At 44.0% G+C, this 288,358-nt stretch overlaps 3 protein-coding genes across 10 annotated transcripts in view; 2 read left to right on the forward strand and 1 right to left on the reverse strand.

The window, feature by feature from the left end:
- Positions 1-15,562: 15,562 nt before the first annotated feature.
- Positions 15,563-126,270, forward strand: LOC140739874 (unconventional myosin-IXb-like). Of its 6 annotated transcripts, none has more exons than XM_073068485.1 (41): positions 15,563-15,691; positions 40,791-41,695; positions 58,918-59,012; positions 59,877-59,939; positions 61,455-61,554; positions 61,821-61,924; positions 62,497-62,626; positions 63,974-64,063; positions 64,980-65,096; positions 66,321-66,455; positions 68,758-68,879; positions 69,732-69,873; positions 70,582-70,780; positions 71,056-71,131; positions 75,740-75,853; positions 77,025-77,064; positions 78,167-78,289; positions 78,377-78,457; positions 79,521-79,631; positions 84,775-84,897; positions 90,979-91,128; positions 91,908-92,074; positions 97,468-98,346; positions 99,289-99,364; positions 101,532-101,635; positions 102,061-102,197; positions 105,255-105,469; positions 105,888-105,995; positions 107,076-107,252; positions 108,562-108,603; positions 109,416-109,527; positions 113,841-113,911; positions 114,376-114,568; positions 116,561-116,689; positions 117,869-117,974; positions 118,708-118,839; positions 121,039-121,153; positions 121,592-121,639; positions 122,407-122,546; positions 125,093-125,220; positions 125,380-126,270. In XM_073068485.1, the coding sequence occupies exons 2-41, from the start codon at positions 40,859-40,861 to the stop codon at positions 125,826-125,828; spliced, it is 6,480 nt and encodes a 2,159-aa protein (XP_072924586.1). In that variant the 5' UTR covers positions 15,563-15,691; positions 40,791-40,858; the 3' UTR covers positions 125,829-126,270. The 6 variants fall into 6 exon arrangements, with proteins under 6 accessions (XP_072924586.1, XP_072924590.1, XP_072924585.1 ...); XM_073068489.1 differs by having other exon boundaries at positions 15,597-15,920; positions 125,093-125,231; positions 125,380-125,518; XM_073068484.1 differs by having other exon boundaries at positions 15,599-15,920.
- A 1,408-nt stretch (positions 126,271-127,678) lies between these two features.
- Positions 127,679-147,489, reverse strand: fkbp8 (FKBP prolyl isomerase 8). Of its 3 annotated transcripts, none has more exons than XM_073068493.1 (9): positions 147,359-147,489; positions 143,257-143,597; positions 140,929-141,098; positions 140,747-140,835; positions 138,683-138,903; positions 137,870-138,042; positions 129,683-129,760; positions 128,374-128,505; positions 127,679-128,255 (listed from the first exon to the last, which is right to left on the reverse strand). In XM_073068493.1, the coding sequence occupies exons 2-9, from the start codon at positions 143,582-143,584 to the stop codon at positions 128,178-128,180; spliced, it is 1,269 nt and encodes a 422-aa protein (XP_072924594.1). In that variant the 5' UTR covers positions 143,585-143,597; positions 147,359-147,489; the 3' UTR covers positions 127,679-128,177. The 3 variants fall into 3 exon arrangements, with proteins under 3 accessions (XP_072924594.1, XP_072924592.1, XP_072924593.1); XM_073068491.1 differs by having other exon boundaries at positions 127,679-128,113; positions 147,359-147,486; XM_073068492.1 differs by lacking the exon at positions 147,359-147,489 and adding an exon at positions 143,726-143,819 and having other exon boundaries at positions 127,679-128,113.
- A 13,521-nt stretch (positions 147,490-161,010) lies between these two features.
- The window catches only part of ell (elongation factor RNA polymerase II), a 140,763-nt gene continuing 13,415 nt past the window's right edge, over positions 161,011-288,358 (forward strand). Inside the window, exons 1-8 of the mRNA XM_073068494.1 lie at positions 161,011-161,159; positions 214,007-214,054; positions 252,228-252,349; positions 254,946-255,109; positions 266,696-266,946; positions 269,421-269,545; positions 281,575-281,668; positions 284,918-285,422. Coding sequence (XP_072924595.1) covers positions 161,025-161,159; positions 214,007-214,054; positions 252,228-252,349; positions 254,946-255,109; positions 266,696-266,946; positions 269,421-269,545; positions 281,575-281,668; positions 284,918-285,422 — 1,444 coding nt within the window. The 5' untranslated portion in view covers positions 161,011-161,024. The remainder of the gene's footprint in view (positions 161,160-214,006; positions 214,055-252,227; positions 252,350-254,945; positions 255,110-266,695; positions 266,947-269,420; positions 269,546-281,574; positions 281,669-284,917; positions 285,423-288,358) is intronic.

Genomic DNA, 288,358 nt, shown 5'->3' on the forward strand with positions numbered 1-288,358 from the left:
GAAAGTGGATTGGGAAAACCAGGCCAGTACTGGACCTCGAGAGAGAACTTGTAGAACGTCTAAGGGATAGCTTTTTAGAACAGCTTGTTGTTGAGCCCACTAGGGGATTGGCTGTGCTGGATTGAGTGTTCTGCAATGATCCAGAAGGGATAAGAGAGCTTAAGGTTAAGGAACAGTGATCACAATATGATCGAATTCACTTTGAAATTTGAGAAGGAGAAACTAAATTCCAATGTGTCGGTATTTCAGTGGAATAAAAGAAATTACAATGGCATGAGAGGGGAACTGGCCAAGGTTGACTGGAAATGGACACAAGCAGGAAGGACAGCAAAGCAGCAATGTTTGGAGTTTCTGCAAAAAATGAGGGAAGTGCAAGACAGATATATTCCAAATAAGAAATTTTCCAATGGAAGAAGAATACTACCGTGGCTGACAAGTGAAGTCAGAGCCAAAGTAAAAGCAAAAGAGAGGGCATACAAGGAAACCAGAGCTAGTGGGAAGATAGAGGATTGGGAAGCTTTTAAAAACTTGCATAAGGAAACTAAGAAGGTCATTAGAAAGGAAAAGATGAATTATGAAAGGAAGCTGGTGACTAATATCAAAGAAGATACTAAAAGCTTTTTTAAATATATAAAGGGTAAAAGAGAGTTGAGGGTAGATATAGGACCAATAGAAAATGACACTGGAAATATTGTAATGAGAGATGCAGAGGAACTGAATGTGTATTTTGCATCAGTCTTCACAGTGGAAGACATCTGCAGTATACCAGACATTCAAGAGTGTCAGGGAAGTGAAGTTTGTGCAGTGAAAATTATGACTGAGAAGGTGCTCAGGAAGCTTAATGGTCTGAGGGTGGATAAATCTCCTGGACCTGATGGAATGCACCCTCAGGTTCTGAAGGAAGTAGCTGGAGAGATTGCGGAGGCATTAATGATGATCTTTCAGGAATTGATAGATTTTGGCATGACTGGAAAATTGCAAATGTTACTCTGCTATTTAAGAAGGGTGGGAGGCAGCAGAAAGGAAACTATAGACCTGTTAGCCTGACATCAGTGGTTGGGAAGTTGTTGGAATCAATTGTTAGAGATGAGATTACGGAGTACCTGGAGGCACATGACAAGATAGGCCAAAGCCAGCATGGTTTCCTGAAAGGAAAATCCCGCCTGACTAACCTACTGTAATTTTTTGAGGAAATTACAAGCAGGGTAGGCAAAGGAGATGCAGTAGACATGGTGTACTTGGATTTCCAGAAGGCTTTTGACAAGGTGCCGCTTATGAGGCTGCTTAGCAAGATAAGAGCTCATGGAATTACAGGGAAGTTACTAGCATGGGTGGAGCATTGGCTGGTCGGCAGAAAACAGAGAGTGGGAATAAAGGGATCCTATTCTGACTGGCTGCCGGTTACTAGTGGAGTTCCACAGCGGTCAGTTTTGGGACCGCTGCTTTTTACGATGAATGTCAATGATTTGGACTGTAGGATTCATGGATTTGTGGCTAAATTTGCCGATGATACAAAGATAGGAGTGTAGTGGGTAGTGTTGAGGAAACAGAGAGCCTGCCAAGAGACTTGGATAGTTTAGGGGAATGGGCAAAGATGTGGCAAATGAAATACAATGTTAGCAAGAGTGTGATCATGCACTTTGGTGGAAGAAATAAACAAGCAGACTATTATTTAGATGGGGAGAGAAGGTTGAGTCGGTGGTGCAGAAGGTAAAAGCAATGTTGGCATTCATTTCTAGAGGTATAGAATACAAGAGCAGGAATGTGATGTTGAGGCTCTATAAGGCACTCATGAGACCACACTTGGAGTACTGTGTGCAGTTTTGGGCTCCTTATTTTAGAAAGGATATACTGACATTGGAGGGGGTTCAGAGAAGATTCACAAGAATGATTCCAGGAATGAAAGGGTTACTGTATGAGGAACATCTGGCAGCTCTTGGGCTGTATTCCCTGGAGTTCAGGAGAATGAGGGGGGATCTCATAGAAGCATTCTGAATGTTAAAAGGCCTGAACAGATTAGATATGGCAAAGTTATTTCCCTTGGTAGGGAAGTCTAGGACAGGAGGGCACGGTTTCAGGATTGAAGGATGTCCATTTAGAACAGGGATATGGAGAAATTACTTTAGTCAAAAGGTGGTAAATCTCTGGAATTTGTTGCCACGAGTGGCTGTGGAGGCCGAGTCATTAGGTGATAGATAGGGTCTTGATTAGCCAGAGCACCAAAGGGTATGGGGCGAAGGCAGGGGAGTGCGGATGACTGGAAGAATTGGATCAGCCCATGATTTAATGGGGAGCAGACTCGATGGGCCAAATGGTCTACTTCTGCTCCTATGTCTTATGGTCAAGAAACTGAGTAGGGGTGACCCTGGAAATGATAGACCAGTGGGTCTTATTTCCCTGGTGAGCAAATTATTGGAGAAGATTTTTATAGACAGGGTCCACAAGCATTTAGAGAAGCATAGTCTGATTAGGGATAGTCAACATGGCTTTGTGAGAGGTAGATCAGGCCTCACGAGCCTGAGGATGTGACAAGGCACATGGATGAAGGTAGAGCACTGGATGTGGTGTATGTGGATTTTAATAAGGTGTTTGATGAGATTCCCCATGGTAAGCTCATTGAGAAAGTCTGGAGGCATGGGATCCAGGGAAACTTGGCTGATAGATTCAGAAATGGCTTGCCCACAATTTGCTGTAGATGGAGCGGATTCTGCCTGGAGTTAGGTGACCAGTGGTGTTTCGAAGGGATCTGTTCTAGGACCCCTGTTCTTTGTGGATTTTATAAATAATTTGGATAAGGAAGTGGAAGGGGTGGGTTAAGTTTTCAGATGACACAAAGGTTGGTAGAGTTGTGGATAGTGTAGAAGGTTGTAGGTTTAAATCAGACTTTGACAAGATGCAGAGCTGGCCTGAGAAGTGGCAGATGGAGTTCAATCCAGAAAAGTGTGAAGTTTAAAGTTAAATTTGGAGACAATACAGAGTTAATGGCAGGATATTTAGCAATGTGGATGAACAGAGGGATCTTTGGGTCCATGTTCATAGATTCCTCTAAGTTGCTGTGCAAGTTTATAGGGTTGTTAAGCAGGTGTATGGTCTTTTTGGCCTTTGTTAATCAAGGAATTGAGTTCAACAGCTGCGAGGTAATGTTGCAACTCTATAAGACCCTGCTTAGACACACTTGCAATATTGTGTTCATTTCTGGTCACCTTATTATAGGAAGGATGTGGAAGCTTTAGAGACGGTGCAGAGGAGATATACAAAGGTGCTGTCTGGATTTTAGAGAGGTTGCCTTATAGGGATATGCTGAGTGAGGTAGGATTTTCCTCATTGGGGCGAAGGAGGAGAGATGACATGAAAGAGATGCATAGGATGATAAGAGGCGTAGATCAAGTGGATATCCAGAGACTTTTTCCCAGGATGGAAATGACAAAGGGGGCATAACTTTAAGGTGACTGGAGGAAAGTGTAGGGTGGGGGAAATCAGAGGTAGGTGTTTCACACAGAGAGTGGTGGATGTGTGGAACACCCTGCTAAGGGTGGTGATGGAGACAGATGTATTAGGGGTGGTTAAGAAACTCTTAGATAAGCACATGGATGATAGAAAAATGGAGGACCATGTAGGAGGGAAGGATTTGATTTATCTTGGAGTAGTTTAAAAGATTGTCACAACTTTGTGGATGAAGGTGCTGTACTATTCCTTATCTTTTCTGCCCCATGGAGAACAACCACAGATTCTCCAGTCTTTCTACAGAACTGATACCCCTTATCCCTGTAACCATTAAATTAACTCTTCTCTCACTGCATCCCACCTCCCCTGACCTTGAGAACCTCCTAAAGTGCAGGGTCCAGAAAGCGTCACCATACTCCAGCTAGTGCCTCGCCAGTGATTTACTAATGTTCTGCATAATTTCCTTCTCGTTCCTAATCCCGCTATTAATAAAAGACAGGTTCCCATTACTTAGATTTAAGTGGAGCAAAAGGATATTGAACTAGAAACAAAACTAGGAAAGCCATTTAAGCAAACCAGAATTCTCTTATTTATAAAGGATGAAAATGAATAGTACAGAAATTACAGTAACTGTGGCTTGATTACAGCTGGATCACTAAAAACAGCTTGTTCACTATTTATGGGGAAAATTGAGAGAATATAAAACAGTTTACAAACCTGAGAAAGACAGAGTTGCAACTATCAGGAAAGATAGAGGGGTGAAAGTTACCCAGGCAGAGATCAGTTGTTAAGATGGGGGAGGTGATGTTTCCATTCGTGAGCAAGAGCAAAACTTGGAAATCATTGGAATTGATATGTCGTTGATAAATCTCATTGGGAATTCAGGACACTTCATGTCCCGGAGACGAGAAGAACGTGGACCTCACTCTGAACATCACAGATAGACGAAGGGAAATGGGATAAAAATCCAGAGAGCGAGGAATGGAAGAGTATGCTGGAAGGATAGAATGCTAAAGTGAAATGAAGAGAGAGGGAACCCATGTGGCATATAAACACTAGAATAGACCAGATGGCCTGAATGGCCTCCTGTGCCATACATTCAATGTAACAAGGGCAACACTTATTGTCCATCCCCAAATGCCCTTTAGAAGTTGAGTCACAGCAGTGAAGGTATATCTAACAGTACCAAGCTGTTTGATGGTGCCACTTCAGAGGGTCATTGAGAGTTTGCTGTGGGTGGAGTCACATAGAGGGCAGATCAGATAGGGATGGCCAGTTTCCCTCCCCGAGAGACCACAGTAGTTTATACAACACTTAATAAATCTGTACCAAATTTTGATTTTTAAAAAATTCTTAATTAATGAACTGAATTTAAATTTCCCAGCTACTGTGGTAGGATCTGAACCTGTGTCTATGCGTAATTACAATTCCATTCCACCACCTGTTCTTTTCCCCAAAAACAGAATATTAATTTGAATTGTGTAACGGAAATATATTGTGTAGGTGTGGCTGATCTAACAATACGAGAGCTACAAGTGACCCACAGGACCACTGTGAAAAATCAAAACTTCAGCGACCTCAGGCTTCTGGTCGAGGTGCCACTGTGCTGCGGTCTCTGTTCAGGTTGTGGCTCAGACTTAGCTGTATGGTTTTGAGGACAAAGGGGAGTCAGGGGTCAGATTGGGGTTAAGGATAGGGATGTGGAGAGTTGAAGGTCAGGCTGGAGTCTCGGCCTCCACTCTGTGTTGTGCATTCAATGTCCAGTGAGGTGCATGGGTGATGAAGGACATCCCTGAATGTCGAGTGGGCCCAGGGTTCAGAGGTACACGCCTGGCATGACCCAGCATTCAGGGTACCAACATCGATACGTCCAGGAGTTGATACCCAAAGGCTGAAGTATGGAGGCATTTCCTTGCATGTGGGTGGATAGGAGGGAGGAAAGGGGTTTGCTCAGTTGCTTGTTCTGTGTTTTACTGAGCATCGCGCGCATGCTATATTGGCACCAGAATGTGTCCCCAGCACATCCTCGGGTGAGTTGGCTATTAGCGCAAATAACAAATTTCACTGTTTTGATGTACATGTGATAAATAATCTAAATCTGAATCTAATTTTGTTTTGCTGTATATATAACCCTCACCAGCTCTGTCTCCGATCCAATGGTCCCCTCAGGAGTGCCTCAATTAGTCTCGCATTCTGCCCACCAAAATGAATTACGGTACTTCATTTTTCTGTGCATTGAATTTTATCCACCAAGTGTTTTCCCATTCCACTGTCCTGTTCTCCTGAACCCTATTTGCATACTTCTAGATGTTTACAACATTTCAAACTTTTGCATCACTTGCAAACTTTGACATCTGTTTCCCACATCCTGGTTATCATGGGCACCAAAGGGACCAGTGATCCCTGTACCAACTGCTGTAGAACGATGATATATAACTTCACAGCATCCTCACGCAGCTCATCTCCCTCTTAACTAACTCTCCAAGCACATATTCCACTGCCCTTAAAGAATATGGCACATCATTTCAATTGCAGACAGAGTTTATGTTTTGGCAGCGCAACATCAGTTATTCTTTTCACATCCCAGAGCCCTGTGTATATGGGATGAACCCAGGAATGTTTCTGTCCCTGGCATGATTGAATCCTTGTGGGAAAATCTAGACTGGGCTGATGTACTCACCTCCTAACCTACTACTAGAGTAACAGGGATACTCTCTCCGTCGGCTGATTAGTCAAACGGTATCTTGCCAGCACAAGGGACAAAAGCTGACAGTCACCAAACTGCTGGCATGAGGGAATAGACGCACTAACAGGCATCTCAGAAAAGCTGTCCAAGAGGACAATGATTTGCGGTGGCCCGTTAGTTTGCACAATCACAGAATCAGCTCCGCCTTGAATAGACATGATCCCAGGATTCCCATCCACTTCCCATGATGCGGGCATTCTCTGAGGTACAAGTTCCTTCATCTCCCCCAGGATGCTGACCTGGGCTCCTGAATTAAAGAGCCTGAGGTATTGGAGGAAGTGTGTTGACACAGACTGAAAACTAGCTGTCATATAGAAAACAGTTGGAATAAATGGATCTTTTTCATGCTGATGGGTATAATTACTAGAGTGCCCAGGGATCTGCTCTTGGTCCTCAGCTATTTATGACCTGCAGGGGAGAATGAAATGTAAGGTTTCCTGATGATATGAAAATCAGTGGAAGGGCCTGTTGTGGGGAGGATATTGTCGTTCTGCAACAGGATACGGGTAGACTGAGTGACTGACCACAACGGCAATGGAGTTTTATGTGGGGACGTGTGAGGTTGGGCACTCGCAGAGGATTCACAAGGTGTACAAGAGACTGAAGTACAGAGGGATCTCGGTGTCCCCAACCACCGGGCCGCGGATGTATCACAAGTAGGTCCAACAGTTGAGAAGGCAAATAATACATTTGCCTTTGTTGTGAAGGGTTGGGGTTTAAGAATAGAGAGGTTTTGTTACAGTTGGTATTCACCTGGAATAACGTACACAAGTTTTGCTCCCCTCTCATAAGAAAGGGATATAGTAAAGTTGGAATCAATGCAAAGAAGTATAGCATGGTAGTGTAGTGGTTAGCGTAACATTATTACATCACCAGCTACAAGACTGAGTTTACTTGCTGCCGCTGTCTGTAAGGAGTTTGTACGTTCTCTTTAACTGCATGGGTTTCCACACTGTTAGGGTTGGTGAGTTGTGGGCATGCTGTACTGATGACACCTGTGGGCTTTTTCCTCTGTTTTGAATTGAGATGCAAACTCTGCACTTTGATGTATATGTGAAAAAGTGAAACTTCTTCAAAGGAAATTCAGCAGTTTAATTCCTGGGATGAGAGAGTTGTCCTACCAACAGAGGCCAAACAGTTAGGCTCTGTGTTTTGTGTTCTCATTTGAGGGATGACCTTAACCAAAAATATAAAGTCCTAAGGGAGTCTGATAAGGTAGATGATGTTTTTAGTCATGAGAATCTCAATCAGAATCAGGTTTATTATCACCGGCATATGACATGAAATTTGTTAACTTAGCAGCAGCAGTTCAATGCAATACATAATATAGAAGAAAAAGTTAATTACAGTATACATATATTGAATAGATTAAAAATTTTGCAAAAAACAGAAATAATATATATTTTTTAAAATGAGGTGGTGTCCAAAGCTTCAATGTCCAATTAGGAATGGGCAGAGGGGAAGAAGCTGTTCCTGAATCGCTGAGTGTGTGCCTACCTCCTACCTGATGGTAACAGTGAGAAAAGGGCATGCCCTGGGTGCTGGAGGTCCTTAATAATGGACGCTACCTTTCTGAGACACCGCTCTCTGAAGACGTCCTGGGTACTTTGTAGGCTAGTACCCAAGACAAAGCCGACTAAATTTACAACCCTCTGAAGCTTCTTTCAGTCCTGTACAGTAACACCACCCCCACCCCTCCACCAGACAGTGATGCAGCCTGTCAGAATGCTCTCCACGGTACATCCATAGAAGTTTCAAATAAGTAATAATATAAAATAGAGTTCTTTAAGGATATAACAACACAGTTGTTAGAGGGGAACAGATGGATGTTATTTACTTGGATTTCTAGAAGGCGTTCAATAAGGTGCCACAGAAAATACATCCATAAGGATGCCAAGAGTTGGAGGTGATGTATTAGCGTGGATAGAGGATTGATTAGAGGGTAAAATGAATGCAGCAAAATACAGGGAAATCCTGGAGGGAAACCTGATGCAGTCTGCAACAGAATTGTGACTTGGGAGAAGAATTGTTTTCCAGCAAGACAATAACACCAAGCATGAAGCCAAAGCTGACACTGGAATGGCTTGAAAACAACCAAATTAATGTCCTGGAGTGGCTGTCAGAGTCCAGACCTCAATCCAATTTAAAATGTGTGGCTGGACTTGGAAATGACCTCTGGTTCACTTATGATCCCCGTGCAATCTGACAGAGCTTGAGCAGTTTTGTAAAGGAGAATGGGGGATAGTTGTATGTCCAGATGTGCAAATCTGATAGAGACCTATCCACACAGGCTCGTCTGTAATTGTTGCTAAAGGTGCATCTATTAAATACTGACGTGAAGGTGAATACTTATACAATCAATTATTTTGTGTTTTATATTTGTAATTAATTTAGATCACTTTGTAGAGATTTGTTTTCACTTTGACACAAAGGAGTCTTTTTCTATTGATCAGTATCTAAAAAGTCAAATTAAATCCACTGTGATTCAATGTTGTAAAACAATAAAATATGAAAACTTCCAAGGTGGTGAATATTTTTATAGGCACTGTACATTAAAGGAGGAGGTAAATAAAGATTAAGGAATTGAGGACTATGGACTGCTGGAACAGGAGTTGAGACCGGCATAGATCAGCCATAATCATATTGAAAGACGGAACAGGTTTAAAAGAGTTGGTGGCGAACTCATGCTCCTTTTTCCCTGTGTCCTTGTGCTTTGGGTGGCGCCAAGTTCCCTCGTCTCCCTCAGATTCTGATCTCACTGGGAGGCTGTTCCTCATTACCTGTCCAGCTGTTGACACTCACTGAGAGAGTTCAGTGACCTGAATTGCTGATGTTGCCCCTGTACACACTGTCTGATGGGTTTTGGGAAAGATTCTGTTGCAGTTCCAACACAGATCGGATTGTCAGGGAAAAAGTGGCAGATCCATGTCTGAACACCAAAGTCCTAGATGGGTGAGAGTTGGGAAAGTGGAATGAGAGGTGGGTAAGGAGGTGGCTGAGGCCTGTCTTCAATTGTCTCTGGATAGTGATGTATGGAAACATAGCTACAATGGAGGAGGTGCTAGAAGACTTGAGGCATATTCAGGAGGATAAATCCCTTGGGTCAGATCAAGCATATCCTAGAACATTGTAGGTAAGCTCGGTAAGAAGTTGCAAGGGGCCCATTGGAGATATTTGTATCATTTGCTGTGTTGGCACGTGGCCAAGTGGTTAAGGCGTTCGTCTCGTTATCTGAAGGTTGCTAATTTGAGCTTTGGCTGAGGCTTGCGTGTGTGTCCTTGAGCAAGGCACTTAACCACACATTGATCTGTGACGACACCGGTGCCAAGCTGTATGGGTCCTAATGCCCTTCCCTTGGACAACATTGGTGGCGTGGAGAGGGGAGACTTGCAGCTTGGGCGACTGCCGGTCTTCCATAAAAAAAAACCTTGCCCAGGCTTGCGCCCTGGAAACTTTCCAAAGTGCAAATCCATGGTCTATCGAGACTAACGGAGGCCTACTACTACATCATTTGCCATGGGTAAGATACTGGAAGTCTGGAGGATGGACGACGTCATGCCTTCATGTCAGAAGGGCTGCAAGGAACCAGAGGCCAATGAGCCCACCAGTGGTGGTGGGGAAGTTACTGGAGGACAGGATCTAACTGCACTTGGAAAGTTTTAGGTAAATTTATTATCAAAGCACATACACTCAGTGGCCACTGTAATAGTGGGACCCGGTGTGGTCTTCTGTTGCTGTGGCCCATCCATTTCATGGCTCAAAGTGCTGTGCATTCATAGAAGCTCTTCTGCACACCGCTGTTATAATGCTTGGTTATTTGTGTTGCTATTGCCTTCCCGACAACCTGAACCAATCTGATCACTCTCCTCTGACCTCTCTCATTACCCCACAGAACTGCTGGTCACTGGATGATTTTTGTTTTTTTGCATGATTCTCTTAAAAACTCTAGAGATCGCTGTGTGTGAAAACCCCGGGAGATATGTAGTTTTGAGACACTCGAACCACCCCATCTGGAACCATTCTGGAATCATTCCATGGTCAAAGTTAGTTAGATGACAGTTGTTCCCCATTCCGATGTTTGATCTGTTGACCATATCTGCGTGCTTTTATGCATTGTGTTTCTTTCGCATGATTAGCTGATTAGATATCTGCATTAATGAGCAGGTGTACTGGTGGGACGAAGAAAGTGGCCATCAAGTGTCAGCATATACTACCTGAGATTCATTTTCTTGCAAGCATTTCACGATAAAGAACTACAATAAAATCAATGAAAAGCTACACATAAAGACTAACAAACAACCAATGTGAAAAAGACAAACTGTGAGAATATGAATAATAACAACAATAAGCAGAAATCTTTCATGTGGTTATATCGACTATGTGGTCTGTAAATACCGGCTATGTAGCGAAAAATGCACAACAGCGCCTCTCTCACCTCAGACAGTTGAAGAAGTTTGTTATGGGCCCCCCCCCCCCCAAATTCTAAGAAATTTCTACAGGGGCACAATTGAGAGCATCCTGACTGGCTGGTATGGGAACTGTACTTCCCTCAATTGCAGGACTCTGTAGAGAGAGCATCTGTAGATGTGAACTTCCCACTATTCAGGACATTTACAAAGACAGGTGTGTAAAAAGGGCCCGAAGGATCATTGGGGACCTGAGTCACCCCAACCACAAACTGTTCCAGCTGCTACCATCTGGGAAACGGTACCACAGCATAAAAGCCAGGACCAACAGGCTCCAGGACAACTCCTTCCACCAGGCCATCAGACTGATTAATTCATGCTGATAGAACTGTATTTCTATGTTACATTGACTATTCTGTTATAAATTACTATAATTGCACATTTGAACGGAAATATAAGATAAAGATTTTTACTCATGTACATTAAGAATGTAAGTAATAAAGTCAATTAAATTAAAAAAAACATTTGATTCTGTTAATAGAAATTTATATATATATATATATATATATATATATACACACACACACACACACACTATACCCAATACTTGTTAAATTCCTACAATCTCTGATGAAGCATTGGAGTACTATAATCACCCATTCTATTAACAGCCAAAAAATGAATAACCACCATTTCAAAATAAACTTTCCAGGGAGACTCTCTAAGCTCACTATGGTTTTGTCCAGCTTTAAACCCACTCTCTGATTTACTAAATCAGATGAAAATAGGGTATTAAATCAGAGACAACCAAATGAATTATATCTTGACACACCTTCTAGACACGGACTCCTTCATCAGTAAAGCTAAAGCAATTAATTCAAATAGCAGAACTATTTTCTAAAGATAGGATAGGTGCAGAATATTAAACATATAGAAAAGTGCAATAGAGCTAAAAGAACATAAAACAGTGCAGCAGGATACATTACAACCAATGGACGAATATGAAACATTTATGTATCTGGAATATCAACAGGCAAAGAAATAGATCAGAGTGTGAAAGAGTGAAAACTTGCAACAGAATTTACTTCAAGACTTAAGAAAATCTGCCAATCAGAGCTCAAATGCTCAAAGACATTTTTTCTATATCCATATTAATGCATTCTTTTGGCATAATATATCAGTCTGAAACCAACCTGGAAAATTTACAAAGAAAATGAAGAACTGAAATGACAAATTTTGGAAAACTCTTAAATGCACTTCGATTAACTCCACCTGGAACAGAAGGAGGAAGAGGAATAGGAGACATGAAAAAAATGACACAATAGTCAGATAAAATGTCTAGGGATATATTTTCATCAACGAAAACAGGATGCGGCAGTCCAGATGAGCATATGTAACTCTGATAAGAAGTACACACCACTAAACCACTAAATGAAAGCACAACGCAGAAAAATGAAGACATAATCACCATAGGAGAAAAAAATTAACCAATGAAAGAGCATGATCCTCCACGGAAGACATCCCAGGGTCTGAGCAGACTAGATGTCCACAAGGAAGCATCGAACGCCTGGCTCAGAGATGGAGACCTCTTCCCAGAAACAGAAGGGTTCCTTTGGCAATATAGGACCAGGTGGTCAACACACCAAAAAAATCAAAAATGCATAATAGAAGATCAATAAATTCAAGATGATAAATGCAGAAAATGCCAAGAGAAACCGAAAAGGATCCAACACATTCCAGGATCCTGCAGCAGTTTAACTCAATCTGATCACTTACACAGGCACTATCAAGTGGCAGACATCATTCACCAAAACCTTGCATTAAAATACAAACTCATAAACAACACCATACGTTTCTATAATTACAAGTTTGATCCAGTTTAGAGTCAGAGTCCTACAAATTATATTCCAACCAATCCATTTCTACTGGTAGAACAATCCATAATAACTATCTGGATATTATATTACAGGATAAACAAGCAAGACCAGTTTACTTAATAGATATAACTATTCCAGACACACATTGCATAAAGAAATCAATGTGAAAACAACAGAAATATGCTGAATTAGAAGAGGAAATTGAAAGACTATGGAACATGAACATTCTCCCAATAGTAACGTCTACAACTGGTATCATCTCAAAGTCACTACACAATAGCATTAAACAATTAGGCCTACACAGAAATATGTACAAACGTTTGTATATAAATCTTCAGAAAGCCACAATACTAAACACCACTAGAGTAGTCCAAAGCAATTGAGAAATGAGTGTGCTTGGCTATGCCCGTAACTCAGCTGGAGCGGAGAAAAAAATTAAAATAACAATAATAAATAAATAAGAGAAACAAATGATATTGAGAAGATGAGTTGTAGAGTGCCTGCAGGTGAGTCCACTGAGCAAAAGAAGACAAATGTTACAAATGGTAACAAATAAGAAACAAACAAACAAATAATATTGTGAACATGAGTTCTAGAGTCTTTGGAAGTGAGTTCATAGGTTGTGAAATTATTTCAGTGTTGAAGTGAGTGTAACTAATATCTCGTTCAGGAGCCGGTGTGGGTCAGGATGGTCGAAGGCTAATAGCTATTCCTGAACCTGGTGCTGTAGTACCTAAGGTTCCTGTACCTCCTAGGACTGTGAAGAGAGCATGGTCCGGATTAGCTGGCGCCCATGATGATGGCTGTTGCTTTCTTGTGGCAGTGTATCTTGTAAATGTGCTTCATGGCGTGGAGGGTTTTTCCTGTGGTGGACTGGGTTTTTGTAGGCATTTTCTGTTCCTGGGCATTGGTGTTTTCATGCCAGGCCAAAAATAAACCAGAGGTTTAAATCTCTCCACTGTGCATCAGTATAAGTTTGTCAAAGTTTTATGCAAATTCAAAGTACACTTATTATCAAAGAATGTATAAATTATACAACCCTGAGATTTGTTTGCTTACAGGCAGCCACAAAGCAAGGAACCTGAAAGAACCCAATTAAAAGTAAAGACCAACCCCCCAAGGCACACAGAGAAAGATAGAGAAAAGAAACAAATCAGAATCAGAATCAGGTTTATTATCACCGGCACGTGACGTAAAATTTATTAACTTAGCAGCAGCAGTTCAATGCAATACGTAATCTAACAGAGAGAGAACAAAATAAAACATAATAATAAATAAACAAGTAAATCAATTACATATATTGAATAGATTTTTTTTAAATGTGCAAAAACAGAAATACTGTATATTAAAATAAGTGAGGTAGTGTCCAAAGCTTCAAAGTCCATTTAGGAATCGGATGGCAGAGGGGAAGAAGCTGTTCCTGAATCACTGAGTGTGTGCCTTCAGGCTTCTGTACCTCCTACCCGATGGTAACAGTGAGAAAAGGGCATGCCCTGGGTGCTGGACGTCCTTAATAATGGATGCTGCCTTTCTGAGACACCGCTCGCTGAAGATGTCCTGGGTACTTTGTAGACTAGTGACAAGATGGAGCTGACTAGATTTACAACCTTCTGCAGCTTCTTTCGGTCCTGTGCAGTAGCCCCTCCACACCAGACAGTGATGCAGCCTGTCAGAATGCTCTCCACTGTACAACTACAGAAGTTTTTGAGTGTATTTGTTGACATGCCCAATCTCTTCAAACTCCTAATGAAGTTTAGTTGCTGTCTTGCCTTCTTTATAACTACATCAATATGTTGGGACCAGGTTAGATCCTCAGAGATCTTGACGCCCAGGAACCTGAAACTGCTCACTCTCTCCACTTCTGATCCCTCTGAGGATTGGAATGCGTTCCTTCCTCTCACCCTTCTTGAAGTCAAAACACAGAAGCGATCAACAACAGCATTCCCAACCAAACTGAGTCCTTACATCCAAATCCCCGGAGCAGCCTGCTGTAGGCCTAAAACCCGGGGATGCAGTTCATCACACTAGTGGGGGCAAGTTGCAGACATGATACACAGCAGCGGGGCGGGGGGGGGGGGGCATTCTCACAGGCTTGGCACCGCAGAGAGAGAGGAGCCCCCAGAATCTGTGCAGACTTCTAACAATGTAGAGGCTCTGCCGTGCCTTCTTTGTGATGGCACTTCATGTGCTGGTCCCAGAACAGATCGTCTGATATGATAACACCAAGGAATTTAAAGCTGAGCCCAAGGGCCTGTTTCCCAACTGTATGAGTCTATTTAACAAATACTTACTACTGGCTCAGCTGCATCACTTTGGACTGAAATCCACCCCCCCCCCACCCCAAAATGACACCAATGATCACGCTGCATGACTTGTGGGCAGTGAGGAGGGGGAGTACCTGCTGTCAGGGGAATAGTACTGATAAAGGAGGACCGCAGGTCTCTTGGAGGGAGCGCCGCACTGTCGTCGCTACAGCGCTGGGCAGCCGGAAACGATTTGCCGAGGGAGCGCCGCACTGTCCCCGGGGTCGGGGTTGCTGTGTGAGGGGGCGAGTTACAATATTCCAGGTACCGTGTTCCAACGGATCCGTTGAAAGTAATAACGTACCCGCTCCTCACAGACATTTGCAAAATATCCCACAACATTCATTTTGGGGGGTTGTTCCGGGCCCCCTGCAACTCCTTGTACTAGCTACTGTCAGTGGGAATCAAGATATACAGGGACCGATGGGCATTCGGACCAGGCCCAAGGGGCAGATACATCTCCTCCTCGTGTCTTTATGCTGTGAGTATTATTCCCCAATTTGCAGACTTCCCTTTCTACACTTCAGACTAAAAATCCCGTGGCAGCAAAATAAATCAATTCTTTCTCTATAAAACTTGGAGCACTGTCATCTCGCGTAACTAAAGTCTAAAGCGTTCCCCAGATGCAAAGTGCCTCCTCACGAGGTCGAGTGACTCGTCCCACCGCAGACTCGGTTGCTTGTTTGAGGAAGAGGGAAAAGGTCCCGTTATCGCAGCGAGATCGGCGATGCCTCTGAACTTCGGGGAGACAGGATGAAGATTCAGCCTGCGCCCATCAGAAGGCGCCACTTGTTCGAGTCTGGAGCTGGCTGGCCATCGGAAACCGGCAGCGAGAGAGAGAAAGAAAGAAACCGAGCCAAGACAGGAAAACGGGTCAGCCTTTAGTAGTTGAGTTGCTGCAGCCGGAAGCTGCGGGTGAGTGAGGCTGAGCGGTGCTTGAACTGGACGGGGAGGTGCCGGGAGGGTTCGGGCTGATTGTCTTCACACGGTAGCAGCGATCTGGGGTGGAACTGGCGCCCGGGCCGCGGGATGTCTGAAATTCAAACGGGCTGAGACGGGCCGAGTGGCTTTCGCAAGGCGGGCTGGAGAGGAGCGCCTGGACCCGGAGTCTAGCGCCGGGCTGAAGGAACCATCAGTGGGGCCGGTGAGGAATTCCGCTTTGGCTACAATGTTGCACTTTTGTTGCGAGTTTTTAGCCGGTTTCCGGCAACAGTCACAATGTATCCGTGTTCGAGTTCCAGCTTTTTGAACGCCCGGGGACTCCGCGGGGTCTTAGAGCCTGTCGGTGACTGACGCTCAACGACTCCTAAGGAGCCATTTATCAGCTCCCTGCATTAATCAAGAGTCCGGGCCGCTTCCGACCACATAGGGCGTTGCAGATGTGAAAATGATTTCAAGTGTGTCTTTTTTCAGTAGGGAGCTCGGCTACAGGGCTACCAACAAATGAGCGGTGCCTAGCGATTCTCAAAACCGAATAAGTTCTTACTTTTCACCCCGTGTGGGGAAAATTTATGTCTGTAGTGAGGAAGCGGTATGTTCATTTTTATGCCCATCTTTTAGAGCATTACACTCCCTGTGAAAGGGATGAAACCGATTAACAATCCAACCTAAATTTAAAACTATGTTTTTGATGACATTTGGAAGTTTCCTGTTTCTTTGAACGAAAACGTCTAATGATGGCCCACCCTGCCCCCTCCTTTGGCCTCCTGTCCCCTGCCTTTCCCCTTTCACACTTGACTCCTTCCCCCTCCGCAATTCTTCCTTATCCTTTTCTCACCACCCTCCACTCCCCCCTCATTTGTGTCCCTTCCTTTCCCTTTGCCCACTCCTCCTTCCTTCCCTCCCGCTGGGCACCCCAATCCACTCCCTCTATGTTCCTATTAACCCCCCATCCACCACTCTCTCACCCACCACCCCCTTGCTCCCCTCGCCCCCTCACCCTCCCTTCTCCCCCTCCCTTCTCCCCCTCCCCTACAAATTACCCACATTTTTCCATTGCTCTATCCATAATGTAACCAATTTCCAAATCCTATTAGTGTTTCTTCCCTCAATAGTTCAGCCCCAGGGGTGCCCGAGTGGGGTTAAAAACATAGCATAGGAAAAGGCTCTTTGGCCCCATGACATGTATGTGAACACGATGCCAGTACATGATCCATATCCCTTTATGCCCTGCATATTCATATATCTAACAAACTCCTAAATTACTACTCTTGTATCTGTTTCTGCCACAACCGCTTCAGTCCATTCTGGGCACCTACCATTCTCTGTGTTTAAAAAAAACTTTATCTGGTACATCCCCTTTAAACTTTCCACTTCTCAGCATAAATGCATGTTCCCTGGTGTATGACATCTCTACCCTGACTGTCTATCCTAATTATACTGCTCATAATTTTACAAACTCTCAGCCTCTGATACTCCCAAGTTTGTCTTTATAGCTCATACCCTCCAATCGAGGCAGGACCCCTGCCGTATTCTTGTTGTAATGGGGTGATCAGAACTGACTAAGTGTGGCTGGATCAAAGTTTCATATAACTGTAACATGACTTTCTCATCCTTGTATTCAGTCCCCTGATCAATGAAGGCCTGGACATCATATGCCTTCTTAACCACTCTAATTATTTGCCTGGACACCTTCAATGAGCTCTGGGCTTGGACCCTGCTGTATATATTTACTTAGAGATATTGCGTGCGACAGGCCTTTCCGGCTCAGTAGAGTGAGTCTACAACCACAAGTTAGCTCTAGTCTAATCACTGAGCAATTTCCAGTCACCGATTCACCTACTGACAGCTACGTCTTTGGACTGTGGGAGGAAACCAGAGCCCATGGGGAGAGCGTGCAGACTCCTTATTGATGGTGCTGGAAATGAACTCTGAACTCTGACACCCTGAGATGTAATAGCATTGCTCTCCCTGCTGTGCTGCTGTGTCACCCCACTACGTCAATTCTGCTAAGACTCCTGCTGTTAACTGCATCCTTTCTATCCCCCCTCCCAAAGTACAGCACATCACTTACTTTTGCCGTTTCTCCACCCGTATCAGTAATTGATTCGTATTCTGACCTATCCTTTGACAGCCCTCTACACAACTCCGCCAATCTTCATGTCGTCTGCAAACTTAGTAACCCCAGCCCGACTCCACTGACATTTTGGTACATCACAAAACAACAAAGACTACTGCACTGATCCCTGTGGAACACCTCCAGCCAAAATAACTTCTTGCCACTACAGCCCATTGTCTTCTCTGAGGGAACCAAGCTACCACACAACCTTGGATCCGATGCATTTAATCTTCTGGATCGGCCTACCATGAGGAACCTTGTCAAATGCCTTCCCAAACATCCACAGCCCCCACCTCATCATTCACCCTTGATGCCTCCTGAAGAAAACTCAGTGGGCCATTAGTAATGTGTTTCTTGTAGAGCACTGGAGCTGGATTTGCATAACGTCTCTCATCTTGTCGTTTGGTTCTCCAGGGCAGGCCTGAGACAAGGTTTCCTTATCTCTCAGTTAGCATTCAGGTAAAATCATAAAGATAAAATGGCCAATTCAAGAAGTGAGTGGTAGGTGTGTTTTTGTGGTATGTTGACCCAGAGCCTGGGAGAACTCCCCACTCTTCACAAGGCTTGGGTTATTGTGAAATGTATGCATAACCTTGATCTAACATCTCGGCAGAATAGAATCTCAAGCTGTACACCACTCCCTAGTTTCTGCCTTTGCTAAATGGACGTTGAATCTGTTACAATAGCAAGGTAAGGAACGTGCTGAAGTCTGCCGTATCACTTTCTTTAAGCAAGACACACAAAATGCTGGAGGAGCTCAGCAGGTCGGGCATCATTTATGGAGGGAATGAACAGTTGACATTTCAGACCTAAACTCTTCATAAGGACTGCAAAGGGAGGGGACAAAAACATTTTTTTTTTAGCTTGGCTTAGCTGTTTTCTGTTGTCTCTTTGTTCTTCAGCAAAGCTGGATTGATGTGTTTAACAGTTACTGAAATTCATGACTAATTGCTTTCTAGTTTCATGTTGTGTGGGAAGAACAAAACTGAAAATGTTACTTCACCTGAAACATTACCTCTGTTGTTCTCTCTGCAGACACTGACTGGCCAGCTGAGTATTTCTGGCACTTGCTGGTTTTATTTCAGTATTTATCTAACCATTATTTTAATATGTTGTTTTCTTTGCCCTGAGAAGACATTTGATAAAGTGCCTCACATGAGGCTGCTTAACAAGATAAAATCTTATGGTGTTATACAGAAAATATACTGGCATGGGCTGACAGGCAGGAGGCAGTAAGTGGGAATAAAGGGAGCCTTTTCTGGTTGGCTGCCCGTGACTAGTAGTGTTCCTCAGCGGGTCAGTATTGGGACCGCTGCTGTTCACATTGTTTGTCAATTTGTGGAATTGATGGCTTTGTGGCAAAGTTTGCAGACGATATGAAGATAGGTGGAGGGGTAGGTAGTGCTGAGGAAGCAATGCGATTGCAGCACGATTTAGACCAGTTGGAAGAATGGGCAAAGAAGTGGCAGATGGAATACAGTGTTGGGAAATGTATGATAATGCATTTTGGTGAAAGGAACAATAGTGCAGACTGTTATCTAGACAGGGAGAAAATTCAAACATCAGAGGTGCAGAGGGACTTGGGAATCCTCGTGCAAGACTCCCAGAAGGTTAATTTACAAGTCGAGTCTATGTAAAGAAGACAAATGCAATGTTGGCATTAATTTCAAGGGGGTTAGAATATAAAAACAAGGAGATAATGCTGAGGCTTTTTAAGACACTGGTCAGGCCGCACTTGGAGTATTGTCAACAGTTTTGGGCCTCTTGTCTCAGAAAGGATGTGTTGTCATTGGAGAGGGGCCAGAAGAGGTTCACCATTCCAGGAATGAAGGGGTTAACATGTGAGGAGCGTTTGGCAGCTTTGGGCCCGTACTCACTGGAATTTAGAAGAATACGGGTGGGGGGGGGGGTAATCTCATTGAAATCTACCAAATATTAAAAGGACTAGATAAGACGGATATGGAGGAGATGTTTCCTCTGGTGGAGGTATCTAGAACTAGAGGGCACAGCCTCAAAACCTCTTAGGCAGAAGGAAGGAGGACATTTTTTTTTAGCCAAGGAGTGCTGAATCTGTAGAATGCTTGCCACAGACGGCAGTGGAGGCCAAGTCTGTGGGTGCATTTAAAGTGGAAGTTGATAGATTCCTGATTGGCCGGGGCATCAAGGGGTGTGGTGAGAGGGAAAGTGAATGGGATCCGGGATCAGCCATGATGAAATGGTGGAGCGGATGAATGCTCCTATGTTTGATGGTCTTACGGTATATGTAAACTGTGTGTTGACATATTACTGTAATAGCTCAACAAATTAATGCTTAGATGTATTTCAGTCCTTTAATCATTTTGTCCTTCTCTACCTTGGTGACTTTCTGCAGATTTGGAGTGTTCTGTCTCTCTGCCCCTCGAGCAAGTGGTCAGCATGAACACTGTGACCGAGGGCCTGTTCTCTGTTCTCTGTAGCTCTATAGTTCCATGTCCTCATGAAGTATCATGTGGAAAAATGTGAAGTTATTCACTTTGGTAGGAAGAATAGAAACAGAAGCTTTTGGTAAATGCTGAAAACTAGTAAGTGATGTTGAGAAGAAGACTCGTGCAGCTTCACTGAATTAGCACAGAGCAAGCAACTGAGGAGACCAGTGGTCATTTTATTTTGAGTAAGTTGGGTATATTGAAGATTTAGATTTATAGACACAACATGGTAACCAGGTCCTCTTGCCCAATGAGTCCACACTGCTCAAATGTACCCATGTGACCAGTTAACCTACTAAACCGTACATCTTTGGACGGTGGGAGGAAACTGGAGCACCAGGTGGAAACCCAGGCGATCATAGGGAGAACGTACAAACTCCTTGCAGATAGCAGTGGAATTGAACTTGGGTCACTAGTGTTGTAATAATGTTATGTTAACTGCTAAGCTTTTGTGTCGCCCCTGTTATATATTCGGATTGGGAGATAATTGGTGCAAAAAAGAATCTCAGGATTATAGCAGATGTATTTCAGGTGGAGGATGAAATGAGGTTCTGTTAAATGGTGGAGAAGGCTCATTGAGTCTTTTCCTATTCTAGTATTTTTGTATGGAGCTGGGATTCCAAGGAAGTGAAGAGAATGCCTTGGACACATAGTGGGAATTCGGAGGGAGAAATGAGAGAAGCGTTCTAATATCAAAGGATAGGATATCATGTAATTGGATGCTGTTGATGAGGAGACATTGCTTATCAGATTTTGTGCTTTTGAAGAACTTGTGTGTTTGCCTTGAGTATGCAGGACATTGAGAGTTGGGGGCAGAGGGTCAAACAGAGATGGACAAACGATGGAGCTGGTGGCCCCTTGCAGATGAGACATTCGCTTCTCTGTTTGAGTGATCTTGTCATTATTGAGAGTTAGAATTTGCAGAACTGTGACCGTTAAAGTGCACGTAGTTCCTTGGAGGATTCAACTGTTCAGCCGTTCACCAGCCGTTGGAAAACAAAGTGCCAAGGCTGAAATCAGAATCTTTTGGCCGATTTGGGTTAAAGTAGCCAAAATAGGCCAATCATCCGCGCAGCCTATTTTGCCTGTGGATTTTTGCAGAAATAATCTCAATCTTTCCCCAAAACCATTTATTTGTCTCCACTCTGCTTGCCAGTAGCACATTACTGATTACAATTCACTATCTCCTCTTTGGTTTGTTTAGCATCTCTGCCCACTGGTTAACGATCCTCCTGCCACAGCAAACCATCTCTCCTTACTTATTTTACCAAATTCTATTTCAACCCTTTATTCTCCTTGTAATGTTCTTCAAGGAGGTCACTCCACCTTCTCCGAGTGTTTGACATTCCTTTTCTATAATGGAAAAGGATTCTGGCCAGGGGCCTTGTAGAGTATGTGCAAGTTCCAATTTCATTGCTGGTTGACTGAATGCAGTAATTTGAAGAGTACCACATTGAACTGTGCTTTAGTGACTAGATTAGAAGGCTGTAAGTTAAACTCTCACTCCAGTGAATTGAACTTAACTAGATTGGTATTAAACAATGGAGTTCTCTAATATTGAGGGGGCACTGCATTGTTGAAGGTGCTGTCTTTCTGATAAGAGGTTAAACTAAGGCACCATCTGTCCTCACAGGTGGAAGTAACAGGATCAATTGAAGAGAAGTAGAGATGTTCCATCCTAGGTCAACGTTCAACCAGTACCATCAGGTCACTCTGCAGTCTTACAGGGTGTGGATTAGATGCTGAAAATACTCCGTGTGCTGTAAAGTGTCCTGGGGTTGGGAAAGTCACTATAGGCTCTTTTTAAACCATGCATAGAAGGAGGCCATTTACCCATCAAGACTAAGCTCGCTCCCAGAAAAGCTATGCCATCTGTCCTATTACCCTGTGAAGTATCCCTCCTTGGTGCTTGACCGTCCCTTGATGAAACGCTTCACAAATTCTTCTTCCACTTCATCTTCAGCCAGAGTTCCAAATTGTAGCTGCCTTTATATTTTCTCAAAATATTTGTTTTTCCTTGTTCAGCCCTTTTATGTTTCCTTTGGTAGATTTTAAATTGTCCTCTGATTCTTGAACCAGTCCTGAATGAGACACCTATCTAAACCAGGCCTTGCTTTGTTCCATTGAGAACAACCCACGAGAGGCTTCTCGTAGCTGAAACCTCTCACGGTAACATTTCTATCACTCAGTCTGAACCTTTAGGTTGAATAACTAGGATCATGCACTGTGCTCCGTATGAGACTAAGCACCATCTTATTAAAAGATTTCTTACTGGATTGAATGAGGATTCTTATACGAAAGTCTTTTGGAAAACTTTGGTGGATGTGGACTCCTCCGTAAACCCGTTTCCTCAGCTCCCTGTTTTCCAATGCTGCCCTTCAGCAACAGTTACGGTATGACTTGTTAACACTAGGTGTGATCCCGTTCCTCTGAGCTGTTAAGGCGACGCCAAACTGTGCCGGGTGCCGGCAGTAAAACTTCTGGAGGTGTTTTCTTGTGGGAGGGAGCAACAGGATGAGGAAAGGCTATTTTCTGGGCAGGAGTGATGCGAAGGGGGAGGGGAGCGATGTTTCATTCCAGCAGCTGAATCTGGCGCTGGAAGGAGAGGGGAACATGTACGATTGTACTTCAGACTGACTATCTGAAAAATCAGCAGATTCTTAACGTGACACAGGATGAAAGAAAAAATAGAACTGAAGGAGAACATTGTGATATTCTAGGTAAAGGGCTGAGTTAGACATTAAATGCTCTGACCAGAACCTCTTGCTCTGACCCTCTAACTTGATGGGGTGAACAATGATTTCTTCAGGTAATTTATTTTTCTTTCCCTCTTCTATTCCCCACTCTGACCTCTTACCTCTTTGCCTCACCTGCCCCTGGTGTCGCTCCTTCCTCCCTTTCTCCCATGGTCCACTCTCCTCTCCTTTTAGCTTCCTTCTTCTCCAGCTCTTTACCTTTCTCACCTATCACTCTCTAGCTAGTCCCCCTTCCCCTCCCCCCACCATTTTAGAAACATAGAAAACCCTCAGCACAATACAGGCCCTTCGGCCCACAAAGCTGTGCTGAAGGTGTCCCTACCTTAGAAATTACTTGGCTTACCCGTAGCCCTCTATTTTTCTAAGCTCCATGTACCCATCCAAGGGTCTCTTAAAAGACCCTATCGTATTCGCCTCCACCACTGTCGCCAGCAGCCCATTCCACACACTCACCACTCTCTGCGTATAAAACTTACCCCGACATCTCCCCTGTACCTACTCCCAAGCACCTTAAAACTGTGCTCTCTCGTGTTAGCCATTTCAGCCCTGGGGAAAAGCCTCTGACTATCCACACAATCAATGCCTCTCAGCATCTTGTACACCTCTGTCAAGTCACCTCTCATCTGGATGCTGGATGAACTTATATTCCGGCATTTTACCCCTTCCTTTCCAGTCCTGAAGAAGGGTCTCAGTTTATTCTTTTCCACAGATGCTGCCTGACCTGCCGAGTTCCTGCAGCATTTTGTGTACGTTGCTCTTATTTTCTCTAGTTCGGTTAATTAAACTTTGCACACTTTGCTTTTTTTTTAGCCGCTGCATTGACCTGTCCTCTACTTTTAAATATCTCAAGTAACGCTTTGAGGTCCTCGCCTTCCTCCAGAACACCCAATCCTCCCATTTATGAACAATTCCCTTGCCTTGTTACATCCACCCAAATTCATTTCTTTGCGCACCTGTTGCTACTTGTCAGCCTAAGTGACCGGACTCTCCGTATCAGCCTCCCTCGTTGTTGTTGACCCTCAGCTCATTTTTGCACCATTTGCAATCACACTTTAGCCTTAATCGTTATCATACATTACAGAAGCCGATTGATTCAGCCCTGCAGTAGCTGATAAAATCACTCGCCGTTCTTATCCTTTACCTTGCAGCCACTCAGCTAAAGTTGGACCCAATTTTGTCAGGGGACCTCGTCTCTCTGCTTGACAAGTCCCGGAACAGAACCCAGTTTGTCAAACCGAGAAACTTCTTATCCCCAGGTGGATACAGATGTCAACTGCACCCTCAGTCTCTCATGCCTTCCAACCCCACAGCCCTCTGAGATTTTGGAACATCTACTCCATCTCGTTGCAAATCGGGTTCAAGTTCATTGTCATTCAACTGTTCACATGAATACTGCTAAACAAAAAGGTTCCTTGGGCACCAAGGTGCAAAAAGACAGTATGTATATCACATCCACCTCATAAAATAACATGAGCAGATTTTAAAAGTTATTCTATAGATGAACAAGTTGACATAAAGTGCAGATAGGGCATTTAGTTAAATATGCCACTGTACTGGCACTACCATGTGTGCCCCGGGTGGTTGTAAGGTGTTGAGAAGTCTAACAGTCTGTGAGCAGAAAATGGTTTACCCAGCTGAGCAACCCTTGACACTGTGGTGCCTTCTACTTGATGAGGTTGTGGGACGGATGGGAGGGGCCCTTGACAAACCTGTGAGCTCTGCGGAGACAGGGTTCCCAGTGTAATCTGTAGATGTAGATCTCTGAATTTAAGTGCTCCACCGTTGATGGTCCAGTCTTCATCTACTGAGGCCCCATAGCTCAGCAGTTCCCTCTACCGAAGATGTCTGCAGTGCCTTCATCTTCTTGGAAGCTGCCTCTTTGGCCAAGCTTTGGGCGTCCGAAGGTTTCCACTTCATCTGAGACACAAGCAGAACTGCTCACGCCTGGGTGCTGGGCTTCAGCCGCCCGTCTGCTTTCTCCTCCTTGTTCGTAGGCTCCATCCCCTGGCATTCTGATCACCTCCGGGAAATCTAACAATAAGCCTGAAAGAGCACAGAGAAAATTGGCAGCGATATTTGCCAGGACCTGGGGGCCTGAGTAATAGGGAAAGGTTGAGTAAGAGAGGACTTCACTCCCTGAGTGCAGGAGAACGAGGGGGGGGGGGGGGTCGTACAGAGCAGAATAGATTGGGTGAATGCAGAATAGATTGGGTGAATGCCCGCAGGCTTTCTCCCCTCAGATTGTGCGAGACCAGAACTGGAAGTTATAGATATTCTGAAATATTCCAGAGGTATCTGTAGGGAAACTTTTTCACTCAGAGAGTGTGTGTGTGAAGAATGAATGTGGTAGATGGGGGTTCAGTTGGACAGTTTTGGATATCTATATGGATGAGAGCAATTTGGTTGGATTTGATCCAGGGACAGGTAGGTGGAACTAAGCAGAAGTTTGAGTCGGCTTAACTGGTTGTGTAAATGTTCCTGTTACTGTAGTGTTATGTGACTCTTTTTGACCATTCTGATGGTCTCCTGGCTGTACTTGGAGCAAGTTCCATTAACTTGAACTGCCGCAGTATCCAAACTAAAGAGCCTTGTTCACCCAACAACACACACAAAATGCTGGTGGAACACAGCAGGCCAGGCAGCATCTATAGGGAGAAGCACTTGTCGACGTTTCGGGCCGAGACCCTTCATCTAGTCCTGACGAAGGGTCTCGGCCCGAAACATCGACAGTGCTTCTCCCTATGGATGCTGCCTGGCCTGCTGCGTTCCACCAGCATTTTGTGTGTGTTGTTTGAATTTCCAGCATCTGCAGATTTCCTCGTGTTTGAGCCTTGTTCACCCATTGGCCTGGACTGGATCTCAGTTCTGCAACACCTTGCTGTTAAAATTCCCATTCTTATCTTCAGTCCTCTCCATGATCTCATCCCTTTCCTTGCAATCTCCTGATCTCTGCTATCCTCTACTCCTAGGTTTGATTCTGCCCTTTTTTTAATTATAATTAAATTTAATATTTTTTATTATTATTATTATTATTATTATTACTTGACTCTGGCAGCTTTGCATTCCACTGGCTGGGCATCGGCACACCCCCAGTCTGCCAGATCCTTCACTCTGCAGAGTCTGCTTTGCGGAGTTGGGTTCCCCTTCTAATCTCTATCTCTGTCTCTCTCCCTCCCTCTGTTTCTGCTGTTGTTTTGCTCTTTGCCACCTATTCCCCACCAGCCCCTGCCTCACCCCTCTCTTTCACTTTTTCTTTACTGCTATCTCCCCTCTACACTTGTAATCCTGATGCGCACATTCAGTCAAAACATTGACTATCCCGTTGTCTCCACAGACGCTGCTTGACCTCTAACAGTTGAGTTTTCTCCTGTAGTTCCACCATCTGCAGTCTCTTGCGTCACCACATTACATAATATTTATTAAATTTCTTGGAAATGTTTGATGATGGCAAAGATGTTATAGAAGGATACACTACAAGTATCTACATGTCAGAGAGGCAATGCTTATTAACTGGTTCTTACATGCAGGAATGAAGCATTGTTGGAATATGCTTAACTTGGTTCTCCCATGTGGACTTTCTGACGAAGACTAATTCTATTGCAGTTTTCCCATGGGGGGGGGGGGGGTGGTCATTCTCTCGAGGAGGGAAGGTGATGCTTGAGGGTGGGTGTGTTGGCAGTGGTTAGAGAGAAGCACGCTGCTTGGATCTGAGCCATGAGATTCAGCTACTCGTGCATTTTAGTTGTTGGCCTGGTTCTGAAGCTCCCGTCAGCCTGCTGCGACTTGAACGTGTTTGGGAACATTCCCCAAGGGAACTGGGCGCCATTTGTCTGGGGTGGGAGAAAAGTTTGAGTGATGTTTACCGGGAGAATTTACTTCCTTGGAGAATAATGGGTGTGCTCTCCAAAGGAATGGTTGGATTTGTGTTGGAACTAGCTTCCAAAGCCTGCCGAAAGAAGGGTGCCTGGCTTTGTAGCGTGTCCTCAGCATGCAAGGCCACACTTCCATTTCTCATCCATAGGTTGACCCCTTTTATCCGCTAACAGGCGGTACCAGGACTGCAGCTTGGCCAATGCTGGCTGCAACTCGTAGAATTGATCAGCTAGAGAGACTGATGAGAACCCACCAATAATGTCTCCCAGACTGACTTGCATCCCCAATACTGTACACCATTGTTATGCAGAGTAGGACCTATACCCCATTGTTATTCAATGACAGACATACACCACAGTGACAAGAGTCACACACTCCTATACCATCAGTAAACGGCGATCAGAAACAGAATCAGGTTTATTATCACCGGCATGCCACGTGAAATTTGTTAACTTAGCAGCAGATCAATGCAATACACAATCTAGCAGAGAGAAAAATAATAATAAAAATAAAATTTAAAAAATAATAAGTAAATCAGTTACTGTGTGTGTGTGTGTGTGTGTGTGTGTGTGTATAGAATAGATTTTATAAAGTGCAAAAACAGAAATACTGTACATGTTTTTTAAAAAAGTGAGGTAGTGTCCAAAGCTTCGAAGTCCATTTAGGAATCGGATGGCAGAGGGGAAGAAGCTGTTCCTGAATTGCTGAGTGTGTGCCTTCAGGTTCCTGTACAGTGAGAAAAGGGCATGCCCTGGGGGCTTGAGGTCCTTAATAATGGACGCTGCCTTTCTGAGACACCGCTCCCTAAAGATGACCTGGGTACTTTGTAGGCTAGTACCCAAGATGGAGCTGACTAGATTTACAATCTTCTGCAGCTTCTTTCAGTCCTGTGCAGTAGCACCCCCATACCAGACAGTGGTGCAGCCTGTCCGAATCTCTTCAAACTCCTAATAAAGTATAGTCGTTGTCTTGCCTTCTTTATAACTACATCGATATGTTGGGACCAGGTTAGGTCCTCAGAGATCTTGACGCCCAGGAACTTGAAGCTGCTCACTCTCTCCGCTTCTGATCCCCCTATGAGGACTGGTTTGTGTTCCTTTGTCTACCAGCCTTTAGCATTGTTCTGAATGTTATAATGTGACAGACAAGTACTTGCCAAGCAGTACCCCAGCGTTATACAGTGACAAGCCTGTCCCATCAGCAGAGTACTCCAGCATTGTATGACTGACCTGAACCCACCAGTACTGGACTGACAGAGCCGTAGCCAGTAGTATTCACTCCATGTTTTACGTTGAACCAAGCCTAGAGGCCCTATTTTTATAGTGGTGTCATATTCCAGTGTGAAAAATAGTGTACACTCAAGATCAGTCTCTGAACCAGCAGGAGGAGATTTCAAGTGTGGGTGTGTCCTGAATCTGGTTTGCTGTAAAACCCCTTTCAATGACTCTGCAGGGAGTTTTGGAGAATGAGGAAATGCTTAGATCATAAAAAAATCTTCTCACACGTTTTCTTAGATTCTCACTGACGACAATTCCCTATGCGGTGTTGAAGTTTTCTTTTGGTGAAGTGATCAGATCCATTGCCCAAGCTTCACACAGTTAAAATGTGTTCAACAGACATTGTTGGGGAAAAAACTGATTGCCCCTTGTCTCTTCCACTGGGGTCACTTGCTGCAGTGTCTGAATACTTCTGGGTTAGTCGGGGGGGGGGGGTCTTGTTGGTAATGCAGCTGCAGATAGAGTATGTGGCGTTCTGCAGGCTGGGGAGTCAGATGTCTAGATTAGTGTTGACTGCATTGTTCTGAAGTAACCTGGTGTTACTTAAAACTCCAGAGGTTGTGCTAGGTTCCTCCAATTACCCCTGCTTCTTTGTCTCTGTTGAGGTCCAGGGTTGTATGACAATCGAGCTCTTTCATTTCAGTTGGTTGGTGTCAAGTGACCCTTCCATGGTTATGAATGGAGCAGAGGCGGGTGAATGGGCTACCCTGGCAGGAATTGCGTTGTCCTGCGACTCTCAACAGAGAGCTACACATGCCCGGCTACCAAACACTATTTAAAGAATTTATTCTGGTCTATTTATAAATGGGAGCTCAGTGCAAATGTGAAAAGAAGGCAGCATCTTCTCTACTAGGTCAGTGGGCAGTGTCCGCGTAGTCCAGCCGATGGCATTCTTCTCTCCGGGTCGGAATGCCGTGGGCTTTGATCTCCTTCCAAGCACTCCTCAGAACCGAAGGAGCGGATGGAGGGGCAGTAAGATGAGGGAGCATCGTGAGCAAGACTGGTGACATGAAGATCCCAGGGAATTATTTGTGATAAAAGCAGGAACCTCTTGCATTATCCTGCCCAACATATTGTTACAGCTAATGAGATAGGCCTCGTGCATTTCTTCCCAAGAGGAAGGAACCCAGCTGGAACAAACTTTCCCAAGAGATGCAACCTCTTAGTTCATGTATCACCCAGTGTAAGTGTTCTGTCACCTTCTCCAGTGCCTCTGTGTGCTGTTGTATAACTAGAGATGACCTCAGAACAGAGGAATGCCCCTTTGGAACAGAGATGAGGAGGAATTTCCTTAGCTAGAGGGTGGTGAGTGTGGAATTCATTACCTCAGACGGCTATGGAGACAAGTCATTGGGACAATTTAAAGCAGAGGCTGATAGATTCTTGAACAGCAAGTCTGTCTAAGGTTATGGGGAGGAGGCAGGAGAATGGAGCTGAGAGGGATAATAAATCAGCCGTGATGGAATGGCAGAGTAGACTCGATGACCATACAGCCTAATTCTATGCCTATGTCTAATGGCCTGGTGTCTTACGAATTTTCTGCTGAAATTTCTGGAGTGGAGCTCGAACCCACATCCTGCTGACTTTGAGGCATGACATTACCCATTGTGTCATGGTTGACAGTAGAGGCAGGTTCTAGCACCTCCCATTGCTGTCTACGTGAGCAAGCTTGGCTGAATGGAGTCGAGATGTCTTTCACTGATATATTAGGCAGTCTGATGATCCAGCGGGGTAAAAGCAGGTCAGATGGTGTCATGTGACAGGAAGCGTGGCTGATGCAGGACCTTGCTTAGATGGTTTTTTAATTTAAAAAGAACCCTGCAGTGAATGTCTGTTGAAGCACGTCCTTTGTGGCTGAGAATCTGTGTTAATTTGTGTTCTTCTGCTGAATGAAGCAGTATCTGAGTGTGAAGCAGGGTTAGTCAACTTGTTGGCATGGATTAAAGCACCAAGGGAAATCAGCTTGGTGAGCACAGCCTCCAGAGTTGTGTTCTGAAAATGGGAATAAATAGTCAACCTTCATGCACGCTGTCACAGGGACATCAGAACGAAATATCACCTTGATGTGAAGGGCAGTAAACCTGGGAATAATTAGACCAGAGTGCTTGCATTGGTCTAGCTTCCATTTTTAAAATTGTGCATCCTGCCATTTATAGATTAAGATTAATTTCACTTGCATACAATTATTTTGGGAGCACATTGCATTAATTTATCCCACTATAATTATACTCTCCATTCGGTGGAGACTATAATGGGCTGAGTCCATAATAAGTGTGGATGTGGTGAAGAGAGGGTGGCAGGAGCATTGGTTGGAGCTGAGAATGGTGCGGGGTTTAAATGCCCTTCCACTGGCAATGATTGGAGGTTGGTCACACTGAAGGGAGGATGGAATGGCTGACTAGTTGGGGATGGGATGAAGGGGAGAGGGACTCTTCAGTTTAGTGTTTTCCTGTGGTCGGGTAGCATGACTGAGAGTTATACAGCATGGATACAGGCCCTTGGCCCAACTCGCCCACACCAACCAAGCTGTCTATCTGATAGAGTCCCATCTGTCTGTATTTGGCCCGTATCCCTCTAAACCTTCTCTATTCAGCATGGTATCCTAAATTTAAAGATGAGCTTTATCTGTCACATGCAGTGAAATGCGTTGTTTTGCATTAAATCAGCGAGGATGGCGCTAGGAAGCCGTAAGTGCTCCATGCGTCCGGCGCCAGCGTAGCATGGACAGAAATCACTAACCCTAACCGTACATCTTTGGAGTGTGGGAGGAGACTGAGTTTGGTCTGATTGTGGTAGTAGAGGGGGCCACGGACAAACCTGTCAGGATGGGAATGTGAAGACAAATTGAGATGGGTGGCCACCAGGAGATCCTGCCTTTTGCAGCAGATGGAGCGAAGCTGCTCGACAAAACGGCTGCCCAGTCTGTGTCGCGCCTCACCGATGTAGAGGAGGCCACCCCTGGAGAACCAGACCTCCTCTACATTGACAGTCGCTAAAGGCAGAGATGAGGCTAGGCTGTTTCTCTCGGACAACAATGAGACTTTGGAGTGTTGCTCCTCAAAGACGATTGGAAGCAAGTCTTTGATTTCTTTCACAGCAGAGTTAGATATATTCTTGATAAGTAAGAGGGAGAAGTTTGCCAGAGGCCAAGTGGGGTTGTGGAATTAGTGACAGAGCAGGCTCCAGGGGTGAAGCAGCCTACTCTCTCTAATTCACATGTCCGTGCTTATGTGTGACAAGTGAGTTACTCTGTTGGGCTCCCATTTGTCAGTCGTGTAGAGACAAAGATTGCAATGGTAGGAAGCCATTCAGACTGATTTGTACCATAACTCCGTTTACTCCTGAGCGTCAAATTCCTAGGTACTTTTGGTTACCAAAGATCTATTAATTTTCGATTTAAAATTAGCAAAAAAGACTCAGAATCAATTTCTGCTCATGAAAGAGAGTTGAAAGTTCTGACACTCTCCCGAGTGCAGCTACGTCTCTGAACTATTCTTCTGAAGGTCCTGGGGTTACTTTCAGGCCATTCCTTTTCTCTTGTAGAGTAGGACTGTGTGGACTGTCTGCATCGGGGAGTGGGTTGGTATGTGGTTTTTGGCAGGAGTGTTCTGGTATCTGAAAGAACTTCTGCAAAACTTGATTGTGATGTTTTGTAACCATTTCTTTACACTCCTTTGTTCTACCATCACCACCATCCTCCCCCCCCCCCCCCCAGCCTTAGATTAGATTAGTTTTACTTATCACACGTACTGCGAAACCTACAGTAAAATGTGTCATTTGTATCCAGTCAAATTGTGTTGAGTAGGCTTCTGACACCAACACAACATGCCCACAACTCACTAACCCTTACCATACGCCTTTGGGATGTGGGAGGGAATCGGAGCACCCTTGGAAATCCACGCAGTCATGGGGAGAACGGGCAGAATCATTACAGACGGTGGCCCTGATCTTACAGCTGCACTGTAAAGCATTCAGCTCATTGCTGCACTATTGGTCCTTCTCAAAGCATAAAACAAACACCAGCAAAATTAAAACTTTCAAAATCCAAACTCGTTTTAATTTGTGGGAAGCCAGGAAGTTTGCAAAAAGCCAAAGAAATGTATAATTTGGCGAACGATGCCAATTCTTAAATTGAGCACGCACGCATACTCTGGTCTGCAAGTCCTGGTTCCAGGCAGATGTATGCTGGTCGGATCCCAGATTAGCATGAATGACAATATTAGGAGACCAGTAAATCAAGTTCAGTGCGTTATTTTAATTGTCCTGTTAAGTCTTACACAATCTGTTGCACGTGCACTCAGTGGCCACTTTATTAGGTACAGGAGTGGAGCCTGGTGTGTTCTCCCCGTCGGTTCAAGGTTTGACGTGTTGGGTTCAGAGATGCTCTTCTGCACACCGTTGTCACAATGCATGTTTATCTGAGTTACTGTCACCTTCCTGTCGGCTTGAACCAATCTGGCCATTCTCCTCTCACCTCTCTCATTAACAAGGCATTTTCACCCACAGAACTGCCCCTCACTGGATGCTTTTTGATTTTTGCACCAATCTCTATAAACTCTAGAGACCCTTTTGTACACAAAACCCCAACAGATTAGTTTCTGATATACTCAAACCATCTGTCTGTCACGAACAATTACTTCACGGCCAAAGTCACTCAGATCACATTTCTTCCCCCATTCTGATGTTTGGTCTGAACAACAACTGAACCTCGTGACAATGTCTGCATGCTTTTATGCATTGAGTTGCTGCCACATGATTGGCTGATTAGGTATTTGCATTATCGAGCAGGTGTACCTCACTAAAGCAGCCATTGAGTGTGTATTTTGGGACAATAGATATTTCATGTACATTGAAAATAAGTGGAACGTGGTAAGAATTTCAGGAAGCATAGCCATGTGTGGGGGAACTGGTGGACACTGTATGAAGTGATCTTACTCAGACAGAATCCATGTGGGCAGTGTAAAGCAGGAAAGAGCAGACAAGAAAATCTACAAATAATGAAAGTAAACAGTGGCCAGTTGTTAATACCAAACGAGTGCACAATAGCAAGCTTTTTCATAAGCAGGGAGTGCCCAGGTTGCAACAGGGTTCTGTTAGTGAAAAGTGTTCATATCCTGAACTATTATGAACACAAACAATGTATGGGACAGATTCGCTGAAGGACGGGAGAGTGAGCAGGCACAGGAAGAGTGGTCTCATGGAGCGGGCAGATCTGCTCAGCACACCTCGCTTCCACTTGTCGCGGCTTGCGGGGGACACGGAGACAAGGCGCGCGAAAATGCCCCAGCAGAAGGCGCCCACAGTTCCGCGGCAGCTGGCAAATCCGTCCACGTCCAGCCTGCTGGCCTCCCAGACTCTCGTTCGGACGCCCAAGGTGTCCGTGGGTCAGGGGTTTGTATCCTGGGACGGGCCGTTTCCTATTGAGCTGGGGCTTGTCCTGGAAGCTTGCCTCCTCCTGACGTTTGGAGTCTGTGTAAGCTTTGCAGCTATTGCCCGATATTTACCAGCAGATCTACTGGAGTTTGATCCCACTGCTGTAAAAGTGAGCAGGCTGTGGGGGGAGGGAGGGAGGGAGGGAGAAGCACATATGAGCTTATTCCTGTCTCTTCCTCGTGCCCACTGATTGTAGACTTGTGGACGACAGTAGAGGTGGGAACTCTGTCTCTGTGAGCTCCATCTGCGGACAGAGGGCAATGATGACGAAAGAGCAAAATAAAGCAGTCGATTCATTGAAGTTTCACTGTCCCATGATCTGGGAGGGAAAGCTGAGGTCCCACAGTGCTGTGTGTGGTGGGAGGGTGACACTGCAGCAAAGTGTATTAATTATCTGATGGGAGAGGACAGGCAGGAGGTGGGGTTGGTTGCATGTTTAAGTAAATGGGACTGATCCCTTATCTCCATGTTCAGATACCAATTAGTGGAATGTCGATGTTAAACAAGTTGGGGAGGAAGGGTGTGAGTCCATGTGTTGACACGCTGGTGGGAAGAATGGGCAGCAAGAGACAGATTCAGATCTGAGCCCAATGAAGCAGGGAAGGCTGGAGGGGCGGTGGCGGTTAATGGATGCTGTGCTGACGTGGAAAATCAGAGTTTCCGCACTTGGGAGGATTTGAAGGAACAGGTTAATGAGAGTTTATCTTTCTGTCCAATCATTTCTTCCCTTTGTTCCTTGGCCCCATTTATTTAAGTCCATAAGATACAGGAGCAGAATTGGGCCGTCGAGTCTGCTCCATCATTTCATCATGGCTGATCCATTTCCCTCTCAGCCCCAATCTCCTGTCTTCTCTCCATATCCCTTCATGCTCTGACTAATCAAGAACCTGTCAACCTCTACCTTAAATATACCCAGTGACTTCTGGCAACGAATTCCACAAATTCACCACTCTCTGGCCAAAGAAATTCTTCCTCATCTCCATTCTAAATGGACGTCCCACTATTCTGAGGCAGTGTCCTCTGGTCTTTGACTCCCCCACTATAGGAAGCATCCTCTCCACATCTGCATTGAACATCAACGGCTCCTCGGTTGAGGTAATTAAGAGCACTAAATTTCTTGGTGTTCACCTGGTCCCTCAACACCAGCTCCATAGCAAAGAAAGTCCAGCAGCGTCTCTCTGCAAAGGCTGAGAAAAGTCCATCTCCCACCCCCCCCCCCCCCGCCATCCTCATCACATTCTACAGAGGTTGTATTGAGAGCATCCTGAACAGCTGCATCACTGCCTGGTACGGACATTGCATCATCTCTGATTGCAAGATCCTGCAGTGGATAGTGAGGTCGGCTGAGAAGATCATTGGGGTCTCTCTTCCCGCCATTACAGACATATACACTACACGCTGCATCCGCAAAGCAAACAGCATTTTGAAGGACCCCATGCACCCCTCATACAAACTCTTCTCCCTCCTACCGTCTGGAAAAAGGCACCGGAGCATTCAGCTCTCACGACCAGACTATGTAACAGTTTCTTCCCCCAAGCCATCAGACTCCTCGACACCCAGAGCCTGAACTGACACCAACTTACTGCCCTCTACTGTGCCTATTGTCCTGTTTATTATTGATTGTAATGCCTGCACTGTTTTGTGCTCTTTATGCAGTCCTGGGTAGGTCTGTAGTCTAGCGTAGTTTTTTTCTGTATTGTTTTTACGTAGTTCTGTGTAGTTTTTGTACTGTTTCATGTAACACCATGGTCCTGAAAAACGTTGTCTCGTTTTTACTGTGTACTGTACCAGCAGTTATGGTCGAAATGACAATAAAAAGTGACGACTTGAGTTGATCTCCCCCCCCATTCTTCTGAATTCCAACGAGTGAAGACCCAGACCCAGAGCCATCAATCACTCTTCGTATGACAGTCCTTACAATCCCAGAATCATTTAATGTTTTCCTTTAGTTTTTGTTCTAAAAGAATTTTATTAAGAGAAACAAAAATTAAATTTAGACCATACGACAAAGGAGCAGAAGTCAGTCATTCGGCCCATCGAGTCTACACCGCCATTTCATCATGAGCTGATCCAGTCTCCCCTTTAGTCCCACTCCCCCACTTTCTCACCATAACCTTTGATGCCCTGACTACTCAGATACCTATCAATCTCTGCCTTAAGTACACCTGATGACTTGGCCTCCACTACCGCCCGTGGCAACAAGTTCCATAGATTCACCACCCTCTGGCTAAAAAATTTTTTTCGCATCTCTGTTCTGAATGGGCGCCCTTCAATCCTCAAGTCATGTCCTCTCGTACTAGACTCTCCCACCATGGGAAACAACTTTGCCACATCCACTCTGTCCATGCCTTTCAACATTCGAAATGTTTCTACGAGGTCCCCCCTCATTCTTCTAAATTCCAAGGAGTACAGTCCAAGAGCGGTCAAACGTTCCTCATATGTTAACCCTCTCATTCTCGGAATCATTCTAGTGAATCTTCTCTGAACCCTCTCCAATGTCAGCACATCATTTCTTAAATAAGGAGCCCAAAACTGCACACAGTATTCTGAGTGAGGTCTTACCAGTGCCTTATAGAGCCTCAACATCACATCCCTGCTCCTATACTCTATTCCTCTAGAAATTTAAATGTTGCCCTTTGCATATGAGATGAGACATATCATCTCATGTTTCCAGTGAGGAGACATCACCTTAAGTATTCACAGAGCTGGTGCAACTTCTCACATTCTTTATATATTTGAAATACAGAACTGTCTATGCTGCAGAAATCACTGATGACCTGGTAGTCCATGCACTTGTTTAATAGAACATGTCTGTGCAATACAGGCAGGTCCCCAAACAAAAAAGGGCTCTATATATATAAGAGTGAGAGAGTGAGAGAGAGAGAGAGTGAGAGAGTGAGAGAGTGAGAGAGGAGAGTGAGTGAGAGTGTGAGAACTCTCTCTGCTGGGTGGGGGGGGGGTGTCCTTCTTCACTAGAAAGCAGAACAGAGAACAAGGAAGAACAGAACAGCAGACAAGGGTGTGGGGTGTGGAATTGGAGAGCGTGTAAGCACAGCCTGTACTGGAAAGTGTCTTGTGCAATGATGGGAGAGCTTGGAAGGAACTTCCAAGAGGTGCCTTCAGTTGTGTGTGACTGGCTCCTGTCGAGTGTTTCTGAGCATGGGTCTGACATCAGATCGAGCATCAAATCCTCACGTGACACTCAGAGTGATGAGGTCTTGAGGGTCTTCAGATACAAGGCTACTCCATCAACGAATCTACCTGCAAATCATAGGAACAGAATTAGGCCATTAAACCCATCAACTTCGCTCCACCATTCAATCATGGCTGATTCCTTTTCCCTCTCAACCCCATTCTGCCTTTTCCCCATAGTAATCAAGAAAATATCAACCTTTGCTTTAAATATACCCAGTAACTTGACCTCCGTAAACGTCTGGGCAATGAATTCCACAGATTCACCACCCTCTGCCTAAAGAAGTTCCTCCTCGCCTCTGTTCTAAAGGGATGCTGTCCGGGAAAGTACCTAGTACCTACGACTCTCCATTCCAGTCCTCTCGATCCAGTATCCTTTCCACTGCCAGCTCTGGTGCAAACTGACTGAAGATGGACATGTCTCAAGTTCAAAAAAAGGCCCAGTTTAAAAAAAAAAGTCAGCTTTTCTTCCTGAGGGGTGGAGTGAGTGCTTTTTCACTGGGGGCTGTATGTCATCTGGACATCCATCACCAGCACACACCATCTGGCAGGAAGCTGTAGGTGCAGGGACCTACCTTCGAACAAAAGGAGGTCTGTTGCAACTTGAGTATTGAAGTATTCTGGCTATGGATGGTCCCATTGTTCAGAGCAATGGCAGAGACGCAGAGTTTAGTCTTGGCCCAAAGTAAGTCCACAAGCATCTTCTGGATCAAAACGAAGATGATTAGTTACTGTTTATATCACCACCTGGTTTTAAGACCAGTGCTTTGCCCTTGTGGGAAAGTACTTGGAATATCCTGCTCAGTGCCCTGGCAGATGGCTGACTTTTGGCACCAACTCCTGTGAGTTTGCTGGCTGTGTCCGGGTAAACCCCCAGATTGAGGAAGTCTGTGGTCTCCTGCCAAAGTTCTCACCCCCTCTGACTCATGTCACTGAGCAGTGTCAGGACAATCGGGCTGCCCTTTTGATCCTTGCCGCAGACAAGCCGAGAGGGGCAGATCCCCTTGAGTTCTGTAGGCAAAGAGCCAAAGCTGTCAATCCCCTCCAAAGATGACCGATGGACTGTGAGAGGACCATGATGTATGCTCCCTCGGAGCGAAAGGATGCTTCGAGGGTACGGTAACTTTAACAAATATTCTGCAGCAATGTATAGAAATTGGACCCAAGCCACATGATGTGACTCAAGTCCAAGTGTGTGCAGTGTCCCAGAGAGGGACTTACAATTCACCCTATTGAACAGCTTCTCCTGGCCAAGGGAGTGAAAGATGACCAACAAACCAGCCCTCCAGGACTAGCAGATCAAACCCAGGACAAGATAGGTGTTTAAAAGTATCGTATAGGCCTGTGTACTGTACAGGGCTGGTCAGAGTGGACCAGCACAGTTCCCGGGCAAGTGAATATGGACTTGAGCAGAGTTTTTGTAATTGGTGCTGAGGGAGATGGTGCCACTTCTTATGAAAGGGAGCGACCTTCCCCATTTTGGCAGCAGGATAATGGCTGCTCTGTGCAACAAGAAGGTCACTGGTCACCCTGGGGAATGAAAACAGATCGATTTTCCCTGGGGAATAAAAACAGAATGTGCTCAGAACATCCCATCTGGTCGTATGGTCATCGGTGGAGAGAAAAACAGTGGATGTTTTGGTTCATTGACCACCAGAACGTGAAACGCGAAAACTCAAGCGTGTTTTAAATTGGCGAGAGACCGAGGGGGTGGAGAGAATAAAGGCAATTAATAGGATGGTCTAAAATCTGAGGGCACAGCCTCAATAAACAGGCATCCCTCTAAAACTGGAATGAGTCGAGTTTCTTCAGCCAGAGAGCAGTGAATCTGAGGAATTTGTTCCTATAGAGAGCTGTGGGGGCCAAGTGATGGGGTGTATTTTAGACAGAGGTTAATACGTTCTTGATTGGTAAAGGCGTTAAAGGTTACAGGGAGAAGGCAGGGGAATGAGGTTGGAAAAAATGCAGCCATGATTGAAGGGCAGGTTAGATCTGACAAACCAAATGGCACCTTTTGCTCCTAGCCTTAAGGAATATTGGTGATGGGGTGAAGAACGAGGTTATCCGAGGGAACGATTGCTTTGGATGTCAATCAGGTGCACTGCTCTGTCTTCAGTGGTGTTGAGCGTCTGAAGGGTTGTTGGTGTTGGTCTCTCTAGACGTGTGTTGGTCCAAGCCTACACTGGTGGCCGTCCCCCACTTTTCCTACGCTGAATCGGCGACTGCATCAGTCCTGTTTCCTGCACCCATGCGGAACTCGTCAACTTCATCTACTTTGCCTCCAACTTCCACCCTGCCCTCAAATTTACCTGGTCCATTTCCGACACCCCCTTCTCCTTTCTCGATCTCTCTGTCTCTATCCTGGAGACCGCTTATCTACTGATGTTTGTTATAAGCTCACGGACTCTCACAGCTACCTGGACTCTTTCCACCCTGTTACTTGTAAAAACGCCATCCCCTTCTCTCAATCCCTCCATCTCCACCGCATCTGCTCTCAGGAAGAGGCTTTTCATTCTAGAACAAAGAAAGGGGCTTCCTTCACTATCAATGATACCCAAAACCACACATCTCCCACTTCACGCAATTCTGCTCACATCCCATCCTCCCGCCACCCTACCAGGGATAGGGTTCCTCTTGTCCTCACCTACCAGCTCACCAGTCTCCTTGTCCAGCACATAATTCTCCGAAACTTCTGCCATCTCCAACGGGAGCCCACGACCAAGCACATCTTCACCTCTCCTCCACTTTCCGCTTTCTGCAGAGATCACTCCCTAAACACCACCCTTGTCCATTTGTCCCTCCCCACTGCTCTCCCTCCTGGCATTTATCCTTGCAGGTGGAACAAGTGCTCCACCCGTTCCTACGCTTCGGGGCCCTAAACAGTCCTTCCAGGTGAGGTGACACTTCACCTGAGACTCTTGGGGTTGTATACTGTGTCCGATGTTCCTGTATATCAGTGAGACCGGACGTAGATTGGGAGGCTGCTTCGCTGAGCACCTACGCTGTGTCTATCCATGGCTTCCTCCACTGTCGTGATGAGGCCACACTGAGGTTGAAGGAACAACACCTTATATCCTGAGTAGGTAGCCGCCAACCTGACAGCATGAATATCAGTTTCTGGTAATGCCCTCTCATCTCTCCTTCCCCATTCCCCATCCCCATTCCCCCTCTCACCCTTTCTCTCTTCCATGACCTTCTGTCCTCTCCTATCAGATTCCCCCTTCTCCAGCCCTTCACCTCTTTCACCAATCAACCTCCCAGCTCCTTACTTCACCCTCCCGGCCTGTGACTGCCCAGCTTCCTCCAGCTGCTTCGGTTTCTACCCACAATCCAAAGACCTACGGATGAGTAGGTTAATTGGACACGTGAGTGCAACCTCGTGTGGAACCTCGTTTCACAACTGAAGGAATCAAACCAGGGCCAGACCTCAAGGTCGAGAGAGCAGGATCTCCTCTTCCCTACTGACTACTCACAGGACAACATGGTGGAGGTCTATTTTTGCAATGTTATTGACAGTATTTCCCTCTGTGGCAGCTTACGAACTTGAGTGCTGAATAGTGAATTCACATCTTTGCTCAGCAAAACCGATGTTTTTTTTTTGGCGGTGCCCAAAACATGCACGTTCTTTTACTCACAAACACAAGATGGGTTAGCTGACTGGTGGTCGAGCGGTATCGGCACCGGACTCCGAGGCCAGTGGCCCCGGGTTCGAATCCGCCCGCTGCTCGCACGCTTTCCACCCGCGCTGGGTTGAGCGTCGAGCTAGCAACTCGGCCTCGTAAAAAAACAAACCAGACCATAATGCTAAAGAAACGGCAAGGTTGCTGCCCGATGCACCACGGGGCGCAGAGAGGGTTAACAACAGGATGGGTTGAAAAATGTTTATTAACCCCTTCTTTCTCTTCTCCCCCCCCAACCAAACATTCCCTCTCCCCTCTTCCTCACCCCCGTTGTCCCCAGGTTGATGGAGTTGTGCCCTGAGCAGTGTGTGGAATGGTGAGGGACGACGCTGTCGCCGTTGTGGAACCATGAGTACTAAAGCTACACATGGATCAGACAACCGAGAGGGCAAGATCTACACCCTCCAGATCTGCCCAAGCCTCTACAGCAAGGACTCGGTGTGCTACTGCCTGCCGGCCACCAAGGATGTGACGGCGGCCGAGGTTATCCGCGAACTCACGGGCAAGCTGAACCTGGACGCCTCCAAGTGCTACGTGCTGGCCGAGGTGAAGGAGTCCGGGGGCGAGGAGTGGATTCTTGACGCCAATGACCTGCCTGTCCAGCGGGTGCTGCTGTGGCCCCGGCGGGCGCAGGAGAAGCACTCGCAGAGCGAAGGCTACTACTTCCTCCTCCAGGAGAGGAACAACGACGGCACTATCCGCTACATCAACCTGCAGGTCGTGGCCAAGGAGCGGGAGAAGCACAGCCTGGTGGAACGTGGCTTCCTGCCGCCCGAGTCCCACCTGTATAATGACCTGTGCAAGCTGCCGACCCTGACCGAGGAAACCATCCTCCAGACCTTCAAGACCCGCTTCCTGAAACACAAGATCTACACGTACGCCGGCAGCATCCTCATCGCCATCAACCCCTTCAAGTTCCTGCCCATTTATAACCCCAAGTACGTGAAGATGTACGAGAACCACCAGTTGGGCAAGTTGGAGCCTCATATCTTCGCCGTGGCTGACGTTGCCTACCACACCATGCTGAAGAAGCAGGTGAACCAGTGCATCGTGATCTCGGGGGAGAGCGGCTCCGGTAAGACCCAAAGCACCAACTTCCTCATCCACTGCCTGACCGCTCTCAGTCAGAAGGGGTACGCCAGCGGTGTTGAGAGAACCATCCTGGGCGCTGGACCAGTATTAGAGGTAAGACCGTCACACCCCTTTGACCCGGTTAGAAATCAGCATCTCCCAGCGTTCAAAACCCTTCTAAGTAATCACTAATTAATCTGTCACTTCTAAAAGCTCAGCAGAAACCAGGTTGCCAATCATAAACACAAGAGATTCTACCGTACCAGGGCGGCGCGTTACTGCAGCCGTTCGTGCAACCACTTTACAGTAACAACTGTAAGATCACAGTTCAATTCCCACCACTGTCTGTAAGGAGTTTGTATGTCTCCCCGTGACACACGGGTTTCCTCCGGGTGCTCTGGTTTCCTCCCGTGTTCCAAAGACATACAGTTAGGGCAAGTGAATTGACTCCAGACACTTGCGGGCTGCCCAACACAATCCTCGCTGATTTGATTTGACGCAAATTGGCGCACTTTATGTTTCGACATACATGTGACAAATTAAAACTAATGCTAATCCTAGATTCTGCAGACGCTGGAAGTCTTGAGCAACAGACGCAAACTGCGGGAGGAACTCAGCAAGCCGGGCAGGATCTGTGGAAGGGAGCAACATTTCAGGCTGACATCCATCATGGTGAAGGATCTGGGCTCAAAATGTCAACCGTGCGCTCCTCCCCAAAGATGCTGCCTGGCTTGCTGAGTTCCTCCAGCTTTCTGTGTGCGCTGCTTACAAACCGGGCTGATTACTCTGGATGTGACCCAGCCCAGGAAGAGGCCATTCGCCCACAGCAGATCACACCTGTTCTGCTTCTGTCAATCCTCTCTGATCTCCGCACCCTAGTCCCTCATGCTTTTGCCATAGGGAATGTTTTTTTAAAAATTTAACTCAGTGGAAGTTTTTCACTGCATTTGGTGGGGTGGTGCTGACTGTTGATACTGAATTTCTGAGATAAAATGTTAGAACTGCACTAGGTTTGTAGTTTTTAACGTTGGAATCCAGTAAATCATTGGAGGAACAGGCTCTTCTGGTTTGAATGCTTGCTATCATTATCCGGGGATATTTGATGGGAGAGAATTAAAGGAGAATAACACAGTATCTCACCCAGCACTGTACGGACGACCTCCATTTTGAATGCTTTTGTTTCACAATAAGTTTATTCAAACATCAACAAAAGAGGCAAAAATTAATATATTGTTCTCAGTATCCACCGTTGCTCCCACCAGTCACACAAGTGGGCAGTATGGTTAGCACAACGGTGTACGGTACAGGCGACCCGGGTTCAATTCCTGCTGCTGCCTGTAAAGGAGTTTGTGCGTTCTTCCCGTGACCGCGTGGGTTACCTCTGGGTGCTCTGGTTTCCTCCCATTGTCCAAAGACGTACTGTTTAGTAGGTTAATTGGTCATTGTAAATTGTCCTATGATTAGGCCGAGTTTAATTTGGGGGATTTGGGTGGTGTGACTCGAAGGCCCGGAAGGGGCCTATTGCACAAATAAATAAATGTCCTTCAGAAACCTGCAGAAGCTATGTGCTCCCTCTCCAGGGATATCTAGGTATAAAAATAATCTCAGGAGAGGGACAAGCAAGAGCACTGCATGGATCTGTGAATGCCCGCTTTGGCCAGGCTTGGAAGCAGGGGTGAGGGGGGAGTCCCTGATCAATTCATGGCCAAAGAGCAGTAATGTGGGGCTGAGGTGGACGTCAGCCGGGATTTTGGAAGCAGCCCCTTAAAGCACTCAAAGACGCCTCGCAGCCTCAAACATTTCTCTTGCATGTATGGAGCAAAGGGAAAAAAGACAGTCTAGAAGTCTGTGAACGAACTTAGAAACCTGTTGCACAGGATTCCACTGGGGACCCACCTCCCTACTGGATAAGGGAACAGGCCATTATAGTGTGCGCTGAAGGCAAGAAAGTGGAAAGGCGGCAGATCGAACAGGAAATCCCACTGTGTAGAGCAGTCCCTGAGTAATGACATCTTCCGGATGCCCGGTTGTTGGCCAGACGTCTCCTCAATGGTGCTTAGGTAGCCCCGGAGAGAGGAAGCGTTTTGTGCCAGTTGTCCCATTTCCACTGGAAGGGAGCCTATCCACCACTGACCTACTGAGAGACCAGGACACTTCTCCCAATTGATTCAGGCAGAAAAGGCAGCACCAAAGGCCTGTTCATCCCCTGTAGGTTGATGGAATCTGTGAATGTGAGGAGTGAATTGTCAGCAGAAGCTGAGAGAACAACCCCTGGGTCCAGCCCAGAAGGGCCAAACTATATCAACCTCTTCTGAAGACTACAGCAGATGAGTTTCTAGAATGCATTCGGCTGGTCATGGGGCAGTCCAGGCACACTGCCCTCTCAACATGAAGGGGCATCGTCAGGGACCTGGACATCCTCAGATCTCCCTTCCTGAAGATTGATAAATGTTTGGAAAGATTTCTTACTGATGCTGAGAATGGTTCTAGTTTCCCTAGTGTTAGGAATTCTTTACCCTATCACATCCACCTTGCTTCGGGAGGGAGTAGAGCCACTTGCTGTCCTCCTGTTCCTTCAGCCAGTGAAGAACACCATGAACTGATGGTTCTCAAGTGGGGTTATGTCCCTTCTCCATCTTTTTGAAGCTGGCACAGATGTTGGGAATAGCACCAATTTCAACTACCGGTCAACGGCCAGTCAGACGGCAACTCACGGCCTTTTTCAGGAATTCCCTGTGGGGATGAGGGGAAATTTGGTTGGGGGCATCATGGACCTTGACGGACACTAAATCCTTCTGAATGCCCCACATTGAATACCATTACCCCACAGGCAGTTGCCAAGAGCATTGAACCCACCCAAAAGGTTTATGCTAAGCATTTCAGATGCTTCAGGATTGATGATGGAATAGCCTTCTTTGGGCTTTGCCAAGAAATGTAGATCCCCAGGCAGTAGCCAAGATCCGTCTCCACCCAGGGCATCAGGCCAAAGAGTGGTCAGAATCCCAGAAATCCAGCTGGATCCAGGTCCTGGGAGAGAGAGAATGCCTCTCCCTTCCTCCACCCCACAGCCCTCCTACCAAAGGTGACCCACCTTGTACGCATAACTCTGCGGCCTGTACAAATCCAGAAGATGCTCTAGGCAGACCCCCAGAGACAAGACACTGAAAGTTCCATCAAAGTCCTCCTTCACCAGTGTTGTGAAAAAATGGTGGGAAGAGGAGGAGACACAGTGGGATGCTGTTTTTTTTAAAAGATAGAGTCATCTCCCTTCTTGATGCCTTGTTATCACAGAAGATGGAATGCCCTTCCGAGCCCAAGGGCCTGCCCACTCTTGGTTGAAAGGATAATACCAAAATATGAGGTTAGGGACAGTTGAATGGAAATGAGAAAGTGAGGGGAAGGCTATAGACCATGGCTTTACGTTTTGTGTTTCTGTGTGCAGAAGCCATCATCTGTCTGAAAATTGCCAAGATCATTCAAGTTTCAGGAATAAACTTGCCTCACTCAGGCAGCTTCTGCCTGAAGGGGAGGTTTACCTTTGCTAAAATCCCTGTAGAAGTCCAACACCCCACTCCACGATGTGAAGTATTTTTCTTTCCCACCACACCCCTCCCACTCAAACAATTTTCCTGTGCACGCCAACGAAGCCTAGAAGTTGGTCGGTCTCTTCCCTTCTTTTGGCCAGTAAATATAGACGGGAAACTCCTTCCGCTGTTTACATTCTTCAGTTTTACACTGACTGCATTCAGTAAACTAGCCTGAGCTGTCCTCACCCAAGACTATTCTATGAGACTGTGCAGAAGCTTTACTCTCTGCCTAATCCAAGGTATCCTTGTCCTGAGAACGATGTTTATGGATAATATTTTCCGTGTTTATGGATAATAATGTTATTAGATGAGGAAATCCTTTGCAAAATCATTTCCTTCTACATTTAATTGCGGCAACAAAGCTAGCACTGGAAATGATGGTGGCCTCTGAGGGCAGGAGATAAACCTTTGGGAGTTAGGAAGCAGTGAGGAGTGTTCATTTACTAGTGTCAGTGAAAGTATGTCACTAAGAGGAAGATTTCTGAGAGCTTTTTTCTTTTGTGTCGGAAGGGGATGTTGTTTATGTGAGACTGATCTTAGTCTTGGATTCCACTTCCTGATTTGTGGCATCACATAAACTGAGCAAGAACAAGCTTGAGATTGAGTTCAGCAGGCAGCCCTGAGCAGGGGAAGGCAGTGTTTGTGGTCTGTCAGACACGAGCATACATCTTCAAGGGCTTATCAGGAAGGAAAAAGTTATAGAAATCTCTATCAGCAGAAAATAAAGGTCCAAGGGGCAAATGCCTGACAAGTCCCGCACCTGATGGCCTGCATCCTTGGGTCTTAAATGACTGGGCTGCAGAAGTAATAGATTCATTAGATAGATAGATACTTTATAGATCCCCAAGGAAATTAGTGTCACAGTAGCATTATAAGTGCACAGATATACAAATATTAGAAGTGAGGAAGAATATAAAATAAGTTACCTCAAACAGTCTAACATTACTTCCCCGGCTATAGGTTGACTCATTATTGAACTTAATGGCTGAGGGTAAGAATGACCTCATTTATCGCTCTTTGGAGCAGTGCAGTTGTCTCAGTCTATTACTAAAAGTGCTCCTCTCTTCAGCCAAGGTGGAATGCAGAGGGTGAGAAACATTGTCCGGAATTGCCAGGATTCTTCGTAGGGTCCTTTGTTCCACCACAGCCTCCAGTGTGTCCAGTTTGCCTCCTATATCAGAGCCAGGCTTTCTAGTCAGTTTATTGAGCCTGTTGGCTTTGCCCCAGCACACCACCGCATAGAAGATTGTCCTGGTGACAACAGATTGGTAGGACATGTGAAGGAGAGGCCTGCATACTCCAAAGGACCTCAGTATCCTCAGGAAGTAGAGGCGACTCTGGCCCTTCTTGTACACAGCTTCACACAAGTCTGTCATCCAGATACACCCCCAGGTACTTGTGGGTCCTCAGCACATCCACGTCCTCACCATCAATATTAACAGGGAGCAATGCAGGCTTGGTCTTCCTATAGTCCATCACCATCTCCTTTGTGTTACTGATGTTGAGCTGCAGATGATTCAGCTTGCACCATTCGACAAACTCCTCCACCAGGGCCCTGTATTCATCCTCCCATCCTCCCTTTATACACCCAACTATTGCTGAGTCGTCAGAGAATTTCTGCAGATGACATGACTCAGTGTTATCTAAATCTGAGGTATAGGGGATAAACAGGAAGGGAGCCAATACAGTCCCCTGTGGGGCCCCAGTGCTGATTATTACCATGTCTGACACACAGCGTGTGGTCTGCCAGTTGGGTGGTCTATTATCCCGGACACAATGGAAGTGCCAACCTGCACTGAACGGAGCTTTCCCCCAGCAATGAGGGCTCTATGGTATTGAAGGCAGTTGAGAAATCAATAAACATGATTGTCGCAGGGCTGCCCAGCTTACCCAAATGGGAGTCGGCTCTGTGCAGCAGGTAGATGACGGCATCATCGACTCTAACGTTCTCCTGGTAGGCAAACTGCAAGGGGATCAAGGGCTGATCTGACCAGGGGTTGGGGTGAGCCAGGGCCAGTTTCTGTAGGGTCTTCATGGGTCACTGGATGGTAGTCATTCAGGACTTTCGGTTAAAGCTACCAGCTATAATTTGCCAGGATTCCCTGGATTCAGGAGAAGTCTGAGACAGTTGGAAAGCAGTGGAAGCATTACCACTATTCAAGAAAGGAGGGAAAGAGAAATCCATAATCCATGGGCAAAGACCTGCCACTGGAGAATCCATTGTTGAAGAAGTAATAACAGGCAACATAAGAAATATTGTGTTCATCAACTGGAGTCTGCATGATTTTATTCAGGGGTAATTGTTCTAGAACGCACCTGAGGATGGAACAAACCAGGTGGATAAAGGATAGCCAGAAGGTGTAGAGTATTTAAATTTCCTGGTGGTATTCAATGAGCTGCCGTGTGTAAAGGTACAAGGCAGGAGTGCAGAGGGTTGGCAATATATTGGCATAGACAAGAGAACTTCTGACATGCAGGAAACAGAGTCAGGATGTGGATCACTTTCAGTTTAGCAAGTGGGAACTGAACTCTCCCTGATCCTCAACCCTCCTCCAGTGCTCTCTCTTCTCTTGTCCACCCCTCTGCTCCATTCTCTTGCTTTGCTTGGATCTTTCCCAGCCCCCTCTCTCTTCCTGCCTCACTCTTGGTTTCCATATATCTCTCCCCCAGCTCCCTCTGCCCCACTAATCCAATAACCTTTTACCCACCCATCTCCGTCACCTTTTTCCACTGGAGTGTCCGATTCCAGCTCAGCCCTTCCCTTTCCCTTGCCCCAAAAAGGGTTGCTATGGAGTTTCAAGGAACCCAACGAACTTGTGATGAAGTTTTCCCTGCTTGACCGCCTACTTTCATTGGTCCTGCCCCCACAGCTCTGCCATTGGCTATCCAAGCTGCCTATTCATGTCACAGTTGGCCTTCCCACAGCCAGCTGGATAGCTAACAGATTCTGCATTACCACATGGAATGGTTTCTGTTTGTTAGGAGTCATCGATCTGAGCCCGATTCTTACATCTGGTTCACAGAAGAACTAGAAGGAAAGAACTTTTTATGAAGCCCACACATTACTAGACTATTTCCTGCCCTGCTTTCTCCATTGGTAACTTGGGGATAAGTAATGATCTTTTTGGACAGTGTAGAGGTTTTGCTCCTCCCCGTCGCTGGACCACAAGCTGTTGCTGCAACTTTGCTCTCTCTGAACCTCCTTTACAAAGAGAGAATAGAGAAGATGTGGTTGGTGGTTTGCTGTTGTGAGGGACTGCGTTGATCGACCACACACCATTCCCTGTTGGCTCAGAGGAAGAAAGAAAAGTTCCTTCCTGTTTTGCTTTTGCCAGAGGCCTAATGATGGGCTGGCCGACTGCGATCCTGCAGTGAGGTGCGCGAGGGCCTTCATCCTTCTCCTTTCAATCTGATAATGCGCTGCAAACCGACAGCAAAAATGAGTAGACAGCAGGGGAGCAGCAGTAATAACTGGGCGCCTTTGCTTCTCATTATTAGGTTATGCAACAGCCCACAGTCTGTGTGATTTTGAAATGCGGATGGAAACTGGAGTGCTAAAGGCAACACTGGCCCCTAATCTCCCCCTCCTTCTCTCCCAAACCCCCCCCCCCCCAGTTCGGGTTCCTTCCCCCTTCCCCTCTATGGCCTCTTGGCCCTCTGGCCCCTTTGCCCCCCCCCTTGCCCCCCAGCTTCCCCGGCCCCTTTGCACCCCCCCCTCCAACTTTGCTGGCCCCTTGCCCCCTCCCCTGGTCCCCTTGGCCCCATAACTAGGCTCTCAGGCCTTGTCCTCCTGTTCTCCTTGCCAATCCCTCTCTGGCCTTATGGCTCCCCTGGTCCCCTTCCCCCCCCCCCCCCACCCCTGGCCACCCAACTTCCCCGGTCCCCTTGACCCCATCCTTGGGCCTTAGGCCCCTTGTCCCTCCCTCATCAGGTCTCCCAGCCTCACAGCCCCCTTGGCCCCATACTTGGGTTTCTCAGCACCCGGTCCCCTTCACATCCTCCCCAGACCCTTCTTCCCTACGGGACCTTTTACACCCCCCCCCCAATCCCCATCACCGTCCCTTGCCCTCTTACCCCCTCCCCATCCGAACACCACCACCCCCTGACCAGTGTAGACTGAGTAGTTAGCAACCGAGTGTTGGGGCTTGAACCCTCGGTGCATATCCTATTGTGCTGCCGGAGTAGACAGAAGTCAGGACTATGAGGCATCAGCTTGAATCATGCCGCACTCTTCGTGTGTCTCTCTGACTTGGTTATTCCCCTGGGCAATGCTGAGCAGGAAGTTGCTGTAGCACATTCCCGGAGCTGTGCATTCCCAAGCACTGATGTCGATTCTGGCACATTTTTGACTCTTTTTAAAAAGAAATTATTGTTAATTCCAATTATGAATCCATAAGATTCAAAGTGAGTGAGGAAATATTACCTTTCGCCTTGCATGCCCCTTCCCCCTGACCCTCAAGTTGCTGAGGGGTGGGGGTGCCTGTGCTGTGATTGCTCTTGTCGTCGGTGCTCCCCAGGGCTCGTCTCCCTCCAGCTTTGTCAGCAAAGGGACTCCACTGCACCTGGGAAATTGTTTTCCTGTCTGCGATTACCGCTTGTGGTCTAAAGATAGAATGTGACCTTCTATAGTGAAAAGAAGGAAGCACTTGCAATAACTTGTGTTTTCAAAGATCATTCGGCGTGTTGCAACCAGTATACACAGAGCAAGATCCCACAGAGGCAGCGATGATGACAAAATTTGTTCATAATCAGATCAACCAGCAACAGTGAGATAGATTATCTGGTCATTTTTCTGTTGCTCTCAAATACAAAAGGGAAGTTTGCTGCAATTCTACAGTGCTCTGGTGAGAGCTCGTCAGAACAGCAAGAACAGTTTTGGTTCCACTACTTAAGGACAGGAATTGTTTCGTCAGAAATGTTTCAAGGAAGTTTCACGAGGATGGTCACGGGGTGAAAGAATTGTCCTCAGAGAATAGATTAAGGGAAAGGAAAAGTAAATTTTATTATCAAAGTAAATATACGTCACCATATACAACCTTAAGATTCATTTCCTTACAGGCATGATCAGCAAATCAATAGAATAGTAACTATAACAGAATTAATGAAACATCGACTAGAGTGCAGAAGAAAAAAAAAGTGCAAATATAAATATAAATAAATAGCAATAAATAATGAGAACATGAGATAAAGAGTTGGTTGTAGGAACATTTCAATGGTGGGCAAGTGAGTGTGGTTATCCCCTTTAATTCAAGAGCCTGATGGTTGAGGGGTAGTAACTGTTCTTGAACCTGGGGGTACAAGCCCTGAGGCTCTTGTACCTTCTAGCTGATGGCAGCAGTGAGAAAAGAGCTTGGCCTGGGTGGTGAGGATCTCTGATGATGGATGCTACATTCTTATGCCAGCAAGCATTTCATGTAGATGTGCTCAAAGTTTGGGAGGGCTTTACCCGTGATGTACTGGGCCAAATCCAATACTTTTAATAGGATTTTCCATTCAAAGGCATTGGTGTATCCATACCAGGCTGCGACATAGCCAGTCAATATACTATCCTCTACACATCTATAGAAGCATGTCAAAGTTTTAGATATCATGCCAAATCTCCTCAAACTCCTGAGGAAGTAGAGATGCTAGGTTGTGATGCCACTAAATCTTCTACTGGACCCATTACCATTTGCCTATCACCACAATAGGTCAATGACAGACACAATCTCAATGGCTCTCCACATGGCTTTAGACCACCTGGACAACACAAACACCTCTGTCAGGATGCTGTTCATCAACTATAGCTTGGCATTTAATACCATCATTCCCACAGTTCTGATTGAGAAGTTGCAGAACCTGGGCCTCTGTACCTCCCTCTGAAAATGGATCCTCGACTTCCTAACCGGAAGACCACAATCTGTGCAGACTGGTGATAATATCTCCTCCTCGCTGACGATCAACACTGGTGCACCTCAGGGGTGATTGCTTAGTCCACTGCTCTACTCTCTCTATACCCATGACTGTGTGGCTAGGCATAACTCAAATACCATCTATAAATTTGCTGATGATACAATGATTGTTGGTAGAATCTCAGGGGGTGACGAGAGGGCGTACAGGAGCGAGATATGCCAACTAGTGGAGTGGTGTCGCAGCAGCAACCTGGCACTCAACGTCAGTAAGATGAAAGAGCTGATTGTGGACTTCAGGAAGGGTAAGACAAAGGAACACATACCAATCTCCAAAGAGGGATCAGAAGTGGAGAGAGTGAGCAGCTTCAAGTTCCTGGGCGTCAAGATCTCTGAGGACCTAACCTGGTCCCAACATATCGATGTAGTTATAAAGAAGGCAAGACAGCGGCTATACTTTATTAAGAGTTTGGAGCGATTTGGTATGTCAACAAGTACACTCAAAAACTTCTATAGTTGTACCGTGGAGAGCATTCTGACAGGCTGCATCACTGTCTGGTGTGGAGGGGCTACTGCACAGGACTGAAAGAAGCTGCAGAAGGTTTTAAATCTAGTCAGCTCCATCTTGGGCACTAGCCCACAAAGTACCCAGGACTCCTTTAGGGAGCAGTGTCTCAGAAAGGCAGTGTCCATTATTAAGGACTTCCGGCACCCAGGGCATGCCCTTTTCTCACTGTTACCATCGGGTAGGAGGTACAGAAGCCTGAAGGCACACACTCAGCGATTCAGGAACAGCTTCTTCCCCTCTGCCATCCGATTCTTAAACGGACATTGAACCCATGAACACTACCTCACTTTTAAAATATTTTTTTTGCATGGTTTTAATCTATTCAATATACGCATACTGTAATTTATTTACTTATTGTTTTGTTTTTTCTTCTGTATTACATATTGCATTGAACTGCTGCGGCTAAATTAACAAATTTTACAACACATGCTGGTGAGAATAAACCTGATTCTGATTCTGATTCTTAGGAAGCTAGGTAGGGGTAAATTCTGGGTGGATGTTTTGTCGAATGGGAGAGTTCAGAACCAAAGGGCATGGACTTATTGTGGGGAGAGAGATGCCCTTTTGTGATGGAGATGAGGAAGGCTTTTCTGCCTTGAATTTCTCACAATGTCGCTTGTGTTTTGCGCACAAATTGCTGGAGGGATTCAGGAGGTCAGGCAGCATTTATGGAAAGGAATAAAGAGTCAATACTTCGCACTGAGACCCTTCTTTGGGACATATTCTTTGTGTATGTTTCTGAGGCCCCCATTGGCCCGAGCTGACCCTGGAGATTGCATCCCAGCTGTCTAGATAGGCAGGCCAGGGCAGTGCAACATGGAGAGCAAGCTGTTGCCCATGAAGCAAGCTCCCCCTCTCCATGCATCTGATGAACCCAAAGGAACGGCAGAGACCGACCGACTCAGTTTGGTTCCAACAGTATCCCAGGAGTTGCCAGTCAGCATTGAACTCGATGTAGAACTGCCTTAGGGGACTCCAGCTCCGGATTTCGCCCTCGCAGTTTAATCCCAAAGCCTTCCCCATGAGTGCAAGGCGGCGGAGGTTTGAGATCAGAGTTTTCCTTCTACACAAGCTGCCAGCCACCGGAGGTTTGAGATCAGAGTTTTCCTTCTACACAAGCTGCAAGCCACCGGAGGTTTGAGATCAGAGTTTTCCTTCTACACAAGCTGTCAGCCACCGATGATGAGCCCCATCTGCCTGAAGCAACTGCTTTTAAGGCGCCAGTAACCCACTTTTCTCCCCCTTCTCCTGTCAGTAGAAACGGTTTCCGCCAGGTTTAGGAGCTAAGCCACACGCTGGGCTTGCTTGTCAGAGGCTATTTGAGGTGTGTGTCAATGGGAGCATTTAATAGACATTTAATTAATGCCTACTAATAGGCATTTAATAGGAGCTTGTCCCCATTACCACCCCAAGCTATAACAACTTTAAGACTAAGATAAACTCCCAATCTGTAAAAGTTACAGGGAAATCGAATTTGAGAAAAACCAGATTAGCCATGAGCTTGTGGTTGAATGGGCTCGAGGGGAGGATTGGCCCTGTTCCTTTCCAGCTTTGTCCCCTATTCCTACGTCTTTGTGGGATCTAGCTTTGTTCAGATTAGTACCACATTACCAGCTACAGTGACTAATTTCACATTGGCTGTCACAGTTCTTACATTACAACAGTACGGAAACTTCAAAGCGTTTGTTGGCTGTTAGACGCATGAAAGGACTTGTAGGGATTCAAGTCCTTTCTTTTCCTGTTTGTCTATGCATCAGCCTGTCTCTCCTGATCTGTACATCTGCCTTGCTCTGTCTGTCTCGCTCTTTCCTCCAATTTGGAAGTCGGGAAAGATTGCCTCCTGATATACTGCACCCCCACCCAGTTACTGAAATGTATTTTTAATCTGTGTAGTTGAGTCTGAGGTCTTGCTCGCTGAGAAACGTGGCTGCTGTCAGTGTTAAATGAGTATTCGGAGTTCAGACTTTCAGTGCTTCCTCGAGTTAGTGGGTGACCTTTTATAGAATCTGCTGGGGAGGAAGCTTTGGAAACTGGTCAGAAATAACTCCAAATATGTCATTTTTGCAGAAATTGGAAAGCAAGCAGTTCTGGGCTGGCTGATGCAGCTAAGAATCTCTGAGTGAGAGTCTTGGGTGGACAGACCTGACCCTCTGCCATGACACACGGCTGAGTCAGATAATACGTGCTATCTTCAGCCCTACCCCTCAGACAGGAGATCTGAAGCACGTCTATTTGGTGTCATAAGCACTTTGCTTTCCTCGTGAGCAAACCCACAAGCTGCTTACCCTGTCAGCCACAGTATCCCTCCACAGAGCTAGCCCGGCACTGAGTGCCACCCATGAACTTCACCTCGAAAAGGCATCCCAATTTTTGTTGCCCCCCCTCGCTTAGAGTGAGTCCTGACACACGTAATCACACCCGCGTGCACGCTCAAACCTCCACGTGTGTGCGCACAGGCCTGTCTTTTCAGGAGAGGACGGAGGGGGGGGGCTGAAATGAAGAAGGCAATGGATTTCTTTTCCAGATTGCGAACCAGGTTGATGTGAGCTGATCGCTCCTGCCGTAGCTATCTGGTCCAAGGATCAGACGGGGCTCTGTGGCAATCACTAGTACATAGCCTGGACCAACCAAGCCACCAGCCAGCTTCCTGTCTGTGTTTCCTTTGGCAGGGATCCTCGCTGAGGCTCAAAGGATTAACGGACATTAACTCTATTGGTTCAGTGTGGACATCTCCAGGGACGGGGATTAAATCTGGAGTCGATCTTGATGGCAGGATTAATTAGAGACAGGGTGGCTATGGGAACGCGTAACCGGGGGGGGGAGGAGGAAGCAGAAGGCTTAAACCCTTCTAGCTTGCTGCTCAGCTCTTAGTGTCTCAATTTCCTGTGCTGACTAATAGGGCGACCTGCGTGGCTGGGGGAGGTGTGCAGCCTGCACGCTGCCTCCCCACTCTCCTGGGATCTTCCCCTCCTTCCGAGGCCTCTGCTGGAGCAGGAGTTTAAGTGAGGACACCGACAGGCCTCTTGTGGATTGGGCTCGGTGTGCAGCCTATAATTTAATCCATCCAGAGTACTCATTTTACTTAGTCTTTATTTGTGCTGGGCTGTTATTACAGAGGCTGCATGGTGATTTAAAAAGCGTCTAAATTTAAAAGTGGCTGACAGAGTAGGAACGAGTTGGGGGGGGGCCCATTAGCTGCCTTCGCTTGGAGGGAAAGTGCAATTTATTCGAACTGGGAACTGCAGCAAACTTAGCAGGAAGTCATACTGAAGCATCACGCAGAAAATGCTGGAGGAACTCAGCAAGTCAGGCAGCATCCATGGAAGGGAATGAACAGTCGACGTTTCAGGCCGAGACCCTTCATCCCTCCCTTGTTGCTGCCTGTCTTGCTGGAGCTCCCCCAGAATTTGGTTTGTGTTGTCCAGGGTTTCCATCATCTGCAGAATCTCTTGCGTGTTGGGTTCAAGCATTCCCGGGCGTTTGGCCATGGAGTGTTTAGATTTGTGCAATGCTTGTTTACGTGACGACTCTCTGTGTTGCTGACTCCAGTGAATGAACTCAGTTCCCTGTGTGGAGAGTTTCTGAACCTGGTTACGTGATGTGCGAGTGTTTCTGAGCATTTGCTGGACCGGGCTTGGGGTATTAGAGTGGTGGTGGGGAATGGTGCAGGGTAGGGTAGAGGGAGAATGCCACATTTTAGATGGGGAGGGGACTGGGTAGAGGGTGGAGAGCGGGAGACAAAGGGGGAATGGTCTCAGGGTGAGGTCATTTGGAAGGATCAGGTAGTGGGTGTGGGGTGTAGAGGAGGGTGTGGGTTCTAGGATGGGATGGTGAAGAGGGAGTTTGGTCCAGAACATGCCAGAAACAATTGAAGGGTAGCATCCAGGGCTGAGTGTAGGGTTAGGAGGAATTGAGGACGTGTCTAGAACATGGTGCAAACAATTTTTGGTGATTGGGCAGCATCCAGGGCTGAGTGGAAGGGTGAGGGAAGAGGTCCAGGATGGGTGGAAAGAATTGTTGGAGATGGATAGAGGGTGTAGTGCAGGAATGGGATGGAAGAGTCTGGGCTGGTGTGGACAGGATGGTAGATGCTTTGCTAATGAGAGTGGGGATATTTTTCTGATGACCTGGTCAGCACTCCTTCACCAAGCACCAAAAATAAACTAAACTGACCCATCGACTCGGTGTTATGAGTGAGATATTGCTCATTTTTCCTACATTTCTTCAGTGATCATTCTTTAAAAGTGATTCATTCACTGTGTGACTTTGAGTCAGGCTGAGGACTGAAAATGTCTCAGTTCCTTCAGCCAGTTTTTGCTGTGTGGTTTCTCTATACTTGTAGCAAGTTACTTTTTATAGACAGTTGTAATGTGGAACACACAGGCAGATAGGGTGAATAGGAGAGAATGTTTTGCAGGGGAACAGGACTAATTAGAGAACTCTCTGACTGAGCAGCCACAGAATCACTGAGCTCATCAAAACCATTCTATTCCCTCTCTTGATCCTTTGCTCCCCCACTCCCCTACCCAGAACCCCCACTCCCCCCCCAATTCCCCCATTCTTCACATTCTCCTCATTTACCCTAGCTCCACCCTCTCCCCACTACTCCTTCCACATCCCTGACCCCACTCTCCCCCCCTCTCTGGCCCTCCCCCTCCCCCCCTCCGCCATCCCCTCTCCCTCCGCCATCCCCCTCCCTCCATCATCCCCCTCCCTCTTCCCACCTTTCCCTCCTCTCAACTCCTCATCCCCATCCTCAACCCTCTCTCTTCCTTACCTCCATTCCTCAGCCCCCCCTTCCTTCTCCTCACCCACTCCTCTCCTCCTCCATCCCTCTTTGCACATCTGAACACGGCACCTGCTGGTAGCTTCCCCTCCGCAGGGTTTGCCTCTGAACCTTGTCTGAAAGGAGGAGGGAGTCGGGGAGAAGTGAATGAACTCAAATATGGAAATGAGATCATTGTTTAGATCTTTTCGAGTTAATTATAAATCCTCCTGATTCCCTCTTCATCTGAGGTCACTTCCACGTGTTGGTTTTGCTCAGCGTCCTGTGCGCGTCATTGCCGTGGCCCACACAGTCTGTGATCCAGAGACCCTTGCGTGGGCTGTGTACAGTTTCCGGCTGCAGCAACGTGGCATCGCTTACTGGTCATCAAATCCAGAAATCATGTCTTCAAATTCTGCTCCAGTTTAGGTAGAGGAATCCATTAAATACAAAGTGACCATGAAGCTTGGGACTGCTGGAAAAATCTAATGTTTTCATGGGGAAGTCATCCTGTTGCCTTTACCCTGGGGCAATTTACCAATTGCCTCTTCATCCTCTAATTACCTCATTCTCAGGTTGTGCCCACCATACCCAACTGCCCTTGCTGGTTGTGTTCTGCTCTTTTGTCATGTCGAGGCTGGACTGGGTAAAGAAGGCCGATTCCCTTCCCTGAAAGACATGGGCAAACCAGACGTGTTTTAATGACAATCACGTCCATTCCTGGTTATCTTAATGGAGATTTATTTAATGATGAAATGTTGAGACTTTATAAAGAGCTGGTGAGGCCTCACTTGGAGTATTGTGAGCAGTTTTGCGCCCCCTATCTTAGAAAGGATGTGCTGAAACTGGAGAGGGTTCAAAGGAGGTTCACAAAAATGATTCCATGTCTTGTCATATAAGAATGTTTGATGGTTCTGGGCTGCTCTTCACTTTAATTCAGAAGAATGAAGGGTGACCTAACTGAATCCTATCAAATGCTGGAAGGACTCGATAGAGTGGATGTGGAGAGGATGTTTCCTATAGTGGGAGCGTCTAAAACCAGAGGACACAGATAGAGTGGATGTGGAGAGGATGTTTCCTATAGTGGGAGCGTCTAAAACCAGAGGACACAGATAGAGTGGATGTGGAGAGGATGTTTCCTATAGTGGGAGCGTCTAAAACCAGAGGACACAGATAGAGTGGATGTGGAGAGGATGTTTCCTATAGTGGGAGCGTCTAAAACCAGAGGACACAGATAGAGTGGATGTGGAGAGGATGTTTCCTATAGTGGGAGCGTCTAAAACCAGAGGACACAGATAGAGTGGATGTGGAGAGGATGTTTCCTATAGTGGGAGCGTCTAAAACCAGAGGACACAGATAGAGTGGATGTGGAGAGGATGTTTCCTATAGTGGGGGAGTCTAAAACCAGAGGACACAGATAGAGTGGATGTGGAGAGGATGTTTCCTATAGTGGGGGAGTCTAAAACCAGAGGACACAGATAGAGTGGATGTGGAGAGGATGTTTCCTATAGTGGGGGAGTCTAGGACCAGAGGGCACAGATAGAGTGGATGTGGAGAGGATGTTTCCTATAGTGGGGGAGTCTAAAACCAGAGGACACAGATAGAGTGGATGTGGAGAGGATGTTTCCTATAGTGGGGGAGTCTAGGACCAGAGGGCACAGATAGAGTGGATGTGGAGAGGATGTTTCCTATAGTGGGGGAGTCTAGGACCAGAGGACACAGATAGAGTGGATGTGGAGAGGATGTTTCCTATAGTGGGAGCGTCTAAAACCAGAGGACACAGATAGAGTGGATGTGGAGAGGATGTTTCCTATAGTGGGAGCGTCTAAAACCAGAGGACACAGATAGAGTGGATGTGGAGAGGATGTTTCCTATAGTGGGAGCGTCTAAAACCAGAGGACATGGCCTCAGAATAGAAGGGCCTACTTTTAGAACGGAATGAGGAGGAATTTCTTTAGCCAGAGAGTGGCAAATCTGTGGAATTCTTTGCCACGGGCAGTTGTAGAGGCCAAGTCTTTATTAATGTTGATTCGTCAGGGCATGAATGGATACAGGAAGAAGGCAGGAGATTGGGGCAGAGGGGAAAATCGGATCAGCCGTGGCGAAATGGCGGAGCAGACTCGATGGACGAAATGGCCTAATTCTGCTCCAGTATCTTATAGTCTTATTATCTGAATTAAATAAATTTCCATCATAATTTTTACTTCAGTTATAATTTATTTGTGCTATAATCTATTTAATTGTATAAAGTGGGAGCCTTAATCTGGGCAAAAACCTCACGGCACCCCAGATGAACATTAAACCAAACCGAACAGTTGCCCTCTGGAGCGGAACAGAGTGCCTGTCCACAGAGTGCTTCTCCTTTGAAACTCCCAGCTGAGTGTCTCTGGCCTCCTGGAGAACTGGGAGCCTTGTTAAGGATCCTAGTACGGGGGGGGGGGGGGGGGGGGGGCGGTGAAGGAGGAAGTGGGAGTCATGCTGATGGGATCTGCTCTCTTCTGGAGTAACTCCTTGCTCTGTTTCGGCAGGCCTTTGGAAATGCAAAAACTGCTCACAACAACAACTCGAGCAGGTTCGGCAAATTCATCCAAGTCAATTACCTGGAGAACGGGCTAGTCCGAGGGTGAGTGTGGCCTTCAGTGGAGCTGTTGAGAGATGGTTGTAGTGACAGTGTGCCAACGTACGTTGGCCCTACCTGTGGAAGGATTCACTTCCCAGGAAAGGTGCCCTGTTTGTCCCCCCACCCACTTGCACGGCAAATGTTCCCTCGTTCACCTACCCTTGTTCTGCCTGCCACTTGCCCTTCCTTTATTGTTGCCTGCTTTTCTCCTCAGCTTTCCTTTCTCCATCAACCCCCCAGTCCTCCACCGCACGCCTCCCCTCTTGCTGCCGGCCACCAAGGTCCCCCCACTTCCCTCCTCCACAAGTCCCCTTCCTGTCCCCAACTTCTGCATCACCAGCACATTTTGATTGAGTTCACTGTCCCCTCACACCTTCTCTCCCTACCTGCCCATCACCTCCCTCTGGTGCTCCTCTCCTTCCCTTTCCTCCATGTTCTTCTACCCTCTCCTGTCAGATTCCCCCTCCTCCAGCCCTTTATCTCTTCCAGCAATCAACCTCCCAGCTCTTTCCTTCATCCCCTCCCCTTCTTCCTCTTTCACTTATCACCTGCCACCTCGTACTTCTTCCTCCCCTCCTTCCACCTTCTTATTCACCCCTCCTGTCCTGTCCTGCTGAAGGGACTCGACCCAAAACATTGACTACTTATTCCTATCCATAGATGCTGCCTGGCCTGCTGAGCTCCTCCGGCATCTTGTGTGTGTTGCTCGGTGTCCTTGTGTTTCTCTGATGTCAGGTTGATTTTTGATTTCCCCACTGTCATTTTTACCCTTCTTGTGTTTTTGCAAACGTTGCATTTGCCCTTCCAATGACGTTCATTCAGATCTCTCTGTTCCATGCTTGAGATGAACCTTTTCTCCTTTTCCAGTGCTGTAGTGGAAAAATACCTCCTGGAGAAATCCCGTCTGGTGTCGCAAGAGGCTGACGAGAGGTAAGGGGCATTGAGGTGGCTGTTGACCCCCATGACCTGCGCAGGGTAACCTGAGATGACCTCCTGTCAGGAGGCAGTTTGATCGGTGGGCAGGGCAGGCTCTCTCCAGAGCAGAAGCCGGAGATCAAAGTGCAGAGCCAGTGTCGGTTTACGAGCTGCCAAAAGGTTGACAGAGAGAGGGCCAGGACTGGGATCTTGGCGGGGGCTGGGCCTCTTTGTTTCTCGGTGTGTCTCAGCAGGTCACAGCTTGGCTGCCTTCTGGTGTGACAGCTGTGTGACCCTGAGTGGGACAGATTCCTGAAACGTTGTCTATCCCTGCCTTTTGGCCCAGCCAACCACGGGGGGGGGGGGGGGGGGGGGGTGTTGTTCGGGGTGGGAGGGGGGCCGGCTCTTTCCCCACCTTCCCCCTCTTCGTGGCCCATGGAGCAATTTGGCCAAAGGGCCTGTTTCAATGTTGTATGATTGCTCGCCACGGTTCAGCCTTTTTCCTGCACCGACCTTTCTAGAGTGGGCCTGCACCCACAGACAGGACTGACAGGCCACTCCACAGCGAGGAGCATCACATCTCGGCCTAGTCCTGTGGACAAAGCCTGAGAGATCTGGACAGCCACGTGGAGGAACAGCGGGATCTTGGGGTCCCCATTCAAAGACCCCTCGAAGTTGCCACACCAGTTGATAGGGTGGTTAAGAAGTCATTGTGGTGTTGTGGCTCTTCAACTCAGTGGCCGTGGTGATGTTGCAGATCTATAAAACTCTAGTTGCACCGTACTTGGAGCTAATTCAGTGCTGGTCACCTCACTATCGGAAGGATGTGGAAGTGCTGAGGAGATTTACCAGGGTGCTGCCTGGAGTAGAGAGTGTGTCTTGTGAGGAAAACTTGAGTGAGCTTCCTTGGAGTGGAAGAGGACGAGAAGGTGACTTGTTTGAGGTGTGTAAGGTGATGAAAGATGTAGATAGAGGGGACAACCAGGGCCTTTTTCCCAGGGTGGCAATGGCTAATACAAAAAAGCATAGTTTTTTAGTAATTGGAGGAAAGAACGTTGGGCTGGTGGAGTCAGAAAATACCTTTCTCCACACGGAAAATAAAAAACGGAATGAGCCGCCATGGGTGGAGGTAGAGGCAGATTACCTGGGGATGTTTTTAAAAACTCTTAGATAGGTGCATGAGTGAAAAATGAAGGACTGTGTGTGTGGGGGGGGGGATGGTTGGAGTGACCTTGGAGAAAGTTAAAAGTTCAGCATAACATTGTGATCTTGGAGTAGGTTAAAAGGTCAGCACATCGTTGTGGGCCAAAAGGCCTGTACTGTGCTGAACTGTTCTATGTGAGCACTATCCATCGTCCCATGTGTACCCCGACTCTCTCGTCTCCAGCACCTGGAGCCCTCACCAGGAGCTGAGGTTTGTTGCCGTAACCCATCGTTGCCATGACGTGATTAACGGCTTTGTCAAGGGAGTTAGTTATTTGCCTTTTTGCTTTCCCCTTCCTGATTTCTGCCGTCCCTCTCTCTGTGCAGGAACTACCACGTCTTCTACTACCTGTTGCTGGGGGCCAGTGAGGTGGAGCGCAGGGACTTCCAGCTGCAGCCGCCACAGCATTATCACTACCTCAACCAGGTGGGGTCACGACGCCAGAGAGGCAGCCCAGTGACGGACCATCGGGATAGTCGTCTCTCTGCTGGTCCCTTTCTCCTCTGCTCTCATCCCATTCTCCCTGCCTCTGCCACCCCGCAGGCTCTCTCCCGTTGCTTGCCCATGGGCTCCCTGCACCCCGCACTCCCACCGGAATCCGTGGTCCCCCCCCCCCCCCACACTCTGCCTGAGCCCTACTCCCTCTCTCCCCACCCTCCTGTAATATTGTCTGTCTGTTCCCGCTCTTCCAGAAGGAAAACTTTTGTATCGACGATGGCGAGGACCTCAAGCATGACTTTGAGCGTTTGAAGCAGGCCATGGAGATGGTGGGCTTCCTCCACGTCACCAAGAATCAGTGAGATGCTCATCTTTTCATTTCTTTCTCTTTGTTCTGTTGCTTAGAGCTTCCAAAGGCAATTTTTACCCGGTCGCTCTACAGTACAACTCCAATCATCTGGAAAATCTGTTAGTCCAGCAAGGCACTGGGTTCCACTGTGACTCTTCAACCACTGATCGTTGCTTTCTATTGCAGTGTTTATCAGCTGCCTATGTACTGCCTCCTCCTGGTGATGTCTAGGTGTGAGCTGGACCCTCCCGGCAGAGGAATTGGTGCCTCTGCTGGACATACGTTGTGGGTGGAAAGGGTTCTATAGGTTTTGGAGGAAATGGGGGGACTGTCCCAGCAGCGCGTTGTGTGAGCTTGTCCTGTGGGCGGTCAGTCCCAGCGGATGTTTGGTGCAAATCCCAGTCTCTGCCTTTCCTTTGCTCAGTATTGAGCCCCGTGGAGAAGCAGCACTGTCAGTGGATGGGCTGTGAGGGAGCAGACGACCCTTTTAACTACTGACCGGTCTGTGAAGTTTTTGGAATGGGCAGGATCTCAGACACAGTCCTTGCCCGAGCTTCTGACGGCTCTGTTTGCTTCTGCAGGATATTTTTTGTGCTCTCTGCAATCCTCTATCTGGGGAACGTTGTCTACACAAAGAAAGCAACGGGAAGAGAGGAGGGATTGGAGGTGGGACCTCCCGAGGTGCTGGACACCCTGTCGGAGCTGTTGAAGGCAAGTCACTGCCAAGGGCATTCTCCCCGCCTCTCCCCCTCCCTCACCAGTCCTCTCCATCACAGGACAAAGATGATCCTTACATTGAGCTTGGGAGGGAAAAAGGGGCTCAGCATCTTTATAGGGAAGTGTTCATCTCCATTCCACAGGGAAAGCAGAACACGTCTAATTTGTCAGAGATTTCATGTCAGGTCTTTTCATCCTCTTTCTCCCTGAACGTCGATTTAGATGTCACATCGAGTGTATGGTTCATCTGGTGCACTCTGCTGTTTCTCCCCCCCACATGAGTCCTTGCTGGGTTTAACAGGAGATACCTTGAGATCTAGTTTGCTTTATAAGTGAAAACCTACAATCGCCAACTTCTCTAGCAAGCCCTGAATCTCTCTTATCACCATCGCAGATTTTTTCCCTTCCTGTGCTTCAACAGGTCCCTTGGATCTATCTCCACCCTTCTCACCTCATTCATTCCTTGTGGGAGTGAGTTCCATGTTTTCACTGATCTCTGGAGCAAGAAATCCCTCCTGTATTCGCAACTGAATTAATACATTTTTCTACTTCTGGAAAAGACAACAACTCTCGCAAAGGAGACCAGAACTTGGTTATCAGTGCAAACTAATCCCTTACTAATTCAGTTGGGAATTCAGGAGGCATTTCTTTCTAGAGAGATAGAGCGATAGCATTTTCAACCACCTCCTGAATCTATTTCCAAGGCAAAAGAACACCCCAGTTTGAACGATCTTTCCTGAAAGCTGCAAACCCTCAGTTTGTGTATCACCCACTGGTCCATTGTCATCTTCTGCAATGCCTTTGTGAGTTGTGTAATCAGAGGTGGCCTCAGAATAGAGGGATGTCTCTTTAGGACAGAGATGAGGAGGGATTTCTTTAACTATAGTGAATCTGGAAGGCCAAGTGATGCACCATCAATAACTCTCGGAGACGGGAGGCAAACGATAGGCTTTTATTAGCTGCAAGAGACCATGATTAGCAGCAAGAGACCACCACACAACATCCTGGAGACTGAGGGAGGAGCAGTGCCTCCAATCGCCTTTATACCGGGGTCTGTGGGAGGAGCCACAGGAGCAGTCAGCAAAGGGGCGTGTCCAGACAGGTATATGTAGTTCACCACACCACAGTCATTGGGTATATTTAAAACAGAGTGATTAATAAGGGCATCAAAGATGAAGGAGAAGGCAGGATTAAGGGGTTGAGAGGGATAATAAATCGGGCTTGACTGAATGGGAGGGCAGGTTCCTTGGGCCAAGTGGCCTAATTTTGCTCCCTCTGCCATACAGTCATATGAGAACTGTACCCTAGGTGAGCTAATTGTACTCTCTGTGTGTTTCTCAGGTGAAACGAGACATGTTGGTCGAGGCATTAACAAAGAGGAAGACGGTGACAGTTGGCGAGAAGTTGATTTTGCCATATAGCCTCAATGAGGTTGGTTATTCCGCAGTGCGTCTTCTCTCCGGCCCACAGTGAAGCAGTCTGGCTCAATTTGATAATTTGTTTTTTCCGGGATGTGGAGATCGCCAGCAAGGCCAGTATTATCGTCATGGGCAGGTGGCGGTGAGCCACTGCCTCGGACAGCTCCTGTTGCTCCCTCAGGGGAGTGGGTTCCAATTCCGCGGCAATGTCCAAGTCAAACCTGTGCAACTTGAAGGGGTATTGGGGTCATGGTGTTCCCACAGGTCCGCTGCCTTTGTCCTCACTGGCGGTGGAGCTTGTTCATCTGAGCGTGCTGTCCGTGAGTAACGGCAGTGCATTTTGTAGATGTGTTAGAGGCAGTGAGGGTTCGGGCTGGTGGGTGGGTTACTGGTCTGGCGTGGGTGAACTGCTGTACTGATCCAGTGCATACATACCAGTCCAGAGAGAGTACTTGCTCCCCTTCACCCAAACAAAATGATGGCCATTCTTGCCTCTCCAAATTAGGAAATGTCAACTTGGCCACCAGGGCCATAGTAACTGGTGGTGGAGAGACTCTAGAAGGTTCTGAAGCAGCATCAATAGCTTGAGTTGCCACACCAGTCTCGCTCTTCATTGGGGGGGGGGGCGGGGGGGGGAAGCTGTGGGTTCCTAAGGTAGCCTTGCACTTGGGGGTGAAAGTCATTCTCCTGACGCTGATTGGATCAGGAATGTTTGGCTGTCGATGCGGGTGTGTCATGGTGATGGATGTGATCTTGGATTTGCAATGGATGCTTGCTCAGAGGTCAGTACAGTCCCGTTCTGGTAGCTGGGCACTAGTCCGGATTAGCTAGGTCAAAGAACCAACTATAGTCCCCGGCAACTGGGCTGGCCCAGCTGGGAACTTGGGTCCTTCTGCACTCTGAACTACTGTTGATTGTCCTTTTCACAGGCTGTGACCACACGAGACTCCATGGCCAAATCTCTCTACGCTGCACTTTTTGATTGGATTGTCCTTCGGATTAATCACGCTCTCCTCAATAAAAAGGACATGGAGGAGTCTGTCATGGTAAGACCACACCCATCAGTGTCTCCGCGCTTTGGCCGGGTTACGATGTGGAGGGAGGTCGAGAGTTGCATTCAGCTGTGCGGAGCCTTGGGCAGTGTACCAGGCAGGAGAAAGGGTCTAAGCTGCAAATCTGCAATGGGATTGGGGCTGAAAGAGTTAAATTGTTACTTGAGTTCAGAAAATGGAGTGCCTTTCTAAAAGAAGCGATGGCGATGCGTTAGATGGAGAGATAGCTGATGGGAGGGTAAGTGTGGAATCCAGTGAGTGCTCGGGAGGGGGGGCTGAAGGCCATTCAAGGCAGATATGCATAAGCCGCTGTTCACAGAGGGGGCAGTAGGCAGCTGCAGCTCTCTCTTCCGGAGAGCTGCGGAGGACGGGCATTGGCTGGGTATTTATCTGCACTGCTCGATCGCTTCTGGATGGACTAATGCATATAATGAAGCCCAGGCAGCTAAAGGGAGTTCAGATACTGATCAGCCTTGAGGTAATTACATGACGATGCAGGTTTACTGCACTGCGTGGCTTCCTCTCTTCTGTAACCAGACTCCGGCTTCTAATGGATGAATACATTCAGGTGCATAAAGTTCTGAAAGGGTTCAACAGAATGCAGGGGCCCCTTGCACGGGGGCAAAGAGGGGTAACTAGAACTGAGGCTCTTGGTCTCAGAATACTTGAGACCAGGCTGCTGAATATATCTAAAGAGGAGCTGGCTAAATTTCTGAACAAATTGGGAATTTCTATGGCGTGTGTTTCAATGTGCAAATCTTCCCTGCATCATATTCAGGCACCCTGCTGCAAGCACAGAGCAGTGGAGTGGAGATCTGGTTACCCTGGGGTACACTGATGGCCTCCTTTGACTTTCAGTGTGGCTGAGCACGTGGGGAGATGACGATGACAGACAGGGCGAGGAGGGTGGGGGGAGGAGGTTTACAGGAAAGATATTTCGCAATATGATGTTGCTTATCATCTGAAGTGTTTCTTCTTCCCTACCTCCCTTCACCTGATCCATCATTCTCTCACTCTCTCCTCACCCCTCCTCTCCCACTCCTCCCCTCCCCCTCCCTGTACTCCCCCTCCCCCTTTTCCCCTCCCTACCCCTCTCCCAATCCTTCCCTTCCCCCATCCCCCTCCCCATCCTCCCCCTCCTCCACCCTCTTTGCACCCTCCCTCCCTTCACCCCACCCTTCCTGTCGTTTTGTACCCCCTCCCCACCTGTGCCCACAGTGCTTGTCGATCGGAGTCCTGGATATTTTCGGTTTTGAGGATTTTGCAAATAACAGTTTTGAGCAGTTTTGCATAAATTATGCAAACGAGCAGCTTCAGTATTACTTCAACCAACACATCTTCAAACTGGAGCAGGTGAGGAGTGAACTTTTCACCCCACTCGACCTGGGGTTTTACTGAAAAAAAGGAATTAAACTGTTGTAAGGAAATAACACAGAGTCTCCTAACCAAGGTCCACTGCTTGTGGTCAGTCCACAACACAGGGCAGGCTGTCCCAGCACAGCAAGGCCCAACAATCATCACCATGGCAATGAACAAGTCACCTGTTGTTGGTCATGCTGAAGGAAGGGGAAGACTGTACTCTGCTTCCTTTTGCCACAGAGGGTTATGGAGGTCAAGTCATTGGGTGTGTTTAAGGCAGAAATTAATAGGTTCTTGATTTGTAAGGGTAATAGGGAAAGGGGTTTAACAATATTCAGACATGATTGACTGGTGGAGCAGACTAGATGAGCCAGATGTCCAAATTCTGCTTCTATACATTTTGGTTGGATGGTCTCATCACATGTGCCCACTCTGACATCACAGCACTCCCTCCGTACAACCCCTCTGACGTCACAGCACTCCCTCAGTACAACCCCTGATGTCACAGCACTCCCTCAGTACAACCCCTCTGACGTCACAGCACTCCCTCAGTACAACCCCTCTGACGTCACATCACTCCCTCAGTACAACCCCTCTGACATCACAGCACTCCCTCAGTACAACCCCTCAGACATCCTCGTCTGGTACTGAGGGAGCACTTTTCCCATTTCAGGGGCAATATTGAAGGAACACTAATCCCATTTGGGGGGCATAGTGAGGGAGCACTACCCCTGTCAGAAGGCAAGTACTGAGGCAGTGCTACCCCCATTTGGGCAATAGTGAGGGAGAACTATCCCCATTTCAGAGTCAATACTGAGGGAGCATTGCCCTCATTTGGGGGGCATAGTGAGGGAGCACTACCTTCATTTGGGGGGCATAGTGAGAGAGCACTACCCCTCCATTTGGGGGGTATTACTGAGGAAGCACTACCCCCAACTGGGGTCAAAATTGAGCGAGCACTCTCTAATCTTTAGATTCTCTCTAAAACCCTTTAATCCTTATTCTAATCCTCTACCCTCTCGTTTTAGCTACAGGCAAAAATTACCTTATTTAGGCCCCTCATCTTTTTGTAGACCACAGTCGGGTCCCCCTTCAGTCTCCTCTGCTCCATCCAACTCAGTTTCTTCTCATTGCCCCACCCCTGGTGAATCTCCTCCTCACCCTGTCCTGCGCAATCACACCCTCCCTATAGTGCGGCGACCAGACCCCCAGTAGTGACCTCAGCCTTGGTAAATGTGGCAATTATAAACCTTGTTGCTTGGGTTAATTACTGTCACGTGTATGAAGATACAGTGAGAAGCTTGTCTTTCATACTGTTCATACAGATCAGATCATTACACACTGCACTGAGGTAGAATAAAGTATAACAATACCAATGCATCACTTCCCTGCTCTTATATCCTATGTCCTGGCCAATGAAGGCAAATATGCCATATGACATCTCCACTGCTTTGCTTGTGAGACCAATTCTGGGGATCCTTGCATATAAACACTGAGGTCCTTCTATTGCTCAACATTCCCCTGCGACCATTCACTGTGTACGTTCTACCCTTATTAGTCTCAGAGTACACCATGTTACACACACACCAGGATTAAATTCCCCTGCCATAGCTCTCCCCATCTTGCTAACTGAGCAATGTCATCCAGTTAGGCTGGCCGGTGATGGTCCCGGTTTTGAATCCGGCTGGCCCCTCGCACGCCTCCCATCCGTGCTGGGTTGACTTGGCCTCGTAAAGAAAAACAGACAAATGCTAAGGAAACGGCATTTTGTGCCGCAAGGTGCGAAAAGGGACAACAATGTCATCCTGTAACCTATCGGTATCAACAATATCCCAAATCTTCATATCAGCTGCAGATTTACCAATCATATCTCCTGTAATTCATAACCAGATCAATAACGTATATGACTAACAGTACGAGCCCCAGCACCAAACCCTGTGACACCCCACTGGTTGCAGTCTTCCAATCACGAAGACAACCTTTCACTAACTCACCATCTCCCTCCTACTGCCAAGTTGATTTTGGACTGGTTCACCACTTGACGCGGAGCCCACGGGCTCGATCTTTTGGACCAGTCTCCTATGTGGGATCTTGTAATGAATACAGGGGTCACGGTGTGAGACGTGGAGCCAGTCAGCATTGTGATCTCTTGGGTCGCAGGCAATGTAGCAACGGAGGTTAGATGAATTTTGGGGAGGAACTTCCGTGCACTGGGGCAGGTATATCCAGGAATCCCGGGGTTTGTTCGAAGCTTGGTTGCGAGCGTGTCTGACAGTGTGACCTTGCCTCGCTGCAGGAGGAGTATCAGAGCGAGGGCATCACCTGGCACAACATCGATTACACCGACAACGTGGGCTGCATCCACCTCATCAGCAAGAAGCCAACAGGACTCTTCCACCTCCTGGACGAGGAAAGCAAGTACGTCAGAGCAGTACAGGGGCAAGGGTGGTGGGTGTAAGGTGCATCTCAGTGTATCTGTGTGGGGGCGTATTTCTGCCTCTGTGTTTCAGTGTCTGTGTGTACGTGAGTGTGTGTTTGTCTCTGTATCTGTGTGTGTTTGTGTCCATCCATGCACTCGTCTGCTTCTCTCTGTGCATGTGAGTGCACGCTTGTCTGTGTGTGTGTGTGTGTGTGTACTTGTTTGTTTTTGTAACTGTATGTCCGTAAATGCTTGTCTTTGTGTGGGTGGGTGTACTTGTCTCTATATTTCTGTGTCTGTTTGTCTGTGTGCACGAGTCTCTGCTTCTATCTGTGTGTCTCTTTGTGTATGTCCGTGTGTCCTTGTCCCTGTTTCTTGGTGTGTGTGAGCACACATGCTTGTCTCCGTGTGTATGTCCATGCACTCTTGTCTGTTTCTGTGTGTATGTGAGTGCACGCTTGTCTGTGTGTGTACTTGTGTCTGTTTGTATGTCCATGCAGTCTTGTGTATGTGAGTGCGGATTTGTCTCTGTATCTGTGTGTGTGTGTGACCATGCACTCTTGTCTGTTTCTCTCTGTGTATGTGAATGCACGTTTGTCTCTATGTCTCTGTTTCTGTGTGTGTGTGTGTGTGTGTACTTGTCTGTGTTGGTAACTGTATGTTCGTGCATACTTGTCTTTATATGTGTGTGTGTGGGTGGGTGTACTTGTCTCTATTTCTGTGTCTGTGTGCACAAGTCTCTGTTTCTATCTGTGTGCATGTCTCTGTGTGTGTCCGTGTCTCTGTGTGTTTTGGGGGTGTGCTTGTTGCCCGTGTGCCACACTGACTGGCTTCTCCTCTCCCGGCTGCAGTTTCCCGCATGCCACCAATCAGACCCTGCTGGCCAAGCTGAAGCAGCAGCACGAGGACAATCGGTACTTTGTGGGGACGCCAGTGATGGAGCCAGCCTTCATCATCCAGCACTTTGCTGGCAGAGTCAAGTACCAGATCAAGGTGTGCACTGGTCCCTTTATTCCTCAGCTTCTCTCTCTCCCTCTGGGCAAGTTCTTTGGCAGAACACTGAGTCATAGAGTTGAATAGAATCAGGTCCTTTGTCCCATCACATCATAGCTGTCTTTACTAAACTCCTCAACCTATATTGACTCCATTTCCTTTGTGTACCCACATTTGGCCTGAAATGTTGAACACATGATTCAGCTTGGAAGCTCTCATCTTTTAGCCCTTTTCCTGCTCTGTTTTTATTTTGTTAAAGTTGAAGTTAAAGTCTGTCCCGAGCCTTATAGGCTCATCAGACCGGTGCTTATGCTGGTTTCCGTGGCGTGAAGCAACTGAGAGTGTGAGACTAGGACGCCAGTCTATCGCGAAGTTAACCCCCAGCATTTTGCTGGTACCCATTTTCAGCTGGGTGGACTGGAGCAATGTGTGGTTAAGTGCCTTGCTCAAGGACACAACGTGCCGCCTCGGCTGGGGCTTGAACTCACGACCTTCAGATCACTAGTCCAACGCCTTAACCACTTGGCCACGCGCCACTCTTTTATTTTGTCTTTCATTCTAAGTCTCGCTCCTTACTCCCAACCACTCCCCTCCCGCACTACTTCCCCCAATTGCAACCCTCCCACCCCCAGCCCCCAAAAGCCCCTCTGGTTGGTATTTGTCACTCTTAAACTCCTTGCGAACTAAACTGGGTTTCCTCCACCACAGGACTTTCGGGAGAAGAACACGGATTACATGCGGCCGGATATCGTGGCACTCCTGAGGGGCAGTGACAGTGCGTTCATCCGTGAGCTAATCGGGATGGATCCCGTGTCTGTGTTCCGCTGGGCCACCCTCCGGGCTGCAATCCGAGCGGTGGCCGCCTTCAACGAGGCTGCGCGACTGCGGGCAAAGAAAAACAAAATGGGTACGCACCGGGCGACCGGGAGGAGGAGAGGGGTTTGGGAAATGGGTTGGTACGTGGGTGAGTAACAGCACGAGGGGTATTATGGGGTGCTAGCTTTGGGTAACGGGCTGGTATACAGGTGGATAATGGCACCATGAGAGGTATTATTACGCGCGGTGTTTATGGATGGAGGCTGGGTGGAGGCGCAATGGTACGGAATCAGAGGCAGCTCTGGAAGACAGAGGTCGGGATTGGATGTGTGTTGGCTATTCTGACCTTGCCTCCTTCCCTCACAGGGATAATACGCCCCACGCCCCGCGTTCCACTCAGCGAGATGCAGTGGTCAAACACTCCAATAGAAAAGGTCTACCGGTAAGGATGCTGGGTGGACTATGTGAGGGTGGAAACCGGTTAATCGTTAAAGTGCTGGCCATGTGATAGTGCAACCACCACCAGTGGTAACGTTTTAATGTAGCAAGACTGTTTGGCATGGCGCAAAGGTTCCTCTGACAAATGGGGCCACAATCTTGGGATTTTTTTTTGGATCCCTGAGAAGGGATCTCTTGTTATACACTCAGAGAACACTTTATTAGGTACCTCCTGTACCTAATAAAGTTGGCCACTGTGTGTATGTTTGCAGGCGCCTGTTGCATCCACTTCAGCGTTCGACATGTTATGCATTCAGACATGCTGATTTGCACTGATAAATAACCACTGTAGTTATTTGAGTTACTGTCGCCTTTCCTGTCAGCTTGAACCAGTCTGGCCGTTCTCCTCTGACCCCTCTCATCGGCAAGGCACTTTCGCCCACAGAACTGCCGCTCACTGGATGTTTTTAATCCCCCTTTTCTGTAAACTCTAGAGCATATATGTCAAACTCAAGGCCCGCGGGCCAAATCCGGCCCATGGTGGAATTATCTTTGGCCCGCGAGATAATATCTAATTACTATTAAAGCTGGCCCCAGTAATCGAAGCGCCTATGGCATATGATATGGCTAATGCTGAGTTTATTCAGGTACCAGGTTTTCAGGGTTTTTAGTGTTTATTCGGCAGTCTTCTTCATAAGAAACGGAATTTGTAAAGTGAAACACTTTGTAGTTATAGCAGAGACTGAGACACATGAGAGCAGGCTGAAAAAATGGAGGCAACGAAAGCTGCGTTCGCACGCATCCGACTGATCCGGCCCGCATGAAGCTGCATTTTGCTCAATCCGGCCCGTGACCTAAAATGAGTTTGATACCCCTGCTCTAGAGGCTTTTGTGTCTGAAAATCCCAGGAGATCAGCAGTTTCTGAGATACTCAAACCACCCCATCTGGCACCAACAATCAAAGTCACTTAGATCACATTTCTTCCCCATTCTATTTGGTCTGAATAACAACTGAACCTCTTGACCATGCATGTCTGCATGATTTTATGTGTTGAGTTGCTGCCACATGACTAGCTGACTAGATATTTGTATTAACAAGCTGGTGTACCTAATAACATGGCTGCTATTCATTTGAAGGACATGGATGCCACTGGCAATACTGGCATTTATTGTCCATCTGAACAGCAACTGAACCTCTTGACCATGTCTGGCTGTCACTGACTACGCTGATATTTATTGCCCCAAAAGTGAGGAGGTAGTGAAGGGGCAATTGCATTGGTGAGTCTGGATAGGCAAGTAGATCAGATAAGGATGGCAGATATTCATCCCAAAAGAGTGAGTGAATTTAAGAATTTTTTTGCACGAATGTGCTGGTTTCACAGTTACTGTTCATGAAACTTGTCTGTATCTAATTCCAAGACGTATTTTCCCCCGAAGTGGGTTGGGCTGGGTTAGAAGTTATGTTTGTGGTTACGAATCCTTGAGGTGCTCTACCCCCAAAACTTGATGTGCAGCTGATTAGGGCAGCCTCTGAGGGTTTTTTCCTGCACTGAGGGAATGGACACACAATGGTTCTGAGGGTCAGCCTTGAGAGTTATTGATTGGTGGGTGCATTTGGAGGAGCCATATGCTTTTCTTGTGCGTTTCTGTATTCCAGTATTTTAAGTACACAGTCTGGAAAGACAAGCTCATGATTCGGGTGTGTACGCTTTGCTTGGTTTAGAATGCCTGGTTTTTACTGGTGTGGAGCCAATTTTCTGGCACCCCCTCTAGTGGCAGACCACAGTTTGCCAGCAGTGCTATTTATTTACCACAGTCAATGACTGAAACCCAGGAAGGTATCCACTGCTGGTCTTGTCCCACCACTTCGAAGGGCACTGTCCATCACATTGACCTGGAACTAGAATAGCACATACCTTTAATCCAGGAAAGCCCACTAAACCATGTTCTGGGAATGTAATGGAAGAAGTTTAGCATAGAGCCATTTAAGGGGCTGTTAAGAAAAGTGAAGCTTGATCAGAACGATAGGTTTCTAGGGCCTTAAGAGCAGAAAGAGGTTTAGGAAAGGCCTGGTAAATACACAAAGTTTCCACCTCTGAAGGACATGAGTGAACATGTTGGGTTTTTCCAGCAGCCTGGTTGGAAAATTATCGTTTTTACTGTACCTCCGTACTTTTAAATTTTGATTTAGCTCTTTAAACTGAGCTGATGGGATTGAACTTGCAACCTTTAGATTACTATTTCAGGATCATACTCTTGGTTCCACAAGTCTTGAGGTGACCTCAGGCAAATTATTCATCTGTAAATCTGTGCTTGTTGGGGGAAATTATTCATCTGTAAATCTGTGCTTGTTGGGGGAATGCAGGTTATTTCAGATTTGGAACAGTAATGCTACCATTGCATTTATGTTTTATTCTGTCAAAAACCAGTGGTGAAATACACTCTGTGGCCACTTTATTTGAGACAGGGGTGTATCTAATAAAGTGGCCACTGAGTGTATGCTCAGGGTCTTCTGCTGCTGTGGCCCTTCCACTTCAAGGTTCAAATGTCATGCATCCAGAGATGCTCTTCTGCTCACCACTGTTGTAATGCATGGTTATATGAGTTATTGTCACCTTCCTGTCATCTTGAACTAGTCTGGCCATTCTCCTCTGAATTCTCATGAAAAGGCATTTTCATCTAGAGAATACCCCTCACTGGATGTTGTTGTTTGTTTATCGCACCATTCTCTGTAAACTCTAGAGACTGTTGTGCATGAAGATCAGCAGTTTCTGAGATCCTCAAACCACCCCATCTAGCACCAACAATCATTCCACTGTCAAAGTCACTTAGATCACATTTCTTCCCCATTCTGTTTGGTCTGAACAACTGAACCTCTTGACCATGTCTGCATGCTTTTACACATTGAGTTGCTGCCACATGATTGGCCGATTAGATATTTGCATTAATGAGCCAGTGTACAGGTGTACCTAATAAAGTGGCCACTGAGTGTACCTTGCCGCTCTTGGGCCTGTGGCCTTTACCAAGTGTTTTTGCATGCGATAGGCAAAAGGGGAATCGCTAGGATCTTTAGTGCTCCGTCCGGCCTTGTGTCCCAGTGTGTTTTCAGTGCTCGGTTATTCATTTGAAAGTACTCGTGAAGATTTCAATGTTGAGCCCTCTGAGGACGTCAGCAAGAAGTAAGTAAGGGGTAATTCCTCTTCAGTGGAGGCATGAGCCCAGGCAAACATCCTCCACACTCTGCGTGACCTCAGCATCGACTACCTCGTGATCATTCAGTCAACCAGAGCTGAACCATGTTGAGATCCAAGCCAAAAATTTCATTGGTCCGGAGCTGTTCCTGTTTATTTTTGTTGACCAGGGTTAAATATTCACCAAGCCCCATCCACTTACTCTCTTTGTGTAGAGTTTCTTTCAGTCCTCCCCACGGTCCTTTCCTTTTTGCCCTATTAAATCCTTTTAACTTTTGAAAGATTGACGGCAATATTTAAAGCGCAAGAGAACTGGAACTTGGCCTACACACCCTACCCTCCCAATTTAGCCTGTTAAAGTTTAATATGTTTGTGATGTTTTTCAAGGATAGTGTTGAGTACTGTCATCCCCAGAAGCTCCTTCCAGCCATACAGCCACGTTATGTCCTGGTATTCCAGGCCCCTTGATCTGAGGATTACACCTGAGCCAACACCTGTGTCTGGACTGTGGGAGGTCAGAACGCTCCACACTGACACAGGTGAAACTGGTGGACGCTGATCAGATGTGAGTTGTAATTGGCTCTGTTGGCCAATGCTTGGTAGCCCTCCCAATCTTCTTGACCCTACCTGGAGATGCGGGTCCATATGCTCGCCGGAGACTTTGGTTCAAGTTCGAGGTGATTGCTGACCCCCTGAGGGGGGTGGTGATAAGTGGGTGGTGGTGAGGGGGGGGGGGTATTGGTGTTTTTATTCCCTCTTGGGTAAGGAGATGGAATTTCACACCTTTGGATTTTCTCTTTGCCTGATGCCTCCGCGGAAACAAGGGCTGAGGTGAGTGATGCTAGCATGGGCTGGGCTTACTTTGCCTTGGTCTGGGGGTACCATGCCTCGGGCTAGAGCTGCCACAGACGAGTTCCAGTCTGCAAATTGTCTTAGAGCCAAGGGTTTCCATTTCAATGTTTAATCCTCTTGCAGAATAATGTTGAATGAATTAATCCTCTCCATTAATAGATTAACTGAGAAATGTGGTGTTTGTTAATGATTTTATGGGATGTGCCGGTCTCTTTGTGACTGAAGGAATGGATTGGAATGCCGATCCAAAGGGGATCCGTGACTCACTTTGGATCGGACTGCATTCTGACAGTTTGCAACGGGACCTTTAGGGAAAATTCATTGACTTAACTCCCTCCACAAGCTGTGCCAGGAGTTGAACTTGTGACTTGTGTTGGGCTGGTGGCCCAGCATTTGGGTCGGTCCCGTTTGGTGTTAGCTGCTGGAGGAATTCCGTTTAACTGCATGGTGTGGGATCGCAAGGCAATAATCGGGCCTCTTGCTGCGGTGGTTGGGTGCACTCTTTGGTGATTGGTCCTCTCTCAACCTTTCCTTTGCTCTCTCCCTCTTTCCCTGGAATGATTTGCTAGTGACTTGCATGCCCAGCTGATGAACAGTATCCGGGGATGGGCTCAGTCCCTTGACAATCCTCACAGCCTCCTCAAACCACTGAGACGCTTTGAGAGACCTCACAGCTACTTTTTGTGAGTTTCCTTTCAGATGTGCTGCCTCCTTGCCTCTTAGGTCAATTTCCTGCCTCTCTGCCCCCTAGGTCAGTTTCCTCGGGTCTTTTGTCTGGGTATAATGGGAACGGCAAGAGGTGTCAGGGTGCTGGAAGTGTCCTGGATGCTCTGTCCTACCTGCTTGAAGCTCTGCTCTGCCTTGTTCGATCGGCCAAAAGAAACCGAAACTCCCCTTTGCCACAATGGTAGGCAGATTGGGCAGAGAGAATGAGGGAGGGGAAGGAGGGTGGGATGGGGTGAATTGGAGACGGTTGATTTGAGAGGGAGACAGTTGAGCAGCAGGAGAAGGAGAGGGGGGCTGCGAGGAGAAGGGGAATAAGGGGAGAGAACAGGACAGGGAAGTAGAATGATAGCGGGGGATGAGGCAGGACGAGGTGCAGGGGTGTGATGAATCAGAGAGGGAGGCTGGTGGGAGTGGGGAAGGAAGAACAAAGAGTATGAAGAGAGGGAGAGGATGTGTGGCTTCGGGAAGGGGTGGGACAGGCCCATCTGGCTCACTGCCTGGCAACCCCATCTATCTCACCCCATCCCATCACAGGACGATTGACCTACTAGCCCGTATGCCTGTGGACCGTGGGAAGAAACTGGAGTACTCGGAGGAAGCCCACGTGCTCACGGGAAGGACGCGCAAACGTACGTCCGACCGCATTGGAGACGATCTCTGAAGCTCAGAGCTGTCATAGAGTCGCGCTAACCGCTAGGCCTCCGTGGTGTGGTTGAGGGGAAGGAAAGAGACCAGTTAGATGCAGGTACTCCCAGGGAAACGAGACGAGTGAAAGCTGACCAAATAATAGGAGGAATGCTGGTGGCTGACCAAGAGTGCAGAGATTTCTGAAGAAGTAGCCCCAAGACAGAGCCACATGAGATATACTTCTCACAGCAGACAACCTCAGCCTTGCAGACCCTCACCCACTGAGTTACCTCTTTGGGCCTTCAGCTGATCTTTAAAACCAGACTCCACTCTTTGACCTTATTATTTAATTCAACTAATCTCTGCACTCTCGGAATTGCCACTTTCCGCCACTTGCTGCCCCTTTCTGCCTGCCTTCTGCTGCTTGTTGATTGGACTAACCTTTACCACTGTCACTTGTAAAAAGATCTTAAAAAAGGAAACATTTTGGTATCTCAACAGGAAAAATAAAGGTTTGAAACAAAAGCTGGTAATTCCTAAGGTAAGTGGTTCCTTTGAATAGCTCATTCATGTGTTTTTTCCCTGTTTGACATTTTGGTCAGAACGCAAGTGGTAAAATTCACAAGACATTGCCCAATGGGACCCCTTCAGCATCAGCTCTTCTAATTGGATAAGCAGATTAGAGGCCTGTCATTGGTTGTGCTGACAAGCCAGTAACAAAGCTGAGAAAGAAATACCCCTTGCATTAACTCTAAATATTTGGGTGCAATGTGAGTAGATATTTAATGTTGCTGCTAGCTTTTGCTGAAGAGGTTGAAGATGTAAATTATGCTCATAATTAATACATTTAAGATGGCAGAAGGCATTAGAGAAGGTTCATTAGATTGATTCCTGGGTGAATAGTTGTTTCACAAGGAAAGGTTCAGTAATTTAGGCCTCTACTCAATGGACTTGAGAAGAATGGGAGGTGACCTCACTAAAACTTCCAGAATTATGTGGATGACTGGGGCAAAGTTTCTCCTTGTGGAGAAATCTAGAACAAGGGAGACCTTTTCAGTCTCCAACTGGGTTTAGACATTGAATCCCAGACTCCCAACCCCTCAAAGAGTGGAATCCCCTGATGTTTACTCAGCTCCCAAATAGAAGTGGCCCATTTAAGGTGAATGAGGATGAGTTACTTCTCTAAGCTTGTGAATACTTAGACCTCTCTGCCCGAAAGAACTGGAAGAGGCCAAGTCATAGAAACTGTCCAAGGCCAAGATGGGTAAACTGGCAGCGTGACGGTTCTGGGTAGGAAAATCCTCCTTCTCCAGAGGCCAGTGAGCTCACTCCATGCCAGCCTTGTTACCCGTGCTGATGGTTAAGCAGGCAAGCTTTCAGCAGGTAGATTGAGAACCCTGCAGGATTTGACAACCTTGCAGTCAGGTTTTTAATGTTGAAATAGCAAATTTAATCATTCTGGAATAATGGGACAATTTCCCATCGTTCCCTGGTGGTAGCCGATGATGTGAATTACTGATTGGGAGTGGTCTAGGCCAATCACTATGCAAACAGACTCTACCCCATCAACTACTGCTGTCTATGTAATCGTCGGTTGTGTTGTGAACCATACATGTGACAAATTGTTTCTCTCCTCCCTCCAGAACCTCATTGACTCGAGTTCCTTAAAGCACATTATGGGCATGACTCTCCACGATCGCACCACCAAATCCTTGCTCCACTTGCACAAGAAGAAGAAGCCGCCCAGCATCAGTGCACAGTTCCAGGTGGGTATGGCGGGCGCTCTCTCTGACCCGACCGGTGGTTCAGCGTGTTTCTTAGATTCTTTACAGTGACTGGGTTTGATTTTTCAGGCCTCCCTGAATAAACTGATGGAAGCCCTGGGCAAAGCTGAGCCTTTCTTCATTCGATGTATTCGCTCAAACGCCAAAAAGGTGAGGCGAGTTGTTGGGAAGAGTGTGACAGACTGGGCTTGGTAAGACCTTACTGCTTTTACTGTGATTATCCGGTGTCTGTGCACCAGAAGGAAGTTGCTGAAGGATTGGGGGTTCCTCAGCCTGAGCCTTCTAATTGAGATCTTCCTCGGAGAACTCGGAACGTGGGCTTCCAGAGATCACAAAATGCTTCAGAGCAAACCATGACTTCCTAGAAAACATTTCCCAATTCCAAAGGTCCTCACATTCAATTAAATTGTAATGGGGTTTACTTGCAGCTGATCAAAAATGTTGGTGGCCTGTTCTCAAAAAGGTGTAATGGCTAGGTGGTCTGCGTTACCAGAAACACATGCAACACGAACCTCAAAGTCCACCAGAACGAGTTCACAGCCATGAGCCTCGCTAATCAGTCTTTACAATCTGGATCCCAAGACTCCTGCACTTTCCTCCGATAGGAGCTAGGGAGAGGGAGAGGAGCCCTGGTCAAATACAGGCAGATGGCACCAAACCACCCGCCTATGCCCCGCTCTCGTCCTCGTTGACTTCAACCTTGCTTGATGCCTCAAATGGAGAGAAGCAATGGATCCAATCCTGGGCTTGCGCTTGTCTCCAGGCTTCCAGGCCTCTAGGCCGCGCACTCCACTGCAAACCTCACCGAGGGTTGGCACAACATTGTGGGCTGAAGGGCCTGTACTGTGTTGTAGATTTCTACGTTTCTATATCCCAATGGAGCTGTACCCACAGGTGTCACTGACAGATCTCTCTGGTTTTGTACAGTGACAATCCTTTCCCTACCAGTTCTATACCCCAGTCTTATCCTGTGATATGGTGACAGTCCCTGTGCAGCAAGGAACCTGGGGTACCCACATTGTACCCCACTTTTATGCTGTAAGCTGGGGTCTGTGATGGCCTGATGCTGAAATCTATACTGTTGTGAGTCAGAAACTTTTTCTACTGGGGAATTAATGGCCTCTGTTGGCTCTGAACTGTATATAGATGCCGCTCCCACAGACTCAGGCCTGGCGTCTGTGCGCTGATGATCTTCCTGCCTGTCTCTCTGCAGATGGAACTCTGTTTCGACGATGACCTCGTACTGCAGCAGCTGAAGTACACCGGGATGCTGGAGACCGTCCGAATCCGGCGCTCCGGATACAGTGCCAAATACACCCTGCAGGTACGGAGTCGGGGAAGGGGCGTGAAACAGGATACAGGTCTCCCCCGCTATCCGAAGGTAGAGCGTTCCTATGAAACCGTTTGAAAGCCGAAATGTTGTAAAGTGAAGAAGCAATTTCCATTAATTTAAATGGGAAAAATTTATTCCCAGACCCAAAAAATAACCTACCAAATCATACCAAATAACACATAAAACCTAAAATAACATGGACATATAGTGAAAGCACGAATGATATGATAAATATACAGCCTATATAAAGTAGAAATATTGTATGTATGGTGTAGTTTCACTTATCAAAATCGGGAAGACAGCAACCCAAAATCGATTTGGAGAAAAAAAAAATCGGCACGTACACGCCTATGCACGCACACGCCTACGCACGCACACACATGAGCACACAACTGCCCGCACAAGGCGTCACGGTCATGGTCATCTTTCTCGGGGTAAACACACAAATAAAGTGGGCGTCTTTTTTTTTGTGAAAGCGAAAATCCCCTTTGGTTAGCGAAAACAGGTACCAATGTAGGTCTTTCGTAACAGCGAGCTGTCGTAAAGCGAACGTTCGAAAATCCCGTGCCACCTGTATCTGATTTGTTCATCCAGTTTCTGCCTGTCGCATGATTTTTTTTCCTAACTTCTCATCCCTAGGATCCGTGCCCCGGCGAGGACCGGTGTGCACGGGATCCGTATCCAATGATATTTATTACAAGGAAGAAGGCCACTTGGTATATCATGTCTGCTTTGATTATGAGCAAGAGGACTTAGTCCCTCCTTCTAGCAGCTCTAGATGTGCACACTCGCATTAGAGTTCCAGAGTCACTCCCTCCCTCTGGGTTTCTTTTTAATCTGACAGCAGCTACGTTGAACCTTCTGGTCCATGACTTTCACCTCCTCTACTGTGGGGAATAGGCCATTCAGCCCCTTGAACGCGCTCTGCCCTTCAGTACGATGGTGGCTTTTTCTACTTCATCCCATAATCACTCAAATCATCAAATATCAAGAACATCTGTCAGTCTTGGTGTCAAATGGAGTCATTGACTGAGCCTCCACGGTTCCAGTGGAAGAGAACTTTTGGAAGGTTTGCAACTCTCTGAGTGGAGCAACTGCAGTTAGGCTGCCAACCTCTACTCTGAGACCAGGATCCGCTGTTCTAACTCCTCAGCCGGAAGCACCTTGCTGACTCCTCAAAGGATTTTGTACACTTCAATGGGGAAACTCTTAAGCAGGATAGTCATCTCTTTAGTCTCACCTCATGACAGATCTATCCTCAGAACCAGAATTAGATTATTATCACGACAATGACATAGATGTGTTCGTGTTGCTTTGTGGCTGCTAATCTGATAAAGCTTTGCTGCAGTTCTTTAACAGCAAGACTTCTAAAGTCGTGCAGACATCTTTATTTTTGTACTCACATCCTCTTGTAAGGAAGGTCCAAAATACTTTCCAATCTACTTACTATAACTGCATATTGGCTTACAGTGTACAAGGACATTCGCTTTTTGAATATGAACATTTCCAATCTATCACCATTTTGAATGGTTATTTGGCATTTCTGGGATTTTTGTACGTAAGTGGGTATTGTCACATTGTACCTCTCATGTGGTTACTCTCTCACTGAACTTCTCTCCATCATTTTGAAGCCCCCTTTTACCACACGTGTTCCCATTTAGTTTCTCATTATCACCAGACCTGGAGATGTTAGATTTGATTCTGTCAGCAAATTCTTTGAGGTGGATTGTGAATAGCTGGGGCTTGAGAACAAGAGCTCTGTTGTGCACTATTAATTACAACCTGACTACCCAAGGAGGGCACGATTGTTCCTCCTGCTTGTTGACCAACACTCAATCTCTTCTCATTTTCCCTTTTCCCGCACATCTGCCCTCACCCCATCCACCCGCCACCCCACTCGGGATAGAGTTCCCTTTGTCCTCACCTACCACCCCACCAGCCTCCAAGTCCAATGTATAATTCTCCGTAAATTCTGCCACCTCCAACGGGATCCCACTACCAAGCACATCTTTCCCTCCCCCCACCTTTCTGCTTTCCACAGGGATCGCTCCCTACGCGACTCCCTTGTCCACTCGTCCCCCCATCCCTTCCCACCAATCTCCCTCCTGGCAATTATCCTTGTAAGTGGAACAAGTGCTACACCTGCCCTTACACTTCCTCCCTCACCACCATTCAGGGCCCCAGACTGTCCTTCCAGGTGAGGCGACACTTCACCTGTGAGTCGGCTGGTGTGGTATACTGCGTCCGGTGCTCCCGGTGTGGCCTTTTATATATTGGTGAGACCTGACGCAGACTGGGAGACCGTTTCGCTGAACACCTACGCTTGGTCCGCCAGAGAAAGCAGGATCTCCCAGTGGCCATGTAGCGATGTACTACATACAGAGTTAGAGACGACACGCAGTCGGTAAGTCGTTTCGAGACTAGTTTATTCAAACTTCGCGGCGCTGGCATTTAAACCTTAGCGCCCGCCCTCTCCGGGCGGAAATGACATCAGAGGTGCATTACCAAAGTCTCCCCCCGCGCGCTGGCTATTTGTGAGCCGGTTCGCCAGCGCAGAAAGTGGGTTGCCACATAACCCCCCCACCCCCACCAGAACCGGCGATACACCCCCCAATGTCCACAGTCTGGATCAGCCTCTGCGCCGCGGTGCCTGAACCTCGACCGGCTGCGCCAAGTCCACATGGGCTGGTTTGAGTCGGTCCACTGTGAAAACCTCCTCTTTCCCCCCAATGTCCAGAACGTATGTGGACCCGTTGTTGTTGATCACCTTGAACTGCCCCTCGTACGGCCGCTGTAGCGGTGCCCGGTGTCCGCCCCTTCGTACAAACACAAACTTACAGTCCTGCAGGTCTTTGGGTACATGGGTCAGGGTCCGTCCGTGCTGTGAAGTTGGTACAGGGGGCCAGGTTGCCGAGCCTTTCGCGTAGTCTGTCCAGGACTGCTGCGGGTTCTTCCTCTTGCCCCCTTGGGGCTGGTATGAACTGTCCCAGGACGGCCAGGGGTGCGCCATACACCAACTTGGCCAACGAGGCGTGCAGATCCTCTTTGGGCGCTGTATGAATTCCAAGCAGGACTCAAGGAAGCTCGTCCACCCAGTTAGGTCCTCTCAGGCGGGCCATGAGAGCCGACTTCAAGTGACGATGGAAGCGTTCCACCAGTCCGTTCGACTGTGGGTGGTAGGCAGTAGTGTGGTGCAGCTGCATTCCCAACAGGCTGGTCACAGCCGACCACAGGCTGGAGGTGAACTGGGTGCCTCTGTCGGAGGTAATGTGGGCCGGTACCCCGAAACGTGCTACCCAGGTTGCAATCAGTGCTCGGGCGCAGGAATCGGCAGATGTGTCGGTGAGCAGGACCGCCTCTGGCCACCTCGTGAACCAGTATACCATAGTTAGGAGGTGCCGCGCTCCTCGGGACACTGGTCGGGGGCCCATGATATCCACATGAATGTGGTCGAACCTCCGGTGGGTGGGTTTGAACTGCTGCGGCGGGGCTTTAGTGTGCCACTGCACCTTGGCTGTTTGGCACTGCATGCACGCTCTGGCCCATTCACTGACCTGCTTGCGAAGTCCGTGCCACGTGAACTTGCTGGAGACCAGCTGGATGGTTGTCCTGATAGATGGGTGCCCCTGCTGGGCCTGGTCTGGTCCGCTGTTGGGCGCGTGGCCTGGTAATCTGACCGATGGACGCCACGCTCTTCCTCTTGGCTTTCCACAGCACGTCTGCCTGGGCCGCCACCTTCCGGAGGCCGCTGAAATCTGTGTCAGCCAGCAGCAGATGTACGTCCTTGGGCAGCTGCTGTAGGAACGCTTGCTCGAACATGAGGCAGGGCTTGTGTCCGTCAGCCAGGGCCAGCATCTCGTTCATCAATGCTGACGGCAGCCTGTCTCCCAAACCATCCAGGTGAAGCAGGCGGGCACCCCGCTCACGCCGTGAGAGGCCAAAGGTCCCAATGAGCAGCGCTTTGAATGCTTCATATTTGCGTTCTTCCGGGGGCGACTGTATGAAATCCGCAACCTGGGCAGCTGTCTGCTGGTCAAGGGCGCTCACCATGTGGTAGTAACACGTGGAATCAGAGGATATCTGCCAAATCTGGAACTGGGCTTCTGCTTGGCTAAACCACACGCGTGGTCGCAGTGTCCAGAAAGTCGGCAGTTTTAGCGAAACTGCGTGAACAGATGAAGAGTCGGTCATCTTTGGTCCAAATCCCGTTTGGACCGTCGGGGTCACCAATGTAGCGATGTGCACACAGCGCTGAAATAACGACACGCAGTCGGTGAGTCGTTTCGAGACTAGTTTATTCAAACTTCGCAGTGCTGGCATTTAATCCCTAGTGCCTGCCCTCTCCGGGCGGAAATGACGTCAGAGGTGCATTACCAAAGTCTCCCCCCACGCGCTGGCTATTTCTGAGCCGGTTCCCCTGCGCAGAAAGTGGGTCAACACAGCCACACATTTTAATTCCACATCCCATTGCCATTCTGATATGTCTATCCATGGCCTCCTCTACTGTCAAGATGAATCCACACTCAGGTTGGAGGAGCAACATCTTATATACCGGCTGGGTAGCCTCCAACCTGATGGCATGAACATTGACTTCTCTAACTTCTGTTAATGCCCCTCCTCCCCTTCTTATTACCCCATCCCTGACATATTTAGTTGTTTGTTTTTCTCTCTCTGCCCATCACCCTGCCTGTTCTCCATCTCCCTCTGGTGCTCCCCCCCCCCCCTTTCTTTCTCCCTAGGCCTCCCATCCCATGATCCTTTCCCTTCTCCAGCTCTGTATCACTTTCGCCAATCACCTTTCCAGCTCTTAGCTTCATCCCACCCCCTCCGGTCTTCTCCTATCATTTCGCATTTCCCCCTCCCCCACTACTTTCAAATCTCTTAATATCTCTCCTTTCAGTTAGTCCTGACGAAGGGTCTCGGCCCGAAACGTTGACAGTGCTTCTCCCTACAGATGCTGCCTGGCCTGCTGTGTTCCACCAGCATTTTGTGTGTGTTGTTTCAGTCTCTTCTCCTGTACTCATCCGTGCTGAGACCTTTCTCCCAATTTCACGAGCTTTGTGGGGCTCATTCCCCAGAGTTGCCCTCTGTGAGGTCAACCTTAGCCTCACCTCTTGGATGTTTGTTGTTCCAGGAATTCAGGAACCAGTTCCAGGTGCTGCTCCCCAGGAACGCCGAGCCACTACAGGAAGCTATTGCTGCCTTGTTCAACAGGCTGGAGTTGGACAGGAATAACTGTCAGATTGGAAAAACTAAGGTAAGACCAGCTAAGACTTGCCAGCGTTTTGGCAAAATGTCCAGGAACAGCCGAGAATCATGATGTGCCAAAGCCGGGCCCGACCTGCCTAGATCCTTGTGTTGGATGGATGTGCACTGGCAGCTTGGACCACTAGGGGGCCTAGCTCTGCAATGTGCTCCATCTAGTGGTGGAACAGAGAAGTGAAGCATTTCCTATTTCAAAGTTCAAAGTCAATTTATTAAGTTAACTGATGTTTATTGTCACTTAGCTACATATATGTATCTAACCATACAATGTATATAGAAAGGAGATTCTGTTTCTTCAAACTGGGGTGTAAAGCATATAACACGTTATAATTATTGAAGGTAAGAATGAAATCTACAGATGAATCGCACATAAATAATAAATTAAAATGCATTAATATTAAATATTGTAAGGTATGGAACAGATTAACCAGTGGAGGTATACGTGTGCTGCCCTGAGATCCATCTCTTGCAGGCATTCACAGTAGAATAAAGAATCAGAATCAGGTTTATTATCACCAGCATGTGATGTGAAATTTGTTAACTTAGCAGCAGCAGTTCAATGCAATACATAATCTAGCAGAGAGGAAAAAAAGTAAATAAAATAAAAAATAATTAAGTAAATCAATTACAGTATATGTATATTGAATAGATTTTTTTTTAAACTATGTGTTAAAAAAAAGTGAGGTAGTGTCCAAAGATTCAATGTCCATTTAGGAATCGGATGGCAGAGGGGAAGAAACTGTTCCTGAATCGCTGAGTGTGTGAAATATAATAGAATCAACAAAAAACTACACACAAAGTCTGACGAACATCCACTATGTAGAAGTAGACAAATACAAAAAAAATGTTAATAATAAATAACACTGAGAATGTGAATTGCAGAGTCGTTGAAGGTGAGTCCATGGGTTGTGGAATTGGTTCAGTGTTGTGGTGTGTGAAGCTAACCACATTGGTTCAGAATCCTGAAGGTTGAAGGGTAATTCCTCAGCACCCCACTCACTATCTGAGGGTACAGTCTGCGCTTGCTTTTAGATGGATTATAGACAATAGACAGTAGGTGCAGGAGTAGGCCATTTGGCCCTTCTAGCCAGCACCGCCATTCACTGTGATCATGGCTGATCATACACAATCAGTACCCCGTTCCTGCCCTCTCCCTATATCCCTTGACCCCGCTATCTATAAGAGCTCTATCTAACTCTCTCTTGAATGCATCCAGAGACTTGGCCTCCACTGCCTTCTAGGGCAGAGCATTCCACATATCCACCACTCTCTGGGTGAAAAAGTTTTTCCGCATCTCAGTTCTAAATGGCCTACCCCTTATTCTTAAACTGTGGCCTCTAGTTCTGGACTCACCCATCAGCGGGAACATGCTTCCTGCCTCCAGCGTGTCCAATCCCTTAATAATCTTATATGTTTTAATCAGATCCCCTCTCATCCTTCTAAATTCCAGTGTATACAAGCCCAGTTGCTCCAATCTTTCAACATATGACAGTCCCGCCATTCCAGGAATTAACCTTGTGAACCTACGCTGCACTCCCTCAATAGCAAGAATGTCCTTCCTCAAATTTGGAGACCAAAACTGCACACAATACTCCAGGTGGGGTCTCACCAGGGCCCTGTACAGCTGCAGAAGGACCTCTTTACTCCTATACTCAATTCCTCTTGTTATAAAGGCCAGCATGCCATTAGCTTTCTTCACTGCCTGCTGTACCTGCATGCTTGCTTTCATTGACATCATTGAATGATGGGTTCCATTCAGAACAGGATTACAGCAGCCCCATGGGGATTCAGGCCAAGTAATGTCATGCTGAAGCAAACACAAGAGGGTGACCCCTGATCCTACTCTGGAAGAAAAATGGGAAAATACAAGGGGCACAAATTAGTTGATTAGGCAGTGGAGGAGTGCACGGTAAGGGAGAATATGAAGGAGTTTCTGGGAAGAAACTCCCCAAGGGAAAGAGAGTCTGGCAAAGAAGAAAGATGAAATTAAATTGTAAAGGAATATAAAACAATAAAATATTTTACAAACACATAACAAACACATTGAGGTGGGGATATGGCCATTAAGGGATAAACAGGTCAAAGTCAACCATAAGGTGGTGGAGCTATTAAATCATATTTTGTTTCAGTATTTGCCAGGAAGATAGAATGTTGAGTGAGTGATGACATGATTAATGAAATTAATATGTTTATTTTTTAATAAATAAAATATTATTTACATACTGTATATGAACGTAGAGGATAAAATCCTGGTCCAGAGAGATTGCAACAACACATTATAAAACTATCCTGGAAGAGAGAGCGGAGACATTACTATGCATGTTTAATATTATTTTAGGAATAAGATAATTAATAAGCCAATGTTTTAAAATGGGGGAGGGGTTGAATATGGCTTGGGCATTATATACCAATCAACTTAATATTAGTTCTAGGAAATATGACATCTTTACAGAATAGTCAGCATGGATTGCAAAAGGGAATATCTTGCATCACCTACTTTACAAAGCTTTTAAGAAGATGCCACAGAAAATTAACAAAGGTGGTAGAGTAGGTATAAATTATCTAGACGTTCAAAAAGACTTTAATAAGGTGGTACGTGATAGACTGATGAAATAAGGTCAGAGAAAGCAGTATCAGGAGACATGTAGTGGAATGGGTTGCAGCAGACTTGAGGACAGCAAGCAAATGTGTCTGCTGTTGAGTAAGCTGTGTAATGGTGTCCCACAAGGATCCGTGCTAGAACTACTGCTGTTCACAACTTACATTTGCACTTCGGACACCGGAGTCGAAAAAAAATGATTTTGGAATTTGTGGATGATATAAATATAGGGGGGGGGGGGTTAAGGGTAGTTTAAAAGGTTGGCACAACATCATGGGCCAAAGGGCCTGAATGTTTGATTTATCATCAATATCTATAGAAGACAGCAACAAGTGACAGACATTAATAAACCAAGAATGTATCTCTCAAAGTGCACACTGATACCATGTTTTAGTAGGATTGGAGAGCATGAATCAAGGTGGGGAAGTGGAATGAAGTATAAATACACCAGTCTCTAAAAGTTGAACCAATAGTTTGACCACAAGACAAACACTTCAATTTCAAGTTTGATTATCATTAAACCATAGATGAATCTAGCCAAATGAAACAAATGTCCTCAACAGTACACAAAAGAAGATGCAAAACACATTACCAACAGCAAACTGCACACAGCTCAAATAGCACATACGGTTAAGATTTCAGAAAAAAACATGCCCACAAAATAGCCCAAGTGCCTGAGTGTCCGGAGAATTGATGGCAAGTTGTCCTGGTCCAGCTTGTTCTTCCACCTACTGAATACCAGAGGACAGCACAGATGGGAGGGGCCAGCCCCCACCCACGCTGCCTTGGCGTCTCCTCTCCTGGGCGGCTGCAGCAGATGACTCCGTGGCCTCGGACTAATCCTTGCCGTAACTGAGGCGACGCAGCTCCCCCTCCACCGATTAAACCTATGAACTGGACTTGCAGTATTCTAAGTTACCAATGTCCAAAAGAGTCTTGCAACCACAATAAAAATGGAAAGGCAATCACTCGCACTGCAAACTGTCTAACGATACACAAAAAGTCTAGGCGACAGCACAGCGACCGTGTGAAATATCTAACTCCATCGATACCGACCAACTCGCTGATGGGATAGTCCTGCGGTACTTGGATGTTCTCAGTATCCAGCAATGACTTGTGATCATTAAAAAAAAAGCTTACAAGACTTACTCAAAAAAAAACGTAGGCTTATTTCTGAAAAAATATAATTTAAAAAGTAGGGACATTATGCTGATATTGTATTGAACCTTATTGAGAATACTGTTAGTATAGATAAAAGGTAATGAACAGATGGGGAGGATATTAGTAATGTAGGCCTCCATTGGCCTCGATAGACCATAGATTTGTACCTTGGAAAGTTTCCAGGGCGCAAGCCTGGGCAAGGTTTTTTTTATGGAAGACCGGAAGTTGCCCAAGCTGCAAGTCTCCCCTCTCCACACCACCGATGTTGTCCAAGGGAAGGGCACTAGATATTACTAATACAAAGATGTAGATATTAGGAAGGGAAAAACAGACAATCTCTTGGGTAAAGAAGACACCAGTGGCCTACACAAAAGCTTTAAAATTATGATGGTTGTACAAGAGGGGATGCAGATGAAATGTTTCCATTTTGGAGAAGAGCATAGCTACAAGAAATCCAGCAGGGAATTTGGAAAAAACAGATTCATCACCCAGAGAACGTTGAGAATGCCAACCACTCCCTGGGCCCCATAGGGAGCCGTTAAGCCCGCAGCTCAGAAGCACTTGAGGGGAGGTCCAGGCAAAGGCAGAATTGGATGAGAATCCTCACTGTTGAAGCCAAGTTTGTAAAAGTTTTTAATGCTAGGGGCATACATTGTAAAACTAGTGTTGACTTGCTCTTGATCGTCCTCTCTCTCTCTCACACATACGTGGCCTCAGGAGAAAGTGCCTTGATTTCTACCGTGCTCCGCACCTCCTTCCCCCCCCTTCACCTTATTGATCGCTACACCCTTCCTGTATCTGAACCCATTGTCCGTGTTTCCTCCACCATCACACCAGTGAGAGCGAGGGATCTGTGTGAGCCATCTCTGCCTCGCAGCCTTTGTGTTGAGTAACACTGTCATGATCCTCGGCTTAGTAACCAGTGTTCATTGTCCGCTAAGGAAAGGTGCAGACAGCAAGTGTGGGCTGCGTGGTAGTGTAGCGCTTACAGTGCCAGATCGGGGTTAAATTCCCGCTGCTGCCCTGTAAAGGGTTTGCAACACACACAGAACTCTGGAGGAACTCAGCAGATCAGGCAGCATCTATAGAAGGGAATAAAGAGTCGATGTTTTGTGCTGAGGCTCGTCCTGAAGGAATTTGCATGTCCTCGTGACCGCGTGTCTATTCTTCAGATGTTCCAGTTTCCTCCCACAGATGTATGCTCCGGGTTAGTGAGTTGTGGACATGCGATGCTGGTGCTGGAAGCTTGGTGGTATTTGCTTCCTGATCCTCCCGGATTTGATTTTGTGCAAATGACATATTTCACTTTATATTTCATTCTGCTTGGGACAAGGTAGCATAGTGGTTAGCACGTCAGTTTACGGTACAGGTGATCTGGGTTCAATTCCTGCCACTGCCTGTAAGGAGTTTGTACGCTCTCCCCATGACCATGCGGGTCTCCTCTGGGTGCTCAGTTTTCTCCCACGGTCCAAAGACCTGCTGGGCGACAGGTTAGTCGGTCATCATAATTAGTCCCGTGATTAGGCTAGGATTATATCGGGGGGGGGGAGGGGGGGTTGCTGGGCAGTGTGGTTTGAAGGGCCAGAAAGGCCTACTCTACTCTGTGCTGTATCTCAGGCCTACTCTACTCTGTGCTTTATCTCAGGCCTACTCTACTCTGCGTTGTATCTCAGGCCTACTCTACTCTGTGCTGTATCTCAGGCCTACTCTACTCTGTGCTTTATCTCAGGCCTACTCTACTCTGCGTTGTATCTCAGGCCTACTCTACTCGGTGCTGTATCTCAGGCCTACTCTACTCTGTGCTGTATCTCAGGCCTACTCTACTCTGTACTTTATCTCAGGCCTACTCTGTAGTTTATCTCAGGCCTTCTCTACTCTGCGTTGTATCTCAGGCCTACTCTACTCTGCGTTGTATCTCAGGCCTACTCTACTCTGTGCTTTATCTCAGGCCTACTCTACTCTGTGCTGTATCTCAGGCCTACTCTACTCTGTACTTTATCTCAGGCCTACTCTACTCCGCGTTGTATCTCAGGCCTACTCTACTCTGTGCTTTATCTCAGGCCTACTCTACTCTGCGTTGTATCTCAACAAATAAATAAATAAAGCCAATCTTTAACTTTTTCCTTTAACACTGGAAGGAATTGTATTCCAGCTAAGGTCAGACTGTTTTTGGAGCAAATACTGGTTTCAGCTGTGGAAATCTTGGGGTTCAGCCTGGCCTTGCACCTCGACACTAGTGTTGGGTTGATGGTCTGTGCGTTTCATGCTTCTGGAGGCTCATCATCCCCTCCTTTCTCTCCCTATCCTTGCCAGGTTTTTATGAAGGAGTCGGAACGTCAGAAGCTCCAGGATGTCTTGCACCGGGAAGTGATGCGGAAGATCCTGCTCCTGCAGAACTGGTTCAGGACCATCCTGGAAAGGAAGCGGTTTTTGAGGATGAGGAGGGCAGCGATCACCATACAGGTGGGTGGAGGTGGCCGGCTCAACGAAAGCTCACAGTCCACGCCATGAGGCGGTGCCTGCATGCTAGGTTTTACTTCCTCCCCCACCCCCCCCCCCAAAAAAACCCAACTTTGCTCATAAAATATTTAATTGTTCAATGCAGAAATTACATTGTCCTCCTTCACAGTATCAAATGCATTGTTATATTTGGTCAAAATATGTCAACAATTCAGCTTTTTTTAGTTCTGAACATTCCGTTAGCAGTAGGTTATTACACAGGGTCCAGCTGCTCGGTGTCCACAGACAGCACTGAGCTCAGTCTGTGCTTTATCGTGTACTCCTACACCCCAGCAGCAGTGGGTCACAGTCCTGTCCTCGCACTGGATGTCTGAAGAGCTTTCGGTAGCCCACAGAGTACCTTTCACTGAGTTGACAGTCTTCCAGTAGCAGCTGATGTTTGCATGATAACCGTCACCACATCTAAAATTAAATCGGCATGTGAAACTGCAAACATTACAGGGTCACTCACTGTGCAACTGCACAGAGCCACTGATCATTCAGGGTGGGCGTCACTTGCTGTTTGTTTCGAACAGAAATCACTAATCCCGCTTTTTATCCTGCATGACGGTTGCTGTTTAATCACAGAGGCATTGGGGTCGATATCTTGTTTAGTCAAAGTAAGCATCACTTGCTGTTTGTTCAGGGTGGGAGCTGTTCAGGATGGTTTGAGGTGGGGGGGGGGGGTGCGGTGTCACAGGCTGGTAATCAGTGTGGAGTCGCTCTCCCCTCTCTCTCTCCAGGCCCATTTTCGATCTGTACTGGTTCGCTTGGCTCTGCAGAGGCTGAATGCAGCGAACCTGATCCAGATGGTGTGGCGAGGCTACGTGCAGAGATGTGCATATCTGAAGCAAGTCCGTGCAATCAAGTTCTGCCAGGCTGTGTGCCGCGGCTACCTGGCACGCAAAAGGTAAAGGAGACCCACGCGTAAAGTTGTTCCAAGTTCTACAAGAGCAGCCCATACATTCACCCAAGGCCTTTAATCCAGATGTTCTGTGGCTCACAAAAGGAACAGAAGTGTAAATTGATACCGAGTCTTTGTGGAACATGATGAGGCTCAGCTTCTCTGTATCCGAGGATTTACAATGTAATTGGAGACTGTGCAATAATCAGCAAATTTCTCCAGTTCTGACTAAGATAGAAAGAATATATTGCTGAACTACACAATGAAACTCTTTGTTCCTCGATCAGCAGGACTGGAACAGTAGGTTGATAATTGGGAAACAGCATTCGCATTACAACAGTGCCAGGCAATGCCCACCTCCAACAAGAAAGATTAACACTTCGCCCTAACATTTAAAAGCAACAGCCACTTTCAAAATTCTGGCTGTTGCCCTTGACCTGAAATTTAACTGGACCAGCCGTGTAGTTTCGAGAGCAAATAAAAGGCTGAGTGTTAGCTGGCAAGCGATTCTCCTCCAGCAGTCCAAAGCCTCTCCCCACACTCAAGTTCCAAATCCAGGATGTGATGTGGCATTTTAAGCTGATGCTCTGGTTTAGTACCTTTGACATTGCACTGTCAAAGGTAGCATGTTCCAGGTGGGGTCTCATCCCACCATTGTATAGAAACACAGGGAGCTTACCCGTGTTCCCAATGTTATATTTAATTCCTCTGTCAACAGCACAAGTCATTACCTGGCCATTGTCACTTAGTTGTTTGTGGGGCCTGCCTATTTGTGAATTGGCCACTGTGTTTCCTACATTATAGCAGCAATTGTGTTTAGTCGGTAGAGGCTGTTCTGAACGGATGTTTGGTTACTGAACCAACTTAAAATTTTGCAGGAAAATTCCAATTCAGGTACAGTGCCTATAAAAAGTATTCACCCCGCCCCCAACCTGGAAGTTTACATATTGTTTTAAAATGGCTTTTAGACACTGATCAACAGAAAAAAGACTCTTCAGTGTCGAAGTGAAAACAGATCTCTACAAAGTGATCTAACTTAATTACAATATAAAATACAATAATTGATTGCATAAGTATTCACCCCCTTCAAGTCAGCATTTAGTAGATACACCTTTAGCAACAATTACAGACTTTCGGTGTGCACATCTGGACACTGCAATTTTCCCCATTCTTCTTTACAAAACTACTCGGGTTCTGTCAGATTGCATGGGGATCGTGAGTGAACGGCCCTTTTCAAGTCCAGCCACAAATTCTCAATTGGATTGAGGTCTGGACTCTGACTTGGCCCCTCCAGGACATTAATTTAGTTTTTAAGCAATTCCTGTGTAGCTTTGGCTTTATGCCAAGATTATTGCTTTGTTGGAAAACCAATCTTTTCCCAAGTTGCAGTTCTCTTGCAGACTGCATCAGGTTTTCTTCCAGGATTTTGCTGCATTCATTTTACCCTCTACCTTTGAGCCTTCCAGGGCCTGCTGCAGTGAAGCATCCCCACAGCATGATGCAGCCACTACCATGCTTCACAGTAGTGATGGTCTGTTTTTGATGTGTGGTGATTGGCTTACGCCAAACATTGTGGTTAGTCTGATAGCCAAAAAACTCAATTTTGGCTTCATCAGACCATAGAACCTTCTTCCAGCTGACATCACAGTTTCTCACATGCCTTCTGGCAAACTCTAGCCAAGGTTTCACGTGAGTTTTGTTTCAAGCAGTGGCTTTCTCTTTGCCACTCTCCCATGAAGCTGCGATTGCAGTTGTTTTATTCCAGTCTCTCCCATCTCAGCCACTGAAGCTCGTAACTTCGCCAGAATTATCCTAGGTCTCTTGGTGGCCTCCCTCACTGGTCCCCTCCCTCACTGGTCCCCTCCCTCACTGGTCCCCTTCTTGCACGGTCACTCAGTTTTTCAGGATAGCCTGCTCTAGGCAGATTTACAGTTGTGCCATATTATTTCCATTTCTTGATGATTGGTTTAACTGTACACAAAGGGATATTCAGTGACTTAGAAATTTTCTTGTATCCATCTCCTGCCTTGAGCTTTTCAATAACCTTTTCACGGAGCTGCTTGGAGTGTCCTTTTGTCTTCATGGTGTAGTTTTTGCCAGGGTACTGACTCACCAGCAGTCGGACTTTCCAGATACAGGTGTACTTTTACTACAATCAGTTGAAACACCTTGACTGCACACAGGTCCCCAAAAACAGATCTCCATTTAACTAATTGTGTGACTTCTAAGAGCAATTGGCTGCACCAGTGATCACTTGGTGTGTCATATTAAAGAGGGTGAGCACTTATGCAATCAATTATTTTATGTTTTACATTTGTAATTAAAATTTAGATCGCTTTGTAGAGATATGTTTTCACTTTGACTTGAAAGAGTCTTTTTCTGTTGATCACTGTCAAAAAGCCAAATTATATCCACTGTGATTTAATGTTTTTAAAAAGTAAAACATGAAAAATTTCCAAGCGGGTGGGTGAGGTGGGGGGGTGAATGCTTTTTATAGGCACTGTAATTAAATAAATCTGCAGTTTAAAAAGTAATTTATTGTATTTCCTTATTGCTGTTTAGCCCATCAAGTCCTGCAGAGCATCGACTGTATTTTCCTTTAACCTATTCCCACCCATCCGCACATGCCGGTCAACTTCACCCTGATTCTCCCACCAGCTACCTACCCCAGGAGTAATTTACAGTAGTCAATAAAGCTACCAGCCAGCGAGCCTGTGCGATGTCGGAGGAACCCGGAGCACCTGGAGGAAATCCACAGGATCGCAAGGAGAATGTGCAGATTCTGCACCATCAACAGCAGAGGTGTAAGTCGAGCCCAGGCTGGATCTGTGAGGCAGCGTTCCCTCTTGCAGTGTTCGGCTCTTCTGTCTCTGATTAATGGTGATCGTGGAGCCACCAGATGAATGCAAGACCACACCTGCTCAGCCGAGGTACCTGAATGAAGAAAAGCTGCCATTCCTACCTGGTCCCCGGATTTACCATTGTGGTTGGCTTCAAGCTGCCTCCACAGGAATGGGCAGTGATGTCCTTAAGTTGAAGTTTAATTGTCATTCAACCATACACAGGAATGCAGCCAAATAAAACGGCGTTCCTCTGGGGCCACGGTGTAAAACACAGTACTAACACACACACAACACTTATAATTATGATAGCGAAATAAAGTTACAAGAAATAATGTATAAAAAATAGTATAGCCCAAGTCCTCGAGTATCACAGCCTGTAGATTGATGGTGCATAGATGTTACCCAGGAGCCACGTTTCTGCAAGAACAAGTCGCAGCAGTTCCTCATTTCTTGCAAATGCAATCCAGCTTGTCTACTTGGGAGCAAACACTGGAGAGCAGCAATGATGGAAGAGGATAGGAGGTTCACCTTTTATGAAGGAATTAAAACACATACAGTGCCTATAAAAAGGATTCAGCCTTCTTGTAAGTTTTCATGTTTTTTTGCTTGAATCACAGTGGATTTAATTTGCTTTTTTTAACATGATCAAAAGAAAAAGACTCTTTCATGTCTGAAACCAAATTTCCACAATTGGTCTAAATGTATTATAATTATTAAACAAAATAATGGATTATATAATTACCTCCTTCAAGTATTTAGTAGATGCACCTTTGGCAGCAATTACAGCCTTGAGTCTATGGGTAGGTATCTATCAGCTTTGCACATCTGGACACTGCAATTTTTCCCCATTCTTCTTTACAAAACTGTTCATACTCTGACACATTGCATAGAGATTGTGAGTTAACAGCCCTTTTCAAGTCTAGCCACAAATTCTCAATTGGATTGAGGTCTGGACTCAGACTTGGCCACTCCAGGACATTAACTTTGTTGTTTTTAAGCCATTCCCATTCCTGTGTAGCTTTGGTTTTCTGCCTGGGGTCATTGTCTCAGTGGAAAACAAATCTTCTCCCAAGTCACAGTTCTCTTGCAGACTGCATCAGGTTTTCCTCCAGGATTTCCCTGTATTTTGCTGCATTCATTTTACCCTCTACCTTCACAAGCCTTCCAGGGTCTGCTGCAGTGAAGCATCCCCACTGCATGATGCAGCCACCACCATGCTTCACGGTAGGGATGGTGTGTTTTTGACGATGTGTGGTGTTTGACTTACGCCAAACATAGTGTTTAGTCTGATAGCCAAAAAGCTCAATTTTGCTTTCATCAGACCACAGAACCTTCTTCCAGCTGACTTCAGAGTCTCCCACATGCCTTCTGGCAAACTCTAGCTGAGATTTCATGTGAGTTATTTTCAATAGTGGCTTTCTCTTTGCCGCTTCCAATAAAGTTGCGACTGGTGAAACACCCAGGCAACAGTTGTTGTATGCACAGTCTCTCCCATCTCAGCCACTGAATCTTTCAACTCCTTCAGAGCTGTCATGGGTTTCTTGCTGACTTCCTTCACTTGTCCCCTTCTTGCACGGTCACTCAGTTTTTGAGGACGGCCTGCTCTAGGCAGATTTACAGCTGTGCCATATTCTTTCTATTTCTTGATGACTGACTTAACTGTACTCCAGGGGATACTCAGTGACTTGGAAATGTTCTTGTATCCATCTCCTGACCTTTTTAATAACCTTTCTGCAGAGTTGCTTGGAGTGTTCTTTTGTCTTCATGGTGTAATTTTTTCCAGGATACCGACTCACCAGCAGTTGGACCTTCCTGATACAGATACAGGTTTACTACATTCAGTTGAAACACCTTGACTGCACACAGATGATCCATTTAACTAATTACGTGACTTCTAAAACCAACTCTGTACACCAGTGATGATTTGGGGGTGTCATATTAAAAGGGGTGAATTATGTTTTATGTTTATTTTATGTTTTATATTTGTAATTAATTTAGATCACTTTGTAGAGATCTGTTTTCACGCTGACACAAAAGAGTCTTTTTCTGTTGATCAGCGTCAAAAGAAGCCAAATTAAATCCACTGTAATTCAATGCTGTAAAACAATATGAAAACTTCCAAGGGTGGTTGGGATGAATACTTTTTCTGGGCACCGCATAAAATGAAATTAAATAAATTAAAGAATTGAATAAAATACATAAAAATGAAAATACTTCTCTCACCCCAGCTCTGAACTGATTCCCCATCTTATGGACTCATTTTCAGGAACTCTACAACTCATGTTCTCGGTATTATCTGTCTGTCTTTTCACAAGGTGTCTTCTTTTGCACATTCATTATTTGTCAGTCTTTATTTATGTATAGTTTTTGGCTAATTCTATTGCATTTCTTTATTTTCCTATAAATGCCTGCAAGAAAATGACATAGACGTACGTACTTGAATAGTAAATTTATTTTGAACTCTGACAAATTGTTTGCTCCTGTTATCAAGTTGTAAATCATTTTAACTCGCTCCTGTTTCTGAATGCTCAGTTAAAGTGTTTTGCTCCCTTACAGGGTCCGTTTACTGCGGCAGGTACAAGAGAGTGTGCAGGACACAGGGGAGAGTGCAATGCAGGCTGAAGAGCGGAAGCAAGTTTCCAAACGATCGCAGCCCACAATCGCAGACCAAGACACTAAGGTTCCATCGGAGGCTGAGATCTGTCCAGAAAAGCGGACATCCACGGATACTGTTAGCCCAGAAGAGTCACCAAAACCTCAGGAGAACATTACGGTCCCGTACCGGAAAACACAGCCAGAGGGCGGAGAGAAGTCAAACGCCCGCGAGAAACGAGAGACTCGGCGGATGCGTGGCTTGGAACACGACAAGCTCCAGCGACAGTTGGTGTCGCCCACCCCTCAGGACAATCCCACCGCCCCTCCGACATTTGAGACCCGGGAGAGTATCGAAAGGGTGGTGCAGAGTGCGGGGCAGCAGGACGATCTCCAGCCTCTGGCGGAGGAGCAGCCGGTACCCGCGGTGCCAGGCGACTCTCGGTTCGAGTGGCCAGACGGTGGAGACCGTGACAAGCAGCTGGACGTGGGATTGGCCCGTAACAGTGAAGTAGGGAAAGGTGCAAGGGCTGAGGTAGAAAGCCAGCAGCCACCAGCAGCACTGCAGCGACCGACATCTCTGCAACTTCACACTGGTGACTCTCTACCGGCCGGCGATGCTTCAGAAGAGGACGCCTGCGCCAATGGGAATGAGACACAGAGCGGGCAAGCAGCTAAGAAAGTTCCGCAGAGTCCTGGATCCTCATCGGGGGCCATTCACCGTTACCATGACTACAAGAAGCTGAGGGATAAGGCGGAGAAGTGGAAGGACAAGCATAACTATGAGCAGTCCAGTCCACCAGGAGAGAAGAAGGAAAACCAGTCTCAGTCAAAAAGCACAAAGTATGAATTGGGTTGTACTTCCTGGGGTCAGGGATGTAGTTCCTGTTATGTATGTATGGAGCAAGAACAACAACAGAATAAGAGGATTAAATGTTTTTACAGTTTGGTCACGGTAATTGCTGGGCACCTTACAATGCGGGACAGATGAACCGGGCCTGCTGAGACAGAAAAACCTGCCCATTTGAAAGCCCGTGCCTCTTGCTGGTTCATCCCTCCACCCCCCTCTCCTATAAAGGAGTATTGCTGGAGCACAGAATCAAAGCCTTAAAAGAAGCCCCACGAGGTCTGGTTACACTGATTCCCCAGACTAGTCACCCATTACAATCAGTTCCTGGTCAATTGGCTGCACGTACACATGCCGCATTCTCTCAATTGGTCCGAAGCGGTCCAGCCCCAGGATTGAGTTGGGTCAGAGATTGTGAATACTACATTGGCCGCTTTTAATGGCAGTCGGGTGACCGATATCCTGGTGTGGCCCTCCTGAACTGGGGCTGTGGTGTCCCAGACAGGAGAACATCTGTAGATCCGGAAATCGTTTTGGGCCGAGACAGTCCTGATGAAGGGCATCGGCCCAAAATGTCAACTGTTTACTCTTTTCTATAGATGCTGCCTGGCCTTCTGAGTTCCTCCAGTGTCTTGTGAGTCTTGCTTTGGAGCTATGGTGTCCTTTGGTGAAGCAGTGAACAGGAGGTCTCTGACTGCTTTACAACCTCATGACGGTCCGGTGTTGTGAACTGAGGTGGGGAAGGGTGAGGTTTGGAGGCTGCTGTCAAAAGTATCTGATCAGTTTTCTCTTTTCTTTTCCCCTGTCCCTTCACCTTGCCCATCCCACTTCTCTTTCCCACCCCCCCCCCCATACTTCCTTTCACTCATGCCTCCTCATTTCTCTGGTGAACCACTCACCCGTCCCCGTCCCTCCCTGCCCACCCCATTTCCAAACAGGAACAAAGAGATGTTGCTTCCTCAGGATGAGGGCTTGCTGCCAACTTTGCCCTCTCCCACGGGATATGTGTCTGAGGTAGGTATGATCCTGGTAACTGTCGAGTTTGGGGAGCCGAGGTTCAGAGTGGAGGGAGGGTGTGGGTATGTGGATTCCCACTCCTCTTCTGCCTTCCCACATGGTACGGGTGTTGTCTGTTCCACTGTGCTCAGTAACACCCGCCAAGTATTTTACCCACTTAGGCAGGGAGTCTACTCTTGGTTTCTCACCTGATCAGTTGGAAAGCACAGGAGGTGTTCACAGGGAGAGAGACGAAGGATAATGCATGAAAACTGAGTGGCAGAGTGGGGAGTTGGCTTCAGCGCCCTGGTGGAGAACCGAGACCAACCTGTCCCACTGCGTTTCAGATACCCTGGGATTAGTAGGTGAGATCCCAATTAGGTTCTTGCTCCCATGGTCTTCTTCAGTGCTTCCCTCCTCAACTTAGCCGTGGGAGGAGAGGCCCAATGCTGGAACATCTTTCTGCCTAAATCACTGAGTGGCTTCCCAGTTCCTGTCAGGATGTGAGTCAGGCTCCAACCCTATTCCCTGTCGGAGTAATGTAGGATTTGTCAAGTCAAGTCAAGTCAACTTTTATTGTCATTTCGACCATAACTGCTGGTACAGTACATAGTAAAAATAAGACAACGTTTTTCAGGACCATGGTGTTACATGACACAGTACAAAAGCTAGACTGAACTACGTAAAAAAACAACACAGAGAAATCTACACTAGACTACAGACCTACAATGGACTGCATAAAGTGCACAAAAACAGTGCAGGCATTACAATAAATAATAAACAGGACAATAGGGCAAGGTGTCAGTCCAGGCTTCGGGTATTGAGGAGTCTGATAGCTTGGGGGAAGAAACTGTTATATAGTCTAGTCATGAGAGACCGAATGCTTCGGAGCCTTTTCCCAGATGGCAGGAGGGAGAAGAGATTGTATGAGGGGTGCATGGGGTCCTTCATAATGCTGTTTCCTTTGCGGATGCAGCGTGAAGTGTAAATGTCCGTGATGGCAGGAAGAGAGACCCCGATGATCTTCTCAGCTGACCTCACTATCTGCTGCAGGGTCTTGCGATCCGAGATGGTGCAATTTCCGAACCAGGCAGTGATGCAGCTGCTCAGGATGCTCTCAATACAACCCCTGTAGAATGTGATTGGGGGGGGGGGGGTGGGAGATGGACTTTTCTCAGCCTTTGCAAAAAGTAGAAACGCTGCTGGGCTTTCTTTGCTATGGAGCTGGTGTTGAGAGATCAGGTGAGATTCTCCACCAGGTGAACACCAAGAAATTTGGTGCTCTTTACGATCTCTACCGAGGAGCCGTCAATATTCAGCGGGGAGTGGTCGCTCCGTGCCCTCCTGAAGTCAACAACCATCTCTTTTGTTTTGTTCACATTAAGAGACAGGTTGTTGGCTCTGCACCAGTCCATTAGCCATTGCACCTCCTCTCTATAAGCTGACTCGTCGTTCTTGCTGATGAGACCCACCATGGTTGTGTCATCGGTGAACTTGATGATATGGTTCAAGCTGTGTGTTGCAGCACAGTCGTGGGTCAGCACACAGAGTGAACAGCAGTGGACTGAGCACACAGCCCTGGGGAGCCCCCATGCTCAGTGTGATGGTGTTGGAGATGCTGCTCCCAATCCGGACTGACTGAGGTCTCCCAGTCAGGAAGTCTAGGATCCAGTTGCAGAGGGAGGTGTTCAGGCCCAGTAGGCTCAGCTTTCCAATCAGTTTCTGAGGGATGATTGTGTTGAATGCTGAACCGAAGTCTATGAACAGCATCCGAACGTACGTGTCTTTTTTGTCCAGGTGGGTTAGGGCCAGGTGTGCCTGAGAATAAAGTAATTATCAACCTCACAGCACATTTGGTTTAAAAGCTTTGGAAGGTTGTGTTTGTAGAGAGCAGGAAGGAAGCATTGGGAAGAGCCTGGGGGTAAAGTCGTGGAAGGTCACTTACTGTTAACACCCCCACTCCCAACGAGGGTGAGATGCTGAAGCAAGCAGTCTGTTGGATCCTGTTACCATATTGGATGCTGAGGTTCATCCCTTCCACCCTCACCCAACCAGGTTACAAAGTATCCTTATTAAATTTTGATTGAAATAAAATACTGTTTTTACGAATCAATAATTTTATTTCCTCTCTCCTGTTGCTCCTGTCCCCTTTTCCCGCTCCTCCTCTCTTGACCCATCCATTTAGACTCTGAATGAATCACAGGACGGTGACAGAACGCCAACAAAACTAGCAGTACAGAAGAAGACTTCCCAAGAGCTGGATCTTAACCAACACCTTGAATCTCCCAAGTAAGTTCAAAACATACAAGGGCTGCCCTAGGTGCTAGCCCTAGCGGTCTTGGGAAATTATAACTTTCCCAAGCTACAACTTTACTTCAAGCATAATTCTTCCCTGGATTGCTTGCCAGTGCCTCCTTTGGGGTGGCACTCGGCTCCTGCAAGGCTGAAGATCTTCGGGAAGGGGAGATGAATTTGAGGGCCACTACAAGTAGGAGGAGTGGAAGTGGGAAAACGGGATCAGCACTAGACTGTTCCCACTGGATGGTTTTGGGTGGGGCCACGGGATGGTTATCCTGGCAGAGATGAAGGGGAGTGGTTTATGCAGGGAATTGGAGGCAGATCTAATTGGGTGGTCCCTGTGACGTGCTGGTTCCAGGCAGTGTTGCTGCTTTTGTTCTTGTGCCTGCTGAGTTTCGTTATCTGTCCCCGCCCAGGTCCCAGTTCCGCATTCCATTGCGGAGGCTCCTGGGGAAGCGGCAAGCCGATAAAAAGTTCTCCAAGGAGGGGACGCCCACTCTGGAGGACATTGCTCTCACCTTGACCCATGAAGCAATGAAGAACTTCGGTGACAGTGAGTATCTTCACCTGTGTGGTCAGGAGCATCCCTGGAGAATGTAGCAAGCAAAGTCCATTCAGCCCATCAATCCCATTCTATCAACTATTCCAGACCTTATCATGTGACTATGGTAAAACGAATCATCAATACCTCTCCATGTTTCCTCACTAATTCCAGCAACTTTTAAAATTTCTGACCAGTGATCTACTTGCCTATTATTCCCAACTAGTTTTGCCAGTACCACTGCTGTCCTGAACAAACACCTGCATTTATCATCCTGATAAATCTCTTCTCCACATTCTTCAAGGCCTTGACGCCTTGACAACATTTGTGCTCAGAACTGTGCACAAAACCTCAGCTGGGACTAGCAGTGGTTTTGTGTAGCATCCTTGCTTTAGTCACTACCTCAATTTGAAAGGAGTCATCTTTATTTGCATCACCTTTCCAACCAGTACCCCTGCACCCAGACTCCACTAGGAGATGCACAAGGAGACTGCAGGATGCTGGATCCTAGAGCAAAACACAAACTGTTGGGGGAACTCAATGAGATGAAGGTTCTTGATTTGAGATAGAAAGATAGATACTTTATTCATCCCCATGGGGAAATTCAACTTTTTTCCAATGTCCCATACACTTGTTGTAGCAAAACTAATTACATACAATACTTAACTCAGTAAAAAAAATATGATATGCATCTAAATCACTATCTCAAAAAGCATTAACAATAGCTTTTAAAAAGTTCTTAAGTCCTGGCAGTTGAATTGTAAAGCCTAATGGCATTGGGGAGTATTGACCTCTTCATCCTGTCTGAGGAGCATTGCATCGATGGTAACCTGTCGCTGAAACTGCTTCTCTGTCTCTGGATGGTGCTATGTAGAGGATGTTCAGAGTTTTCCATAATTGACCGTAGCCTACTCAGCGCCCTTCGCTCAGCTACCGATGTTAAACTCTCTAGTACTTTGCCCACGACAGAGCCCGCCTTCCTTACCAGCTTATTAAGACGTGAGGCGTCCCTCTTCTTAATGCTTCCTCCCCAACACGCCACCACAAAGAAGAGGGCACTCTCCACAACTGACCTATAGAACATCTTCAGCATCTCACTACAGACATTGAATGACGCCAACCTTCTAAGGAAGTACAGTCGACTCTGTGCCTTTCTGCACAAGGCATCTGTGTTGGCAGTCCAGTCTAGCTTCTCGTCTAACTGTACTCCCAGATACTTGTAGGTCTTAACCTGCTCCACACATTCTCCATTAATGATCACTGGCTCCATATGAGGCCTAGATCTCCTAAAGTCCACCACCATCTCCTTGGTCTTGGTGATATTGAGACGCAGGTAGTTTGAGTTGCACCATATCACAAAGTCCTGTATCAGTTTCCTATACTCCTCCTCCTGTCCATTCCTGACACACCCCACTATGGCCGTGTCATCAGCGAACTTCTGCACATGGCAGGACTCCGAGTTATATTGGAAGTCTGATGTGTACAGGGTGAACAGGACCGGAGCGATATCGACTGTCCTTTTCCCTTTTACCCATTGAGTTCCTCCGGCATTTTGCTTTCTGTTCTAAATCTAACTATTCTGATGTTAGACCACTCTGCTTCCATTTCTCCCTCTCCCTCTCTCATTAGAATCTCCCTCCTCTTCAGCAGATTTGCTTCTACTGCCTTCTGAATCTGCTATTATTTCCTAAGGAAATGCTCCAGCCAGGGGCATAAAATGCACAAAGGTAATGAAACTCCCAAACCTTCACAAGAACACGGAAACATTTACAACCACTTCCTCGACACCACTGACCCCACCCACCTTGCCACGGGTAACACACACAAAATGCTGGTGGAACACAGCAGGCCAGGCAGCATCTATAGGAAGAAGCACTGTCGACGTTTCGGGCCGAGACCCTTCGTCGGGACTAACTAAAAGGAGAGATACTAAGAGATTTGGAAGTAGTGGGGGGGAGGGGGAAATGCGAAATGATAGGAGAAGACCGGAGGGGGTGGGATGAAGCTAAGAGCTGGAAGGATGATTGGCGAAAGTGATACAGAGCTGGTGATACAACCTGATGGCATGAACATTGACTTCTCTAACTTCTGTTAATACCCCCCTCCTCTTCTTACCCCATCCCTGACATATTTAGTTGTTTGTTTTTTTTCTCTCTCTCTGCCCATCACCGTGCCTGTTCTCCATCTCCCTCTGGTGTTCCCCCCCGCCCCATTTCTTTCTCCTGAGGCCTCCCGTCCCATGATCCTTTCCTTTCTCCAGCTCCGTATCACTTTCGCCAATCACCTTTCTAGCTCTTAGCTTCATCCCACCCCCTCCGGTCTTCTCCTATCATTTCGCATTTCCCCCTCCCCCCACTACTTTCAAATCTCTTAGTAGCTCTCCTTTCAGTTAGTCCTGACGAAGGGTCTCGGCCCGAAACGTCGACAGTGCTTCTCCCTATAGATGCTGCCTGGCCTGCTGTGTTCCACCAGCATTTTGTGTGTGTTGCTTGAATTTCCAGCAACTGCAGATTTCCTTGTGTTTGCCACTGGTAACTCTGATAAGTGTGGGGGTGTGGGGTACAAGACTTAGCACTAGTAGACTGGTCAGAGAGTGGGGAATTAGCAAGAGGGCAGGCACCCACTCTCATTGCCTCCTGCCCTCGGGACAGCTCTGGGCTCTTTTGACTGCACCATGCAACAGCAAGGTCGCCCTTTGGAACAAGTTGCAAATTCAACCCTGGAGATTGTGACGTTGATGAAACCTTCCTGGTGATTCTAGTGTAGTAGCCGGCACGGTGCTTTATAGCAGCAGTGAACAAGATTTAACTCCTGCCGCTGTCTGTAAGGAGTTTGTACGTTCTCCCCATAACCGCATGAGTTTCCTCCAGACACTCTGGTTTCCTCCTGCATTCCAAAGACGTATGGTTCAGTAGGTTGTGAGCATGCTATATTGGTGCCAGAAACACGGCTACACTTGGGGGCTGCCCCCAGCACATATTCAGATTGCATTGGTCTTTGGCACGAACGATGCATGTCTCGCTGCTTCAGTGTATGTGTGAGGAATAAAGCTGATCTTTATCTTTGCAGAACCAGAGGCGAGGAAATCTGCTACCTTGCCGATGGCGCACTCCACGCAACACCCGTATGTAGACGCAGCCAAAGACCAGGCCGGTAAAGTCAAGCGGAGCCGCAGCATCAAAATCAGCAATGCCACCACTGTGTCCGAGCAGTGGGGCGCGCACGCAGGCCGTATCACCAACGCCAATGAGCTGAAACATCTGGACGAGTTCCTGCTGAACAAGGTGAGCTGGCAGCTTTTAATGGCTGGTCTACCACAGGTGCTTTGCTCTCGTGTTCCATCGTCAGCCTCTCCACCTGGGGCTTTCTAACCCACACTCTCCTTGTATCTCTGATAGCCCGTCATGCCGCCCACCCCCCCAATCTCCCCCTCCACGCCAACTTCTCCGTCTCTCTCTCTCACCGTCTTGCTCTGCGTGCTTTTGCCCACTTCCCGTCTCTCCCCCTCGCACCCGCTCTCTGTTCCCAAACGTCCTATTGATCGCTACGATTTCTGTCTCTGTCTTCTTTTCCTCTCCAGTCTTCCTCCTGGTCTCCATTTTGCCTCCTCTCAGTTTGTCTCCCTTTCTCTCTGCCCTCTTCTTCTCAGTCACGATGCAAAATGCCTCGAACTCCGTGATGACTAAAATACTCTGTTGCCAGGTAAATGACCTCAGTTCCCGAGTTTCCCAGGAGTCAAACATCGAGGCTTTATTCATCAGGGTGACTGAGAAATTCCGACGCACACTCAAAAGCATGTATCCTGTCCACGTGAGTATTGTCAGGAACCTTCTGTCATTGAACCGCAGTCTCATTCACCAGGGTGAAGCTACCATTCAGATGGAGGGCAAACATCCCCAGAGAACTTAACCACAAAGGTTTATGGTGTGCAGATAACCCTTATCTTGCTGGGATACAGATTAGTAATTCTCAAACTGAACCGATTTGGGCCAACAAACACTGACTCAATGGTGTTTGGGTGGTGATCCGTGCACATCATAATAATACACCAAAAGTAGCCCCAGTCAGCAACAGCCATTTACACTAATCTACACAACTCCTATTTTATTTCCCCCCATGTTTCCATCAACTCCTATCAGATTCTAGAAGTTCCTTGTATGCAGTATGCAAGTTACGGCTGTCAATTTCACTGGCCAGCCCTGTTACAGGGGCTCAGCATCTCAATCAGGTTTATTATCACTGACATACATCATGGAATTTGTTCTGTGGGAGCAGTAGAGAGGAAGACATAAAAAAATGACTACAACATACAATAAACTAGTACAAAAGAGGAGTAGCAGGGTAGTATTCAAGGTTCAAGGTACATTTATTATCAAAGTAAGCACGTAGTATTCAACTCTGAGATCTGTCTTCTCCAGACAGCCGTGAAACAAAGAAAACTGTGGAAGCAGTTCAAAGAAAAACCTCAACTCTATGACCTTGTAGTCCTAGTGACCTAGTATTCATGGTCCATTTAGAAATCTGATGTCAGAGGGGAAGAAGCCATTCCTAAACATTGAGTGTGTGTCTTCAGGCTCCTGTACCACCTTCCAGATGATATTAATGAGAAGAGGGCTTGTCCCAGGTGATCAGGGTCCTTAATGATGCTGAGATACAGGTTTACCACCACCGATGAATTGCTGGAGAGTGAATGTTACTGGTCATCTCAATCCATTCTGTGCTGTTCTTCCTGTACTCTCCAGCCTGGTAGTCAATGTGGGATCAGCGCAGATAGGTACAGCGGACATTTGTTTCCCAGCAGGTAGTCCGTGAACCCAGTTTAAAGCAATAGATTAGTTTTGCTGGTTTTTTTCCTCTCACTATCCATCATGCCTTGCTGCTTGTCTCCAGAATGGACAAACCCACGTAGGCTACAGGGACCTGATACAGAATTACCAGATGCTACTGGCCAAGCTGGTGGGCGAGAGGCAGAAGACGGAGGTTCAGTTTGTGCTGAATCTCTTCCAGTCACTCCTGGATGAGTTTGCCCGTGGCTATTCCAGGAAAGAGGAGACAGAGACACTGAAGGTAAATATGGGCATCATATCTGGTTGAAGGGGGGAGGAAGGGGGTAGAACAGTTCCCTGGGGCAAAGAAATTTTAAAAGATGCAGCTATTCTAGGTGAAAGGTTTAGAGATAATTCTGCTGAGATGTTTAAAATTAGGAAAATGTGTTCAAGCAAGATGACAAAAGTTTACCTCACAGGCATTGCACACAGAAGGTAAAATTGATTCTAGTGACACAGAAGCAACGGTAACCAGGTAATATCAATTGTAGATAACACTATATTGTTGCGATTTGGAATTTGACAGTGAGATGGAAAAAGTTTCATTTGGTGACATCTTCAGTAGTTCTAAGCGAATACTAGCCCAGCTTCCAAGAGGTTGATGGGAGGGGACTTAGTGATGAAATTCTGTTGAAAACCAAGGCAAAGTTTCTAGATGCTTGTTTGGGATTGTCATTGTCTGGTATTTCTGAGGCGCAGTTCTCACTGACTACTTGCTATATCCATCCCAACAAGTGGCAATCAATAACCATCTCCAGCCAGAAACTTTTCGTCTCTACCATATACAAGGCACATCCAAGAGTATGATGAAATATTCTTGATCTGCAAGGCTGAGTGTAATTCTAACAGTACTCAGAAACGTCCAGGACAATACTGTCCTCTTAACTGACCCCCAACATAAATGTTACACATATCATTTTAAAATACATGTAGTTACTCACTGTGATTACTCTGTTCTTCCCAAGTGTACAATATGTTTCACAAAGACAAGGAGAGTACATTCCATCTGCAGCCTCCAGGTTGCCTTCCAATTTGTCCACCACACTGACTTGGTGGTGTTCATTGTCATTAGATCCAAATCTTGAAAAACAGCAGAACAGCAGCACTTCAAAGAGGCAGATCAACACCGCTTCCAGCTGGAAGTAAACAAAACTGAACAAGGAAATGAAAACTCTTCTAGTTGTTCACCTTAGTTAGACTGAGGAGTGGTCTGTATATAATTGAAAACAAAATTGGTCAGAGTGGGCAGAAACTGTTTCCTTTCAAGATTCTAAAATAAGAAGGGAGAATCTTGAAATGAGTGCTCGGGCTGGAAAGATCCTCTGCACACAGAGCTAACTCTGAACTTCAAACTCTTTCCCTGGATGTTTGAGATCAGTGGGAGCTTAAAGGATTGGACACAGGTGGATATTTTGTTGGAGTTGGGGGGGGGGGGGGAATGGAGAGAAGGAGTGAAGGTGCTGTGCCACTCATTGGGTTGAGCTGGGCACAAAGAGTGGGAGGTGATAAGCTATTTTACATCATTGGCCTGTTTCTTTCCTTTCTCTCAGCCTACAAAATCCCAGAAGAAGAGGCGGAAACGCAATCAAATTGTAAGTTTAGGGTCAACTTTCCCTTTTTTTCTCATCTGCTTTGAGACTGTTGACCTGCATCAACCAAGAGCTCTAGTCCAGTACTTGGTTCTCAATGATGTGTTAGCCTGGGACCTCAGAGAATGGTTAGCCTCTGTTCTGGAGTGTTCAGTGTAACAGTGACGTCAGTACTTAGTTTTCACAGAACAAACGCCCACAGTAGCAGAAAGATCTTAATCTAATGGTTTTGAAGTGTTTGTGCAGTCATTCTAGACATCCTGCATTTGGTCATTGAGAAGGGATGGGGGAGGGGATGGGGGGGAGGCAATGGCCATAGTCACTTGGAACCTCTTGTCATAGTGGAGGGGCACACAAATGGATGGCATGGTAGCATAATGGCTAGCATAACGCAGTTGCCACACAGCAATGTGGGTTCAATTCTGGCACTGTCTGTAAGGAGCTTTAACGTTTTCTCTGTGACCTTGTGGGTTTCCTCTCACGTTCCAAATCATACAGGTTAGTAGGTAATTGGTCACCTGGGTATAATTGGGTGGCGCAGACTTGGTGGGCTGGTGGGGCCTGTTACCATGCAGTATCTCTGCATTATAGCTCTGTGGGGGAATGTGGCCCACACTCCCGCATGTGCAGGGTAGTTGCGTGGGGGGGGGGGGTGGTTGGGAGACGCCAACGTGGCTGCTGCTTTGGTGGGTGGAAGGAGTGGGTTCCTGTTGGCACTGTGGTGGGGGGGGGGGTGCCCTGGCGGGTTTTTATAGGGGATACCATTTGGAAGTGTGCCATCAGGGGATCGTGACTTGCTGAATTTAATCTTTCAGAAAGAGGAGGTTTGTGGGCACATGTTCCGCAGTTACCAAGTGAACATTGGGCAGTCGTGTGAACAGTGCTCATCCTACATCTGGCCCATGGAGAAGGCTCTTTTATGCTGCTGTAAGTTCCCAAAGGATCAAGGTTGGCTTTGGGCCCAGAATCAGAATCAGATTTGATCTGGCACACAGCACTGTGCAAAATTCTTAGAGATATATATATCTAGGGTGCCTAAATCTTTTGCACGGGACTGTAATAATTTTACATATTGCACTGTACTGTTGCCACACAAAAAATTCATGCCATATGTGAGTGATGATAAACCTGATTCTGATATGGGTCTCTACTGTGGACTGAGAGTGGGAAGGGGACAGGGAGAGAGTATGCACCAGAGAGACATTCTGTAATGATCAGTAAACCAATTGTTTGGAATCAAATGACCTTGCCTGGAGTCTCAGGATTGGGTGTGCCACCCCCCACCCCTGTCACTCCTTCTCTGCCACCTGTCCCACACCCCTCATGTAGTGTACCACCCTCGCCATTCCTAACATCCATTACTCCCACCAGATTTACAAACTCGCTCTCAGCTCCACATTGACGAATGCAGTACTGTGCAAACGTCTTAGGTACCCCAGCTATATACACCTAATATTTTTGTACTGTTCTGTATGTCATGAAATTTGTTGTTTTGAGGCAACAGTACATTGCAATACATAAAAATAAAAGCTATAAATTACAATAAGTACTGTATATTTAAAAAAAAAATAAAGTTAAGTAAGTAGTGCAAAAAGAGAGGGGAAAATACTGATGGGTTAATTGTCCATTCAGAAATCCAGTGGCGGAAAGGAAGAAGGTGTTTCTGAAACTTTGTGTGCCTTCAGGATCCTGTACTATTTTTTTGATGGTGGTAATGAGGAGAGGGCATGGCTTGTTGATGGGAGTCCTTAATGATGGATGCTTCCTTTTTGAGGCATCGCCTTTTGAAGGTGTCCTAGATGGTGGAGTGGCTACAGCCCATGAGGAAGCTGGCTGAAGCTGAAATATTCTGCTTTTTTTTTCTGATCTTGAATCGTGCCTCTTCCATTCCAGACCGTGATGCAGCCAGTTAGAATGGTCTTCACGGTATATTTGTAGAAATTTGCGAATGTCTTTGTGACATACAATAGGCCTCAAACTCCTAATGAATATCCACCGTCATGCCTTCTTAATAATTGCAACAAGTTGGCCCAGGATAGATCTCAGAGGTGGTGACACCCAGGAACATGAAACTGCTCACCCTTTCCACTTCCGATTCCTCGACTCCTTTCTGAAGTCTACGATCAATTCCTTAGTCTTACTGATGTTGAGTTGTTGCTGTGACACCAATCATCCAGCTGATCTATCTCACCCCTGTTCACTTCCACATCACCATCTGAAGTTCTGATGACAATAGTTGTGTTGTCAGAGAATTTTTAGATGGTGTTTGAGCTGTGTCTAGCCACACATTCATGGATGTAGAAAGACTAGAGCAGTGGGTGTAAGGCACGTCCTTGAGGTGCCCCAGTGTTGATTGTCAGCGAGGAGGAGATGTTATTTCCAATCCACATAGACTGTGGTTGGTCTCCTAGTGAGGAAGTCAAGGACCCAGCTGCAGAGGCCCAGGTTTTAGAGCTTATTGATTAGACCTGAGGATCTTGAATGCTGAATTGCAATCAATAAACAGCAGCCTAACATAGGTTTTACTATTGCCCACGTGATCCAAGGCCAAGCGGACAGCCAGTGAGATTGCCTCTACTGTAGACCTATTGTGGCCACAGCCAAATTGCAGCGGGTCCAGGTCCTTGCTTAGGCAGGAGTTGATTCTAGCCATGACCAACCTCCCAAAGCACTTCACCACTGTAGATGTGAGTGCCACTGGATGATAGTTGTTAAGGAAGCTCACCCTGCTCTTCTTGGGCACTGGTACGATCGTCGTCCTTTTGAAGCAGATGGGAACTTCTAACTGCAGCACTGAGAAACTGAAGGTGTCCTTGAACACTCCTGCCAGTTGGTTGGCACAGGTTTTCAGAGCCTCACCAGGTACATCATCAGGGCCTGATGCCTTGTGAGGGTTCACCTTCTTGGAATGTGTTCTGACATTGACCTCCAAGCCAGAGATCACAGGGTCACCAGTTGCTCCAGGGATCCACAGAGGTGTGGTTTTATTCTCCCTTTCAAAGTGAGCATAAAAGGCATTGAGCTCACCTGGGAGTGGAACATCACAGCAATTCATGATGTTAGGTTTTGCTTTATAGGAAGTAGTGGCCTGCAATCCCTGCCAGAGCTGGTGTGCATCCGATTCTGCTTCTAACCTCAATCGGAATTGTTTTCATACTCTTTAGAATAGACTTCTATAGGTCATACCTGGACTCCTTGTATAGTTCTGGATCATTAGTCTTGAATGCCACAGATCAAGCACTCGCTGACAACGAATTTCCTGGTTCATCCATGGCTTTTGGTTTGGGTATGTGTGGTATGTTCTCGAAGGCACACACTCATCCACACAGGCCTTGACGAAGTCAGTGACAACTATTCACTCAGACTTGAAGATAAATCCTTGAATATTATCCATTCCACTGACTCAAAACAGTCCTGTAAGTGCTCCTCTACCTCCCTTAACCATACCTTTTTGGTCCTCATCACTGGTACTACAGTCATTAGTCTTTGCCTATACTCTGGGAGTAGAAGTACAGCCAGATGATTGGACTTTTCAAAGAGTGGGCTTGGGATGGCACGGGACATTCTTGATGGTGGTATAACAGTGGCCAAGTGCGTCGGTTCCTCTGGCTCAACAGGTGGTGTACTAGTGGTAGTTGTTCAAGCTGGTGTGTTGGAGATCTATTGCAACGATAGGGAAGGCATAAGGGTACACAGTTTTGTGCTTGCTGATTATATTGCTCAGCTTCTCCAGTGTCTGTCTGACGCTGGTCTGAGGTGGAATGTACACCACTACCAGGATAATGGTGGAAAGCTCCCTCAGGAGATAAAATGGATGACATTTAACCACTAGGTGTTCCAAGACAGGTGAGCAGGAATGAGACAGAATCTGTGCACCCTGATGCATACTCCAATTCCTCTGCCTTTGAGAGACTGAGCTGTCCTGCCTTTGCGGAGGATAGTGAAGCCATCGAGCTACAGCCTGGCATCTGAAATGGTGGGGAAGCACTGTACACAGCAGTCCCTGATGTCCCTCTGGTGTAGCAATCTTGCTCTCAGGTCTTCAATTTTATTTTCCAGAGACTGTACATTTCCCAGCCGGATAGTCAGGAATGGTGGGGGAGGGTCCAAATCCTCTCCACTTCAATCGTATCTTTAAATCAGTCACTGCTGCGCTTTCTTAAAGGGAAGCTGCACTCGCGAGCCGAGTCTGCTGTCCGAGGTTCGTCGATTTTGAGTATCAATAGATCTTTTAAACATCTTAAGACAATGGTGCTTTACTAAAGTACCCATGGCTGTGACTGTGGATTTCAGCTGTCATAGTCCTAAATAGGAATAATGTATGATTCCCATTGGAACTGCATGCAGAGAGCCATCTAATGGCATCATCTTTCTAAATATATGAAGGATTCCAGCTACAGGGGAGATGGGTAGTTCTGCCGTTCACTACTCTACTGAGCAGGATGCGGGGGAATGGCACATCTTTAACTTGAAGATGAGAAAATCTGCAGATGCTGGAAATCCAAGCAACACACACAAAATGTTGGAGGAACTCAGCAGGCCAGGCAGTATCAATGGAAAAGAGTAAAGGGTCAACATTTCGGGCCGAGACTCTTCATCAGAACTGAGAAAAAAAGATGAGAAGCTAGAGCAAAAAGGTTGGGTGGGGGGAGAAGTACAAGGTGGTAGTAGGTGATGGGTGAAATTGGGAGTGGGGGGGGAGTGAAGTAAAGAGCTGGGAAGTTGATTGGTTGGGTCAACATTGGGTGTCAACCTAGACTGAATGAAACGGAGCTGATTAATTTCCTTGCTCAGTCATTGGTTTGAGTAAACTGGAGATAATTTTCCGCATGTTGTTAGTCTTTTGTATCTCTTGGAATTCTCCTGTAAAAGTTATGACAGAATCTCCCACTAACAATTGAACAAAAAACCACAGATGCTGAGAATCTGAAACCAAGCAGGAAGTGCTGGAAAAACTCAACAAGTTAGGCAGCAGCGGTGGAAAGAAAACAATAAAAGTTTTGGGTGTCAACCTGTTTCACAATTCTACATACTCATCAACTGCCTGTGGTGTCACTGTCCATTAGTATTGCATCTTCGTTAGATAGAAGATTTAATCAAGGTGATTGACAAAGATCTCTTCTCTCTTAAGCCGTGCACGTTTTCTGGTTAAATTTTGATTTGGAGGAACCAGATGGAATTTATTTGATCGGTAACAGGGCCAGAAGATGCTAAACTACCTGTTTCCTTTCTGTTCACAGCCTGCAGGATGACTTGTCACAAGAGATGCCTGACAAAGATTCAACATCCCTGTCAATCTGGCTGTAACAAGGTGAGCAGTTCCAGCATGAATTTGTTAGGCCAATGGAGATTGCAGGATCCCCTGCTGCTGTGCATTCAGATAGCATGCAAATACTGCACTGTTACGTGCAGAACTACACATCCTTTTCTGGTCACCACCCACCCCTGCAGTGCTCTGCATGCCCCCACTGGGAATACAGACCCCTCCTGCACATACCATAAGGCCTCGTGTCAATAGAGCAGAATTAGGCTCTTTGACCCCAAGTCTGCTCTGCACATGGTACTTCACACTCCATTAACACACATCAACCCTTGCATGTCTCTCTGGTTCCCAGCTGTTTCCCCGCCGTCCCACTTGTTCAAGATGCTGTCCCTTGCCAGGTTCTCCAACCCTGAAAGGGCTCTGTCGGTGTTCAGACGCCATTTTACTGCGCAGCGATCCACGGCGCGCTCTGGTTGCACCCATCTCACCCATGGTTTTCTCCCCGTGGACAGAACGATGCAGACGTGGTGTCGCGACACTTTGGGGTGCAGGTTATTGCTCTGACGGATGAGAACCAGACGCTGCCCATGGTGATGGAGAAGCTGCTGGAGTACGTGGAAATGCATGGACTGTACACTGAAGGAATTTACCGCAAGTCGGGAGCAGCCAACAAGATGAAGGATTTGCGGCAGCAGCTGGAAGAGGGTGGGTCCAGGTCCTCAGATTGTTGCCTCTGTCCACATAGCTATGTGAGAATAGAGTGTGACAGCCGTCCCTGTGAGGCACCGACACCGTGGGTCCGGGCGTGAACCTGAGGTGTAGTGTAGAAGGAAACTACTCCACTGCAACACACACCAAATGCTGGAGGACCCCCCGTGACCAAATATTTTAATTCCGATTTCCATTCCCATTCTGACATGTCGGTCCACGGCTTCCTTTTGTGCCTCAGGGTGGAGGAGCAACACCTCATATTCCTTCTTGGTAGCCTCCTGATAGCATATCGACTTCTTCCGTAAAATAAGTCCCCACCCCCACTTCCTCTGCTTCTCACTTTACCTCTCCTCACTTGACTATTGCTTTCACCTGGGTCCCCTCCTCATAGAACCATAGAACACTACAGCACAGTACAGGCCCTTCAGCCCTCCATGTTGTGCTGACCCATATAATCCTTTAAAAAAGTACTAAGCCCACACTACCCCATAACCCTCTATTTTTCTTTCATCTATGTGCCTGACCAAGAGGCTCTTAAATACCCCTAATGTTTTAGCCTCCACCACCATCCCTGGCAAGTCATTCACAACCCTCTGTGTAAAAAAAACTTACCCCTGATGTCTCCCCTAAACTTCCCTCCCTTAATTTTGTACATATGCCCTCTGGTGTTTGCTATTGGTGTCCTGGGAAACAGGTACTGACTATCCACCCTATCTATGCCTCTCATAATCTTGTAGGCCTCTATCAAGTCCCCTCTCATTCTTCTATGCTCCAAAGAGAAAAGCCCCAGCTCTGCTAACCTAGCTTCATTTGACTTGTTCTCCAAACCAGGCAACATCCTGGTAAATCTCCTCTGCACCCTCTCCATAGCTTCCACATTCTTCCTATAATGAGGTGACCAGAATTGAACACAATTCTCCTTCCTTTTCTCCTATGGTCCACTCTCTTCCCCTAGCAGATTCCTTCTTCTCCAGCCCTTGACCTTTCCCTCCCACCTGGCTTCTCCTGTCACTTTCCAGCTGCCCTCCTTCTCCGTCTCCCCCCACCTTTTTATTCTGGGGTCTTCCCCCTTCCTCCTCAGTCCCAAAGAAAGGTCTCGGCCCAAAACGTCGACCATCTATTCATTTCCATAGGTGCTGCCTGACCTGCTGAGTTCCTCCAGCATTTTGTGTGAGTAGCTTTGGATTTCAAGCACCTACAGACTTGCTTGTGTTTACTCTATTTAACACTGTTACCTTGATCAACCATAAATATTATAACAACATGGTAGGTGTGCCTTTAGCTGTCTGTACCCTTAACTTTGGAATTCCCTTACAGTATGTTCTCTGCCTCGCTCCCTCTCCCTTTAACACCAAGTGCTGGTCAACTGCTCTAGAATGTCCTAAAGCTATTCAGTTTATTTTAGATAACATTCCTAAGAAAGTCTTGGGATGTTATGCAAGATTAAACAGAGAGGATTAGAGCTCTCTTTGGGCTTTCTGTGCCCTGGGAGCGTTATTTTTAAACCTTCATGTCTAGACCACTTTTTTTTTTAGCCTTTTGTAAAGGTTATTTTGTTTGAAAGTAAGTTTATGAAGCAGAGTAATGAAAATTTTAAACATTTTCCCAAGTGTGCAGGATATATTCCGCCAGTGGATCAAGGCCTTCGAAGAGTCAGACCACACTGCGCACTCCGTCTCCAGGGATACCCAGGCATGGATGCAAACTCAAAAGCTACAAGCAATTGAGATAATTCTTGGCAGTTCACTGCCAGATCTGCCAGGCTTAGGAACAGACCTATGAGGGTATCCTATAACCAGTCATACAGCAAGGAAACAGGCACTTCAGCCCAGCTGAGCCCATGCATCTCAGTAAGGGAGCTGTCCTTAACCTTAGGAGTATTTCATGGGACTTATTTGATAGACACTATGGAGGGAGATTTATACTACAATTAACCCATGCAGACAGCTATCTCCAAATGAAATGTTTGTTAAATGTGTTTCTCAGATCCAGATTCGGTTCAGCTGGAGAATTACCACATTCACGCCATTACAGGAGTGCTTAAACAGTGGCTGCGGGAACTCCCAGTCCCACTAATGACCTTTGATCTGTACGGTGACTTCCTGCGTGCTATTGGTGAGTTACACCAGTTGATCTTTGGGCATTTCATAGCTTTGAGACATGAATCATTGAAGGGGAACATTTGGCACAAAATAGTTCTGCTGGCTTTTGGAAAGAACCCTCTAATTATTCCCACTCTCCTCTTTCCTGCCTTTTTAAATCTTTCTTTTCAAGTATGTTTCTTTTCCCCTTTCAAAAAATCATTCCCACACATTTTTAAGGCATTGTTCCAGCTTATAATGACTGGATGTGGAAGAAATTATTTCCTCCTACCTCTTCCCTTTGTCAGTCTATGTCCCACTGCTCATCAATCCTGCCACAGCAAATGGTTTCACTTTATAAAAATCTGTCTTAAGCACCTGATTAAATCTCCTCGTATCTTCCTGAGCTCCAAGAACAATCCCAGTTTCTTCAGTCTTGCTGCAAAATTGATGTTACTCACCCCATTGTTTCAGTTAATCTATTGTCTATTGTTTCATGACCAGAGTGTTGGGCTCCAAATTTGCCTTAACCCCAGAAGGACTGTAGGGAATGGTTTGCACAGGTTTAGTTTCATTGGTTCATCGTGTTATCTAGCACACAAAGTGGTCATTCAATCCATTGTTCTTTACTAGAAGGGGTGTGGATCATAATTTCAAAGTGACTTGCCTAAGAACAGAAGGGTCTTTTATTGACATACAGTGTGGAATAGGCCCTTCTGGCCCTTTGAGCCATGCCGACCAGCAATCCCTCAGTTTAATCCCAGCCTAGTCCTGGAACAATTGACAATGACCAATTAACCTACATCTTTGGACTGTGGAGGTTGGTGTACCCAGAGGAAACCCATGCCTTTGAGTTTGTTCTACCACATAGTGATCATTACTTGCTCCTGGACTTGTTCCAGTACATATCCACAGCCTTTCCCATGCCTTTGCATTCCACCAACAATGAGGTGGCCAGAACTGCAAACTTCCTGGGACCTCAGCAGTGACTTGTGTAAACAATTGTTTTATAGTCCTATGTTCCTGTTTATCCTTGTATTTCTTCAATGGCCTTCTTAATTTCTCCTTACATCTTAAACGATTTGTGTAATTACTTCATTAACCATCCCACACCCATGTCTTCAGCCTTGTTCCAAGCTTTGAATTTAGTTTAACTCTTTATCCTTCACACATAAGTGAACCATCTCTGTACATGGACATTGCTTTCTTTTAGAACACCCGGGGAGGCAAGAGCAGGTACAAGCAGTTTACAGTGTCCTTGAGCAACTGCCCAGCTGCATCTTCCACACTCTCGAACGCCTCATCTTCCACCTGGTCAAGTAAGTGAGTCACTTGAAAAGCGGGTGAAGGGGGAGGGTCTGGTAGGTACAGTTACAGATGTTTTAAACCACTGTCCTTAGAGATGTTATTTTGCAAATGCAGAATCATGGCACAAGCTGAGTTTGCCTTCTGGTTCCCAAAGGGAAGAGAAGGGCGAGGTAAGAAAAGGGGTGGGAAGTAGAAGAGGGTACAGTGAAACTCTTCTTGCTAGGGGAGCCTGAGGTGAGGGTAGGCTCAATGAGATTTGTCTAATTGGGAGAGAACCATCTGGGTTGGGAAGGAATGGAAGGCAGATGAATTTGGGGTGGGGTGGGAGCAGTGGTTTGCATTATTGAGGGAAAAGTTTACCTTCTCCGTGATGGAGAGAGCTCTATTCAAATGTTCTTGTACGACTGGGCTCTCTGGAACACTCAATGGACACTGCACGGGTCCTAGATTCTGCTCATTGCCCGACCAGAAAGGTAAGAATTACTAGGGGCTGGGGTTGTTATTTGAATATTTATTTGGGAGATGTGTGGTCGTGACTCAATTGATGAAGGATATCCAGACCCGGCTCCACCATTCTGACAGGCTGATGGGGCAACTTAGCAAGTTTTCTCTATAGGAGAAACCATATGTATAGAGGTGGTGATTGTACAGAATACCCATAACTTAGTTACTCCCGGTTAGGCTCAGTGGTGGTGTTTTGTTGGGAATGCAGTTCCTATGGGATGATGATGTTCTTGTTTTCAGGGTAGCGGTGTTAGAAGAGATGAATCGAATGTCTCCCAATGCCCTAGCGATCGTCTTTGCTCCTTGTATCCTCCGGTCTCCAGACAGCTGTGACCCACTGATGAGCATGAAAGACGTCTCCAAGACGACCATGTGAGTCTTCATTCTCTTTAAATCCATCAGGAATTAATTCTACTGGTTGTGTGTAGAGGATTGAGAGCCTCAGCAGGTGTGTGTGTGTGAGAGAGAAACACAGGTTCTCAGGGACCCACTGCCTGTATTTACCTGTTGTGTGAAACGGGGACGCCTCTTTTTCCTTTATTAGGGAGAGTGAGCGCCTGTGGTATGTCAAATACCGGGTGAAAGGTATGGGGTACCGTTGGGGTACTGCAAGTCTGTGTCTTTAGTGAGGCTTTGCTGAACGCTTGAAAACCAGCCTGTGAAGAGACAGGCAGCATCCATGGAGCGAGAAACAAGTTAATATTTCAGGTCCCCCTAAGAGGCACCATTCCTTGGTGTTTATTTTGCTCAAAATCTGATCAACATAGTAGCATTGAACCTTTGAAAGAGGCTGTGACACAGCAGTTGTGTGCCAGCACTTCCTCGAGCAGCACTACCCTGTCTCACTGTGACTGGACTGATTACACCCCGTGGGATCCTTTCTGAATATAAGTGAAGTAATTCATTGTGAACACAAGACCTTAAGGGAATAAAAATGTCGTCCTTGAGTTAATGGCATTTCCTCTGTCTTTCCCCAAATGGTTTAGCAATCCAACAGCATCAATCACCCTGGGGCCTTACTTAACTGCTTAATCATCATGTACCCACTTGCAGATCGAAGAGAGCAGAATATTCATTGGCATTAACCTAATCCAAGCCCAAACCACCCCTCTGCACACTCAAACAAGGAATTACTGGGCTGTTGTCCAGGAGCAAATATCCCCAGTGAGATCTTGGAACCTTGCAACACAGAGGGAGGCTATTTGGATCACTGGCCCTGTGCCAGCTCCAAGTACTCTCCAATTAGTTTTGCTAACCTCATACTGTTCTACCATGGCTCTTTTCCCAGAACCTTTTTTTTCTTCTTTACAAAATTCACTTTAAAAGATCCCAACAGTTTATATATTGCCCAGGGATGATCAGATTAATGCTTCGAGCTTGAGGGTTAAGATTTGTGGACTAGGGCTGTAATTCCACAGCAGATGTATGACACAAGCTGATTGAAGGGGATATGAGAGTAGATGGAGAGAAACTATTCTTTCTGTTTGGCGAGCTGTGGGGATTGAAGTATAGGAGAACAGGAAGATCTATGAATAACAACTGATAACAGGTCAGTGTTGTATTCTAATTGTGAGATGGATAAATTTTAATAAAACAGGACGTTGGGCTACAAACTGGTCATGACTTCATTGAAGTCTCACTGAAAACATCTCTATGGATCTATCAATGTCAGTAGAGAATGTGTTTTCTTTGCCCTATCAAGCAAAAAGATTGAGCTATCTCCTTGTGTGCTGCAAAGGCTTGATTTCTTTACAAAAATTCTCTATATAATAAAGTACCTTTATTATAATCATTGATAAGAGTTCAACTGGAGGAGAGGTACAACTATGAACCACTTTAGGAAAGATGTTTGGCTCTTGTTAAGGAGATACTCCAGACTGTCTTACTGGGGGAAATCCTCCGTAGTCAGATGAAATATTAAACTCGGAATCAGGTTTATTATCATTGACAAATGTCATGAAATGTGTTGTTTTGCAGAAGCAGTACCGTGCAATTCAAAATAAATGATAAATTGCAATAAATAAAATTATATGTAAAAAAGAAATCAGTGGTGCAAAAAAAGAGCAAAATTGTGAGGTAGTGTTCATAGGCTATTTGGAAATCCGATGATGGAGTGAAGAAGCTGTTCTGAAAAATGTTGAGTGTGTCTTCAGGCTCCTGTACCTCTTCTTTGATGGTACAAGTGAGAAGAGCACATGTGGTGGGGGGAGGGTCCTTAATGATGGAAGCTACCTTTCTGGGGCAGTGCCTTTTGAAGATGTCCTTGATGGTGGGGTGGCTACTGCCCATGATGGAGCTGTGTTACAACTCAATGGAACTTTTTCCAATCCAATGCAGTGGCCCCTCCTTTACCATGCGGTGATGCAACCAGTTAGAATACTCCCAAATGGGAGTGCCCATTATTTTAAAGAAGAGTAAGGGAGTTCATCCAACATTTTAGATACAAATCAAACTTTTTTGTGCCATTGTGCTGCATTGCTCCAACAGATGAAATTTACTTTCCTGGTTGTGATGAGCGGGGGGAAGAAAGCTGATGATTGGCACTATGTCTTATTGAGTTACTCCTTGCAGGTGTGTGGAGCTGCTGATCACTGAGCAGATGCAGAAATACAAACTGAAAATGGATGAAATCACCCAACTGGAGACAGCAGAGCAGCTTGCAATCCGCCGCCTCTCGTTCCTACGTGTGAGTTGGTAAACGCACTGTAACGGGGTTTTGAGAAACTGAAGGCCTTTTGGTCCTGGTATCTGTGGCACACGACTGGGAGGCCATTCAGCTCCCCTGAGATGGTAGTCCTGATTCCCCTCCCCCCTTTTTAATTTTGTTTCTCTATGGAGGACTGTGTGTCGTCTGCAAGGAAGCAAGATCACGGTGATGAAGGCACAAGTTGAGTGACAATGTGGCTTAGGAGTCGGCGAGGAGGAGCAATTTCAACCTCTGCTGATAGAAATCAGTTTGCAAACTACCCCAGCCCTATTGTGGGATCTGGGCTTCCCTCTTGCTCTGAGAATCGTTGGAACATCTGCTCTGTTTATATTTCTGTATCTGATTAGTTTGGGACTGTTTGGTGATTATTTTTTCTCTTCTTTGCTACTCCTCCTCACTCTTACTCTTGTTCTCCAGCTTTGGCCTCTTGAAGTCGGGTTTTCTGCTCCGTATGATGGGGTACTGGTAGGTACTGGGCTAGTTTGGATGATCTCCTCACTCTGCATGTCTGCTTTCATTCCACAGTTCATGCATGTTCCCTGATCGCCATCACTGGCATGCACCCATTGCGAAGCATGTGTTTTGTGCATGCCACCTCACCTTGGATCATCCCACCACCTGAACCCTCACTCTGCTCACTGTGTACTCTGTATTGAAGTGTTCCTTCACTCCAAGTATCCCTTTCCACTTCACACCGGCAACGTCCACTACCCAGGCATTGCTGTGCCTACCCCTGCGAGCGGCTATGTGGCATCTCCAAATGTAATAAACTTATTGTCCGCAGATTTCAGCCGTAAAATTTTTGGGGGGGGAGTTACTTTTAGCTAAATATGGTTGAAGGTAGCAGCATCAGATCGGAGGTTACCTCACCTCCCTCCCGTTGCGCCTTCATTCGCTCCTCCAAGTCAACCCCACGGCAAACCATTGTAGCGTGAAAGACATCATTACAGCCCGCAGTTGGGATCTCTGGGACTGTAATAAGTTCTTCCACCCTTTTCCGTCAATCCAACTCCAATATGGTGCAGGCTGATGGGCTCCCTGCCGTCTGAGAGTGGTCATGGTTTTGCCCCATTCGCTCCTACCACAGTGAAGTCACTGGGTTAGGAGGATTACTGGCTGATCCCACTTTTGCCACCCCCACAGCTGTCACCCTAACTGTGTTCTGGTTGGATCCAAGGCACCAAGGAGGAGCTCTGTAACAATGATCATCTTCTTCCCCACTTCCATTTTAGAGCAAAGGGCCTAGAACCCCAAAACCTACTGAGGAGAACCCGCCAAGCCTAGTGAGCCTGGAAGAAGAACCATCGGACACTGACATGGAACACGAGGAGGAGATCCTGATAGAGCAGATCCAGTCAATAAAGGAGGAGAGGTCAGTGAGGGAAGAAAGCCATCATGAAATACTACATTGCCTGGGGTTTTAGGTATCAATTCTCACTGAGGAATAAAATCACTGTTCCAGGGTTATTGCAAGAGACACCAATATCCTTAGAAAGAGGTGACATAGTATCAGAAGGTGTAGAATCCTTGTGAGATTCTGCAAGTGTTAAAAAAAACCCCAATGAGTTATATACAGACCTCCGAACAGTAGCCAAGATGTGGGATATAAATTACAATGGAGATAGACAAAGCAGGTAAAATGGGCAATGAAATGATTATCATAGGGGGATTTAAATATGCAGGTAGATTGGGGAAATGCTGGATCCCAAGAGAAGGAATTTGTAGAATACCTACAAGATGGCTTTTTATGGCAGCTTGTGGTTGAACCCATGAAGGGAAAAGCAATTCTGGATTGGGTGTTGTGTAATGAACTAGATTTGATTAGGGAGCTTAGGATAAAGGAACGCTTGGGAGGTAGTGATCATAATGTGATAGAATTGCAGTTTGAGAGGGAGAAGATGAAATCAGATGTATCAATAATACAGTAGAGTAAAGGAAATTACAGAGGCTTGAGAGAGGAGCTGTCCAAAGATGATTGGCGAAGGGGACATTAGCAGGCATGATGGTAGAACAGCAATGGTTGGTGTTTCTGCAGGCAATCCAGAAGGTGCAGGACAGATATGTCCCAAAGATGAAGAAGAGTTCTAAAGGGAGGATGAAGCAATGTGAGTGACAAGGGAAGTCAAAGACAGCATAAAAGCAAAAGAAAGGGCATATAATATAGTGGGGAAAATTAGGGGAGTTGGAGGATTGGGAAGCTTTTCAAAACCAGCAGAAAACAACAACAAAAAAGCATAAGGGGAGAAAAGATTAAATTTGAGGGTAAGCTAACTAAAAATATCAAAGAGGATGCCAAAAGTTTTTTTTTCCGGATATAAAAAGTGAGGTGAGAGTGGATAATAGACTATTAGAAAATGGCGCTGGAGAGGTAGTAATAGAGGACAAAGAAAGTATTTTGCTTCATCTTCACTGTGGAAGACACTAGCAATATGCCAAAAATCTGGGAGTATCGGAGGCAGAAGTGAGCGTAGCTGCTGTTACTAAGGAGAAGATGGTTGGGAAACGTAAAGGTCTGAAGGTAGGTTAGCCACTTGGACCAGATGGACTACTCCTGAGGGTTTTGAAAGAGGTAACTGAAGAGATTGTGGAGGCATTAGTAAAGATCCTTCAAGAATCTCTAGATTCTGAAACGGTTCCGGAGGACTGGAAAATTCCAAATGTCACATTACTCTTTTAAGAAGGGAGAGAGGCAGGAGAAAGGAAATCATAGGTCAGTTAGCCTGACTCCAGTGGCTGGGAAGATGGTGGAATCGATTATTAAGGTTGAGGTTTTGGGATACTTGGAGGTACACAATAAGGTAGACCAAAGTCAGCATGGTCTCCTTTAGGGGAAATCTTGCCTGACAAAACTGTTGGAATTCTTTTGAGGAAACAACAGGCAGAACAGACACGAGAGGAAGCAGGGCATCTGCAGAAGGGCTTTAATAGATGGGGTGGATGGAATATAGTGTAGGGAAGTATATGGTCATGCAGTTTGGTAGAAGGAATAAAGGTGCAGACTATTTTCTAAATGAGGGGGAAAAAAATCAAAAAATCCAAGATTCAAAGGAATTTGGGAGTTTTTGTGCAGGATTCCCTGAAGGTTAACTTGCAGGTTAAATTGGTGGTAAGGAAGGCAAATGCAACGTTAGCATTCATTTTGAGAGGACTAGAATAAAAGCAAGGGTGTGATGTTGAGGCTTTATACGGTATTGGTCAGACTGCAGTGGAGTATTGTTGGCGATTTTAAGCCCCTTATCTAAGGTGTGCTGGCATTGAAGAGGGTCCAGAGGTTTATGAAAATGATTCCAGGAATGAAAGGGCCAATGTATGAGGAGCATTTGATGGCTCTTTTTTTTCCCGTCACTAGAGTTTAGAAGAATGAGGGGAGATCTCAGTGAAACCAAAAATATTAAAAGGCCTAGACAGAATGGATGTTTCCTATTGTAAGGGAGTCAAAGAACCAGAGGGCACAGCCTCAGAATAGAGGGACGTCCATTTAGAACAGATGAAAAGGAATTTATTTAGCCAGAGGGTGGTGAATCTGTGGAATTCTTTGCCATGGATGGCTGTGGAACTCAAGTAATCGCGTATAAGCAGAGTTTTAATCAGTTCTTGGCTAGTCAGGGCGTAGCGATTTATGAGGAGAATGGGGTTGAGAGTGAGAGTAAATCGGCCAAGACTTAATGGGTCAAATGGCCTACTTCTGCTCCTATGTTACGGTCTAATATTGCTCCCCCAATCCTCTCCCTACCCAGTATGCATCACCCTGTCAATGGATAGCATTTGGTCTCTTGCTAGCCCAGAGACTACCTAAGAGAGCCCAATTTATTGCTCGATACTTCTAAAATTAGCTGTACATGGCCAATGCATGAAGGAGAAAATTGGGTTCTTGTTATGTGATAACCATACCTTTGTCTGTCTGCTGCTCCCCCGCAGGGATCAGCTGACACTTGAGCTCCCACAATTGGAGCAGAGAGGGTCTGATGAGGAAAACATGGATTCTGAGGCTTCATGGAGTATGGAGAGCCTCCTTGATGACCGACCAGCACAAGTGGAGTCCGGAGGTCAGTAAAAAGTAGGTTGCCATCTTGTGTACTTCTGAGGCTCCTTTATTTGTTCAATGTGGCAAGTGTGTTAGACAGCGCGAACCCGTAGTCTGCACAAGAGGCGAGAAGATAGGCAGCTGCAAAACTGATGTATGGTGTAAACTTTTCTCCCTCCAGGTTCTGCAGTGTTCCAGTTCACAGGATGCCACAAGCCTCTTCCTGCCACTCCAGAGGGCACTGTCACCCCAACTAAACCCGTGCTGCCAACTCGCCCTCCTATCGCGCAGCGACGGGCGTTCTCCATGCTCACCAGCATTAAGCTGCCCCGTCGGAAAGCCGTGCTGCCCATGCGGAACATCAAGCTTCCCCCCGGCATCGTCAGCGCTGTGGGCGGTGTCCCCACCAGTCCTGGCACCACGGATGGAGAGCCCCACCCACTGGCAGTCACTATGCGGCGACGCAACCTCCCCTCCCAGCGATCTGACAACATTCACTCCATGTATGTGCAGGACTTCCTGCCGCTACCGAACACTGGTGAGACGAATCCCATCCCAGCCAAGGTCCAGAGGAGGTTTTCTGACCCGCTAGCCGATCTACCCCATGGAGGTGATGAATCTGCCCTGTAACATTGCCCACCACCTACTGAAGAAGGCAGTGGATTATTCCCATTTATATACTTACCTCGCCAAGGCAGTTTGAACTACTCTCTCTCTCTCTCTGGCTTCATGCTCTGGAACCAAGGGGGAGCAGTGACTGCTTGGGACCAAGAGTGAGAGAAATTGGGATCTGAATGTGAAGAGTGAATGAGTGATGCCTGGGCTGAATGTGATCAGCAGGAGAATGAATGAATGACCACGTGGACCAAATGTCTGAGTGACTTGAGTGACCTTCTCTGACACTTTGCTCTGTTAGTACATTCCCTCGGCTGACCAGGGATTACTTACTCAGTTGCACTGTGCGCCTGGTATTGTGAGAAGGTCATTCTCCCTTGCCCTCCTGTAACCATTTTTCCCTACTTGTGAAAAAGTACAGTTTTTATAAATAAATGTTGTCCTTATTTGTTTTTTACTTGTCATGATGGAGTAAATGTAAAATATTTGCTAACTCAGATACAACAATGGGTTGAATTGGTTCTTAGTCCAGAGTATCTTTGAGCAGTAGGGAAGAGTGTGAAAGAGGAGCAGTAGCAGAAGGAGGTGATTATTTCTTGCAGATTTTCGGCAGTAATCAGTGGTTGTCTGGTGGTTTCTGTGACTGGGTTTATGTGCCTGACTTCAGGAAGGCACCTCAAAGCAGTTGTTAAGAGAACCTACAATCCATTTTAGACCTAAGGAGTTTCAGTTAAAGCACAGCTGCAAGAATAATCTCTACCAGTGCGACACAACACGCCAACATCACCTTTTGAACAAGTGGCAAGAGTAGGTAGTGAGAGGTAATGAACAGAAACTAATGCTCAGGTTAAAAATGTTGTTTTCATAGACAGGATGAAGTCCCAATAATACCCATGTTTGTAAAATCAAAAATATTAGAGTTCCAGTTTCTAGCACAGGGATAAGGTGGGGCAAAGAGGGCCAACAGAGATTTTTCTATCTAAATATTTTAAATTTCTGCTCCATTTACCAGTAGATGGTGATGTTGCTGTGTTTAGATGTTTTCTAGCCAGGAAATGTTCAGACACACAAGTCCTGGAAGTTAGGTTAGTCTATCAAAAATCATTTGAATCTCTGCTTCCAAAGCCATTCTCTTTAATAAGGTGTGCTTATTAGATGAAGCCAACATCAGAGCTCTCATTCATCCATGACCTTTAAAATGAATCTAGGTCCTCCATGAATACAGCTGTGAGCAAGTCGGGAGTTCAGCCATAAGTTGTCTTTGGACTTTGGGAGGAAACCCGTGCGGTCAAAAGAACATACAGACTCCTTACAGTCAGCGGCAGGTAGTCCCAGACAGGAGAAGCTGCCTGCAGCCCCGAGCAGCTGGCAAATCTATTCCGCCAGTCTTCCAAATGCTTGACCGTATGTATAGCCCATCCACAGTGGGGCGTTGCTACCCTGGCAAGGGCGCGCAGCGTATGTACAGCCCATCCGCAGTGGGGCGTTGCTACCCTGGCAAGGGCGCACAGCGTATGTACAGCCCATCCAGTGGGGCGTTGCTACCCTGGCAAGGACGCGCAGCATGCAATTCAGCCTTTATTAAGGTTGTAGTTCCATTTCCTGACCCGATCTCCCCGTTCCCTCAAAAATTCTACTGATCTCAGCTTTGAAATCTGCTCAGGAATTGAGTATTTAGAACTCACGGGGCAGAGAATGTGAAAGGTTCACAGCCCTTTGAGTAATTTCTCTTCACATCAGTCGTACACTGTCAACCGCTATACTAGTCCCAGAATCTCTAGAGAAAGGAAATGATCTCTTCCCACCCCTCAGGACACCTAGCTCCCTCTCCATTAATATTTATAGCAACACTCAGCAACATGGAATTCAATATAAAGATTTTATTATAATTATATAAACATTTTGCATAAATTTCACTCATCAGGAAGCTCTAAGCCACCCCCAAGAAATAAATTAAATCCAATCAGTGTTATAATGTGAACTGATCATCAATCACTACATGCTCCATTGTGGTCATTTCTGTACTGGGGTGTTAAAGGAAGGGGTGGCCGTTGTCCAGTAACTTTATGTACAGTACCTGAAGCAGTCTGAGGCTCAGAAAGTTCTGGGTGAGGGGAGGGGGCAGGTAACTAAATTCAGCACCGGTGAGGCCCTGTTAAGAGTTTTGGCGTGGACACAATCCCTGTGAGGATATTCAGTCCACTCTCCGAGTGTCAGGTTCTTGCAGCAACAATGACAGACACAGCCACGCCGCCGACTGCTACCATGGTCGCTCCTAACAGCCACTTCCATGGAATATTCTGCAAAAGTAGAGAACAGCAGACCACTCGCACATCATCACTTCCCCAACTGCTGGCTCCCTCATCAGCTTCCCAGGGGCCGGAGAGCAGGAGTTAGATGCAGGCTAAAGCTCCTTCCAGATATTCCTTCAATTCCTCCCACCTGGAAGGAGCATAGGTTACGAAGAGTAAAATTCCCTCTACCGTCTCAATCCATTACTGTACCCTTTACTTTCCTGATTCTTGGAAAACATAAACAACAAAGCTTTTAATTCACATACCCAGGAGAATCGAGATGGCGAGGAGAGCGGGGGCGTAGCCATATCTCCGAGCATCTTCCGGTACATTGCCTGCTCCAAAGTCCTCTGCTTAGACTGCTTCTTCAGTAGCTGGGAGAGTTCAGCGTGAATCGCCTATATAGCAGCAGCAGCGATCAAAAATCGCACACAATTATCAGCAGCACTCTGCAAGAACATGATTCCATCTAACAAAAAAGACCCTGGACATCTTTAAGGACATGGCAACCTAAACCAGAGCCAAGACTCGCAGGAGGCTCAGTTACACAGAGGGAGGAGCAAGGTCACTCAATCAAGTTAGAGAGAATTGCATTGTTAGGGGAGCAGATACGATTCCAGTTGACTCTGTGTGAGGTTCAACGATATTGAGCAATTGCAGAGGGAAAGGGTGACTAGCCAGAGATTATGGTGCATATCAATACCAATAAAGGAGTCACTAAAGGGATTAAAAATTACAAACTTAAAAAGGATATAAGCTCCAGGTAATGTCAGTAAATGAATTGCTGAGATGCTAAGGGAAGGATAACTGGCCTTAGATTCTTGTCAGATGGGCTGCAACCTCAGTAGGTCTGGGTCCAATAATGGGAGAAAAGGCAGAATCAAGGCAACAGGCAACCAGAGTTTGGAAAGCTGGATAGATCGTGGTTTCTTTGGAACAAAGGAGGCCAAGAGATCTAACAGAGTGTAGACAATTAAAAGAACCCTTTTTAGAATAAGTAAGAAGGGCCTATATATTTTTGCAGAGGTATCAAAACTAGTGTGATTAAAGTAATAGGTAGAAGGATCGGAGGAAGATGAGGAGAAGTGTTTTAAACCGAGTGGAACTCCCTGCCTAAAATGGAGGTAGAGGTAGAAACTCTCATCATATTCTAAACAGCATTGGTGTGTATTTAAAAAGCCATGATCTGTAGGGCTATATACAAAGTGTTGAAAGCCAGAGATTTGGCTACACATCACTTTTTTTTGGCTGGTAAGGGCACAAATGGGCCAAACGGCCTTCTCCCGTGTCATAAACTTTCAATGATGCTATGAAAGGATCCGTGAATGTGAAAATGCAGTGAAAGAACACATATCAGGCACTTAAAACACAGCCCAGTCCTCATGTACCATAGACACACACAAATCTAAAGTATACCTCATCCACACAAATTAAGGCCAAAAGACACAAAGTACAAAATGTGTCCAGAATCACATGCAAAGTATGCTTACATTGATGGAGATGTTCCCAATGCTCCCTATCAGTTACAGTTAACAAAGACCAAGTCCACTTGTACTCTGCTGGCTTCCTACTCACCTTGTTTGACGGCTCCAGTCTCGCAGCTTGTTTCAGGACTGGTATAGCTTCTGCATATTCACCCTGCAAGGCCAGAACCTGATAACAGAGAATTAACCAGGAGGGATCAGGTAATGGCTCCTCATCCTGTTGATTAAACTTCCAGAATGGCAACTTCCAATGGTCCACTCATGTGAAGGACCACAGAGCCTTGTGGCACTTGTTAATGGACAGGCAGGTACATGCAATTCTCTCACAGATCAGTTACTATCCTAGGACCACTATTGACCAGTGACTCAACTGGACTAACCTCACACACTGGCATGACTGAGCTGGGTACCCAGGGAGAATGGATTAGCCCTGACACAAAAAGGAACACAAAGAAATACTCAACATTCCGGATAGGTACAGCTCTAGTAATACTTAAAGGTCGACAGAACTCATCTGAACAATCATTTCCTTCAACAAGGCTGCAATACGTAACATCTACATGAAGGACTCCAGCCACACACCAACACTGTTCTGAGTTCTCATGAAGGGTCTCAACCCAAAATACAAACTGTTTATTCCACTCTGTATATGCTGCCTGACCTGCTGAGTTCCTTAAGCATTTTGTGTGTGTTGCTCAAATTTCAAACTTGTGAAATTGTCATTTGAAACAGAGAAGCATATTTCCTGCAAATTGCCTCCAAGTCACACCCCATCCCAACCGGGAAATATAATGTGGTTCTTTTATTTCCCCGGGGTACAGATTCTGGAATTCCCTTTGAGCTGTGGGATAGATTTATCCGAAGGACCGCAGCTGTTCAAGGTGGGGACTCACTGCCACACCATCTGTCACATACACAGATGACAATGTCAGCATCACCCAAATCTTGCAGGTGAATAAAGAGTAAAGCTAATTGATCACCAATGTCCTGGATCAGACATAGCCTCCTCAGTGAATATCACACAACCAAAGGTATGTCCTTGGTGTGGAAGGAGATAACTGAAAACAGACAGCAGTTCACACTACTTAAGATAGTTTGAATTCTGAGTTAAAGGATTAGAAATAGTGCTAGACTAGATAACTCAGTCCGAGCTTTCATGCCTCTATTCCTATCATACCTGCAGGGGAAACGGGGGGGGGGGGGGGGGCTTTTATGGGCGGCATAGTTGCAGTCAAACTGGTGCACAAAGCCTCACACATTAGCAATGGCAAATTAAAAATAAGACAGGAATGAGCAGAGCGGTCTTTGTTGGAGTGGATCAGTGTCAAAGCGGGGAGGCTTTGGCTCATCATGGTTTGGTGAGGTACGTATCTGGTAAGTTTCATCTACATTTTTCTTGTTCATTGTCCATTAGTACATAGTTGTAGCAAAGAGAATGGCTTTAGAGGCTGTGTTGGTTGCAATGTGGGAATTCAGGGGGGTGGGGGGAGGGTGCGGATGGGAGCATCAGCGACCACATCACTGCCACTGAACTCAGAAGGGAAGGAAGGAAAGAGGAATGCAGTAGAGAAGAGGAGTCTATAGTTAAAGGAGAAGACACCAGATACTGTGGACACGATAGATTCACCCGGATGCTATGTTACCTCCCAGGTGCCATGGTCAAGGACATATTTTAAGCAAGGTTACTTTATTTCCATCTTTTACAGTTTCAAAATAACAAAAAAAAAGGAAAGGGCCCGAAGCAAAAGTTTGGGCACCCTGCATGGTCAGTACTTAGTAACACCCCCTTTGGCAAGTATCACAGCTTGTAAACGCTTTCTGTAGCCAGCTAAGAGTCTTTCAATTCATGTTTGGGGAATTTTTACCCATTCTTCCTTGCAAAAGGCTTCTAGTTCTGTGAGATTCTTGGGCCGTCCTGCATGCACTGTTCTTTTGAGGTCTAGCCACAGATTTTCAATGATGTTTAGGTCAGGGGACTCTGAGGGCCATGGCAAAACCTTCAGCTTCTGCCTCTTGAGATAATCCATTGTGGATTTTGAGGTGTGTTTAGGATCATTATCCTGCTGTAGAAGCTATCCTCTTTTCATCTTCAGCTTTTTCACAGAAGGTGTGATGTTTGCTTCCAGAATTTGCTGGTATTTAATTGAATTCATTTCCCCCTCTACCAGTGAAATGTTCCCTGTGCCACTGGCTGCAACACAAGCCCAAAGCATGATCGATCCACCCCCGTGCTTAACAGTTGGAGAGGTGTTCTTTTCATGAAATTCTAGACCCTTTTTTCTCCAAACATACCTTTGCTCATTGCGGCCAAAAAGTTCTATTTTAACTTCATCAGTCCACAGGACTTGTTTCCAAAATATATCAGGCTTGTTTAGATGTTCCTTTGCAAACTTCTGACGCTGAATTTTGTGGTGAGGACATACGAAAAGTCTTCTTCTGATGACTCTTCCATGAAGGTCACACTTGTGCAGGTGTCACTGCACAGAATACCAGTGCACCACCACACCAGAGTCTGCTAAATCTTCCTGAAGATCTTTTGCAGTCAAACAGTGGTTTTGATTTGCCTTTCTAGCAATCCTACGAGCAGTTCTCTCAAAAGGTTTTCTTGGTCTTCCAGACATCAACTTGACTTCCACCGTTCCTGTTAACTGCTGTTTCTTAATTACATTATGAACTGAGGAAACAGCTACCTGAAAACCCTTTGCTATCTTCTTACAACCTTCTCCTGCTTTGTGGGCATCATTTATTTTAATTTTCAGAGTGCTAGGCAGCTGCTTAGAGGAGCCCATGGCTGCTGATTGTTGGGACAAGGTTTGAGGAGTTGGGGTATTTATAAAGCTTTGAAATTTGGATCACCTGGCCTTTCCTAACAATGATTGTGAACAAACCATAGCCCTAACAAGCTAATTAAAGTCTGAGACCTCAAATCTCTAGGGGTGACCAAACTTTCACATAGTGCTCCTTTCCTTTTTTTCTCCACTCTAAAATTGTACAAAACAAAAATAATACACTAATCTTGCTTAAAATGTTGAAAAGAATGTTTCATCTTTAACTTTATGACTTTTGGAGATCAGTTCATCTTCTACTCACTTAACTATTCACAGTAACAGAAATTTTGACCAGGGGTGCCCAAACTTTTGCATGGCACTGTACACTCTATATGGAATAAATTAGATGATCTTGTAGCACAGTCAGAGGTTGGCAGGCAAGACATTGTGGACATCACTGAGTCACAGCTGAAAGCAGATTATAGCTGGGAGCTTAACATCCAAGGATGTTGTATCAAAAGGACAGGCAGGGAGGCATAAGGGGCTCTGATCAACAGAAAAAGATACTTTCGTATCAAAGTGTCAGACCCCAATCCAATTGAGAATTTGTGGCTGAACTAGAAACGGGCTGATCATTCATGATCCCCATGCAATCTGACAGAGCTCGAGCAGTTTTGCAAAGGAGAATGGGGAAAAATTGCAGTGTCCAGATGTGCAAAGCAAGAGACCTCATAAGAGGAGGAAGTACTGGCACTTTTAAGGAATATAAAAGTGGATAAATCTCCGGGTCCTGACAGGATATTCCCTAGGACCTTGAGAGAAGTTAGTGTAGAAATAGCAGGGGCTCTGACAGAAATATTTCAAATGTCATTAGAGATGGGTATGGTGCCGGAGGATTGGCATATTGCTCATGTGGTTCCATTGTTTAAAAAGGGTTCTAAGAGTAAATCTAGCAATTATAGGCCTGTCAGTTTGATGTCAGTGGTGGGTAAATTAATGGAAAGTATTCTTAGAGATGGTATATATAATTATCTGGATAGACAGGGTCTGATTAGGAATAGTCAGCATGGATTTGTGCGTGGAAGGTCATGTTTGACAAATCTTATTGAAGTTTTTGAAGAGGTTACGAGGAAAGCTGACGAGGGTAAAGCAGTGGATGTTGTCTATATGGACTTCAGTAATGCCATTGACAAGGTTCTGCACGGAAGGTTAGTTGGGAAGGTTCAATCGTTAGGTATTAGTATTGAAGTAGTAAAATGGATTCAACAGTGGCTGGATGGGAGATGCCAGAGAGTAGTGGTGGATAACTGTTTGTCAGGTTGGAGGCCGGTGGCTAGTGGTGTGTCTCAGGGATCTGTACTGGGTCCAATGTTGTTTGTCATATACATTAATGATCTGGATGATGGGGTGGTAAATTGGATTAGTAAGTATACAGATGATACTAAGGTAGGTGGCATTGTGGATAATGAAAGCAGATGATACCAAGGTAGGTGGGGTTGTGGATAATGAAGCAGGTTTTCAAAGCTTGCAGAGAGATTTAGGCCAGTTAGAAGAGTGGGCTGAACAATGGCAGATGGAGTTTAATGCTGATAAGTGTGAGGTGCTACATTTTGGTAGGAATAATCCAAATAGGACATACATGGTAAATGGTAGGGCATTGAAGAATGCAGTAGAATAGAGTGATCTAGGAATAATGGTGCATAGTTCCCTGAAGGTGGAATCTCATGTGGATAGGGTGGTGAAGAAAGCATTTGGTATGCTGGCCTTTATAAATCAGAGCATTGAGTATAGGAGTTGGGATGTAATGTTAAAATTGTACAAGGCATTGGTAAGGCCGAATTTGGAGTATCGTGTACAGTTCTACTCACCGAATTATAGGAAAGATGTCAACAAAATAGAGAGAGTACAGAGAAGATTTACTAGAATGTTACCTGGGTTTCAGCACCTAAGTTACAGGGAAAGGTTGAACAAGTTAGGTCTTTATTCTTTGGAGCGTAGTAGGTTGAGGGGGGACTTGATAGAGGTATTTAAAATTATGAGGGGGATAGATAAGAGTTGACATGGATAGGCTTTTTCCATTGAGAGTAGGGGAGATTCAAACACGAGGACATGAGTTGAGAGTTAAGGGGCAAAAGTTTAGGGGTAACACAAGGGGGAACTTCTTTACTTAGAGAGTGGTAGCTGTGTGGAACGAGCTTCCAGTAGAAGTGGTAGAGGCAGGTTCGGTATTGTCATTTAAAGTAAAATTGGATAGGTATATGAACAGGAAAGGAATGGAGGGTTATGGGTTGAGTGCGGGCCATGGGACTAGTTGAGAGTAAGCGTTTGGCAAGGACTAGAAGGGCCGAGATGGCCTGTTTCCGTGTTGTATGGTTATCTACACAGACTCACTCAAGACTATAATTGCTTCCAAAGGTGCATCTACTAAATACTGACTTGAAGGGGATGAATACTTATGCAATCAACTATCTTGTTTTATATTTGTAATCAATTTAGATTATTTTGTAGAGATCTGTTTTCACTTTGACACAAAAGTCTTTTTCAGTTGATCGGTATCAAAAAAGCCAAATTAAATCCACTGTGATCCAATGTTGTAAATCAATATGAAAACTTCCAAGGGGGAGGGGTGAATATTTTTTTATAGGCACTGTATATACAGGCCTTCAAACAGTAACCAGGATGTCGGCTACAAATTACAATAGGAGGTAGAAAACACATGTCAAAAGGGCAATGTTACGATAGCCATGGGGGATTTCAATATGGAGGCAGATTTGGAAAATCAGGTTGGTACTGAATCCTGAGGGAGTTCATAGAATTCTTACAAGATGGCTTTTTAGAGCAGCTTTGGTTGAGCCCACTAGAGGATCAGCTATTCTGGATTAGTTGTGCAATGAACCAGTATTGATTAGAGAGCTTAAGGTAAAGGAACCCTTAAGGAACAGTGAACATAACATGACAGAATTCATCCTTCAATTTGAGAGGGAGAAGCTAAAGTCAGATGTATCAGTATTACCTTGGAGTAAAGGGAATCACAAAGGCATAAGGGAGGCTGACCAAAGTTGAATGGAAGGGGACACTAGCAGGGTTGATGGCGGAGCAGCAATGGCTGGAGTTTCTGGAAGCAATTCAGAAAGCGCAGGATAGATATACCTCAAGGAGGAAGAAGTATTCTCAATACAGGATGACACAACTGTGGTCTTACAAGGGAAGTCGAGAAGGCATATAAAAGAACAAAAATAGTGGTAAGATAGAGAATTGGGAAATTAAAAAAAAAATAACACAAGGCAAGTAAAAAAAACCATGGGGGTGGGGAGAAAATGAAACATAAAGGTAAGCAAGCCAACAATATCAACAAGGACACTGGAATTTAAAAGGAGTAAAATAAAGAAGCAAGAGAAGATATTGGACTGCTGGAAAATGACGGAGGAGAGGTAATAAAAGGGGAAAGAGGAAAAGGTGGATGAACTGAATGAAGTATTTTGCATCAGTCTTCACTCTGGAAGAGACTAGCAATAAGCTGGAAGTTTGAGAGTGTCATGGGGCAGATGTGAGTAAAGTTGCTATTGCTAGGGAGAAGGTGCTTCAGAAACTGAAAGGTCTGAACCAGATGGACTACACCCCAGGGTTCTGAAAGAGGTAGCTGAAAAGATTGTGGAGGGATTAGTAATGATCTTTCAAGAAACACTAGATTATGGAATGGTTCCAGAGAAATGGAAAATTGCAAATGTCACTGCACTCTTCAATAAGTAAGGGAGGTAGAAGGAAGGAAATTATAGGCCAGTTAGCCTGACCTCAGATGTTGGAGTTGATTAAGAATTAGGTTTTGAGGTACTTGAAGGTAAGTGATAAAATAGGTCAAAGTCAGCATGGTTTCCTTAAAGGAATATCTTGCCTGACAAACCTTTTAGAATTCTGAGGAAATAACAAGCAGGACAGACAAAGGAGAATCAGTGGTTGTTGTGTAGTTAAGTTTGTCAGAAGGCCTTTGACAAGCTGCCCCACGAGGTTGTTTAACAAGAACCCATGGTATTGCAGGAAAGAATGTAGTATGGATACAGCATTGGCTGGCTGGCAGGAGGCAAAGAGTAGGAATAAAGGGAGACTTTTCTAGTTGGCTGCTGGTGACTAGCGGTGTTCAGCAGGTACAATGTTAGGACTGCTTCTTTTTATGTTGTATGTCAATGATTTGGATGACGGAATTGATGTCTTTGTGGCCAAGTTTGTTGAAAATATGAGGATAGGTAGAGGGGCAGGTAGTGTAGAGGAAGTGGGGAGGCTGCAGATGGACTTAAGACAGATTAGGATAATGGGGAATGAAGAGGCAGATGGAATAGTGTTGTGAAGTGTAAGGTCGCACACTTTGGTAGAAGGAACAGAAGCATGGACTATCTTCTAAACTGGCAGAAAATTCAAAAATCCAAGGTGCAGAGAGATTTGGGAGTTCTTGTGCACAATTCCCTAAAGGTTAACTCGCAGGTTGAGTTGGTGTTGAGGAAGGCAAATGCAACATACCATTCACTTCGAGAGGACTAGAATATAAAAGCAAGGATGTAATGCTGAGGCTGTATAAGGCACTGGTGAGGCCTCACATGGAGTATTGTGAGCAGTTTTGGGCCCCTTATCTAAGAAAGGATGTGCTGATATTGGAGAGGTTTGAGAGGAGGTTCATAAGAATGATTCTGGAATGAAAGGCTTATCGTATGAGAAGCGATTGATGGCCCTTGGCTGGACTTTAGCTGACTGAGAGGGGAATCACACTGAAACTTATCGAGTGTTGAAAGGTATACACAGAGTGGACGTGGAGAGGATGATTCCTACCATGAGGGAGTCTAGGACCAGAAGGTACAGACTCAGAATAGAGGGATGTCCACTTAGAACTGAGATGAGGAGGAATTTCTTTTGCCAGAGGGTGGTGCATCTGTGGAATTTGTTGCCACAGGCAGCTGTGAAGGCAAGATCATTGAGTGCATTTAAGGTGGAGGTTGACAGGTTCTTGATTAGTCAGGGTGTGAAAGGTTAAGGTGAGAAGGCGGGAGAATGGAGTTGAGAGGGAAATGGATCAGCCATGATGAAATGGAGAGCAGACTCCATGGTCTGAATGGCCTAATTCTGCCGTGTATTATGGACTTGTTCCTACTCCTGTAGCTGACAGGAAGTAAACTTCGACTGCAATGTGCACCCTTCATGATACCTATCATGGCCAATTTAAAATTAGATATGGACTGAAATAACACAGATAATTGAATTAGTGCACAGAGGTAAACTGGTCCATGTTCTGCCTTTTTAACAATTCGTTGTAAATTTCTGTGTGTATTTGAAATTCCTCATAAGAATATTACATTGTAATGTTAGCATCCCACCACTGGCTGTGCTGTGCAGAGTTTATTTGGCACTTCCCATTAAACACACGGACGTAATAATAATTAATTCTGTTAGTAATGTACATAAAGAGAGATTAATTTAAGGAAATTTGGAAGATTGAGGTTTTCCACCGGTGGGCCAGTGCCTACCTTCCCTTTCCTGAAAAGTGCTTTGATGTTGTTGGGTTGATGCTCGAGCGCAGCATTGGAGGATTTAAGTGCAGCCTCGAAATGTTCCAACTTCAGCTGGGCTGCCGCCAGATTATTCAGGCATTTCACCTTCACATCCAACAACTCCTGCTCTTCCTCCAGTGAAAATTCAACTGCAAGGAATTGGACACAGAGAAAGACACCTGACAGCAACAGTAGGTACGAGGGGAATCGCTTGAAACAATGAAAACGGGACAGGAACCCGAGAGTGAGCAATCCACAGAGGGGAAGGAACCTACAAGTTCGATCCAAGATTGCCAACGATACAAAGATGAGTGAACAGCACTTTGTGTAGGACAGAAGGACTATTCAGCAAATGGAGATCGATACCAGTAATTGTGAGTTATTGATTTTGGACCAAAGGTGAACTGACCAAAGTATTTATTTACTTTATCGATTTATACAGCACAGTACAGGCCCTACCGGCTCAACAAGCCCACGCTGCTCATTAACACCTTTGTGACCAATTAACCTACTAATCCATATGTTTCTTTGAGTGCGGGAGGAAACCAGAGCACCCAGAGGAAACCCTCACGGTCATGGGGAGAATGTACAAATTCCTTACAGACAGGGATAGTATTGAACCCAGATCGCTGGCACGGTAATAGTGTTACGGTAACTGCTCTGCCATCATGCTGCCTGAAGTTTTACTGAAATGATGGAATACTGGAGGGACTAAAGCCACAGTCTCACTGATTGGTCACCTCCTGTTAGCTGTTACCTACCACTACAATTCAAAATACCTAAACGTACCTTTGGAGCTCGAGTTTGCAATATTGAGGGCGATGTCATATGAGTTGATTGCGAAGACATACTCGTTCCGTAGAAAGTAGGCATTCCCCCGCTCCCTTTTCTTGTTGGCCAGCAGTAAGCGCTGCTTCCCCGACAGGAGTTCGATATCTGGGGCGTCCTTCACCGAGAGAAGCTGAACCTCAATGTGCACGGTGGCATTTGAAGGTACTGTGGGCTGGATGCTGGCAGGGGATGAAATACAGCATGTTAAAAAAGACTGCACAACCTCTGCACCTCCAGCCTTGCCACAGGTCCTTTGTAAGAGGTATACTGGGTCACTTCCTTTAAAAGAAACATGAAAGCACAAATGTGCTGGCTACCTCAATGACACAAACTAGATAAATCAATAAAAAATTCCCCCAGACCAAGGAAAATCAGTTGAGTGGTGTCTCTTTTAGATTAAATTATTTATGGAGAGAAACCACTCTGGGTGGGTCTAGCTTTTATTTAGTACACATAACTTGCCCTTGAAACGTAGCATTGAACAATTGACTTGAACTAAAGTATTTTTGGTTTTGGGAAGGGAATTCCAGGATCTATTCTCAGCAGAAATGAAGGACTGTCTGTATATACAGTGGATTCCAGTTAGTCGGACCACTGGTTAATTGTGGCAACTCTTAAAGAACGAAAGCTAAATGAGAAAATTGCTGGGATTACCACAGTTTATTTGAGACAGTATACCACTTAATTGGAGCAGAAGACCGTTGTCAAATTGTCGTCAGTCACACGCACTTGTGTGGCCATTAGCTGCTGTACCATGCTTGGAGCAAAGTTTTTTAAGTAGTATCAATTGCCCATGCTTATGTTCAAAAGCAGTAATTTTGTCACTGATAGTTGGCAAGAAATGAGCAGTAGGACAATTCCTGTTTCGCTCACTGTGGCTTCAAGCATTTAGACTTAGAGATGTCAGAAACTGGGAGTGATTTCACTACTTCAAGTTAGGAACGTCGAAGAATTTGAAGGCATTGATAATCCTCTTGAATGTTGCAATGAAGATGAAGATTTGGAGGATGTAATTGTCAATAGCTTTGTAGGAAGGCAGTCTACTATCTGCTCTAGGTGCCTGCGCTGATTTTGGTCATTACATACACTGGATGAACTCCGTTGATAACCATTAGGACCTAATACAGTTTTATAGCATTGTAGTACTACTGGTAGTGTAATATGTTCTGTATATATTTTAAATACATAATTTGTTACTCAGTTTGACTTTTTTTAATACCTTTTTATCTATTTCCATGAAACTTCAATGAACTGGGAAAGCCGCTTAATTAGGTTAAAATGTATTGGTCCTGTTGTGCCCCAATTAACTGGAATCCACTGTATTTCTAAGTCAGGATGGTATGTGATTGGCAGGAAACTTCAGATGGCTGTGTTCCTATGCACCCAATGTCCTTTTCCTTGGTGGTGAAAGTCATGTTTTTGCAAGATTCTGTCAAGGTGGATGGCGTGAATGTTTAAAGTGATTTAGAATGCCAATCAGGCAGGCTGTTCTGTTTTGGATGCTGTAAAGGCTCCTGCGTGCTCACCCAGTCAAGAACAATATTCTATCACACTCCTGATAAGCACTACATAACTAATGATAAAGCTTTGAGAAATCAGGTAGTGGGTTATCAGCTTTAGTATACCCACTGACCAGCTATTTGGCAGCTCTTGTCAATTTTCTGGCCATTGGCAAACATATCATCGTAAATGATTAGACTATAATGTTAAAGTTGGTCAATGTCCTATTCTTCACAGGAACACTACTTGATATTTATCAGCACGTGCCCGAAGGCAGTCCAAGTCTTGCCCCATGCAAGAGATCAAATTTGTCCCTCAGGATTTTTAGTTTAGCAACTTAACAACTGCAACACCATTCCTCTTTGATGGGATGAAGTAGAAAAACTTTACTGCCTAGGTGGTGCTGATGGTTCCATGGGATCTGCACCCACGGGAGAAATGGAAGTGAAGAAGCACAGTGAACAACTATTACATCTATTGTTTCCAGTGGCTCAGCTTTACTGAGAGCCTCCAAGCACCTACCTGCCCAGAGAGCCATAGGCGTATTTGGCATCAGAGACAATCAAAGCCACTTCCCCTGGCTCCATCAGCTGGATGCAAAGATCCAATGCCTGCAGAGAGACGGGAACAGACACTGAAACAAATTCGTCACACAACCTGCACCTGCAAACACACTAAGGTACCAACTGCTTACCAGCACCAACCTGGATAACATCCCCGTCTCCCACGGTGAAAGTGAGGGAGGGATCTTCCTCTACGTCGGTTCCATCCTCCAGTGTCATCTTCAGCCCCACAGTTACATTCTGACCTTTCTGTGGTTTTGGCTCATCGTTCCGACCTGCTACCAGAACTTTCTTCCTCAGCAGCTCATTCCCTACAGGAAAGTGCATTAATGAGTCCCCTGACATATCTATATTGCCAGACACATTGGATTAATAGCAAAAATTTGAGAGAGTTGAGTATTTGGCCTTTTGATTTTTATCATTTATGACTGATGCTCTGTCTCAAATTCATTTTTCCTGCTTTTCTTCATATCCACTGGTACCCCTAAATAGCCAAAAGTCTATCATCTCAGTCTTGAGAGATACTGAGCATCTACACTCTTTTGGAATCAAGAATTTACACACTGTGGAAAGAAACTTCTGTCTTCTCAGTTCTAAACTTGACAGTATGCCCACTTGTTTCCAGATTCTCTAAAGAAGAAACAGCCCCTTATGCCCATCTTTCTCAAGGTCATGTACACCATCTCTCATTCTCAACTTAAAAACACCATCCCATCATTGTAAGGATCAATAATAAAGAACAACACTGCACTCATTCACTCCCGTGATCTCAAAAAGTTCAGTGAGATCTCAGTAAAGACTCCTTCCCTTGCACTCCGCTGCTTTGCAATAAAAGGCAACACTATTTGCTCTCTGAACAGCTTTATAATTTTACATATTATTTTACTGTGTTCCTTCCCTGCCTCTCTATACGCTATTTACTAGTTTTTCACAATATTAAAAATATATTCTTTTTGCAGTTCTGCCTAATAATTTGCCGACCCTACTCCCCACGTTGTCCTCCACTAGTCAATTTCTTGAACACTGGCTGAGGCTGTCCATATAAGCGGTAAACTTCTCTCTGTTCGCTTTCCCACAACGAGGACACAACTACAATGCTTGGTGCTCAATGCAGGATGCACATAATGTACAAAGGGAAGAACTGTGGATTCCAGTTAGTTGGGCCATCAGTTAATTGAGGCAGCTGCTTATTTGGGACAACTCTTACGGAACAGAGACTAATCAAAAAAATAGCCAGGATTCCCATAAATCAAAGGAGCAGAAGCTGGCCATTCGGCCCATCGAGTCTACACCGCCATTTCATCATGAGCTGATCCAGTCTCCCCTTTAGTCCCATTCCCCCGCCTTCTCACCATAACCTTTGATGCCCTGACTACTCAGATACCTATCAATCTCTGCCTTAAATACACCCAATGACTTGGCGTCCACTGCCGCCCGTGGCAACAAATTCCATAGATTCACCGCCCTCTGGCTAAATTCCCTTTGCGTATTTGGACTGCTTAATTAGAGTCTGTTGCCAGTTTCTTAATGATGTCAGATGCATGTGTGACCGTTCGACACTGTACCATTAGAGCAAACAGTTTTTAAATAGTGTCAGTTGGGTGCAACTGTGTTCAAAAAGTTGTGATTTTTCTCACTGGTAGTTGACGAGAAATAAGCAATAAGACAATTCAGACCATGTTTTGTAATTTCAAGCATTCAGGCTTGGTGAAGTCAGAAATGACCAAGAGTGAAAATGAAATGATTTCACTACTTCAACAAGTTAGGAATTACAAAGAATTTGCAGGTATCGACAATCATCTTGAATGTTATAATGAAAATGAAGATGTGGAGGATGCAACTGTCAAAAGCATTGTATTAAGCAGTCCATTATCTACACTGGGTGTCTGAGCTAATTTTGCTCATTGACAAAAAAAATCAAAAGAATGCGGTAGCATTCACTGAATTAATTCCTCCATCAGTAACTATAGGAACTATTACACAATTTTATAGTACTGTAGTAGTATTTATAGTGTTCTAATTTGTTCTGTATTTCATTTAATTACAGAATTTTTTACTCAATTAAACAGTTTGTCTTTTTTTTATACCTTTTTAACCACTTCCATGAAACTTCAGCTAATTGGGGCAGGCACTTAATTGGACTAAAACTTATTGGTCCTGATGAGTCCCAATTAACCAGAATCCACTGTATGGTTTGACAGTGTTGAGGATTCATAATAAAAATAAAAACCAGAGGATTTCCCTTATCTGTTGAGAGGAGAAAGCTAGTAAAAACATCTTAAGTCAGGATTGATAACGGAAAACTTCAAACTTTGTGCTTATACTGTGAATGAAAGCCAGAAACAGCCTCAGTTTAAGAACTACGCCTGATAGTGGAGCTTGCTGATAATCTTATCAACAGAGCAGCATAAGTACTTCAAAAAGGCTAGATGTGAGAGAACATTATGTGTAAGGACAGATGAATCATACCAAGGACCTGTAGCCATTCATCATCTGGCTTGGGGGTGTTATCCAGGTTTCCTGCTCCGCTTTGAGGCTCAGCACTGATCTCCCTGGCGCTGGGTGCTGAATTTTCCTGATTCACACTCTGGACATCAGGCTCCTCCGAGGAGCCAATATCTTCCAGAGATGGAGGGTCATCAGAACCATCCTCATCTGTGCCGCTATTGGTGCTATCGATGTTATCACCACTTGCTAAGAGGGAAGTGTTTAGTGGCGTGTCATCCTGTTTGATTCCCACATTTTGTGAATTCGCATCACCAGCGGCTTCCTGGGATTCCAAGCTCTTCTCATCCATTGTGAATCAAAAACTGCAAGTGAAAAATTAACCAAGTCTCTCTTCGTGATCATATCTCAGACTCCTCCCGTGCCCAACAGTTACTAGCTCACTCAATCCCACACCCACTACCCACCTCAAAAATGCATCTCTCTCTCTCACCTTCAGTTTCTCTGTGCCATTCCTCACTCTTTAAACTACAATGTGTCTTTGTCTCTTCCTCTGCCCTCACCCCCAAGTCCTTCCCTCAAAACCACTCCCCATTTATCTGTTCCCTTTTCACCTCTCCCATTCCTTTCCCATTTTCCACTATTTTCCTTCACCAAACTCCATACTGTTTCTTCCTCCAACCCTCCTCCTGCCTCTTCCCCTCACTTCCAATCCATTCCATTACTCTGACTCCATCCCTCTGCCCACCCCATTTCTCCCTTCCCACTCCATCTCTCCCTACTGTCTGCCTCTCCCTTCCTCCCCACTCCGTCTGCCTCCCACTTCCACCCTTCCTCCCTCCCTACTCCGTCTGTCTCCCCTTCCTCCCTCCCTACTGTCTGTCTCCCCATCCCTCCATCCCACTCCATCGGTCTCCCCCTTCCTCCATCCCACTCCATCCGTCTCCCCCTTCCTCCCTCCCCACTTCGTCTGTCTCCATCTCCCCCTTCCTCCCTCCCTACTGTCTGTCTCCCCATCCCTCCATCCGTCTCCCCCTTCCTCCCTCCCCACTCCGTCTGTCTCCATCTCCCCCTTCCTCCCTCCCTACTCCGTCTGTCTCCCCTTCCTCCCTCCCTACTGTCTGTCTCCCCATCCCTCCATCCGTCTCCCCCTTCCTCCCTCCCCACTTCGTCTGCCTCCCCCTTTCTCCCTCCCCACTCCGTCTGTCTCCATCTTCCCCTTCCTCCCTCCCTACTCCGTCTGTCTCCCCATCCCTCCATCCCACTCCATCCGTCTCCCCCTTCCTCCCTCCCCACTCCGTCTGTCTCCCTCCCCCTTCCTCCCTCCCTACTGTCTGTCTCCCCATCCCTCCAACCCACTCCATCTGTCTCCCCTTCCTCCCTCCCCACTTCGTCTGCCTCCCCCTTTCTCCCTCCCCACTCCGTCTGTCTCCATCTTCCCCTTCCTCCCTCCCTACTCCATCTGTCTCCCCTTCCTCCCTCCCTACTGTCTGTCTCCCCATCCCTCCATCCCACTCCATCCGTCTCCCCCTTCCTCCCTCCCCACTTCGTCTGCCTCCCCCTTCCTCCCCCCCACTCCGTCTGTCTCCATCTCCCCCTTCCTCCCTCCATACTCCGTCTGTCTCCCCTTCCTCCCTCCCTACTGTCTGTCTCCCCATCCCTCCATCCCCACTCCATCCACTTCCCCTTCCTCCCTCCCTCCCCACTTCGTCTGCCTCCCCCTTACTCCCTCCCCACTCCATCTACCTCCCCCTTACTCCCTCCTCACTCCGTCTGCCTCCCACTTCCTCCCTCACTCCATCTGCCTCCCCTTCCTCCATCCCCACTCTGTCTGTCTCCCCCTCCTTCCTTGCTCGGTCTGTCTCCCCCTTCCTCCCTCCCCACTCCGTCCGTCTCCCCCTTCCTCACTCCCCACTCTGTCTCCCCCTCCCTCCCCACTGTCTCTCCCCCTTCCTTGCTCCCCACTCCGTCTGCCTCCCCTTACTCTCTCCCCACTCTGTCTGCCTCCCCCTTCCTCGCTCCCCACTCAGTCTCCCCCTCCCTCCCCACTCCGTCTGTCTCTCCCTCCCTCCCCACTCGTCTCCCCCTCCCTCCCTACTTTGTCTGTTTCCCCCTTCCTCGCTCCCCACTCCGTCTGCCTCCCCTTCCTCCCTCCCTCCCCACTCCGTCTGCCTCCCCCTTACTCCCTCCCTACTGTCTGTCTCCCCTTCCTTCCCACTCTGTCTGCCTCCCCTTCCTCCCTCCCCACTCCATCTTCCTCCCCCTTACTCCCTCCTCACTCCATCTGCCTCCCCTTACTCCCTTCCCACTCTGTCTGCCTCCCCTTCCTCCCTCCCCACTCCATCTGCCTCCCCCTTACTCCCTCCTCACTCCATCTGCCTCCCCTTACTCCCTTCCCACTCTGTCTGCCTCCCCTTACTCCCTCCTCACTCCATCTGCCTCCCCTTACTCCCTTCCCACTCTGTCTGCCTCCCCTTCCTCCCTCCCCACTCCATCTGCCACCCCCTTACTCCCTCCCTACTGTCTGTCTCCCCTTCCTTCCCACTCTGTCTGCCTCCCCTTCCTCCCTCCCCACTCCATCTGCCTCCCCCTTACACCCTCCTCACTCCATCTGCCTCCCCTTACTCCCTTCCCACTCTGTCTGCCTCCCCTTCCTCCCTCCCCACTCCATCTGCCTCCCCCTTACTCTCTCCTCACTCCACCTGCCTCCCCTTACTCCCTTCTCACTCCACCTGCCTCCCCTTACTCCCTTCCCACTCTGTCTGCCTCCCCTTCCTCCCTCTCCACTCCATCTTCCTTCCCCTTACTCCCTCCTCACTCCATCTGCCTCCCCTTACTCCCTTCCCACTCCGTCTGCCTCCCCCTTACTCCCTCCTCACTCCATCTGCCTCCCCTTACTCCCGCCCCACTCCGTCTACCTCCCCTTACTCCCTCCCCAATCCGTCTGTCTCCCCCTTCCTCGCTCCCCACTCAGTCTCCCCCTCCCTCCCTTGTCTGTTTCCCCTTCCTCACTCCCCACTCCGTCTGCCTCCCCTTCCTCCCTCCCTACTCCATCTGCCTCCCCCTTACTCCCTCCCCACTCCGTCTGCCTCCCCCTTACTCCCTCCCCACTCCATCTGCCTCCCCACTCCGTCTGTCTCCCCCTTCCTCCCTCCCCACTCCGTCTGTCTCCCCCTCCCTCCCCACTCCATCTGTCTCCCCCTTACTCCCTCCCTACTGTCTGTCTCCCCTTCCTTCCCACTCCATCTGCCTCCCCTTCCTCCCTCCCCACTCCATCCACTTCCCCTTCCTCCCTCCCTCCCCACTCCGTCTGCCTTCCCCTTACTCCCTCCTCACTCCGTCTGCTCCATCTGCCTCCCCCTTACTCCCTCCCCACTCCCTGCCTCCCCTTACTCCCTCCCCACTCTGTCTGCCTCCCCTTCCTCCCTCCCCACTCCATCTGCCTCCTCCTTCCTTGCTCCCCACTCCGTCCGCCTCTCCCTCCCTCCCCACTCCGTCCGCTTCCCCTTCTTCCCTCTCCCCACTCCATCCGCCTCCCCTTACTCCCTCCCCACTCCGTCCGCCTCTTCCTCCCTCCCCACGCCATCCACTTCCCCCTTACTCCCTCCCCACTCCGTCTCTCCCTTCCTCCCCCCCACCTCGGTCCAATTCCTCTCATCTTCCCACCTCCGTCTCTCCCTTCCCCCTCCATTTATCTATCCATCTCTTCTCCCCACCTTCCTCCTTGCGTGTCTCTCCCTCCTCCCCACCTCCATCTATTGCTCCCTTCCTCTGTCCATCCACATCTTCTCCACCTCCATCCGACTCTCCCTTCCCCTCCATTCATCTATCCCTCCCTACCACTGCTCGCCTTTCCCACCCTCCCCACTTCCAACAGTTCACTTCTTTTCCTTCATCTGTCTGTCCCTCTTCTTCCATTCATCTTCCCTCTACATGTATCCATCTTTCCAATCTCCCTCTGTCCTTCCATTTCCACACTCTCTCCCTGCATCTGCCTCCTGTTTTCTTCTCTCTCCCCATCTCTTTTCCTCTTTTTCGTCCTTCCCTCTTTCCATTTCCTCTCCCCTTATCTGCCTTTGCCCCCAGCCCTCTATTTTCCACCCCGCTCATCCCGTCCGTTCCTCACCTTCCCAGTTTCCGCTTCAGACTGAAAAGCCCCGCCTTTCTAATGGGTCAAAGGTGTGGAGTTGCGCGTCCCTTGTGTCGATTGGCTTTGCTCTTTGTCAATCAGACGTTTTTCCGCTTCATCCGCCATTCAGGTTCCCCTGCAATAGAACCGCAGTTAGCGTGGAACCGGCCAGCGCTTCGGAGATCTGCGGCCGGCTGAGACCTAGCGCCTGTTTCCATCCTCACATTGCTCAGGCACCCAGTACTCCGCTGTCCAGTGAAAATCCCTCAGCTCTGAATTCAAAGCATGAGATGCACATCAAATGTGCACGTTTATCATCGGATTCGAACCCAGTATTTCAGTATCATCTGTTTTCCGCTCATCAGCACCCAGACAACATTGTGCAAATAGCACCAAGCCCCTCCCGCATGAACACCCAAACGTTATCTCCAAGTATCACTTATTACATACTCCTGAAACATACCCCTCGGGTACAAACCAATGGCAGTCCTACTCTGAAATAGCAACCTCAAGTCAAGAAGTTTTAAAGTTAAACACCAGTATAAAGTAGGGGTGTCTGAACCTGCTCATCCACATAGAACATAACAGCACAGTTTAACCTCCTGCAAGATCAATCTAACCCTTCCCTCCCTCATAACTCTCTATGTGCCTATCTACAGTGCCTATAAAAAGTATTCACCCCCGGGTCGGGGTTATCATATTTTTATTGTTTTAGAACATTGAACCACAGTGGATTTAATTTGGCTTTTTTTTTCACTGATCAACAGAAGAAGATTTTCATGTCAAAGTGATATTGAGAAAGTAAGGAGGCATGGGATTCAAGAGGACCTTGCTTTGTGGATCCAGACAAGGTTGCCCACAGGAGGCAAAGAGTGGTTGTAGAGGAGTCATACTCTGCATGGAGGTCGGTCACCAGTGATGTGCCTCAGGGATCTGTTCTGGGACCCTTACTCTTCATGATTTTTATAAATGACCTGGATAAGGAAATGGAGGGATGAGTTAGTAAGTTTGCTGATGACACAAAGGTTGGAGGTGTTGTGGATAGTGTTGTATCAGAGGTTTCAGCGGAACATTGACAGGATGCAAAACTGGGCTGAGAAGTGGCGGATGGAGTTCAACCCAGATAAGTGTGAAGTGGTTCATTTTGGTAGGTCAAATATGATGGCAGAATATAATATTAATTGTAAGACTCTTGGTAGTGTGGAGGATCAGAGGGATCTTGGGGTCCGAGTCCATGGAATGCTCAAAGCAGCTGCGCAGGTTAACTCTGTGGTGTATTGGCCTTCATCAATCGTGGAATTGAATTTAGGAGCCGAGAGGTAATGTTGCAGCTACATGGGATCCTGGTCAGATCCCACTTGGAGTACTGTGTTCAGTTCTGGTTGCCTCACTACAGGAAGGATGTGGAAACCACAGAAAGGGTGCAGAGGAGATTTACAAGGATGTTGCCTGGATTGGGAAGCATACCTTATGAGAATAGGTTGAGTGAACTCGGCCTTTTTTCCTTGGAGCGACGGAGGATGAGAGGTGACCTGATAGAGGTGTATAAGATGATGAGAGGCATTGATCATGTGGATAGGCAGAGGCTTCTTCCCAGGGATGAAATGGCTGCCACAAGAGGACACAGGTTTAAGGTGCTGGGAAGTACGTACAGAGGAGATGTCAGAGGTAAGTTTTTAAACTCAGAGAGTGGTGAGTGCGTGGAACGTCTGCCGGCAACGGTGGTGGAGGCGGATACGATAGGGTCTTTTAAGAGACTTTTGGATAGGTACATGGAGCTTAGAAAAATAGAGGGCTGTGGGTAAGCCTAGTAATTTCTAAGGTAGGGACATGTTCGGCACAACTTTGTGGGCCGAAGGGCCTGTATTGTGCTGTAGGTTTTCTATGTTTCTATGAAAACAAATCTAAATTAATTATAAATATAAAACACAAAATAATTGATTGCGTAAATTTTCACCCCCTTTAATATGACACATCAAACCATCACTGGTGCAGCCGTTTGATTTTAGAAGTCACATAATTAGTTAAATGGAGATCACCGTGTGCAGTCAAGGTGTTTCAAGTGATTGTAGTAAAAAATACACCTGTATCTGGAAGGTCCAACTGCTGGTGAGACAGTATCCTGGCAAAAACTACATCATGAAGACAAAAGAACACTTAAAGCAACTCCACAAAAAGGTTACTGAAAAGCACAAGTTGGGAGATGGATACAAGAAAATTTCCAAGACACTTAATATCCCTTAAGTCAGTCATCAGGAAGTGGAAAGAATAAGGCACAGCTGTAAATCTGCCTAGCGCAGGCTGTCTTCAAAAACTGAGTGACCATACAAGAGGGAGGACTAGTGAGGGAGACCACCAAGAGACCCATGACATCTCTGGAGAAGTTCCAAGCTTCAATGGCTGAGATGGGACAGACTGCATACAACTGTTGACCAGGTGCTTCACCAGTCGCAGCTTTATGGGAGAGTGGCCACTATTGGAAAAAGACTGACATGAAATCTCAGCTGGAGTTTGCTAGAAGGCATGTAGGAGACTCTGAAGTAGACAATAGACAATAGGTGCAGGAGTAGGCCAATTGGCCCTACAAGCCAGCACCGCCATTCAATGTGATCATGGCTGATCATCCACTATCAGTAACCCGTTCCTGTCTTCTCCCCATATCCCTTGACTCCTGGAAGGCTCTATGGTCTGATGAAACTAAAATTGAACTTTTTGGCCATCAGACTATGTGCTATGTTTGGCATAAGCCAAACACTGCACAACATCAGAAACACACCATCCCTACTGTATCTACTTCACTGCAGCAGGCCCTGGAAGGCTTGTGAAGGTAGAGGGTAAAATGAATGCAGCAAAATACAGGGAAATTCTGGAGGAAAACCTAATACAGATTTTTGGTAAATCTTCTTCCACGCCCTCTCTAAAGCTTCCACATCCTTCCTAAAATGAGGTGACCAGAACTCCAAAAGTGTGGTCTAACCAGAGTTTTATAGAGCTGCACCATTACCACGTGTCTCTGGATATTTCATTACAACATAGGAGGCCATTCAGATGATAAATTCTATGCCAATTTACTCCACAAACTCATTTTTCCATAAGCATTTTCCCTGTAGTTTATTCCACTCACATTTTCATCAACCTTTCCCATTCTCTCCATCATCCCTGGCACTAACCTAGTGAATTTTTGCTGCACTTCTTCTATGGCAAGTTCAGCCTTCCTGAGGTAAGGAGATCCAGTACTGCAGGGCGATCTCACTGCATTCCAGTAAAATTACAATGATATATCTTTATCCTTGTTTTCAAGCTCAAATTCCTTTGTCATTTTGTTTTGCGCCTGCATGTTGGCTCTTGTGTGCAAGCACAAGATCATAAGCAGAATCAGAGTCAGGTTTAATGTGTTGTGAAATTTGTTAACTTAGCAGCAGCAGTACAATGCAATAGATGGTAATACAGAAAGAAAAAATAAGTAAATCAATAGTTAGATTAAAATAGTGCAAAAACAGAAATAATATATATTTAAAAAGTGAGGTAGTGTTCATGGGTTCAATGTCCGTTTAGGAATTGTATGGTTGAGGAGAAGAAGCTGTTCCTGAATTTCTGAATGTGTGCCTTCAGGACTCTGTATCTCCTTCCCATTTCTCAAAAAAACTGATTTTCTGTTCTGTGCCAAAGAGATGTTTTCACATTTTCCATCTTCCATATTGTTCCTAATCGCTCTTAAAGCCTTGCTACATCCTTCATTGTTTACAATCCTGAATAGTTTATTGTCAGCAGCAAATTTAGAACTGAAGTATTGATGTAGATTGTGTAAAGCGTCAATCCTAATGCTGGTACTAGTCACAGCTTGTTAAACTGAGGAGGATCCACTTATTCCCATTTATTTGTTTTCTATCTGGTTACAAACTCTCAATCCGTGTCAGTGTTTCACCATCGTCATATCAAAAGCTTATGAAAATTCAAATTCATCACTTCCAGTGGTTTCCCCTATTTTATTTGTTCCATCTCAAAGAATTCCAGTTGGTTTGCCAAATCAAAAATCCACTGCTGACTCTCTTCGATCCTGTTATTGCTTTCAAGGTGTTCTTTTACATTTATTACCTATCTCATTAAAAATTCCAGCATTTTCACATGCATTGACATTAGGCCACTAGTTTTCTTATCAAAGCTTTTGATACATATCTTTTTTAAAATGCCTCCCTCATGGACATAGCATTTTTTTGGATGATAACCAGAGTGACCGTGATCTGTGTAGCCACATCTTTCAAAATTCTGGAATGTGAGTCCTTAGGATTTATCAGCTTTGAGTTTACCAATCCTTGTGCTTTCTTTGACCATATCAATTTCCTTCAATTCTTTATTGTTGTTAGAACCCTGGTTTATTAATATAAAATAATGTGTCTTTTTCCATGAAGACAAATGTAAATATAGCTTAAATTTGTCTGGTGTGTTGGCGCGTGGCCTAGTGGGCAAGGCATCAGACTAGTAACCTGAAGGTCACTGGTTCGAGCCTCAGCTGAGGTAGCGTGTTGTGTCCTTGAGCAAGGCACTTAACAACACATTGCTCTGCGACATCACCTGTGCCAAGCTGCATGGGTCCTAGTGCCCTTCCCTTGGACAACATCGGTGGCGTGGAGAGGGGAAGACCTGCAGCTTGGGCAACTGCCAGTCTCCCATACAACCCTGCCCAGGCCTGCGCCCTGGAAACTCCAGGCACAGATCCATGGTCTCTTGAGACCGACAGATGCCACCACAGTTGTCTGCTTTCCATTTTTTAAATAACTACTCTCATTTTTTTAAGGACCCAGCATTGCCCAAACTAATATTTTCCCTTTTACATAGAAGCTCTCAAATCCTGTCTGTACATTTTTCACTACTTTATATTCTTCCTTCCCTTTTTGAGATCAATTTCTTGGGCCCCTTTTGCTAAGTTTGAATGTGCTTCCAATCCCCAGGCTTACTGCTATTTCCGGATTTCTATAAGCCTTTTTCTTTATGTAACAATATCTTTCATTTCTCTGGTCAGTCATGGATGAATAACTTGTCTTTTGGGGTTTTTGAACCCTAAAGGTATACAGTTTTTTTTTCAAATGCTAGACATCACTTGTCCATTGTCAAACTTTTCAGTAAATTGTAAATTGGTTTATTATTGGTACAGTGGAAAAACTTGTCTTGCCTACTGCCCATACAGATCAATTCATTACAACTGTGCATCAAGCTGGGACGAGGGAGAACAGTAACAGTGCAGAATAAAGTGTTACAGTTACAGAGAGAGTGCACTGCAGCTAGACAGTAAGGTACAAGGTCACAATGAAGTAGATTGAGGGGTAATAAGTCCATCTGAACATGAGGAAAGCATTCAATAGTCCTCTAACAGCAGGATAGGAGCTGTCCTCAAACCTGGTGGTATTTGTTTTCAGGTGTGTGTATCTTCTGCTTGATGGGAAAGGGGAGAGGGGAGAATAACTGGGGTGGGTGGAAAATGACTGACATTTGACTCTGGTGTTTGTTTTCCTGAGGCAGTGAGAAGTATAGACAGAGTTCATGGAAGGGAGCCAATTTCCATGATGTGGTGTTCAATATTCACTACTCTCTGCCATTTCTTGTGGTCGTGTTAGAATCTGAATCAGAATCAGTTTTAATATCACTGGCAAGTGTCATGAAATTTGTTATTTGGCGGCAGCCGTGCATTACAATCCAGAATAATCAAACTATAAATTACCGAAGTATATATATAATCAGTGCAAAAGAGAGGGGAAAATGCTGAGGTAGTGCTTATGGGTTTATTGTCCATTCAGATGGTGGAGGTGAAGAAGCTGCTTCTGAAATGCTGAGTCTTCATGCTCCTGTACCTCCTCCTTGATGAGAGCAATGAGAAGAGGCCATGTCCTGGGGGTCCTTAATGACGGATGCCGCCATTTTGGGCATCATCTTTTGAAGATGTCCTGGATGCCAGAGAGTCTAGTGCCCCGTGATGGAGCTGGCTGAGTTTACAACGTTCTGCAGCCTTTTCCGATCCTGTGCAGTGGCCCCTCCATACTAGATGGTGATGCAACCAGTTACAATGCTCTCCACGGTATAAATTCACAAGTACCTTTGGTGACATACAACGTTTCCCCAAACTCCTAATGAAATATAGCCACTGTCATGTCTTTTTGTAACTGTATCAATATGTTGGGCCCAGGGTAGTTCTTCAGCGATGTTGTCCGCCAGGAATTTGAAACTGCTCATCATTTCCACTGCTGAAACCTCAGTGAGTACTGGTATGCGTGTTCCTTTGACTTACCCATCCTGAAATCCACGATCCTTTGGAGATAAGTCCTTGGTCTTTCTAATGTTGAGTGCAAGGTTGTTGTTGCAACGCCACTCAACCAGCTGATCTGTCTCATGTCTCCTTGTCACCATCTGAAATTCCACAACAATATTTCTGTCATCAGCTATAGATGTGTTTGAGCTGGGCCTAGCCAGGCAGTCGTGGGTGTAAAGAAAGTAAAGCAGTGGGCTAAACACGCATCCTTGAGTACGTATGCAAGTATGGATTGTCAGCAAGGTGGATATGTTATGTCCAATCTCCTGTGGTCTCGCAATGAGGAATAAACAGTGTCTGACGTTGGTATTGCTGTTGTCCAGGTGATACAAGGCCAGTGAGATCGCATCTGCTGTAGACCTATTGTAGCGATAGGCAAACTGCAATGAGTCCAGGTCTTTGATTATTCAGGAGTTGATTCTGGCCATGACCAAGCTCTCAAAGCACATCGTCAAGACTTCATTAGAGCAGTTACCATGCCAGGCTGTGATGCAGGGTAGGACGCTTTCTATGGTGCATTGAGGGGGGACATGCCAAATTCAAAGGTTCAAAGGTCGAATTTAATGTCAGAGAAATGTATACAATATACATCCTGAAATGCTTTTTCTTCGCAAACATCCACAAAAACAGAGAAGTGCCCCAAAGAATGAACAAGAGATAAACGTAAGAACCCCAAAGTGCCCCCCCAGCTCCCCTCCCTCCTGTGTGTAAGTGGTAACAAGTAACAATCCCCCCTTCCCCCCACCAGCAAAAAAAAAGCATCGGCACCCGCCACCGAGCACTCAGGCGTGAACCGAGCGACAGCAAAGACACAGACTTGCAATTAACCCAAAGACTTTGCGTTTCGTCTGGCATATGACATACCGCAGATTCTATTTCTCCCTAATGAGGGAGAAAAAGATGTCTCTATTTTTCACCACTGAGCGGAGAGACGTAACAAACAACTCGCTGGTTTACGATGTTAAAAGTCCGTCACGTCGCTTTTTCCGAGCTCTGTGCCCGAAGATCTCGGGTCTTTGGACCCACAGCAGATATCCTGACTCCCCCGATGACACACAGGTCTCCTGCTGTGACATTGACCCTTGATCCATCCGTCTCCAGAGCCCCGAGATCCTAGGCTTCCGGATTCGAGCCGGATTCTCAGGCCAAACAACAGCCAGTTATGGAACCCCGAGAGCGGGTCCCATTCCTGCAAAGAACTGAAGTCAGAGTGTAACTCCAGGCCAGGGTCTTCAAAAGAACCCTGAAAGGGGAAAATAAAGATATTAAAGATGGAAATAGAGCTGTTTCTGAAGATGCAAGCAAAGGAGTCACCGTTTAGTGCCCTCTTAACTTCGCCCCGCCTCCAGGTTGCATTAGTCTCCTGAGAAAGAAGCAGCACCAGTGAGCTTTCTTGGCTGTGAAATCAACATGTTTGGAGCAGGCTGCTGATGTTGTTCACTCCTAGGAACCTGAAACTCTCAACCCTCTTTGCCGCAGCACTGTTGATGCAAACAGGAACTTTACCCTTTCTGAAGTCAATGACCAGGCCTATTGTTTTGTTGACATCAAGGGAATGGCTATTGCTGTGACACTGTGTCAGTAGACTCTCTAATCTTCTTCCTGTACTCCGACTCATCACTATTTGAGATATGGCCCACCACGGTGGTATCATCTTTTCCAATCAACCACAACCACCACCTCTACCCTCTCACTTTCCTAGTTTCAATGCCCAGCAACCCTTTTTCCGTGGAACCTTAGAGCAATACCCTTAGCCTATCCTGGTCCAACCACTTTGACTCCACGGCCAAGAAAGCTCACCAGAGCTGCCATTTTCTCACACTCTACAAGTGCCCCCCACTTTACGAATGTTCGCTTTACGCCACTTCGCTCTTACAAGAGACCTACATTAGTAACCCGTTTTCACATTACAAAAAGGATTTTTGCTTTTATGAAAATTTTTCCCAAATAAATTAATGGTTCTTCGCTTTACGCCATTTTGGCTTAAGAAAGGTTTCATAGGAATGCTGTACCTTTGTAAAGGGGGGGGGAACTCCTCTATTGAAACAACAACACACACAAAATGCTGGTGGAACACAGCAGGCCAGGCAGCATTTATAGGGAGAAGCACTGTCGACGTTTCGGGCCGAGACCCTTCATCCTGAAACGTTGACAGCGCTTCTCCCTATAGATGCTGCCTGGCCTGCTGTGTTCCACCAGCATTTTGTGTGTGTTGTTGTTTGAATTTCCAGCATCTGCAGATTTCCTCGTGTTTGACCTCTATTGAAATTTGGCATGTCACCATAGAACCTTGGAGCAGTGGGGCCAATCTTTGTGTGTCCATCAGCACATAGTTCTGGACGTTAGAGTCATGGAATACTCAAAGGGAGTCACTGTTTTATTATAGAATATAGAACATAGAACATTACAGCACAGTACAGAACCTTTCACCCACAACGTTGTGCCAACCTTTTAACCTACTTTAAGATTATTCTAATTCTTCCCTCCTACGTAGCCATTTTTCTATCAAACCAACTTAATTCATAAAAATGAATAAATACAAAAACTGTGCATTATTTTGTTTCCATTCATTGTGTCAGTCAGTCTAAATATTCAGTGTTACTGGGTCTGTACGTTTATGGTGTTCGCATATTCTATGCCTTATTCATTGCCACTCATGTAGTCTCCTTGGATGATATAAACTTCAAGTGCTTTTATACAGGGATTAGAAAATACCTAGTTGAAGCAGGAACTTAATCTGCTGACTTGCCCCAAAAAGTCTTTGCATTGGTTGCATCAAGCTTCAGTGCATCCCTTGGCATGTACTACTGCAGCCTGGGATGTGATTGGTGGGAATTTATAGACATCCATTTGTACTGGAAGACAAGTTTTGGACACACTAAAGAGCTTCTTTCATCAAATTGATGGCCTTCCTACAGCAATGGCGTTAATGAAGTAGTCGGAAAAGTGCAATAACTGTAGACCAAGGTACACTAATTGCCATCTCCAAAGGGATCCGGCCACCAAACACAACTTTACCCCCCACCTCACCCCCCGCACCCGCTCTCCGCAGAAGTCACTCCCTCTGTGATTCCCTGGTCATAGAACATAGAACAGTACACAACCAAGCCCACCATGTTGTGCCAAACCAGCTAAAAAGTAAATCTAAACTACAAAGAACTAATCCCTCCTACCTACCACACCCATATCCCTCCATCTTCCTTACATTTATCTGCCTATCTAAATATCTCTTCGAAGCCTCCAATGTATTTGCCTCTACCACCATACCAGGCAGCACATTCCAGGCATCCATGACACTCTGAGTAAAAACTCACCCTCTCATCCCCCTTGAATCTACCCCCTCACCTTTAATGCATGCCCTCTGGTATTAGACATTTCAATCCTGGGAAAACGATACTTCTTGTCTACTCTATCTATATTCCTCCTAATCTTATAAACCTTTCAAATCTCCCCACAGCCTCCCACCGCTCCAAAGAAAACAATCCAAGTTTGGTTCATTCCACCGAGATGTAACACTAAGCATCAAAGGAAGTCATTCCTACCTATGGCCATCAAACTTTACAACTCCTCCCTCGGAGTGTCAGAAACCCTGAGCCAATAGGCTGGTCCTGGACTTATTTCCACTTGGCATGGTTAACTTATTATTATTTAATTATTTATGGTTTATATTGCTATATTTCTTCACTATTCTTGGTTGGTGCAGCTGTAACGAAACCCATTTTCCCTCCGGATCAATAAAGTATGTCTGTCTGTCTGTCCAGTCTCTCGTGCTAGCTCATGCCCTCTAAACCAGGCAGCATCCTGGTAAACCTCTTCTGCACCCTCTCCAAAGCCTCAACGTTGTTCCTAGTGGGGCATCCAGAACTGTATGCAATACTCCAGATGTTGCCGAACCAGAGTTTTATAAAGTGGCAACATAACCTCTTGACTTTTGAACTCAATGCCTGGACTAATAAGAGCAAGCATTCCATGAGCTTTCTGAACCACCTTATTGACCTGTATGACCACTGTCATGGAACTATGAACTTGCACCGCAAGATCTCTGCTCAGCAGCACTGTAAGGGTCGTGCCCTTAACAGTGTACCGTCTCCTTGCATTTGTCCTACCAAGGTGCAACACCTCACATTTGGCTGGGTTAAACTCCATCTGCCATTTCTCTGCCCATACCTGTGACTGGTCTATGTCACGCTGTATTCTTTGCCAGTCTTCTACACAGTCCAGAACTCCACCAATCTTGGTATCATCTGCAAACTTACTGACCAATCTATCTACATTTTCATTCAGGTCATCTATATACATCACAAACAGCAGAGGTCCCAGCCCAGATCCCTGCGGAACACCACTAATCACAGACCTCCAGCTCGAGTTAGTCCCTTCAACCACTACCATCTGTCTTCGATGCACAAGCCAGTTCTGAATCCAAACAGCCAATTTGCTGCAGACCCCATGCATCTTAATTTTCTAGATTAGCCTCCATGAGGGACTTTTCTCAAACGCCTTATCCATGTGGACAACATCCATTGCCCTACCTTCATCGATCTCTCTCATCATCTTGTTAAAAACCTATCAAGTTGATAATTCATGATCTGCCCCACACAAAGCCATGCTGGCTCTCCCGAATTAGGCCATGGGTTTCCAGATGCTCATATATCCTATCCCTAAGAATTTTCTCCAGCAATTTACCTCCAACTGACATGAGACTCACCAGTGTATATTTCCCAGGATTTTCCCTTTTTCCCTACTTAAATTGAGCTATGACATTAGCCACACACCAGTCGTTTGGGACCTTGCCTGTGCCTAGAGAGGACACAAAGATACAGGTCAAGACCTCGGCAGTCTCATCTCTTGCCACAATAACCTGGGGTAAATCCCATCAGGCCCTGGGACTTATTCATTAGGAGGCCCAACACCTCCTTCTCCTTTACCTTTATATGCCCTAACATATTTATACACTCAGCTCCCATCTCCTAGACCCCCCCCTGTCCTTTTCCTTGGTAAATACTGAAGCAAAGTATTCATTAAGTACCTCACTCACATTCTCCACATCCAAGCAAATGTTCCTCCCTTTACTCTTGAGTGGTCCTAACCCCTCCCTCGTTATCCTGTATTCTGTGCAATTGATCTCTAAACACCCTCCACATGTCTGATGTGGACTTGCCAGGAAAAAAGCTGTTCCCAATTAACTCTCCTTAGTTGCTGCCTAATGCCTTCGTAATTTGTCCTACTCCAAATGAGAACTATTCCGTAAGGAATATCCCTTATCCCTTATCTATAGCAGTCCTGAATGTCAAAGAGTTGTGGTCACTGTTCCCTAACTGCTCACCTGCTGACAGGTCAGTCAACTGGCCAGGCTCATTACACCATGAGGTCCAGTACAGCCCCTCGTCTCGTTGGACCGTCTACATATTGATTTAATAAACCCTCCCGGAAAAACTTAACAAATTCTGCCCCATCTAAACCCCTTGCTCTATGAAGGTCTCAGTTTATATTTGGGAAATTGAAACCCCCACCCGTGACAACAATCTTATCATTTTTACACATTTCCTTAATCTGTTTACACATCTGTTCCTCAATGTTCATTCGTCCCTCCCACCACTTACCCCTGCTCATTAATCTTCTCCCTCACCTCCATTCAGGGTCGCAAACAGTCCTTCCAGGTGACGCAACACTTCAACTGCGAATCTGTTTGGGCCGCCCATTGTGTCCAATGCAGCTTCCTCAATGTTTGTGAGCCCTGTTGTAAACTGGGGAACTGCTTCATCTAACACCTCCACTCCATCTGCCAAAAGCAGAACATTCCGGTGGCTCAACGTTTTCATTAGGATTTCCATTGCCGTTCCGACATGCCAGTGGTTGGTCTCCTCTCGTGCCACGATGGGGCCACCCTCAGGGTATGGTATGAATATTGATTTGTGCTCCCAGTAAAAAAAATCCTTCCCCCTCCCCTCTTCTTCTATTTCCTCACCTGGTTTCTTGCCTCTCCTCACCTGCCTATCACCTCCCGCTGGTGCCCATCCTCCTTCTCCCATGGTCCACTCTCCTCTCCTATCAGATTCCTTCCTCTCCAGTCCTTTACCTTTCCTAGCCACCTGGCTTCACCTGTCACCCTTTAGCTATCCTTCTTCCCTTCGTCCCACCATTTTATTCTGACATCATCCCCCTTCCTTTCCAGTCCTGAAGAAGGGTCTCAGCCTAAAATGTCGACTTGTTGTATATTTCCATGGATGCTGACTGACTTGCACAAAATTCCTCCAGTATTTTGTGTATGTTACTGACTTCATATTTTAAAGGCAGGCCTTCATTCCTGCAACTGAAGACAAATGCCCTTGTCACACTTATAAAAAATGCATATGAACATTAATCTGTCTCTTGGTTATGGCTTTTTAGTAACATAGGATGTAAATGTCTAATCAACATAATTTCCTTAGTAAATATGCAGGTAGAAAATTACAGGAAATTCACCGTTGATTGTTTTTAACATAATACAGTACTGTAATGTCCAAATGTTTTAAGCTCAAGTGTAGTTCTCACTGTACACCTATAGATGGCAGGATATCAACACTTTATGCTTCAGATCAGTTGATTATCCTTGAACCGTTCCATTTAAAAACGATCACGTTACTGCCAAGAACATGCTTGTTGCATCGATGAGTTAGTTCTGATTAACGTTTTGAAAACTTTCCCGACAGGATTTAAACAAAAATCTGCCGTAAAGCACACATGGAGTTAATGCATTTGTTTTTGGGAAGTTAAAACTGATGATGCCAGTGCTCCGGCCAGTTCTATTAAAGTCATTCAATTAACCTCTTCTCAAATTTAACAGAAGTAGTATAAATAATATTTTGAGTGGTAGAGGCTCGTCCAGGTAGAGGCCTGTGTACTGTTCTTAAAGCAAAGTACAATTATAAGCAGTATTGGCTTATTTATGCCAACAAAGGTAATTCAATCCTATTTGTTATTTTATTTTTAACACTACCTGCTGTTTTCAATGAACAAAGTATTCCCTACAGATAAAAACTGATGGTTAACACTGACAACCTCAACCAGCATGTTGAGAAGCAATTCTCACACCGTACTTAATTGCTTCCCCTATTCGCCATCTTTAATATGGGCTAATCTGAAGCTATTGCTGGTGGACGTGGTCTAATTTGACGGGCACCATCTTTGTAGCAGGTTGGCTCGCTTGCGCTATCTCCGCCCCAGGCCAGCCCAGCCCGACAGCGCCATCTTTGTGACGGGCAGAGGGGCGCTCGATGCCCTGATTGGCTGGGTGCCATCTTTGTTGCTGGCGGGCTGTCCCGGTGGCCAGGCTCAGTTTGCACGGGAGGGGGGGGAGGGGAGGGGGAAACAGCGCGAGGGAAGATGGCGACGCTGAAGGAGGAGCAGAGCTATGGGCTCTCCTGTGGCAAACTCAGCTCGGGTAGCAATGTATCGGTGTTTCACGTGAAGCTCACAGACACTGCACTGCGTGCCCTCGAGGCCTACCAGAACTGTAAGGTGAGGTTAGGAGAGTGGCGGGTGGGGACATGGAAAGAGGTGGTCAGCGGTCCGAATGCCTCCCCGTCTGCGTCCAGGGCCGGATTTACAGCCACTATGTCACTTGAGCCCCGTACTTTAAGGCCTCTATCTTGGGGACTGTTGCTATGGTAATGCCGAGTTAACCCCCTTCCTTCCCTCGACCTCCGTGGTGTAGTCCTTTCCCTGTGGCTATCTGTTCTGGGAGTAATAGCTAGAAGCGAAATTAATGGTAGGTTGCTTCGTATACTTAGTTGATCAAGCCTTCCGTGACGCACAAATCCGAACTAGTGCCTCTTTGAATTCCCTCCCGGGCCCATATACCCCCCCCCCCTAACCGGGATTCCCCATTGAAGCACACCACCCCAACGAACTCTACTTCTGAATCCATCTGACCCACCCACCAACCCGTTGCTTCTTCGGGATCCCAGCCTCATCTGGAATTCTTTCCGAACCCCTTTGCTTCCCACAAACCAGACTTCCCTCCGATTAACCCTTCCTGGGCTCTTACTAAACACCCATTTTCCCTGACTTCTATTGGACACACTCCATCAATTCTTAAGGATGAAGAAATAAGAATAAGGTAATGTTTCTGAAAAACATTAGAATAGATTACGTCCCAAGAATGAATGCGATATACTCCAGGTTACTACCGAAACTGAAGGAAGAGATTGCTGCACCTTTGGCAATGATCTTTGTGTCCTCATTGGCCACATAGTATTACTAGAAGATTGGAGGGTGGCAAGAAAGGGATAATTCTGGGATTTATGAACCAGTGAGTTTTACATCAGTGGTGGGCAAACTATTGGAGAGGATTCTTAAGAGACAGGATTTACAAGCATTTGGAGAAGCATAGTCTGATTAGGGATAGTCAGCATGGCTTTGTGAAGGGCAGATCATGCCTCATGAGTCTGATTGAATTTTTTGAGGAAGTGACAAAATATATTGGAGAAGGTAGAGCAGTGGAGGTGGTGTATGGATTTTAGATAGGTGTTCGACAAGATTCTCCAGGCTTATTCAGGACACATGGCCTCTAGGGCAATGGCTTCATGATTCAGAATTGATGCACACAGAAAGCAGAGGGTTGTAATAGATGGCATTTATTCTGCCTGTAGTCTTCTGCAGAAACGTCGTAATTTAAAAAAAAAATTAAAATGATAAAAATTGGCTTGGATGAGGAAATTGAAGGGTGCATTAGTAAGTTTGCAGATGACACAAGGTTGCTGGTAGTGTGGATTATGCAGAAGGCTGTCGTACATTGTAACAGGATATTGATCGGATGCAGGGCTCGGCTGAGAAGTGACGGATGGAGTTCAGTACGCAAAAGTGTGAAGTGACACATTTTGGAAGGTCATAGTTGAAGGCCGGGGTACAGGATTAATGGCAGGATTCTTAGCAGAGTGGAAGAACAAGGGATCCTGGGTCCACGTCCACAGATCCTTCAGAGTTGCTGCGAAAGTTGATAGGGGTGGTTAAGTGTGTTTATAGATAACAGTTTAAAGATGAACTTTATTTGTCGCATGTACATTGAAATATGCATTATAATCCATTGTTATGCCTCAGCACAGTATCAGGATTGTGCTAGGGGCAGCTGGCAAGTGTTGCCACACTTCTGGCACCAACATTTTTGGCCTTTGTTAGTTGTGGGGGGTGGTGGGGGTTGAGTTCATGTGCCACAAGGTAATGTTGCAGCTCTATAAATCTCTGGTTAGACCACACTTAAATTATTGTGTTTAGTTTGGGTGGCCTCATTATAGGGAGAATGTGGAAGTTTTAGAGAGGGCCAGAGTTGATTTACCAGGATGCTGCCTGGATTAGAAAGCATGTTTTACAAGGAAAGCCATCACAAACAAGAGAAATCTGAAGATGCTGAAAATCTGAGCAACACACAAAATGCTGGAGGAACTCAGCAGGTCATGTAGCATCTATGGAAAAGAATATGTTGACGTTTCAGGGTGAGACCCTTCAGCAGTCCTGCTGAGTTCCTCCAGCGTTTTGTGTGTTTGTTTATAAGGAAAGTTTGAGTGAGCGAGGGCTTTTCTCTTTGGAGTGAAGGAAGATGAGAGGAGACGTGTTGACAGAGGTGTATAAGATCATAAGAGGCATTAATGGAGTGGATAGTCAGCATTTTTTCCCCAAAGGTGGAAGTAGCTAATATGAGGGCATAATTTTAATATGATTGGAGTAAAGTATAGGGGAGATGTCAGAGGTAGCTTTTTTTTTTGAAAAATGGAGGGCTGTGCGAGAAGGAAGGGTTTGATTGTTCTTGGAGTAGGTTAAAAGATTTGTACAACATTGTGGACAGAAGGGCCTGTATTGTGCTGTACTGTTCTACTAATTGCTATCTCCCTTCTTCCCTTTGATTTCCCCCTCCCTATCCCTGAATTCCTAACTAGAGCTTTCCTTGAACTGCCCCCTCCATCCCCATCACACCTCTATAATTCCCCCAAACCTCATAATGTTCTAAAAATTTCTGCAACATTTATTTCAAGGATTTGGAGAATAGGTTTTAAAATAACACTGCAGCAGTAACACAGCTCATGTAATTCAGCTCTCTGCCATTGCCTTCAATGAAGTTGTGTTTAAATGCCCTGGCAGTAGCTACAGACATGCTGAACTCAAGGATTCGAATAGTTATTTCACTGTGTTGGTCTATTACTTGCCACCTGGTTTTTAAATACTGTGATTAAACTTCTGCAGAATCTGGAAGCCAAATCTGATTGGTGGCCATAAAACTTACGAAGGGATAGCATAGGGTGCACAGGAGGCATTGTCCTTACAGTTTAGGCCACAGCTCAGCCATCAGTTGTAATTACTAATAAACTCAAGGTTGCCACTGAAAATTCCATAACAAGTTCAGGAATGGTTTCTTTCCCAGGGTGTGGTGTAAATGATAAAATTACTACTGCAAGGAGTGGTTGAAGTGTATAGCTGAGATTTGTTTTAAAACAACCAATCAATAAGGGAGAAAGGAGAAGGATGGGCTGATAGTGTGTCATAAATCTGACTGGGATTATAAATGATGGCATGTAGCTGCTGGGTTTATTGTGGAAATTGGAAGTTCAAAAACAATTAAGAATAAACAGTGGACGAGACTATTGGGTCCATGCTCCTCAAAAGATCTCTGAATGCTTCTAGATGTAAATTTCCATACAAATGAAAGGATGTGATGCATTCAGAAACTTCCTGAAAAGAGTGAAATATCCTTTACTGACACTCATGTGAGAATCTTGCAAATGTAAATCACTTTCATAAATATTGCCAAATCTTGCATAGTTGGAAATCTGCCATTCTCTTCTGAACACTTTTATTCTGGAAAAGAAGATGAAATAGTAGTTTGGGGTTTTACTGGAAGATGCTTGTCAGTTATAAATTGGCTGAATCCTACCAGGCTGGAGTGTGGAGTATGCATTCCACTCATTTGATTTAACTTCCACTGTGTTGTTTAATCAGAGTGTTTGGGATTTCTCACATTTTATTTTGTATTAGAAATGCCTTCACCCTCAACTATATTCAAAGTGGAAAGTGGTTAATATGTTGAAGGGAAATTGGGGAAGAGAGTGTACCAGTTACACCAAATAATACACAAGTTCAGCAATCAGTGTGACATTGTGAAATGTTCTCAGCAATTTGATTGGAAGCTGGCCTTAAATGTGTTTATCAATTAGCAGTCTGTGAATTTGTGGCAGCAATACCTCAGGTTTGATCCTTCTTGGATTAAAGGGTTGATGCCGTAACACTGATCTTAAAATTCTGAGAGTGAATTCAATTTTCCACATGCACTGTTTGAAATGGGTACATACATGACTATGTATTCCTGGTCAAACGGTGCATTTATACATTAGAGATGCATAAATCTCTAATGTAGTAAATTGTCCTAATGGACTTAACATGAATGGTATTAAATTTAAAAAAGGGTTTCCCGGACTGATGTGTAAATTTAGGGAGAGAGTTCCTGAGTGTAAGAGGGTAGAGTCTATTGAATATCTGCAGTAGGTTTCATTTATTAAGCAGCTTGCCTATTATCGGTATACCTATTCCTGGGACTGCAGTAAAATTACTGAATATAGAGAGTATTTTCAAGAAGGATTTTTTTTAAACTCCAGAACATTCTACTGTCGAGCACACTGAATGGAGTTTTTGAAGGTTGTCTACAGGGCACTTCCTTCAGATTTTGAACTGTATTTGTGCAAATACTGGTCTGTTATCTTAGTCCAGGTTCTGTCATCTAATTGTTATTTAGCAATAAACAATGTTACCTGCTGCACCTATTATCCATGCCTATTTGCCACACGAGTGCTGGCATTGTCACAGACACTCTCATCCAGAATAATAAATGTGTGAAAACAGTTTGGCAGTTCAAATCTATAAGGTACCCAATGGAAAGATGAGTGAATGTCATTTATGAAGTAGCTGGACAAAAGTTACTTCCCTGAGGAGCCCCAGTGCAATTTCACATGACCCTAGCTTTTGATAAATGCAAAATCTACCTTCATAAACACTAGCTTTGCAGACATTCTAATTGACCTTATTACTGGAGCTCCTTATTGCACTCCATCAAATATAACTTTGGTGCCATTGTTTGCTACTGTGTTCAAGCTCATCTTGGGGGTACGTACTAAAATTAGGAGCAGGAATAGGCCTTCTGAATCTTGGAGCCTGTTTTATTGTTCTTTCTATATCAGCTTTGTTTTTCTGCAGGTTCCTATATCACCTGATTTCTTTACTATCTGGAAATCTGTTGATCTCTGCTTTTGAATAAATTCAATGACTAAACCTGTCCAGTCTTCCAAGTGAAGAAGTGCTGCCTTATCTCAGTTCTAAATGAGTACCCTTTATTTTGAGATTGTGCACTACTTCTAGATTCCTTAACCATTGGATACCTTTATGCTACATCTACCCTGTGAAGTCTTATGTATATAAAAATTGGGAAGGTCATCTGTGAGGTCATGACATTCTTCTGAACTTCAGAGAGTAGAAGCCGACTCTTAACAAACCATATACCACAAAATCATCGTCCTAGGAGCCAGTCTGATGAATATTTGCATTCCCGTTTTCTTAGTTCTGGAACCCTAAGCCGTACACAAGTTTTCAGGGATCATAGGGCAACTTTATTTTTGAACTTAATTCTCATGAGCTAATGTATCATTTGTTGTCGTCCTGCTTATTGAACCTTTCAGTGGCTTATGCACAAAAACATTGACCATCAACTTTTCTCAATCTATTACCATTTTTAACTGAAAAGTTTTTGTTCAGTGCACTGTTGACCTCACATTTTTCCATATATCCAGTTTGCCAGGTTTTTGTCTCGTTGCTATTTTGACCATCCCCTTGAAGCTTTTCCGTATACCCACTGTATTGAGAATCCCATCTAGTTTTCTAGCATTAGCAATCTTCTTAATAATTTAGTTAATTTGTGGAACTCAAACACTGATTCTCATGATACTCGTTCACTGTGTGTGTGTGAACTGCTTTTCAATATATGCCAGTAAATTACCCCCAATGTGCTATAGCCGTGTTGACTGATCCTGTGCAGCATCATACAGTATATTTTTAAAAATCTGAAAATCCAAATCTAAATGCGCCATATTCTTAAATCATTTCAGTAGATTAGTTAAACTTGATTTTCCTTTCGGTAATCCATATTGAATTTATTCATATCCCTTACATTTTCACTTTAGGATGGATAAGTTAGCCTTATTGTATTAATATCTCTGAATTGTTTCATGTTCTACAATGTCACAATAGTCTCCTTCAATCCATCTTATTCTGGGCTTATAATTTTTACCTTATATATTATAATTGTTGTAATTTGTAAAATATTGGAAGGTACTTCTTGAGAGTAATTGAGCCAAATTTTGACCAGAGCCACCACATTTTGTTTAAGGAGTAGACGGAATGTCTTAAAAGGTGATAAGAGAAATAAACAAACTGAGTTTTGGTTAGAGAATTTTAGAGCTTTCAACCTCAGAAACCATGCTTGTCAATGCTGGAGTGGTGGAACGTGGGAATTGTAAGACCAGTTTTGGAGTAGTGCAAAAAAAAACTGAGCTTACAAAGATGGTTGGAGTGATGGTGGTTGAAAGTATTTGAAATTAAGGAAGGAGAATTGGACATCCAAAACATTTCGGGTGGATGGTTGAACTAGTACACTTAGTGAATGTTTTGTAAATTGCGGTCAGTACCTTTCATCACATCCTGTTCCTACGGTGCACTTGCTGCTTTCCCGAGAATAGTAATGTTGTATGTATCCTAGTTTCAATTTCTTATTTGCACTTGGAACAGCAGTAATTTGCAATGATGCAATGCCTCGAATGTGCCTTGAAGCTCATCTTGGGTGCTAGCCTCTGCACTATCCAAGGCATCGTCAAGGAGCAGTGCCTCAGAAATGGGGTGCTCATTATTAAGGATCCCTATCACCCAGCACATGCTCCCTTCTCTTTGCTATTGTCAGGAAGGGGGTACAGAAGCCTGAAGGCGCACACTCATCAATTCAGGAACAGCTTTTTTCCCTCTGCCATCCGATTCTTAAACGGACATTAAACCCATGAACACCACCTCACTTTTGTTATTTCTGCTTTTGAACTATTTTTAAGTTAACATTTTTTATATATACTTTAATTGATTTCCATATTTTTCTGTATTATTATGTCTTGCTTTATACTGCTGCCACTAAGTTAACAAATGTCATGACATATGCCAGTGATATTAAACCTGATTCTGAATGCCAGAAAACATTCCAAAACGGTTGAGGGTTATAATCAGGGAGCTGGCAGTGGAATCATGGATGGTTCTTCTGTAGCCAGTGATATGAAGTGGTATGTTGATGCTGGCTTAATTGAGACCAACATAGTCAGCAGAATCAAACCTGGCACTGTTCCTCTCCAGAGCCTAAATTTGATGCTCTCCAATGCAGTGTGACATCTTTTGCACTTAAATAGTAGACACATAAATTTTAATGTCTCCCTATCAATCGAGGACTGGTGTAGATTCCTTCCTCCTGCAAGACAAATCTACATGCTATTTATTGGTTTACGCTCAAGAATGAGTGCTTAATGTTAGTCAACATTGAAGAAGTCTTTGCATTAAATGCTGAGATTTCTTAACTTGACAGATTATTACTCATGTCTGGTTTAATGATTCAGCCAATATTGTTAAAGACAGACTATATAAAAATGAACTACTGAATTAATGGAAATCAGAAATAGAAGCAGAAAATGCTGATAACACTTAGTAAGTCATCCTGTATTTGTGGAGAAGAATTTTGAACATTTAATGTTAGCTGTGTTTTCAAAGTCTGTAATTGTCTGCACCGATCAGCCATTTTTAACTTTTATTTCATTAAAACATTAGCTGCCGTCTCCTTGTGGATGATATTGTCTGCAAATTAGCTGTTCCAGCAAGTATATTATGGTAGTTACTATATTTCAGAAATAGCTCATTGATTTAAGATTTTCTAATTTTGTGAAAGGTGTTTTGCAAATGTTTTTGGATAAAAACCTGTTTTCACTTGCATTATTTCTACACAACGCATTGGTGTTATTCTTGATCATTAGTGCAGTTATTTAAACAGTTGACTATTATTCTCCTAACATGATTTTTGCATTTTTACATTTATTATTCTTGGGGTCTTATGCAAAAGTGGTTGTAGATATGTGACAGGTCACCTTCAGTTAGATGCAGGATGGTTTGCCCTGCGTAGCTAACATGCTGCATGAATTGAATCTGGGCAGATGCGAAGTCTTTTGTCTCCTGGTAGGACACGCAAGGTTTTTGTATTAGGGACGCAAGGGTTGGAGGTAAGGATATGGCCTAAATTCAGTTTAAAGATTCTGTTGTCTAAGAACAGCTTGAAAGCATTGACTGTCCAGTATTCTAACTCAGCCATCTGTGAACATTAACCTGTCAGCCCAGTAACTCAAAATCTTTGTTTAGTTGTCACCAAACTAGATAAGTGCCTTCCTGTAATTGGTCTATGCGTTCCTTTGAATAATAGTTGTGCTTCAGCTCATTGTGTTTTTATAAATTATTAGTCCATGGCTGTTAATATGTCAAGTTAATGCCTGTTGTGAATTCCCTCCTCCCTCAAGCTAAATTTAATTGCTATATTTTGGTCCACAATTGAGCACTTAGTGCATAATTTTAGCTGACATTGTGGGAGTTAAGGCTTTATATATTGGATGCTCCCTTAAACCTCACTCCTCTAAGATGCTCAGTAAAAACTACTTAGAACTCTTCTCATTTGTACCTTTTGAACTTTGTCATTAGATTTTCTTTGATAACCCTCATTTTACAGAACTTGATACATTTTATTGTATTAGTGCTGTATGAATAGAAATTAAATGCTGCCTTATTTAGCTTTGGATGAGTTATAACACCGAGGACCTGTTCATGTGGATTTTAAAGAGCTCAGAGCATTGTTGCAAAAAATGCAGCAAATTTTCCCATCATAAACACAGATTCTGCAGATGCAGAGCAACACGCACAAAATGCTGGAGAAACCTCAGGCCAGGCAGCATCCATAGAGGGGTATGCGCTGTTAACGTTTTGGGTTAAGACCTGTTTCCCCATCATCCTGGGCAGATTTCCGCCCTCAGCCTCCGTGCAAGAAATAAGCCAGATTATCCTTCTGCTGGTTGTGGGGCTATTGGAAGCAAATTGGGTGCTCTGTTTGCTCCAATTGAGTCATTTATCCTGCTACGTAATTCATTACATTTGAAACATGTTTTCTAGTGGCAACATCAAAAGTGTAAATAGAAGTCATAGTTGCTTACCTAGGAGTCTGCTGCTATTTATTTTACATTTTAATTCTAATTCTCCATCTTTCAATTTTCTTGTTCACCATCACAAATTCCCTGTATGAACTAGTGATAAGAATTTAATGAGTGATCTGGAATATAGCCTATGATATAGTCTTATCCTCCTCTGGTTTCTCTGAGTATTATCTAGACTTTGTACAATGAGAGGTACAGTCAAGTTTTGAAACCTGTGGCACAGCATCTTCCACCAGCAACAAGGCTAAGGTGATGGTTGCTGCATTAGTGCTGTGTCCTATGATATAGTTGGTGCAGGATGTGATGCCTCAATGGCTGTGTACTTTATAACTACTGTGGCTTGGATTTCCTTGTTCTGATTTTCTAGGCTGAGTAGAAATGAGTTTGAACCTGCTGCAATTCTATTAAATAGAGGGGAAACCCTTCTCTATGTAAAACCATAGCCTGTACAAACTGAACTTGGGCTTGTGTTTATCGTGCTCTGGTGCACGTTGTTACATTTGGAAATATAATGGGCTGGAAAATGTATCTTCCTAATCTAATTGAGAATCCAATCTTGATCAATTGGGTCAAAAAATAATCAGTGCCTAAGGAATGTGGCTTAAAATGGCTTAATTCTCAAACCACACTTGGAACTCTGAGTTGCTTGAACTAGTTTTATGTAAGCAGACAGATTTACCACAGTGGTCCCACTGCAGTGTTCTAAGCACGACTCCTACAATTGTAGGACTAAATAAAACCATCCTGTGCCAGATCAATGAAAGATTTATCCATCTTGACTTCCTCATAACGTGCTATATATACCCTTCATTTTGTCTAATCTCTTTTGAAAGTCATAGTTGTATTGGATTCCACCATTCTTATGGATAGTGTATTCATATTATAAATTATCTTAAAAAAAAACTTCTCCTTGTCTAATTGAACTGAGCTTCAGAAACCAGGCCATGAATGGACTGAGCTATTTTGTCAATATTGAGCTAAAACAAAATGAAGGGAAGCTTGAATTTCCATACTAACTTGTGGTGATATCCAGGGAATGTTTGTGCTGATGTATATATTGGCTGCCTCTTTATACAAATATGGTTTCCTATTAAATGCTGAAGTAGAAGATCAAACAATCTAGCCAACTTGCCATAGACATGACGGCTCCATTCTCAGCTTGTGGGCTTGAGAAAAAAATAACAGCTTAAATTTTAACTGTAACTGGTTTGGAAATTCCTGTATCTGCACTGTGCAGTTTGAAACATGATTGGCTTGCTGCTGAACTAGGTTTTGTGTGAGTTGGCATCAAGGTAATGTCTCTTGGGATTATCTGTATCCTGAGATTGACTTTTACAGATCTTTTTGTGTGTCCCATCTTCCTAAATGTATGTTTTTCTGCCCTCCTCTAACTGACTCCAAAACCAGAAATTTTCTTGGCTCTCTCAAGTTTAGAGTAAAAAAACATTGATGATCTCAATTTGGTTCTTTCCAGCAGACAGTGGGATGGGCAGTCACAATTTTATCTTTGGCCCTGGCTTTCACCCATAATCCTGTTTATCATCTATGTACTTGTAGTGTTTATACCATTATAAAAAGTCAGCTTCCACATTCACAGTAGTGATTTCCAATTCTGCCTCATCTCTCTCGTCTCTTCACTGCTGATAAGCTTGTCGTGACATGCTGGATGGAAATGGGCCCTTTAGTCCACCAAGATCGGATCAACCATATGCCACCCATTTACACTAATCTTACACAGATTTTGTTTATATTCTCGCATTTATTAATTCGTCCAGGTTTCACCACTTACGTACACGAGTCACAGTGGCCCATTGCCTACTAAACCACTGATCTTCAGGGCTTGGGAACTGGAGCACTTGGAAGAAACCTTGGCGGTCAGAGAGAGGATGTGCAAACACCACACAGCACTTGTTATCAGGTTTAAACTGGTTCTCTGATGCCACAAGGCATGTCTAACCAGCTGTGCCACTGCAATCCTTAATTCAACAGACACCGGTTACTCTAGTACAGGGGTCACCAACCTTTTTTGCACCGCAGACCGGTTTAATATTGACTAATCTTGCGGACCGGCCGATGGGGGGGGTGGCGATGTTAATCATGACCGGAATATAGGTGATAAGTCAACTATGTCACTTATAAGTGGCTAATACACTCAATTTTGTTTCTAAAAGGGTTTATCTAACGAATTTAGTATTAAACACACAGCGCACATTTTCTTCACATGAATATAGTGTTAAGTCAATTATAAGTCACTTATAAGTCAATAGCATCATAACATTTTAAGTAACGTTTGGATATCAAACACACAGCGCATATTTTCCTCACATGAACATATTAAATCATTACAGTACACCAATATCGCTGAATCAGTGGGAGCCCTGGGCTTGTTTCCGTGCAACAAGATGGTCCCATTGAGGGGTGATGGGAGACAGCGATACTCGAATGGAGTTCCTTATGTCCAGTCTATTCCGCTATTTAGTTTTCATTGCGTTCATTGCAGAAACCCCCACTTTGCAGAGATATGATGTTGGAAACGGAAGCAATGTTTTCAGTGCTTTTGTGGCTTTCTCAGGATATTCAGCCTTGACTTTGATCCAGAATGCAGGCAGAGATGTTATGTCAAACATTTTTTTCAGCTCACCATCATTTGCAAGCTCGAGGAGTTGATCTTCCCGTGTTGACATGGATGATTCACCGGGGACATTCACAAATGGGTCACGGACCCATTCCTTTGCACATCTTGGGTCACTTGCCGTTGGGAAGTAACACTCAAATTCTGTCGACAGCAAAGATAGGTGATTGCGCACCAGCTGTGAGAAGGATGGTGTAGCCTCAGTCTCTCCCAAAATCCCAGCTAATGTTGGGAACATGTCAAATATGCCCCTGTCTACTCGCTGTCCCCACAGATCTAGTTTGATTTTGAAAGCAGACACTTTATCTGCTAATTTGAAGACAGTTGTCATTCTCCCCTGAAGTGACAAATTGAGTTCATTGAGCAGGTTGAAGATGTCACACAGATAAGCAAGTTTTGCTGTCCACTCCTCGTCACTGAAGTGTGCTGCCAGTGGTGACTGTTTTCCTGAAAGAAATCTCTGTAGCAGCTCTCTTAACTCAAAAACCCTGGCCAGGGCTCTCCCCCTTGATAGCCATCTGACTTCAGTGTGTAAGAGAAGGCGTTTGTGCTCTGTATCCATTTCCTCGCAAAGCTGCTCAAACAGACGTGAGTTAAGGGCTTTTGCTTTGATGTGATTGATAACTTCAACAACGTCACTCAATACGCTGTTAAGATCAGGTGACATTTTTCGGCTAGCCATTGTTTAACATAGAACAGTGCAGCACAGTACAGGCCCTTCGGCCCACAATGTTGTTCAACCCAATTTCCCTGTGTATGACACAGTGTGTAAACTGGTATTCAGGAGCAACCTCTTTGACTCGGGTAGTGAAACCAGACAGCCGTCCAGTCATTGCTGCAGCTCCATCTGTGCATATTCCAACACAGAATGACCAGTCCAGTTTGTCTGACATGTAGTCATTCAAAGGCTTGAATAGTTCTGCCCCAGTTGTGTTAGTTGGCAGCGGCAGTGCACACAACATATCCTCATGCACATCGTCTTGAAATATACAGGTAGTCCCCGAGTTACGAACGTCTGACTTACTCGTACTTACGACCCGAGGAAGGTGAATGCCGTCTGCCATTTTGTCGAATCACGACGCCGTCTGCCATTTTAAGTCGTTGCTGTTGACACTGTGTTGAGTGTGTAACTTTGTATTTGACTTAAATTTTTCTTAGCAAGATTCACCCTGACCCTGACTCCGCCTCCCCCACCCTTTTCTGGTCGGCTGGTAGCGCAGTGAGATCAGCGCCAGCCTCGAACAGAGGTTCCCGACTTTGATCCAGTGACAGACTGTTCCCAAGCGTGCTCTCCATCCATGCCGGGTTGATGTCGAGCTCGCAACTCGACCTTGTAAAAAAAGCACTGCCACCTCCAGTTTAAATTCCCACACGGAATATTATGGAGGATCAAATACCCAAACCCAGCACAGCCCCCACTTGTCCCATTTAACCTGTCTCAGTGCAATGGACTTTAGGACCCGGGGAATTCAGTGCGGTGGTCCTTGGGACTCAGCGGAGCTCGAGACCCGCCGCCCGCAGTGTTTTTGTTGCGTTGATGGTGAGCGATCACAATTGAAAATAAAGTGGAAATATTAAAGCATTTGGAAAGAGGTGAAACGTCATCGGTCATTGGAAAAGTGTCAGGCTACAGTCGGTCAACGATCGGAACTATTTTAAAGGATAAAGTGAGAATAATAGATGATGTGAAAGGCCCTGCCCCGATGAAAGCTACAATTATTAATAAGCAATGCAGTGGTTTAATTATAGGAATACATACCTTTCTTAAGTGTTTTATATGCATAGAAAGGTAAAATATATACTATATACTAAGACAAAAGTTTGTCTAACTGACGCTGAATAATACCAGATGTACTTGTTCCGACTTGCGTACAAATCTGACTTTAGGATGGACTTAGGAACAGAACTTGTTCATAACCCGGGGACTGCCTGTATATTGCTCACAAACCAGCAGTATTGCCTTGGTAGACTCGTCGACCTGGATAGCATACTGTGGTGACTCATTAAGCTGTTCCAACAGCTATGCTTCGATGTCCTCCGCTATGTCATCGATTCTCCTTGAAACCATGGTAGCTGAAAGAAACCTGTGCCATCTTATTAGCTGCAGCTTCTCCCAACAGTTCACGGCACATGTCCTTGGCAGCAGGCAGAATCAATTTTTCACCAACAGTGAAAGGCTTCTTAGCCTTAGCTATGCGGCTAGCCACTAAGTACGACGTTCTCAGAGCAGCAGCGTTTGTGGAGGTGGTGGCTCTCAGCACTTGCTTCTGTCCCGCTTGTTCACGTTTTTTCCACTCAAAAAACTCAACGAGTTTGTCTTTAAGTGCAGGATGCTTGGACTCAAGGTACCAAAACATTTTAAAAAAAAATTTTTAAATTAGTTTTTCAAAACATTTTACAAAATTAAAAACCCCAAATCCCAATGAGGAGCATTAATACAGTGCAAGATTAAGCATACAATAACAATATGCTACAAAGGAAGAGAATTTAACAAAAAAAGCACCTAAATTAAAGACAAGTGAGCTTAGTGTCCTCCCCAAGCCCCACAACACAAGAAAAAAACAACAACAACTCCAGACCAACCACCACACAGTATAAAGAGTATAAGTCTGGACAGTCAAACTCCCAGACTGTGAATACACTTAGTAACAGAGGATAATAATGCCTACTACCAGAAAAAAAAAGGGAGCTGAAAGCAAGGGACCGAAAAGAAGAAAAAAAAGAAAAAAAAAACCCTAGTCAAGAGGAAGGTTATGAAAGTACTTGATAAAAGGTCCCCAGACCTTATGGAACTTTAGATCCAAATTAAGAACTGAATAATGAATTTTTTCGAGGTCCAAGCAGGTCATAATGTCGTTAAGCCATTGCGCATGAGTGGGCGGGGCAACATCTCTCCATCTAAGGAGGATCAAGCATCTCACCAGGAGAGAGGCAAAGGATAGTATTCGGCATTTGGTCGGACCCAGACTCGCCCCAAAAACCGAGCAGAGCAATTAAGGGGTTAGGTTCTAGGTGCTGATTCAGAATACCCGATAATGTAGTGAAGACATCTTTCCAGAATTTCTCCAAGCTAGGACAGAACCATGCCAAAACAGTTTTGAGGGCTTCATTGCCTCGTTAGACAGCTTGTCTCCACATATCACACACGGGGGACTTGGAGCGTGTGAGTCACCGGTTGCATTAAAGCCATATTTTACGTACGACTCGTATTTTCTTTGAAGGAAGTTTTCTTTTTTTTTGCAGTCTCGGCCTTAGCTGTCTCTGCGTTATTATTGTCGTTAGGCCTTTTATGTCCCCTACCACCTCTTCCAAAGAAACTCTCAAGTGACATTTGTTTTTTACTCATCGAGTAGTTGTAGGTTAATGACCAACTGATGACCTCGCATGGGTAATGACCTCGTGTGTGTTCAAGTTCAACAGTGGGAATGAGGAAAGGTGCAGCTGACTCATATCGTTTCATACCACCAAATCATATCGTTTCCTCGCAGCCCGGTGGTTGGGGACCACTGCTCTAGTGGACCTGCAGCTTCCATAATTAGCAGGGGTCATTAACACCTAGTTCTTGAAGCCAGCATCAAAACCATTATTTTGGTTCCTCAGCATCTACAGGTCACATTGTCAGTGGTTGAACTAGTCTGTAGCGAACTTTATCTAATGAAACCTGAAGTCCCGTTCATCTGCAGAACTACATTAATGGTACCTGAGTACCTCCTTTGGTTGCAGTAACCCTTCCCTGTTGCTCCTTCACCAAGGCTGTTCTCCAGTCTGGCTTCCAGTTTTAAAGAGCTTTTGTAAAATCTTGTCGTGTTCTGCTCATATTCATTGCCCCATACTTGTTAATCTATGTTGAGTCCTATTGTTTAAATTCCTTTGTGGTCATCCAGCTACTGACATTTGTGCATTTATTTGCCTAAGCCAAAAAATGTCATTTTCCTCATAATCCATAGAATCTTATATGATTCAGTTCTTTCTTTAAATCTTTGTAATATTGAACTCTTTTCTAAGTTGAAGATATTTACTGATAGAAGTTGTATTGTTTATTGATTTCATTTTCAAATGAGAATACTGACTCATGTTTGTCTCTTGTTTGATTTGTACAGGGCCTTGAGCTGCAGCTGATCATTTTATAATGGGAATTCTCATGGGTCTGCAGAACTCATTAAATTAATTAGTTAAATTAATGTTTAACATCCTAATCATAGAACTCCCATGTGATAAATTTAGGATCAAAATGCAATTACTTTATGGTAGTTAAATTCCCCTAGATTGCATTTATATTATGATTAGTTGGCCAGATTAGAGGTCAGAGGATATTAAGAACAAATATGTAAGTGTAATTCAGTCCACAATTTCAGATGTGCATTCTGTCCAATTATGGAATCTTCTCTCCAAATATATAATGTATTTGCAATGTAAATTTGGCAGTGAAGGGAATAGGAATCATATGCTGAAGTACAAGAAATTGATTAAAATGGTACAGGTTAAACATCCCTTATCTGAAATCTTGGGGTCAGCAGTGTTTTGGATTTCAGATTTTTTTGGACTTTGGAATATTTGCAGCTATATAATGAGATACCTTGGAGATGGACCTAAGTCTAAACACAAAATCCATTTATACTACATATTCTGTTTATGTGTGGCTGAAGTGAGCACCACAGAGTTTGCAGTCAGAGCATAATCTGACGTGATGGGGCTAGGTTCTCCACAGACTATTGGAGTTGAATGGCAGCCTCCAACTGCATCTATTATCAGGTTCCAGTGTTGTGATTGCCTTTATATCCACCATCCATTTCAATCGGCTGCCCGTACCACAGCAACTATGATGGGAGGGGTGGTAGTTTTACAAAGGATTTTTAATAATTTTATGCAAGAAACAATTAACTTCAATTTTCAGTTTGTCATGATAGATCTTTGTTTCATGATCAGCAAATCATTAAGCAGCATATGTTCACTCTGACGCTGCCTTTCAATACACGATCTAAATCTTCATTTCTTGCTTTATGTAGTATTTTCATTAACATCTGTCATTACATACTTCTCCGAACTGTCTGCAGTGTGCAGAGACCTGCACATTGCCTGGGAACCATCCCAGTGCCATGTGGAATTTTCCATTTGTTGTTATATCAACGCTCAAAAAATTTGTCTTTGGAGTTTTTCGGATTTTGGAATTTTGGATAAGAGGTATTTGACCTTTACTTACAAAGTATTTTTAACATTAGTTTTTCTTTTTCTTTCTCTTTCAGCCAATCAAAATATTTTGGGTTTTCATTTTAAAACATTTTCAAAAAGTAAAAGAGTAAAATGAGGTTATTTGGGCTGGGGAGTGAAAGCATGGGTGATGGGAGGATCTGATTTCAGTCCAAATGATTAATAAATATTTAAACTTAAAAAATCTGTTCTTTGTTTATTTCTAGCTATTGTTATTCTAATATTGAGATAAATCCACTGATTCTCACAGCTACCTGAACTATACCTCTTTCTGCCATGTCACTTGTGAAAATCCCATCCCTTTCTCTCAGTTCCTCCGTCTTTACTGCTTCTACACTCAAGATGAGGCTTTTCATTCCAGAACTACTGAGATGTCCTTCTTCAAAGAAAGGGGCTTTTCTTCTTCCGTCATCAATGCTGCCTCACCCACCCACATCTCTTCCATTTCGCACACATTTGCCTTCACCCCACTAACCTCCGTGTCCAGCGCGTAATTCTACGTAACGACCACCATCCCCAACAGGATCCCACCATCAAGCATATCTTTCTCTTCCTCCCCCACTTTCTGCAGGGGTCACTCCCTATGTGTCTCCCTTGTCCACTCGCCCCTCCCAATTGATCTCCTTCTTGATATTTATCTTTTGGAGTAGAACAAGTGCCATACCTGCCCCTACACCTCCTTTCTCAATACCATACAGGGCCCCCAAACAGTCTTTCTAGGTGAGCTGACACTTCAGCTACAGGTCTTTCAGGGCCATCTACTGTGTCTGGTTCTGCTGGTGTGGCCTCTTGTATATTGGTGAGACCTGATGTAGACTGGGAGGCCGCTTTGCCAAGCACTTGCGCTCCATCTGCCAGAAACTCCGTCTGGGTAGCCTCTAAACTGATGGCATGAACATCAATTTCTCAAACCTCTAGTAATTTCATCCCCCACCTTTACCATTTCCCTCTCTCACCTTATCTCCTTACATGCCCATCACCTCCCTCTGGTGGTGCTCCTCACCTTTGTTCCATGGTTTTCTACCCTATCCTATCAGATTCTACCTTCTCCAGTCCTTAATCTCTTTTGTTTCACCTACCTCCTTGTACTTCTTCCTTCCCTTCCCTTCCCCCACCTTCTTACTCTGACTTCTCTTTCTTTAAAGTCCTAATGAAGGATCTCAGCCTGAAATGTTGACTGTTTACTCTTTTCCATAGACACTGCCTGGCCTGCTGAGTTCCATTTTGTGTTTGTTGTCTATTTGAAGAGAATAGGTATTCTCTTAAACAGTGCTAACTTTGAATTGAACCCAGTACATACCTCACTTTCTTATTGTGTGACACCTTAATTAGTTTAGCTGTTACAGTCCTGAACCTTCTCAGATGTCATCATGATCCTTCAATGTGTCATTTGAAAGATTTATTGATTATGGATGCTGGGACATAGGTTCATTCATTATGTGTCGTGGTGTATGATGCAGGCAATCATGGTCTTTTCATAACCATGATTGTTTTTGACTTTTTTTTCTACAGAAGTGGTTTGCCATTGCCTTCTTCTGGGCAGTATCTTTACAAGACGGGTGACCCCAATCATTGTCAATACTCTTCAGAGATTGTCTGCGTGGCATCAGTGGTTGCATAACCAGGTCTTGTGATATGCACCAGCTGCTCATACGGCCACCCACCATCTGCACCCATGACTTGACCCTGATTGGTTGCTAAGCAAATATTACACCTTGACTAAGGGTGACCTGCAGGCTAGCAAAGGGAAGGAGCACCTTATGCCTTCTTTGGTAGAGATGTATTGAAATCAGTATTTGATTGTATTTGGCATGTGATGGTGCAAGTTGTCATAGACAACTGTATCTTACTGCAAAACTATAACATTCGACAAAATCTATGAAGTTATTTCTACTATAGTGTAATGTCTTTGAAATGTGCATACTGCCAAGCTTTGTGTATATTATGAGTATATTTTTTGTCAGTTTTCGTTTTGTAACTATTGTGAAAATGCTTGGAGTAAACTATTGAATTCAAGATCATAAACCAGGTGGTCCTGGGAGAACTTGTCATGTTATACTGTCTTGCTGTTCTAACTTTGCATATTATAGATAATATGCAGATTCAAAACAAAAAACAAATGTTGGCAGAACTTTGGTCAAGCAGTATTTATTGTGGAGACTGGAGGGGGAATTGTTGACATTTCAGGTCAAGAACTCCATTTGAGTTCCTCCAGCAGTTTTTTTGCTCCAGATTACGGCAGCTGGAGTCTCTTGTGCTGAGTGCGGATTAGAGAAAACTGGTTTGACATGTTTCAATCCACGCTGCAGACCAAGGCTAGAAAGTTCCATTCATAGAAGTCTGCTAATCTCTGAAGAAAAGATCATTGTATGTGAAGAATAATAGATGGAATGAAAATGCCTAGAACAGCATGTTGAAGCGGCCTAAGGCTGAAACCTATAGTCTTTCACTCGGTTCACATTTAAATTGAACACTGTTGCATGTACATTTAACGGCCACTTTATTAGGAACAGGAGTGGAACCCAGTGTGGCCTTCTACTGTGGTAGCCTATCCATTTCATGCTTTGAGTGTTCAGAGATGCTTTTCTGCAAGCCACTGTGATGATGTGTGGCGTGGTTTTTTGAGTTACTGTCGCCTTCCTGTCAGTTTGAACCAGTCTGGCCACTTTCCTCTGACTTCTTCATTAACAAGGTGATTTTGTCCATAAAACTGTTTAAATTGTTTTTTATAGCACCATTCTCTGTAAACTTTAGAGACTGTTCTACATGAAAATTCCAAGAGAATAGCATTTTGTGAGATAGTTAAGCCACCCCGTCTGGCTCCAACAATCATTCCACGGTCAAGGTCACTTCGATCATATTTCTTCCTATTATGATGTTTGGTCTGAACAACTGAATCTCCTGATCATGTCTGGTTGAGGAGAAGAGAAAGGATAAGATGGGAGCTAAAATGGGGAATGATAAAAGAGAGAAGGGGAGGGGGAGAATGCCATCATATTGTAGGCTATCCAGATGGAATATGAGGTGTTGCTCCTCCAAAATGAGTGTGGCCTCATCATGACAGTAGTCTGAATGGGAGGTCGCGTTGAAACGATGGCCATTGAAAAATCCCACCTTTTGCAGTTGATGGAGCAAAGGAGCTCGATGAAGCAGTTCCCCCGATCTACATTGGAGCCCATGAACGTGGCAGAGGCAGCACTGGGAACACTGGATGCAATAGGTGACCCTGACAGACTCGCAGGTGAAATATTACCTCACCTGGAAGGACTGTTTGGGGTCCTGAATGATGGTGAGGGAGGTGCTGTACTGGTAGGTGTATGCACAGGTCTTTCTTGCAGGGATAAGTGCCAAGAGGATGAAGAGTGAGGAGGGAGGGGTGGAGAAGGAGGTCAATATTGAGTACATGCAGAGAGAGGGATATAAGCAGGATAGATTACACTGAACATTTCCCTTTATCAATGGTGAATAAAACTTGAGGACATAGATTTAGAGTCATGTGTAAGAGCCCTAGAGGGGTTCTGATGAGAATTTTTATTAGGACAGCATGGGGAGTCCAGGCATGCACTGTCAGAGAGAGTATTGAATGCAAAATTGCTTATACCATTTAAGAAATGTCTGTGTGGGCTCTTAATTTGCCTCAGATTCAAAGGCAATGAGCCAAGTGCTGGAAGATAGAATTAATGTGGGTGGTTATTCACTGGTGTGTGTGGATTTGCTGGGCTGAATAGCCTTTTTCTGTGTTGTATGGCTATAATGTTTTCTTTAAATAGTGGAATCCTGATGTTGAGTAGGGAGTCTTGCTTAGAATTTTGTTTGAGACAAGGTTACAAGTTTTCATTATCTCATGCTAATGGCAACTGTAGATTTGAATCTGTATTCCTTGTATCCTTAGGCTACCTGAGAGTGTACGAAATTAAATTTTGCAGAGATCTGATTAAGTCTTTCCCACCAACAAAGGTTATTTATTGTTTACAAGGTAATGGTAAAAGGGCTGTTGATGTGAGAGGCCAGCTGTGTTTGTATGGAGATGCAGATAGCCAGGGAATAATTTGTGTTCTGTCTGAATGGGGATAGTTTTAGGAAGGTGGGGAGCATCGGTTATGATTGCAGTCGGGTAATTGAATACTTGACACTGAAACCACAGACAAGTACACTCAGACCCTGCATAATGCTGATTCGTTACAATGCGGTTATTCAATTAATTATTGAAATTTTTAAAAATGGCAAAAATTCATTCTAAACAACACTTAAAATTTCTCAAGAGCAGCTGCCTAATAATTACAGTAAACATTCAGTCAGCCAAAGAGAGCACTTGACGTATGCGCTGAGTCACTCACAGCCAATGACATTGCCTCCCCTGCATGTGTAAACGTTCTTGCTCCCGTGCCAATTTATTCAAATTTTTTTACACCTATAATGTCTGGAAAATGCCCTGCAATTTCCAGTGAAGGTAGTACGTCTCAGATGTCTGGGAAAAGCATTAGCTGGGATGTGAAACTACAAGTGATATGACATTGGGAAGCTGGTGAGCATTAAGTTGATGTTGGCGCCTCTTTGAAATTGGCTGCGTCAATGAGCACACAAATCATGGACCAACCAGTTCATCGATAATTACCCTGACTGGGAGTGAAGCAATAAGACAAAGAGAGGAGTTCTCAATGTAATTTCCTGCTACTGAGAACTGCTTCATGAGAAGAAACTTAAGAAAAGGCAGTCAAATCTCGATGCCTACTTGAAGAAGGAGAACCCACAACCTGGGCCCTCCTGTAAGATGTAACCACCACCCGCTTCCCTCTGCTGCTGCTGTGATGTGTTGTTGCTCCACTGATATTAGGCCTGTTTGTGTGTTTGTTACTCCACCAATTACTGTGTATACAGAAAATAAAATACATCTTGGGTTTGATTTTTTTTTATGAGACACACATGTCCGTTTATGTACCCCATGCAAGGCTTATTGAGAAAGTAAGGAGGCATGGGATCCATGGGGACATTGCTTTGTGCATCCAGAACTGGCTTGCCCACAGAAGGCAAAGAGTGGTTGTAGACGGGTCATATTCTGCATGGAGGTCGGTCACCAGTGGAGTGCCTCAGGGATCTGTTCTGGGACCTTACTCTTTGTGATTTTTATAAATGACCTGGATGAGGAAGTGGAGGGATGGGTTAGTAAGTTTGCTGATAACACAAAGGTTGGAGGTGTTGTGGATAGTGTGGAGGGCTGTTAGAGGTTACAGCAGGACATTGATAGGATGCAAAACTGGGCTGAGAAGTGGCAGATGGAGTTCAACCCAGATAAGTGTGAAGTGGTTCATTTTGGTAGGTCAAATATGATGGCAGAATATAGTATTAATGGTAAGACTCTTGACAGTGTGGAGGATCAGAGGGATCTTGGGGTCCGAGTCCATAGAACGCTCTAAGCAGCTGTGCAGGTTAACTCTGTGGTGTATTGGCCTTCATCAATCGTGGAATTGAATTTAGGAGCCGAGAGGTAATGTTGCAGCTATGTAGGATCCTGGTCAGATCCCACTTGGAGTACTGTGCTCTTTTCTGGTTGCCTCACTACAGGAAGGATATGGGACCCATAGAAAGAGTGCAGAGGAGATTTACAAGGATGTTTCCTGGATTGAGGAGCATGCCCTATGAGAATAGGTTGAGTGAACTCTGCCTTTTCTCCTTGGTGAAGGAGGATGAGAGGTGACCTGATAGAGGTGTATAAGATGATGAGAAGCATTGATCGTGTGGATAGTCAGAGGCTTTTTCCCCAGGGATGAAATTGGTTGCCACAAGAGGACACAGGTTTAAGGTGCTGGGAAGTAGGTACAGAGGAGATATCAGGAGTAAACACAAAGTATACTGCAGATGCTGTGGTCAAATCAACACGTACAAACAAGCTGGATGAACTCAGCAGATCGGGCAGCATCCGTTGAAATGAGCAGTCAACGTTTCTGGCCGAGACCCTTCATCAGGACTGAAGAAGGAGGGGGCAGGGGCCCCATAAAGAAGGTGGGGGGAGGGTGGAAAACCAATCAGAGGAAAGATCAAGGGATGGGGGAGGGGAAGCAGGGAGGGGATAGGCAGGAGAGGTGAAGAAGGAATCTAAGGGGAAAGCACTATGGGTAGTAGAAGAAGGCAGAATCATGAGAGAGGTGATAGGCAGCTAGAAGAGGAGGCAGAGTGAAAGTGGGATTGGTGAAGGGAAAGGGAGGGAATTACCGGAAGTTGGAGAATTCGATGTTCATACCAAGGGGCTGGAGACTACCCATACGGTATATGAGGTGTTGCTTCTCCAAACTGAGTTTGGCCTCATCATGGCAGTAGAGGAGGCCATGTATGAACATAACTGAATGGGAATGTGAAGTAGAGTTGAAGTGGGTGGCAACCGGGAGATCCTGTCTGTTATTGCGGACGGAGCGGAGGTGCTCGACGAAGCGGTCCCCCAATCTGCATTGGGTCTTGCCGATGTAGAGGAGGCCGCACTGGGAGCACCGGATGCAATAGATTACCCCAACAGACTCACAAGTGAAGTGTTGCCTCACTTGGAAGGACTGTTTGGGGCCCTGAATGGTGGTAAGAGAGGAGGTGTAGGGACAAGTGTAACACTTGTGCTTACAGGGATAAGTACCAGGTGGGAGATCTGTGGGGAGGGACGTGTGGACCAGGCAGTCGCAGAGGGAACTCCCGATCCCTGAGAAAGGCAGAGAGGGGTAGAGTGTCCTCAGTGGTGGGGTCCTGTTGAAAGTGGCGCAAGTTGCCAGGGGTAAGTTTTTTACTCAGAGTGGTGAGTGAGTGGAATGGGCTGCCGGCAATGATGGTGGAGGTGGCTACGATAGGGTCTTTTAAGAAACTTTTGGATAGGTACATGGAGCTTAGAAAAATAGAGGGCTATAGGTAAGCCTAGTAATTTCTAAGGTAGGGACATGTTCAGTACAACTTTGTGGGCCTGTATTGTGCTGTAGGTTTTCTATGTTTCTATGTTATAATGACCCCGCGTAGTGCTGATTTGCATAGCACATCACCTCTGATGATGGAATCCTCAGTGTTAAGTGGGGCCTGAGTGTATTTGTAAGAAAAAGCTTCAGACAGGTGAAAGTTAGTGCCTGATTAGTTAAGCTCACAGAAGGATATCATTTGCTTTAGTTGTGCTTGTGTTGAAGAATCTGTTTATTCAGTCAGTCTCACTGACTGATTTTTTTTTGTTGAAGAATATATTCCTGTTGCTTTTTGAAAACTATAGTTCCAATCAGTACATTTGTTAGGGAAGATTTATATTTCATGATATCCTCTGTAACGTTTTATTGAGCAATTTTCTTTGCTGAGACTTAAGTGCATCATATTTGAAGATATCATAGAAACGTAGAAAACCTACAGCACGCTACAGGGCCTTTGGCCCACAAAGCTGTACCGAGCATGTTCTTACCTTAGAAATTACCTAGGGTTACCCATAGCCCTCTATTTTTCTGAACTCCATGTACCTATCCAGGAGTCTCTAAAAAGACCCTATCGTATCCGCCTCCACCACCGTTACCAGCAGCCAATTCCATGCACTCGCCACACTGTTTTTAAAAAAAAATAACTTACCCCTGACATCTCTTCTGTACCTGCTTCCAAGCACCTTAAACTGTGTCCTCTCATGCTAGCCATTTCAGCCCAGTGCCTCTCATCATCTTAATACACCTCTATCAGGTCATCTCTCATCCTTCATCGCTCCAAGGAAAAAAGGCCGCGTTCACTCAACCTATTCTCATAAGGCATGCTCCCCAAACCAGGCAACATCCTTGTAAATCTCTTCTGTACCCTTTCTATGGGTTCCACATCCTTCTGTAGTGAGGTGACCAGAACTGAGCACAGTACTCCCAAGTGGGGTCTGACCAGGGTCCTATAAAGCTGCAATATTACTTCTTGGCTCCTAAACTCAATCCCACAATTGATGAAGGCCAATACACTGTATGCCTTCTTAACCATACAGCCAAACTGCGCAGCAGCTTTGAGTGTCTTATCAACACACACCCCAAGATCCCTCTGATCCTCCACACTGCCGAGAGTCTTACCATTAATACTATATACTGCCATCATATTTGACTTACCAAAATGAACCACTTCTGGGTTGAACTCCATCTGCCACTTCTCAGCCCAGTTTTGCATCCTATCAATGTTCTGCTGTAACCTCTGACTGCTCTCCATGCTATCCACAACACACCCAACCTTTGTGTCATCATTAATTTCCACGGCACTGAAAACTAAAAGGAAATAAATGGAAAACAATTCCAGTTTTGGAAACTGAATACTTTTAGACCAATTATCGATTGTAAGGATATGTGGGCATTTTTATTTTCCAACTTCAGATCCATCTCCACCAACCTTGACTGTATGATACCACTCAGAGAGTTGTGAAGCCAAGTGTCTTATTTGTTTGTAGTGGTTCTGATTGGCATCAACATTCCAGCACACTCTTTAGAATGGATGGACCTTTGCTGATACCCAGATTGTGCATCTTCTTTCGGTCAACACCAAAGATATAACAGATTAATATTCATTAATCTTTTTACTCCATATTTGTCCTTGCTATGCCCCTGGAGAGTTGGGTTTACCTGCATAACAATAAAATTCTTCTAGTGATGGCATGTGGATTTAACAGCTATTAATGCAAGTTTGATTGTAGAGCCTTATGCAAATACAGTTGCACAACCTGTAGAGTAAAGCTCTTCCAGTTTTGTGTTCTCAGTTAAACCTGTTTTCTTGCCAAATTTTGTTTCTCTTGGACTGTTTTTAATTAACTCTATTGCATCTTGTTTGACAGCCCTTTATTTTAGGAACGATTTATTTGTCTTTCTTGTCTCTTGCATATTCCTGAAATGAGGATGTTGGCCTACAGAGAGAAACTAAATAGGTTGAGAGAATCAAAAGTTGTTGAAATCTTGTTCTGAAAGAGTAATTGCCAAGTGGCTGCTTTCAGTGGTAGGTGATTTTATAAAAGGCATAGGATTAGATGATGGGCTTAGCCTTTTAGTCAGAGGTAAAGGGGAATTTCTTTAGAAGTTGTAAATCTTTGGAGTTCTCTGCTCATTGTGGATGTTCAGTTAGGTATGTGGAAATGGTGTCAATAGAGATTTGGATATGGGGATAGAGCAGGAAAGTGTACCTGAAGTATGAGCTTGGCTGCAATCTGCTCAAGGGTCCTTTTGCCAACTCTTGTCTGCTATTTCTGTTTGCTTTTCAAATTTACGTATACATTTTTGGAAGGCCATTTAGGACAGGAATTGCCCTGTGTTCAGAAAATCTGATGAAGTGAAAATGATTGTAGGTAAATCTATGCTTTCACTGAACGTCATCAGTGTGTCCCAAGCAATGCTATTGCTCTGTTTATCACCAAACCTGTTTCTGCCAAGATCTTGTTTTAAGAGAACATTTTAAAAACTGAATTTGTTGCTAAAAGTATTGATTTTTGCCTTTAGCTTCAAGAGTTATGGATGTTCACTTTTCTCCTGCAATTCTTTTATACATATGAATTTAGAGATTTACGGTAATGCTGTCAGTTTTACGAAAGTTGCAGATATATTCAAACTTTCTTTGGCTTGTGTTATTTAGCAGGAGGCATGATTGCAGCTAATAATATTGAAACCAAAATCAGTCATAGCTAGACCAGGATGAGATATCACAGCTACAAACATACGTTGGTGTGATTCCATGTAGATCTGTAGTCATGATACCAGTGTGTTGGTGTGATGCTTGGCCATGGAAATAACATCATTGAGCCTTTTTCAGTTCTCCAGAAATCACACCAGTTTGCTTCCAGCTGGAGTGAGAGTCCACCACTCAGACAGAATAGTGGTGATAAGTTTCCTCGGTTCTCAGCTTTCACCCCACTAATCTCTGCATCCAGTATATCACCCTTTGCCATTTCCATCATTTTCAGTGTGATCCCACTGCTTGTAACATCTTGCCTTATTTATGCTTTCTGCAAGGACCACTCTCTTCCTGACTCTCTGATCTGCTAAACCCTTCTCTCTTGCCCCTGCAATTATAGCATAAACCTGTTCTTTCAGCTTCTCCCACACCACCATCTGGGATCTAAACAGCACTTCAAAGTAAGGCAGAGATTCACCTGCACTTCTGCCAACATTGCCTGCTGCGTTCACTGCTGACAATATTATCTTGTCTACTTTGAAGAAACCAAGCTAGCAGAATATTATATACAGAATTTTTATTCTGCTCACAACAGCTTTCTCAAGCTTCTGTTTGCATGTCATTTTAACTCTCCTTTGTAGTCCCATATTAAAATGTTCTCTGCCTTCTCCATTGCTGTTGTGAGCCAAACACAACTTGGAAGAACATCATGTTCTATTCTGCGCGAGCAGTTTACAACCCAAAAGCTCAAACTTACAGTTTTTCAATTTTAAGAAATCTACATTCGCAGTGTTCTCCTCCCATATGCACCCAGGTTTCTTCCGCCTTTGTTTACCTTTCCCAGCCCCTCTTCCTCCCCCACCTGGTTCCATCTGTCCACAATTCCCTCTTCAGCTGCTTTCACCACCAGCTTTGTCGCAGTCATTCCTTGTACTGCATTCTTTCTGCCTCTCCCTCTGTCCAGTCTCAACCTGAAACATCCATATTCAACTTTTGTCAAGCCAGGTGCTGCTTGACTTTGAAATCTTCCAGTATTTCTGTTCTGTGTTCTATATTTCGTCATCTGTAGTCTCATTTGTCTTTGATGTAGTGCCTTGGCTGATGCTGTCTTATTTATCGACTTAGGGTACATTGCTTTTTATTCTAGCTGAGGTTTTCTAATTTGCTCCAGTACCCTAAAGAAGGAAACTGGCTTTATCTCTTTCCTCTGTGCATTTTGTTTACCAGTGGAGAGGACACCAGAAATCATATCTGACCTCCAGACACTTTAAGTTGTAGTACACCCAGTTCTTCACAAGCAATACAAGAATTGTAGCTATGTGCAGATTATGGGTTGCTCCTGGGAGTACTTAACCTGAGGCAGAGTTGATGCTACACCTGCAATAGAACAGTTTTGCATCTTGAAACAGGAAAAACAATATGACAGATATGTATCTTAAGTTCATGTCATCCGCATTTCTAATGTGTCCGTGCCTGACAAATGTGTGTCTGGTTTTAAAACAGATTTGTGATTCCCAGACAATAAAATTTTGGAAGAGAGATTGAAGGATACTTTGATAATTATTTTGCAGATTTTCAGTAAATGTAGTTTTTATCTCAGTGTCAGCGATTGTATATTTGGAAATCTCTTGTGAATTATCTTCATAAATCAATTGCCACACTGGGTAATAAAACTATAAGCTGTTTGTGACATAGGTGGATTTGTAGGATTTACACTAAATTAATTACAGGTTTCCCTTGCTATCTGAAAGTAGAGCGTTCCAATGAAACAGTTCGTAAGCTGAAATGTCGTAAAGCGAAGCAGCAATTACTATTAATTTATATGGGAAAATTTTTTGAGTGTTCCCAGACCCAAAAAATAACCTACCAAATCGTACCAAATAGCACATAAAACCTAAAATAACACTAAAGTATAGTAAAAGCAAGAATGATATGATAAATACACAGCCTATATAAGGTAGAAATAATGTTAGTACAGTGTAGTTTCACTTAACCAGAATCGGGAAGATTTAGCCAAAACCGATTTGTAGAAAAAAATCGGCACGTACACGCATGTGCACACACCTGCCCATGCAAGGCTTCACGGTCGCGGTAGTCTTTCTCGGGGTAAACTCAAGTTTAAAGCTGGCGCCTTTTCTCGTAAAAGCAAAAATCCTCTTCGGATTTCTTTTGGTTAGTAAAAACGGGTACTAATGTAGGCCTTTCATAAAAGCGAAGTGGCATAAAGCGGGGGACACCTGTATTTTGGACTGCAGCTGGTCGCTGAAAAGCCCGAACATCATCATCTTGGGGCAGTAAACATGGCGATAACAGTAGTGCCATATCCTGCTGAGAATTTTGGCGAAATTCTTCAACCTGAAATGTTAAGTTTTCACTCCACAAATAGGTGGGACCTACTGAGTAACCACGAGCCAGCAATCTTCCTTGTATGCAAGTAAAGATTGTCCATGAACTTAGGTCTGGAAACATCCGAGGCTCATCTAAGCATGTCTATATCTATAAGTTATCTATATGTGCAGGTCAACAGTGTCACTGGAGAATAATTGGGAACAGTGTTCCAGATGATTTTCCAAGACCTACTTCAGAGACACTGAGTCTAATTGTGGAAACCTGAGATTTGCCATTTTAAAGTAGAAATGAGTCTTGGACCTGCACATATCCAGTAATAGAGAAGCCAGAATCCTTGGATATTAACTATGGGTGTCATACTCACTTTCAAAATAATTCTTTTTGCCTCAGGATGAATAAGACTGTTATTTTAAGGAATTTACGCCAGGGTTACATCAGTACAATAACTCTATCCAACTTGAACTGCAGGAATGGAACGTGTGTAGACTGTTGTGCAACGGCTAATGCTCTTTGGCTTCGTTACAGCACAGTTGCTCATTTTAACTGTGCCAATTGCATTGTGTTAACATTACTACCACCATTTCACAATACAGCTGTAATGTTCAAATTGTTTTCATTGTGGAGTAGTTGCACATTTTAATATGTAACTGATATTGGTTTGGAGAAAAACCCAGGTTTGGGGGGGGGGAATAATTAGTTTAGTGGTACAGGTTGAGTACCCCATATCTGAAAACCTCCAAAATTCAATTTTTCCCCCCCCGAGTGCTGATGTGATGTCACAAATGGAAAATTCCACGGTGCTGGAAAGGTTCCCAGATGATGCACAGGTCTTTGTGCATCACAGACTGTTCTGAGAAGTGACCTCACTAATGTAATGAACAGAGGTTAATGGAAAAATAGAAAAATGCTGCATAATGTGAAAAACGAAGATCTTGATCTGTATTGGAAGAATGCATTCGTCAGCAGTCGTCGCTTAATGGTATTCTGGTCATGAAACAAGCAAAGATCTCGCAACAATCTGAAAATTGAAGGTAATTTTGAATATTCTGCAGGCTGGTTGCAGAAATGTAAGAAAAGGCTCAGCATTAAAGACTTAAAAAAATTTAATGTTCACTAAGTGTTGATAAATTTGTGAAGATCATTGGCAATTAACATCTAATACCAGAACAAGTCTACAATGCCTTTTTTTATACCTTGCATAAAGGCTTAAAAAATAAAATAAAGTAACGGTGTATTGTAATATTTTAATCAAACACAGCATCGTAGGTGCATATTGAAAGCCTGTTGTTGTTCAGCAGCTGATTCAAATATTCTGATGCTGCTGTGTTGATTTTGTTATTCTGTGCACATAAAGTTTTCATTATATTAAGAGTATATAATCTTTGTTTTTAAATACATGTGTGATGAACAGTTGAAAGACAAAGACTGCTTACTGGCAGCTCAAGTAATGGCGATCCCATGCTAGCTCATAATATATTCCAAAATCCCAAAACTACAATCTTTAACACTTCTGGCCACAAATGCTTCGGATAAGAGGTGCTCAACCTGTGGAACAGAAAGTGATATGTGTATTAAGTTTGAAAGATAGCTTTCAACTATGCAAAATATAAATTTGTTTTTATTTGAATACCACATTTAATGATGGCTCTGTCTTGTCTTTTGTTAAACCAGATGCTCATCTTTAAAGAGAAGCATCCAAACACACTTGAATCGGAGTACTAGAGATTTTGAAGACTTGATTTAAATACAGGGTGTGTCTACCAGCATGTAGTAAACCATTACTTTTAGGACGGTACAAATTCATTTAGTTAGGCATGTAAGGTCAGGATGGGCAAGATAATGTTAGATGACACACACAAAATGCTGGTGGAACACAGCAGGTCAGGCTGCATATATAGGGAGAAGCACTGTCGACGTTTCGGGCTGAGACCCTTCGTCAGGACTAACTGAAAGGAGGCATCTCTTAGTATCTTTCCTTTCAGTGTGTTCCGCCTGCTGTGTTCCACCAGCATTTTGTTTGCGTGTGTTGTTTGAATTTCCAGCACTGCAGATTTCCTCATGTAGACTGTAGGGATCTGAACCTGATATTTCTGCACAGCCTCTTGCTGGTAGTCTACCTACTGGACCAACTTTTTCCTTCAGTGAGTGTCGCAATAGAGAATATGGTTCTAGCTTGATTGAGAAGCGATGCACAATTCAAGATCATAATGGTGGTCATACCTTTGGTCACCCAGCTGCCAGATAGTAAAGTGGTGTTGCTGTTGCTTGATAGTTTTAGAGATCCAGAGTTGATTCTGATCTTCAGCTGTCTGTTTGAAGTTTGAAATGGGCTTCCTTTGAGGTGCTTCAGTTTCTTCCCACATCCCAAAGTCGGTTAATCAGCCACTGTAAATTACCTCAAAAATAGGTGGATATTAAGAAAATCAGGATAGAGTTCAGCATATGGGAGAGAATAGACTGTAAAACGCTAAGTAGGGGAATGGGATTGGCACAAACTTGAAGGCCTGAATGGCATCCTACATCAGGTGCAAAAAAATGAAATCAGCAAAACCATACACCATGTGAACCTGCCATTGAAGTATGACTGGTATTCACTCTCATTCAAAAACATTCAAGAACGCTTATTTGTAATACTAGTACAATTTTAAAAAGAAAATACTGCAAAATAATTGTTTAAATTAACTGAATATTTTTAAAAGTTTTGGCAATTGCAGGCAACACATCTCTGTCACATTGTTCCTCATCTTTGAGATGAATGGAGTCACTGAACCCCTGGCAGGTCTAACCTGTTGACTGTTTTTCCAGTTGAACTGCTGGGAAATTACAGGCATTTGTAGACACCATTTCCCTCATGCAACAGAAGTAATAGTGGGAATCAGCTGTGTGGAATTCCAGGACCTGTACATCTATACAGGCTGTCCCTGCATTATGAACAAGTTTGATTTTTGCAGTCATCCATATGATTTTGTCTATAAGCCAAAAGAAACATAAAACCATCCGATACAGTAGTCATTATCTCCATAGTACTAATAAATGGTGTTGATGGGCTGCAATTAGTATGAGCATATACAGAGGATTCTGGTTGATTGGAACAGCTGCTTATTTGGGAAAACTCTTAAAGGAAAAAAATACTGACAGAAGTAGCTGGGATTCCCTGTGTTTATTTGGGACGCTATACCACTTAATTGGGACAGAAAATGTTGGCCTGACAGTCTGACTAATGCTTCTTATGTGCACTTGTGTGTCTGCTGGACTCCACACCATGCTTAAAGGTTTTTAAGTAGCTTCATGTGTTTGTGTTGAAAAAGCAGTGATTTTTTTTTGTCATGATAGTTGGAGAGAAATAAGCAGTAAGACAGTTCAGAGTTTTGCTCGCTCTGGTTTCAAGCATTCAGGCTTGGAGATGCCAGAAACGGCTATTAGACATTATGGAGTGAACATTTTAAATAGTGTCAGTTGCGTGTACTTGCGTTAAGTTAAGAGATGGTGGACGTTGATTCAAAGAGCAGTGATATTTGATCATTTTGTTTTTTATTTCGACTCTATTCAGGAAGGCGGTGAAGGTAGATCATTATCTGCATTAATGTGCTGATTTTGTTCATTTATAGTCAATCAAAAGAACACAGCGATTAATTATTCCATTTATAATACAGTGATACTGTTGGTGCTCTAATTTGTTCTGTACTCCTTTTAGATGCAAAATTTGTTACTATTTATGGTGGTACAGAATCAGTATGTCCCATACTCAATGGATGGCTTTGAGCTAGAATCAGAAGTGTCAGTAGAAGCAATTACCTTGTCAATATCCAAAGCAATTTTCTCTTTCAGCCTGTTCTTAAGAGACAACAGTGTCTGATTACTGTGGGGAAGTTTCACATAAACAGATTTTCTATTTCCCCTGTTGCACTTGTGAATGAGCTTCTATAAATAGTATGTATAAGTGCCAGGCATTTGTAACCCAGGGAGGGCCTGTTTTGCACAGGAGTTCCCACTTCTTCACACAAAGGCGAGACCTAGAGGTTTAGAATTCACCCGAGTTGCTTGCTGCTCATGTTAAATTTCAAACCCCTAATAGATTGTGTCTTTCCTGAGGCACCACTGTCCTTTAGTCAACTGACATTTTAGTACAATCACTCCATTTTGAATTTGTCCAATTTTTGATTGTTCTCCAGCTTCTTCCTCATTGTATATGCCCAACATGATGTAGTGTTGGAAAGAGTGCTGTGCTTCCCAGCCACACAGATGTGGCTAAATTGATTTTGTGGGGGGGGGGGGGGGGGGGGTTGTAGTGGTTTTCTGAGAGAACGGTAAGAATCAACAATAGCATTTGTCGTTGAGCAGCAAAGCTGAAGTAAATCTGAATCAGTTCGATACATTTTGGGTACAAGCAAGAATTGCTTAACGTTCTAAATTTAAATCACGTGCTTATACTTGATGTATAGATTATCACAGCAAGAACAACTTATACAAACAAATGTTCATTTAGTGGGGTCGTAAGAGACTGCAGATGCTGGAATCTGGAGGAAAAAAATGCTGGAGAAGCTCAGTGAATCATCAGCATCTGTGGGATGATGGGAACTATTCACTCCGTACCTTTCAACTATTTCCCAAAGCCCTTTACAACCAATAAGTTGCCTTTGTTTTGCAGTTATTGTTATTTAGTGGGTTTAGCACATAAGTGCCATTACAAGGAAGGCATGGCAGCACCTCTCCTTTCTTAGAAGCTTGTGAATATTTGTGTCATCTAAGATTTTGGCAAACTTCTATAGATACATGGTGGATAGAATACTGACAAGTTGTTTCATAGCCTGGTATAGAAAAACCAATGCCTTGGATGGAAAAGCCTTCAAAAAATAGTGGATACAGCCCAGTCCATCACAGGCAAAGCTCTCCCCACTGTTGAACATGTCTACAAGGAGAGTTGTCGCAGGAAAGTAGCATCCATTATCAAGGAGCCTTTGGTTCCACACCACCCAGGTTCAGGAACAATTATTACTTATCACCCATCAGGCTCCTGAACCAGGGTAGAAAACTTCACTCATCCACTCACTGAATTGATTCAAGGGCTCTACAACTTGTATGCTGAATATTACTTATTTATTATTATTTTTTGCACAACTTCTGTCTTTTGTACATCAATTGTTTCTACATGTTTGTTCAGTTTTTCATTGATTCTATTGTTTTTTTAGTATTTACTGTGAATGCAAGAAAATGAATCTCAGGGTAGTATATGGTAATGCATATGTACTTTTATAATAAATTTACTTTGAATTTTGAAGTACAGTAGTCAGTCTTAACTACCAGGTCCACGCAGAGGATGAGAAACTCAGTCAGTGTTTTGGTGGTGTTTAAGAGAGCTATAATATCAAGGAACTCCCATAATTGTCTGACTGGTGTCATGCATTTAAAATCCATCAAAGGAATGCATCTCGATGTGTTTTACCTGAAGGTTGTGACCTCTGAAAATTCATACCTGCACCCATTTGATTAATGATGAGGACATCATTGTTGAGCAACATTCCCTCTAATATTTTTTACATGGCTTAAAAACTGCATGGCACTTTAATATCAACATACTGTATATATTTTTTTTAAAATTTCAGCTGCGTGGCAATAAGGCTTTGTGCGTGGGAGCATTTCAGTTACTGCGTGGCTGCACACCTGTGAAGCTTGGAGGCAACGATGCTGTTGAACCTCAGTTGAATTACTATATTCAGAGAATATCTGGCACTGAAGATGAGATCTGGGCAAATAAGCCATTACAATTTTGAATGGTGACACAGGTTTAAGAGCTCACACACACACAATATGCTGGAGGAACTTGGCAAGTCAGGCAGCACCTATGGAGGCAAATAAACAGGAGAGGAAGCGGGCAGAAGCCAGAATAGGAAGGTGAGTGGAGGGCAGGGAGTACTAGCTGGCAGGTGGGGGGGGGAGGGGGAGTTTGGTGTGTGGCCGATTCTTATTATTCTAACGACCAAAATTGATGGAGCCATGACTTCATTTAGCTAGCTAAGCCCACATGAAACAAAAATTAAAGCAACACAAAAAAGATAAAATTAAAGAGTTTACAACAAGGAGATAGGAAATAAAGTTTACAGTTGCTTAGGCCATGGAAATGGCATGAGGTAAGCTATTCCAGATCAAGAGGTGGAAACTGGAATTAAGACTGGACTGTGAACTCTTCAGTTGATGTGGGATCAAGTGGACTGGACTGAATGAATAGCCTTTTCAATGAAGAATTTTGATAAACTAATATAGGAACAATTAGACATTCTTTTAATACAATAAAACTTATTGAAAAATTCTGAATGTGAGCAGTGTTTAGAAGGCCACTTTTTATTGTCCATTCCTAACTGTCCAGAGATGATGGTGTTTGGTTACTTCCTCTTTGAATCTATGGCGGCAAGTTTGAAACAACTTTGTGTGTTTGACAGTTAACGTGGGACTAAAGTCCCAGGCAAGCTTGTAGACTCGCTTTCATATGCGATATTATTGAGCCAGTTGGGTTATTAATCCAACCTTTATGGCTATTGATACTAGCTTTTCATTCTACATATTTTAAGACTGAAGTCAAAATCCACTGGGATTTGAGCAGCTGTTATTTGTCTCACATTCATTTAACCAGTCACATAACAGTATATCCATACTAAATTGATGATGTAGTAAATGCTAGAATTGAGGATTGCATTTAAAAGTCACAACTATAGGGCAGTACATCAGCTCATGTACTTTTGTTTTATGAATTGAAAATACTAAATGATAACTAGCTGTTTAAAAGCTTTTTTTCCCCAGTCCTGCTGGAGGGTCTCGGCCTGCAGCGTTGACTGTACTCTTTTCCATTAATGGTGTCTGGCCTGCTAAGTTCCTCCAGTATTTTGTATGTTGTTTAAAGGTCCAGTTTTTTTTACTTTTCAAGTTGCTGACTTACCCTAAGCTATAAATGTCAGGTCACTGTATTGTACTAGTAACTCAGCTTATCTCTGCATTGTAGTTCAGGTGGATGCTTTCTCTTCGTTGGACAGCTCTAATGTTTGGTATTTAATGCTACTGAAGAACATAATGCATTATTGATGTTGTTCTCTGTAACTGCAGCTGTACTGATGGAGAATAAAATAATGATGAGGTAAATCCTCACATGGTAACCATGTGGGAAATCAATTTGCTTACTTCAACACTTTCTCCCATTTCCTGGGAGAAAGGAAGTTACTTATTTATTCTTGAGATATAAAGCGGAATAGGCAGTTCAGTCCCTTCGAGCCATGCCGCCCACTCACCCACAGTTTAACCTAGCCTAATCACAGGACAATTTACAGTAACCAATTAACCTACCAACCAGTAGGTCTTTGGACCATAGGAGGAAACTGGAACACCCGGAGGAAACCCATGCTGTCATGGGGAGTAACCACTACACTATTGTGGCTACCTTGGGGTAATGGGTTGATTTATATTTTAGCATTGTAAGAGTGCTAGAGAAGCAGATGATTTAAAACACTGATCCAACTGTTTAAGTTTTAAGTTATTGGCCTCTAATACTTGGTATCAGGTTGAACTGTTCAATATTGCTGTTATTGGGTAAGAAATTCTTCAATAGCCAGCACTGATAAAGTAACTGCTTTTATTTTATGCTTGCTTCTCTGTCGGAATGATGTTTGACCAATTTAGGGCAACTTTGAGGTGGTGTTCTCCTGCCATAGTCTTGACTATACAGACTTTTAATTTTAAGTAGTGAATGGAATGTGAATGTTGCTGTTAAGACTAACATTTTTTGACTATGACTTCAACTGCTTTAACTGGCCATTTTAGAAAAGGGTTGCATCACCTGTATTGCTGTGTGCCAGAAGTCATAGATACCAGAAGGTTTCCTTCCTTAAAAGACATTAGTGAGTCAGATAAGACTTTTATGAAGTTCTGGTAGTTTCATAATCATTGTAACTACTATCTAGTTTTTTTGCCTGATTTTTCAAAAAAAATTATTTGAATTTCCAAATTCTCCATTTGGCATGATGTAATTTGAGCTCAGGCTTCTGGGTCTTTCTCTGAACATATGAACATTCTAAAAAATATTAGAGCCACTATATTGTGAGAGTATGGCATGTCAGAATAGTTAGCAAGATTTGCAATTGAAGTATAAAGGATGTAAGTTCAAATTAAGTGCTCCTGGTTAGAGGGGCAAATTAGATAGCAGAGAATCGTTACACATCTCCTTAATCCAAGGATCTTCAAGCTAGTTTTCATCATCTTTCTAAGTGTCCACTCACGTTGGCAATATACACATTTTTAAAACCATCCATTCCATTCCACATCCTGCCTAACCAGTCCTACACCTTTAAACATTCATTTCCTTTGTGCAATATACGATGAACCATAGGCTTTTTTAGTGTTTCTCAGTTGAAAGTGAATATTAATTTTATAATGAAGGGACATGAAGATTGACAGAGTAAAAATTACTTCATTTGCTGACGATAATAGTAATTCCAGAAGTTGGGCACTAGACTAATTAGTAAATATGGAGGTTTATGGGTGTGTGTGGTCTGAATTTGTTGAAATATGGTTGCTCGTATAGCAGATTTCTGTGTTGTGACTGGCTAAAACTGAGCCACCCAAAAGCTGTAACTGGGAAATATAAAAGTCTTCATTCATACAGCAAACCTCCAGGAGAATCTCCTAACATGATGTTTTATACTTTTTCACCACAAATGTAACACTAAATAATTAATTAGTTTCATTTGCTACGATCACATACTTTAACATTTGGAATATGATCAAGTAAATTTACAGGATTATATATTTACAATGGCAGCACGTCCCAATTAGCAGAACCGCTTTGAATATGCAAACTGGCGTCTGTTGTGAAAGCCTCCATGTACAAACTGCAGGCACCCAAAATGTACCTCATTTGTTATCGTGTCAGGGATGGTGCCATGAATAGATAACTAGCCAGAAGGTGACAAAAGAGATCTGTTCTGAACTGTGCCTTAAATGACAGGGATACACCTTTAATAATGTGCTAATAGGAATATTCACTTACTGTCTCCCCCTAAGTATTTTCAATGGAACAGAAAATGTCTCTCACACATAATAATGGTTTCATAAACCTCAAAGTTTCAGTTGGAATTGTGTACATGTTTTATTTCCTGAGGACTGGTTCTCATTTTAGTTAATCCTTAATTATGCTATTGATAAATTTATAACTCCAGAATGATCCCCAACCTTCCAAAGTATCTTTGGAAATCTGGTCAGTTTTCAACTGGTGCAGACGAATGCATAAGTAGTTTTTTCTCTTGATAAACTGTGGAAAAAAAAGTTGAAATTTTGGGTTTTTTTCTACTTGTGTCCCCTAGCTTGTTTGTCCTCGCTCTCCTTGTCAGCTAAGGGTAGAACAGAATGAATGTTTCAAACTGAAGACCTTTCATCAGGACTAGAAAAAAATTAGAAAACAGATGTTTTAAAGTTGCAGAGAAGGTAGAGAGATGGAGAGACCAAAGGGAATGTCTGAATGTAGATAATATGGTCCTGCTGAAGGATTTTGGCCCGAAACATCAACTGTGCTTTTTTCGATAGATGCTACCTGGCTTGCTGAGCTCCTCCAGCATTTTGCGTGCGTTGCTTGTATTTCCAGCATCCGCAGATTTTCTCTTGTTTGTAATAAAGATTGGTGTTGGCTGAGAAAGGATGGTGAAAAACTACTCTGTGGCAAAGGTATGAATAGAGGAAGATATTGAGAACAGGGCAGAGTAAGGGAGGAGGAAAAAAGAACAGTAAAAGGAAAAATGCTAGAATTGTAATTTGCAGAACATGGTAATTGCTGAAAAACTGATATGAAGAAGAATGCTGGCAAATCCAAGCAGATGAAGCAGCATCTGTGAAAAATGAAACTGGGTTTGCACTACAGGGAGTCATCCTATGCAACTTCTGCAAGGTCCAATGGGATTCCTCCACCACCCACTTCTTCTCTCTCCCCGACCCAATTCCACCATCTTTCAATTTCTGTACGAACCATTCTCTCTATGATTCTCCAGTCCATTCATCTATCCTAATCCATCTCCCTCCCATTGTATTTTCCCCTGCACTGGAAGGTGATGCAACACTTAACCTCTGCACGTTGTCCCTTACTATCATCCAAGGACCTAAATTGTCCTTCCATGTGAAACAGAGATTCATGTACACAACCTACAATCTTGGCTGTTGCATTCAGTACACATGGTGTGCCACCACACTGGTGAGATCAAGTGTCAACTAGGTGACTGTTTTGCTGAGCATCCGTAATATGTTCAAAACGGCCATCTTGAATTTCCAATCACATGTCATTTCAATTCTCTTTCCTGTTCCCACACTGACCTGTCCGTCTTCATCTCCACTGGCATGGTGAGGTGAAATGTAAATTGGAATTATTATGCTTGAGTAGCATCCAGCCTGGTGGCATAAGCATTAAATTTTCCTACTTCAGATTGCCTGCTCCCTGATTCCTTCCCACTTCCACTCCAACCAGTTCATCCATATTTTTCTCTTTCTTCACCTTTTCTATTGCTTCATTCAGCCCCATTTTGTTTCACCTATCAGCCTTGGTGTCATCTCTTCTTACTTCTTTGTACTGGCTATCTTCTCTTGATACTCTGTTTTGATGCAGGATCTTGACTTGAAGCATCAACTGTCCTTTTGCCTCTTTAGTTGCTGCTTGTCCTACTGAATTTTTCCAGCAGTTTTTTTTGCTACAGGTTGATAACCATGCATGAGTGTTGGCCAAAGTTTGAAAAACAAAAACCGCAAGTAATGATCTGAAGCAGAAATAATTTTTTTAAAATGCTGGGAACACTCAAAAGGGTGGTTTGTGTGTTGGCTTCTGGCTTAAGCACTTCAGATCAACAATCATTCAATGTGTGGTCTTGTTGACTTGGGATTTTGGCTGTTTTTCTCTCTGATTTGCTTCCTGGCTTGAGTATTTTCTGTTTCTTCATCATACATTTCCAGTGTCTGCAATTTTTTTCTTGTTATTCCCTAGAGAAAAATTATGGGAGATATTTGCATCATCATTAGTCACTGTTTTAAGTTACTGGCAAGGATTTAGAGGGATAAGCTGCATGGTTATGACTTGACTAAGATGTACATGACTGGTTGATTAGGGGTCGACAGCACAGTTTTGCGTGGGAGATCATGTCTTACAACAGTGGTCCCCGACCACTGGGCCGTGGACCAGTACCGGGCTGCAAAGCATGTGCTACCGGGCCGCGAGCAAGCGATATGATTTGGCGATTTGAAACGATATGAGTCAGCTGCACCTTTCCTCATTCCCTGTCACGCCCACTGTTGAACTTGAATGCACGCAAGGTCATCAGTCGCCTAAACACAGTACTACCCTAGTGCCAGGGATCGCTGGTTGGCCTCGGGTAACCGGCTTCCTCACGCGCCACCGAGAAGTGCTGTTGTTACTGGCCTGGAGCGTGGACAGATCGGCGCCATCTCTAAACCTGTTTAGCACACCGAATGTTCGTGGAAAACCCGGTGCTAAACTGACCTAATTCGGGCTCAGGGTTTCATAAGTAGCAGAGCAGCTACCTCGCTATGATCTACTGAAAGTCATCCCTTGAGCTAAACTTTTGTCGGTCGATAGATCCTACATACCTATGAGGGGGGTGGGCGGGCGCGCGCGCGCCCTGTCACGCTCCTCACTCTGTTGGTCGCTCTCTCCGGACTGGACCGTCGTGGCTCTGGTACAGGGACCTCCAGCCCTTACCTTGTCCTCTCACCCCACCCATGACCAGCTGCACCTGGCCAAGGCGTCTGGCGGCTGGCGGGCGGGAGGCTTCTAATGAGGTGATGAAGCCCTCAAAACTGTTTCGGTACCTTGAGTCCAAACACCCTGCACTTAAAGACAAACCCATTGAGTTTTTTGAGCGGAAAAAGTGTGAGCAAACGGGACAGAAGCAAGTGCTGAGAGCCATGAAAACTAAATTGTGGAGTAGACTGGACATAAGGAACCCCTTTGAGTATCGCTGTATTCTGGCATGATTAACACTCCCCCCCCCCCCCCCCCCCACCCCATCGGCCGGTCCACAAGAATATTGTCAATATTAAACTGGTCCGTGGTGCAAAAAAGGTTGTTGGCCCTTTTTAACAAACTTGTTTTTTAATGTGATAAAGAAAGTTGATGAGGGCAGGGTGTAAACGTGATGTGCATGGACTTCCATGAAGCTTTTGATAAGATTCCACATAGTAGGTTGCTGTAAGAGGTTCAATTGCTGGCTAATTAGATGCACAGTTGGCTTGATAGTAGGAAGCAGAGGGTGATGGTGAAGGTAACTTCTCAGACTGGAGAACCACCATGACCAGTGGTGTGCTTTGGTGAACAGTGCTGAGCCCTTTATTCTTTGGCGCCTATATCAGTGATTTGGATAAGAATGTACAAGGCGATGACAATAAATAATGGTATAGTGGACAGTGAAGAAGGTATTCAAAAATTACGGGGGAGGATTATTCAAAAAGTAGGCTGAGGATTGGAAGATGGAGTTTAATTCAGATAATTGAGGCATTGCACTTTGGAAAGTCAAGTTCGTGTAGCAATTTCACAGTGAGCTGTAGGGCCCTGGGGAGTGTTGCTGAACAAGCTTCAAGTATATGGTCCATGAAAGTGGAGTCACAGGTGGACAGGGTAGTGAAGAGGCTTTTAGTATGGTGGCCTTTATCAGTCAGGGTATTGAGTATGAAAATTGAGAGGTCATTGTTCATTTGAAGCTGCAGTTGGTTTATTGTGTTCAGTTTTGGTCAGCCTACTATAGGAAAGATGTTATTAAACTGGAACATGTGCAGAAAAGCTTTATAAGGATGTTGCCAGGACTAGAGGAACTGAATTGTTGGGACAGGCTGGGAATTTTCTTGGAGAGTAGGAGAGTGAGAGGTGATATTATAGAAGGGCATTAAATCATGAAGGACATAAATAAAATGAACGTGCTGTAATCTTTTCCAGAGTTGGGGAAATGAGCATTATAAGGCATAGGTTTAAAGTGGGGAGGGGTTGGGCAAATTTTAATAGGAATTTGAAGAGCAGAATTTTTTTTTACAAAAAGGAGTCAGGATCAGATTTATTATCACTAATATATGACATGAAATTTGTGGCTGCAGTACATTGCAAAGGCATAAAGTTACTATAAATTAGAAAAATGCAGTGTGTAAAATAAAATAAATACTGGTAGTTTTCATGTAGTGTTCATGAATCTGACAGTGGTGGGGAAGATGCTGTTTCTGAATTATGGAGAGGGGGTCTTCAGACACCTGTACCACCCCCCTGAAGGTAATAAAGATGATGAGGGTCCTTGAGTGTTGGATGCCACTACGATGAGGCACTACTTCTTGAAGATGTCCTTAGTGGTTGGAGGTTTGTGCTCGTGATGGAGCTGGCTGACTACAACACTCTGCAGCCTCTTGTGGTCCTCTGCATCGGAGTCTCCATACTGGTTTGCAACCAGTCAGAATACTCTCTACTGCACTTCTATAGAAATTTGTAAGTGTCTACAATATATCAAATCTCCACAAACTCCTAATGAAGTAGAGCTCTAGTGTACCGTCTTTGTGATTGCGTTACTTTGTTGGGTCTCGGAGAGATGTTAATGCCAAGGGACTTGAAGCTGTTCACCCTTTCCACCATTGACCCCTCAGTGAAGACTAGTGTATGTTCTCTCAAGTTCCCATTCCTGAAGACTACAATCAATTCCTTGATCTTGCTGATGTTGAGTGTGAGGTTGTTGCTGCAACATCACTCAACCAGCTAAACTATCTCACTTCTGTAGGCTTCCTTATGTCATCTGGGATCCTATCAACAACATTGGTATCATAGGTGAACTTATAGCATTTGAGCTGTCTATAGCCATGCAGTCATGAGTACAGAGAGGATGGAACAGTGGGCCAGTCATGCATTCTTGTGATGCACTGCGTTGATTGTCAGAGGAGGAGATATTACTGACAGCCAAATCAAGGAGCCATTTGCAGTATACCAACAAATGAAAAACACACTTCTGGAGGAACTCAGTGAATTGAGTGGCATCTATGCAAGGATAGGAATTGTCAATATTTCAGGTTGAAACCATGCCTTGGGACTAAGAGTGGGGAGGGAAGGCAGCCAGTATAGCGAGGAGCAAGGAGGAGGAATGTTGGGCAGATGGACCCAGGAGGGGTGGGAATTGGGAGACAGGCAAGTGGGTCATAGATGAAATCAGATAAGGGGAAATAAACAATACACTTGGGAGGGGTGGTAGATGTGGAGGATAAAGGTGGAGACAGGCTGTAAAGTGAGTGGGGGCACACAGGTTAGAAATGTTGGGATCTTTTTACTCCAGTATACATCATCTGCCATCTCTTGTGTCTTCATGCTGAGTAACCCACTGCTGACACGTGTGTGTCTTAAAAGTAATCACTGAATAACTGTAGCTGTTAGAGAGGAATCCCTTCTAATTCATCTCACCATCAATCTGACTATGTTGAAATCCAATTGTAGCTCTCCACCCCTCGAGATCAGTAAGTAGAACCCAGAAATTAAAGCTACTTCTTTTGCTGTGCATTGCTCAGCTATGAAATTCCTTCTGATCACCTGAATAAAGAGAGAATATTACTGAATTTTATTCATACTAAGATTAGGGATTAATCTGGTTTGTACTCTGTGTACTCACAATTCCCAACAGTTCTGCACAGATTGCTTTCCTCTTCCGGAGTGCAAATGAAATGTTTCTAAGAACCAACATCTGTGTACACGGCCATCTGCTTCATTGCAATAGAAAGGTGAAAAAAATCAAACCAAGCCTGTTTCCAAGATAAACAAGTTGGGTTGGCTTTGTAGACCAATAGAAGTATGCTTATTTTGTTGAATTCAGGCTAAAAATGGCACCGTTGCATAAGTATCAGGGTCGTTCCTAGACATCTCATGTCTGGAACCGACAGTTGTTGCGTTGATGCTGTTGATCTTGCATTCTCCAACTGGCACTGACACACAGGATGCAGCCTCACAAGTGAGATCAGTCACCCACTACCTTACCATTTTTGATTTGATTTGGGAAGTTGCAGTGTGTTGCAGTTCAGAACATTATCGTGGATAAAATCCTATTGCTGCACATTGAAGTACATGAGCGCCAGTCTCTGAAAAGTAATTGGAATGGGCACCTAACTTATTTTATGTAAGTCAGTGCTGTTGAGCCAAAATGCAGATTTGGGGCTATATCCTTTGATTATCAGGGGTTTTCAGTTCCTTCTCCAGTGATGATCTTAGTACGTGTAACTCTTGGTTGAATTAAGTGTTGGAAGTGACTCATTTTGATATTCAATGATTACATGTTTGATTAATGTCTGATTAATATGCCTGATGTAAAAGCTTTCAACAACATTACCTTGGTTGACCTTATACTTCATGGATAACTTAGCTGCTGACTTCTTGCACATTTTGTTTTGTTCTTGAAAAGAACTCTAGTGTACACTGGTCACCAGTCTGCAAAACTGTTGAGGCTGTAAGATGGAAGATTACTGGGAGTTACAATGTAGTGCTGCTAATTGAGCAGATTTCTCACTCAGTATCTTGTCATGCAATTGCTAACTGCATATTCAGCTTATTTTAAACAAAAGTTGTAAATGTTCTTGCGAAGCCTAGAGCCTCTGGATGCTTCAGTGGATTTTTGGGATATAGGTTGGAGCTTGTTTCTTGTTATAGGATTAGCTGAAGCTCTTGTGTGGTTTTGCCATCTCTTATCAATTTGTTTTTGAGAAATCCATATGAGGGGTCAAAGTGCAGCATAGGCCAAAAACTATCAGGAAGTGGTTAGATTACACCAACAGCAAAAGAGATGTAAGTTTCACGCTTAAAGTAGAACTCAGTGCAATGGAAAGTAACATTGTAAGCAGATGGACGAATTTCTGTCCCATACTGATTTAGATATTTTCAGATGTGTATTTGTAGGAAAGGTGGGTACATAGCAATGTTTATAGTGAAATCTTAATTTAAAAAAAAATGCATATACCGAGCATCAGAAAATGTTGGATAAATTGAGTAGGTCAGTAGTATTTGTGGTATTATCACTAAATTTCTTTTTCTAATTTGCTGGAGCACAGATTTGAGCAGCAGATACACTCTGGAGATACCTGTGGACAAATTAAGTTCTGAGCATAGAATACGAGCCCTGACTTCCTGGATGTTTCTAATAATTTCTTTCTGTTTTTGTATCTGGATAACACAAGATGGGTACACTTAATCCAAAGATAACACTCATATCTTCCTTTGGGCAAAATGGATAAAGCCATCCCAATGCATAACAAATCCTGTTTCTAATCGCTGCCCTTTCCAGAAATTCTGCTATCAATCTCCTGTGCCTCCCACTTCTCAACACTAGCCATGGGTCTTAGACTTCACAAATTCCACCTGAAGTCTCATTTTTCTCGCCTGGGTTATTTTTGTCATTTCACCAAGTGTATGTGTCTTTGACTATATGTTAGAATTCCTGCCTCAAAACAGCACCACTTCAGTTTAAAATTAGCATGCTAATTTCCTAAGGCATTTTGAAATTGGGAAGGAGGTAGTGTTAAAGAAGGTGGATTAGTCTTCGGGGCCTGATTGGATACACCCCAGGTGATTGGAGGTAAGAGATAAGATCACTGGGGTTTGGCCAATGTCTTTGTGTCTTCCCTAGCCACAGGTGAGGTCCCGGAAGACTAGTGAGTAGCTAATGCTGTTTCTTTATTCAAAAATAGAAATAAAGATAATCCTGGAAACCATAGACCAGTGAGTCCTATGTCAGTCGTAGGGAAGTTATTGGAATGGATTCTTAGGGATAGGATTTACAAGCAATTGGAAAACCATGGCCTAGTTAGGGGCAGTCAGTATAGCTTTGTGTGGGGGAATTTGCATCCTACAAGCTTGATTGAGTTTTTCGAGGATGAGAGAAAAGTGGTTTTGTAAGGCGTTTGACATGGTCCTTCATTGGAGGCTCATGCAGAAGATTAAGATCCATAGTGAATTGGCCATTTGGAACTAGAATCAGCTTACCCAGAGAAGACAGAGGAACTGGTTGATGGGATTTATTCTGGCTGGTGATCTTGTGTTGTTCTAGAGGGATCCATATTGGGACCTCTGCTGATGTGTAGAGGGATCTTGACGTCCAAATCAATAGCTTGCTGAAAGTGGCTACACATTGATAAGGTGGTAAAGAAGGCATGCGGTATGCTTACCTTGATTAATGGAGGAAATGAGTTCGAGTCAGTTATGTTGAGCTTTATAATACTGTGTAATACTCCAGACCATTCAGTTCTGGTTGCTCCATCACAGGAAGGAAGAAAGGCTTTGGAGTGTCTGCAGAAGGTCTGCTTTACCAGGATATTGCTTGTATTAGAGAGCATGTGCTGTAAGGAGAGGTTGGACAGACTTGGGCTGGAGGAACAAGTCAGACAGCATCTATGGAGAGGAATAAGCAGTCAATGTTTCAGGCCAAGACCCTTCATCAGTCCATATTATGAAAGGCAAGGATAGTTTAGACAGCCAGTATCATTTTCCCAGGATTAAAATGTCTAATAGCAGAGGGCATGTATTTAAGGTGAGAGGAGTGAGTTCGAATGACATGTGTGGGGCAACATTTTTTATACTGTGAATGGGTGTCTGTCATATGCTGCCAGGGGTTGTATTGGAGACGAATAGGAATTAGAAATTCAAAAGATTGTTAGATATAGGATGTAAATGTGCAGGAAATGGAAGGGTATAGATACTATGTATGCAGAAGGAATTACTTGGGCATTTGATTACTAATTTTAATAGTTTGCCACAGTATTTGGCTGAAGTGCCTGTTCTGGTGCTATATTGTTCTACATTCTATGTTCTAAGTTAAATTTCTGTATATCAATGTGAACTTGTGAAGTTTTTTTTATGTGTTTGGCATGGTTGGCTATGCATTCCTCTTGTACATATCACTTGTTCTGCAGTTGAGCGACTGCATCTCAATCCTTTCCCATTAAAGCAGATATTGCCAGAACATTGCAAATGGTTTATCTACATTTATTTAAATTTGCGTTGCTATTCCCACTGGAGTCACTTAAGGATCTCTCCGTCTATGCCAGCATGTTTACTCTTGACACCACATCTTCAGATTTCTTCACAATACATTAAAGGCATCCAGCTACATAATTCTGAAAGCTTTTCTCAGCATCTGCATTGAATCTTCACTGATGCCCAAAATAAGGTAAGCTGAAGATTTTCAACAACTAAGGAAGGAGACCAAACCCATCTTCCAAGGACACTTCCACAATTCCCATATGCCCTTTAATTAGTATCTTCCTTGGCCAACATCCCAACTTGAAGACTGGTTAGTGTCACAATTTTAGTGCTGTATTTAATCTTGAACTGCGTTTGGCTATTATGTCCTTCATCACATCACTTGGCTTGTGTTTCAACATCCAGCAATCACATTCTTCACTTTATAATTAACTGTTGCAATGTTTAATTTAAATTTGGCTTATCCAAAGAACTTCTAACTGTATACTGGATCATGCACCATTTCCTGTTTATCTATCATTTGTATACTTAAGACTTCCATATTTGCATGTTAGAAGCCTTATCCTTATAACTTCCTTCAGCTCTACAACTATCTAGACTAAGTTCTGGAATTTCTTACCCAAGCTCACTATTCTATGTACCTCTAGGATACCCTCCCTCCTCCCAACTTCCATCTTCCTATTTTAAAACTGATCTCTTGGATCAGACTTTTCATTGACTCTGTTCCTGTCCACTCTGGCTTTGTCAGTTACTGTCTACATTTCCCTGGGTGTGAATCAAGTACTTTGAGACTTCATTCTCTATTAAAAGACATTACTTGTTGCAGATTATATAGAGATAGTGATTTCAACACAGGAAGAACCCTACAATTTATGTTTCCCACTCCTGGTTTCCCTTGTGGCAATCCAAAGGCTCCTGCTGGCAGGTATATGCTTGAGTATTGGTCAAAATCACCTGGTCAGAATATAGAATGTCCAGGTAGTGTTTGTGGAATTAGTAGTAGTTTTATAGGATGGGATTAATAAAGTTCGCAACAAAATGATTTTTCAACAAAACTTTTTGTTACATACCAATTTATTTATGTACCTTCCACTGAAAGTACATTTTTTGACTTTTGTTCAAGTTACACCAAATGTTTCATAATGTGTTTTAGCTTGTGAATTAAGCCTTTAACCACCTGCTTGAACAAGTAGTCCTCACAAGTCAAGGCTTGCCTATATTATTATTTCTGATTCAGATGTCTGCTCAATATCTCTTGTCTTGTTACGTTCCTGAGTTAGCTCCAGGAATGCAATTTCCATCTACAACGCAAGATTACAATTGCAGGAGAATATTGTAAGCCCAACCTTAGATTTTTTTTTCAGGTGGTTGAGATTTTAACAGTTCTATTGAAGAAGCACAACAGAGAAACACTCAAGTGTTTCAGTGTTTGCCACGCTAGGTGTTCAGAGAACATGGTGATTAAGCTATTACACTTGTAACTTGGAAGACTGTACTAATGACATAAAGACAGTTCAGATTTCACCAAATCAGACAGGAGATTTAAATGCTTTTAATTAAAGAATAAACTCTGCAATATTAGGACGCTGGAAACATTAGAAAGAACTAGGGAGTGTTTTATGCACCTTCATTCAGACCTCAGGAGGGCAGATGGTTAAAAACTGTTTAACTGTTTTCCTCTGAGCATTTCAGTTTCATTTATAGTCTTTTAGTCTATTTTCAGTGGGGCTTGTTTGTAACTGACATTTCTGTTGAGGGTTCAATCTTTGCAAAAACAGGTAAGGTATACTGTATAAAATCATGAGTCACTGGGGATATTGGGGGACACTGAATTGCTGAAAACAAAATTCCTTGTGGCTCTTGTATTAGATGGAAAGTGTAAAGGAATTATCCTTCCTCAGTGTTTGCACACTTCTTGATGCATCTTGATATAGACTTCCAAGCAAGTATGTTGAGATGCTGAACAGGTGGCTAATTTTAGAATCAGGATAAAGAACCCTTTTAGAAATAATTCTATTGCTGGTTCTTCATTCTATTTCCTGTCCTTTCCCCATAACCATATACATTTTTGAGTATTTGTTCATTTCGCTTTTGAAAATTATTTCCGCCATAGCACCATGAATAAATCCTATATTTCTTTGGCCAAATATTTTAAGTCTACTATAGTTTTTGTTATTTATGCAATCAAAACCTTTCATGATTTTGAAGACCTGTCACAAATCTGTTCTTTTTTTTTGCTCAATTGTTGCTGCTTTCTGTCCAATAAATCATCCCTGAATTCCTGTTTAAAAACCGTTTTTTAATTCAGATTTTTACTTCAAAAGTAGTAGAATATTTTAGAGAATTACCTTTTTTAAAAAAGCAAACCCTTGTTTTTAAGGCTCAAAATACTTCCTAAATAGTGATCTTTAGAATTGGATACAATACACTTGCTTGAAACCAACCAGCATTTGGTAAAGGTTTGGCATGACATCCTTTTGTTCACTATATGTCTATTTATAAAGCCAAAATATTTGCTTTGATAGGAAGGAAGATGGCCAGCATATTTAAGATAATGATACAGGGTGCAGCTGTTAGTGCAGCGCTGTTACAGCTCGGGGTGTTCTGGAGTTCAGAGTTCAATTCTGGCATTGTTTTGTAAAGAACCTCTATCCGGTGACCCTGTGGAATGCATGGGATTTTCCCAGGTGCTCCAGTTTCCTCTCCCAGTCCAAAGACGTACCTGGTAGATTAAATGGTCATTATGAGTTGTCCAGTGATTAGGTCCAGTTCATTGGGATTATGGGTTTGCTGGGGCTGTGTGGCAGACCTCGCTGTATCGCCAAATTAAAATAAATTTAGAAATTCTTGTAGAGATGTTCATGAATAGGTACAAAGTCATTCAAAAGTTTAATGGAATTATGGGCTTTATTCCAAGAGCTGAGAATTATACTATAATTTTCCAGGCCACATTTGTAATATTTTGTTCTAGGGCATAATCATAGAAAAGGTATCTTGCCTCAGGAATGAATGAATGTTTGTACTCTTTCAAGAATATGTGATAAGTGGGTGATATTTTGGAGATGTTCAACGGGATTGAAACATTTGACATTGTAGGTAGATGAAAACTATTTCTTCTAGGTTTATTGTGAGGAATGGAGAGAAGGGGTTACTGAAAAGCAGCTAGTCGTAGCAGGTTTTGAATAAAGGAGGCATTAACATTTGATCGAAGCTATTTAGGTGTGGTCAAAACACTTCAACAGAACATGGTGGAGGTCTGAAACAATTAAAATGCGGTTGCAGCTGAGGGCCAATTTTATATTTCAGAATTATGATTGGTAGGTACTCAGGACGTAACAACTTTGAGGTTATGGAATGACCCTTTAGAGAACATTGAATTTGTTCCGTGCTTTATGATGGGATATGACAGAGCAGATAAAGAGATGTGGGTAGATTTTAAAAGGCCTATGTACGTAGATTAAATTAAGAATGTACTTTAATATTTGCAAAAATAAAGCAGGTTTTAACGTAGCTGCAATAAACTGACTTTCAGATATAACTGAGTTTTGCATTTGTAGATAGGGGCAATTTGCCAGCGTCTACCAAAAAGGCCTTCTAAATCTGTGTAGCAGTAAAGGTGGCTTTCCATTGCTCGCGGAACCCTGTCTGACACCTGCTCACATCACACCATCAGTACTTCAGGGAAGCAGTCTGAAATCTGGGTGCTGATTCTCTAATCTGTCTTTATTTTCAGCATATAACTACTGACTCTTTCCAGAGTTGCACATGCAGTCACTGTTCCTATTGTTGGATGTCAAAGGTTAATGATATAACCTTCATAATTCTTAATAATGAATCTAATATGGAATTTCGGAGGATGACTTTCTTTTTTTGTAGTGATGTGTGGTGCTTTCTATTGGGGAGTGGTTCAGTAGCAATGTATTTAAACCATTAAGCATACATCACAGAGAAAGGAATAGAGATTTATTAGGATGAAATATGGGAACAAGGTCATGTAAAAATATATGGTTCAGGTGAAATATAGGCCTGTTGGAGTGAAAAGCCTTGCTGTATTATTTAAAAACCGTTGTCTTCCTAATTTGCTGCCTCTGTCCTATCTAATCAACCCTCTCATACTAACAGTAGCATAGTTCATAGACTAGCTGCCTTACAGCTTCATTGACCTATGTTCAATTTTGAACTCTTGTGCTATCTTTGTGGGTTTCCTGAGTGTTTTGCTTTCTTTCCACAACCCAAAAACTTGTAGTTTGGTAGTTTAATTGGTCACTGTAAACTGCTGTTAGTGTGTAAGTATTTGATGGGAATGTGGATGAGGTGGTGGGATAGGAAACTGATTGGGTCATCTTTCAGTAGTTTCTATGATTTTTTAATGAAATGTTACAAGAGAGTAAAAATCAAAGTGGTTAAAGTCAAGCTCATTGTCATATGTTCATAAAGTATATTACACAAGTGTGCTTTTAAAAACATGCAGCAACAACATGGGCACATAGCATTAGATGCAAAACATTCATAAGTTAAAAAAGAGAACACAATTAAAACAAAAGAAAACAAAATTCTTTTTGGGGCAAAGTGGTCATTGTGTTGCTATACTGAGATTAGAATTATGCAGATTTCTTCAAGAACCAAATGAAGGGAAATAGCTGTCATTGAACCTGGTGGTGTAGGGCTCAGGCTTCTGTACCTCCCGCATGATGATAGCTGCAAAACAATAGCATAGTAAACACACAGTACACTGCAGATGCTGTGGTCAATAGCATAGCCTCGATAGTGGTGATCTTTGATGATGGATGCTGCCTTCTTGAGTCAGTGTCTAATGTTGATGTTTTGATAGTGGGGAGGGATGTTCCTGTGTTTTATTTGGCTGAATCCATGACTCTCTGCAGTTTCTTGCATTCTTGTGCCTGACCATGATGCAACCAGTCAGAATACTTTCAAAGGTAGATCTGTAGAAGTTTGTTCATACCTTTTGGTAACATACCTGTAAAGACATTGGCATGCCTTCCTTTTGATTGTATCGTCATGCCTGGCCCTGGACACACCATCCAATATGTTAATGCCAAGAATTTTAAAGCTACTGCCAGCCTACCAGTAGATTGGTACAGTTTCATGCTCTTCTCCTTCCTGAAGTCAACAATCAGTTCATTTAGGTTGTTGTGGCATCATGCAACCAGGTGTCCTATGTAGATACCAGTAAACTGTTTTGACTGAATAAATCAGTAACTAGAAAAGACATTTGAAATAGATGGCCAAAAAAGGGAGGAGGACATTTTTAATGCAAAAAATTATGATCTAGAAGTACAAAAAAGTAAATTTAAAATGTATTGGATGATTACTTGAAAAAATGATTGGAGGACTATGAAAAAAGTAGAGGAGTGAGACTAATTGGAAAATGTATTGAATGAACTGCTGTGAATCTTTACTGACAAATAGCATAATTCCTTGTGCTTTTACATTAATGGGACTTGCTACATTGGGACAGAGGTATTTTGATACTGATTCTTGTTTGTGTGTGTGCACGTGCCCATTCTGTGCAGTTACATTTTGCTTGGAATAGCTTGATTGATTTCTGAGATAAAGGATTGCCTTTAAGGTGAATGCTGAAAAGTTGTTTTATCTGACTGAAAAGATTAGAACTTGTGGGTCAGGATAAGGCCCCAGATAAGGGAACAGCTGCTTAGGATGCTGGAGAGACATTTCTTTATGTAAATTCGACCCCAACTAAAGCTCGATGTAGAAAGACAAATGATCCTTCAGGTGTTGTCTGAAATCTTTGAAATTTCCTACAAAGGAAAGGGGTGGTAAATAGTTTTTAGAGGTTGGATCAATAGGTAATTACTCCTAATTTCAAAAATAAACTATTAATCATTACAAATTTTTAAAAAAGTGTCTTTACATCAGAATATGTGGGGATCAAGCTGCAATACGTTGTCCGTCATGATCTTATTGAATAGTGAAGCAGGTTCAAGGGATTCCTTGGTCTTTTCTCCATTTTATGCTTCAGAAGGTTATGAGGTAAAGATTAGTGATAAGATCTCATTCTGATTCTGATCTTCCTGCCTAATATGGTTTAACTGACAATGTTGCTCCCTAGGTGTAGGCAGTACTTTGCAGTACTTTGAATTGGGAGTCTTCAAGTTTGCCACACTCTCTAGTGCTCTTTATGGAAAATGAGCATTCATATTTTATTGCAAGTTATTGAGTATGCTTAACTTTGTTTCTGTTGTCTCTTTAGGGTAAACTTTCCTGCCAGCCAGCTATACGCTTTGAAGGAAATCAAGGGGTAAGTCTTTGGAATCTTGCTCTGTTTTTCCAAAACTTGAGGAATAGTATGTTTCAAATTTGTCAGATTTTTTTCCCTTCCCTCTTTATGGAGCCATTGACGTATTTTTGGGTAATCTTCCTTGGGCATGTGGTGATTGAACTGTCTCCAAGTAGCCATGATTCATATTTCAGCCTTCAGATTGAGTAGATGATTGTTATTTAATCTTGTGCAATGGTGAGGGAAAGCATCTGTTTTGCTGCAATAACAACTCTTAGAAATAGTAACAGACCTTGGAGTTGTAGATTCTGTTGTGCCACTCAGTGCTGATTTGTACTTTAGTTCTATTCACCTTACTTGATTCATAACCCTTAACTCATTTGCCTCGTAAAAGTTTATCTATTGTACTCTATCCCTTGTCGTTTGTTTACATGTGAAAACACAACTTCAGGTTTTACTCTAAATGGCCCGGCTTAAATCAAAAATCTCCTTCTGAAGACTTGATAACGTATTTTCTCTGTTTCTTGTCAGCTTCTTTAATAATCCTAAATAACTAAATTAGATCTATATTGAATGGATTGCACATCTGATCTACAGAGATTGTTGCAAGACTTTTGGTCCTTTCATCTTTTTGGTGAATTTTGCTCTCTCAAGGTCTTTCTAAGGTACTGTTGCCCATATTTGTGAACCCCTCTTTCTTAGAGTTGTGACCAAAATCAGGCCCAGCAATCCCAGTGCTGTACTTATGACTCAACCAGGTACTCCAATGTTGGGTCCAAACCTGAAACAATGCAATTTGGAATCCAACCAGACTCTGTTACCATTTTAGTCTCCTTGAGATAAAGGTAATTTAATGTAATTTTCTAATCCTTGTATCTTATATAAAATTGCTTATCACCAGTTAGCAGCAGATGTTTTTGGGATGTTTCCATTTCTGTGTCAGCACCCCAAAACTGTATTAGCTAACTCCACTTGAACCATGAACAAACAAGGGAACTTAATATTTATAAGATGTTAACTATCAACTATATCCTTTCAAGGGCCATTCTTGCTTTTGGTTCAATCTGTACTGTTGAAAAGAGTCTGTACTGATTGTTGCAAATGCTGTACTTTATTTGGTTAGGGGAGGAGTAAGTAGGTTTGGTCGTCACTTGTGGAATTTTTCTGTGTTGAATGACTGCTGATGCTTGAGTTCACAGTTAACGCCCTTCATTGTCGGTGAGATGCTTGAGCAAAGGCAACCTCTCTAAGCCGTGAGAAAGTTATTATCTGTGACTCAAAGTTGTTACCTGTTTCTATTGAGTTAATCATTTTTTTAGCAGCTTGAACCCATATTAATTCCGAGGTTCTCAGTGCTGTAGCTTAAAAATGTAGTCCATTAAAGAGAAAAAAAAACTACAGGACATAATGCATCTGATTTTGCTACACTAATTATAAGATGTACGTCAACTTCCTTCTGGACTGAAAATTACCATGACTCAATGAGAAATGCAAGAAGGTTAACCTATTTCATCCAGTAGCAAAGGAGACCATTCATCCCATCAGGGTATGTACTGAGTATCAAGGAGAAAAGTCATTGCTATCAGCAAGGAAATGACCCTTTGACCCAACTTGCCCATGCTAATAAAAATAAGCTATATGAGCAAGTGTCATTTGGCCTATATCCCTCTAAACTTTTCCTAACCATCTACCTAAGCAAATGTCCTTTTTTAAAGTGTTGTAATCATACCTGCATGTACAGTATCCTCTGGCAGTTTACTCCATATACTCATGTAACACCCTGGTTAAGATTTTTTTTACTGCTATGCGGTAGGTGTTTAAATTTGGCAGTTCTGTAAGAGCAATCTGTTCTGCTTTGAGCATGTTTGGGTTTGAGCTAAAGATAACGAGCTATGTTGTTCAACTTAGGACTGTTGTGTCAGCCAATCAGGATGGTGGAACTGGGAGAAGGTTTTAGAGAATGCTGGGTGGAGAGGCTTTTGTGACGGACTCTGGTGTGGGTCGAGATCTTTTTGGTGGGAGCTGGAGGAAGACAGGAGGGAAGATGCCCGAGGATGCTGTCCCTATTGCACAAGGTGCTTTGTGCAGATGAATGGCTTCAAGGAGGAAGGACCAGTACTCCCATGGGGGAGCCTGTTTGTTCGAGATGGACTTTGAGCGTCATTCGGAAGATGGTGTGTTCTTTCATGCAGACTGTGGATCCAGCGTGTGAGTTAAAGACAACTTCAAGATGAGCTCCAATTACGTGCACACTTGGGACTGGGTTACTGTAATGGGCTCTTTTTCTTTTTTTTCCTACTAACTGTTTGACCTAAAGCTGAAATTAGTAAATACGCTTTCTTTATAATTGTATGCAGTGTACAATATATTATTTCTTGCTGACGGCTAATTGCACAGGGGCAGTATTCGCACAGATTGGGGTTTGGATGGTCAAGACATCCCAACTTCCCGTTTTGGTGGGACCCAAGTCATACTGACACTAGATATACAGAGTTTGAGAAAGGTGGCTTTCTCACCGCTGTCCAGTGGCTGTTAGTAGGAGGCTAACGAATCGCATCTCTAGAGATGTCTGCTAAAAGGGGGTTTCACTCACTGTCCTCTGTGGAAAAAGTTCCCCTTAATCTTTCCCTTCTCACTTAAACCTATGTCCTCTAGTTTTGTGATCCCATACCCTCCAACAGTTCAGTTATTCCTACTCCCGCTACAGTATTTTTCTGCTTTACTTATCCAGTTCTCATGATCCAGGGCCAGTATTTATGTCAATATTATCTCATTGTTATTTCAAAGTTACTTTTGACAATTGGCTCTATGCAAATTGGTTGCACTGTTTCCTATGTTACAGGCTTGATTTCCCCTCAAAATTCCATCACTGATTTAAAAATTGTTTTGATGGGTCTTGAGATTGTGAGACATCTGGCCACCCCATCTCCATCCCAACATTGCAAATGTCATGATTAATGTTTTTTTGAGTATAATTATTGTTGGGTAGGTGGTGATGATTGCGGTGCGTCTGGAAGCAATTCCCAATGACAAATAGGCTCCACCAGCATCTTTGGGCTCTTGATATTTGCACTGTTGTTTCTAATAAATGCAAAGCTACAGAATGTTGTAAGTTCTCCATAAGTTTGTGATTGCAACTATTCTAATATAATGGGGCAGCATGGTAGCATAGTGGTTAGCGCAGTGCTTTACAACCAGCAACCTAAGTTCAATTCCTGCCGCTGTATGTAAAGAGTTTGTACATTTACCTCATAGCTGTGTGGGTTTCCTCTGGGTATTCCAGTTTCCTCCCACAGTCCCAAAATGTACTGGCTGGTAGGTTAATTGGTCATTGTAAATTATCCCGTGATTAAGCTAGGGTTATTTCGGGGGTTGCTGGGCAGGCAGCTCAAAGGCCAGAAAAGCCTATTCCATGCTGTATCTCAATAAACGGATTTTTAAAAATCTTGTTAACAGGACCTGAACTTAATAAATTTGAATTTATAACTTGCTGCGATTATAATTTGCAACAATTGTAAAATCAGAGTATCTAATTGGAGATCTTGAGAGATTTCTCATTATTATACTCAAATTTACACTCCAATAGTAGAGTAAGAGGCAAGGTCCCAGAGCTTCCATCCTCTGGGATCTTGCCTCCAAGTCCATTACTGATGTGTGAATCTGAACATCCAGCTATGTAGGACCTAATCCAGTCCTCATCGTGATATATGCTAACACACTCATCAACGGCCCACAGGGTGTTGCCATGGATAAAACAAATAGGCTGTTTTCGTCTTTCCATCCACTAGATGACCCTGGAATATAGCACGTCCCTATTGCTGAGACAGTAATTCTGCCCACTTTGGAGCTGGAGCTTGTATTCATCGTGACTTCAAACCAAAGCTACAACTCTCATCAGTGCAAACGTTCCCTGACAATAGCATCACATTATTTGCAATGTTGGGATACATCTGAATGCAGTTCCAGAAACTTATCAGATCAAAACAATATAAAAGCCTTCCTTGTCCAAGTTGTTACGAGCTGCCTTGTACCTACTTCACCAGTATGTGCTCTCTCCCAAACATTATTCAGAAGTAAATAATGATATGGATCTCTCCTGACTATTTTACACTTCCGTGCCCCAGCAGTATCAGATTTAACACTATGTTGATCAATATTTGCAATCACAGTCTTGTGATTTTTAAATGAGTGTTTTCAAGGTAACCATTTAAAATTTCAAGAAAAAAGTAAATTTGGATCAAGTTCAGTTGCACAGCGATGGCATGGAATTACATCAGATTGATTGCCACAGTGCTATCAGTACCATGGAGATACTTGCATTATATGTACAAGTTAGTAGGCCTGTTCTAGGTTTCTGTTCTTATTTTAAAAAAAAAATCTCATACACTTTTATAGAAATCTGAAACCTGACACAAAGCTATTCATAGACTGAAACTGCCACTGCATCTTCTGGCACTATGTCTGCAGCTCCCACGTTTGATCTATGAGTGAGCAGATTACCGTAAATTTATATTTCTGCCATTGCAAATGACACGATTCAGATACAATTTAGTGTAATGTAGTCACAGCTTGCCACGTTTCTTCAGGATGATTTTTAGTAATAGAAAATTGTTTCATAACTGTGTGGAATTCAGCATTTGTTGCATTATTAAGTTGCAAATATGAAAGTAATATAGGGTTTGATTGGTTGAAATTTTCCTGAAATCGTCCTTCAGATTCCACTCAGTGATCCAGATGAGCAGCACACAAGCTTGCCTACTGTGTGAATGCAGATTTAGCACCTGCACTTCTATTTGCAGTTGATTATTCTATTGATGCTCAATACTGCATCTTTGTACACGTTCATTAAGATGAGGTACCGGAGAGTGACTATGGAAATCAGTACTTTCAGGAGAGGTACACGCCATGTACAGAACTTGTCCAGCAGAGCAAAACTTTAAAGGCAATCTGTTACCTGTAGCTTCTACATTCTGCAGCCAGTTACTTCAGAAGTGAGCAATAGAAACAAACTGACTAAAGAGGGACATTTATGCATAACACTATGACATCTTTTAGAAATGGCTTAAGTATTTCATACAACTAAGGACTATGCAGCGAATAGAGTATTGGTGTTAGTAAGTGCTATGCAATTTTTCAAGCAGCAATGCACTGAATAAGCAGTTCATGCTTCGGTACTACTAACTGGGATGTACTGCAAGGGGGGCTCTGTGGGGGCGTTGAGGAGGTCACTGAATGCACAACGGACTATATTAACTTTTGTGTGGATGCAGTTGTCCCAGTTAGAACTGTTCGCTGCTATCCCAATAATAAGCCCTGGATCACTAGTCACATCAAAGGCCTCCTAAACCAGAAGAAGAGGGCCTTTAAAGATGGTGATCGGTTGGAGCTTAAAAGAGTTCAGAAGGAACTCAGAGTACAGATAAGGGGGGCAAAGGAGCAGTATAGGAGGAAGCTAGAACAAAAGCTGCAGAAAAAAAGCATGAAGGAGGTGTGGGATGGGATGAAGATCATCACCGGATGCGGTGCAAAGCGGGGTGCGAACATAAGTGGAGATGTGGAGAAAGCGAACCAGCTGAACAACTTCTTCAACAGGTTCGACAGCTCAATCTCATCCTCACCGCAGGAATCCACACCAGGCTTACTTCCCTCACAGGAAAATAGCCACTCACAGGAGACCTTGCCCACGCCCAGGATTACGGCTGCACAGGTGGAAGGTCAACTGAGGAAGATCTGTACCAGCAAGGCGGCTGGACCGGATGGAGTTTCCCCACGATTACTGAGGGCCTGTGCGGCTGAGCTGGGAGAACCACTACAGCGCATCTTCAACATGAGCCTGGAGCAGAGAAGAGTACCCAGACAGTGGAAAACATCCTGTATTGTCCTGGTACCGAAGAAACCACAACCAAAGGAGTTGAATGACTTCAGACCTGTTGCCTTGACGTCGCACGTGATGAAGACCATGGAGCGGCTGATAATACAGAATCTGAGGCCACAAACCAGGCACGCCCAGGATCCTCTTCAGTTTGCGTATAAGGAGAAGGTGGGAGTGGAGGATGCTATCACGTATTTGCTGCACAAATCACTCTCTCACCTAGAGGGGGTCAGTTGTGCTGTGAGGATTACATTCTTTGACTTCTCTAGTGCCTTTAACACCATCCAGCCCAAGATCTTAAGGCACAAACTAACGGAGATGGGAGTAGACTCTCACATGGTGGATTGGATAGTGGACTACTTGACAGATAGACCTCAGTATGTGCGGTTGGGAGACTGTAGGTCTGACACGGTGGTCAGCAGCACAGGGGCGCCGCAGGGAACCGTACTCTCTCCGGTCCTGTTCACCCTGTACACATCAGACTTCCAATATAACTCGGAATCCTGCCATGTGCAGAAGTTCGCTGATGACACGGCCATAGTGGGGTGTGTCAGGAATGGACAGGAGGAGGAGTATAGGAAACTGATACAGGACTTTGTGATATGGTGCAACTCAAACTACCTGCGTCTCAATATCACCAAGACCAAGGAGATGGTGGTGGACTTTAGGAGATCTAGGCCTCATATGGAGCCAGTGATCATTAATGGAGAATGTGTGGAGCAGGTTAAGACCTACAAGTATCTGGGAGTACAGTTAGACGAGAAGCTAGACTGGACTGCCAACACAGATGCCTTGTGCAGGAAGGCACAGAGGCGACTGTACTTCCTAAGAAGGTTGGCGTCATTCAATGTCTGTGGTGAGATGCTGAAGATGTTCTATAGGTCAGTTGTGGAGAGCGCCCTCTTCTTTGTGGTGGCGTGTTGGGGAGGAAGCATTAAGAAGAGGGACGCCTCACGTCTTAATAAGCTGGTAAGGAAGGCGGGCTCTGTCGTGGGCAAAGTACTGGAGAGTTTAACATCGGTAGCTGAGCGAAGGGCGCTGAGTAGGCTACGGTCAATTATGGATAACTCTGAACATCCTCTACATAGCACCATCCAGAGACAGAGAAGCAGTTTCAGCGACAGGTTACTATCGATGCAATGCTCCTCAGACAGGATGAAGAGGTCAATACTCCCCAATGCCATTAGGCTTTACAATTCTACCGCCAGGACTTAAGAACTTTTTAAAAGCTATTATTAATGCTTTTGAGATAGTGATTTAGATGCATATCATATTTTTTACTGAGTTAAGTATTGTATGTAATTAGTTTTGCTACAACAATTGTATGGGACATTGGAAAAAAGTTGGAATTTCCCCATGGGGATGAATAAAGTATCTATCTATCTATCTATTTGGTGGCATTACTCGAAGGAGAATGGTGATCAGAATTCTGGCTGACTTTTCTGTTTGCTGAATATTGCTATGAGGTCTTTAGTATCTACCTGAACTGTCAGACTACAGTTCATTTAATCCTTTGCCCAGGAGTAAATGGTTCTGAACTTGCTTTTCTCCCCAATTCTGAATTGACTGCTTGCATAGAATGAAGTGTTCTGTTGGAGATTAATTACACAACATAGATGGCTAAAGTTCTCCCTGATTAAGCTTCTGAACATCATACCAAGCTAGCAACAAGGGATGCAAAATTGCAGGTAAGTAATATTGATTGTTTAATTGTTGTGATTTGCAAAAGTCAGTTGGCATATTGATGGGTAAAGGTAGATAAAGCTTTTCTGCTTTCAGTACTTTTGTTTTAAAAGAAAAAATAACACTTAATGGTGTTGCAGCTCCTTCATTAACCATTTACTATCCTCACTTGGTCTCTAGCTATCATTTCTCAGTGATGTAAACACAAAGTACACTGCAGATGCTGTGGTCAAATCAACACATACAAACAAGCAGGTCGGAACTCAACAGGTCGGGCAGCATCCTTTGAGACGAGCAGTCAACGTTTTGGGCCGAGACCCATCGTCAGGACTGAAGAAGGAGGGGGCAGGGGCCCTATAAAGAAGGTGGGGGGAGGGAGAAGGTGCAAGTGAAAAACCAATCAGAGGAAAGATAAGGGGTGGGGGAGGGGAAGCAGGGCGAGGATAGGCAGGAGAGGTGAAGAAGGAATGTAAAGGGAAAGCACTTTGGGTAGTAGAAGGAGGCAGAATCATGAGAGGGGTGATAGGCAGCTAGAAGAGGAGGCAGACTGAAAGTGGGATGGGGGAAGGGAGAGGGAGGGAATTACCAGAATTTGGAGAATTTGATGTTCATACCAAGGGGCTGGAGACTACCCAGACGGTATATGAGGTGTTACTCCTCCAACCGGAGTTTGGCCTCATCATGGCAGTAGAGGAGGCCATGTATGCACATATCCGAATGGGAATGTGAAGCAGAGTTGCAGTGAGTGGCAACCAGGAGATCCTGTCTGTTGTGGCGGGCGGAGCGGAGGTGCTTGACGAAGCGGTCCCCCAGTCTGCGTTGGGTCTCACCGATGTAGAGGAGGCCACACCGGGAGCACCGGATGCAGTAGATGACCCCAACAGACTCACAAGTGAAGTGTTGCCTCACCTGGCAAATTCACGGCAGATGCAATTTAATGTGGATAAATGTGAGGTTATTCACTTTGGTTACAAGAACAGGAAAACAGATTATTTTCTGAACGGTGGCCGATTAGGAAAAGGGGAGATGCAAAGAGACCTGCGTGTCATTGTACACCAGTCATTGAAGGTGGGCATGCAGGTACAGCAGGCGGTGAAAAAGGCAAATGGTATGTTGGCATTCATAGCAAAAGGATTTGAGTACAGGAGCTGGGAGGTTCTACTGCAGTTGTACAGGGCCTTGGTGAGACTGCACCTAGAATATTGTGTGCAGTTTTGGTCCCCTAATCTGAGGAAAGACATTCTTGCCATAGAGGGAGTACAGAGAAGGTTCACCAGATTGATTCCTGGGATGATAGGACTTTCATATGAAGTAAGACTGGATCGACTAGGCTTATACTCGCTGGAATTTAGAAGATTGAGGGGGGATCTTATGGAAACGTATAAAATTCTAAAGGGATTGGACAGGCTAGATGCAGGAAAATTGTTTCCAATGTTGGGGAAGTCCAGAACGAGGGGTCACAGTTTAAAGATAAAGGGGAAGCCTTTTAGGACCGAGATGAGGAAAAACTTCTTCACACAGAGAGTGGTGAATCTGTGGAGTTCTCTGCCACAGGAAACAGTTGAGGCCAGTTCATTGGCTATATTTAAGAGGAAGTTAGATATGGCCCTTGTGGCTAAAGGGATCGGGGGTATGGAGAGAAAGCAGGTACAGGGTTCTGAGTTGGATGATCAGCCATGATCATACTGAATGGTGGTGCAGGCTCGAAGGGCCGAAGGGCCTACTCCTGCACCTATTTTCTATGTTTCTATGGAAGGACTAGACAACACTTGGCACTGATGGCCAGAGTGCGGCTAATAAGTGGGTTGGTGCTTGGTACCCTTCCATCACTTTCACACTTGGATCAAAGGAGGCTTGTTTTAGCAGATGGTTTGATAACAGCCCTGAGGAAAGAGATCACTAACCACCAAGCACCTGTTATTGGTGAGCAGGCTGACTCCCAAAATCCTCAAGACAATCCTTAAAATCTGTCAATTCTTTCTTGTATGGAGCTTGACCTAGGGTTTGGCTCTCCTAAAGCCAACTGCTACTGGTACTTTCTCTTGTAGTCATTGCTGTCTCTCAACCCCTCTTGCCTTCTTGATATGCTTATATCAGTATATCATTATCAGAAATGTAATGTACTGTTTCAATAGAAGTAAATTAATCCAAACATCATCCTTAATTGTGAAAGCCATATTTCTGCTTTATTTATTAGCACCATCTCTCTCTCCCTCTCCCTCTCCCCCCCTCTCCCTCCTCCTCCCTCCCTCCCTCTCTCCCTCCTGTATCCAGACCATGGGCCATTGTGATTCTAACAGGCTGAACTTTTTCTCTTGAAAGACTGTCTATGGACCTTACGGTTGCAAACTTTGATATATATTTTTTAATCTGAGCCACATGTTGTTTATCATACAGCATTCAGCAGAACTAAAGCTACAGGTACCCAGAAAGAGAGTTATTTTCACATCCTCCCAACTTGTTATGAGTAGTGGTCATCAGGGCAGAGATCCTTATTTTCTCAAATAGTTCAACTGGGCTGTGTTAGTTTATCACCATTTTCTATTTCTTTCTTTCTTTTTCAATCTTTTTATTGAATTTTTCAAGAACATACATAATAGTACAAAGGGAGTGAGATTACATTGTTGGCAGTTAACACATGAGTAAAAATTATAGGTAACAGCATGTAATAGACCTCCCAAACCCTAAATTTTCCATTTCAAATCCATTTATAATTGCAGATGCTTTGGAAACCTTGAACAGCTAAAAGAATTTTCCTGTCTAATTATATCTTTACCATGGTTAGAATTTCTAGTTTCCCCTTAATCAGAAAGATACACAAATCAGTGTTTAGGAGTTGTTTATGTACTTCATTCCTTAATTGGTGCTGAATGACATAACCTCAGGTCAGCAGTGTCTCAAATAGGGACAAGATTAAACAGTTGTAATTTCTGTTCCTGATCATTTGGTTACTCGTTGGTAGATGTCTGCCAGCCAGCATTTGCTTTTCATAGGGCAGACTATTTTGGGTAGTCAATCACTTTCTGACCATATGAAGGGAAATTTTAACTCAAATGAAAATGTTTGAATTGAATTGACTTTATTACTTACATCCTTCATATACATGAGAGGTAAAAATCTTTATGTTACGTCTCCATCTAAATGTGCAGTGTGCAATTATAGTATTTTATAATAAATATTATGTACAACAGGACAGTCAATATAACATAGAAATACAGTTGTGTCAGCATGCATTAAGCACTCTGATGGCCTGATGGAAGAAGCTGTCCCAGAGCCTGTTGGTCCTGGTCCAGAGATTTGGTATGAAACAAATACACTCAAAAACTTCTATAGATTACCATGGAGAGCATTCTGACAGGCTGCATCACTGTCTGGTATGGGGGGGGGGGGGGGGGGGGTGCTACTGCACAGGACCGAAAGAAACTGCAGAGGGTTGGAAATTTAGTCAGCTCTATCTTGGATACTTGCCTACAAAATACCCAGGACACCTTCAAGGAGCGGTGTCTGAGAAAGGCGGTGTCCATTATTAAGGACATCCAGCACCCAGGGCATGCCCTTTTCTCACTGTTACCATCAGGTAGGAGGTACAGAAGCCTGAAGGCACATGTTCAGCGATTCAGGAACAGCTTCTTCCCCCTGCCATCCGATTCTTAAATGGACATTGAATTCTTTAACATTACCTCACTTTTAAAATGCATATTATTTCTTTTTTTTTGCACGTTTTTTATTCTATTCAATATATGTATGCTATAATTGATTTACTTATTTTTTCTTCTATGTTATTTATTACATTGAACTGCTGCTGCTAAGTTAACAAATTTCAAGACACATGCCGGTGGTGATAATAAACCTGATTCTGATTCTTTTATGCTGCGGTACCATTTCCTGGATGGTAGCAGCTGGAACAGTTTATGGTTGGGGTGACTTGGGTCTCCAATGATCCTTCATGGCCCTTTTTACACACCTGTCATTGTAAATGTACTGAATAGGGGAAAGTTTGCATCCTTTCTTCTGTCAATGATTGGTCTTCAATAATGGGAGCCGAAATAACTATGGTATTTTAATGCATATAACTTCATAGTTCAAAGAAAATTAGGCCTCGCCAATGTCTTACTCATGTTCAACACAACATCCAAACTCCTGTTCCCATTGGTTTTGAGTAAAATGGTTCCTCTTGAATTCCATATTGCATTTATTTGCAGTTGTCTTGTACTAATAGCTCTATTCTAGAGATCCCCCAACTAGATACGTTGTGGCGACCCACTTCCCAGCGCACTCAAACCGGCTCACAAAGTGGTGTGCGCCGGCATTGAGGCAGGTCCCAAAGAGGGCGCCAAGCCTGCTTCACCAGCAAGGGGAAAAGCCTGCGCGCGGGACGGGACTGTGAATATGCGCCCCCTACAGCATTCCCGCCCGGGGAGGGCGGGAACAGGAAAGCTTTAAAGCGAGGCCGTGAAGTTTGAATAAACCTCTTTTTACAACTGCAGCTCACCGACTATGTGTTGTTATTTCAGTGCTGCGTGTAGCACACCGCTACAATGTGTCCATTTTAACAAGCCAAGTCATTATCTAAAGATCACTCTTCAGGTTTGTTATCTAGTCTTTCCTGTTCTAAGATCTCCATCTTGTTCAGTCTTGTACAAGGAATCGACTCTCACTTCTTCTGCTTTCCATAGTACTTGGATGTTTACTTTCCCTTCTATTGAAGAGAATAGGACCCACCACTACATAATATACAAACTTCCAATCCTGTTAATAAGATATTTGGCAGTTATCTAGACCATGAAATTGAGGTTGAATAAAGAGCAACGTTGATGGTAGAGGAAGGGAAGCCCCTTTCTTTGGAAAAGGAGGACATCTTCTTCATTCTAGAATGAAAAGCCTCATCCTGAGAGCAGATGCAGCGATGACAGAGGAACATTCATCTTTTGCTCTTTTGTAGATCTGACCTGTTTTTCTAAATTGAGATGGGTTGAGCTTTTTCAGTGAATGACTAAGACAGATCGTGCATAGATGAAATAAACTGATGAGGGCTAAAGACTCGATGCGACAGTGTCTGTGATTTAAAAATTTAGTGGTGGATTTGTTTTTCACTTCAATTGATTGGAGTCAATGTAGAGCAATTTTAAAACATTTTTCTCTCAACTACTTCAAGTACTTTAAATTTGTTGCTGTCGGAAAGAAAAGAGCAGTCTGGTGATTGTGTTGGCAATGTATGAGTGAAACTTCAGCTCAGGCCTGTGTTCCCTGGTGCTTGCATTCGCAGGGAGCTGCTCTCAAAATTTACACTTTTACATTGTGTTTACAAAGGGTAGATATGCCTTTTAACTGGTACAAAATTTATAGGTGGTAACATGCAAGTTTGGAACAAAATTTACTTAATGTATTTCTAGAATCCAAACTGTTCTATGAGTTGCAGTAGTTTTGAGAGTATTGAGACATGTTTGCAGTTTAATTTCTGGTTTGGGAGTGTATTATTGCTCCTCACTGCTTAAAAACAGGCTGTTCCCAACTACGTGGCCTTTAATTTTTGAAAGGATTAAAGTATAATATTAAAAAATCCATTCACATTCTGGAGACCCAATTACTGCCTTGATAGTACATTATTCGATTTAGGCAACTCTGAATTACATTCTTACTCCTCAATAACTGAGATGTGAAGAATCATCTTTTTCTTTCCCCCATAACCCCACTCCCACCCCCACAGCTTCTCTCCCCAATCTGGTTCCATTCACTTGAGCATGTCTCCTATCTCCTCCATTTGATTCCAGCTGTCCACCAACCTTTTTTTGTCTGGGTTTTACCATCTTCCTTACTAATCGGATTCAAGCCCTGTGTGCCTCCATCTATTACTCTTCATCTTCAGTTTCTGTCTTTACCCATTAGTTATTTGTCTGGTTCCATCTAATACCCTAGTTCTGACTTTATCTGCCCATCATCCCTCTCTTTACCTATGTTCTCCAATCACCTAATAGTGCCTGCCTCACTCCTTCTCCCTTTTCCTTTATATTATCTATCCTCCCTACATACTCTCAGTTGTGATGCAGGATTTCAACTTGAAATGTTGACAATTTCTTTCTAAGTTTTTTTTACATGACTCACTTCCTTGTTTTTATCTGCAGTTTCTTGTGTCTCTGATGAAATGCATGGTGAAATGTGTTACGCTTGTTATTTCTAGCTTCAATACTTTTACTGTCTTTAATATCTTTAGCCACTTGTCCAGTTGCCATTTGCACAAAACGTTATATTCTGCACAGAATGTGTTCTGAAGCACACTTAGTTTATCATTCCTCAACTGCGCTGCAGTTTTGTTTTTGCACACAGTGCACTTCCATGGGATGTGGGTATCACTGCAAGCTATTGCAAAATTTAAATTGCTGATCATTTTGTTGTGATTCTTGACACCGAGAACCAACTTCACTATTTAGGGCTAATCCTTGTCTGCCATTCACATTTTTTATTTTAATCTGGGATGCGGACTTTGCTGTAGTAACCATCATTTGAAATTGCCTTGAACAATCGAGTTGCTGATGTTAGTGAGTCTAAAGGATTGGGTATGATTGACTGCTTTTCCTCACTGAAGGGAATGAGTTACAAACAAATTTTTACAACAGTGTGGTACTTCTGTGATCACCATTACCCATACTAACTTCTTAAAATTCCAGATATATCTTAAATACTTTAGATTTCCTAGTCACTTTTGCAAAGCTTTTTTGGCCTTCTGATCCAGTGGTCCAGTAACTTAAATACAATGGAATGTATATGGCAGCCATGCGCCTGTGGTCAGTGATCAGGAGCTAGGAATCATGACAATTTTCCCCCCATCACTTCATTCTGTTAATTTAGCACAACTTTAGGTTGAACGTGCTGTGCTCTGTGTGGTTTAGATTGTCATGAGACAAAACTGCTGAGCCGTGAAAGAAGCTGGATATTTGAGGTTCTGTTTCCTGCTCATATCAAATTGTTGCTCATTTGGCCTTTGTCTCCTGAGACATTGTGATGGCTAATGAGGACCATCAGAAACTACTATCAATAGAAGTGCAGCAAAATAGTCACTTTGGGAACCTGTTTGAAATACATGCTAATATAACCATAACGGCTGTTAAGTGCAAAGCTCCTTAAGTCTGTTCAGCTATTCAATAAAGTCAAGGCTGATTTAACCACCATCTTAACTGCACTCATTTGACTATACTCGATAACCGGATCTCCTTTATCAAAAATCTATATAACTTTGCCTTTAAGATAAAATTCTAAATCTTTGCTTCCAGAATTGCAAAGATTCAGGACCTAACAAAAAATCACTCATCTTTGGCATCCGCTTAAACTGATCCACTGATCCACTCACGAGACTGATCCATCTCACTTTACGAGAGTTTGTACACAAGCCTAGTCTGTTGAGCATAATATGACCTGCCCATTGACTGTATAGGATTATCTTGAAATTTTCTCAGTACCCTGCTGTATTAACTTCAGTAACTGCTAACTTTATTCTTAAGTCTTAAGCTAATGCATCATCCTCCACAACCTCTGCCATCTCCAAAGGGACCCTATCACTAAACGTATCTTTAACCCCCCCCCCCATCCGCAGGAATTGCTCCCTCTGCGATTCCCTTGACCATTCATCCCTCCTGGTACTTATCCCTGCAAGTGGCCCAAGTGTTACAGCTGCCCATTCACCTCCTCCACACCTCCATTCAAGGCCTGAAACAGTCCTTCCAGGTGAAGCAAGACTTCACCTGTGAATCTCCTGGGGTCATCTATTGTGTCCGGTGTTCTCGACGTGGCCTGGTTTACATTGGTGAGACCAGTTGTAAATTGCAGGACTGCCTTCTCAAGCACCTCCATTTCATGTGCCAAAAGCAGAACTTCTCTGTGGTCAAACATTTTAATTTTAATTCCAGTTCCCATTCCTGTTTTGACATGTCAGTCCATGGCCTCCAAGATGAGGCTACACTCAGAGTAGAGGAGCAACACCTTATATTCTGAAGAGGGAACCTCCAATCTGATGGCATGAGTATCGATTTCTCCTTCTGTTTAAAAAAAAATCCCCCCTTGCCTTCTTTTTTCCCCCCACTCTGGCCTTTTACCTCTTCTCGCCTGTCAGTCACTTCTTGGAGTCCACTCCTCCTTTCCTTTCTCCTATGGTCCACTCTATTTTCTTACCAGATTCCCCTTTTACAGACTTTTAGCTTTCCTATCTGCTTGGCTTCACCTATCACCTAGCTAGTTGTCTTTCCCTTTTCCCACCTTTTAATTCTAGCATCTTCCCCTTCCATTTCAGTCCTAAAGAAGAGTCTTAGCCCGAAATGTCGACTGTTTATTCACTTCCATGGATGTTGCCTGACGTGCTGAGTTCCTCCAGCATTTTGTATGTGTTGCTCGTCTGTAGTTTCCTGTTTTGTGTCTAACCTCGGGTTTTGAATATAGAAATTGTGTGGTACTTACGAATCTCATGGAGCCATTCACGAATCTGGGAAATCAGTCTGGTAAACTGCTTCCAACACTTTTTATCATTGTTTAAAAAGGAGACCACACTTTATCTGATCTTCCTACGACAACTGTGACCTCTCTGCTTTTGCATCAGTTCTCTTTGTGAAAATCTTGCATCTTGATGTATATGCATAATAGCTTTTTGAATTGTATACTAGATCATCTAGATTCTGTTGCATCTCAGAGCTCTGCTGACTCATACCATTTAGATGATTCTTATTTTTTTCTAAAATGGACTGTTGTACAATTTTCAATATTATAGTCAGTTACCCCTCATTTAACCTATCTATTCTTTTGTACTCTCTTTGTTCTCTTCCCAACTCATTTTGCTATCTATCTTTATCCCATTATCAAATTTGCAACCATAACTTTGGTGACTTCATGCAACAATCTCTATTTATCAGTTCTTACATCTTGCCAGGCATAACTGACCTGTTTCAACCTATTATTTCCTGTTAGCAACCAAACTTCTATTCAAACCAATATATTATGTCCTATAACAAAGTTTGTATTTTCTGCATTTGCCTTTAATGCAGCTGCACCTTATCAAATATCTTCTGGATATCTAAGTGGAGTCCATCGATAGATTTTCCCATCATATACTGTACATCTTGTGTTTCTTTAAAGAGCTCTCTAGTAAATTGGTCAAACACGCTTTCCCTTTCACAAAGCAACGTGGACTTAATTTGATAATCTTGAATATTTCTGAGTGCCATGCTGTGATGTCTGCACAAGTTGATAGAGTGGCAATGAAGGCATTGGGTTCAAGAGTCAGGAAGGTATGTTACAGTTATATAAAATTCTGGCTAGGTTGCATCTAGAGTATTGCATAAACTTCTGGTCACTCCATTAGAAGAACGATGTGGAGAATATGGAGAAGTGTGGAATATGGAGAAGTATGCCTGAAGAAGTATGGAGAAGTATGCCTGAAGAAGTCTACCAGGATGCTGTCTGGACAAGAAAACATATCCTGTAAGGAGATGTTAGACAAACTAGGGTTGTTTTCTGTGGAGCAGAGGAGGCTGAGGGAAGACCTGATAGAGGTTCATAACACTGAGAGGCATGGATCGAGCTGTTGCTTGTTGTTGTTCCTCTCTGCACCTTGTGCGCATCGGGTGGCAGCCTTGCTGTTTCTTTAGCATTTGTCTGTCCTTTTTTTACGAGGCCGAGTTGCTAGCTCGACACTCAACCCAGCACGGGTGGAAAGCTTGCAAGGAGCCAGTTGGATTTGAATCCAGGACCATTCAGTACTGGTGCCACTACACCACCAGCCAGCACATGGACAACCAATATCTTTTTACCAAGGTCGAAATGTCTATAATACTGTAGGCCATGCATTTAAGATGAAAGGGTGATGTTCAAAGGATACATGTGGAGTTTATTTTACACAGAGAATGGTATGTGCTTGGAATATACTGCCAGAGGTGGTGGAGGTGCCAGCTATGATAGTTCGTTCAGTACACACATGCATGTGTAGAGAATAAAGTGATATGGAGTATGCATTATTAGTTCAACATAACCTTAAGGGTGGAAGAGCTGGGCTGTAATGTTAGATGTTATATGTTCTAACCACTTCTATTTTATTCCCTAAGATGTAAGGTAACTGTAGTTACATTTTTGTGTCTGGCTTCCATTTTTGAAAGAAGTTGTTCCATACCCGTCTTAATTTAATGGAACTTATTGTCAACGCATTAACTACATCACCAACCAATCACCTCTCTAAATAGCTCCCAAAGACCTTAGGATAAAAGGACTTTTTAGTCTGCAACTCTCAGCATTTGCTCAGTGCCACTTCTCTGGTGATTGTAACTTTCCCAGGGTTCTCTTACTTGTAAAATATGTATCAGGGCCAGTATCTACAGAATGAGGCTTCGGGAACAAGTGCAATATTTTCTTTTTAATGTTTAGTTTCTGAAAAATTGAATTTAGGATGGCAGCTTAGGTTGACAATTTTAAAATCAAATGTCTTTTTAAAATTTAAAAGTCAAAAAGGGCATGAATGTTATATGATTAGTGGGGCTGCAGCTTTCACCATTCAGTTTATTAATTATTGATGCAACTGACAGGTTTTGGATGAACCTATTCAAGTGCTTATGTCATGCAGCCTTGGGCTTCATTAGAAAGTACTTAAACTAAATGCAGTCTAGCTATGTTAACATTTAACTATGCTGAGCATTGCTAGTGGAATTGGCGCCTCACTAATCTTGCTCAATATTTCTAAATCTGTCTCATCTTCTGAAACCTAATAATAGTTAAGTTTGAAAGTTCTGAGGGGTCTGAGTTGTGACTTACAAGACTATCGTGTTTTCCTTTCTCCTTCAGTGCAGCACTAGTTCTTTGAGGCAAGCCTTTCAGTGCTTGGAATGCAGTCAAAACACAATGGTTTTTCTGGAATCTCCAGGAATTAAGCTAAGAAGCTCACTGCCACATGCAGCCTGAGGGTGAAAGAATTAATGACCAATATTTATTCCTAAATATCCTTGAAAATTCTGGTTTGATGGCCTACTTCAACAGCACTTAATAATCACATTGGTGTGTCTGATTAAGCACACCCTGGTCCTAACTAACTGGTTAACAACAGAGTTAATCTCAGTGAAGATTAATATCAAATAATGTAGTTGTAGCCAAACATTTTTCCTTCTATCTTTCTCACTGCAATGCATCACCACTTCAACTCCCCCTAAAAAAGTTCCGGTTTTAGAACTACTCTATTGGACTAATGTTCTTAGGTTCAATGTCAGTAGTTGATTAGCAGTATGAAATGACACTGACACTTGTATTTGCCCAAGGTCAGAGGACAAGCTCTAAGATGTAGCTAACTTGCTCACTAAAGCATACAAAGGATGGGCCTTATGTTGAATTTCTGCAAGGTAAAGTTTTCCATCAAGCTGCTCCTGCTGTACAATAATGTCCTCCACCAACATCCACAGTTCAAGATTCAAATTTATCTGTCACATGTACACTGAAACATACAGTGAAATGTGTCGTTTGCTTTAACAACCAACCTAGAGGCACCCTACAAGTGTTGCCACACTTTCTGGTGCCAACCTAGTGTGGCCACAATGCTCGGCAGAACAGCACAGAACACAAGCAACAAAGCAGAAAACTCAAGCCCTGTTCCTCCCTCCCATCCATGTACTCACAGAGTCCTTTAACCCCAGGGCAGGCCTCCAGTGGATGCAGACTCAGCCTGCAGATACTGGCCTTCGATCTCACAACAGACACAAGAAATGCACCACTTCCCAGTCTTGGGAGTTAGACCCTTGCAAAGGCAGAGATATATCAGTGATCAAATTCACCATTAATACTGTGGGCCGACCCATCCTTTGTTTGATTAAGGAACAGGGTGTTTGATCACAGAAGACTTGTGCTTCAAACCTGTGAGACAAAGATTTCCTCCAAATTGCATTTCTAGGCACTGGAAAGATGGCGCACTGTCTCCAAAAAATTCTGCAAATCTGCTGGAAGAATAATCTGCACACGTAAACAAACCTGTATTAGTGTCGTCTCCAAGGACAGCATTCTCATTTTTGATATCCTAATGGCATTCAATCAGTTTGTTGGACAGGCAACGTCATTTACATGCCCAATGCTAGATTGCTGAAACAGGCACTCAATCCCAACCCAGGAGAGAAAAGAGAAATTAGAGAATTGTTTTCAGAGCTTCTTTGGAAGATAATGCAATGTCAACCCTGTCTCCTGGGGCTTGTTGGAGCAGGCGCATTCAGGATCATACTGAAAACCTGAGTCCATGCTTCGGGCACACAGAGAGAGAAACCCAGCATAAACAACAGATGGATGGCACCACCTCATAAACTACTCACCCACCATTGGGCATTTCCTGACCCATCCGTTGAAGAGTTTGCAGTTCCCACATTGGCCTCAAGTCACTTGAAAACCACAGTAATTGAGGGGAAGCATGTCATCCTCAATCCCAACATACTGTTTAGACAGAAGAATTTGCATAGACAGTTCCAATTATATAAACACAGTAGTATACCATAGTAAATATTTGCTGGGCAATAAACAAGCAAGATACTTAATGGACAGTTCAGATAGACATAACATTATGTTTCCCTGCAATGAAGCACTGAACTCTCTACTCAGCAGCTCTTACGATCACTGTCACAAGTGCTGTGCAGATCATTTTGTATTGTGGTCTGATTACAGTATATTCTCTACTAATTAGCAAGTTCAGGGTTGAGACCCCAGTAACTAACATTGAAAGAGTTTGCATATGGCTTGTTGATAAAGGCAGGGCTATTATTCTTTTGTTTGTATCGAACTGCAATATGCAGGTTCTGTCACCTGAAATGGCCCTTTGCTGATTTGATGGGTCATTTATATGTAGACTCCATGCAAACTATTGTAAGAATGCTGGGCAAAAGTATAAACTAACTGGCTGATTTGCTCAGTAACCTGGAGAATCAATTGCTGTTTCCTTGGAGACTGGTGATTTTTCTAAATTGTTTACAATTTCATATGCAAACTGCTTTTTAAAAAAGATTCAAAATCTATAGCAATATTTTTTTAGGAGGTCAAATCACAAAATGGATGAAGCATAGGAAAAAAAACATTTGTCCCATCAAGTCTTTGCAGTTAAAGACTGGTCCAACTAGTTCTATTCCTCTGCTCTCTTACATTGCCATAACCTTTCTCTTCAGGTACATGCCCAGCTTCTCAGTAAAATATTAATGGAACAAATGTTAGAAATACGACATTCAGGTGAAACGTCTGTTATGTTTGTATTAAATGGTCGGTGCAGTCTTGAACGGCTGAATGGCCCACCATTCATAAAGAGATATACAACTCATACAGGCAGATGGGATTAATTTACCGTAGATTCCGGACTACAGAGCGCACCTGATTAAAAGCCGCTGGCTCTAATTTTAGAAATAAAATCAATTTTTTAATTGTAAAGGCCGCACCGGATTTTAGGCTGCACCGGATTTTCAGCCGCAGGTGTCCCACGTTGTAATATGAGATATTTACACAGAAAGATATTACACGTGAGGATTTTTTAACTTTTAATTAAATCCATATGGTAACAAAAACAAATACATATTGCAAATGCTTTTTTTCGAACCGTGCCCGTAACGCGGCTACTTTTAAATATACGTTGCGTATACTTCTTTACTGAACAACATTCCAATATCTCCTAACGACTGGTAAAAAATATATATACTGCAGCCTACCAGGAAAAGTTATTGATCGCCTTTAACTTAAAAGCAGCGTTCGCTCAGATCCAATGCCGCTCGCGTAATGCACTCCCCCCCTCCTTTCCGTTTATCGCAAACGGCATTTTTCCCACAAGACACCGCGAAACCGGGTGTGACGTCATAGCATCCCGCGATGTAGTACAGAAAACAAATATAGTTAAAACTCTTCTAACTTTAACTAGAAAATGAATTACTAAGCGAAAATATTATAAACTAAGTAACTGCCATAACTGCTTCGAGTGTTTTCCATGTTGATGAGGGTGAGTACAAATGACTGATTTACAATAATTTAATTGTGAAAGTGCGCTTGATTTATCGTACAATTTCATTGGACCTCTGTGAACTACTCATCAATTTTATTGGTCTACTGTTATGAGGCAAAATGTTTACGAGGCGGCATGAAAAAAATCATGTATTAGCCGCTCTGGATTAAAGGCCGCAAAGTTCAAAGCTGTTCAAAATGTGGGAAAAAAGTAGCGGCTTAAAATCCGGAATCTACGGTAAATTGGCATCAAATATTGTGGGCTGAAGGGCCTGATTATCTGCTGAATTGCTCTATGTTCATTTTGTTGACTGTAGGTTTGCAGCTTCTATTGGATATTGTACTTTCAAATGGGATACAGTCTTGGCCACTGGTTGTCCTTGTAACTTTTCAATCCAGAGTAATTTGAAACAGGTTTACTCTTTCCTGTAATAGTAAAATCTGAGCTATAACTACAGTTTCCCAGATTTATTCTGTGGTCTGTGCACTGCTCATGTAAACCAGAGCAATATGAGAATATCTGGATTACAGGAGGAAATCAGCCCAGTTTCTGCTCATGTTTTCTACAAATCAAACACCAGTTCTTGTTTTTGCACATTCTTGTAAGCCATGAATGTGGTAGACGTTGTGTCTGTGGGTTTTAGGTTATTAGATCATTCAATATAAAGAATCAGCGCCGGACTTCAAGGCAAATAGTCCTGGGTTCAACTCTGGCTGGCACACTTTCCATGCGTGCCAAGTTGAGTGTGGAGCAAGCAACCCAGCCTCGTTTAAGAAGAAGACAGGCAAAAGCTAAGGAAACAGCAAAAGTACTTCCTGATGTGCCACAAGGGATGAAAAGGAACAATAACAATGACAATGCAAACAAGCATGTACTGTATGCCCAAATCTGGATCATGTGTGATTTGGTATTCCCAGCAGTAGAGATGCCTGGAAGGAAATTACGTTGAATTAACTGTGGTGTTTTGCAACAGTACATCCTGTTCATATATGTCCTGCTGCTGAAAGTGTGCAGGTGATGTTTGGTTGCATAGATGTCGCAATTAGTGAATGTTACAGCATGCTTCAAATTTAATTCCTGTAGACCGTTTTGACGTCATGAGATGAGTTGCTTGCATCAAAGTCAGCTTTATGCCCAGCTATCATCTAGATTGAGGGTTCCCAACCTTTTTATGCAATGGACCAATGCCATTAAGGGATTTGTGAACCTCATTTCGGGAACCCCTGATCTCAATGTTTCAGTCAGCTTTATTTCAGTGGTTTCCCAGATATTTAGGTTTTTCAACAGGAGCTTTTGAAGGTCTGGGTATTTGGGGTGGATGTGATGGTAGTTGAAATGGGCAAACAATGAGCTGGTGAGCATAGGGATGATATAGAGTTTTATTTGCTCTTTGTAATTTGTGAAAAGGTTTGGAATTTGGTTCAATTACAGAGGTTGAGGTTCATGAGAAGATAGTGATTATTTTATATCTGCTTTCCTTTTAAAAGACACATTGGCTTGCAGAATTGGTGCCAACACTTTTGCTTCACCATTTTATAATAGTGATCCAGGCATAGTGGTTCCACTAAATCCTGATGTTGACAATTGGACAGCTATTAGTGCCTCATACATTACGCATATTGGCAAGTGTTGTTGAATAGTGAATTGAAGTTGTTATCACTCCAACCAGGCATATTGGAAGTTTTGCAGAAATATTTATAGATTGGGAGGACTATCAACAGCTTGCGCTTGTGGACCAGAGAGGAAAAATGTCAGTTGATTAGATGCCTTTATGGGAAGCTAGGCTACTGCACTTTCCCACATACCATATTTCTCTACTCAAATATGGTATATAACATATTTTGTTCCAGCAGAACTCATGGAATGAAATTAGATTATGTATTGCAACAGTCCTGAAGAAGAGTCTCGGCCTGAAACGTCATTCCATAGATACTGCCTGACCTACTGAGTACCTCCAGCATTTTGTGTGTGTTGCTTTGGATTTCTGGCATTTGCATATTTTTCATGTTCCAGATTGTGTATGCGTGGCTTTGAAAAAGATGGCTAGCAGAATGATACAGTATGCTTATTAGAAAGGGCTTTGCTGTAGACCTGAATGAAACCCATATTTTCAAACTAAACCATTGGTTGCAATGAAGCCATTTTTGGTTGCTTGACTGCATACTCTGAAGTATTAAGCTTGAAATCATCACGACATGTGAAATCAAAAAGGCAGCAAAAGATTTAATTTTATTAGGGTTTAAGTTTCAGGGTGATTGAACAGCAGATATAAAATCGGAAACAATTGCTTACCTTGTATATTCTAAACATGGCACACAGAAAATCCCCCCTGTTCATTTGCATGCACCATGGTCCCCAGGAGATCTTTCGATGTGCGGTTTCAGGAGGTTATTTGTGTAATAAATTTGACCAAGTACCCTGCTAGCATTTACCAGAAAGACCAGAGTCGTTATCTGGATCTTCGAAAGCTCTTTGTGATTTACATATTTTAAAAGAACATTTTCAACTTGAACGTGTGTACAATTAATGCCTTTATTAAGTTCCATACATTAGTGTAGCACCTAACAGACTCTGTGAAGAGGTATTAATGCTGGATGTTTTCTCTTTGGGTACAAGTTATTGTTTGTATGTCACTCAGTCAGTATATGTTACCAACACACACAAATGCTGGTGGAACACAGCAGGCCAGGCAGCGTGTATAGGAAGAAGCACTGTCGACGTTTCGGGCCGAAACCCTTCGTCAGGACTAACTGATAGGAAAGATAGTAAGAGATTTGAAAGTAAGAGGGGGAAGGGGAAATGCGAAATAATAGGAGAAGACCGGAGGGGGTGGGGTGAAGCTGAGAGCTGGAAAGGTGATTGGCAAAAGGGATACAGGAGGGGAAAACTAAATATATCAGGGATGGGGTAAGAAGGGGAGGGGAGATTGCCCTCCTGGCACTTATCCTTGTAAGCGGAACAAGTGCTACACCTGCCCTTACACTTCCTCCCTCACCACCATTCAGAGCCCCAGACAGTCCTTCCAGGTGAGGCGACACTTCACCTGTGACTTGGCTGGTGTGATATACTGCGTCCAGTGCTCCTGGTGCGGCCTTTTATATATTGGTGAGACCCGACGCGTACTGGGAGACTGTTTCACTGAACACCTACGCTCTGTCCGCCAGAGAAAGCAGGATCTCCCGGTGGCCACACATTTTAATTCCACGACCCATTCCCATTCTGATATGTCTATCCATGGCCTCCTCTACTGTCAAGATGAAGCCACACTCAGGTTGGAGGAACAACACCTTATATATTGTCTGGGTAGCCTCCAACCTGATGGCATGAACATTGACTTCTCTAACTTCCATTAATGCCCCCCCCCACCCCTTCTTACCCCATCCCTGATATATTTAGTTCCCCCCCTCTTTTTTTCTCTCTCTCTGCCCATCACTCTGCCTGTTCTCCATCTCCCTCTGGTGCTCCCCTCCCCCTTTCTCCTGAGGCCTCCCGTCCCATGATCCTTTCCCTTCTCCAGCTCTGTATCCCTTTTGCCAATCACCTTTCCAGCAGTGTGTGTTGCTTGAATTTCCAGCATCTGCAGATTTCCTCGAGCTTGCAGTATATGTTACCAGACTGTTTGTCCCCAAAGCTATGTCACAGTTTGTATGAATGAGGAACGAGATGCAATTTGTTTCAATTAATTTTTTTCTAATTATGTGAATGCAGGCCTATCCTCAGATGACAGTTCTGCTATCTCAAGTGTCACTATGGTGAACCTTCATGAAATTCAAAGTCAAGCTTGTTATATGCACAGGAGCAATGAAAAGCTTATTTGCCAACACATCTCAGCTACTTTTTCACTTATGATTTTTATATTCTACATTTTCGCCTGTTCTTTCTTATAATTTTGTGTTGGGGGGGGTTGTTGAGAGTCAATGTTCTTTTTGTGTTTTGTTAGTTTTTTGAGCGGGGCGTGCCGTTTCTCTTTGACTGACTGGTGTTGCAGGAAAGATACTGGCATGGATGGAGGAATGGCTAACAGGCAGGAGGCATGAGTGGGAATTTTCTGGTTGGCTGCCAGTGACTAGTGGTGTTCCTGAGGGGTCAGTATTGGGACCTCTATTTTTTTTTTACATTGTTTGGCAATGATTTAGATAATGGAATTGATGGCTTTGTGGCAAAGTTTGCAGATGATACGAACATAGGTGGAGGGATAGGTAGTGCTGAGGATGCAATGTGATTGCAGAAGGACTTGGGCAAATTGGAAGAATGGGAAAATATGGCAGACGGAATACAGTGTTGGAGCATTATGATAATGCATTTTGGTAAACGGAGCAAAAATGCAGACTATTATCTAAATGGGGGAAATTCAAACGTCAAATGTGCAGAGGGACTTGGGAGTCCTCATATCAGATTCCCAGAAGGTTAATTTACAGGTTGAGTCTATATAAAGAAGGCAAATGCAATGTTGGCATTAATTTCATGGGGGTTAGAATATAAAAGCAAAGAGATAATGCTGAGGCTTTATAAGACACTAGCCACACTTGGAGTATTGTCAACAGTTTTGGGCCCCATATCTCAGAAAAGATGTGTTGTCATTGGGGAGTGTCCAGAGGAAGTTCATGAGCATGATTCCAGGAATGAGGGGGTTAACATCTGAGGAGCATTTGGCAGCTTAGGGCCTGTACTCACTGGAATTTAGAAGAATGTGGGGGGGGGGGGTTCTCATTGAAACGTTCTGAATGTTGAAAGGACTAGATGATGTGGAGAGGATGTTTCCTATGGTGGGGGTATCCAAAGCTAGAGGGCACAGCCTCAAAACTGAGGGGTGACTTTTTAGGGCAGAGGTAAGGAGCAATTTTTTTTTTAGCAATAGAGTAGTGAATATATGGAATGGTGTGCCACAGACTGCGGTGGAGGCCAAGTCCGTGTGTATATTTAAAGCAGAGGTTTATAGTTTCCTGATTGGGCAGTGTGTCAAAGGATGTGGCCAGAAGGCAGGTGTATAGGGTTGAGTACGATCCAGGATTGGCCATGACGGAATGGCGGAATAGACTCAGTGGGCTGAATGGCCTGGTTCTGCTTCTGTGTCTCGTGGACTTTCCATGGTTTCCTTTGTTTCGTGGCTATCTGGAGAAGATGAATCTCAGAGCTGTATGCCACATTCAATGAACTTTTGAACATAGCTAAATATAAGCAGCATTCACAAGAAAAAAAACAAATTATTCATAACTTTTACAGGAAAACATAATTAGAACAATAAAAATGCATTCCATTTAGTGCAAAATGGTCAAGGTGGTCGTGTTACTAAATTGTAGTGATTCAAATAATGGTTATTTCCAGCATCTGCAGGATCTCTTTTGATTATAATTGGGATTTTACTGGTTGTTTACCTCTATTGCAAGTATTTCACAACAAGAGACATCTCAAGATTATTTGCAGTCAATTTAAGTGTTTTTGAAATTTATTTACTGTTGCAGTTTGATACACTGCAACCAATTTGCAAGAAGCAAGCTCCCACAACACAGATGCAATAATAACAACATTATCTGTTGATTTTAACTAATGCTACCATATGTACTCCCGAATCTTTGGAGTAACGGGTGTTACTGCACTTCAGAGAAGCTAGCAATGAGTGAGAGATAAATATTGGCAGACTGTTTTGGTGAATAGGATAGGTTTCGTAGTTGCCTGATCCAGTGCTCTCCTTCATCGGCACGTGTGTATTTTTTTGGATATGGAAGTGATGAAAGCAGTATACAAAAAAAAAATGCTGGAGGAACTCTGTAGACCAGGCAGCATCTATGGAAAAGAGTAAACAGTCACATTTTGGGCCAAAACCCTTCATCTGAAGTGATGAGGCTTTTTTGTTCTGCCTGTATTGGAGATGGAATGACTCAGTCCATTTCAGTAACCATGTGAGTTCCATGACATAATTACAATTGAGCATAGCTAACAGAACTATTAGTGTCCAGCTGAGATAGCAAATTGTCTGAGGAGTCAGTACAGCAGATTTTAAATTACTTTTCTTTAAATGTGTTTAAATTTCTTTTAATTATGTCTTGTTCATTTTTATTCCTTCATGTCTCCTTCAGTAGGTAATTGTAAAGAGTGACTGATTGGCTTTTGAATTTTGTCCCTTTAAGGTGTTAATAGGTACTGCTGCTCTTCAACTGTTTGTGTGACCAATAATAGGTGTTTAGCTGTAAAATTGATGACATTAATTGAGAAATTTATTTAGATGCAATGGACCTTTTAAGTTGTCATCCAGCCCAAACCCATGGAACTTTAAAAAGTCAATGTTTTTGGGTAGATTTTGAGAGACACTGGAAATCCAGTGTTTATTGCCAATTGAAAAACACCACCTTTTTGAGGACAACACCACATTGCTGTTGTCCTCAATATGCACGTGGTCCTATTAGCCTACTGGGCAGCAGCAGTTCCAGGACTTGCAACACTACATGTTGTTTCTGGGCTTATGTAACTGAGTAGGAAATGTTCAGACGATGTTCCCATACATCTAAAGTTCTTGTCCTCGGTGGTAGGGGTCACAAGTTGGGAGTTGCTGGAAGGTTAGCTCAGGAAAGTAACAGCAGTGCATTTTGTAATTTGCAATTTGCAGACACTGATCTACTAATGGGTGAATGAATAAATGGGTACTAGTTATGGGAGTTGCTTCCTCTGATCGGAGTGTTTTTGGAACTCAGTTCAAGTTTGTCAGCTGACTACATGTATACAACCAAATGAAACGGCATTCTTCCAGGCCATGGTTCACCCACAAAACATGTATCGCACACAGCACGTAAAACAAATTATTACCACAAATAGGCTAATAAAATAAGATTCAAAGTGCATGTAGTGCATAGCACAGGTAAACAGTAAACAGCTTGCTGTCCTCAGTGGTGGCAGGGTATGCATTAGTCTCACAGTCTGAGAAGAGCTGTTTCCAGTTTGGCAGTCCTAGTCCTAATGTTCCTTTACCTCCTTCTTGATGGTAGTCAATCAACGAAATTGTAATTATGGGTGGTAGGGGTCCTCAAAAATGTTTCGGGCCCTTCATGTGCAATGCTTCTGGTAAATGGCACAAATGGGGGGGGGGGCAGTTTTACTATCCTCTGTTGGATCTTGCAGTCCCTCAGGCAACTGGCAGGTATTCCATCATATTTTGCTCTGCAGAGATACTTTCAGATATCAGAAGATAAGTCAAACTGAAGGGTTACCCAATCTCTGACCAACTCTTGAAACCGCAGTATTTTCCACTGGTCCAATTGAATTTCTGGACAATGCTGCTATCTATGATGTTGATGGTGTGAGTTTCAGTGCCACTGGGCTGGCCAGTGGTGTTGTGGCAGCAGCAATATCTGTGTGGAAAAAAGGAAAAACATCCCAATGGTTATAGAGTCGTGACTAGCAGAAAAGAAGATGGCTGTGGCTGATGGAGTTCAATCACCACACTATCTATAGGGTGCCATGAATCGACGAGGATATGACAGCAGTGACAATGCCATTGAACATCAAAGATTGGTGTTGAAACATTTCCTTGCCATAACGATGTCTAAGTCATGCTACAGGTAAGCATGGACTGTTTCAATGTCCGAGGAGTTACAAATGGAATTGAATGTTATATGCTTGTCAACAAATGTCCCTACTTTTGATTTAGTGATGGAAGGAAGGTCATTGATGAAGCAGCTGAAGATGGCTGGACCTAGGACGCGATGGCTGGGGTGATTGAACTCCATCAGTCATAGCCATTTTCCTTTTTACTAGTTACAACACTGTAACCGTTGGGATGTTTTTCCTTTATTGATTAACTTCAATTTTACAAGGGTCCCTAGATACCTCATTCAGTCAAATGTTGCCTTGATGTCAAAGGTATTCATTTTCACTGAGTTAACATCTCATTTAACCAGATACTCACTGCCATCCTCAGATAATACACGTTGCTTATGACTCTTCCTACTATTATACTGCAGTTTAAAAAAACAAATCCCTTAAAGCTATAAAGTTTTTGTTAGGTAACACTAATACAGATAATAGAATTGAGATTCTGTCCAAACAATCTGCTGGAGGAACTGAGCAGATCAAGTAACATCTAAGGGAGGAAAGGAATTGTTAACCCTTAGGTCAAAGCCATGCATCAGAACTGGAACAGGGATTCAGTCCGAAATATCAAAAATTCCTTTGCTCCCACAGATGCTGCTTGACTGGCTGATTTCCAGTCTGATTTTTGACTGATCGTTTGTCCTCCAGATTGCAGCATTTGCAGTATCTTATGTTTCCTCTGTCCAGACAAGATCTGATAAAATGTGAAATGAGCTTCTATCAGTTTCCTAAAAGTAACTGAGCTGGGAAATGTTATTCATTAGTAGAAATCAGAAACACTTCATATATTTTAGTTTTAGCTTTTCAATTTGGTATATTTTCCTCACCTATATGTTGTGCACTTAGAAAGTCATTATCTCAGGAGCAGTTGTTTAATGAGTTTTGAGCCAGTTCGGTACTCAAAAGGTTAAGTGAACTGCAGAAACTCCAATTTTCGCTTGATGTTGTTCTTATTATAGTAAGTTTCTGCCTTGTGAAATGTCTTCCCATCTCCTTCCACTTTCTGGGAGAAGGTACAATTTATTAAAGCTGGTGTCAAGAAACAGGATTGAAAGAAAGCTGGTGACTTTATTTTGCATATTGCTTACTATGATTTGAATAGGTGTTTATATATTAGTTTTCTTGAGTATTAAAGTTAACTGCAGCTGTAAACTGAGATATGCGGGACTATGTGATGTAGTACTGCTCTGAGTAGGGCCTTTTGTTCAGTGGCTGTGCACTGTAAGTGAACCCAAGCAGGCTTTTGCCATCCTGCTTGAGTCATTATCAGACCATATCTAGTTGCTTGCCAATTTATTTTGTATTATTACTGGAAATTAATTTGAATATTATTGTGGGTCACTGAATTGCAGCTTTATCCTACAGTAGTCGTATCACTTCATATGTATTTATAAAGTGGATGGTTAAAAATTGCAGTTTCACTTGATAGGGTTGCTTGCATCTGGTGAGTTTGTGCTGTTTCCCGTCATATCTTGCAAGGCAGCCAAATTGAGCCGTGATCCAACTATCCCTGAACATTATTGCATATTATAACCTGTGTAGGATTACTCATATTCTCTGCAATTTTGTTTTGATAGGTGGAAATTTAACAGGAAACCATTCCATGAATGTAATGTTATTTTTGTTGATTTACCATGTTATATTTTGTTACAATAATGAGTAAAATAGTGTAGCTAATTTTTTTTCTTCAAATAACCAGGTTAAGGAATGTGCACTACAATAGCTAAGAGATTGATATTGCCAGGCTTCTTGAGGAGGGAAAAGAAATGTACTCTGCTATTCAAAACATGCCTAAAACAAGTTGTTTGTCCGTAACTAATTTTCAGACGTCATTGGATATAACCAAGACCTTCTAGGAAATTCTTCAAAAAATCCACTCCTTTTATGAATTGAAGTGTCTAATTGGATGACAAAGCAGCTGGCTGATTGGAGCAACATCTTCTTACTGCATTCCAATGCGGAACAAATTCAACTTGCAAACCATCGAATAGCTTGAATCTGTCTGATGTAATTTAACTTAGTTACTTACTTAACTTTTATTGTCACCAAACAATTGATACTAGATCATACAATCATCACAGTGATATTTGATTCTGCGCTTCGCGCTCCCTGAAGTACAAATCGAAGTAAGTATAATAAAAATTTAAATTATAAATCATAATTAGAAAATAGAAAAGGGAAAGTAAGGTAGTGCAAGTCAGGTCTGGATATTTGGAAGGTATGGCCCAGATCCGGGTCAGGATCCGTTCAGCAGTCTTAGCGCAGTTGGAAAGAAGCTGTTCCCAAATCTGGCCGTACGAGTCTTCAAGCTCCTGAACCTTCTCCTGGAGGGAAGAGGGACAAAAAGTGTGTTGGCTGGGTGGGTCGTGTCCTTGATTATCCTGGCAGCACTGCTCCGACAGCGTGCGGTGTAAAGTGAGTCCAAGGATGGAAGATTGGTTTGTGTGATGTGCTGGGGTATGTTCACGATCTTCTGCAGCTTCTTCCGGTCTTGGACAGGACAACTTCCATACCAGGTTATGATGCACCCTAGAAGAATGCTTTCTAAGGTGCACCTATAAAAATTAGTGAGGGTTTTAGGGGACAGGCCAAATTTCTTAATCTTTCTCAGGAAGTAAAGGTGCTGGTGGGCCTTCTTGGCAGTGGACTCTGCTTGGTTAGACCAAGTCAGGTCATTTGTGATATTCACTCCGAGGAACTTAAAGCTTTTGACCTGTTCCACCTGCGCACCATCGACGTAGATGGGGTCGTGCGGTCCGCTACTCCTTCTGAAGTCAACAACCAATTCCTTCATCTTGCTGATGTTGAGGGATAGGTTATTGTCTTGGTGATATTGTAAGAATTGAAAGAGTTTTAAAGAAGAGTGGAGAAAAAGAGAAGGGAGCACTAAAAGGAAGATATTGAATGTGGATTACAGGATCTTGTCCAAGGTCATTGCCATTAAAATCAAGCCTATTGAGGGGCAGGTGATCTACCTGGACTGGTGGTTCCCAATCCTTTTTATACCATGGACAAATACCATCAAGCTAGGGGTCCCTGAACCCCAAGTTGGGAATCCTGTGCTGTATCTGGCAAGAAAGTAATTAATAGCCTCTGCTGCTCAGGAATACCATCACCTATGTGTGGGATAGGGTGGTGAATTTTCTGGTCGTCTTATGTCAGTAGAATGTGCTTGAGGAAGGGGTGTGATACAAGTCAGGAATTGAATCTAGCTGATTTTCGCTGTCATCCACTATGCAGTCCAAACTAATGAACGGGAAAGGTTGCCCTTCTCCTTCATTAGTGCGTTGTGTAGAATCCTTTTCCAAGTGCATGGGCATAAAATGAGTGATGATGCCAGATTGTGGGGGCTTTTAGAACAAAAGCCTTACTCAACATGGATGACGTTTTTGCATTCTGCTCAATTCCACAGCATTTGTGCCCTGTTTGAACTGACCTTGGGGGCCAGAGTTACATACTTTCTTTGCATTCTTTGGGAATTAGCCTGATCAATCATCTTTCTTTTCAGCACAGTCTGACTATCCAATGTGCTCAAGTTCTGTCTTGAAGAAGCAAGATTGCACTGAAAAAATTCGGCCAAAGCAGTGAGACAAATTGGAAGCATAGAGGTAGCACTGACTCCTAAAGACAGACAAGAAACCTGTCATCAGGTACAAGGTGCTCTTGCTGTTGCTGTACATGGTGCAGGTGTGGCCCATCACCTGAGCCACTTCTGTTTCATTGGAGGATCCAAGGTGGCGGGTCACAATGCCTCTAGTGTCTGGAAAATGTGGAGAGAAAAAAGCATACCCAGCACTAGTCTAATCATGATGTCCACCTTTGTGTGAAGCTGCAGCATGATATGTACAGAACCCAAGTGTACAATCACCAAGTGTCATTGTGCGCTGCAGCCTTATTGTCAAGCCGTTCAGTTGAACTTTGCCATACTACCATTAAAGAAAAGTTCCTTCAGAAAAACATCTTTGACCACATGTCCATCAGGCAGTGGTTGACATGGAACAGCCTACAGGCTTTGTGGAAGAACTATACAATGGACCTTAAGGGATGACTTCCTAAGCATACTGTCAAAATCATTTGACAGAATGTCTCATCGCCAGAGCTCTCTAAGGTATTGCTTGGCTGGCACTGAGAGGGGCCCTGTTAGATCCTGACTATTTAAACAGAAAACAGTACTAAACAGCTTAGCCCCTCCATAATCCATCTAACCCATCCTTCCTCCAGAGCCCATAACTCTCCATTCTTCTTACAACCATGTACTTATCTGAGAGTTTTACATATCCTCTTTGTATCAGTCTCTACCACCACCACCAGCAGTGCACTCCAGGCAACCACCACTTTCAATGTAAAAAAATAAAGTTCCTCTCACAACTTCCCTAAACTTTCCTCCATTCATCTTGAATATGTGTTCTCTGGTATTTGCCATTGCAGTTCTGTCCAATCAGTTGTGCCCCTTATAATCTTATACACCTCTATCAACTCACCACTCATCCTCTGTCACTCCAAGGGGAAAAGCTCTAGCTCACTCCCATGTTTCCATGTAAGATATGTCCTCTAATCCAGGCAACATCTTGCTAAATCTCCTCTACACCATTTCAAAGCTTCCTGCTCTGACCAGAATTTTATAGTGCTGCAACGTCACCTTGCGGCTCTTAAACTCAATCCTGCCGAATAATTAAGGTATACCATATGCCTTCTTGATCACCCTATCAATTTGCTCAACAACCTTAAAGACCCCCAAGATCCCTCTGTTCCTCCAGACTGCTAAGAATCCTGCCATGAATGGAACGCTTCGAAACCATCAGCACCCTAGAGACTGCACACCCAGAGGCTGCCTTCATCGTCACCGGCGACTTTAATAGTGCGTCACTATCTGAAGTCTCTCCAAAGTTTTGTTAACGCATCCAGATGAGCACATGGGGAGATAGCATACTTGACCACTGCTACTCTCCCTTCTGCAATGCTTAGAAAGCAGTTCTCCACCTGCCCTTTGGAAAGTAGGGTCACTCCTCCATCTTGCTTCTGCCGATGTACAGGCAGAAGCTGAAACAAGAGGTGGCCATAGTTAAAACTCGGTTGCTCAGATTTCCAGCACCTGCAGATTTTCTCTTGTTCATAGTTAAAACTGTCCACTGTTGGTCCGACCATTCGGTCTCCATGCTACAGGACTGCTTTAATGACATCAATTGGAATGTCTTTCATGATGGGGATGTCTCAGAGTTCACAGATGGAGTCACAAGCTTCATCCAAAACTGCATCGAGGATGTTGTCCCCCAGAAGTTGGTCAGGGTCTAACCAGACACCCTGGATCTGTGCAGGCGGCACTTACCGTGTGAGACAGAGCTTTCATTACCGGGAATTAGCAAGAGCTCAAGAAATGCAACAATGATCTGCGCAAGGTCATCAAGGCAGCAAAACGACAGTACAGGGACAAGATCCAGACGCAACTCTCCACCAACCACACACACAGCTTTTGACATCATTGCAGACTTCAAAGCTAAGTGCAGTGGTGCTGCCAACGTTGCTGCCTCGCTCCCAGATGAGCTAAATCTTTTTTACGCTCTGTTCGATGTCACCAACACTGAGCCCCCGAGGAGAGCCGCTGTAGCAACCTGCACCTTGGTCTTCTCTTGAGGCTGAAGTACGCAGGTGTTTCCAATGAATGGACAGTGTCAAGGCTGCGGGACCGGATGTCATCCCAGGGCAGGTACTCAGGATGTGCGCGGCACAACTGGCAGGTGTATTTACAGACATTTTTAATCTTTCCCTCTCCCAGTGTAGAGTGCCCTCCTGCTTGTCCCTGTATCTAAAAAGACCAAGGTAACATGTCTGGAACGACTGGTGCCCTGTTGCACACACTTCAATAAGCAAATGCTTTGAGAGGTTGGTCAGGGACTACATCTGCAGCATGCTACCACCCACACTGGATCCCTTACAATTCACCTACCGACACAGCTGATCGACAGATGACGCAATAGCCACAGATCTAAACCCTGCCCTTACACATCTGGAGAAGAAGGATACTTATGTGAGAATGCTGTTCTTGGACCACAGTTCAGCATTCAACACTATAATTCCCTCCAGGCTTGACAAGAATCTCAGAATCCTCAACCTTCACCCTGCCTTGTGCAGCTGGATCCTGGACTTCCTGTCAGATCACCAGCAGGTGGTATGAGTGGGTTCCCTCACCTCTGCCCCTCTGTCTCTCAACACAGATGCCCCTCATGGCTGTGTCCTAAGCCCCCTACTTTGCTTTGTGTATACCCATGACTGTGTCACCACCCTCAGCTCCAATCTGCTAATTAAATTTGGTGATGATACTACATTGATTGGCCTAATCTCAAATAATAACAAGGCAGCCTACAGAGAAGAAGTCATCACCCTGACACAGTGGTGTCAAGAAAACAACCTCTCCCTCAATGTCGCAAAAACAGAGGAGCTGGTTGTAGACTACAGGAGGAATGAAGATGGGCTAACCCCTATTGACATCAGTGGATCTGGGGTTGAGAAGGTGAGCAGCTTTAAGTTCCTTGGCATACTCATTACTTACCAAGGATCCCGTGTGGTCTGTACATACCGGCTGTGTGGTGGGAAAAAGCACAACAGCACCTCTTTTACCTTAGACGGTTGAAGAAGTTTGGTATGGGTCCCCAAATCCCAAGGTCTTTCTACAGGGACACTATTGAGAGCATCCGGACTAGCTGCATCACTACCTGGTATAGGAGCTCTAATCTCAATCGCAGGACTCTGTAGAGTGGTGCAAACAGCCCAGCGTATCTGTGGATGTGACTATTCACATATTGTCACACTATTCAGGACATTTACAGAGACAGGTGTGTAAAAAGGGACCCGAAGGACCTGAGTCACCCCAACCACAAATTGTTCCAGCTGCTGCCATCCGGCAAACGGCATGAAAGCCAGGAACACCAGGCTCCAGGACAGCTTCTTCCACCAGGCTTCTTCCATCAGACTGATTTAATTCATGCTGGTGGAATTGTATTTCTATGTTATATTGACTGTGGTGTTGTACATACTATTTATTGCAAATTACTGTTAATTTTGCATTTAGATTGAGATGTAACAAAGATTTTTACTCGTGTGTGAAGGATATAAGTAATAAAGTCAATCCAATAAACACTGTGCTCTGCCTTCAAGTTTGATCTTTTAAAGTGTGTTGCCTTACACTTCCCTGGATTGAACTTCTCCATCCAAGTCTGCATCCTCTCTATGTCCTGTAACCTACTTCATTTGTTACCTCCAACTTTCATGTCATCTGTAAGTTTACTAACCAGCCCATCCATTCCTCATCCAAGTAATTTATAATAATCACCAAGAGGAGGGGCCCCAGAACAGATCCTGTATAACATTGCTAGTCTCTGGCCTTCATCTACCATCACTCTCTGTCTTATGCGGGCAAGCCAATTCAGAATCCATGCAACCAAGTCTCCCTCCATGTCTTGCAACTTTCTGGACAAGCCTACCATGGGGAACCATAGCAGGAGTCTTGCTAAAATACATATGCACCACATCCACTGCTCTACCTTCATCAATTTGTTTTGTCACCTTAAAAATTCTATTAGATTTGTGAGGCATGACCTATCCTTCATAGAGTCCTGTTGATTGTCTCGAAGAATGTACTACTACAAATGTTCATAAATCCTGTCCCTAAGAATCCTTTCCAATAGTTGATCCACCACTGATGAAAGACTGACTTATTTATAATTCAAATTTTTTTGCCTGTAGGATTTCTTTTATTATTATCCCCTTTATTCCATGCTCCTCAGTTTTATTAATTTTTTAAGGTCAGACATGGTCAAATGCTGTCTAAATATTTTCTACATTGTGATTTTCATCAATCTACTTGCTACTTCAAATATTATTAAATCTAGTCAGACAAATTTACAGCTAGTAAATCTTTGCTAACTCCTTTTTCAAGTATTTCTTCCCAAACCAATTTTACCAAAAGCTTGTGCATTCTGCTGCAGTGTGTGGGCTGTTAGCCATTAGATTATTATACATAATGGTGCTGCTGTGATGGGCAGGAGGCATTTGAGAGATGTGGATCAGGCAGTACATGCATTCTCTATTAGTGTTATCAGACAGCAAGTCAAATATATGGAAATACGCAGCTAATTTTAGCTACATGTTTTTTACTGAGAATTTCCAACATTCCATACTGCTGGAATTGCTTTTAGAGATTTCCTGAAATACTTTTTCCACTTAAGTGCACTCTTGGTGTGTGCAACCCAAAGTTCTATAGGTAAGCTGTGGTAGGAGTTTCTCCTTTTGTTCTGGTTGTACAACTTCTACTTTTTAAAAGAAAAAAGTAGTTTTCTTACTTTTCACTCCATTCCTTGCAATCACTGTTTCTCAGTTTTGCTATTTTATCATCCATATAGTGGGCATCACATTAAATGCTGAGCCCTGGCCTAGTTATATTTGATGGACAGAAATCAATGGATAATTTTAAGAACCTTAGAATTTCACCAGTTCTGTGGTGCACAATGCTGAAAGCACAGTCATTGACATCTAACATCAGGAGATCACTTGAAGTGGTACTAAATGTTTATTCTCGTGTATAAATAAAATTTTTACTGTTTGTGTTGCCCTAACCATTATTGGGTGCTTACTGTAGACTGCAGTACTCTATTTGCAAACCATCATAATAAGATGTTGTTAATAATGAGCAGAATTGCCTATGTTTCAGGTATAAGTGGTATTTGTCTAAGGGTGAAGGGAGAAATCCCTGTCCTTTCTATTGTGCCATTTAATTTTTCATTTAGATCTAATCATGAGTTTTATTTTGATGTCATATCAGACAGCACTTACTACTAAGCACTATCCTTTCAGTCTCACTGTGAATTATCAGTTTAGATTGAGCTTGAAAATGTGGTCTAAACACATTTCCTAATAGGTAAGATGAAGGCAGTTCAAGCTGAGAAGATAAATCTTGACTTGATTTAGTTTCACGTGGTTTAAATTTGTAGAATTTTGTTTTCTGCTCTTGTGCTGCATTCAGGAATGTTGAATGTTTCTGGAATATGCTTGTTACTTTTTTTTAAAGACACTTAATTTCTATTCTGCAGCAAATCACCATTCCAAGGGCAGGTAGCCCAAATGATGTGCGGACATTCACGTTTTACCTCTGCAGTGTTGGAAGGGATAATCCTCAATGCAGTTTTGACTGTATTCAGCAGTACCAATCCCGGTAAGTTAACTCAGTTGCACTTGCAGTTTCTGAGTGGGCGCATTAAAACTTAATTGCACAGAACAGGCATTTTAACCCAAATCTTTTTCTTCAGGCAGTGTTTGCACTTCACGCCAATTGCTCACATTCCTCACTATATCACAAACTCTGCATGAATACTCCAGAGGTTAGAATTGATCACCATGAGCCACCAACTCTGCTATGTGTGCTATTCTGTTGCCCTGCTGCTGCTTCACGCATTTGAATGGAATTCCCTGTTGGAAAGAAGACATTGGGTTTGTGAATATGGTCTTACTGTGGGGAAATCTTGAAGGGATGGGGATGGGCAATGTGGCATTGAAGTGATTTACAATTTAGTAAGAGGAGGTCAAAAATCACATTCTGTTTAATGATCAGGCTTCTTGGCAATGACCCAGGTGCACATTCAGAGCTGGAATTTCAAATACAACCCAGCCTTGAAAGCTGTCCTCAGACCTTCCACCAACCGTCACCTACTGACTCTGTAACGGAAGTAATATGTGATTATTGTCACCTGGAACTTCCCTAGTGAAAACTCAGTTTGTCTTGTTTAGTATGTAGATCCGGTGAAGAATATCAAAGGTGTTATAAAGCACTTCACAGCTTTCTGAGAGAGCAATTGAAGTTGGTGATAATTGATATTTTTATAAAGTCTTAATTTAAGGAAGAATATTGATTGATTTGTACGGGATTACTCTAAGGTCTATGAATTCTGCCACAGAATCTTGGTTTAGTGTCTCATCCAGAGAAGAGTATTTCCTTAATGCAGTAGTCAGATCCATGGCTGGTGTATCAATCTGCAGAATTTTTTGATGGATTTGTGTGATGTGAGTACTGCTAGCTGCCAGCAGTTGTTGTCCATCTCTAATTTTTCTTAAGTAGATTGTGATAGTGAATCAGCAACTTGAACCTTTTTGCATTCATTTTTAGAAGATGTTCTCACAATGATTTTGAAGCCTCAGAGGAGCTTGCTGGGTTTTTTAGGGTTTAAATCTGATTTTACCTGTGGACTAGACTTATGGAAGGCCGGTTTTCTTCTGTAAAGTACACTAATAATCAGGCTGGGTTTTTCAACAATCCAGTGTTTTGCATTACTCAAGCAAACACGAGGAAATCTGCAGATGCTGGAAATTCAAGCAACACACACAAAATGCTGGTGGAACACAGCAGGCCAGGCAGCATCCATAAGGAGAAGCACTGTCAACGTTTCGGGCTGAGACTTGACGAAACATCAACAGCGCTTCTCCTTATAGATGCTGCCTGGTCTGCTGTGATCCACCAGCATTTTGTGTGTGTTGCTTTCGCATTACTCATACATTTTTCAGTTTACTATTTTAACTAAGTGACAATATATATGATGGGGGGAATGATTTAAATTTGAGTCAGTGATCCCTTGCAAAGTGATTGTGCAATGAGGCTATGTAATTTTGAAAGGAAGGGAAGGGAGAAGATGGCATATATAGAAATGCTCATTAGAGAAGGGTATAGCTAAGGTAGCCTCCATTGTCGTGGTGCTCAATATTAAGAAAGCTTTTATGACACAGCGGAGCTTTGTTATCTGATTCCTATTTACTTCTAGCTTTTGGATAAGTTAATGTTTTGCATGCCTCTAGATCCGCATTCCTAGACTGATGCCCATTTCTGTGTGCCAGTGGACCACATTGGACTATTGAAACCAAGAACTCATCTTGGAAATCAAGTATTGAGCTTTGCAATGTTCTAGTTTTCACAAATAAGTTGCCTAGTAGCTTAGTACCACATTATTTCAATATGTTATTGGACAATTTATTTTTGAAAACTAAAATGGTACAAAACTCGACCGCTGATTTCCAAGGCAAGTTCTTGGTTTCAGTAGGTCAATATGGTCCTGTTGGTTGCTTTCCCCATTTCTTTAATTTCACTTAATATCATCTTCCCTGTCTCGGTTTAGAAACAGCCGAGTCTTTGGCATCTTATTTTCACTTACTAATTCAAGGGATTTGTATGTCACTGGTAATGTCACTATTTAATGTGCATGTTTAATTGACCCTGAACCTCAGGCAGTTAAGAGTTCGTGGCATTGAGTGGGCCTGCAGTTGCACACAGACCAAACTAGGTAATTGTAGCAAATATTAGTGGATCAAGTGTTTTACAATAATCTAATATTTTCAGAAGTACCATTCTCTAATTTCTAAAATATACTTAATTGCTTGAATTTTAAATTCTGTAAGAGTTATGTTAACTGCGTACTCATTGCCCAGGTAAAGGCATTGTTGGAGTAAAATCCCCAAAAAAATTATTCTACAATTGCGCAAGTGGTTATTCTTGTGAAATCTGGTAAAGCTTGATTCACCTACTACACGGCTAGTCCTAACGTTTCACTGTATTTTGGCTCTGAGCAAATTCATTGCACTTGGAGATGAGTCTTGTTTCTTCTGTTCTTCTGGTTCAGGTACTCCACTTCACACACAGGGTTCCAGCAGGCTGTACAATGGCCTGGCAGTTCCCTGACCTGTCGATTATTTTGGTCTCCATCCTGCGTTTGCTTTTTTGCATTTAAAAGTACCCCTGAGTTTATTCTTCATTTATTTCCTGACAGGTCTGGGAACGTGCAGTTGGACTGTCTTGGAGGCATACAGGATAAAATCACTGTTTGTGCAACTGATGACTCATACCAAATGACCAGGGAACGTATGACTCAAGCGGAAGAGGAGACTCGAAGCCGGGGAGCAATAGTTATTAAACCCGGAGGTCCGGTTAGAGGTAGGAATATGCTGGATCTGTCACTAATCCTGTCCACTGCTTTGTTTTGAGCTGAGCAAGTTTTAAGGCTTCTTCATACTATTCTCCCAGTCACATTTCACAGTTCAAGTGGTGGCTACTGGATATTGTTGTTTTCAGACACTCTTCTGAAAGCTATACATAAACAACATCCACCCTTTTGCCACTTCCTGGAGGTGACCATATTCGCTAATTATATTCATTTTACCTGGTATTAAGCTGATTGTATAGGAGGAGGCAAAAATCTTAAATTTAGAGTCTGGGAATTGTGTGAACTTAGAATAATGCAGGTTGTTGGGAAGGCATATGGTTTAGCTTTATTATGTATTTAACCCTCTACCCTGGAAATAAGTGTTTGATGGAACCGTGCAGAAGGAGCTTTATTCTTTTTGAAAACTCAGCTGTTACCAAGCAAAATATTTCATTACCAATAAAAAAACATTTTATTTTAATTGGTGCAATTTATTTTATGTGAAAGCTTATTTTAGTTCCTTGTAACTAGTAGCTGCCACCTAAAGTAAAACATTGTTTATTTGCTTAGATGTAGGCAAATTTTAAGTGAGGGATATATTCAAGTCTCCTGGTCCAAAGCTTAACCATCTCTGTAATACGTTAGTTTATCACTGATTCGTAACAGTCATCACACATGCCTACAATTCGAATATAAATGATTTTCATTGAATGAAGCTCATCTTTTTTTCTGGCTGGTCAGGAGGAAGCCGCAAAGTTCATCATAACAGGATAACAGTTTGCTAGTAATGCTTACTTTGAAATAATACTTACTTTGTAAGCATTTTGCACTAGTAAGTGCAACAATAAAATTTGGCTTAAAGGTGACAGCTAAGAGATTCCCCCTGTAGTGATGAGTCATGCTAGAACCATGCAGTTCTCTAGGAGTAAAGTACTACTATAGGGTAAAGAAGGGAAGTGGCAGCAGGGTTCTGCTGGTATCTGGGACATGTAAGTTGGTGCATTTGCTAAAGCAAAAGGGAGTATGAGCATCATATCTGATGTGAAACCATTTTGTCTTTTAGAGAGAAGTTGGAATTTCCTTTTTCTCTAGCTGTGATGGTGAGATTGGAATTGCTTCCTGCCTTTGAATAACTATTCACATCACTGCTGCATTCTGATTAAAGCTCTAGCTTCACAATTAAAATTCCCACTCTTGTTTTCAAATCTCTGCTGGGACTTTCTCCTGCTTTCCGATTCCAATCTTAAAACCTGAAGAGTCTGTCTTGCCAGTTCGAGCTTTGTGTGTACCCTTTGTTTCGTTATTCAAACTTGGGTGACTCTGCTTCCAGCTGTGAGGTCCTTGAAGATGTTAAACTCATTAAACATCTTTAAACACAAACGTAATTGATTGAGCAATGCAGAAACACTGGACTACTATCTACATGTCATGCTTAATTTGCATTTGTAGATGTTCCACATTAAACCATGTCAGAAAGTAGAATCCCTGCAGATGTTGGATGCGTTATTTTTGTCATATGGGTAATGTGTGGTCAAACAGGGGCAGAGGATCATCCCTGCTCTTGATGGTTGAGTGTATTCTACAATGTGGAAGTGAGCATACTGTTGGGCTTGAAATTCTGCCCTGTGTTCGTTTAGGAAGAGAGACAACCAACACCGGAATATTACAAAACTTGGGTTTATTGCAGAATTCGTAACTGGCACAGCGAATCGACGGAGTCGCTGGAGAAGGCGCGTTCCGACCTCCCCTTACAATCTGCTCTTATTTATATCCCTTTTCCCCCCCCAGCACAACCCCCCCCCCCGCTACATATTAGGTAACATCGGGCACTTGTGTCCATCTTATTGGCCCGATGTCATACACGCACGAGTTACCTGTTTCTTTTGTTTACTGAATCGCGTGACACTAGTAGTTTCGGTGTAGCGGAGTCCCCAGTTTCGCTTCCCCCCTCCCTCTCATTACGTGAGCCACTCCTGACCTGTAATGGCAGTCTCGAATTAACCCTAACATTAACCCTAACACCCCCTCCCTTGGCCTCCCAGAGGCCACATCCCTTACAAGCTTTTCCGCGGCTGCCGGGATCAGGCAGGGAGGTGAGCGTCCCCCGGCACTCTTTGGCGTGTCCTCCCTATTTGCTTATCCTGATTTGTCTGACCTAGGGTCACAAAATATGGGTAGGGGTTCCCTAAACATCCGCAATTTTTACAAGTAGCATGCAACATTTCAGAAAACTTATTCAAGAACAAATTCACAATCCCCCCCTTGCCATGGTCCATTTCAGTCCGTGTCCTCCCATAGCGCGTCCGCTTTCCGGGAGGGCCGTGTCCTCCCCTTCCACCGGGAACAAGGGTGCCTGGTACGCCGGTGGAGGTCCATCCTTTCCGGTCAAGGCTCGATCTATAGTCCCTCAACAACAACCACATGTAATAAAGATAGCAATTGAAATAGACAGTCCTAGAGCCGACTGTCCCAGAAATGCTCCCCACTTGCCAGAGGTCTTATTTAGCCAGTAGAAAATGATGCCAGTTATTGTCCCCCTCCCTTCTTACCTTTTAATGCCCTGTTGGAGACCTCGGTGACAGGGTATGGACCATGCCACCGTTTTCCGTTCCAGGTGAGCTTCCCCGGGCCTCGGAGGAACACTTCCACTCCTACCTTGATGGTGTCTGACCCCTGCGGCTGCTCACTGTTAGATTATTGAACTCGCACAGTTATCAATTTTACCATATTTCTAAAAACTCGCATATACTCTGTTACTCAACACACAAATGTCTGAGTTTCGGTAACTCGAAATTGAAGTGCTCCATGGCTCCCTAGTACACAGAGAGGATCAAATGTGGGACGGTCGCCTTTCAAAACCTGACCTTCGCGTGGGAGATTTCTCCTCTTAACAACCAGTCTAAGGTAGGCGCCGTCAGTATCCCTGTGTACTACGGTGTACCACGACACTTTTCTCTTCTCCTCCTCACTCCTGAGACTTTTATGCCCTTCGTGGGTGGCGGGTACCCTCACTCAGAAGACTTTTCCACGGGCGGAGGATCTTCCTAAAAACAGATAAGAGTTAGTACTTACCAGTCACGATTCTGCACCGGGAATTATCTCTCCCAGGGTAATTTGGGGTTGGTGAGGATCCGTCAGCAGACAAGATCTAACTCAGTGATTTAACTATCTAGTGGAAGTCTTCGATATAACAGGCACTTCCTGACCTTAGTCGAGCTTGCGGCCGCAAGTTGTCTGCTGTCGGACCCGCCAGCCTGTGTTGTCTCTCCCTCCTCACGTCGGGGTCACCAAATGTTGGGCTTGAAATTCTGCCCTGTGTTCGTTTAGGAAGAGAGTCAACCAACACCGGAATTTTACAAAACTTGGGTTTATTGCAGAATTCGTAACTGGCACAGCGAATCGACGGAGTCGCTGGAGAAGGCGCGTTCCGACCTCCCCTTACAATCTGCTCTTATTTATATCCCTTTTCCCCCCAGCACAACCCCCCGCTACATATTAGGTAACATCGGGCACTTGTGTCCATCTTATTGCGATGTCATACACGCACGAGTTACATGTTTCTTTTGTTTACTGAATCGCGTGACACTAGTAGTTTCGGTGTAGCGGAGTCCCCAGTTTCGCTTCCCCCCTCCCTCTCATTACGTGAGCCACTCCTGACCTGTAATGGCAGTCTCGAATTAACCCTAACATTAACCCTAACAATACATAGCCATTATCAGCCCATTGGAGATGGAGATGCAGATCATGAAATCAGGAGCAACAGATAATCTTCTTGGAAGAAGTCAGTGGGTCGAGCTTCATCTGTGAGAGGGAATGAATTGTTAATGATTAAGATTGAAACCCCAACTGCTGATGCTGGATTGAGATGCAAAACATTAATGATTTCACTCCCACCACCCAGCCTCACAAATGTTGCTCAGTCTGCTGAGTTCTTCCATCGGCATCACTATGAGCCCAGTCTGCTGACATGAAGAAGATAATGTGGTAGGGATGCTGCGATTGACTTCAATATTCTGTACTTGTAGGAAGGTTATCAGAGTCTCCTGCTTGTCAATCATTTATTTTGAACTTTGCTGTGCTGTTCAGGTGTGGAGGTTTGAATTCTGTGGAAGTAACCACAGTTTATTTTGAGAAAAAGATTCAGGCCATAGACAAAAGGGAAGAAAGAAGCTTGCAGCATGAAGCATGAACACTTTCTAAGGAAGTCTTTGCTTTGGTGAATCTGGCAGAAGCCCAGAGAGCAAATATGGGGAAAGTGGGTGGTAGTTTAGTACCTTGGTGATGTCGGGAAGGAGCAGACTCTAGTCTATTGCTTTAATGTGCAGCTTCTTTCAGATTCCTTGCTTGCATTACAATCTTTTAACATCTTCCCATTGGTGTGACTTAACATTTAAGTGGAACAGCTGGTTTACATATATTGGATCCAAATATTCTCTGGTTCTTAATGAATTGGCTCAATGTCGGGTGACATTTCAAGGATGAACAGTGACAGTCTGTTTTCCACAACATTGGATCTTTTCTTCTTTTTACAGTTCATACTGGCACTAAACATTTATGTTGATGAAAGCAAAACCAACACATGCAAAAGCCAAATTTTGATTCTTATCACAAACAAGAGGAAATCTGCAGATGCTGGAAATCCCAGCAACATACACAAAATACTGGAGGAACTCAGCAGGCCAGGCAGCATCTAGAAAATGTCGACCATACTCTTTTCCTAGATGCTGCCTGGCCATTTGATTCTTACCTTATATATTCACTTACAGTACGATGTCCAGGTTTTTCATTTAAGCTACAATGAGTTCCAACAATTTGTTCAACAATATTTGTTCAACACTGAATGTAGAAAACTGCAGCTGTGTGCTTCACTGAAGCAGTATTAAACAAATTTTGCCACTAACATACAGGACAGGTGACCAAAGGTTTGGTGTGTCAGCCATTAATTTGTTGGTGAAGCTTTGGCCTCATATATCTGAATTTTGTGCCCTTCTCCAGAAATTTTACAAAATTTGGGCTGAGACTGTAGTGCAGTTCTAAGAGAGGCAGAATTGGAGGAGCAGTTCTGAGGGGTGTATGCTGAAAGGGTTTCTTGGGATTTCAAAGTTAATTTATTATAGTGCATATTTAGTGCCTATTAAAAGTATTCACCTCTCCCCCCCCCCCCCAGAAGTTTTCATGTTCTATCGATTTACAACACTGAATCACGGTGGATTTAATTTGACTTTTTTTTGACACTGATTAACAGAAAGACTCTTTTATGTCAAAGTGAAAAAAGATCTCTGCATAGTGATCTAAATTAATTACAAATATGAAACACGAAATAATTGATTGCATTAAGTATTCAACCCCCTTTAAGTCAGTATTTAATAAGATGTACCTTTGACAGCAATTACAGCCTTGAGTCTGTGTAGGCAGGTCTCTATTAGCTTTGTACATCTGGACACTGCAATTTTTTCCCCATTCTTCTTTACAATACTGTTCAAGTTCTGTCAGATTGCCTGGGGATTGTGAGTGAACAGCCCTTTTTAAGTCCTGTCACAAATTCTCAATTGGGTTGAGGTCTGCACTCTGACTTGGCCCCTCCAGGACATTAACTTTGTTTTTAAGTCATTCCTGTGTAGCTTTGGCTTTACACTTGGAGTCATTGTCTTGCTGGAAAACAAATTTTCTCCCAAGTGGCAGATCTCTTGCACACTACATCAGATTTCCTCCAGCATTTCCCTGTATTTTGCTGCATTCATTTAACTCTCTACCTTCGCAAGCCTTCCAGGGCCTGCTGTAGTGAAGCTCCCCACAGCATGATGCAGCCACCACCATGCTTCACAGTAGGGATGGTATGTTTTTGATGTGCGGTATTTGACTTACACCAAACATAGTGTTAATCCAAGCTCAATTTTGGTTTCATCAGACCATAGAACCTTTTTCCAGCTGACTTCAGAATCTCCCACATGCCATCTGGTAAACTCTAGCCAAGATTTCTTGTGAGGTTTTTTTTCAACAGCGGATTTCTCTTTCCCACTCTCCCATAAAGCTGTGACTGGTGAATCACCCGGGCAACAGATGTATGCGCATTTTCTCCTGACTCAGCCGCTGAAGCTTGTAACTCCTCTAGAGTTATCATAGGTCTCCTGGTGGCCTCCCTCATTAGTCCCCTTCTTGCACTGTCACTCAGTTTTTGAGGACAGCCTGCTCTAGGCAGATTTACAGCTGTGCCATATTCTTTCCATTTCTTGATGATTGACTTAACTGTACTCCAAGGGATATTCAATGACTTGGAAATTTTCTTGTATCCATCTCCTGACTTGTGCTTTTCAATAACCTTTTTGTGGAGTTGCTTGAAGTGTTCTTTTGTCTTCATGATTTAGTTTTTGCCAGAATACTGACTCTCCAGCAATTGGACCTTCCAGATACAGGGTGTATTTTTATTACAATCAGTTGAACCACCTTGATTGCACACAGGTCTCCATTTAACTAATTATTTGACTTCTAAAATCAATGGGCTGCACCAGTAATGATTTGGTGTGTCATATTAAAGAGGGTGAATACTTATGCAATCAATTCTTTTGTGTTTTATATTTGTAATTAATTTCGATCATTTGTAGTGATCTGTTTGTACTTAACACGAGTCTTTTTCCGTTGATCAGTGTCAAAAAAAAAGCCAAATTAAATCCACTGTGATTCAATGTTGTAAAACAATAAAGCATGAAAACTTCCAAGGAGGGGTGAATACTTTTTACAGGCACTGTAGGTCACCATATAATAAATTTACTTTGAACTTTGATATCCCAAGAAACCGTTCCAGCACACAAGCCTCCGAGAACTGCTCCTGAGATTCATTATCTTCCATGCATTCTCAATAAATCCATAATAGAACAATAACAATAGAATCAATGAAAGATCGTGCCAACTTGGGCGTTCAACCAGTGTGCAAAAGACAAACTGTGCAAATACAAAAATAAATAAATAATGAATAAGCAATAAGTATATTGAATATGAGATGAAGAGTTGATGAAGCGAGTCCATTGATTGCGGAAACATTTCAATGATGGGGGTAGAGTGAAGTTACCCGCTTTGGTTCAAGAGCCTGATGGTTGAGGGATGATAACTGTTCCTCGACCAGACGGTGTGCATCCTGAGGCTCCTGTACCACCTCCCTGATGGAAGTAGTGGGATGAATGCGTCCTGGGTGTTGGGGGTTTCTGACGATTGATACTGCTTTCCTGCAATAACATTTTGTGTAGATGTGGGGAGGGCGTAAACCCCTGATGGACTGGACAATATTCACTACTTTTCATAGGATTTTCCATTCAAGGGCGTTGGTGTTTCCATACCAGGCTGTGATGTAGCCAGTGAATATATTCTCCACTACATATCAGTAGAAGTTTGTCAGAGCTTTAGATGTCACGCTGAATCTTCAAGAGGCACTGCTATGCTTTCTTCATAATTGCACTTGTGTGCTGTGCCTAAGACAGGTCCTCTGAAATAATAAGTCATAGAAGTCATAGAAATGTACAGCAGAGAAACAGGCCATTTGACCCATCTAGTCAGTGCAGAACCATTTAAACTGCCCACTCCCATCAACCTGCTCCAGGACCAGAGCCCTCCATACCCCTACCATCCATGTACCTATCCAAACATCTCTTAAGCTTTGAAACTCAGCTCGCATGCACCACTTGTGCTGGAAGCTCGTTCCACACTCTCATGACCCTCTGAGTGAAGATGTTTCCCCTCATGTTCCCCTTAAACTTTTCATCTTTCACCCTTAATCCATGTTGAGGCATCCCTGGTGATAGAATAACACCTAGGAATTTAAATTTGCTGACCTTCTCCACCTCTGATCCTCTGGTTCCTCCTCCTGAAGTCAATAATCAACCCCTTAGTCTTGACTTTGAGTAAGAGCACCACTCAATCAGATTTAATCTTCCTCCTACATGTTGATTCCTCACCACTTTTGATTCAGCCTCTGGCAATAGTGTCAGCAGCAAATTTGAATATGTCTTTGGAGCTGTGCTTAACTACAGTCAAGTGCAAAGTGAGTAGATCGGGGGCTAAGCACGCAGCCTTGTGGTGCATCTGTACTGATGGAGATTGTGCAGAAGATGTTGTTTCCAATCTGCACTGACTGGATCTGAAAATGAAGAAATTGAGCACCGAGTTACAAAGGATGTATTGAGGCCAAGGTCTTGAAACTTACTGGTTAGTTTTGAGGGGTTGATAGTATTGAACGCTGGGCTGCGGTCAATGAAGAGCACCCTGATGTGTGGACCTTCACTGTCCGTATGTTCCAGGTTGAGTGAAGAGCCAATGAGGTGGCATCTGCTGTGGACCTGTTGCTCTAGTGTGTAAGGGACATGGAAGATATTGAAAACAAGAATGGGAATTCTAATATCCAACACTTGCCATACTTATGACCCAATGTCATTTGATAGGAGAATGGGACCAGGTGCAAGTTACAACACACACAAAATGCTGGTGGAACACAGCAGGCCAGGCAGCATCTATAGGGAGAAGCGCTGTCGACGTTTCGGGCCGAGACCCTTCGTCCAGGTGCAAGTTAGTTTATTTGTAGCAATTTTGAATGAGCTAAAGTTTACCAAAAAAATAGCTGCAGATGCTGAGAATCTGAAACAAGTATAAAATACTCGGGCAAAGTCTTTGCAGAGTGAATCAGTTCGGGGATGATATTTTTAATCAACATTGAACAATCAAAGAATGCTTAATTATATTCCTAGTTCATTCCAAGTTTCCAGATTCCAAGTCTTATTTTGATTAGGCTGCTGTTGATTTCATGCCTTGAATTAGCAGAAGATCGTCTTGGTTTTCAGGCACTTTCTGGAAAGTGAGTTTGCACGATACTAGATAAATGGAGGGTTAGCCTGTACAGTGCAACACTGTAGTTAACTGTGGTATTGGCAGAAGCTGTCTTAGGATATACAGGTAATCATCCATATTGACTTCACACTGTGACTGTACCACATGAGCTTGCATACTTCATAGGTGAGACCCAATAGAGCAGTTTGTGCATGAGAAATTGTCCAACAAGACTTAACACCTTCAGTGTACAGAAAATAGTGAAACGGGAAGACAGCTTTCACCATTCATCAGAAATGTAAGCCAGCCAGCAGAAATTCAACTGAAAGTAATTGAGAAAGAGGCTGAATTTTCAATACATTCAGATTTGATGTTTCTCTGGAAATGAGAATACATTCAGAGGTCCGACACTTGGAATTGAAAGCATTTTTTAAATATATATATAATTGAGGGTGATTTTTGTGGACTCTGTGCAGTTTGCAATTGAGACAAAAAAAATGGGCTAAATTGAGAATAGTGCATTTTAAGGCTACTGGCTATTTATTCCTTCCGTCCCCACAGAGTCAAAGTACATCTTGTGATACTTCATCTGTGGACTGTGATCATTGGCAATGAATTGGTTTAGGATACGGAAGAAGCACTCTCTCAGAAGTCAGAAATTGAGAATTTATAACTGGTAGCCACCTTCTCATTTCCCTCCCCTCCTGGGGACCTCCTGGGTTTTCTGGCTTCAAACATCTGAACTAAGAGATACTGGTGCATACCTTTCAATTACCCATGAGGTCTTTGTCTGGATTATCTCAATAAACTTGGGTGTCCACAGACAGTGGGATAGTTTGATTATTTTGTCATTTAAATTTTTAAAAATTTCCTCGTGGGTTGTGGCTGTTATTTGGAAAGCCCTACCATTGACTGCTTGTGTAAAATGGTAATCTATATTGTTCTAAGACAAAGTCTGAAAAATGCTGGAAGCTCTGTTTGTGAGAAGTGGAACAGTTAATAATTTGGTCGAAGACAAATGCGACCTGACATGCGAAGTATTTCCACCAATTTCTGTTTTTGTTCTAGGTTTCCAGATCTTTGTTTTTATTTTCACGTATGCCTACAAGTAAATGAATCTTAAGGTTGTTTATGGTTGACATATATACTTTGATAATAAAATTTACTTTGAACTTTGAATTTATGTGCAGTGTTGTTGGCTAGCTTATGGTTCAGATAAGATGTGGGAATGGTTTATGTATTTCTAAATCAGGATGAAGTATGACATGGAAAGGAGCCTTGCAATGGTGGCTTTCCTGTGTGCCTTGTAATCTTGCCTTGGTAATAAGAGTTCACAGATTGTAAGGTGCTATTCCGTAAGCAAGTTTGTGTGTTCCTTCCCATCTGTGCTTGGGTTTCCTCTGGGTGCTCTGGTTTCCTCCCACAGTCCAAAGTCCGGTTAGTAGGTCATTGTAAATTATCTCATGATTAGGTTAGAGTTAAATTGCTAAGTTGCTGGGCAGTCGGTTTGAAAGGCCAGTAGGGTCTATTCCGTACTGTTTCTCTAAATAAAAATAATATGCATCGTCTTGGTGAACAACTGCATTTTGTATATGGTGCACAATGGCCACATTATGACTGTGGAAGATGGAATGAATGTTATTGGTGGAGAACTTGGTACCTATCTGGATATTATTGAGCTTACTGAGTGTTATTAAAATGTACCCACTAATAGAATATTCTATCATCTTCCAGATATAATTTATCCTTTGGGGAGTTAAGATGTCAGTTGCTTGTCATAATCTTTGTAGCAACTGTGTGACTAGTCCAGTTAAGTTTCTCATCAGTGGTAAACCCCAGAAGGTTGGTAGGACTGCCATGAAATGTAGCAGGAATGTTTGTATTCTCTCCTCTTTTGTGCCATGAATGATCTTGCCGTTTAGACAAACCATGTGAGAATGTGGAATACTTTGGATCCAGTTTTTCACCAGTTATCATAAGTGGGGGAAACAATTGACTGACAATATAAAGAACAGCATCTTCTGTGCAAGCTATTTCCCAGATCTTGATGAGCCTGACTCATCCTCTTTGTGCTCTACTCAGACAATGTGTGAATCAACATTTCCAGTTTAACCACCACCACTCCTTTCAATGTGTTCATAGTAATCTCACTCCTCTGCAGTGAGCTTTACAAGAAAGATTCTAGTAACTTTTTTTAACATTCGAATCAATCTTGCCATTTTTCTTTCCTTCCTGCCTCCTATTAGGACACAAAGATAAGAATTACCAAATTAAAATTCTATGACTCAGAAAATCATGGGGATTAATTCTTAACAGAATCCTCAATTGGCCCAGGCAGAGTGAAAACTCTACCACTTTAAAGATCAATGGTTTGTTTTATTGTCAAAGTATGCATGCAAATACAACTCTGAAATTTGCCTTCTCCAGATAACCATAACCTATAGGAGAGTAGACCCAATGCTGAATGGTGGGATTAGCTTGGGAGGCACTTTTATTCAACTGACATGAACTCAATAGGCCAAGTAACTTCTCATATTATAAATTTCCCATGATTCTTATCACTATATTTTAATTACCGATCCCAGTGCATCCTGCTATGCAATTATTAACTAATGTTTTATTTCCATGACTGCTGAAAAGGTAGTGTTTAATTTTGGTAGATACATGCAGCATAAAATGTGAATGTGTTTTAATACTCCAGGCATTGGTTTATTATATTTGGCTTTTTTGGGTTCCATTGTAGCTGCTGTGATCACTTTTAATTTTGGCTTCTCTTCTACTTTCAGTTAAAAGAGTGCTATGCAAGCTAACTGGCAGCATTCCTGATGCCGTTCCTGAAAGGAGACGGCCCACACCAGTGAACGTGGCGAATGTGATGAAGAAATGCACTAACAGTGTTTCCCAACGGCCCTATCGAGACCGAGTCATCCACTTACTTGCTCTGAAACCCTATAAAAAACCAGAGCTAATTGTTCGATTGCAGAAGGATGGGGTCAGTCAGCAGGACAAGGACTCCTTGGAAAATCTCCTGCAACAGGTAACCAACCTCTACAAGTATGTCTTAAGTTATTTCCCCATTCTGAAAGTAACCCAAAATAAAGAGGGCTAGGTGTTCCGATGAGATTTTCTTTTAAAAGTATCTGCTTGCTTGTCTTCAGCAGTTCAAACAATCAGTGTCATTGACAGTAGCATGGATTGTTGAGAACATTAGTGTGTCAAATCACAGTTTATGCGGGTCAAGGATGACCTGAAGCTCAGGTCTGCTGGCGTTTACAAGATTCCCTGTGAATGTGGAGCAGCATATATCGGCCAAACGGGACACACGGTGGAAACCGACATCAAGGAGCACCGGTGGTCTATCCATTTGGGTTACCAGGAGAAGAACACTGCATTCGCAATGGCCACAGGATTGACTTCAATGGCACACAAACTACTGTGCCGTACAAATGAATGGCTTTTGGGACTGCCTGGTAAAGGAACCCATTGAAATAAAACTAAAGGAAAAGAATTTTAACAAAAACGGAAGTCTTGCTCTAAGAAAGAACTAGAATTTGATTGTAAGCAAAGTGGGGGAATGGAAACCTGATTGGATGAGGACTAACCAATCAGGAGGGACAGACTACAGTGCGGTATAAATACCACCAGGCCAGACATGCCTGGGAATAATCCCTGATGAAGATGGCAGTTTGTCTTCAAGACGTTGGATGTATTCGATATCTGTACCCAGCTGGAAGCCTGAGAAGAGTTCATTCGTCGGTATTTTGTCTACTTCTCGCTACCGTAATCATATTTGGTAATTAGCACCATTACCAATTATGATTAAGCAACTAGTATAATCAAATATGCCATCTACCCCAGACATTCTTTCTTCTTCCCCTCCTATCAAACAGAAGATACAGAAGCCTGAAGGCACACACCACCAGCCTCAAGGACAGCTTCTATCCCACTATAAGAAGACTATTGAATGGTTCCTTAGTACATTAAGATGGGCTCTTAACCTCATAATCTACCTCGTTGTGACTTTGCACCTTGTTGCCTATCTGAACTGCACTTTCCCTGTGTTGTAACTCTATTCTGCAAGGTTATTCTTTCACCATGACTACCTCAATGCACTGTTATAATGAATTGATATGTATGGTCTGTGCACAAGGCATGTTTTTCCACTGCACCCCAGTACATGTGACAATAATAAATCAATTTAGCAATTTATGAAAATAGGTAAAGGACATTGAGAGGATGCTGCACTCCATGTGCGTACATACTCAGAAGTTCTTGGTACCAAGAATCATACAGTACAGACAGGTGCTATTCCACGCATCTTGTTTGCCTAGAAGCTTTTTGGAACCACTTAAATCAGTTCCGTTCCACTGTCCTCTCCTCATTTCCCAGTAATTTCTCTTTTACAAATACTGCATTGGTAATGTATCTGTTTGGGATGTATTATGTTATGAAAAGTTCTTGGGTTATTTCTTCTACATCCCAAATTCTTCCACTATTCAGCTAAGACATTCCATGTAGTCATATAAATATGAATTAGGTGTAGTTGTAGGCCACTCAGCCCAACAAGCCTGCTCAATAAATAATGGCTAATATTAATAATTCACTCTTGGAAAAGAATACTGTCAGGAGGACAAGATCTGCATCTTGACTGATTACCTTAAATCTCTAGCCTTTGGTTACTGACCTTTAATATCAGTAATCTCCTTATTTCTTATTTATCAAAAATCTTTCCTTGTGATTGGTTGATTGGTTTGGTATCACTTTCTAGTTCCCAGAACTAGAGTCTTGTCAAACCTGAAAATAAATGTCAGTTATCAATCAGTCCTCTGGTTTAGTGAAACCAGGCAGATTGGTATCATTAGGAGAAAAGTTGTTGTAGTACAGACTGTCCATTAGTTTGTAACACTGAATCCTACGTGATCCAGGCATTATAGAACATTCATTTCTATCTTGGGTACCAGTGACTTTGCTACCAATTTTCCATTTGAGGTCCATATCTGTGTACATTCTAGAAAGTTCACTGATAGCAAGAGATTTCTGAAGTAACCGTTAAAGTTCCCACAAAAGGGATTGTTGTTCAGCTGTTATCCTTTGTTGGAATTTTTGTGAATAACACAATGTCTCTCTCAATTTCTGGTCTCTTCATTGAGTTAATGTTGGTTCCAGATTCACAATGTGGTTTGCTGAATTTGTTGCTGATGAGATCTCTTCTGATAAAGTTCATAATGATACCTTGGGAAATGTCTGCAAAGTACACGTAGCAGATTTTGCTTGTGGTTGGAAAGGTTAAGGTCAGTTACTCAAGGGCAACTAATCCAGTCCAGTGTTCTTGGAAATTGCTTGAAACCCAAATGACAGCCACAGTTGACTGCAAAGCAGTATTCTGACCATGGGGACAGTATTAGTGTTGAGAATATTGAACCATTTTCTCCATTTTATCTGTACTAAGCACTTCAATATTGCAGGGGTTAGATAATGACAATGGCTGAGTTGTTTTCTGCTGTGTTGCAGGTTGCTAACCTGAATGTGAAGGATGGTACGTTCACCTTGAAAGACTTTGCATACAAGGAGATCCAAAGGGACTGGCCTGGATACTCAGATGGTGACCAGCAGTTACTAAAGAGAGTTCTTGTTCGGTAGGTTACATTAACAATTGGCACTTGTATAGAAAATACCCTAAGCAGTTCTACAGAGCTTGGGTGGTGGTGGATTCATAGAATCAATAAAGGGAATAAAAGTTTGAAATTACCAGAGTTGCTCTGAAAAGATAGTCTTTCAGCTAGGTTTGTAATGATAGTGAGGAAACACTGTTAACACTCCATTAGGATTGAACAGATGAACATCAACACTTACACTATGCTGTTAAGTACAGGCACAGACCAAGTCAAAAAATTGTGAACTAATCATTAAGATTGAGAGCACAGGTATCTCTCCTTGACTTTTGGGGCCTGCTTCCATTTAATGTTATCAAGATCAATGACTTTGCCACTGACAAAATGCCCAAATGGTGGGAGTAGGCAGGGAATCATGGAGAGAAAGTGTCACATTGAGCTGTAACACCATTGGATCAGCCACTTAAAAGATTTGGTCATTACAGCAGGTGAGACATAGGTTATTGTAACTCTGCAACAGATAGGTACTCAGAAACCCCTCTGTCTGTAGGGCTATGCTAAAATAACTCTTCATTCTGAACCAAGCTGCCTACTTGTGACAGCACACTGTCCACTTCTTCCACCACCAGAGCTCATGGGTGCATGTTGTCTGTAAAATTCACTGCAGTAAATCATCAAAGTTTCTGTGAATACAACTCTTTACACCCCAGCACTCAAAAGGACAAGGCAACGTGTTGTTAACATATCCAAGCTCTTCCCCCCCCCCCCCCCCCACCAAATCATTGTGGAACCCACTGCTAGCAATATTAAGCATCAAATTTGAACCCAGAAGATATTTTTTTTAAATGTTGCACTTAGCATATGATGGAATATCCACCTGAGCATTGTAGTTCCAGTTTTGAGGTGGAAAAGATGTCTCCTGGCAAATGTTTGCAAATTTTGAATACATAAGGATTGGTAAAGGGATTTTCTGAATTTTTATCTGGCGGCTGTTTGTTACATTGAAATTGCACAAGGTACAATTAATTATTTCAAGTGCAATGACTATTGTGTAGGCACAATAGTATTATGTCGTAGTTGGATTCATGAAGAGAGGGGTTTAAGAACAATTGGATGTTTAATAACAGTCAGGTATTTTGCTTCTCCATCCTTTTTAAATTTTCTTTTGTATGATACCACTCAGGAAATGATGTCATAGGGCAGGAAATACGCATGTGGGGAAATCCCTGGAAGTATTGACAAACTGTGAATGTTCCCCTCACCTCGCCCTCCCCGGGACCGTTCCTTCCATTCCAGAAACAGTTAAAGACTGGAAGTTCCCTTAGAGATGATGACATGTACTGTACTGCCATTTCACACAGAAGTATTGACGCTTCCAGGATATTGCCCAGGAAATGTTGATTTACAGGGATTCTCCATTCCAACCTCTGAAAGAATGGCACTGCCATTTAATAAATCATTGCCTTTATGTAATGATCATTGAAGTTAAAGATTCTGATGCAGTTTTTCCAGTTACCTCCCAGTTGCACCTATGTTTTCTAAACTCTGTGGAACACAGCACAGTCTGTGGAAACTACCCTGATACTTCAACCATTTTAACACCATCATTTTGGCATGTTTGTTCTTCATCTTCTAAAGGATGTTTACTAGGTGCAGCAACAATTATGCACCCATGCAGAAATGGTCTGGCAGCTTGAAATGCAAGGATATTCATGATCCTTAATTTGTGAACCTCTTTTTTTTTTATTATTTCCCTGGTTATTTTTATTTCTTCTGCATTTTCCCTGTGAATTTTTAGGTTGTTTGATATAATCAAGCTGAGAGTATTTAGTTAGCAGAGTGAAACTCAAAATCCCATATAAATGGCAGTCCATTCCCCGCTACCCACATACTGTTCCCACATCACTTTGAGTAAGATCTACTGTTGCAGAATGGTGGTCTTAGCTGATGCACCTGCTGTATTCATCACCAGTTAGTTTGTGTCATCCAAACTTCTGTCTAAATCTGAAGCTTTGCAGCTTTGTTCTTTTTGACAACAAAATACATGACAGTCACAATCATTTTATTCAAAATGGGCCCCTGCAGTGGCTGCTCTTTCGAAGTCTTAGTTTGGCGGCTTTCCAACTCCTGATAAATAGTTGCTCTCAATTTCAAACTAAATCTCATATTGACCAAACCTTACTCTGCGGATAAAGGTGCATGATAAATCATGATTATTCTAGAAAAAAAAAGTTGCTCCGTGTAGTTATAGAATCAGTTGCCACGCTGAAAAATGTTACTCATCTCGCATATCCCTCAGTGTCAGAATGACTTTCACTCTAGTGTGGTGGATTCCAAGGTGGTTGATGAAGACTACTGCAGATGGGGCAGGTGGTGGGGTGGTGCACTCCTGTTTATTCTGGGCTTGTGTGTGCTCCCAAATGTTCCTCCTTCAGTTTGAGCAGTCGTGGACCAGGAATTCCCAGGAGTCAGTGGGGTTGCTGCATTTTTTGTTGAGGTTTTGAAGGCATTCTGGGATTTTTTCCTCTGTCTGCCCAGTAGTATTCTGATGTCAGTTTATTTGGCCTGGGCGAGGATACTGCAGTTGGTTTGGTTATCTTCTCAGTGGATATTTTGACGACAGCATTATCATCTCTGCACTACTTTAATAGACAATAGACAATAGGTGCAGAAGTAGACCATTCGGCCCTTCGAGCCTGCACCGCCATTCTGAGATCATGGCTGATCATCTACTATCAATACCCGGTTCCTGCCTTGTCCCCATATCCCTTGATTCCTCTATCCATTAGTTACCTATCTAACTCCTTCTTGATAGCATTCAGAGAATTGGCCTCCACTGCCTTCTGAGGCAGTGCATTCCACATCCCGACAACTCTCTGGGAGAAGAAGTTTTTCCTTAACTCTGTCCTAAATGACCTACCCCTTATTCTTAAACCATGCCCTCTGGCACTGGACTTTCTCAGCATCTGGAACATATTTCCTGCCTCTATCTTGTCCAATCCCTTAATAATCTTATATGTTGCAATCAGATCCCCTCTCAATCTCCTTAATTCCAGCGTGTACAAGCCCAGTCTCTCTAACCTCTCTGCGTAAGACAGTCCGGAAATCCCAGGAGTTAACCTTGTGAATCTACGCTGCACTTCCTCTACAGCCAGGATGTCCTTCCTTAACCCTGGAGACCAAAACTGTACACAATTCTCCAGGTGTGGTCTCACCAGGGCCCTGTACAAATGCAAAAGGGTTTCCTTGCTCTTGTACTCAATTCCCTTTGTAATAAAGGCCAACATTCCATTAGCCTTCTTCACTGCCTGCTGCACTTGCTCATTCACCTTCAGTGACTGATGAACAAGGACTCCTAGATCTCTTTGTATTTCTCCCGTAACCTAACTCTACACCGTTCAGATAATAATCTGCCTTCCTGTTCTTACTCCCAAAGTGGATAACCTCACACTTATTCACATTAAACGTCATCTGCCCACTCACCCAGCCTATCCAAGTCACCCTGAATTCTACTAACATCCTCATCACATGTCACACTGCCACCCAGCCTAGTATCATTAGCAAACTTGCTGATGTTATTCTCAATGCCTTCATCTAAATCATTGATGTAAATCGTAAACAGCTGTGGTCCCAATCCCGAGCCCTGTGGCACCCCACTAGTCACCACCTGCCATTCCGAGAAACACCCATTCACTGTTACCCTTTGCTTTCTATCTGCCAACCAGTTTTCTATCCATGTCAATATCTTGCCCCCAATGCCATGAGCTCTGATTTTACCCACCAATCTCCTATGTGGGACCTTATCAAATGCCTTCTGAAAATCGAGGTACACTACATCCACTGGATCTCCCTTGTCTAACTTCCTGGTTACATCCTCGAAAAACTCCAATAGATTAGTCAAGCATGATTTGCCCTTGGTAAATCCATGCTGGCTTGGCCCAATCCTATCACTGCTATCTAGATATGCCACTATTTCATCCTTAATAATGGACTCTATCATCTTCCCCACTACTGATGTTAGGCTGACAGGATGATAGTTCTCTGCTTTCTCCCTCCCTCCTTTCTTAAAAAGTGGGATAATATTAGCCATTCTCCAATCCTCAGGAACTGATCCTGAATCTAAGGAACATTGGAAAATGATTACCAATGCATCCGCAATTTCCAGGGCCACCTCCTTTAGTACCCTAGGATGCAGACCATCTGGACCTGGGGATTTGTCAGCCTTCAGTCCCATCAGTCTACTCATCACCGTTTCCTTCCTAATGTCAATCTGTTTCATTTCCTCTGTTACCCTATGTCCTTGGCCCATCCATACATCTGGGAGATTGCTTGTGTCTTCCCTAGTGAAGACAGATCTAAAGTACTTATTAAATTCTTCTGCCATTTCTCTGTTTCCCATAACAATTTCACCCAATTCATTCTTCAAGGGCCCAACATTGTTCTTAACTATCTTCTTTCTCTTCACATACCTAAAAAAGCTTTTGCTATCCTCCTTTATATTCCTGGCTAGCTTGCGTTCGTACCTCATTTTTTTCTCCCTTGGTAGTCCAAGCCAGTAGGAGCACCAGAATCACTGATGCAGAATAGGTTAAATTTTGTGTCAGGTTTGAAATCTTCATATTCAAGTAACTCAACAGATCAGACAGCATCCATGGAGGAATTTTTCGGACTGAGATCAGGACTGCATAGGAAGTGGCAGAAGCCAGAACAAAATGGTACGGAGAGGAGCACAAGCTGGCCGGAAATGGGCAAGTCCAGATGAGAGGGAGAAGGCAAGTAGGTGTGAGGAGCTATGAAAGAAAATGATGTGGGAAACTAGGAGGTGATATGTGGAAGAGGCAAAGGATAGAAGACAGAGGAATCTGATAGAAGAGGGCAGTAGACCATGGGATAAAGAGAAGGAGGTGGGAACCAGAGGGACAAGTGGACAAAGGGAGTCATGGAGAAAGCGATCCCTGCAGAAAGCAGATTGATCAGTGGGGTGGGGAGGGGGGGGGGGGTGAATGTGCCTGGTGGCAGAAGTTGCAGAAAATGATGTGTTGGATACAGAGGTGAAAGGTGAGAACAAGAAGAAGCTTACATTGTTAGGTTGGAGGTGAGGGTAGACGTGAGGGAATTGAAGGAGAAATGGGTGAGAGTAGCATTGATAGTGATGGAAGGGAAATCTCATTGTTCTTTTTTTTAAAGAGAGGACATCTCAAACACTCTGGAATGAAAAGCCTCATAATGAGATCAGATGTGGCAGCGGCAGAGGAACTGAGAGAAGTGAATAGCTTTCTTATTAGTGACAGGCTAGGAAATAGTATATTCAAGGTAACTGGGAGTCAATGGGTTTGTGGATACCATCTATAGATAATCTACTTCTGGAGATGGGGACAGAGAGATCAAAAAGAGAGAGCTTTCAGAGATGCACCAAGTAGATTTTGTGGGCAGGGTGGCCTTACATCATCTAGTTTCCAGCTTTTCATGATCTCCTAGTTTCTCACGTTCACCCTCCTTCCTCCATCCAACTCACCGGGACTCACCTACTTCCTGGCAGCTTGTGCTCTTCTACCTCCTACCTATTTTTATTCTGGCTTCTGCCCTTTTGCTTTCCTGTCCTGATGAAGGGTCTTAGCCCAAAATATTGACTTGCATTTTGTGTGTACTGCTCAAGATTTCCAACATCTACTCTATCTGCTGTACCTTGAATTTCAAGTACCTTTCTCCTCACATAGCCAAAGGCTGCTGCTGACTGAAGATTAAAGTGAATTACATCACCCAGAGTCTCGTCAGGGGCTCAAACCGTTGGAAGGCAGTATTGTGCAATATGTTAAATGTATAGTGAACCTTGTAGATGTTGAGTGCAAAGTGCATACATCCTCAGATGATTTGGAGATTGCTTGCAGCTCTGCTTTCAAATGTCATTTCCCTACTGCAGCTCCAGTACTAAAGTTGGGTAAGTTTGATTCTGGAGTAAGACCATAAGATATAGGAGCAGAAGTAGGCTATTCGGCCCATCGACTCTGCTCCACCATTCAGTCATGGGCTGATCCAAATCTTTCAGTCATCCCCACTCCCCTGCCTTCTTCCTATACTCTTGATGCCCTGGCTAATCAAGAACCTATCTATCTCTACCTTAAATACACCCAATGACTTGGCCTCCACAGCTGCTCGTGACAACAAATTCCACAGATTTACCACCTTCTGACTAAAGTAATTTCTCCGCATCTCTGTTCTAAATGGACACCCTTCAATCCTGAAGTCATGCCCTTTTGTCCTAGAAACCCCTACCATGGGAAATAACTTTGCCATATCTAATCTGTTCAGATCTTTCAACATTCAGAATGTTTCTATGAGATCCCCCCTCATTCTCCTGAACTCCAGGGAATACAGCCCAAGAGCTGCCAGATGTTCTTCATATGGTAACCCTTTCATTCCTGGAATTACTCACATGAATCTTCTCTGAACCCTCTCCAATGTCAGTATATCCTTTCCTAAATAAGGAGTCCAAAAATGCATACAATAGTCCAAGTGTGGTCTCACAAGTGTCTTGTAGAGCCTCAACATCACATCCCTGCTCTTATATTCTATACCTCCAGAAATGAATGCAACATATATAGGACCCTGGTCAGACCCCACTTAGAGTACTGTGCTCAGTTCAGGTCATCTCACTACAAGAAGGATGTGGAAACCACAGAAAGGGTGCAGAGGAGATTTACAAGGATGTTGCTTGGTTTGGGGAGCTTGTCTTATGAGAAGAGTGAACTCTGCCTTTTCTCCTTGGTGTAGTGGAGGATGAGAGGTGACCTGATAGAGGTGTATAAGATGATGAGAGGTATTGATTGTGTGGATAGTCAGAGGCTTTTTCCCAAGGCTAAACTGGCTAACACGAGAGAGCACAGTTTTAAGGTGCTTGGAAGTAGGTACAAAGGAGATGTCAGGCATAAGTTTTTTACACAGAGAGTGGTGAGTGCGTGGAATGGGCTGCCAGCAACAGTGGTGGAGGCAGATACGGTAGGGTCTTTTAAGAGACTCCTGGATAGGTGCATGGAGCTTAGAAAAATAGAGAGTTATGGGTACCCCTGGGTAATTTTCTAAAGTAAGTACATGGTTGGCACAACATTGTGGGTCAAAGGGCCTGTATTGTGCTGTACGTTCTCTATCTTTCTATGTTTCTATTGCATTCACCTTCTTCACCACTGACTCAACCTGGAGGTTAACCGTTAGGGTATACTGCACAAGGACTCCCAAGTCTCTTTGTGTCTCTACATTTTGAATTCTCTTCCCACCTAAATAATAGTCTGCCCGTTTATTTCTTTCACCAAAGTGCATGATCATACACTTTCCAACATTGTTTTTCATTTGCCACTTCTTTGCCTATTCTCCTAAACTAAGTTTCTCTGTAGGCTCTGTTTCCTTAACACTACCCGCTCCTCCAACTATCTTTGTATCATCGGCAAACTTGGCCACAGATCCATTAATCCCACAGTCCAAATCATTGACACACATCGTAAAAAGACTTCCCAACACCGACCCCTGTGAAAATCCACTAGTAACTGGCAGCCTACCAGAATAGGATCCCTTTATTCCCACTTCCTGTTTTCTGCCAATCAGCCAATGCTCCACCCATGCTAGTAACTTCCCTGTAATTCCATGAGCTCTTATCTTGCTAAGAAGCCTCATGAGCGGCACCTTGTCAAAAGCCTTCTGAAAATCCAAGTACACCATATTTACTACATCTCCTTTGTCTACCCTGCTTGTAATTTCCAAAAAAAAATTACAGTTGGTTTGTCAGGCAGGATTTTCCTTTTCAGGAAACCTTTGGCCTATCTTGTCACGTGCGTCATCCCTAACAATCGATTCCAACAAGTTCCCAACCACTGATGTCAGGCTAACAGGTCTATAGTTTACTTTCTGCTGCCTCCCACCCTTCTTAAGTAACTGAGTAACATTTGCAATTTTCCAGTCATCTGGTACAATGCCAGAATCTCAATTCTTAAAAGATCATTGCTAATGCCTTCACAATCTCTCTGGCTACTTCCTTCGGTACCCAAGGGTGCATTCCATCAGGTCCAGGAGATTTATCCACCCTCAGACCATTAAGCTTCCTGAGCACCTTCTCAGTCGTAATTTTCACTGCACATACTTCACTTCCTTGATACTCTTGATTGTCCAGTATAATACAGATGTCTTCCACTGTGAAGACTGATGCAAAATACGTATTCAGTTCCTCTGCCATTTTCCTTCCTAATGACCTTCTTAGTTTCCTTTTGCAAGTTTTTTAAAACTTTACAATCCTCCATCTTCCCACTAGCTCTGGCTTCCTTGTATGCCCTCTCTTTTGCTTTTGCTTTTACTTTGGTTCTGGCTTCATTTGTCAGCCACTTAGTGTCCTTCTTACATTTGAAAATTTCTTCTTATTTGGAATATATCTGTCTTGCACTTCCCTCATTTTTCACAGAAACTCCAACCATTGCTGCTCTGCTGTCCTTCCTGCTAGTGTCCATTTCCAGTCAACTTTGGCCAGTTCCCCTCTCATGCCATTGTAATTTCCTTTATTCCACTGAAATACCGGCGCATCGGATTTTTGTTTCTACTTCTCAAGTTTCAAAGTGAACTCAATCATACTGTGATCAGTGTTCCCTAAGAGTTCCTTAACCTTAAGCTCTCTTATCACCTCCGGGTCATTGCACAAAACCCAATGCAGCACAGCCGATCCCCTAGAGGGCTCAACAACAAGTTGTTCTGGAAAGCTATCCATAGAGACTCAACCCATAGAGACTCTACACCTTCCGATCCTATGTCATCCCTTTCTAATGATTTTATATTATTTCTTAAACACATGGCCATACCACCCCCTCTGCCTACTAACCTATCTTTCCAATACACCGTATATCCTTAGATGTTCAGCTCCCAATGGAAACCATCCTTTAGCCAAGTTTCAGAGATGGCCACAACGTCATACTTGCCAACCTGTAGCTGAATTTCAAGATCATTCATTTTATTTCTTCTGCTATGTGCATTCAAAACTTTTAGTCCAGTATTTGTTGCTTTCTGTTTTAACTGCATCATGCCTCTATTGCCCAGTAACTCATCCTGCCTGTGATTATGCTTCATCTCCTGCCTATTCTTTCTATAAATCTCTGTTGCACGCTATCTTTGGTTTATTTATGTTTCCTCCTTCCTCAGCCCTATCACTCTGGTTCCTATTCCCCTGCCAAATTAGTTTAAACCCTCCCTAACAGTTCTACTAAACCTGCTTGCTAGGATATTGGACTCCTTTGGGTTCAGGTGTAACCCGTCCTTTGTGTACAGGTTGTACCTCCCACAGAAGAGGCTCCAATGATCCATGAATCTGAAGCCCTGCCCCCTGCACCAGTCTCTCAGCCACACATTAATATGCCTGATCATGTTATTCTTGAGCTTGTTAGCACGTGGCACAGGCAGCAATCCTGAGATTTCTACCCTGGAGGTCCTGCTTTTCAGCTTCCTACCTAACTCCCTGAGTCCTCTCTTCAGAACCTCCTCCCTTTTTTCTACCTATGTCATTGGTAGCAATGTGTACCAAGACTTCTGGCTGTTCACCCTCTCCCTTTAGAATACTCTGCACCTGATCCGAGACATCCCGTACCCTGGCATCTGGGAAGTGTCACACCATGCAGGTATCTCTGTCAGGCTGACAGAACCTCCTGTCTGTTCCCCTCGCTATGGAATCCCCTATGACTACCACATTTCTCAACTTCCTCTTTCCTTTCTGCATCACAGAATCAGGCTCAGTGCCAGAGACCCGATTGCTGTGGTCGTCCTCTATCAGGTCACCCCCTCAACCACATCCAAAACGAGATAACGATTACTGAGGTAGATGTCTCTCTACTATCTGAGCTCTTCCCTTCCCTGACAGTCACCCATTTATCTAACTCCTACAACCTCGGGGTGACTAACTCTCTGTAGCTCCTCTCTATCTCCTGCTCTCTTTCTCTAATAAGGTGTCGGTCATCAAGTGCAGATGGACATTGAATGAATAATTCCCATTTCGGATGTAGAATAGGACTGCTCCAGCAATAACATTTTGCAGTGAGGAAGATTGGGGAAAAAATGTCAAGGCAGAGACTTGATATAGATCTTCATTGAGATTGGCACTGTAATGCACCTGTTGGTTAGAATCACATCTTGTATGGCTTTATGAAACAATCATAAGATGAGAATTTGTTTGCAGGTGTTTTTTGAAGAAGTGCTCCACAGTGCTTCTAGATTGACAGAGTTGAAACCAACAAAGGCCTTTAATGTGTTATTCCCTGCATCACTCTCTGAATTACCACATTGCAAGGTTCATGTACATAGTGCCTCTAGATGGGTGGAATCCACACTTATTCAGGGAACAGCTCTTCAGCAATTGGGAAGAGTGTGCAATCTGAAACTATTATTTGACAGTTACAATATTCACCTGATTACTTGGTGATTCTGTGCTGTTAACCTTATTAAATCATTGGAGTGAAGAGTCCTCACAAATAAAATTAATATTTTGCTTCTAGAACAAATATGGATTAGTTTTTGCAGGTGTTTTGCTTGCAATAGAATCCTTCCTCCTTTTTTTGTATTCAACATTTTCATTCTCTTATACTGATTACTGTAAAAATCAAGCAAAGGCAGTCTCAAGTGTGATTTGATTGCTGTTTTGTATTTTTGAAGCTTAAGATTCTCAAGAGTTAATTGGTTGCTGTTTGCAGTGTGCTCTCAGATGGGCTAACTTGGAAATAAATTTTATCATGAGCCGTGCTATTGGCTTAGAGACCGCCATTCCCTTAAATAGACACAAATAGGTTCAGCTGAGCCAGTAGGACCTGTAGTTCCTTGCCAGGCAACAGGGAATATATCACCTGAAGTTTTTACCAGATGTGATGGCATTTTTATGGTGGACACCATGGAATCTACAACAATGTGATCATATCCTCCTTATATCGTGACAATATATTTAGATACTGTTTTTACTTGGTGTATTTGCTCCTGAATTTTCACTCTAGGAATCCAGCAAAGACAGTATAGTGCAAGTCTGGACAAATTTAGAGAGAGTTATGTTCTATCAAGCCTATAATTAAGGTTAAAAGCGTATCATCTTTGCTTACTTGAATGATTATTTTCAATGACAGGGATGAGCAGATAGAAACGTACTATATGATCATAGGGTTCACAAGGATAAATATGGCAAAATTGTTTCTAATCTGAGTGAGGTAAGAGCCATATACCATGATCTTAAATGCATTGAGAATTAATAACCCCAATAGGGAATCGGAGGTAAACTTCTACAAAGTTCTCACTCATATCTATTCGCCAAGTGAACTTTTGTTCAATGACGAAGTATTTTGCACTTGCCACGGTTTTGCTGTAGGTGGGGGTGGACATGAGTAGTTACTTCACATGAAAGACTAGTTTTTTCTCTGTTCCCCGAAAACCAGGCAGAATAATAGTTCAGCATCAGCAAGATGGGCTTCAAGGGTCTGTTTCAATTATTATTTATTGTTATATCATGCTTAAATTTGACCAGACACATCTTTAATCATTGTCACATTTATCAAATACCCCTGTACTTTTTTTTTATAAATGTAAGTGGTGAATCCAATGTGTTAATGTTGTAACATTGGAAATGAAGTAGGGACCAGTTCTGTTCACTGTTTTAGGATTAGCATTACTGGTTTTACTGTTCATGCTTCTATTCTGTTCTGCCATTGATCTGTGACTTGTTTCATATGAAGAGTTTGCATATATTTGTTTAAATAAACATATCTGAAATCTTTTAGGTTAAGAGTCACCTATTCAGTTCAGACCTTCTGTTTTCCCTCAGCATTCCCATGTAATGAAAGCTTTGCATTTGTTTGATGTCAGCCTTTTATGGACAGGTTTGATCTTCCTGCTGGTTTACTTTGATTCATGTACATTCTGGTGTGATCAGATGAATAACGTACATCAGGATAACCTAATTGCAACTGGTTTCCCTTCATCTTTGCTGCATTGTTAGCATACAAAATACTGTTTTGCCTCTGCCTGGACCTGAAGTACTCATTTACTCTGTGTAGGAAATCTTCTCAGCTGCACAATTCTGGAGGGGGCTCTGGAGAGACACCTTCATCAAGTCCAAAGGACAGCACAGCTTCAGCCTCCCCGCCACAGGTATGATACCTGCAATGGTTTAGTGCTCTTTCCTGTTGTGTCTTGCTTTTCAGTTTAAGCCAAATTCCCTTCTATACTGCAGTGACAGCGCCACCTGGTGGATATTTAACTAACTGATCATATCTAAAATTTGGTTGTCACTAACATGGAAACATATAAGCACAGAAAACCTACAGCATAATACAGGCCCTTCTGCCCAAAATGCTGTGCCGAACATGTACTTACTTTAGAAATCACCTAGGGTTACCCATAGCCCTCAATTTTTCTAAGCTCCATGTACCTATTCAGGAGTCTCTTAAAAGACCCTACTGCATCTGCCTCCACCACTGCCACAGGCAGCCCATTCTAGCACTCACCATTCTCTGCGTTTTAAAATAATTGCCCCTGATATCTCGTCTGTATCTACTTCCAAGCACCTTAAAACTGTGCCCTCTCGTGTTAGCCATTTCAGCCCTGGGACAAAGCCTCTATCCATACGATCGATGCCTCTCATCATCTTATACACCTTTATCAGGTCACCTCTCATCCTCCATTGCTCCAAGCAGAATTCTGATGAGGTATGCTCCCCATTCCAGGCAACATCCAAGTAAGACACACGAAATGCTGGTGCAGTCCTGACAGCATCTATAGGAAGAAGCACTGTCAACGTTTTGGGCCGATACCCTGAAGATGCTGCCTGGCCTGCTGTGTTCCACCAGCATTTTGTGTGTGTTGCTTGAATTTCCAGCATCTGCAGATTTCCTCGTGTTTGCTTAACATCCTTGTAAATCTCCTCTGCACCCTTTCTGTAGTTTCCACATCCTTCTTGTAGTGAGATGACCAGAACTGAGCACAGTACTCTAAATGGGGTCTGACCAGGGGCCTATATAGCTGTAACACTACCTCCTGGCTCTTGAACTTAATCCCATGGTTGATGAAGGATACACCGTATGCCTTCTTAACCACAGAGTTAACCTGCACAGCAGTTTTGAGTGTCCTATGGACTTGGACCCCAAGATCCCTCTGATCCTCCACACTGCCAAGAGTCTTACCATTAATACTATATTCTGCCATCATATTTGACCTACCAAAATGAACCACCTCACACTTATCTGGGTTGAACTCCATCTGCCACTTCTCAGCCCAGTTTTGCATCCTATCGATATCCCTCAGTAACCTCAGACAGCTCTCCACACTATCCACAACACCCCAAACCTTTGAGTCATCAGCAAATTTACTAACCCATCCCTCCACTTCCTCATCCAGGTCATTTATAAAAATCACAAAGAGAAGAGGTCGCAGAGCCCTGAGGCTCACCCCTGGTGACCGACCTCCATGCAGAAAATGACCCGTCTGCAAGCACTCTTTGCCTTCTGTGGGCAAGCCAATTCTGAATCCACAAAGCAATGTCCCCTTGGTCCCATGCCTCCTGACTTTCTCAATAAACCTTGCATGGGATACCTTAACAAATGCCTTGCTGAAATCCATATACACTACATCCACTAACTTCAACTTATCTGAACTTCATAAAAGGCATTCCTGTTGATTAAATCATGAGACAATTTAGAGGCTTTATTTCTAGTTGCTAAATTAATAGCAGATTAAAATACTTTCTTTTACCCGGTGAGCACTCTTCAATTAGTTTTGAAAATTGGGCAATTCTGATCTTATCTTGGCAAGTTTTATATCTGATGTCTTGTGAAGCCGATACCAAACACATTCTCATCTCTTGACTAAGGTTAACAAGCTCACAAAGGACCAGAGGTAGTCTTGTCAGAAAGATGTAATATTTCTTCCATCGACTATTCGCCAATGATTCTTAATGTGGATATGCACCTGGGTGTTCTGTGATTAAGTCTTGATGGGATCCAATTAGGGTATTAGGATTGGGAATTAGTTAAGTAATGTGCTTCACCAGCCATCTGTATCAGAATTGCCCATAATTCTGCCTTTTCCAGCCCAGAATGCAGCAATTTATAACTGGCCCTGGGTTCCCAGTGTGTAATTTTAAAAAAAGTGAACTTGACAGGAGACTGACGACCTTTGTCCTGGTCCCTGGACAAGTTAACTAGCAATTTCCATCATGCATTTCAGTGACAAATAATTAAATTGTATGCAAATGACCATGTAGTTTTCAGTTAAGCAAATGGTTGGTTGCATCATTCACTAAGATGCCAGAATCAGTTCCTCATGCTTATCCTAGAATAACGATTTGGACCTGAACTTTTCATCTCCATTCTAGAGGCCCAGCTCCAGATTCCAGCTAAACTCAGAATGAGAAAGAAGTATGATGACGTTGAATTTTTGAGTTGTGACCTTATGGGCTTCAGTTTTGGCGTATATGCAGTCACTGGCTTATGACAGGATTCAGTTCTGGAGAACTGTTGTAACCAAACTGTTCGTAAGTCAGAGTGAATAGAAGCAGCTGTAATTGGAGAGTGAGTAGGTACGGAAACAGTCCCTGTCAGCTGCCTTCACTGACTCAGTGAGTCTGCTCAGCATTGCCAACTCAGTCCAGTCCCCAGTGTTGCCATTGACATCACTGAAGAGAAAGCCAAAGGAAATGCTCCATTCCACCCAGCAAAAGATGCATTTAGCCCCACAGCAGCTGGTAGATCCGTCTCTCATATGTTATTTAGAGATACAGTATGGAATCTAGCCCAGCGAGCCGCGTCACTCAGCCGCCTATTTGATACCAGCCTAATCACAGGTTAATTTACATTGAGCAATTACCAGTAACCTATTAGCCAGTAAGTGGCCTGTAGGAGGACACTGGAACACCCAGAGAAAACCCACATGGTTCACAGGGAGATGAATGGGTTGAAAAGTTGGGCATTTATGACCAGGGAAAAATCTTGTCTTGTACTGTTTCGTTGATCTGGTGTAGTTTCCATAACTTGTAACCTTGTTCCTCATCAGATACTGACTTCATCCTCTCAAAGACAATGGGTGACTCACAATTTATGTTATGAAACATTCCCATCAAGCTGAGGGAGGAAAATACATATATTCTCATATTTTAACTTGTGAGGACTAGTGACCTTGTCACTGTAAGCTGCAATGTTTATTCTCTATCCATCCCATTAACTAACGTATTTTCTTGTACATATCTCTTTTTAATACACCTGCCTCCTCCCTGGAGAATTTTCTCTCAGTCTTCAAAATAGTATTGTTCCTAGTGAAGAAGAAAGCCATTCACTGATGTGACATTGAACAGTTTCTGTTAAACTGAGTTGTACCAAAATAACTTGACGTGTTTCCTCTCTCTAGAAACGGCCCGTACCTAATGATTTCATCGATCCACTGGCCAATAAGAAAACCAGGATATCTCTTTTGACCAGTCGAGTTCCTCCAACTTTGAATGGCAGGTTAAATCCCTCTAATGGGAAAGAGGCAGCAGCTCCCACTGGTGAATCAGCTGCTCCTGACTCTAGAAGCTCATCTTCCACCTTGCCGATGCTGGGGGATGTTCAGCGATCTCATGAACCTCTTTTGGACGTCAGCAATGATTCTACCCAGAATGGCAGGGGTTGTGAAGGCCCAGGGGCCTCAGAGAGGCCTGGTTGTCCATTCCCTTCGCATTTGCCTCGTTCGAGCGCGTCAAGCACTTCTTTGTCTCACCTGAGGTCAAGAAAAAAATCTAAAAAGCACAAAGATAAGGAACGAATAAGGGAGAAAGATGGAGGTGAGGAGGATTGTGGAGAACAAGAAAGAAATTCTGATTTTCTTCAAAGCTGCAGGGAGCAGAAAAAAGATTCTGTACCGAAACCTGCAGGTGGGTGTTGTGCTGGCCAGGATTTTCAAAAAAAATGTTAGTTCCATTTGTTAGTAACTCCAGTTATGAGAGTACTGGACACCACCATTCCAGTGCAGAGATTTACATCATTGCTGTCTTTACTGAATTTGTTTGTCTTCTCGAGCTCTCTTTGCCACACTCCACTGTATTTCGTCTTTAACTTGCGCATGTATCATCCTACAATTAAGGCCTTACTGACTATAGAGAAGGCAGTACCATGCCTATTTGAATGTGCATAACTGTCTCCATTCTCATCATGTGATCTACCGTTAGTCTATCTTTATGGTTTTACTTCAATACAACTTTGTAGTTGTTTAGCAAACTTTTAACATCCGTCATGGAATGTAGGCACTTAACTTTCGATGTCAGGTTAGTCGGAAGCTGGAATGAGAATCAAGTGACATTTTGTATCGAATGGTTTAGAGAGCTTCTTCAGTGTTGCCAGAACTACTGTTATTCAGATTAGTGGAAGATTGTTTGTCTCTTCTGACTTGAACGTAGTTGATATTGGAACTGCTTTCAGCAGAGAAAAGGTGAGTCACTCCTACAGGGTACCAGGTTTTGACCTGGTTTGTAATCGATGAATTTATGTGGCTAGTCCAAGTGTGCTTCTATTCATTGCAGACACCCAAGGATGTTTGTGATGGATTCAGTGATTATTTCATTATCTGAGATGTATATGGAACTTAACATCTATGAGCATCAGCATCTGATACCAAAGGAGGAAAGATGTCATTGAAGCAGCTGAAGATATTGCATTATGAGCAGTAGTCCACATCATTTGTAAAAGGTGTGACTTGGGGCAGTGGCCGGAACGTGGACTTCAGGGTTGTTAGATTAGTCATGGTCCTGTTAATTGGCAGAGCAGGGTCAGTGGTGGGGGCTCATGGTAAATGTTCTACTCTGGTTGACATTTCATGTTACAGATTTCGGTGGAGTACATCTCTTGGGCTTCTGATAGCCTACAGTGTTCGTGGATGCTCAGCTTTGACCTCAGATCTTTTCAGAGTGTACCTCGTGACCTTCATACCTCTTCCATCCATGTGCTTTTCCAAACTTCTCTTAAATCTGTCATCTTCACTGAGAATTATTCTCCATGAAGCACTCTCAGTATTGTAAGCAAATCATGTTTTGACAGTGTCCTTAGATTTAATGGGATCTGGAGTCAATACTAAGGACACATCCTCCCAACTAAATCAGCTATCTGCCATCTAGACCTGTAGCTCTGTCTTGCTGTGAGGTCAGGAGATGCACAAGGATGGTGGTAACATAATCTGGGAAGTTGCTGTATAATGTGATTAATGTGCATTGAATATATCAAGTTGTTCTATTAATAGATCTTCCATTTTGCTTCAACACTTTTGCTGCTTATGAGGAAGATTCCTTAGGATTGTGTTGGTTTTAGTTAATTCTGAGAGACCCATGTGAACTCTGTTGCCAGCAATTAAAATGAATCTCAAGATACCAACACTGATGGATCTTACAGTTCTGACCTGGAATTTGACTAGCAATGAGACACCAGTACAAGATAACCCAAAGCCCTCTGAAGTTCAAAAGAGGCAAACAAATGAACAAGAAATAAGCAAAATAATCTGCCAGGGCTATGGTGTTGGGACACTACCATGGAAGCATCCATACCAAAGCTGAATATCATGTAATTTTGATGAAAGGCCCCCAAACTGCAATGTTAACTGCTCTTTTTCCCCACAAATAGCTACCTAGCTTGCTGAGTATTTCCAACATTTTCTGCTTTTGTAGAAAACCTGCTGGATGTGATTGATAGGCTCCCTTAACATTTCATCATAGTTTTGGTAAATTCTAGCATTAAAAATTGAAAGCAACTTCCCTTAATACTTTTTGCAGTGAAGTGGAAGTTTTCTGCAAATTTGACTTTGGCTGGGGTAAGCTGTCGTACTTGGATGCTGAAATACTGTGATCCTGCATTTTGTCTTTCCTGTGCCTGGCAGACTTGCTTTATTTTGTCAGTATTTCTCTGTTTATTATATTTTCCCAGCAACAGTGTTGTTGGCTTCACCTTTTAGTAGTCTTCTGCATGCGAAGACACCACCAGGGGGCTCTGCCTGCAGTATTTTCTCAGGCCAAGGTTTCCTAGTCTGTTTGGTGAACCCAGCAACTGGGAATTTACTGCATTGTTCACTTAGTTTGATAGTGTATGTGAATGCAAGGGCATGAAATGGTAGAATTCTCTCTGGTCTTACTAGTTCTAATTAGTAACTTCTTGCTGGCTCCGCTATTGGCAGGTGTTGGACCTTAAAACATTGCTAGAAAAGAGCAGGGACAATAGGTTCCACATCTTGGATGCAGATCTTCACAGCAGCCAACATCTCTATCTTGTCCTCTGTTAGATGTGGACATAGTGCAGTGGATGTGCACTTGTAGGCTAGAGCAGAGATTTTTTTTTGGTGATTTTTGCACCATTGGCAAACTACTCAGTGTACGCCCACTACCATTTTTCGATCAGGCTGTTTGTCTGACTTGAAGGTGATAGATGAGAGCAGATACTTCCATGGGTGGGACAGAAGGTGGATAGTCTGTGAGATGTTGCTCTCCTGTTTACATGGGCTCCATCTGCTCCCAATGCACCAATTCAACATTTTCAATATTTCCAAAATGCTGCTGCACTTTGGATTTCCAGGATTCGATGGGAGTGCTGTGTGTTTTTTTTTATTGCTGTCAAGAATCTTTTGCTCTGACGTCCTGGTAATTTCTTCCTGTAACAGAGTAGAATGTTTGTGAGTGTTATATTGGGCACGGGATTAATGGGTGTAATTACAACTTGATACTGCGATGTTTGCTAGGGCAAGTTCACTTACCCTTTCAGTGGGTTGGAGAACATTAACAGTATTTTTTCTGGTGTCTTGTGCCAGCTGTAGGTATTTTTGGTCGCAGAAGTA

This window comes from Hemitrygon akajei, chromosome 16 (genome assembly GCF_048418815.1).
Source record: "Hemitrygon akajei chromosome 16, sHemAka1.3, whole genome shotgun sequence".
In the NCBI taxonomy this organism is placed as follows: Eukaryota; Metazoa; Chordata; class Chondrichthyes; order Myliobatiformes; family Dasyatidae; genus Hemitrygon; species Hemitrygon akajei.

What these genes read in the sequence shown, in the direction of transcription:
- fkbp8 (XM_073068491.1), bottom strand. Translation starts at nt 143,584, where the DNA reads ATGGATGAGAAGAGCTTGGAATCCCAGGAAGCCGCTGGTGATGCGAAT. An exon ending in GAGACGGGGATGTTATCCAG is followed by an intron (nt 140,836 to 140,928) that starts GTTGGTGCTGGT and finishes GTCTCTCTGCAG; the next exon opens with GCATTGGATCTTTGCATCCA. An exon ending in GCCTATGGCTCTCTGGGCAG is followed by an intron (nt 138,904 to 140,746) that starts GTAGGTGCTTGG and finishes ATCCCCTGCCAG; the next exon opens with CATCCAGCCCACAGTACCTT.
- LOC140739874 (XM_073068485.1), top strand. Translation starts at nt 40,859, where the DNA reads ATGAGTACTAAAGCTACACATGGATCAGACAACCGAGAGGGCAAGATC. An exon ending in ACATCTTCAAACTGGAGCAG is followed by an intron (nt 66,456 to 68,757) that starts GTGAGGAGTGAA and finishes GCCTCGCTGCAG; the next exon opens with GAGGAGTATCAGAGCGAGGG. An exon ending in GTCAGATTGGAAAAACTAAG is followed by an intron (nt 84,898 to 90,978) that starts GTAAGACCAGCT and finishes TATCCTTGCCAG; the next exon opens with GTTTTTATGAAGGAGTCGGA.